General features: G+C 45.8%; 1 protein-coding gene across 1 annotated transcript; it reads left to right on the top strand.

Moving 5' to 3' along the window:
- Positions 1-1,269: 1,269 nt before the first annotated feature.
- IGDCC3 (immunoglobulin superfamily DCC subclass member 3) lies at positions 1,270-192,425 on the top strand. Its single transcript, XM_084642518.1, has 14 exons — positions 1,270-1,727; positions 18,651-18,956; positions 100,674-100,818; positions 106,008-106,138; positions 114,806-114,943; positions 125,786-125,944; positions 138,473-138,638; positions 161,427-161,674; positions 162,123-162,287; positions 176,615-176,803; positions 177,147-177,251; positions 181,659-181,797; positions 182,417-182,624; positions 183,170-192,425. The coding sequence occupies exons 1-14, from the start codon at positions 1,661-1,663 to the stop codon at positions 183,359-183,361; spliced, it is 2,358 nt and encodes a 785-aa protein (XP_084498644.1). The 5' UTR covers positions 1,270-1,660; the 3' UTR covers positions 183,362-192,425.
- Positions 192,426-243,793: the final 51,368 nt, after the last annotated feature.

Genomic DNA, 243,793 nt, shown 5'->3' with positions numbered 1-243,793 from the left:
ATCACAAAGGATTATTAAGCAGAATAACTTTGCCCTGAAGAGTTATGTTTAACTCTGCAAGACAAATGGTCCCTTTCTTAAAGTGTAAAATAATTTGTTAGCTCTTAATTTGATCTTCTAGAATTAGCATGTAAAGCAATTTTCTCTTTTCTGTCAGTGCAATAAATCAATCCTTTATAGACAGAAATGTTGTTTATATCCTCTAAAGGGGGGGACAGTACATGGAAGCTAGAGTTCTTCTCTATGGCTTTGTTTTAGACAGTAGAAATCTATCTTCAGCATCTTGCATACTGTTGCTCTTTCTCTTACATGCAGTGGGTAAATGCATAACATACTTCCTCTGTAATTCCTCTCTCTTTGAATTGCCTGATTTAGGGAGCAGAGCTCTCTTTTAACACCCATTTGCTCACATGGTAGAAGTTTGCTTTAATTAATTTCCAGTGGACTAAACTCATCCCTGTTTGTATCAATGCACTGACTCCAGTCAAGATACACTAGGAATAGATTTAGCCCAATATATCTTGTTTTTATGGGGGGGAGGGTTTTTTGAATTTCTTTAACTTCTGCCTAACTGTCCAAATCCCCTTCATCTGACCCAACGGTAGATAAGTTTTACCATATTAAATGGGAGATCTTTTCTTGCTCTTTGCATCAGAGTGGGCCAAATTCCTCCTTCTCAGTCATACCAGCATCAATCCGGAGCAATTCAACTTTGCAAGGAAACCCAGTGCAACTCTACTTTGCAGAACCGCTGTTCTATCAAAGCTGCCTCCCTGGGATGCTTTTGCAGAGTGAAATAAATGAAGCACATGCTTTGCATTTGCACAAGCCCCAAACAATTGGTGGAGGGTGCCCTTTCATTGAGCTAATCCAGAGTAAAAATAAAAACCGGCAGTGGTATTTGTAGCTGGGCCAAAGGAAAAGGTTCCCATACAACTTTCTTTCTTTTCTTTTTTTGGGTGCCCTTTAATTTTATTTTTTTGGTAACTACAGTGCGAACATGACCATCACTTTTTCTTGAGACTCCCCTCGCTGCCTTTTCCTTCATGCTTTGCAAAATGAGCCCGGCTCCCCTGAATCTCGGGAAAGAAAGCAGCTATTCGCCGGTTTATAAAAGAAAGTGCATGAGCCTTTTGATGTTCTCCTGGAATATCCAGGCTCCAGTTCAAAGCCTGGTGGGGCAAGGGGGGGATCCGTTTGCTTTGCCTTGAAATGTCCAGTCGCATAAAGCGCCAGTTGGATCTTTTGTTCCCCAGAAGGGGCCTCCAGGAGAGAGAGGAGTGAGTGTGCACGGGGGGAAGAGAGGGATCGCTGGCCCCGGTGCAGGGGAGGCAGTAATGTTCATGCCTGTGTGTTTGCAAAGAGCAAAGGGAGATGCTGACAGATCCCTGATAGATGTGCAAGATGGCGCAAGCCCATTCCAGCCTCTCCAGCCACCAATTGTCTTAGGCAGCGCTCGCACCATGAGGATCTAGGTTGGCTTCCAACCACCCCCCCCTTTTTTTTCCATTTCGGTGCTTTGGAGCTATTTTGGGGGGCCCTGAAACCCGCTTTTGAGGGGGCTGATTCCCCCCCCACACACACCACTCCAGCTGGATTTCCCCCCCATCCCCCCGGATCGCAGAGGAGGAGAGACACCAGCCACACCAAAAGTGGATCCATGGCTTCCCCCGGCTCTCCTCTGCCGGCCGGCGTGTTCGGGTTCCTGTTACTCGCCTTCGCGGGAGGTAAGCGGGGATCCCTCTCCTGCCCGCCCGGGGGGTTGGGCGGGACCCACGCTGGGGGGTGACCCCCCGCACCCCATGCCATCTGCCCCGGCTCCGACCTGTCCCTCGCCGGCTCGGAGCGTGTTGCTGAGCCGCTTTCCAGAAGGGGCCGGAGCCCCTCTGTGGCGGGGGCATTTATTTGCACCCGGACACTGGGTGCCTGAATTTCTACCTGGCTCTAAACGGGGGGATGTCGGCGGGGGGCACCAGCGCTGATCCAGCCGCACACTCCCCGCCTGTGTTTTGATTTTCCTGGCTGCTTTGCTGGGAGCACATGGGTCTGTCAACAAGCTCCTTTCCCAGCAGGGAAATTTGCCAGGCAGCCGTGAATACTTCAGTATCGCTGCAAACGGGTCGCGCTCTCTCTGCACCCCCCCCACCCCCTCTCTGGGGCCAGGCAGCACTTGCTGGCTCGGTTGCTATTTTTTCCTCCACTTTGGCAGTTCGTTATGCTAGGCAGGCTCGCTCTTTTCGGGGTTCCAGCCAGCAGCTCGAGAGTCACGGCAGTTACAAGGGGAGCTGAATTCCTGAAGCTCAGTGAGGCTCATCCTTGCACTGAAATGCCCTTCTGATTTCATTTGGGTCTGAGTCATTCTGAAACCGGGCCAGAGGTCTGTAAGCGATATTCTGAAGCACCGAGTAAACTTTTTTTTCAACACACGCACAGAGGCAATTTATATTCTGCATTAGCATCCCCATGTTTGCAAAGTTCGACAGGATTTCCCCTTCCAAGCGGGCTCTTATGCGGGGGCGGGGGGGTATGCTGGAAAACCGCAAGCTAAGCCATTTAAAATGTTCTCTGGCCAGGTTTTTGAAGTTTAAACCTTGATTGGTGTCAGTGGGGAAGATGGTGTGTAGCTGTGTAGATTGGAAAGAAGGGGGGGGGTATACAATTAAATAATGGGGGATTCCCCCTCCCCCACAGATGTTCCTATAGAATTTTCTGATGGCCTGTCAAATTATAAACCGGATTAATTGGAAATGTTCCAACTATTTCAGAAATGCTTTATGTTTAATTGGAAGAAAGAAAAGAATCCCCCTGCATATAGATTCAGAATAGACCCCATGGCATTCGTTATCACTGATAGGAATTAACGCTGGTGTTACTGAGTGATCTGTGATTGCAGTGGTGTTTGCACCATTGCTATTTAGAATTCACACCTGGAAGATATACACACACTGGGGTGTGTGTGTGTGGGATGAATCCTACCATAAAATGCACAATCCTTGTCAGTGGAAATGATAGCTAACAGGGTAGAAGTTATAGTGAAAGTTACAAGGGAAACAGCAAACTATTTTAAACCTACAAGTGTTATGCTTTCATGTAATGCTTGGCTTCGGTTCACACAAATGCCAACACAACCAGTAACACCCCCATAGGTGTAAGGCTGAACTACAAAAACATCAAAGGGATTTTCCCCTGGACCTATCACAAACCCTGCTGATAAATTGTAACATTTTCTCCCTTAGTCTGGGTGCCCTTAAAATACAAAATCAATGTAAAAACAGAACCAAGAAAGGCAAGTGATCTTCTTTGGCAAAGGTGGAAAAATTCATGTGGGAAAAGGATTTTCTCTCTTTCCCCCTCCCCGGTTCGTGGAGGAACCTGAACGAAATACGGTACAAGTTGTTTGAGAAACAGCTTAGCCTTCTCAGAACAGGAGAATAGTGTTACACTTAATCTGGGTGTATGAAAAATGATTAGGAAACCAGGGTGCTGGGTTATTACAGTAATAAACCTGCTGTACAGTTCTTAGCAGCCAGTGGTGGAAGAAGTGTGTGTAGCTCTTGGAAAATATAAAAACAGTGATGAATTGAACAGTAATGAGACAGGTCTCCTTATTACAATCAGCCTGGTATGATTTCTGGATAGATAATAGTGCAATTAAGGTGATTGAAATAATGCTTGGGGTGTTTTTACCTCTTTTTTTTTTCCTTGCAAGTTATTGAAAGTTTAACCTTCAAAAATCAAGCTCATTATTAGTTTATTGTCTACTGATCTCTTAGATGGGCATCATGTTTTCGTTTGTATTGCAGTGTGTAGTTGTTTTGGTGACTTTGTGGTATGCTTTCGTGGTCCTTCTTAGGAACATTTGGCTGCGGTTTAAAAGGTGGTTGTTGTTTTTTCCTTCTTATTCTAGGATTTTTTTTCTCCCTCAATAGGCTTAACACTGTAGAAACAGTGAGTGTAAGTTTCTGTGGCCCGCTGAATTTAATAAAACGTTCTATGTGTATGTCAATCAGTAACTCAATAGAAACCTTTTCCACTGTGAGGGAGACTGTGACTCATAGGTTCTGCATAGAGGAGGTAGTGTGTCATGTTGGGCTTTCTTTTTCTCAGGATGCTCTCTCTTTTCACTACATAATGCTTGAGTTCCATCCTCCGTGTTTTTCAAACTTTCCAAAATTAGTGCAGGCTGCCTCTTAAATAAACCAAGTGAAAGCTGAACCGGCTGGGGGCTCAGTTCATGGGATCTGGGTTCAGCTTCAAGACAGTATTTCCTCTTTTTTTTAATTTCCTGGAGTTCTTTGTTCTGGGTGATGGACAGCTTTTGTCTGTCATTGCTGAGCCCTACATTCAAAGAAAGGCACAGGATATGAGATGCACCCAGGTTCTGCTTAGTAACAGCCTTGGAATTAAATGTTGTCATTTATATTTAAGTAGGCTTAACTTTTAAATTATTGAAGCTATAAGCTTTCGCTAATTCCTATTCTACATGGCTTTGTGTTTTTTTTTAATGTGAAAAGGGATTGCTTTCTCCTAAATTGGCATAAGACCCTGTCTTTTCTCTTAAAATACATACAGGGTATCTGGTATCATTTCCCTCATAAAACTCAAAGACAATATATGAAATTCAGACCTGCATTCAGTCTTTGTTTCGTTCAGGGAGTTCAGCTTGAGAATGTGTTTAAGTACTAAGAGCTGATCAGTTTTCATTTACAATCAAAATCTCATGGTTAATAAAATGACAGCAAGGGTTGTCTAGCAATAACAAAGTTACATGTAAAATCCGAGAGTGCTGAAAAGAGAGTGTAGAGTATGCCTGCATCTCCGTATTGTGTAACTATACAATGATTGTTGTTGTAATAACATCATTGTTGAGATCCCATGGTATCAGGGTGCCTATTATTATTTAATATTTATATTTCAATGGCACCTAATGGCTAATGCAGATAGTGCCCCATTGTATTAGGTGCTGTACAAACATATAGTCAGTCCCCGACCCAAGTTGCTAGATGAGACTCTGCATAATGGTAATACAGATAGAAATTTTATACATCTTTCTAATCTTTTTTCCTGGTCTTTATTACGTATCAGCCTGCCGTCCTCCTACACCCAAAACTCCCTGTGAAGTCCATTGGGAGTTCAGAGCATGTAAAGAATACAGATTTGGGCCCAGGGTCTATATTACAATCCTGACTCCTCGCCCGACCCCCCTCCATTTCTACACCAGTGTGACTCCACTGGTGTCATTTACATGGCATATGTGAGAGCAGAATCAGGCTCCCAGCAGTAACTTCTGTCAAATGGCAGAGAAGGCGTTTTTATGGTATACGTACAAATGAGGAACTGTCTTTTTTCCTTCGCACTGACTTTACTTTTCTGATTTCCTTCTTTGTGCCTGGAATTTCTCTCTCTCTTCTCTTCCCCTTGGAGCATGCTGAGTGCAGAGCACGGACCCCATGCAGCACCAGCCCCTTCACAGCTATGCTCCGCAGATACTTTAGAAGCAGTTCCATCGAGTGTGTGCTCCTTTATCCCCCCCCCCGTGCGTTCGCTTCCTCACTGCCTAAAAGTAACTCCTTTGTCTGAAGTGTTGAGATCAAGAGAGCCTGGCTTTATCACCATGGCGCACCATTGACATTCAGAGGCTGGCTCCTACTCCCATTGAAGTCAATGGGAACTTTCTTATTGACTTCAACGGGAGCAGGATTGGGCCCGAGCCGTGCGGTTTCTGTGTGAGGAGCAGCATGTCAGTATAGCTCCATGCTGAGCTTCTGGCTTTTTCCTGTTGAAAGCAGAGAGCTAATTCTGCATTGATTAGAGAGCATGCCATGCATTTCATTTTGCAGATTGTAACAGCCTCAGAACATGAGCGGCTTTCTGGTTTTTTGACCCATAATATCACCCTTTTATTTGATCTAACCAGACAAGCCAGGCAAACCTTTTTCAGATTAAGAATTTTAATTTAAATTCGCCTATATCCAAATGCGGTGGGAGGGGAAATAGTCAATTCAGAATTACTTTGGAATCACCAACTTATTTGAACTTTACTGGAGCTTGTCGTTTTACAGAGTTTGGAAACTAATAAATTACAGAGCAGAGCTCATGAAAACCTACCCAGTCACTTTATCCAAAAGAATATGAACATTTTGGTTTTTCAAGGAAATAAAAATAATTGTTGACACATGTTCAGGAGTCACTGGCAAGCATATAAACCCAATGTTTAAGGGGCAGACATGTCAATAATTGCACTTTAAAAGAAGAGCGAGGCAAGCAGGCTGACATATTGGGAAAAGCACATAGCTACTAATCTGGTGTTGCTATTATATCAGATGTCACTGTCCCACCGCAGCCTGCACTTGAGTGGAGCCTAGACACTTAACAGTCCAGACCTGCTGCTGCTGCTTTAGTAATTTAAAACCGGAGTTTCATAGCCGAGGAAAGGATTTGTTTCATTTTTGCTCATTGTTTTGATGAAGCTAATCGTAAAACAAAAGTTGGGATTTTTTTTTTCTTTCTTGGGCAGAAGCTGGGATTGGACGATAAGGGATGGATCGCTGGATAATTGCCCTGTTCTGCTCTTTTCCTCTGAAGCATCTGGCACTGGCCACTGTCGGAAGACAGGATACTGGGTTAGATGGACCATTGGTCTGACCTAGTATGGCGGCTCTTTTGTAAACCGATGCTTTTGCCGAAAGAATCTTTGCAGCTCAGACCCATGCAATGAGTATGAAGGGGAAGAGGTGCTGATATTTCATTTGAAAACAGCTTTGATGTGTGGCCCACGCAACTGATACCCCCTGGAGGTGGAGCCAGTACTGATCAGCTAGCCCTTGGTACTTCGTTGTATCTCCATCAGATTGATGGCCATGTTTGCCTCTGTTCATTTTCAGTAAGGTGTGGAATGAGAAGTGATAAGGCAAAGGGAATTGAAGGGGATGGAAAGAGCTAGTGCGGTATCTTTCTTCCTTAAATCCCTTGGGAATTAATAAAACACCCCAAAGATTAAATTAAGGATACGTTGGGGATATTTTTCCCCAAAGGAATCTGCTATGTCTGTCGTAGGGTCACCTTCCAGTCCAGGACTGTCAAGTCCGTGGCTTGGGGAGACTCTGAGTGCGGGCTGTAGACCTGTGATGCTAGAGAGAGAACTGCAGGGTCTCCAGGTGTCCTGCAGTCTCAATACAAAATCCCCTTCACTGCCCTCTTTCTTATCATCCACATGAGGTGCATGGCATTGCTGCCATCAGTTCAGAGCGAGAGCTCTCAAGGACGGTTTCCCTGCCGTCATTCTCCTTGTGAAGCACCAGGCACCCTGGGATGCCAGATAGGGATGGTGTGGCTAGTCCTCCCTTGGAAGTCTTGCAGGGTCCACGTTGTGAAGGATCCAGAAGGAAATGGGGAGCTCTTTGTATCCCAGTGCTATCTCCGGGCATTAGTTTTGATACCTTCAGGTGGCAGTTCTCCCCACAGACAACAGGGCTTGAACCAGCGCCCCTGGAAGTCAGTGAGGAAGGTTCCCATTCACTTTCTGAAAGGTCAGTGGGGCCCAGACACAGGGGTACAATGAGTGTCATATTTGGGGGCAGGAAAGAGTTCCTGACCTGTCACATGGAGCTATTGACATAGTCGTATTTGGAGGGTGAGGAGCAATTGCACTTTGCTCCCCGAGGGACAGAGGAGAAGACCAAGGTGGAGTTGCAGGAGAGAAAGAATGATAAAGAGGGAAAATGCCAGATGTTAAAAAAATGAGGGAGAAGGTCAAGTTAGAGAAGAAAACGGTCTTGAAGGAAGAGTGGGGACCAGGGGCAGAAGAAAAAAAAAAAAGGTAAAAAGAACAGAACTTATGCTCTATGAAATATTTTGGATTAATTGGTCCCGTGGTGGTGGTTGTTTCTAGCTGGTAGCGAAGAGAGATAGGGAAATATCCCTTTAAATAGTTTGCGGGCCCTCTAATGTCACTGTTTGCGGGCCCTCACTGTGCTCGGTGGTTTAGAAGCAGCCAGAGCATCAGTGTGCATGTAGGTAGGCCTGGTGTGTTTGGGGGTATTTAGAACAGGTGATTGTCTGGGACCCCGCTGTGCCTGGGTGGCTTCTTCATATAACTTGTTGTATGAAGAGCAGAAGACACAGCCATTGGTGACAAGGCTTGGGTCACAACAGCGTCTGTGCTTTCTGCTGGAGCTGTATGAAACAGAGCATGTTCCCACCTTTGGAAGAGGATGGGTGATAATCCCTACCCCTGCCCACTCTGCTTTGGATGCTACAAGTAACCCATGTTTTCCGAGAGGTTGATTGGCATGGGCATGTTGACAAGGACGTTGGGTGTTTTTGCCCTGCTTTGATACACATAATGTGAATCAGCCGTTGGGATGTGGTACGTGTATCCCATGGGGTTGACTTCCCATAACTGCAGTGGGATCTTGAGGATCTGTGTCTGAAATAGTTACAAAAAAGTTATATAGATCAAAGTTTTGTGGGCAAGATCCTTGCATGTGGCCAAATTGCACAGAGCACAAGTCAGGGTGTGTATATGCTCCCTTAATCCTGCTGCTGCTCTGTGCCTGGCTCTTCCTCCTGTACTGGTAGAGCAGAACAAAGGCTGCTCTAACTTGCTCCAAGCCGCAATAACGTGCAGAAGGGGGCCCACTAACTTACCATGTGACCTTGAGCAATCATTTCATCTCTCTGTGCCATCTTGTCTATTATAGTTCTTTGTGGCAGGGACTGTATCTTACTATGTGTGTGTACAGCACCCAGCGAAATGGAGCTGTGGTCTTATTTGAGGTCTCTAAGATCGACTGTAATCTAAATAATAATAATGCATCCTATACTCCCAGGTGACTGTCTACTCTATGAACACCTTATTGCTGACTAATTCCACTCAATAGCTCAATCTGGAAGAGGTCTTTCCCCTTTCCGGGTATTCCCAAATAGACTGGGAATTGAATTCGGGCCTCCTGAGTCTTAGACTGGTGCCCCACCCTGGACCATCCTTCCAGCCGAGAGCCCCACTGGCTACAGCTTTGTTTAAAGATGGTCACAACCAACATGTTTTGGGTCTCACTCTGGAGCAGGCCATAGAGTTTGGAATTTTTCTCACCCTTGTTGTCACTGTCTTCAGAGTTCTAACCCCTGGGAATTGTCTGCTCTAGTTTATAACATCGGGGGGCATTTTGCTGAATGGGAGACTGGTTCTTCACTTCATACTTGCTCCTTACTCAGGCAAAATGTTCATCAGCTGATGGGAGGAGAGGCAATTGTACTGGGGCCCCAAAGCATCTGCAACTGGGGTGAAGTGGGAGCCAGTCAGGGAACATGATGTAGTGGGCCCAAAAGTCCTCTCTATGCCTGCAATCCCTGGGTGAAGAGGGCTGGGCTGGGCCCTAGGTCAGATGTCCCAGAGGTGCTGCGTTATCCTTGGCTAAGTCCTTGTGCACTCCCACGAATGATGGACGTGTTTTATGTGCGCTGATGGAAAATAGCTTTATATAACCTCCCATCGAAATGGAAAGGGGATAAAAAATTCAGTGCTAGTAAACTTTACTAGGGACCATTATAGTCTGTTCTCTTCTTTAAATGTAAATTTTCTGAATGCCCTAAAGAGCCAGTTTGCACTATACTACAGAGTAGGGCTCTACTAGTCAGTGACTTGGTCATCTTCAGGAAGATTTAAAGGGACACTGTCCAGATTTTTAGGTACCCAATTTCATCAGCCTTGAAACAGTTGTCATCTGCTAGAGAACCTCCTTCAGATCCTAACTCTCTAATAAGAATATAAGAATGGCCATACTGGGTTAGACCAATAGTCCATGTAATGCAGTACCCCGTCTCCCGAAATTGGCCAATGCCAGGTGCTTGAGAGTAGTGAACAGAACAGGGCAATTTATTGAGTGATCCATCCCCTGTCGTCTGTCCCAGCATCTGGCAGGCAGAGGCTCAGGGATACCCAGAGCATGGGGTTGCATCTTTGCCCATTGTGGCTAATCGCCACTGATGGACCTATCCCCCATGAACTTATCTAATTCCTTTTTGAACCCAGTTATAGTTTTGGCCGTCACAACATCGCCTGGCAATGAGCACCATAGGTTGACATTGTATTTCCTTTTGTTAGTTTTAAACCTTCTGCCTATTAAATTCATTGGGTGACCCCTGGTTCTTGTGTTATGTGAAGGGATGAATAACACTTCCTTATTCACTTTCTCCACACCAGTCATGATTTTATAGACCTCGATCATATCCCCCCTTAGTCATCTTTTTTCCAAGATGAACAGTCCCAGTCTCTTTACTCTCTCCTCGTATGGAAGCTGTTCCGTACCTTTAATCATTTTTGTTGCCCTTCTCTGTACCTTGTGCAATATTAATATAGCTTTTTTGAGATGGGGTGACCAGAACTGCATGCCATATTCAAAGTTTGGGCCTACCATCGCTTTATGTAGTGGCATTATGATACTTTCTGTCTTATTAGCTAACCCTTCTTAATGGTTCCTAACATTCTGTTCGCTTTCTTGACTGTCGCTGCACAGTGAGTGGATGTTTTCAGAGATTTACTACAGTGACCCCAAGATCTCTTTCTTAGAATGGTAACCGCTAATTTTGACTCATCATTTTGTATGTCTAGTTGGGATTACGTTTTCCAGCGTTCATTACTTTGCATTTATCAACACTGAATTTCATCTGCCATTTTGTTTCCCAATCACCCAGTTTTGTGAGATTTCCCTTGTAACTCTTTGCAGTCTGCTTTGAACTTAACTATCTTGCGTAATTTTGTATCATCTGCAAACTTTGCAACGTCATTGTTTACCCCTTTTTCCAGATCATTTATGAATATGTTGAACCACACTGGGCCCAGTACAGACCCCTGGGGACCCTGCTATTTACCACTCTCCACTGTGAAAACTAACCATTTATTCCTGTCCTGTCTTTTAACCAGTTACTGATCCATGAGAGGACTTACCGTCTTATCCCATGACTTCTTAGTTTGCTTAAGAGCCTTTGGTGAGGGACCTTCTCAAAGGCTTTTTGAAAATCCAAGTACACTGTATCCACTGGGTCATCCTTGTCTACATGTTTCTTTGACACCCCCATTTTATTAAAACATAGCCCCGTGATACTGAGAAATTTAGAAAGCAAAACTTTTTTGTAGAACCTGACCAAAAAACAGTTGGTTTGTGCTCCTCTTTCTGCTGGCTCTGCAGTTAACTATCAGAAGCTCTGATCCTGCTCCCACACATCCATAGGCATTTACCTTTACTAACCATGATAGTTCTGTGGGTAAGGCATCTTGGGCCGAACTCTTCATTGCACTTCTCCAGGTTTATGCTCATGTGGCCCCATTGACAGTGGAATAATGCAGAGGACAGTCAGGCCCCTTATATTCAATAGGCTACACGAGGCTGGATTTGGTAGTCTGACAAGTTCACGTTGTGTCACTGACATTGAATTTAAACCATCCAGAGAATTGGACAGGAAAATTCTCCCTGTGAAGGGGCATCTCCATTAGCCTAAAGCTGGCAAAGACTGCATAGCCATGTCATATACCAGCTGCCGCTCCTCCCCCAACATATGGAGACAAAGGGCTGGGTGAGGACAGCAGTGGGCATGGTGGAACTGAACTGGACTGGGACCCATTTTAATTCCTAGCTCTGCCACTGACTTCCTGTGTGACTTTAGTAAGTCATTTAATTTCTCAGTGCCTTGATTCCTTCACCTGTGGATTGGAAATAATCATAGTACTAGCTTTGTCTGCTTAAACTGTAGGTTCTTTGAGGCAGGGATGATCTCTCTTTCCGTGTGTTTGTACAGCGCCTAGCACAACGGGGCCCTGATCTGAGTTGGGGACTCTACAAGTTACACTATTACAGATCATAACAATAATTACTCTTGTAAAAGAAAAGGAGTACTTGTGGCAGCTTAGAGACTAACCAATTTATTTGAGCATGAGCTTTTGTGAGCTACAGCTCACTTCATCGGATGCATCCGATGCATTGCATCCGATGAAGTGAGCTGTAGCTCACGAAAGCTCATGCTCAAATAAATTGGTTAGTCTCTAAGGTGCCACAAGTACTCCTTTTCTTGTTGCGAATACAGACTAACACGGCTGTTACTCTGAATCTTGTAAAATAAGACTTTTTAATTTCATCTTTTTTGAAAGCACAGGGGGAAACGGTTCCGAAATGGAAAAGGACAAAATCAGGGGAAGAAACATTTCTTTTCAAGCTTCTAAAGGGAATCACAATGAATGCTGAGTTTTAAAAAAATTAAAATTATAAAAACAAACAAACTTGGAAGTGTCTTCTAAGCTTTTAATTCATTCAAAGTTCCTTCTCTTTCAGCACTAGGTAAATCTCATAGTTCCAAAGTGCTAATTGGCTTCTCTGTGTGATCAATATGAGGAGATATTTTGCGTTCAGTAACCCTATACATTGACACGTGTATTATTCGGAAAGATGTTAAATATTTCTCAAAGGGGGAGTTGTAGGATGAAGCCTCCAGTCATTTTCTCTTTTCTTTTATGTCAGTGTTAATAATACTCACCCTCCCTCCCTTTAAGAGAAGGTACAGCAATTTCCCCTCACAAATTCCAAAGCATAGGCAGCTGGAGTTAAGACAATCATTTGTTTAATTGGCTGAACAGTGCCCGGTTACTCTGTGTCATCAGTCAAGCTGGCTGCTGAGTAGAGTTTTAGAAACAGTTTGCATCTTTTCAGGCAGTGAATATAACACACACTGACTCAGAGTCTATTTTCATAAATCCCTCTTTCCAGGGACTTTGCATGGGATGATGTTAGGTTTGATATACAGCCAAGATGTGGACAGGCATATCAGGGAATTAGACTTTTCTAATGAATGCACATGGCCTGAGTAATTACCCCCCACCCCAATTAATTACAGAGTTGAATGGTTTACATTTGACTAGAAAATGGAGTTTATTTCCACTTTGCTTCAAACTGGTGGCTTTCTGATAAATTTACTCTGCTATTTATGAGACAAGAGTTTACATTTGTTTGGTCCTTATCCATCTAATCTATCTATCTAATCTATCCATCCTCTCCTACATCCAGGTTGACCTCTAAAGTAAACATTCCTTTGTCTAAAAGGAGGCTGCTTGTCCCACAGGGGGAATTCTTGTGCTAACGTCATCATTCCTTTTACTGTAATCTGGACTGTCATGGAGAAAGCCTGGGCTCAGAGTTTGGAATCTGCCTTTTAAGATCCGGAATCTGATAAGGAAAATCTTTGCTTCACTTGAATTTCCCAATATGTGTAAAGTCAAATGGACTTTGAAAATCTCCCCCAGGGTCCAAAGGCATGGTGCCCAACTCCTTTTGAAAATCAACTCCCATTGGAGCCTTTGAAAAATCTTACCCAAAGAGAGCATTTCTGGGCCAAAAGGACTTTAGCTCAGGCAGTTCCTGGATCTGATAGTGCCACCCTTTCCCATGTTGAGTAAGGATGGGACAGCTTGGAGAGTAAAGTAATACTGAGGGTGAGTATGGGAAGCACAACCTCCCCCCCTGTGAGCAGAGGAAGTGATATAGGATCTCAGGCCTTCGGCTTAATTCAGTCCTTAGCGAGGCAAAACTTCCAGGACGAATTCCCTGTCCTATACCCCTGTCTCACCTGATTGGCTCTTTTTCACATGGAGAATCCCATTGATTTCATGAACAAGGATGTGCAGAACTGGGCCTCATTCAGTGGGAGTTTTGTCTGGGTAAAACCTGTGGCCAGATTCTGCCACATTTGATTCATGCTCAGTAGTACCTTGCTCCATGGATACTCAGTGTCTTACTTTCTAAGTGGTGCTTTCGAACGGTGTACCGGGTGTCCCTTCAGGTGTTGCCTTCCTCCTGACATTCCTGAATATGGGCACACAGGAATCTGGCTGTATATCTTAGTTACTTATATGGCCCCATTACTTAGTTTCTGAGCACCTCCTAAACATCTTAATGTATTTATCACCCCTGGGAGGCAGGGCAGGGCTGTTATCCCCATTTCACAGAGGGGAACTGGGGCCCAGATTTTTAAAGGTGTTTAGGTCCCTAAAAACACACACAGTGGGATTTTCTGAAGTGTCTAAGCACTTAAGAGCTTCTGAATATTCCACTGGTCACCCCTCTGCATCTTTAGGCACCTCACCTCAATGCCTGGCCCGAAGTGACTTGCCCAGGGTCACGCTGCTGGAAGTCTGTGGCAGAGCAAGGAATTGAACCTTATTTTCCTAAGTCCTTAGGCTAGGGCCCTAACCACAACACCAGCCTTCCTGTAAGCAGAGAGGTGTGTGGCCTGCTACTCCACATGCCCACAGAATAAGCTGGTGGGAAATGGGCATAGCCAACCCCAAGGTGCCAGCAAGCATAGTAAGCCAGAAGAGGGCTGGGGAGGGGTGATTTGCTGCTGATCTAGGCTAGGAGGAAGCTAGCCCTCTGGAGGAAGAGGGAATCGGGGTAGGATTCCAGCCCCAGAGAGGGGTCTGTGAGTTGCAATGCAAGTCCCCCAAAAGGCACAATCCAGCTCCTCACTTCAAAAAAAACCCACCCCCAGGTTCGGCGATCACTGAGTATCTTTCAAGCCTTCCACGAACCAGCACGTGCCTGAGAGCAACAGATTTTTTAAAATGATGAGCTACAGCCCTTTCCTCATTCAAGCCGCGCACACAGTCAGGATCAAGGCAGAATGTTTACCGAGGTAAACATGATTATCCCAAATCAGAGGCCCTAATGATGGTTATTATAATGACAGCAATTGTGGGGAAAGGGTGTGTAATTACGTTGATTCTTCTCTTTATTGTACATATAATAATAAGCAATTTCATGCAACAGACGAGGGGGAAGATGGGGCATTTATTTCATTAGGCTCTTCAGTGATTGGGTGTTGGGCCAAATCCTGAAGTCTTTACTCAGTCTTTACTCAGGCAAAATTCCCACTGGTGCGAGTTGAATGAGTAAGAATCTTGTTCCTATTACAGAAGGGTCCAGAGGCCTCAGCAGAGAATGGGGCCCTGTTGTGTTAGATGCTATTTAGACTCTGGCCCATGCTGCAGAAAAATGCCGAATGTTCGTCTAATTCCTTAATTTGGGGGGAAATGTAACTGATGGATTCTGCCGGCTGCACTTTGAGCCGCTGAGAGAGCCACAGGGCTGTCTCTTAAAAAGGAGCTGGAGGGTCCGGTTAATCATCGAGGTGTGTGAGGCTATCCTGACGAACAAAGGGTTCGTAACCTGGTGGGAGAGCATGTTTATTTTAGGGGGCCGCTGCTACATGGAGGCTGTCCATTTCGTGTACACATGCCTACCTCTCCAGCAGCACCTTTGACATGCCATGCATTACCCTGCCTCCTTCGCTGGCTCTGTCCTTGTGTCTCCTCTCAGGTTACACTCAGTATCTACCCCCAGTAATCCAATTTAAGCGGCTGTATATAAGTAACTGATAGGAACTAAAGGAAAAAAAAATAGAGGAAAAGTACCCTAGCTCACAAAGCAGAAGAGAAGGTAATTTTGTTTAAAAATAACCTTGTATCACTTTCCCTTATTTATTTTTAGCTAGCACGAAAGGTATGCATAAAGAGCCCCTCAACACATTTGATGTCATCTGTGTTTACAGCACCTAGCAGAACAGGATCTGGTTCTTGGATGAGGTCCTGTAGGCCCTACTGTCAAATGATGATAAGTTGTGGCTTGGGGTCACCAGGTAAAACGTCTCAATAAAGGTGTCAATTCTGCAAACCTGTGCGCAGAATTCATCCCATTGGAGCCAGTGGGAGAGAGGCAGAACTACTTAGATAAGCGCTCCCAAGGCCAAACCCAAAAAGCCCCGTGGATCAGAATGGATTCTCTAGCACTAGTAGATTCCACCTGGTGGAACTTTGTCTGGACACATGCACATGCCAGGATTCCATTAACTTCACTAACCCATTCCAAGGCAAAATTTTAAGTTATGATACCAACAGCGCTTTGGGACAAGGAACTTGTTGATCTCTCAACCGCATCGGCAATTTTAGAATCGTCTGATGCCACAGTGTCAAACTTCCTTCTGACCCAGGGAATGATCCCTATTGCAACAGTTTCCTCCGGTGTAGCTGACGTATTGCTTGCTGGAGTGTTCAAAGTTGGTTTGACTAATTGCCTGTTTAGTCCCCTGGGGTTTGTTTATGAAGTGTGGTAGGTTCTATAGTAATCGTTAGAGAAGGAGAAGACATAAGGTAACTGGAAAGTTATCTAAGGTAGTTGCCCAGATTGCCACTATGGTATCTATGAGTATGGCAGTAGGATCTTGTCTGCATCCAGGGAATTTGCAGCAGTGTAACTATATCAGCAGAGTCCCTGGAGACTAAACACCGCTCTCCATCCTACAAGTGGATTTTCCAGGGCAGGGTTGAAACATATTGGCAGGGGAACATGAAAGGAACTTTAACCGCTATTACCTTAGCCCCTTTTTCTCCTCCTCCCTTCAAATCAGTGGGAGAGTTTTGCTGTTGATTTCAGTGGATGGAGGGTTGAGCCCATTGTGTGCTTGGCTGACTCTACCTGTTGAGGATGTTGCTGATTAAATGATGGCTACCCCATTAATTTAAATTGGAGCTTTCATGTGCTCCTAGGACGTAAAGAGGTGAAGAGATACGGATACGTACTATGGAGAATGGCATCATTACTGCGGTTTTACTTGGTTACACTAGTTCTTACAACATCATCTCTTCTTCTCTTTTGCTAGAGAACTGCAAGAAGAGCTGAAGGGAGTGACATACCAAAGAAACGTTAGCTAGATTTGGTCTAATTTTCAGTGTATTTTGTCATCTTTTATGTAGTGTGAGACTGAATGGAAATATCCTCCAGACAGGACCATTTAAAATCCATGACAAGCCCCCCGTCGACATCAGAGGGAGTAAGATGAGACTCAAGGTGCATAGAAAGTAAATTTGGTGCTGTTGTTTCTGGAATATGTAGCAGAGAACTTTTCCACTGAGTATCAGCATGATCTGGCACTCATACCCATTCTGCAAATTGGTGGATTCCAGGTACATTGCACATGCAGCCTGCAGCAAGCAGCATTTTTTTTCAGAGAACTGTAGAAATTGCAGATGGAAGAGGCATGTCTGATGATCTGATCCCTTCCTGGAACTGCAGGATTGTGTTCAACTGCATTTCTATTTGATTTAGTTGGGGTACGTCCTGCAGCAGGGGGTTGGTCTAGATGACCTCCTGCGGTCTCTTCCAACCCTAATCTTCTATTATTCTCTGATCTCCTCATGTTTGAAAGCAGCATCTGATGAATGCCCCACATGATGAGGCTTCCAACACAACCCGTGGGAGACTTGTAAAACACAATTGTTGGGAAGACTTTCCTGTTGTTCAACTTAATTTTCCTTTTCTCAGAGTCCTGACAGTACCTCTAGTGATCCTTCCTCTTAACCACCCTAGTAAAGTCTCCATCCATGGTGTTTACACCCTTCAAATATTTATATTAGGACAGCTGTCCTTTGGTCCCCTTTTACATTTCAGGTGTGCATGTAAACACTTACTCTGAACTATTCTTAAAAGTGCTGGCCTATATTCATCTTTCCTTCAAGTCTGTAATCATGACTGCATTGCAAATTATAGCCTAAAAAGGTGTGCTGGACTAAATGAAGCATAAAATACAAAGGACATAGTGTTTAGACATTCTGTTGGGAAAAGGAGAAAATTAGCATGTATCTTTGTGGTGTGAAGCGTGGATTTGCTTGGTGTTAGAAATTCTACGTTAACCCATGTTCTAAAGATGTCAGTTAGTGTAATGGGCTGCAGGAGATGTTTTGTGTTTCTGCTCCATAAGATTGTGAGTTAATATTACTATGCCTACTTTACTGTTCATTAAGAATGTAATAATGACATCATGTGACTGCTACTGCATAAGATGTGCTAGGTGGTAAAAGGAAAGGCCCAACTCAGCCCATTAAAGGGGCTTCCCTCAGAAGGCGTCACTAGCTTCCTGGAAACAATAAGTTGCAAGGAACGTGCAACTTGAGGGTCGTGACTCCCGAGGGGGTGTCATAAGTCAGGGGGCCGCGGCCACCATCCCTTTCTGTTTGCTTAGAGGAGCGGCTGAAGCTTTTTTTCCTGTTGTCACCTAGGGTCATGAGGTGGAGAATGGCTGTTCTAAAGTAACAGATGCGCATTGTTTGAGCGAATCCTTCTTTTATAGACATTGCCCCACCAGTCAGGGCTAAGGTAATAGTCTCGAAGTGGGTATAATATGGCTGAGATTTCCTAAGCCACCTCAAGGGTTTGGATGCCCAGTTCCCATTCATTTCAGTCCCTTAAGGCATCTCTGAACAACACTGCCTGCAGCTGCTCCTTATTGTATTTCCCTAGCCAGCTCCAGGAGGGTTCAAAATGAAACACAGACTCTGAGCTGCTTGTTGGAATGTGCGTGCTCTTCCCAGGTGCTCCTCAGGGCACCAGGAGCAACTAACTATTCCTTGCTGGAGCGGTCCCTTTCTAGTCTTCTTGACCAAGCAGCTTCTGCCCGTTTCTTGGGAAAGGTCCTTACGGCCCAGACACAGCAACCTGTTGTTTCTGGACGGGTTTCATAAATCCCTGGTCTTAGTTAAAGCCTTAACTCTGGATGCTTCTTGTGGATTAAGTAACTGACTTGGTTTGTTCCCTTTTCCCCCCATCTTCTAGATTTTGGTCATTCCACCGAGCTGGCCTTCGCCGTGGAGCCCAGTGATGACATAGCCGTGCAGGAGCGGCCGCTGGTGCTGTACTGCCAGGTGGAGGGAATCCCGCCCATCACCATTACGTGGCGGAAGAACGGGGCGATGGTCATGGACAATGAGAACACCTTCGTGCTGGCCAATGGATCGCTGTACGTCTCCCGCTTCCAGAAAGTCAGGGGGGATGGGTCGTCTGATGAAGGCGAATACGACTGCATGGCTCAAAACCGCTTTGGGCTGGTGGTCAGCCGTAAGGCGAAGATTCAAGCCGCTAGTAAGTACTGCGCTCGCCCTATCCAGGCCTCCAAATTCCAGCCAAGGATGGTCTTGTTTTGGAAGTAGAAATGTTCATTCCCTGGTACCGTTGAAGGATGCATAGTAGTTGCATTGGCTGGCTGGAGGTAGAGCAGTAAGTCTACAAGGATCTAAATGATCTGAACGCCAAGGGGGCATCACAACTTGACTATAGATCTGAGATGCAGAGGTACATGTGCTCCCATTCTGTCCCAGAGCTAATGGGTTTTTGGGAGCCCAGCTGCCACTTTACGTTTTCTGCCTGCCTGCCCTCCCTGTATCTGGTGCACAGAGACGTGGCTTGGGCGTGCTTTCAGAACTGGTGCAGGAGCGTCCGTGCGCCTCTTTCTGTAGATCTTACGCGCAGGGCTGGAAGGGTGAAAGTTCATATAGGGACGGGATTGCTAAACAGTAAGAACCAAGCCATTGGCAGGCTTCTGTCTGGAAACCTGAATGCGGGGTGGAGGAGAGGATTAAAAGAATGAGAGAAAAAGACCAGTGGGGAGCAGATGTGGGCTATCGCTGTGATCTAATCTTTGGAATAATTGTACTCCTGTAAAAGGAGAGCTAATCAGCCCTTGCTTAAGGAGGAGAAAAATAGAGAGACCTCATGGTAGTAAATCCCCTGTCCCAAAGGAGTGTGTTGCAGTCAGTCACACAGCGAATACTCCATCACTCATGTCTCTTCTGTTCTGTGTTTTGAATTCTCTTTGCCTCTCGCCGCTGCTAGGTACCATTCATAAGGCATCACTTTTCCAACAGTAGGCAAAGACCTTTTGAAGGTCACTATTTCTTTGTTATTTAAGGCAGGCAGTATGGAGGCAGCAAGGCTTATTTACTCCGTGGCATTGCTTTGCCTTCGGGGGCGAGGCTAACAGCACAAGACAGATTGTCTGTTGTAGGAGCCTGTAGGGGGGAAAAAAATGAAAATGTCAAAGAGTGAATGAAATTTAAAAAAAGAAAGAAAGGGAACAAAATACTGAGTGGAACACGATTGTGATTCCGTGGCCTGCCTGTGCCTGCAGTCTGCTGCTCTCTTATTTATCCCATTGTATTTGGAAATGCTGTTCCTGAAGTTAATTCTTTCTTGAGTGGCATATGCTCTGCTGGTGTTTTCCTAAATGCAGCCTGCTTGGGTTTTTGATTGCTGGTTTGGTCATGAGTCTGAGGGTTGTCCAGATAGCAGCAGCAGCTAACAACCCCCTGAGTGGTGGTTTCTGTCTATGTGCCTTCCACAGAGGGTCTGTCCTTTTGCCAGTAGGCTATCTGCAGGCTGCCTGAGGTCCAATAGGGTGTCCTTTCTGCATTCAACCAGATCTGGTGGTTATATCTAGGCGTGTACTTTATGTACAGTTCGAGTAAGGAGATACCCCATTCCCACCTTGGCTATCACCAGGCTGAGGTCCTTCATGTAAAAATTCTGGGCCAACATTATGAAAAGACCCCAACTCCTTTAAGAGAACATGATTTGCTCGCTCTAGAAGTGGTCCCATAAAAACGCTTCCATTGCCTTTGTAATTTATTTTGAGACCATCTGATGGAAGGGGCAAAAAAGCCCAGGCAATATCCTCCGTCAGGGTGTGGAACTTCCCTGGTTATACTTATTGCCACCGAAACCACTTAAAATCCTTCCCTTCCTGCTGTGGGGCTTTGGATCGCTGACTGTCCTTAAAGGGAAAGTCCTGCCATCAACCGTTCCTGAGTGTACGGAGAGGCCATCAGCCAACCTCGCCATTTAGTGGTGTGAGTAATGACAGTATCGAGGAGGCAAAGGGTCTGGATCTGTGCCAGGCAAGTAGCCAGATCTGTAACATGTCAGTCTCCTGAGGACAAGCCTCAGAGCGTTTTTGGTGACCAGTTTTGTCATTTCTGAGCTGGGAGATGGCTGACACAGGAGTATAATTTCCGACTTCCTGGCCCTGTAAGTGGGAGATGTAAGAGCCAGAGGAGTTACCTTTGGGATAGCTGATTGTCAATAAACAGTGCTCTCTAGGCTGTGGTGTCAATATATATGTGAAGAGCTGTGTGTTCCTCAATAGCATTTCCTTTGGTAACTAGATTTTAGCTTAAATCACAATGAAAGAGAATCACGTTGAAAATATTCTGGACCATATTCTGGCTTCGGGCTTGGAGCTGTCATAATTTCTTCCCATGCTCCATTAACCCTGTACAGAATATACTGTCTTCTCCTCACCCCGTGCAGTGAGATCCCACCAGGAATGGGAGTCATCTGCAGGGCATCGTGGTGCATGGAGCTGAGCATGTGTACTTGGGCCAGTGTAACCCACTGTTCAGCGTGTGTTGCCGATCCATAGAAAATATGAATCCGCCGCAAGTGCCAGCTAGAAACTTAGTTCAGTGGCTTATTCGTTAGGTCCCAGATTCAGTCCCCTCTGACGCTCAAGATGACGCCTGTCCTCCCTGGACCCAAAGCTTCACCACCCATCTTGCTTCTTCGTTAGAATGTAGAATGGCACCTCAGTCGACTGGGTATCAAAAAAGAACAGTTTCTATTTTTTTCAGCATTTTTATTAGGGTTTTTTTTTTTTTGGACCGAAACAGGTGAAATTGGCATGAATTCATGAAAAAGTCCAGTGTCCCCGAATCTGCCTCTTTTGCTGAAAAAAGGTTTAGGTTGGAAATTTTGTTCCCCAGCAGTATTTAGAAGCAATGTTCCAAACAGGTGGAAATTGGTTTGTCGTCTCTTGCACTGGACTTCCACGCTGCCAGGGCCACCGGTTATTTATTCTTTGTCCCATGGTAGCACCTACGGGTCCCAGTCATGGATCAGGGCTCCATTGTGCTAGGTGCTGTACAAACACATACCAAAAAGATGGTCCTTGCCTTGAGGCGCCCACCTTGTGCATTAAGCACAGAAATTCCAGTTGCATTAACTGGTAACGAGCGCTTATAATCTTGGGTGCTGTTTTCCTTTAAGGAAGAAAATATGAAAGAGTTAAAAATGTCTATGGGCTAAATCCTGGTCCCCCTGCAGATACGCCCTTCGTTCTGTACTGACAGCTGGGCAGAAAAGTGAAGGAGAAATAAAAAAAAAAAATCATGAAAGTTTATCAAGGCTGCGCTACTGAGAAGTAAAAGGAATCTGACAAAGCAGAGCCCCCAGAGAGCTCTGCTATACATTTCACTCTGTTCAAAGGGATGACAGTCGTCTCATATCATCATGACAGACTCTGGCTTTGTATTGTCGCTTGGCTTGTAGTCTTCTTGGCTCGGTGGCGCGTCCATGTTTGCATTCAGGAAGTGTGTTGGATATCGCCTTTTTTTTATGTTTCAAGTTTACTTCAACACATTGATATTGGGTAAAATTTAATTGGAAAACCAGGCTGATCACAGATGTACATATAATACAGGGTCCTCATGGTATGAATGCTCAGATTCGAACTCCTCATATTGGCATTGAAATGAAAGGTTATGCCGTATATCTCAGGGAAGGTAAATTACCTGAGCTTTTCAGTAAAGTCTTGGATTTGGCAGTATTTAGACATCTCAGTGATGCAATGATTTGGGAAATTTTAATATAGAGAAACATGGTCTGAGCATAGAAATGGAGGCCAGACATTCCTGAGTCAACCAAGACTCCAAATCCTAGCTCTGGCACTGATTTTTCCTGCAGCCTTGGGCAAGTCATGTCATTTCTCTGCCTCAGTTTCCCCATCTGTAAAATGGGGCTAAACTGCACTTTTTTACCTCCTAGGGGCAGGGTTATCAAATTTAATTAGTTAAATGCTATATAATTGCTAGGTTTTATTCATGAGAATACATAGGCTTCATAAGGGTACCTCTGTTGCTATACAGTAGTATTGCAGGGATGGAAATTGGCTTGTTCTGTTATGTGGATTTTCAGAACATGTGCGAATAGTATTTTCATACAGTAATTAATTGTACAGTAGTAATTAAACCGAACAAAGACCTTTGATATTTGTACCTGCATCTAGCAGACTTCTTGGCCTGTCCTTGATCAGAACTTTCCAGTTGTTTGTTGTTTGTTTGTCCAACCCCAGTGTGTGGGTTTGAAAGGTCGCAGCATATGGCATGCTCTTTTATAATCTGATTATGTTATTGAATACAGCTATTTTTTTCTAAAGATAACAGAACAGTTTCATAATTTATCTTCTCATATCTCTTAGCTTTCTTACTTAAAATCAGTTTCATGTATCCACGTTCTCCTAAGGGAAGGATCAGGGAGGATGTGTGAATGTATCTGTGTAGGTCTGGCTCTGGCTTGCAGAGATTCATGGGCAGGGGGGAAAAAGAGGTATCCTTTTTTAGCAGGACAGCATTAAAGATCTTTAGTTTGCCCCTGGAAAAGCTGATTAGAGGCACTTTGATCAGGCATTTTATTGCTCATTTCACACTAGCTCTCTTTTTCTCTCCAGGCCTGCAGATGTTGTGTTTAACTATAATAGCATCATTCAGTGGGCAGGCCACAGGTCTGGGCATCAGGAGACTCAGGGGTCAGTTCCTGGTTCTGATGCTGAACTCCTGGGCAATTTTGAGCAAGTCACTTCCCTTCTCTGTGCCTCGGTTTCTCCATCTGTAAAATGGGGATGATAATTCTGACCTCCTTGGTAAAGCTCTTTGAGCTCTATGGATGGAAATGCTATATAATCTCTAGGTATTAATAATGAAAAGGTGTGATGCTTTGTTTTGTTTTTGTTTTACATTCTCCTTTTGCTGGATAAAACAGATGCAAAGGGCTTGATTGTGTCTGTAGGCATAGCCCTGAGCAAGACCATAAACTCTAGCATATCAACACTACTCTCTCAGAGGCACAAATTCCTCCCTGCTTCCTTCTCCTTCCAGCGGAATAGCACTTTCTGTTGGCTTCGACCACTGGCATGCAGGCATAGGGATTGGTGGAGCTCAGGCTCCGTCCACTCTCTGTCTACTCCTACCTACCTGCTCAGGTGAGGGAAGATAAATGGATCTAAGATCTGGAACGGATGAAGGAATGGGTTAGGAGCCCGTACGGTCTTGTAATTCAGGTCTCACAGCCTAGTCCCAAATAAACACAGGATGATTTTAACATGGAAGAACTGAGTGGTATTTCCATTCCATGGGGTCTATGCCATGCACGCTGGTGTTATACCACTCTCCAGGCCTCCTTCAAGAGAAGAGCACTACAGAATGTAAAGCAGCTAGGCTCCTTACCATCACCGCCTTTTGTTTATCTAGGGCTTATCTGGAAGCCATGTATCGTCTTGCAGAATTTGCAGCCTTTCCACCCGCACTATAATTTCATGGAGCTGCCTTGCATCATCATAAATCACAGCCTGGCCCGTGGAATAGGACCCATTGATTATATCACTCAATAACAAGCAATTATCGCTAATTGGAAACCACTGTCCTAGTGAATGCTGGGTCAGCTGCTGCACACATCTGGCCTGATGCTGGCAAGTTGCACGGTTTGATCTGATTGTATTAAAAAAGGCAGTCTCATTGCTTGATGCCAAATGGGTTTCCTGAAGCCAGGTGAGATGTTTTGGCCTGATGCTTTGATCTAGGTTGGCACCCCACAATGGCTCTGCAGAGGGCTGTACCTGCCAGACAAGAGTTCCCCCATCACCTCTTGTCCAGAGAGACCTCAGTTACCAGCACTGTAGGCGCTCAGCTCATTTACCTTATTTCAGCAGATCCCCAGCCACTTGCTTCCATCCCACTGTGCCTGTGTGTACTTGGCACTTCCCCTGTTGGCAGGAGGGGAGTGCTGATATTCCGTGCAAAGCAGATGTGACTTCTGTCCTCTGCATCGATCCTTTGGAGATGGACATTACAGACAACAGCACCAACTTCTCTAGTGAACCCCGAGGCCAACACCCCTTCCCTGCTAACCACTAGCCTCCGTGACCTAAAGGGTGAGGGTCTCAAGGTCACTTGCAAAAAACCCTACTGTTCCCACATGCCTTTGAGTCCTTTTGCCTTTTAAGCTATTTGCCCGGCAAAGAAAGTTGTGTGCTTTTTTTTTTTTTCTTTAAAAGCAGCAAAGATCTTCCCATCATTTCAACTCCTCTGTATAGAAGACATTCAGTATGTTTAAACTGCAGCCCCCTTTGAGCTGTGGGATGGTAGGAAGAGCAGGCTGAGCCTAAATAATGGGAGAATTGATAGGAGGGAAGAGGCAAGAAGGAAGTCTAAAAGGATTAAGCAGAGACAAAGAGGGCTGATTATTTTATGGGTCACAATACAAGGCATTAGAGTGAGATCACAAAGGGATGTAATTACAAAAGAAGGCCATATTGGAAGGATCAGACCAGGATTATAGTGGGAAATACATTTACACCGTTTTGTTCCACTCATTATGAAGTTAGCATTTTAAATTAAGGTTGAAACAAGATAGCCCCAGTGTTGTCACAAATGTATTTCCTGGGCAGTGCCACCATATGGATTTGGATGCAGATTGCAAACCACCCTTCAGAACTTCATAATTAAACCTTAGACCCACCTACCTGGTTTGTTTTTCTCTTGTCGAGAAGATGGAGAGCCCTTTGGATGGAAAGTTGAGATCGGGTCACCACATTTCCAAAATTAAAAACTTGGGGTTCTTTTGTGGTGACACGTTTTAGGGTCATGAAATATTTGCACAAGACAAAAATGCACTTAAATATATATACGCCGGTGTTGCTACAGCCAACATCTGGCTCAAGAGTGACATGAGCAGATTACTTCTGGTGGAGGACTTTTTCCGTAGTAGGTAGGCCTCCAGCTTCCAATGATTTCAGTGGGCGTTAGGTACCTAATGTCTTTGTGGGTCTGAATGAGCTTTGATCTGAGACGTTGAGTAGTATCACTCTGAGCAAAAGAACTGCTTTGGTAATTAATGTCTGTGTGCTCCTCCAACTATTCTCCTCAGTCCAAATATTGTGCAGCATGCTGAACCCTCATTCAGCTGGACTGGATTGTTCTTGGTAAACCCTGAGCCGATTCTACTTCCTGGAGCAATATGTCTTGGGGGTGTGTGTGGGGGGGAAACAACAAACAACATTTTAGTTATAAAATCAACCAAATGGTTTGATTGGCTGAAATGAAAAAACAAGGACATTTCAGGGGTCCTGTAAAGTTCTTGTGAACCAGCAAAACCACATGAAAGAAACAGAATTGTCCAAGAAAAACTGGGACAGGTGGCTTGGATTTTTAATAGATTTGCAGATTTAAGAGTTAGCCACCCATCTCCCATTGAATTTCAGAGTCTGCCTAAGTTGCCTTTGAAAGCTTGAAATTTGGTGCTTGTTTCACCTTTCTTGTAAAGGATGCTGGTTTGTAGCAGTGTGAGGTTCATTTAAATGTAATCTCACTCTTCTCTGTAATGGTTGTAATGTAGCTAGGACAAGCTGTAACTGCAGCAATGGTTTCTCGCTTATAGGAGCATTTGCTCTTCAGGCAGTAATGGCACTTAGTCGTTTGAAAGAATTCTCCAGGGAAATATATCAGAGGAGTTTCATTAATGGTAGGACTGTTGAGTTATTTGTCTCATTTAACCTTTGTAGCAAAGCTGAGGAAGTTTGGACATCTCTAAGGTCAGCAGGACCTAGATAACTGATTTTTAGACATAACCAGAGCAATTTGAAGGTGGCTTTAAAAAAAAAAAAGTCTACATCCACAACTGGTGTAAACTGGGGTCTCCACGAAAGTCAGTGGAGCAATGCTGATTTACATCAGCTGCTGATCAAGCTCTTGGTGTTTCAGTTTTGTTTACTTGTGCTTTAAAAATCTCTGTTCTGTCCCTGCGTTATTTTGCGAGTTTGTTTGCCAAGATGTTAGCCGTTGTACTTGGCAAGAGTGGGACACTGAAGTTCTTTCAGATGACTGCAGGGATTCTATTGTCGGAGCCAGTAAATTTTCATTTTCATCTGCTGGGATGGTGGTTCTCAACCTTTCTAGGCTACTGTACCCCTTTCAGTTGTCTGATTTGTCTTGCGTACCCCAAGTTTCACCTCACTTGAAAATTGCTTGCTTACAAAATCAGACCTAAAAATACAAATGTTGTCACAGCTCACTGTTGTTGAAAAATTGGTGATGGTCTCATTTTTACCATATAATTATAAAATAAATCGATTGGAATATAAATATTGTACTTACTTTTCAGTGTGATACTTGAACCTGTTTTTCACTTGAGCCTTGTCTGAAGCCTGGGCCCTAGGCAGCGGGGCTGAAGCATGTAACTTAGCTTCGCAGGGCTCCCTGTGGCGTGGGTCCCTGGGCAATTGCCCTGCTTGCCAGCCCTGCACTTGCAATATCCCTAAACCCCTTCTGTGACCCCTGCCACCCCCGGGGGGCTGCAACCCTTCGGTTGAGAAACAGTGATCTAGATGAGTTGAGTACCCCCCAGTAGACCTCTACGCACCTTGTGGTGTACGCATACCACTGAACTGGGAGACTGGATGCCATTTTCTAAGACATCAAGTTGCCTGAAACTGTTTAATAGCAGATCAAGTCATCAGTAGTGACTATAGAAGAGTTCAAAACCAAAATGTCTGAACTGCAAGGATATTTAGACCCATGACAGACCCCCTCAGTCAGTCATGGTCCTGGATCTGAACTGGGTCTGGGAAAGCTCTGATTCCGCTCTGTGTCCATCTCTAGGCTTTATGCCTTGGGCCCATCTCTAGGAACAAGGGAGTATGCCTGAGTTCCACGTGCTTGGCCTGGTATAAATCCAGTAAGAAAAAGAAAACTTTAAATGGGGACAGAAGACCAGATCCCCTCATTACAAAGCTCTTTTAATAGGGGAAAGGCACCCAGGGAAGCTGTAGTGTAGACTTCTCCATCATCGTGGGGACTGGGATTTCTGGATGCAGCCCTGGAGCGCAGGTTGATTGCCTGAGTTGCAGACGTTTGTTATGTCTTATTTTGACAGCTTGAAATCTTCACTACTGAAGTGGCAGGAAACACAGTGAATGCAGGCTGCTTTATCTTGAGCCAACATGGGGAACACAAGTAGCTGTGACCTAGTGTCCGGGAATCCAAACAATGCCTCTATAACTTCTATCCTAATTTGGAACCTTAGAGCTTGGAATCAACATTTATTGCCAGGAATCTCCCAGATTGCAAACCTCAAGTGCTCTGAGAACCTGTACAGAAGGTGTTACAAAAGAGCAAAGAATTAGGTCACATGATTCACTGGGAATTTATTTTGGCTTGGATCTAGAGGTGCCCTTAAATCTTAGGCTTTGCAAGCCTATCAGCATGCAAATAGTATCCAAAGCCAAAGAAGAGAGGTGGCTACAATGACCAGGTGAGAGAGATGCTTCGTTTTTTTCTGCCACCGTTTATTGGAAAGACAGTGAGTAGGAATTGACTTTCTGGAGCCATTCGGCCCAGGAAATCCATACTGTTGGTCTGATGGGTACCTAGTGATTCTTTGTAACTTAAAAGATTCCTGTGCCTGGCTTGATATGTTGTATTTTGCTAATCCTGGGTTTGACCCTGTGGTTACTGATAATGGCCAGGAAAAGGAAACGAAATAAAAGATGTTTGAAAAGATGTTTAATCTCTGAAATCCAGCAGGGTGGTGGATTCTGCACTTTAACCTGCTGTCTGCAGTTACAGCTCCCTCCAGGGGCATGACAGCCCTGGGATAGGGTTTTAAACCCTTTTCTGTTATGTGCAAAATATGTCAACAGCTCCTAAGTGACTTAGGCACCCATGAGACTTTGGCTGCTAAGTCTCTTAGGTGCTTTGGAAAAATGGACCCTTAATGATAATACTTTGTACTCTGAAATCAGTGGCAGTCGTTCCACTGATTGCAGTGAGAATTGGCTAAAGGGTTTAGGGTCCCACAGTACTTTAATCTTCATGTGCCCTGTGAGAGGAGCAAGCCCTATGCTCCCTGTTTTTCAGGTGGGCAAACTCGGGCACAGAGAGGTTAAAACAGCTTTCCGAGGGATGGCAGGGGGCTGGGAATAGAACCCAGGACCACTGGCCCCTCTGTGCTCCAGGGCAAGAGAATGCAGAAAGGCTGCAGAGTGATACAGTGAGCGAGGAGGCAGAGAACTCACATGCTGGCTGAAGATAAGCAACGGGTTTCTTTAGGAGAGAATGTGCTGCCAGATTGGTGAGACGTGCGGTGAGCACAGGTGCTAGCCTGTGCTGGAATGGGGATGTGGCCTTAAAGGTCAACACGGGGAAGGGACTGTTGCATGATCCCTTTTCTTCCATTGTATACTGACATCTCCAGGTCAGTCCCCTTTCTGAGCATGGGATGTGCTCACGCTCCCTGCAGGTATGGCACATGGTTTTCCAGCAGGTTCCTGCTTTAAACCCAGTTTTACAGTCGGGTTGACTGAGGCAAAAGGAGGTCAAACGATTCGCCGGAGGTCACTCCATAAGTGGCTCGGATTAAATCTGAACCCAGGACCCTGCCGGTTCCCAGCCTTGGCTGTGACTGCCAGACCAGATGGCCTCCTGAATGCAATTTAAAGATCCTCAGCCTTTTCTCTCCCTCATTGTTCTCTATTGTGGGTTTTTGAATGCCGGACATTGAAAGTGAGAGTCGGTTGGGATTTGCTGAGTCTGAGTGACTGTTTAATGACGTGGGCTCTCAGGAGAGGGTTTAAAGCTGCCTTGCTGTGTGTTTCAGTCTGTAAAAAGGTTTGAAATCTTTTTGCTCTCCATCACTTTGAGCAGTTTTCTAAGCATAAAGCTGCCTTTCTCTCTCCAAACCAGCAGCAGGTGAAAATGGATCTCTCGTACATTTCATCTGTGCTGCTGTTGTTCCCTGCATCAGCCCACTGCCAAGCTGGGATGGGTGGAGAGGTAAAGACAGGGCTGAAGTCTACGTGAAGGAAACTTTTTGGCCTAAATCCTATGGATGGCCTGGCTGGGTGATGTTTGCCCCTGCCCTCTCCCATCTCTGGTGGTGCAGTGAATGGACATGCCATGCTCCTATGGCTTTCACACCCTGGTTGCTTGTGTGGGGTTTCAGTGCAGAAAGATGCTGAATGAACCCGTGACTTGCTCTGGAAGTGAAGCCCATTTCTCCTGGGAACACAATGCACAGAGTGGCTGGCTCCTTCCCCCAAGCCACCCTCCAATGCACATGGAAGGGATGCTGGTAGCTACTTGGTGTGGGACAGTCTCTTCAGTCCACATGACCCCATGGTGTCCCATTTCTGTGATGTTTTGTGTGTCTTCCTTGATCCCCTGTGTACCATGCAGTGGCTGGGGGTGTTGGTGGCGTAGGGGCCATGAAAACAGAAAGGGGAACTGATGGATACATTTAAACACACAAGGGAGAATGAGGAGTTTGATGACTGTGAACTCTTATGATATTGCCACCTCCCCATGTCCTGGCTTCACCTCCCCTGACCCTCTTTTCACATCAGATCCACAGATGCAAAATCTCCATGGGCTGGAGCTCCGCAAGTTACTTGCTGGGTGAGCTTGGGGAAGTCACGTGACCGTTCTGTGCCTCAGTTTCCCCACCTATAAAATAGTCAGCGGGGAGGGGGGAAACTAACACGTTGACCATTTCTGTAAATCATTTTGAGATGCTTAGGGGAAAGGTACCGTAAACCAGCAAAGTCTGGAGGGGACAGTTACCTCAGCCACTTTGTGCTCCGGGAATAAGCAATATTTGGCTATAATTTCCATCTCCGTCACTTGGACAACATGGAAGAGGACATGTCTGTACACAGTTGCTCGTGTTCCTTGGAGAGCCAGGGAAATTCCTTTCCTAGGGCTGGACAGCTCCTCTCTGCAAGCCACCCTCCCCTCCTCCTCCTGTCGCTTTCTGCACCTTAGGAACAGCAGTGGCTCACATGCCTGAATAAGCTGGCACCTCTGGAGCATTCCTTGATTAATGGCATTTCTTTGTCCATCCTAAGAGGCCCCCATTATGTCCCTTTGATGCTGCATTTTGCACTTACCACTGTCACCAAGCTCAATGACTAATTTTCACAGGTCACGGCAGAGGGACAATGGATTAGGCTAAATTGGGAAGAAACAAATGAAATTTTGCTGCAACTGAGAGCGCTAATTAAGAGCAGGGATCAATTTTGGCACACAAAGGAGATAGTTTTAGGCGGGTGGTGTGTAAAAGAGTAGCAGTGCTTGCAATAAAAAAGACGTGTGTGTGTGTGTTTGTGTGTGTGTGTATGGGCTTCACCTGCAGTCTTGTTCTCGGTTGCATTTGATCATGGCCCATGCTTCTGTGCTTATTCATTGTGGAAGAACAAAATGTTTTCCTACCTAGCGTGTCTTCGAAGGTCAGGCATTAATGCTGAGAAAAGACTTATTAGATCTACTCCATTACCAGGTCAGTGCAGCATTGTACCCTGTGAGATATATTGTCCTGTTTAGCATTAAAAATATCAAGCCACCAAGCTCATATTCCACATGATCATTGATTACGGTTGATGTAAAAACATTACCACAGCACGGTAAACTTACACGGTGCTTTGCAAACACAGAATCAGGTACAGTCCCTGCCCCAAAGATCTTGCAACCTAAGAGGCCAGTCTCTGATGCCCTTCCTGAGTGTGAGTATTGCCTCTTTCCACCAGTAGTCTCATTGATTGCAGTGAGACCATTCGCAGAGCAGAGTAGTACTCCAAGTGAGTGAGGATGGCAAAATCTGGCCCTAAGGCAGACGAAAACAACAACAGACCATAACAGTGCTGGGAAGCACCAGTGAGCAGAGGTGAGTGAAGGGAGAGGGGAAAGGGAGGGTTTCTGGAGGGTTTGGTAGGAGGGAGATCTTGCCAGATGTTGCAGGCACAACAGGATAGAAGGCAAGAAGCCAGCAATGTGTAAAAGTTAGGAAGGAAGCAGTAAGGAGAGAGGATTGGGGTTCACACGAGTCCTTCTCTGCAGGTGAAATAACCCATTCACAGAAAGAGCCTACTTCTATTCAGTGGGAGTTGGGTCAGGTCCTAAATATGGATCTGAGGCTTTGTTTAAACACCCAAGTCAGACTGGTCTAAATAAAATCTGTTTAAAAACCATACTGTGTAAGGTCTTGAGGACTGGGACTGTTTCACTGTGTTTGTCAGCTCCTAGCGCCATGGGATCCCAGTCTCTTTTGGGGCCCCTAGGCACCACCATCATACAAATAACTATCATTAATAACGAGATACTAGAATGTGAAGGTGAAAGCTTTTCTTCAAACGCAATCTGCACTCACAGCAACAGAAAACTATTGCCCCAGTAAGATATATTGGGCCAGATCCTAACCTGGCTTGGACTGCACCGAAAACAAGGCCAATATTTTCAAAAGCGGTCTCTGATTTTGGACTGCCTTGATTCTCTGGCGCCAACCGAAGACCACAGATCCTCTTGGCTTCAGGTGGAGTCCTGCGTGCTCAGCTCTCCTGAACACAGGTTGCACGGGGGCTCAGTGCAGGCACCCGCAAGGAGAGAGTCCCCCAAATTGGGGCCCACTTTTGAAAATGTTGACCTCCAGCTACAATTCCCTGACAGTAAAGGAGCTGCGTGGGAGGCCGGTCAGGGCCCAACTTGCCTGCTTAGGCATTCTTATGAAGGTTTCTCTTGAATGCCTGGCCATCGGCTGAAGTTTAGGTTTCAGGATCGATCCTAGCTCCACTCGTTTATTTCGTTTTCCACCACCTTCCCTTGCCCAGTTAGTGTCAATCGAGACGGCGGCTCTGGTGTTGAGCTCTCCTCAGTTTCACTGTCCCATGACGCTCAGCTCTGAAGGAAAGTCCTGTCCCTTTGTTCCCTCCCGTTTGGCGGTTCCCTCCTAAACAAGAATGCTTGCTGAGGTGTTTTGTTTGGCCAGAGCAGCGGAGTCCATCCAACTCACCATGGTTTCCCATGGAAATGTATGAAGGGGGTGGGAGGGAAAGACCTGATTGTGTCTTTCATTTACGATCCTAATGCACTGAGAGAGGGGGAGGGGAGAAGGGAAGGGCCCCCAAAGGGGTCAAATCTGTCTCTTGATCAAAAAAAAAAAAAGAGAGAATTTCTTTTAAGTGAGCCTGGTTTGAAGCTAATGAGAGTTGGGGAAGTTTAATGAGTGTTGGGAAGAATCTCTCTAGCTTCTAGTGCTGGGTTAGACAGGTTCTCGCAGGTTTGGGGGATTCTGAGTGTTAATATGAGGAGGGAAGGCTTGGATTGGGGGTAGGGGTGGGGGGCTTTTTCTCTTCCTTTCTCCTGCTAGGGTTGTACAGTTCCACTTTGGCTGTACTCTTGACTTCCCCAGGGAATCTTCTGCAGCCAGTTTTCCCTTCACGTTTTGTAGTCCAGTGTGTTTGCACATTTTCCTTGTGGTGAGCTAAGCAAAGCAGCTGTCAGGGGCTTCTTACGCCATAGGCCCCAGTCGTGAGGTGAGCTCCCTGCGGGCCAAGCTCTGAACTCGTGAGTAGCTCCAGGCGGGTGCAGGGAGCTTGATGCAGGATTGGGGCCATCATCTGCAAAGGCGAAAATGTTTGAAAGCTGAAAATCAAATGGAGGCTGCAGCTCTCTCATGAAATAAAACCCAAAGGCTCATTCCTGTCTGTGAGGAGAGGGGGTGGATTGTGAGGTGATATCACACATAAAGGACACAGCAGGGAGCAAAGAAATTCATGGAACTCCTGAGGTTGTGCCCAGGATTGTGGGCCAAAGCAACACATCACAGCCTTTTCGATGCATGAACAAGGTCAAATTTGAACTAGAATTATCTCCTGGGGAGGAAACAATTGCCTTCTCCGTGCTAACAAACTATAGTCGGAAGTGGCACTGCTGGAATTCCCAAACCGCGGGATTTGCAGGTGCACAAGCACCTGGTAAAATCAGGCTACTCTTCGTTCGTGTCCTAAGTCCTCGGTGGACTTTGGAACCTGCTTTTAAGGATTCAGCGCTGAAAATTTTGGCTGGGCTTTTCCTTGAGGTGTCAGGTACTCAGGAGACCTGGCTTTAATTCCTGGCTGTGCCACAAATTGTCTGTGTTGTTTTGGGCCAATTGCTTAATCTCCTTGTGTTTCAGTGCCCTAGCTGTACAATGAGAATAACAGTGCTCTTTTCTCCCAGCCTTTGTTTGGTCTATTGGAATGCAATTTTTGCAGGGCAGGCCCTTTCTCTTCCTATGTGTCTGTACAGTGCCTAGCACCGTGGTCTTGGTGGGGACTTCTGGGCATTATTGTAGTATGTGTGTGTATATTTATAGATATGTTGAGTCACAACTGTAGAGAATATGCACAGGCCATTCATGTTGTAAAATATCTGGTTAGCGTAGGTGTGGAACAACTCAATGATTCATGGAGCTGTAGGGGGAACTTAGTATCTTGCCTTTGTTTCATAGCTTCCATCCCCAGAGAAGCCTGCTTAAATTTTTTTCATTAACTGAATTCACCCAAGATTGAGAGTACCTTCTTCTTCCAAAGAGCCTTTCCTATGTGTGAGGATGTTTGGGTGACTTACCAGTTTTAATTAGCTCTCCTGACCAAAGCATGGGTCCCCTCTTCGTTTGCATGTTGACTTACATGTTGAATTACAATGAAGATTATCCAAACTGTATGGGTAACATCCAACTGGTGAGTGACAGACGTCCATCCATACTCATTCTTCCATTTCAGCAGGAGCCATTTGGGATGGACGCTGGCTGATTATTTGGGAATTTTTTGCTGACACACATTCAAACATGGGTTTGGAGTTTCACAGAGGCACTGAAATTCGGCCGTTCTATGAGGAGTGAGCACTGACTATTTTTTTTTTTTCTAATTTCAGTTCTGGATTTTCTCATGTTAAAATCTATAGTGATCTAGAATTTAGATTTCAGAGTAACAGCTGTGTTAGTCTGTATTCACAAAAAGAAAAGGAGTACTTGTGGCACCTTAGAGACTAACCAATTTCTTTGAGCATAAGCTTTCGTGAGCTACAGCTCACTTCATCGGATGCATACTGTGGAAAGTGTAGAAGATCTTTTTATACACACAAAGCATGAAAAAATACCTCCCCCCACCCCACTGCAGGAGAGTGGGGTGGGGGGAGGTATTTTTTCATGCTTTGTGTGTATAAAAAGATCTTCTACACTTTCCACAGTATGCATCCGATGAAGTGAGCTGTAGCTCACGAAAGCTTATGCTCAAAGAAATTGGTTAGTCTCTAAGGTGCCACAAGTACTCCTTTTCTTTCTAGAATTTAGACACATTCTAAACCTTTCGTGGGCAGAGAGGTGATTTAATTGGTGAATGGATGGAAGATGCCAGATGTCTTAGCTATCCTGTTCAGAGAAGGAAGGGAGCATCGGGAGTCATTAAATTGAGAGCGAGGGTAAAATTGTCCTGGGGTTTGCATTCCAAACACTATTCACAGCAGGATATTGGGTTTTTAATGTCCTAGGAGGTAAACTTTTTTTGCTGTGATTTTTCCTCTACTTTAAAATATGCTGGTCTGAAGTTTATGGAACTCTTGCCACAAAACATTTTCCATTCTTGTGGATTATTCAAGGTACAAAACTAAGTATATAATCTATGATCAATAAACTCTATGGCTGAATTTGGGAGAGGAAATAAAGAGAGGGCAAGATTCTGCGTTCCAGAGATGAAAAAGGTATAGAATCACTCCACAAAAAGGAGCAGAGGAGCCTTTAGGTTCTGAGTCTGTGTTTTCCTGCACAATGATTCCGATCGCCCTGCATCTGTCACAATTAGTTAGTCATTGTTTGAAAATTCAGAACGAATCAAATGAAAGGAACTCCCGTGGCTTGAAGAAAGCGTATTCTCTTCTGATGGCCCCGGTGAATGTTTGCGCCATTTCTACCTCTAGGTTTTGTTGTCCTGCTGCTGACACTGTTAGGGAAGGAAAATGATGCTGATTGCTCTTGCTCGTCCTTTGTGGCAGCTCCGCTCATTTGGCAAGAGATTTGGAGGGACGGGGGTTAAGTTTTGTTTTTTTCCCCCTTGGTTGCCTAAAAGTCAGATTTAAAATGGAGGAAGAGAAACTGTTTGTTCTAAGGTAAAAGTTTAGGACATGATCCAGCAAAGAGTTACTATCCCACACCTTATAGTGCCATGTAGGAGTAAAGAGACCCTTGTGTGTGCATGCCCATAATAAATGTGCATATGAACCAGCTCCTGTTCTACAGCCAAGGAGCACAGAGCTCCAGGGAAGAGGGAAGAGACTTGCATGGTTGTTGTAAAGCTCACCTTGGCTCCACCTAGATCCTGACGTCATGGCATGTAGGGCCAGTCCCCTGGCACTAGGTGAGAGCTGCTGTAATTTATGGTAGCTGTTAATGAGGCCCCATGGGGATGAATTGGTAACTGGGGATCAGTTCAGTAGAGCAGGTCTCCCTGCCATGACACCTTTCCTTCAGCCACATCCCCTGCCCCAGTGGTAGGGCAGATTGGGGGGTGGTTTAGGAACCTCCATGCTGGCTCTCTGCTATTGGAGGGCCCAGGGTCCACAGGTCGCGCAGTGCAAAGTGGCCCACAATATACGGCTATAGAAATTAGGATGCATTTATTAGCATTATTCTTCCTCTCCTCTTCCCTCTGGGCTAAAACAAGGCATTTGCATGGGTTTCACAGTGGCAGGGCTGTAACCACTCTTTTGTTCTTGAATAAAGGCTCAGCCAGCAGAAGGTCTTTTGTCACTGGAGTGAGGCTGTTTTGTTGTCCAGAACTATTTGAGTGAGACGTGGAGTTTCTAGCAGAGTGAGCACAGGAGCTGAGCTCTGTAGTGTGAGTATCTTGGGTTATGGCCTGCTGCAATCGGCCTTTGCACGGTGTTTTTTGTAAATCATAAGTAATTGGCAACATTCTAACACATCCGATAGCTGAATGGGATACAGGATGTGCGTATGGAGCCAAATGATATAATTCGGTGTCTTGTGCTAGGTTGTGTAGAGGGTGAATCATTTATAGCAAAATTCATGAATTATTTCTGTGGGGTGCGTCCCTAACTTCTTCCACGCTAAACACAAACCAAAACATTTCAACGTGTAACTGAATGATGGACCCATTGGTGCAACTTCATTTTGGTGAAAGAGAAATGGCCGAGGAGCTGCTCCGGACAAGCAGACAGAGCTCTGTGCTGTTGTTCACCCCAATTGAAGCTTCACGGTGCATACTTGAACTCCCACCATAGCAACAAGTTCATCTGTAGGCCAGTATAATGGTCGAGTACAACATGGGGCTATAGCATAACAATGTACCCAGGAGACCGTCCAGACTGTGACTTCCCAGGGAAGAAAGGTCACTTTCTCCAGGAAGGCATGAGGGAGGGGTTCTGAATGACTACGAGAAGCTTAGAAGAAAGAGTATGGCTCACGGGAGAAAGGGCCTGGCTATGTGATGTATGGAAATTCACCGTGGCATGAACGCGACAGGCTTCTGGAATTCTGTGGCACTTTAAGACCTGTCTCCATAATCAGCAGAGGGGAACTCTGCCGGAATAACAAAATGTACCGAGGGAGAGTGCGGGCTCTGCATTTCACACCCCCAGAATGCACCATTGGCTGCAGAATTCTAAGCGCTCTGGTTTCCCACACGCACAAGGCCAGGGACTCACTTGCTGGCTAGTAAATGTAACCCTTGCAGCGTCGGTGTGGTGAATATGGACGGCTACTGCTGTCTAGTAGAGATAGTAGCTAGAACAGGAGACTGGGAGCCAGGACCTCCTGGGTTTTTATTCCTAGCTTCATCCCTTGCTTATTAGGAGGCCTTTTGGGTGTGCCCCTCATCATGTCTCTTATCCATCTGTAAAATTCAGCTATTGTGAGGTGTAGGAAAGGTGCTATTTAAATGCTAGGTCATAATAGCTACTACTATTGTCACTTAAAAGCACCGTCAGAGAAGCCGTCACTGCACCAAAACAATTTTGTGGTGAAAAATACAGATTCAGTGACCCGGAAGCAGTTTGTGCATTTGTGTCAATTTTGCAGAATGGTTTCCATTGGAAATTATTTTTTTTAAAAAAAAATCTAAACTTTGTTTTGATGTTTTTGAAATAAAATAATGAGGTTTTTTATTTGAAATAACTTTCACTTTGAAATTTCTTTTAGCTTTATTTTTTAATTTTTTTTTTAAATGCTCAAGAATGAGACAATTTGTTGTACCTGAAATTAATTTTTCTTTACTTTTTTGATAAACTGAAAATTAGGAAAAATTTCCTTTTTTGGTTCAACCTGCAGTGAATTTAAAATTTTTTGTTGAATTGTTGAGAAACTGAAAAAATCTGTTATAGGCCCTCTACTGAGGATGTTGGGATTTTATACCAAAGGTCCGTTTATACTGCGTGCCAGCGTCAGGCATCAGTGCTCCAAGTGTGGCTAAACCAGCCACATGCCACTGGCAGAAGGATGCAATTGGTGCCGATCAAAGTGAGCAGATAATAAGCGTTGGAAAACAGAAGAACGCGGATTGTAGTTCTCTTCACCTCTCTCCACTTTAAGATTTCAAATTTCTATGGTGAGAGACACTTGAGGTGGAATATTTCTAAAGAGCCACTTTCCATCCTCTAGAGGATGAGGAGCAGGGCAAATGGAAGTAGGAATAAATTGTATTGCCAATTTTGTGTTAAAAAATCCCACTAAATTCCTGAAATTGGTTTAAAATTCAATTTAAAAGATTAAAAAAATATGTGGTTCTGTTTGTTTCTGTGCCTTTAGGATATACTTAGTTCTTGCTTTCAGGCTTTTCTCCATGATCATGTGGGCTAGAAACTTGCTACTTTTAATATAATGAAAGCTGAGATTATGTGATCACAGGACTCCAGGAGCTGGGGCTTTTGGAAAAACACCACATAACATATAATAAAATCACGAAAGCTGTCAAAACAGAATAAGATAATTAGCTTCTTGTGGTGCAAATAGACACCAATTTGGGTTTGTCAGTGTCGTATGGTAAAAACTGGTTTATGTTTTAGGATCCTTTAAATAAATACAAATCTACTTGGGAGATGCTTTGATCGTGGTGAGCTTCTCATTATCTCTCTGATACTATGCAAAAAAGGAAATTGCTGTGTCTTTTGTATTTTTCTATTTAATGCCATATAAATATAATTGCTTCAATGAACTGTCTTTACCCTCTTGAGGGAAGTTGTAGTCTAGGAAGAAGCCCTTAGACGTGAATGGATGACTTTGTAATTGCCATAGTTTCTGAAACACATAAGGGGGAACTACTGCTAATCACTTATGGCATGTTATGGAAGCAGCATAATAGAAGTCCCATTCAAGATTCAGAAGAGCTAATATTATTGTGTATCTTGCAGGGGGAAACTCTAGCAAAGCATCTCCAGGGCTGGAGGTTTCCTTACTAATTAGATCTTGGGTTTGTGGTGGGGTTTTTCCTCCCCCCCCCCCCGTCCGCTGATGATACTTTAATTCTGTACAATTCTCTTCAAAATTATCATTTGGTTAAAGAGCTTAAGAAGTAGCATCCAATAGGAACACAGGAATTGGATAAGAAATAAAATCCCACTTGTCTGGTCTTTTGTCTCTGACAGCTCCAGATGCTTCAGAGGAAGGTACAGGACCACTGCAGTGGGCAGTTCTCAGATAGCCTGTCCCTTGGGAAAGTTTCCTCCTGACTCCCAATAATTAGAGGTTCACCGATGCCCTGAAGCATGGGAGTTTCTACCCCTTCCATAACTTTTAGTTTATTTCTGACTATTATAACTCTGGATATTCCTGTTAGCCCAGTATTGACAGCCCCAAGCATCCAAAATCATTAGATTGGCATAAATATAATGAAATTTTAAAATTAATGTGGGGTTCTTTTTAGTTATCTTCAGGATTTTGAGACTTTAGGGTCATGTTTTCAAATTGCCCTCCACAACCATGAGGGCTGGGAACTTAATTTTTTTTAGTGAAAGCTGAGATTTTCATTTAATCCCAGGAGCTGGGGCTTTAAGAAAAATACCAAATACTGCAAGTGTCACAATTAAATCATGAGATTAAGCAACACAGGAATATCCGTATAAATAGCCAATCCCTTTTGAACCCTCTTCAGCTCTTGGCCCCAGTGATACTTTGTGGTAATGAGCTCCATAGGCTCCAAATGCCACAACTTACTGTAAAATGGTTGCTGGGTTGTGGACTCTTACTGGAGAATACTGTTGTGGATTTTGCAGCATTGCAAGGTGATGTTACATTCACTGCCTTGTCAGAACCACAAGAGACAATGGCGGTCTGCTTGTAATCTAAATTCCAAGCCAAATTCCCTTTGTAATAGAGTGATCGTGATAGGGTTAACTGGGTATTCAGCTATGCTCCATCCCTCCCTTCTTGTTTAGTCAGTGAAAGTCCCGTTCTCCTAATTGTGATGCAGTTAAATAAAGCAGCAAGTTCCCAGCCTGCAGTCCTGTTAGTAGACTTACGTTGGTTGCACTGAGCAGTCCCTTTACAAATTCTTCCTACAGGAGCTCCTTCATTTTTTAAAGTGAGGGGTCCAAGGTGAATGCCTCTGCTGCTTGCCACTGCAGCTGTCTGACACAGGCAGAGAAACCTGTTGCATCCGATGAAGTTGGCTATAGCTCACGGAAGCTTATGCTCAAATAAATTGGTTAGTCTCTAAGGTGCCACAAGTCCTCCTTTTCTTTTTGCGAATACAGACTAACCCGGCTGCTACTCTGAAACCTGTTCACCCACTAGGTTTCAAGGCCAAATATGTTAAGGGCTGTTACAAAAAGGACGGTGATCAGTGGTTCACCATGTCCATAGAAGATAGGACTAGAAGCAATGGGCTTAATCTGCAGCAAGGGAGATTTAGGTTAGATATTGGGAAAAACTTTCAAACTCTAGGGGTAGTTAAACACTGGAACAGGCTTCCAAGGGAGGTTGTGGAATCCCCGTCACTGGATGTTTTAAAGAACAGGTTGGACAAACACCTGTCAGGGGTGATCTAGATGCTCTTGGTCCTGTCTCAGCACAGAGGGTTGGACATGATTTCTTGAGGCCACTTCCAGCCCCATCTGAGGATCTGGCCCTGAATGTTTCTACCTGCACTCCAACCAATAATGATCATTTCCCTGTATCTACGTGAGACTTTATTGTCTCCATCTGTCGTAATTCACCTTGTTTGCACAATCTACTGCGTGCATCACCTTGCTTCTGGAAAGTCTCTGCTTTTCATTAACAACTCGGAATACACAGAATTGTCCATGTTCTGAGCTGCCTGTCTCTATTTCTGGGCTTTGCTGTCGCTGATTTTTGTTTTGTAGTGGTGTCAGTTTACCCTCTTGTGGTTTGCAGGAGACTTTGTTGCTCGATGCTGCACTGCACTTGCAGGCTAATCGTAAATGCACACACAGCATCATAAAGGTAGAATCATAAACTGGATTAATGTTCATTGATCTTTTTGAGGGATTGAGGAGAAGGAGGGAGAGGTTTGAAGTCCAGCTAGAGTTAAGTCCCTGAATGTTTCCAGGTTGTCTCAGCAGCGGGTTAGCACTTACCTTACAACTCCTCCCCACAGCCTAATTGTTCTTTAAGCAAATTGTCCGCCTTCCATATCAGGGATGAAGGAAAAACATACAAGGAGAAAGAAAGTCAATTAGCCATTCATTGCCCATTGAACTCACCCACAGATTTCTCCCCAGGGTGCGCCTAGGCACTAATACTTTGGGCTGGATTCTTCATTGCGCCTCTGTGCTACTCCAGCAGCAGGAGATCTTTCCCGGAAGAACTTCCCAGACATAGAGGGGCTTCCCAGCCCGTGTTGCTGGTTGGAATGGTTCCATGCTGGCTCACCTTGCAGCCCGTGGCTTAGCAGGCGTGTCGGTGAGGGGTTGGGCTGGGCTGGAGTGCTGATGCACTCTGGCTGTCCTTGGAGTTTCAAGGCTCCAGGGGGAGCAGGGGTGTCCTCAGCACTATTTAGAGAAGCCCTGAGGCTGGGTTTGGAATAGGGGAGGCTTCCCACCACTCCGACATTACGTGCATTTCCTCCAGAACCGAGAGTTGTACCCTTTCTCCTTGTTCCATTCCATCTGCCCCCATGTACTAATTACATCAGATCGGATTGGTGGGCACCTCTGATGGTGGGCAGTTCGTTTCATGCCCTCAAGCTGAGTGCACTGAGCCGGATCCCCTTCACTTTCTTCCTTCCCAGCTGCCTCTGAGAGCTCCCCTGATAACATCCAGGTCCTTTCGTCCACAACGATGCCCAGAGTACTTGGCTCTCTTCCCGCTGAGTACTTAGGAACCTCTTGCAGCTCACCTGTGTCACGAACAACTGCCGTCCTCTTCCAACTGCTGGCACGCTTCTCTCGTCGCTGCACACACACTTCCGTTTTGTCTTCTTGACAGACAGTCACTCCTTTCATATGCTTGCTCCCTGCACGTTCTCCCCCCCCCTTGACCTTAGCATTAAATCTGGTCTTGGGATAGTGGCGGTGTCTCGTTCTATTGATAAAATATTACCAGTGCTCTCTTCAAATGACGTCTGCTTCTCATTTCATTGCTTTTGGGAGAACCCCTATAGGGTTGGCTCTGATGGTTTTAATCCCCATCTCTGATAAACCCAACAAAGATTAGCTGCCATTAAATCCCATGAAGGCTGCCAGTACCCATCCTTCTCAGAACCTCATTTCACATGGTAGCTGGGTTTCTGCAGAGTAGATGTTTTGGATATTGCCATATTTTGCACTGCTATTGTTAAGTGTCCTAGAGAATCAGATATTCTACTTTACTATCGTGGTATAAAGAGGCCTTACAAGGAGGGGATTAGACTGAGTTTAATGTTGGTGGGCTGGAAGAGTTGAAGTTACCCCTTACCTGTGTGTAGGTAAGTAACCTCTCCATTTTGCAGATGGAGAGGTTGAAGAACAGAGAGATTAAGGGCTGGGGTAAACCAGAGTGATTCCACTAGGTAAAAACATTTTAAGGGTCTATGTCCCACTGACTTTGAGTGGGATTTAGGGTTCTGAATCACTGGTCTGCTTTTCGAAACTTTACCCATTGATTTCAGTGGAGCTATGTCCATTTATGCCAGCACATGGTCTAGACCTAAGTGACTGCGGCCAAGATAGTACAGCAAGTCTGTGGCCAAGCCAGGAACAGAAGTCAAATTTCCTGCCATCCAGTCCTCTGCTTTTCCCATGAGCAGATTCTGCCTCAGTGTTAGTGTCGCCTGACCATTCTTCAAGGAAACCCTTGTCCGCCAGGTTTTCCTGATACCATTTTCCAGTTCTCTCTGATTGTCCTTGGGTGTTTGGTCGTGATCTGTGAGCATATCAGAGCAGCTCTTCTACTGAATGCCTGCTGGGTTTTCCTACTTAGCCTGGTGCTTCAACTTAATGCCACCGACAAATGGGTGTGCTACCTTTCTCGCTTCTGGCATGCTCTGCATGGATTGTTGACAGCATTGCAGACACTTACTGGTTTAAATGCTGGTGTAGACGAGGCTAGACCATTTTCACCTCTGCCAGGAAAGGCAGCTCTGAGGGCTAGGGCACTAGGCTGATACTTGGGACATTGGGGTCCATTCCTGGCTCCGCCAAAGGCTTCTTGTGTGAACTTGGGCAAGTCAACGATGCTGTGCCTTATAGCCCATCTGTACAATGGGATAATAGGTCCCTTTCCCCACCCATTTTTTGTCTGTTTAGAGTGTAAGCTTTTCAGAACATGGATTGTCTTTTACCATGTGTATGGACAGCACCTAGCCCGATGGAGCCTTGATCTCAGCTGGGGCATCTGTGTTCCACGAGAGCACAAATCACAATCATGTGCGGAACATTGGGTTCTTGCTGCTGTGGCTTCATCTGACATGGATAGGTGCAGGGGGTAAATCTTGGTCTTAGTTTGGAATTTATTTTCACTAATTAGCTTGCATTGTCTCCGGAAGTTTGATTATATTTTTTTTGTCCAAGAAGGTTTTGCATTATAAAAAAAAAAAAAAAAAAGAAAGCCAAGAGCGTCACACAAACCCTGACAAATGGCGTATTGTCCCCAACTAATAATGTGTAATTTTTCACAAGGGAATGTAATCTCTACCCATTGTAATTTCTTCTCCTAGCCTGGCTGACTGTTAATAGGATGAATAGTTACATGAAAACTCCACGTATGGCCAACTCTGGCTTTTGTAACAAATTGCTCCCAAAAAAACTGGGGAATGAAGAGTAGGGAGTGGATAAAAATCCTGACATAAAGTGACTTTTTCTGTACTGGGAATGGTTGGCTGGCAGCCAATGACAATAATGGCCCGGCGTGCCAGAATTAACAGACAAATAACACTTTCCCACTCCAGCGTAATTATGAGACGCTCTCTTAGCAGCACTCCTTCCTGTCACTCATTCTCCTGTGTCCAAAGGAGCTGTCAAGGGGGGAAATGTCTGAGTGTTGTGATGGGGCACTATGAAAACATGAGTGACAGACGGGCATTTTGACAGCTTGACTTCAGGTACTTACCGCAAATGTAAATACATTCATTTGAATCCAATTGAGACAAAAACAGGCCTTTTAATAGAAAATAAATGGAGGACAGCTTAATGGTGACATTTTTGGGGTTTTTTTTTTATGGGTTTTGCCCAGACTCGCAGAGTATTGTGGAGGGTGAAGTGGTTCCCAGTCCTCAACTGCTTGAAGCACATATTTTTCCATCAAATTGCTTCCTGCTCCCCCCAGTTCTAATGCTAATCCTTCTCTGAATGGCGAAACAAGGAGTTCATTCAATGCACATTAAAGCAGCTGATAAAACCCATCCCCAGTGATATCAAGCAGCCAAGAGTCTTTAAGCAGCCAAGAGTCTATCTTACCCAGTTCCTTTTGCCCTTTGGAGAGGTGCTACTCTGCAGGAGCAAAGGTGATAGAATCAGGCCCTTTCTAATTAATATATCTTACAAGGTCTTAATATGCGCGGGGTATTATCCCTGTTGTTATCATGTAGAAAGACTATACCCAGACTTAAACCAACCGGGTTATAAAATGCAAACATAGAGCGCAGTGCACGCTTTTCAGGGATATAAAACTATACCTCACATAAGGTGATTGTCAAAAGGGTGAGGCCATTCTCCACCCTCCACAGAGCAGACAGAGGCCATATCTACACTAGCACTTATGTTGGGAAAACTTTTGTCGCTCAGGGGGTGAAAAAAACATCCCTCTAAGTGACATAAGTTTTGCCAGCATAAGCGCTCATATGCACGGGGGGGTGCTCTCCTGCTGATATAGCTACCACCGCTTGTGTCACGGAGTCACCGGGCGATGCTGTGGAACTAGTCCATATGAAGACAGCCAGGACTCTGGGGGAGCCTCCTCTCTCTGAGCAGACTGTCTCCAGGGTAAGAAGCTTACACAGCTTTGACCTTCCTGGGTCTGACCTTGGCGCATTCAGCATCCCCTTCTGACACCTTGCGCTTCCCACAGCTAGTCCGCACAGGACTTGGCTCCTGGGGAAGCCAGTGGGCCTGGCACCCCAATGCTGCAGTCAGACGTGACTCTCAGCCAGCCAGTAAAACAGAAGGTTTATTAGATGACAGGAACACGGTCTAAAACAGAGTTTTTAGGTACAGAGAACAGGACCCCTCAGTTAGGTCCATCTTGGGGGGCAGGGAGGCCAGAGCCCTATCTGGGCCTCCCTCCATTTCCCCAGCCAGCTCCAAACTGAAACTCTCCTGCCCCTCCTCTGGCCTTTGTCTCTTTCCCGGACCAGGAGGCCACCCGATCTCTTTGTTCTCCAACACCTTCAACTCGAACCTTGCAGAGGAGGGGCCCAGGCCATCAGTTGCCAGGAGACAGCCATTCTCTGTGCAGACACCATCACACTGGCCCTCTAGGGCTCTGTGACAATCACACATCCTTATCCCATCACCTAGATACTTAAGAAATGCCTTGGGGGAAACTGAGGCACCCACACAGTATTCAGAGAAAACGTTAAGAACATTCCCACTTCCTCACAGCGTGTTGAGCTGGTTTTATTATGTCAACGGCAGAGCTCTCGCCTGTCAGCATAGAGCGGCTGCACACACACTGTATCACTACAGCTGTGCTGCTGTAAGCTTGTAAGTGTAGACGTTCTGTGAGTCTGTGCCCTGAGCTCACACCCCACTGGGGTTTGGCCGTAGGGGTAACTTGAACAGCTTTTTCTGCTGATTCGTTGTTCCTAGGGTGTCTCTCTGTGATCTCCTCTGTCTTAGTTCTCTGTAGCTCAAAGAGCTGCTTTTTAAATCCTGCTTTAAGGTAACTCGACCCACGTCTTGGTAGGACTCGGCAGTACCTAGCCTAGGGTGGCTTGACAAAAGACAACGCCTGGATTACTTTCCTCCAGGTACTGTTCTGTGCTGTGTAGGTTCTTGTACCATGCTCATCGTCGTAGTCTGAGCACCTTCCGGTTGTGTGTTAGGTTTTGTTCTCTCATGGGGGAGAAGTGTATGCAGCTGAACGCATGGGCAGCGGGTATCGCAGGCCAGGGGAGGCTGAGCCTCCCCAAACAGCTCAGGCATGGCCCTGCCCCCAGTCCACCCTGAAGCCCCCTCCTGCTTCCCTCTCTTCCCCTGTGGCCCGGGCTGGGTGGGGAGGTGTGCAGTCTGCGACTTGGGGCAGCTGGGTCTGGTACTTGGGCCGCCTGGCACTGGGGTCATGCTGCCTGGTGCTCTGGAGCTGGGGGCATCCACCCAGCACTGTGAGGTTGGGGGCGCCCACCCGGCGCTCCAGGGCTGGGAGCACTGTGGCTGGGCATGCCCACCCAGCACTCTGGCACTGGGGGTGCTTGGGCGGCCCGGGGTTAGGCAGCAGCTGCGATGGGGAGCTCCGGGCACCAGCAGGGGAGGGGAGGTGGCGAGAGGGGCAGGGATGAGGTGGGGCCGGGATCTAGCCTCCCCCAGTGGGCGGTTAATGCGCTGCCCATGGCTGAATGTCTTGTTTTGGTAGAGTTGTAAATGTTGCTCTGTATTTGTTAGGGAAGGCAGGTCACAGAAATGCGCCTTGTGTTGAAGCGGAAGATGGTGGAGAGGTTTGAGATGCTCCTTAATTCCTGGGGGAGACCATTCGCCAGTCTTGGACCAGCCCTCCCTGAGAACATTCTGTCTCCCACGCAGAATGGGCTTTACCCTTACTGCAGAGCGTTCCATGGTGCCGGAGGTGTGATGCTATCGACCCCGGTGAGCCTTTCCCTCTGCAATAGGTACGGTCTGGGCGATCTTCAAGCAGTACGTCACCCAACTGTAATTCAGCACAGGTAAGTAGGGTAGGCTGGGAATATTCATTTTCTTTAAGGGCTTGGCTCAGCACCCACTGAAGTAAAAATGGCATCCCTTCCATTGACTTCCGTGGGTGCTGAATCAGGCCGCAATGGTGTCAGAGTCCTGGGAACACCATTGAGTGCAAATGGATTGCAGCCATCTTGACTTGTGGCTTGTCATCTGCCACCTACCGTACTGACGCATGGCACAGAAAGTCATGGCCCTACCATCAAAATGCTGCACTGCCCCTTGATTGTAAGTCTGAGTCTCATTAACCTGAAATCCGCTTTACACTGGCCTCGTAGTGCAAGAGACCCTGAAGACGGATGTAAGGAGCTGAACGGCACCTCACAGTGAGCGTATAGGGGTGTTAGGGTATGGGGGATTTAGGCCAAAGATCTCGATAGACACGAAGGCTTGCTGTTCCACCTCTCCTCCTGCAAGGGGCTTCCTGCTCTGCAGGGTGACGTCCATTGCATAACGCTGAATTCCTGCAAGACGTGTGGGGTATTGAGGCTCCAAGACTGTAGCACCGATGACCTACGTGCAGTTTACGATGGCAACACTCAGATGAGATAAACCAGAGATGAGACATGGGGGGCTTATTTCACTTCTTCCTCAGACCTCACCGCCGAGCTGTGGGGAATCTGCTGTTTCAGCAACAGGTCTTGTATCTGCCATGCATAGGTGATCTCCATTATTATGTCTGGTGAAGAAATGGGTGGATTGGACAGATAGGGCTCATTAGGTTTCTGTTGCACTGGGCATTGTACAAATATGTAACAAAATGGTCCCTGACTCAGGGAGCTTGGTATCTGAATTTCTCAGCGTTCTGGAGTGTGTGACTCTGGGAGTTCGAATTGGACCTGTTTCTGCTGTACATAGAGGCTCCTAGATGAGCATAGGTTGAACACTGACTGTTCTGGCAGGAGAACAGACAGGTAAAGCTCACTCAAAGCCAGATCCTCCGTAAAACTGCATGGCAGAGCAGGACATGAGCTCCGGTAGTTCTTGGCGCAGGCACATGCAAATCAGTTAGCAGGACTGGTCCTTAATTTGCAAGCTCACTGGAGCAGGGAACTATTTTCTGGGAAGCACCCAAGCATGCTGGGGAGTGCTACAACGTATGACATAACGGCAATGTCCCAGAATGATGTAGGGCACGCAAAGGTCTGAACGAAGTTTAGCTGGAACACATTTTCTGTGCGGTCACTTCCACAGGCCTAATTAGATGGGACTCAGACCCATCGTGTAAATAGATGCTGTTTCACCCCACTTTTATTCTAGTTTAGCTGTTCTACTCAGTGTTAAAGTGGAAGGGGAAACAGGGAAGCTCAGTTTAATGGGGCAGCTCTTTCAAATACAGCCTAATGTAGTGATGCCGAATAATAACAGAAACTTTACTGTAACAGTGTAAAAATCTGTTCTGAATTGAGTTTGATGGGCTGCGTCAGATCCACCCGGAGGTTGCCACTCCCTGATAATCATGTTAAGCCCTGATTATTTTTTAAAATTTGTAAGCAGATTTGGATAAACCGTTTCCTCTGCCCCCCCTCCCCCCCCGCCAAACTTGAAGTATCTTTCCTGCTTTCATACAAGCCTCTTCAAAACCTTTCTCTACTCCTTGATTAGTATGGTATGCAATGCATGTCAGGAAAATCCCTGGCAATAACAAACAGAGCACCCTATTCAAATAAACCAGCTGGGATATCTCATTTACCCTCCAGCTTCATCTGAGATTCTCTAGCTAATGGGAGCGTATCCATATTTAACAGAGTAAGGAGTTCAACTAGACTTTACAGTATTCCATTGCCAGGGGGCTTTGCCCATAACTAGAGCAAATGGGAGACTCCTTGTTTGAAGTTAGTGAATCTCAAAGGATTTCAGTTGATTGAATACACAATAAGGCATATAGGGTCTGATTCTGCTTTCATGTGCACTGGTGCAAATTAGGAGTCACTCCGTAGACTTCAGTGGAGAGACCTACAATTTGTATTGGTGCAAGTGAATGGAGAATCAAGCCCATGATGCCTGTTGAGGAATTAGGTTGCTTCCTTATTACATTGGAGGTCCATGAACTACCTTTGGGTACATAGAGGAAGACAACAGTTAAGCAGCCATTTATCTGTTATTTTTACAGTGGGAGAAGTAGGAAAGATACTGTAGGAGTTGGACCTCCTCTGAGTGAGAGGGGATCAGAAGATAATTGGGATGGATAAGACGCATGTGAGGGCTTTTTCAACATATTTGATGCATGTCAGGGAGACAAGAGCACATTTAGGAGACACAAGCTTTTCAGATCACTGAAGTTTGGTTATATGAGGTTTAGCTACACGTTCTCTTAAAGTCACTATCATAGAGTCATAGAATTTAAGGCAAGAAGAGATCAGTAGATCATTTCCCTTGCCTGTCCCATGCGGGAGGTCATCCAGCATCCTCATGCTTGGGTAGTTGCTTGGGCAGTTGCGCTCTCGGCTCTTGGGGTGGCAAAAAACCTAGTGTTGGCCCTGATCAACCGTAGATTTTTAGACCAAACTCACAAGACTGTAGTGCCTGCAGATATGTCTGACTAGCCAAATGCTTATGGTAGGGCAAATGATTTTGATAATGAGGCATTTGGGTGGCATAATTGCAGGAGCAGGTGGCCAACCTTTTGCTGGCGGAGAGGAGAGGCACTGGGCAGTTGTGTCTTTGGCACGGCTCGGTGAGCTTTGTTGCACATCTGTTTTTGAGCCATCCAGCGGTGGTAAAACTGAGGGTCACTTTGGGACAACAGTCAAGACCTTGAGCCAAGTGTACTTATCAGATGCACTTTTAAAATATTGATTCTGTCTACACTCCGGGCTCTCACCTTGCACTTAATCAGTTCCCTGGTTTCTTCGACGTAATGCTGGGCTGTCTCCAGTGTAGTCTTCCTGGACATAGATCGTGCAACCCACCAGGTAGCCAATGCCATATCAACTTTAACAAAAGTAAAGCTGCCTCTGTTTGCTCATCTGTGGTGTCATGCTATGTGCACAAGCCTGTTTTTCAACCCTTGCTCCTGACTATTGAATACAGAGAATAATACCAAACTGGCATAGCTCTAGCTGAGTCACTGGCAAAGCCCTGTGCAGTGATTAGCTAGGCAATCCTCACAACATCTCTGGGAGGCAGGTAAATATCACCCCCATTTTATAGATGGGGAAGCTGCGATGCAGAGTTTAAGTAACTTACCTACGGTGACATGGTTAAACAGGGACAGAGCCAAGATTAGCATCTCAGAGTTCTTGGCTTGTAGTACCTTGTTCCGGTTCCCTGTTTCTTGTCTCTGTGTAAGAATTCCTACCCTCTTTCTAGGTCTGATTCATTGTTGCCCTGCACCTTATGGATTCACATCAGAAGCAAGTACAAAATACTCTGGTCTGGTTGCATTTTACACCCACTGTGTAGGGTGCAAATCAATGGAGAATTAGGCCACTGGTATGTAAGGGCCATAAGTAGCTGTGCTGAAGACGAAGAACTTAGTGTTCATGAGTGTCTTTGTCCGAAGGCGATGATTTTGCTGGGCTGTGTTTGGCAAAGGAGGGGCCGGGTGCAGGGTTTTCACCTTGTTTAGATTGTATCGCACCATTACTGTGGGGGTGCTGTTTGGGAGCCAAGCGCTACAAACATGAGGGGCAAATCCATGCTTGGTGTCAACTCTAGGCATGAATCTGACCCCAAAGGTCTCCCACATGGCATCGGTGCTGTGTTGTTGCTAACCACCTGTAAGTACTGTGCACTTCTACTCACTCTGGTTAAGGAGGCAGAATCAGGCCTTTTGTAAGAGGCAAACGGTGCTGTAAATATTTCATGCTGTCAGAAGTTGAAGTATTATAGAGACAAATAGCCCATAGGGTCAGCTGTAAATAAACCTCTCTTTGCTTTTACTTGGGTTGCACTTGGTTAAGTTCATGCTGTCCTGTGGCTCTAAGTAATTCCCTCTTCCCTTGCCAGTGAGGTGACTGGCTGGTTTCCCCCCGAACAAGCAGAATACGGTGGGGTTAGAATAAAAATCTTCAACCAGGCTGTCCCAAACTCTTTCCTCTCCACCTGGATTTTGATACCGATTCTGGACTCTGGCTCAGCTAAATGCCAAACTGTTGCCAAGTGAGGGGACAAATTAACTCCAGATGGGGCTTAGTGGGGGCAGCTCTTTGCTGAACTGCTCTTTCAGGAAATAGCGAATGGGGCAGCTAAGAACCAGGCAATTATTTTTCAGCCAGCCGGGCGTTGTCACTGTGCATGCAGAGAGATTTTTCCCCTTTTTTATTACAAAGCGTGAGACGTCATTGTTCCCACCACCCGAGGCATGCAAAATCCACTTTGCTCTTCTGGATGAAGGGTGCAATTGTCGCCAGGGCTGCTTGGTAAGACCTGAGCAAAAGACCAGGCGAAAACGCTTTTGGCCTGTCGGGCAGAGGGAGAAATCATCCTCTCTTTGGCTTAGATGCTCCCCTCTGCCTCTTGGCACAGAGAAATGGGGCCAAGGACTGCGTGGCCGACAACTGAGGAATATGTGACATCTGTGGTTCAGGCTCCTCCCCTTTCCTCTCCCGGCCGCAGACTGTGTATGAGAACCATGTACATTTGGGGCAGGGCCGTAAGGAGGTGTGGGGTAAAGCCAGAGGCATGGCTACTTTGCCCCTGAGAAATGTACAGATTCCCACAAGGAGCGTCCTAGTGGATGATGCTAGGTTGTTTGGTGTTAACTCCTCCTCTCTGTGCATTAGCTCCCCCAGAAAGGGTAGGGTTAGGCAGGCATCCTTGCTGTGGGATCAGAGCGTGGAAGGGCATTGGACTTCAGATCCATGTCCTATCTTTGCCAGCCCATTATCTGTGTCTCATTGACATTCTGGGGGACTAATGCACGTTCACAGTAAGTTTCTTCCTCTTCGGTTGTGTCTGTGGAAGGGCACGATTTGGTCCTGTCTCCTGGGTCTCTGCCACCATTTCAAACATACCGCTCCTAGCACTTGCTGCAATCAAACTTCCTATTAGTGGGTTGACACAGGCCACCGTAAACATAACCCCCCTGAGATCTCTCACTCACGCTTCGGAGAGAAACACCCAACCGCTAGATCAAATTTACCTCCACGCTTGAGCCTTTGTGACATGTGATGAAAGCTTAGGCATCGAGTTTGAAGGAAGAGACTAGAGCCTGGGAGGATTCTGTAGGTGGAAACTCCGCGCATTGCTAATATTATCAGGCCATGTTCTCTCTGAGTCTACAGCTCTCACCCACCCCGCCCCTTTACAGTCTGTCTTTTTGACTTTCTCACACACAAACGCATCTCTCCATCCTCAAACAAGCTCTCCGGCCATGCATTTCTAGTGCCCCCAGGATTACAGATTTGCAAACCCCACAGCCATTGTTAGCTCTGTCTCCCCCCTCCCCCTTCCTTTTCAATGCTCCGCTTTGCTGCAAAGGCATTTTTGAAGCAGATGTCTGACATGAGCCTTTCCCAAGTTCTCACCCCACTAGAGACATTCTCAAGAGGAACATGCTTCAGTTCTAGAATGTAGGTGAGCCTTTCCCAGTCGTCAGCCCCAAAGCCAAGCTGGGAATTCGAAGGCTTGAGCGAAGCAACTGCACGAAGCTGATTACATTCTCATCTCATTGTACAAGGCGGGCATTTGCAATTTTAAGCAGAGGGGGGAAGAGAATAATAATAACCCTCCCCTCCCCCCCAAAAGAACCAAGCAAATGAATTCCGTTTCGGTCCGGATGTTTCCAGACCACCCTGCCCTGCACAAACAAATGAGTTAGATGGTCCGAAATTCCATCCCTGCCTTTCAGGGCTTGTCGGGGGAATTCCTGAGTAATGGAGGTTGTACTAGGTCACGGGGGCAGCGGGAGTGAATCCTCAAAGTTTTGCTCTGGCGTTAAGTCTCCTTTTTAGGCATGTAGGAGAGGGATTTTTTTACATCTCCCCCTCCCCAAAACCTGGGAACAATACCTTGGTGTCGGGGGCCCAGGCTGGTTCTGTGCAAAGCCCTACAGCGTTATCTGGGAGGGGAAAGAACTGATGGGAAAAAACCATGCTTCTTCTTGTGGACACTTAGTGGAATCAATGTGCATTCAATTAACCCCGTAAACCATGCAGGCTCTTTAGAAGGTCCAGGAAAAGAGGCTTTCAGGCATTGTGCGGAGAAAGTTTTTTTTTTTTTTTTAAAAGCCATCGTAATGATTCCTGTTTGAATAAAGCCCTCTAGGTGCTGAGCTGCACGATGGGGAATGGAGGGGAACTTTTCTGAAAGCTGAGTTCAGGTAAACTCTAACGGGCCTGATCCCGAACTCCTTACAGTCACTGCAACTGTATGGTGCAGCGGAAAATTAAAATCAAAGTCACACTGGGCCTGAGCCTGAAATCCTGACTGTGTTTGTACTCAGGCCAAGCTCCCCTAGGCAACTCTGAATAAAATAAGGACCCAGGGGTGCTGAAACAATTTGTATAGCGAGGTGCTGAGAGCCATTGAACCAAACTGGAAACCCTCTATCTGATGGACACCACTTCAAGCCAGGGGGTGCGGCAGCATCCCCAGCACCTCTCGTTCCAGCACCCTTCTAAGGATCTTCTTGAAAGTGATGGAAATTTTGCCTGCTTAAGGAGTTCAGGTTTGGGCCCTACATTATAGTAGCGAAGATGGAGTGGGACTGCAACTGTACAGTGCAGCAGAAAATTAAAATCAAAGTCACTGCATCAGAAGGACCTGCAGAGAAGCTAACGAGGGGAGCTTGCAAACTGAGTTGCCGTCTCACCCTTAGTGATGGTGCCTCCAGGTCTGGTGAGTGAGACAATTTTGTGAAAGGTGTGAATGTTTGCAGTGCATAGGACATTGGGAGTCGAGAGGCTGTGTTCTCTTCCTCGTGTTGTTGTTGGGGTCTGTGCCTCAGTTTTCCCATCTGTAAAATGGAGTTAATGACACTTTTTGAGATCTGTGGATAAAAAGTGCTAAGTGCTGACTGTTCTGTGGACAAACAGAGGACCTAATTCCCCAGGTCTGTCTGGCAACATTCATGAACACTAAATTCATGCAAAAAGAAAAGGAGTACTTATGCTTATGCTCAAATAAATTTGTTAGCCTCTAAGGTGCCACAAGTACTCCTTTTCTTTTTGCGAATACAGACTAACACGGCTGCTACTCTGAAACCATAAATTCATGCAGCAGTTTTAAAAATAAAATTATTCCAAGCGCTTTGTGTGTGTTCCCGCCGATCCTTGCAGAACTGTTCAGGCGGATGTGAAAACAGGTGTGGAGGGGTTTGGTTAGGAAGCTAGAAAATATCGATTACTGGCAAAAATAAAAACCACCATCAATGCAACTCAGCCCTAAGTAGCCCCAGTAGAATCTCTGCAATACAGTTGAACAAAGACTTTAAAACAGCCAAATCCCTTTCATTGCGTGCAGATGATGTTCACCTGGAGAAATCCAGCCATTTGTGGATATTAAACTAGACACTGTAATAAGTTCAATATGTATTTCAATTTACTTTGCTGCAAATAGATTTAATTTACCAACTGCAGGGTTTTAGATGGAATCGCCTGTATTTCTGTCATTTTATGCTATTTGCCGAATGCATTATACATAAAGTTGTAAATGAACAGACCAGTGTGCGATTTGTTGTACAGATGACATGGATGTGCAAGTAAATTAACGATGAAGTCTTAGCAGCACATAGTTTAATTATATTTGCAGATGAATTAAGCAGTGCCCTCTTCCTTTCTTACTGTGATATATGGTTAAAAGTATATTTTCATCCAGGGCGTTGGAAGTCATTTGCACCATCCTCTATGGAAGGTTCGTTACGCTTGGTGAATGGCTGCAATTTGAGTTCATGACACACGTGCTGCCTAGACACCCATACTTCTTTATTATTGTATTATTAATAATAATTGTAATTTATTATTTTATGTTATTGCCTATGTGTGCTGTGCTAGCAGCTGAGGGCCCCAACCAAAGATCAGGCTCCTCTTGTGCAAGATGCTGTGCAAACAAGTCGTGAAAACCAGCCCCTGTGTCAGAGAGCTTACAACCTAGGGCCCCGACCCTGCAATTGGCAGAGCCCAGGCAGGCTGTGGAATCCATGCAGAGCCGGAGGGGTACATGTAGTCTCTGGCGTATACCCACACGCTGCCTAGGTTGATGACAGGATGTGAGAGGTGACTGGCACGGAGAAATGGGCAGGAGGTGGGGAGAAGGAGAAGAGGTGGTTGGGAGGATGTGGGATGATTAACTCACAAGTTTAGCCGGCTGAGGCCAGTCCGTGGTTGCATGGGAGACCCACCCCCACCAAAGAGAAAATGAGGGCTGGCTGCTCCAGGAAGTGGTGCTGGTGATTCTATTCTGAGGCCCTGGAAGGCATCGCTACTCAGGACCGCACGCAAGCATGTGCTTAACTCCCACTGAGGACAAGCTAAGCATGTTGCAGAAGAGGACTAGAGTTAAGGAAGTGCTTAAGTGCTTTCCGAGTCAGGGTCCAAATCCATGCAGAAGCAATGCCCCAGTGCAGAGGGCAGTGCCATAGCAATCATTATTGCTGTCTTATTTCACTCTTTTTTGTGTCCTAAGTTCTCCACCATAACCATAAGAGCTTCTCTGCCAGTGTGCGTTAACTACAGCGTGTCTGATTAAACCCAGCAAAGCGTTAGCAAAGGAAACACTGATATTGCTGTGACTGCTAACAACGTTTTGCTACGCTGATACTGTGGGGGGCTCTGTCGTCTTCCCTGTGGTCTGGTAATAGCGCCTTTAAAGCTGCCGCTTCTCGCGAGGCGCTGGTGGGATTCACAAGCACGGCTTTGCCCCTGGTGGGCGTGTGCAGATGTAAAAGGATCGGGATGCTTCGGTGGGAAAAGGAAGTGCTGGTGTGAGACCGAGTTCCAACCCTGGAAATCGACGTGTCCGCCAATAAAATACCCCGTTGCCAGCTCAGAGAGCAGGCAGGTCTCACCAGCTGGGAGGCCACATTGCATGAGTCTGAGAGTGCATTAGATTAGACTTTGTGGGGCTTTTCTGGGGACTGGATCGGGTCCTAGGTTGAAAAATGTCAGTGTGCGAGTATCTCCACCTTTGTGCCCAGCGCTAGCCTCTGCCAGCGGGCCAGCCCCTGCCCTGCTCAGCGCCGAGGGGACAGCAGGTGTGCTTGCTCCGCGTTCTCCATAGCATTGTGGGGGGTGGCTCACCACAGAGCCTACTCTGCTGCTCCTTTGAGCAGGCTGCTGCACCGGCTCGGGAGCCAGGATGCACCAGCCAGCGAGAGGGTCTGTACTTAGACTAGTGATTAGCCTTGGATAGTATGTTGCAGGCTTCGTAGCTTCTAAGCTTTAAAAGTAGCTCCTAAGTCAATTTCAGTGTTGTTTGCTTTCTGGGAGTATGAACTTCATTCATGTGTAATATACCTGCTTGTCCATATAATTTAAAAGTTATCACATTTGAAGTAAATCGTGGACCAAATCCTCAGCTGGTATTAATTGGCATAGTCCCTTTCAATGGCACTGTGCTGATTTACACCAGCTGTGAAATTGTCAAAATATAAGTAAATTGGGTGAAATTCTGGCTCCATTCAAGTCCAATGGGAGTTTTGCCATTGGTTTCAATAGAGGTAGTATTTCACCCACTGTGATGTGGAAAATAGGAGTTAGAGCTAGAGAAAGGTGCAAGCTACACCAGATCCAAAGACTGCAGCTGTGGATCTGGATTTGAATCCAAATTTGTGCCCATTAGAGAAAAAGAAGTCGGGGTGAAATCTAGCTCTGATAAGTTTTTCTAAGGGGAAATGATCTATTTCCCCTGATAATACTTGCCTAAACACTGCTTGGTTGCTGGTAGCTTCCCATCAGTCTTTGGTTTTTCTTTTTGGATAAACGTTAGTTTCTGCAGGCCAGTGGCTTTTAATGGTTTCCTTTGAGTCCACACACACATTCGAACAACGCTGTTTCTCCTTGACATTTGGAAGTGGGAATGTGTATATCAGCATTGCTACTTCACAGTACCCTTCAGGCACGGAAACTGGGACCTTGGATAAACTGGAGATTAAAATGAAGCAGAATTACACAATAAAAATCCACATTTTTCAGGTGTGCCAGGAACAAATTGGAGAGGCGATTCCTGCTAATGGGAAATTCAGTGTGTTATCTGAAGAGCCATTTAATTAACAAACAAGAAACCTGTTTACTATGAAAACAAGTCGCAGCTTCACTAATGGGCCTTTCAGTTTCTTATGCTGAGTGTACGTCTCTTAAAGGATAAAAGCACCAGCAACTCGGAATCCAGTCTTAACCCACCAGCCAGATTGGGGAGGCAAAGAAGTCAAGAGCCATTTATCTTTTATTAAGAATATGAAACCAGCCTTTCTTTTATTTAAACACCCAGTTTATTTTCTCTCTTAGAGGTTAACAATGCTAAATGACTTTATTCACAAATTACAGTGTGAACAGAACAATTAGCTCGCCCTAGTCAATCCACCTACCATTACCGAAACTGCAAACAAACACACCACATATATGAGTAGAATCAATCTTAGTTGCAAGCATATGCAACTCCAAGGCACTTAACAACATATTTTTTAAAAGCCTCTTGCTTTCTCCTCACTTTCCTTCTTGCTCTCACTTCCAACGTACTGTGTATATCTCCATAGTGGGTTCCCCTATTGCTCATCCCAGTTGCTGATTAGTTATAATTCTAATAGACGGATTGTTTTAGCAGTTGTGGTTTTGATGGGTGTCTCCCCCCGCCCCGCCATAACAATCAGAACTTTTTTAGCCAGTTCAGTTTTTCATCGCAGCTGTTTTGTGTGTGTTTAAACGAGAAAAGTGTAATCCGTTGTAAGCTGAAAATGGGCGACGCTGTTCCTTTAACTGTGCAGAGGGCATAGCTGTTTTTACTTAAAGCTCTTGGAGCAAATTGTCTCACCACATCAGGGCCTCATTTTCATCATGTCTATCTCCCCCTCCCCCCCTTGAGTCCTAAAAGTCAAAGGCCAGTGGGGGGAGGGGGGAGGAGAGACAGAAGGCAATGACCTCTGAGTAAGTAGCGGAGCAGATGGCCACGCCCCTTCCTCTGAGCTTTTCTCTCATTGCCCTGGGGCACAGATCCGTGACCTTCGCTTTAACTGAATGCCTGGACTGTGGGACTAGGACTTTGGCGTGCTCTTTAATAGGCATCCATTATCCCTCTTTTGCCAAAAGCAAGGAAAAGTAGGTTCGTTTAGATTTGAATTTTAAGTAAAACTGTTTGGATTGGTCACCCTCTCCCCTAGGTGCCCTAAGTTAAATTGTTGCTCTCAGTGGAAGATGCACTCATGGACAGGTTTGAAGGCTTTTAATTTTGTTTAAATGCCTGCTGCTATGCAAAAATCTGCACACATCACACACACACACACATGTGTGCGCACATGAGCACACACACAGACACACACAGAGAGCACGTGAAGCTCTGGTGCTCCAAGTCAGAAACTCCCAGGGCGCTGGGTGCACAAGCCACATTTCCTTTTGCTGATATCTGTTTTGTACAGAGTCGGGACGAAAACTCAGGAGTTCATTTGATGGCACTGCCTTTCCCATCACACAGCTAAAGGAGAATCTCTGTCCATTAACACTGGGAGCATTAGGGTTCAGAATCTCTTCAAAGGTTCCAGACAGTAGAGCAGGGGTTCGCAACCTTTTTCTTTCTGAGGCCCCCCCACCATGCTATAAAAATTCCATGGCCCACCTGTGCTACAGCTGGTTTCCTGCCTATCCAGTAGATTAAAAGCCAGGGCCGGTGCTAGGGGGTACCAAGCAGGGCAATTGCCCAGGGCCCCACGTCACAGGGGGCCCTGAGAAGCTAAGTTGCTCGGGCTTTGGCTTTCAACCCTGCTGGTTTATTTTGGCGGACCCCCTGAAACCTGCTCATGGCCCCCCAGGGGGCCCCGGACCCCTAGCTGAGAACCACTGCACTAGAGGGTGACCTAATCACTAATATTTCAGCAATTCTGATTCCAGACAACAGGGGTCAGTGGTGACATCAGCTCATCGGCTAATCTAGGACATTGCAATGTAGTAGAACTAAATGATACCAAGCAGAGGGCCAGATCCCATTCTAATTGAATTAAATGGAAAATCTCCCAGGAGCAGGGGTGGGCCAAACATATATTTGTTGTAAGTGGGTCTTTTAATCAGTTGTTCTGATACCATTGTCAAATATTGTTACGGCTGCACTTCTCCACACTATGTCTCTTTTATTTCCTTTGCTACTTTAAGTTTGAGTTATTGGAGCAGAGGGACATTAAGTGGAGTTTATGGTTGAAGAGACTAGTTTCCTCACCAACGTTGTTGCAAGAAGGATGTAATAATAAATAACAATAATGGCTGAAGTGTCTTGTAAAATAAGAAAGATCCCTTCGTGGAGCAGATATATGCTTCTGCACGAATTAGAAGGAACTGCTTTTCTCATTAGTATTTCCAGGAAGTTCCTCTGATATTTCTGCGGATGTCATTGAAACCCCAGTTGTTGTTGTTGTTGTTAGGGGAGCCCAAGTTCATGTGAAAGCAATTTGCTTGATAGCTGCAGCCTTCCTCATGAATTTCCTTAAGGGAGGCTAGAAATATGCAGAAGAAGAATGCAGCAGAGAACATGGAATTTGATTTTTGCATGAATGATCAGTGACGAGCTTAACCCTTTGAACATGGATAGTTTACAGGGTCTGTCAGCCAAATGGATACTTAGATACATTAATGCTCGCAGTCTCCAAAGGGTTAAGCACCTGAAAGTTATTCCAATAACTTCCCTTTACTACAAACTAGGCTTATATAAGGACGTAGGTAGGTTAGCGGGCAAAGGGACAAATTCAGCCCTGATGTAAGTGAGTGCAACTTCACGGGACGTCAGTGAGAGTTGCATGCCCTTATGCTCGGGCTAAATTTAATCCAAAGACTTTAGAATGTTGATTTTTTTAAATTATGTTTTTTAGTCACAGAACCCTGTTTTGTGACATCTGCCATGGTTTACAATTGCACCTATGATAGCAGGCTAAAAAACCACTGAAGAGAGGGCAGTGGATGCTAGTGCGATGGTACCCTAGGTTTTGATTGCTCATAGCTCATGTTCCTGTTTTCAATTAAATTAGAAAGTATTTGTGGATGAAGTGACCCATTAGTTGGGTAATAACACTGCCTTATCATGCCTGCTTATCAGTATTAGTTATGCACTATAAAACCCATACCAAAGCCCTTGGGGGAATCAATCAAATTGAAACGGGCCGCTTTGTGTATGTGTGTGATAGAACCATTGTTACACGTGAATCACGCTTTGTACGCCACACTGTTCCTGATAACTACTGGAGTCTTCCTAGCTGTGGGCCAATCCTGCCTTTAAGCGTTCTGCATCACAGATTTCCCTTGCCTCTGCCATGTTCCACACAGAACAGAAAGAAGCAGGCCATAAATTTGCTGATTATGTGCATTTAGGCAGACTAACTCCCTTAATGGCCTTTATGACGGTTGTGGCAGCCAGTGATGGAGTTTTGCATCCACAGTGCCTAACAGGAAAAGCTTGCTTGTTCATGCTATACATTGCATTAAATAAATTGGAGCCTACTGTGACTGATTGCGGATATTAAGCTTCAGTGGGATAGAATAGGAAGGCCCTCTCTTGCCACTCTGACTTCATGGGAGGGTGAGTGTTGGATTTAAGGGGTTTATACTTTTTTAGGGAGGGGATGTATAAGAATGAAAAAAAGCTAGAAAAAGTCGCATCTAAGTTCCTGTCCAAAACTAGAACAGTGTAGTGTGTAAGTTGCTAGGGCTTGATTCTGTAAGGCCCTGAGGCCCATGGTCCTCAAAGGTGTAGGTGTCCTGAAGTCAGTGGGAGTTAGGTGCATAAATACCTTTGAGGATCTGGGCCTCAGTGCCTGATGCACTGGCTTCAGTTGGAAGAAGCAACTTTTAGCGCAAGACCCTTATTTCTAGCCAGGTATTACTTGCTAACTGTATCCCCATTTCTGTTGTTCCTCTCCAGAGTGATCTGTGGTGTAAATAAACGGAGAGAACAAACAGCATTTTTATTTTTGACTTTCTAAAAGCCACCTTCTGCTCCCAATGAAGTCAAGGGCAGTTTTGTCATCGAGTTTAATGTCCGGTATAAAAAAGGAGACACAGAGATTGACCTACCAAATGTATCAAATAGAGAACTACACATTAAATGAGACAGATTGTTGAAATTCACTGTCCATTTGAACCAGTAATGAAACCTGATAACGTATTTAGACTCCACTTCTTCAGAGAGATCTAATGGCTGATCAGCTGGAAAGAACTGGATTTCTGGAGAACATCCTGCCACCCCCGTCAGTTTCAGTTAGTCTGTTAAGGTTGTATTTGGCATGAAGCAGGAGCATGAATATCTCTTTCCTTGATCTCCTAGGACCAGATTGAAAAAGAAAGTGGTGACTTGCAACAAAAAAACTATAATTAGCAAATCTCGGGCCACAAAGTGACAGATCACACTTCAGTGTTGCAGTGAGGAGAGGGTGAAAGAGAAAACACACCCCCAGTGAGATGAAGGGGTACTAAGAACAATGTAATTCAAACAAATCTGCTCTTTAGAAGGCCACAACTCTGCTATTTTTGAAGGGATGTGTAGAGTCGCATCACATTTCCAAGAGGTTGCATTTTCCTCTTGAAGAAAACCTCACAGCAATGGTTTGGATCTTAAATTCTGAGTGCTCTGCTTTGAATTTGAGAAGCTGCAACACCTTAAGGTCAGGCCAGGGGGCCCCTGCTAGTTGGCAAAGGGGGAATATGGGTGGAGGGAGCAGGATGTCATTTTGTCATTAGTTGGGCTTCAAAGCAATTCAGGCATTAGGATGGAAGCGGAGTCGGGGGTTGATTGAAGGCTGTGACCCAATTAGAACAGACTCTACATATACACACCACTGGATTTATTCACCTGGCACATAGCTGCTGTTTCAAGGAAAAAGCAAAATAAAAGCAGAGAGAGAGAGAGAGAGAGAGAGGCAGGCCATGGTGCAGAAAACTACATGGGCTGATTTATTTCTTCCAGCAGCCTGTTTAACTGTCCTGAATGGAATGCAACGCATAGACCAAAAATGATACCAACACTCACTGTTAGTACTTGAGAGTAGTACAACACAGTGAATGGGCGGGGGCGAGGGGCTAGAACACTGCCCATTAGGAAGGAGGTGCTGTTTAAAGTGCAGGTCCCCTCCCAGGAGTGACAACCTCTCAGTGACTTCACAGCAAATCCGCATTGCAGTGATAGACAGCTCTGCTGGCCCTGGGAGCTTAGCCGGGAGCTGAGCTGGGCATGCTCTAGCTCATGCACTACAGAATGGCCAACCTCAAGCCTTCAAAAATCATGCGTCAGGCGCCCCCAAAGTCATGAGACTGGCTGAAAAACCTACGAGGTTTTCAAAAACACAGTGAGTTGTTTGGATTCTCTTGATTTTGCTGTCTGGTTTCTGAGCCTTAAGGGGACGCTGGGGCTGTGGTTCCAAGCTTGCCACTGCTGGGCTTGAGACGTAGGGAAGTTGAGATACTCGTGCAGTCTCTTGGGTCTAGCAGCTGGGGTGTTAAGAAAACACCCCATATAGAGAGATTATAGAGTTGGCAACAACCTTGCCTCCCGGTCCAGAGTTGGTCCCGGCCCAGCCAGGAGTAGGATTGCCAGTGTTGGTTGGACGTATTCTGGAGGTTCCAGCACGACATACTCTTTCATTAAAGATTACTCTTTAATTCCTGGATACTCCAGGACCATCCTGGAGAATTGGCAACCCTAGCCAGGAGGCTTCTGTGTTAGCTGCTCTCAGAGGTGCTCCTGCCTAAGATCCTGAAGCCCCTGGTTGGTACAGCTGAGGAGACCTTCTAGGCTGTTTTTCCATGGGGTTTCTATGGTGAGGTGATGGAGGATTCCAACTATAGACTTACAGCATAGGCCAGTCATAGTCTCCCAATCCATCCATGACCACAGACTTGGGGCCGTGGCTAGAACCACACTGGTCTACCCCATCAACACTGCTCTACCCTTCACCACCGGGGCCTGGGAGCAGCAGTAGAATCAGGGCCAGAGCCACCCAGCCAGGGAGCAAGGGAAAGGAGTAGTCGGAGCTAGGCACCCAGCTATGGGCTGCCAGAGCATCCTTCACCTGATTGCAAGAAGCAGCCAGATCTCCCAGGGCAATCAGGACAGAACTTCAAGGAGCCACCAGAGATATCTGGACACCAGCCCAGGTAAAATGTCAGAGCCAGCCAGGAGCATAGTGATTCTTATGTTTCTAAAGCTTATTCCATGCTACAGCCTCGTCAGGCTCTGGTAATTAGGATGTTCATTTATGTAGATAAGATAATACATATTAGTCAAATATGTAAATTAGGCTATTAAGTCATTTTCATGCAACCTCATGATTTCTGAATCTTCAGCCACAACTCATAGATTCTGCAGCAGACACTTAGTTAATCATTCTGTTGATGCATAAGGCAGACTAGAATCCAGATCGCTCTCCCACAGCTGGTTCGGCTCTGCTGCGTGAACGGCAGCAAAATGGAGCAGGAAGATGTTTTGGTTAGTACAGGTAAGGCGGTCTGACACTGAATACACCCATGGCAGATTGTGGGGATAAGACAATGCCATGATTACACAGACACTCTTCTGACCATAACCACATGTTAAGTCATGTGATAAACCGTGTATCTGCCTTTCCTCAGAATTGCATCCATTACATGCAGGGCAAGTACCACACATGTATCGGATGGCGAACAATAACTCAAATAAACGAGAGGCCCTGCCTCAGAGAGCTGACTCTGTAAGTGTCTGCTTGTGTACAATGCATTGCAGAGCAACAAGAGAATGGAAGCACAGAGTCGCGAGCCTAGCGATTCCGAGATGAGTAGGCCTTGGTCAGAGGGACTGCTTGTAGGAGTGAGCATCTTATCTGGCCATAAGCACCAGGGTGTGACTTCATCTGAAGCTCCTATGGGGTCACTCGCTGATGGCTGACACACTGGAAGGCAGAACGACTCTAGGGTTGTCAACCCTCCAGGATGGTCCTGGAGTTTCCAGGAAGCAAAGCTGAATCTTTCATTAAAGATTATGTCACGTGATAAAAACCTCCAGGAATATGTCCAACCAAAACTGGCAACCCTGCCGTGGAGTGAAACCCTGCCTCTCTCAGCACAGCTGCACAGGAGTGACTGCAGTGCTGTGTGACAGTGTGGGGTGATTGGGAGGGTAAAGGGCACCACCAACAGTACTGGTGGGAAGACTCCCCGGGGCAGTGTGGTGCTGCAGCTCTCTGCATCGGTGTGGAGGGGCGAGGCTGGGAGCAAGGTGAGGGCTGGACAGGGGAAAGGCAAAGGCATAGCCAGTGCATCTGTGAATATTAGAGCTGGGTGGACACTTCGTGCGTGGGCTTTGCTAGTGGCTATAGAGCATCAGCTGTGGGAAGAACGGGGAAGAAATCCCTGCTGCAGGGACTTCTTTGGCCAGCTGTGATGCCTGTGGCTTGGTACAGATGGCCAGGAATGATCCCAGTGACTTCAAAGGGAGGTTGTGCGTGATCCAAGACTACAGGGCTAGCTAGCTAGTACAGAGGCAATGCTGTATCCCCACAGGAGGTCTGCAGTAAAGGGGGCAGAACCATCCTCAGGAAAAGCCAGGGGAGTGCCTGCAGACATGCTAACGATGGTAGAGGACCCAGGTAACCGGCCAACAAGTGGTCTTTTTCCTTTGGATTCATTCAGGGTTGTGGGCGTCCAAGTGCTAGCCCCCGCCGTGGCTGCAGCTTCCGGGACATCAGTTACTACCAAAAGGAAAATGCATAAAGATCTGTAACCCTTTGCCTGCAAGTAGCTTAACAATACCTCTGAGCATTACCCTAAATGTATATAAGAAGTCTGGACTAATAAAGTAACGAATTTATGAGCTTTTTAAAGATTTTACTAGATAAATAGAGGCGCTAATAACATGATTCGATTTCTTAATATAAGCAATGTATTTACTGGGACCTCTTAAAAACTGTGTCCTAATGTTAAAGCTGAAATTGTAGCCTATGATTTGTATTTCTGCTGCTGGAAGCTCTGGCTTTCAGGATCTGTGTAAGCTGCAAATCCAATTATATAATAGATGCGAGAGAAGGGATGTAATGTTTCATATCTAATTGTTCTAACATGCAAATTCTTTCTAAAGCTGGCACATATTAAGATAAAAGGAAGCGGTGGATGCATTCGAGGTCCGTGCGCTGTGTAAGTGGAGCCGCGCACATTGCACAGCATTGGGTACATCAGCCTATCGTTTTGACGGGCTTTATTGCACGGCAAGATGCTTGGAAGAACCTCCAGGAACCCCGAATCCCAAACTGAGGCTCGGCTACGCTACAGCTTATGCTGGCATAATTTATGTCGCTCAGGGGATGTGAATAAGCCGCCCCCTGCGCGACGTAAGTTACACCCACCCAAGCGCTGGTGGGGACAGCGCTGTTGCTGGGCAAGCTTCTCCTGCCGACACAGCTCCCGCCACTCACTGGGGGTGGATTAATTAAGCTGATGGGAGAGCTCTCTCCCATCGGTTTAGAGCGTCTGCATTAGCAACACTCCAGTGGTGCAGCTACATGGATGCAGCTGCATGGCTGTAAGCTCTGCAGTGTAGCCAGAGCCTGAGAAATCTGGTTGCTGAATGAATTTAGTGCCGGTGAAAAGTGCCAGATCGACTGCTCTGGAGGGCCAAGCCTTTCTACTGACATAGCAGAATATGCCACAGATCCAAACTTCCCAGCTCACCCCTATCTCTATAATGCATTGAGCCCAAAGCCAGGATCTGAACATCCCAGAAGTTTGGATACAGACGTGAATGGTTTCAGAGTAGCAGCCGTGTTAGTCTGTATTCGCAAAAAGAAAAGGAGGACTTGTGGCACCTTAGAGACTAACCAAGCTTGGGCCCATCTCTGGCAAAAAATATCTAAACGCAAACCAAGTGATCTCACAAAACTGGCTGATAGGGCAACAAAATGGCAGATGAAATTCAATGTTGATAAATGCAAAGTAATGCACATTGGAAAATGCATCATCCCAACTTTACATATAAAATGATGGGATCTAAATTAGCTGTTACCACTCAAGAAAGAGATTTTGGAGTCATTGTGGATAGTTCTCTGAAAACATCCACTCAGTGTGCAGCAGCAATCAAAAAAGCAAACAGGCTGAGAATCATTAAAAAAGGAATAGATAATAAGACAGAAAATATCATTTTGCCTCTATATAAATCCATGGTACGTCCACATCTTGAATACTACGTGCAGATGTGGTCGCCCCATCTCAAAAAAGATATATAGGAATTGGAAAAGGTTCAGAAAAGGGCAACAAAAATGATTAGGAGTGTGGAACAGCTTCCCTATGAAGAGAGATTAATAAGTTTGGGAATTTTCAGTTTGGAAAAGAGATGACTAAGAGGGGATATGATAGAGGTTTATAAAATCATGACTGATGTGGAGAAAGTAAATAAGGAAGCATTATTTGCTCCTCATAACAGAAGAGCTAGGGTTCACCAAATGAAATTAATAGGCAGCAGGCTTAAAAGGCAGAAAAGGAAGCATTTCTTCAGACAGCGCACAGTCAACCTGTGGAACTCTTTGCCAGAGGATGTTGTGAAGGCCAAGATTATAACAGGGTTCAAAAAAGAACTAGATAAATTCGTGGAGGATAGGTCCATCAAATGGCTGTTAGCCATGATGGGCAAAGAGGTGTCCCTAGGCTCTGTTTGCCAGAAACCGGGAGAGGGCGACAGGGGATGGATCACTTGATGATTACCTGTTCTGTTCATTCCCTCTGGGGCACTTGGCATTGGCCACTGTTGGAAGGCAGGATACTGGGCTAAATGGGTCTTTGGTCTGACCCAGTGTGGCCGTTCTTAAGTGAAATGAGTGTATGTGCTGAATTCTTAATATGCACAGTTTAAATGTCACATAGGTCAGACCTTCCAGAAATTATATCACTGTACAATTTTGTATCCTAGTTTGTGTCCTACTGTTGATCAGACATATTGAGAAAACAGGCCATAATGTTATGAATTTCTTGCATCTATCACTTTAATATCTATGAATCTATGAATTGCCAAGTTGCAGCTCGACTGCTCTATTATATTATTTATCTCCATCCTTCTAAGCACTTAGAAAGAATATCGTGGCACAGTAGGGCAGGGCCTACACCTTCTTGTCCGTCTGGAAAGTGCCTACCACTGGTTAGCTGAGAGATTCCCCTGCTCTCCCCTCACCACAGCTGTGATCAGCTGAGGCCCTCAAGCAAACAGTTGCTGGGTTTAAACAAGAAGGGCTGGTAGCAGGACATTGCCAATCATCTTGGGAATTTGTCTCTCTCTTGATCTTATGTAACCCAAGTAAGCTGATCTTTGCTGTAAGGACTGTCTGTTTCCCCTGGCATTGGGAAGGGGGATATATGTGGATTTAGGTTTGTGGTTGTTGGTGGTCCTGTTATAGATAGTACCAGTAACATAGGGGAAGGAAGAGTTCATAATCATGTATTTGTTTATTTTGCCATGTATGTAACTAGTATACACTCCTAGAGGAGCTGATTAGGTACATTTAAAGTGATCAAGATAAACAGAGGGACAATCTAATCCTGGCTAAGCATGTCCAGCTCCATTGAAGTCCATGTTCAGCCAGCATTGAATCTGGCCTATAATTGTGATTTGCAGGGGAACGCTGGACACATTTAAAAGATCAAAGAATTCCATAGCTTCTGCCTACCCCAACAGCCATTCACTCGCTGCTCCTCCTCTTGCTCTGTGTGTTGATCTCTGTCCCTTTATTTTACTGCTGTGGCATCAATGGCACCAGCCAGTGAATGGTTCTGATTTCAGCATTGGGTTCTTTTGATGAAGATTCCCACTAGTTATCTCGAAGCTAATGGGCTCTGTGATCTGGATGTGAATGGGTCCCATTCAGCTTTGTTTTATTCATCATCAGCAAAGCATGAAATTACAGTGGAAATGCTAATAGATTTCCTAACAACTTCATATCTACTTGTGTGAAATGGTTATCTGCTGACTAATTAGTAACTTAATTATTTAATATTTTATTGAGGTCAGGTTTTTTTTTTGCATTTCTAAACAAGACTCCATTTTAACGACTGAACTGCAGGACTTCTTTTTGTTGGGCTGATAGAAAGAGGAAGAGAAGCCAGGAAGAGCAGTGGCATCTCCAGAAGAAATGATCCCAACCAGGCTTGCGTGAGCCAAGTGCCACACCAAGATCTCAGGGGTATGAGTGGTCAAGGCCAGCTGAAAAATGTGTTTACAATCGCGTGCTTAATTTGCACTGGCATTTACAGTGCTGGTGTATGCAAATCAGGTCTTTAGGTCTGTCGACAAATCGAGCGCACACATCGAAGCATATAATTGGCTGTTTGCGTATGCAAATCGTAGCAACTGAGTGTGTAAATTAAGCATTCGACTATGCACTTCTGAGCATTGGACGATGAGGCCTGTAAGCCTGTTATGTGTATTAATCTAATGCCAAGGTGATACTGGATTTTTAAGAGGGAAGAGACCCAGTCTACCAATGATTGGTCAGTTGATCTCCCCAGTTAGACTTAAAAGAGGGCATCTGGGCTGGCTAAAGGTCCCTGCATGAAGATGGGAAGGCGCAAGTCAGAGCTGCCTGGGAACGGAAGTGAGACAGAAGGAGCAGCAGAGTTTCCCAAGGGAACGAGCTGCAAAAAACAGCAGCTCTGAGCGGCTGGTGATGAGGTCTGACCATTGAAAGGCTGGCTCAAGCTGGGGAGCCCTGACCAACTGCAGGAAGACTTGTGCAGAGGCCTCTAGGAATGAGGGGAAAAGCCAGCATGGTCAGTGGCCCAGAAGCAAGCGATTGATTCTGAAGGGCGGAGGACATTAGCCAAGATGGTCAGGGACGCAGCCTGGTGCTCTGGGTGTCCCTAAACCTCTGACTGCCAGAAGCTGGGACTGGATGACGGGATGGATTACTCAATAATTGCCTTGTTCTGTTCACTCCCTCTCAAGCATCTGACACTAGCCATTGTCAGAAGACAGGGTACTGGGCTAGATGGACCATTGGTCTGATGCAGTATGGCCGTTCTTATGTTCTCGAGGAGTAGGGGGAGGTTTCACAGCTGGGGAAGCTGCGGAGCATAACGCAGAAGACCTTCATGGGGGGCTGTGGGAGGAGCGCAGGAACAAGAGATTGGTCCTGGAGGGACGTTCCCCTGAGCGGGGGTGAGACTGACCAGCGAGGAGGCCTGGGAGAGTAAAATGCTTCAGGGAGGCTGGAGAGTGGGGCCCTGGAACAGGGGCTAAAGGAACCGGGACAGAGTGGTCAGTAACTCTCGCTTGCCTTGTTTTGCTTTGGGGATTTCAGAGGAGCTGTTTCTACTGCGAGGGATCCATGGACTGTGGCACTTTCCATTCATAAAAGCATTTGAATTTGCCGCTCAGAGAGAGACAATGTTCATTTGTACAGCTGGAAGAAAGGGGACACTGAGGCAGGCACGCCTGCCTTAGAAGGTGCTGTGGGTGGGGCTGCCCCCTGACACGTTTCATTAATATTAAGCAACATAGGCAATGATTGAAGATGGAGGGAACTGGGCTGGGCTGGCTAAAGGGCTACAGCTGGGGACTGTTCTACTTCGAGCCAGCTGGCAGAATCTCCAAGGGGCCATTACTGTAGCTGGGGATCTGGTGCACATGGACACCTCATGCACACTCCATTTCCCTACTCCTGTCCCTTACTCTGGCCTCAGGTAGGGGCTGGTTCTCCCAGGGCTGGCTACAGTGGAAGCCCGAGGGGGGATAATCTAACCCCTGTTGTCAGGTTCACTGGCTGGTTTGAAAGATGCAATCTGAACTGAAACGGGCCCAGGCAGTAATGTTCCAATCCAGATCTAGCGGTCCAGGAGTGTTTTGGAACTGGAGTTGCACTCCAGGCCTGGCCCTAGCTCTCAGGCCGAGCACTGGTGGTGTGTTGGGATTTATTTATTTATTTTTGTGACTGTTAAATGGCCAGTTTTCTCATCTCGACAGAACTGCTTACACACTGCAGCCGTGCTAATTAAAACCATTCCTGACATAAAAAGCATCCTGCCGAAAGAAAGGAAAGACCTCTCCTTCCTGGAATTTATGATTGAACATGCGCTTAACTCTGCCTTCCTTTGCTGTGGCATGAAACTCTTTTGCCCGGCACTGATTTATGTGATTTGGGGTGGGGAGGGGTGTGGGGGGGCGCTGGGTTGGTTTTGAATGGACTGCAGTTGCAACCCATTTCCTGCCCTCCTTTTTACTTGCTTGCTTCCTCCTAGTTTGGTTGGTTGGTTCAGCTTTTCCAGTGGTGCCCTGGCAATATTTGTTTGGCTCTTCATTCTCTCTTGCCTGTTTCCCCAAAGCATCTGTGTCTTTGTTCCCCTTAATGTTGCTTCCCTGGGAATCAGCTGTCTTAGATGTTGTCATACCCTGTTCTTCCTCTGTTAGTATCCCTTAAAAGCAACAGACATGTCATGGTGTCAGCATTGTAGTGACACTTTTATAAGCCACTGGTCTTGCTCGTTCATGGAACACGAGTGTAACTCCATTGAGTTACTCCCAGTTTGCACTGATGTATGTGAGAGGATAGCGAGGCCTAGAGAGTTTGGCCGTTGTGTAGAAGACTGCCGTGTGTTTTAGAAAGGAGGCAATGTTGAACACGACTGCAGACAGTTTTGTTCTTCCCTTGGCTTTCCAGAAATACAGTTTGGGACCAGATTTACATTGCTGTTGTCTGTCTGTCTGATCTGTTGCACTGAAAACCACTGTTTTGGGTTCATTACCTTTGATCTAACTAATCAGTATTTCTAAAGCAAACATCACCTTACTATTTAAGCACTGGCATATAAGTCTTTGTCTACACTTGCAAATTTTGCTGGTATGGCTACGCTAGCAAATCCTTCCTGGTGGAGACGCAGTGATACTGGCAGAAAAGTGCTTTTGCTGGCATAGCTTATTTTGGTTCAGCAAGAGAAATAACCTATACCAGGAGAAGCATTTTTATGCCACTGCGCTAGGGATTTTGCTGGCATAGATATATCATAAAAAATCACTCCCCTAACTGACACAGTAAAACTTTTAATTGCAAACCCAGCCTTACTCTCTGTGATACCTGTGTATAACATCTGGGCATGCAGTGTCTTTACAGAGGATGGTATAGCTAGACCGTTTACTACCCACAGGCTCAGTCTTTAGTACTTAGGCAGACAGCACTCCCATGGGTTGAAATTAATCACAGAGACTCCAGGATGGGGCACAGGACCCCATGCTGTCATGTATTACAGACTGTTTCAAAACGGAAGCTACAGAGCAAACCAGTGATCACATAAAAAACATTTTAGAAAAATAATGGACAAAATGCCTTTTGGATCTTGTCAATGATACTTTTGACTCACCCCATGTCAGATGAAACCTTTTAAAGTTTGCATTTGATTGGCGGTAACAATCTCTGTGCATCGGACTAAATGAGAGAGTAAAAAAGCAAGCGGTTGCAAAGTATGTTTTCAACCTGCAGCTGAGCATGACCCGGACATTTCAGGATAGTGCTGCCTGATTTACCCTGCCTGTGGATACACATGGATTCATTTTCTTCCTGTTTATCCCAGGATTCTTGTTAGGCTAAGTCCTGCAGCTCGGGGATCCTCTAGGAAGGGGCTGTAAAAGTTTTATTAGTGAAACGGAAAAATGTTTGTAGTCCTATTGTTCCTTGTGAAATAAAAGCAGAAAGGGTAGATAATGGCATGCCTCTTTACTGGACTGAGCAATCAGCCATAAAGCCGGTGTGCATTTGAAGCTGGACCACTGTGCCGCTCGCTAAAGTGGAGTCAGCAGTACCCCGCTGTTTGATTGGAGCCTATGGGTCTAACTAAGGATTAAAGGGAGACTCTCCAGAACCGTCAATGGACTCTTGTTTCAGCTGGTTAGAGGTGGGAAGGCACCAAGGGGACAAGCTACCACTCAGTGATCCCAGAGCTGGTTCCACATTGGCCCCAGACTCCAGGTATATTCCAGCAACCTGGGAGCTGTTCTAAACTGGTCTGGATGGCAGTGCCCCCAAGGTGCTGTCTGAAAGCTGGGAGTTGCTGGAGCGCAGTGCACTTTGGCTATGCCCGTTTCCCAGCATGCCCCCTACACCAGGTGTTGCTATAGGTGTGGCCCAGAAGCTGGCTCTATGCCTGCTAGGGAATCTGTGGGTAAGGAGATTTGACCTGTCTGCAGCCTTGCCAGAGCAACGCGAAGGGGCCGGAGTGGGCCAGAGAATCTCTCCCTCTGTTTCTGTTATCTATCCTGTGCGCTCTCCAGTCACCTCCTCCTCTAGCCTTGCATCAAGGCTCGGTTTATAGAGAATTTAATTATTAAAACATAAACCTTTCTTAGTTGAACGAATATTAATGCACTGTGCGACCTGCCTGCCAGGTGTACGTGAAGCTGTCCATTTCTCAGAATTACTGGGTTGAAACCAATGACTGTGAATGACCTATAACAATCCCTTTTAAAAATATAGAGTCCACAGTGAAGATATTTCATTTTAAAGTGTTTGCTCACGTCAGACATTAGTGCTGCTTTACTTCCATCTGGCAGCTACAGCCGGCGGTGAAGTTTTATCAGACGTTAAAGACGTTTGAATTTTCTCCTGGGCTAGACTGTTAAATCAACCCATTTTCCACCATTTTTTTGTGTGTCTTGTGCTGTTTTTTTCCTGGCAGCTGTGGGTTTGATTCCATTTCTCTGTTAAGTTTTCTGTCAGCCCTATCTGTAACCATCTCGTGTTTTATTGCGCATGAATGAACGGTGATGGCTTTCAGATGACAGATATTGTCATCTGAAGAAGCTTGTTTAATACAAATTTCTGCTTCGCTTCTGTCCCTGCAGTGTTTTATAGGTAGCACGAGATTATTTCAACTAGCCTGAATCTGCAGCCAAACTTATCCTCTAGGAACAACCACCCTTTTCCCCTTCAGGGGCAGTTTGTAGCGTCTGTGGGTATCCTTTCAAAGACTGCTCGTCATCTGTGAGAATTTTGGAAGCCGTATTCAGTGGAGTTACACCACTCTCACTGGGCCTGAGTGTAGCCTCTAGTTTACATATGACAGTACACTCCCAAGGATGTGCACCATGGGCATTTCACCCTCTTCCACCGCTGATAGCAACGCGATCTCGGATGTGTGAGGTAATAATGCCACCCGCTTGGTTTGTGGATCTCTGTGCACTAGGCGTCATGCACATGCATTTTGAAATGAAACATTTCATCTGTGGTATTAATTTTGTTATTGCCTCATGGTATTTGCTTCTGGTATTTCTCCACTCTGGAAAGTAGAGCGTATGTCATACTTTTCAGTAATGCACTATGTGATATTATAATAACGTAACATTTAAATTCGGGGTCAAAATCTGGTCTCAGTGTCAATCTGGATTAATGACGCTGAAAGTCAGGGTAGATCGCTACGGCCCAGATTGGTGTTGGGTTCCCCCCAGTACATGCACAGAGGGATCTGGAAAAAAGAAAAGGAGAACTTGTGGCACCTTAGAGACTAACAAATTTATTTAAGCAAAAGCTTTTGTGAGCTACGTCTCACTTCATCGGATGCATTCAGTGGAATCAGAGGGATCTGGGGTAGTTCTGGGGTTCATGCAGAGGGAGAGGGTGGATCCGGGGGGCGGGGCGGGGCGGGGAAAGAAGTAGGCAGGCAACAGGTGGGGCTGGAGTGGGTGCATGTTGTTCCCTGATGACCCTGGATGGAATCCCTGGGAAAGATAACACAGCCTAGGACTGTATTTCCTTCTCATGCAGCCCAAATCTGGAGTTCTAGAGCAGCTTCATCCAGGGGCGGCCCTGGTAGCAGCATTGCCAGGAAGCCAGTGGCTACAGTGTGAAGGCACAGGGCTTTTGTGCAGATGGCCCTGGCTTCTCATGGACCTTTGCGGATCCACCAGGTTTGGGGACATGGCCCATGGCCGATTCCATGGGCCGGGGAAGGAGGGGGTGAAGCAAACTTCACCTCCCATGAAACAATATGGAAGCTGCTCCATGGGAGTGGGTAATCTGGCCCTGAAGGTGTAGATTTGGAGTAACCTCATTGAAGTTACTGGTCTGGAGTTGTCGTTGTGTCACTGAGATGAGAATTTCACCCATGGTCTCATCAACAGAGTGTGCAAGCACGAGCGTAGCAATCAAACACAGATCATTCCATGCCTTACGTAGCTGATTCTGTTAGTGAATGACTGGAGACCCGCCTCGTTCCAGACGGCGTCGCTGTGTGTGTCGCTGCTCAGTGTGAAGACAGAGAGAGAGCGCCAGCAGAGAGCTTGCTGAAATGCCGCATAAGTGAAAAAAAAAGATGTTCGCAAGGCCCAAGGTTTGTCATCTCTGTTTGCCAGGATCCCCTGAATTTCTCTAACAAGGTGATTATGCTGGTTCATGGCTCTTACCAACAGTTATCCATGTGGTTATCCTTCTGCATTTGCGATAAATCCGTGCTCAGTTGTAACAGTGACAGGCAGGCATGAGAAACACAAGCTGGCTCGATAGGGGGCCTGCTGCTGTGGGAGTGGAGCAGGAGTAAAGGCAGCCAGAATGTACATAGCGGTGGCTGGAGGGAGACTTCTGAATGCAGGTAGTATGGGGCTAACTTTTCTCCATGCGTGGCATGTCCTTTAATTAACTGGCAGCAGGTGAGAGCCATATGGCCAGCACGCCCTGCTTTTTGTAGTTGTGAAGCTCCTTTGATCCTTCTCCTGTGCACCTCTTGGCCTGCCTCTCTGGATTAACCCCACTGCCTCTGATCCTTTTTGCTAGTGCGGCATGTACGTGGGCTTTTTACAGCTTTCTGAAGCTGGCTAGGGCATAAAAATCCGACCCTAATGATGGCTCACATTGCGCCCTCCAGTGGAAGAGGCAAACTCTGAGACATCCCCCACGCAGAGCTGAATTCCTCCCTCGGGGTGAGGTCTGACCCCCGACTAGAAGAAACAGCCAACATCCCTTCAAAATACATAGATTGCCAAGATCTCTGGGGATTACTTTGAGACACGGGACCGTGGGCAAGGAGGCCACGGGTTTCTGCTTTGGCTCCGGAGCCCACTGATACGTCCCTGATAGCTCTGAGTTGTGCTGACTGGGCTTCTCCTGGCTGCAGCAGGGCCTGCTCCCCCTTCCTCCAAATGATAGGAGTTAATACAGCTGCGGGCTCTGCCTCTCTCTCACACCCGCCCATCTGGTATCAGGCAGCGGAGTGGAGATTGCACACCAGCAAGTTAACATGGTTCACACGCCTCCCCCCCGCCCCCCCAGCCTCTCTCCTTCCTCCTATGTCACAGGAGGATCTGGGGAGAGTTTTCCCCTTAGATAGAATAGTCATAAGCCATGAATGTCTCTCATGAATTGAAACCCAAACTGAAGCAGCCTTATTCTCTAACACCTGGCCAGAGAGACTGACTGATTAGAGCAGGTCCCAAGTGAATGTTGTCTTCAGCTGCAGGACTCCCTTCCCTGGCAGCGCCTTCTCTCTGACACCTGTTCCCCCCTGCGCTTCTGGGTGTGCCCCACCAGCCAGGCAGGATCCTCTCTTCTACGGAGGACCTAACCCTAAGCCACTAGTGCTCAGTTCCAAGGCCCTTAACCTGTTGGCTCCAGCACGGTCCTGAGCTGCCTCACTCCTGCAGGGCTTGATTCACTTCTCACATCGCTTATACCAGCTTAACGCCATTGGCTGGACTGCGGTTACTACCTTGGTGAGTTCAGAATTAGGCCCAATGTCTTCCATGAGAGCGGAGGGGTGCCCAGCACCTTCTGGGAGGTGCTGATACCAGGCAGGATCAAGTGTTACCCCAAGAACTCTTGTTATGACTTCGTTGTTTGCTAAGGGCCAGATGCTGTCACCTCTGTTCACAGTGAGTAGTACATTGCCCCATGAGGAAATTAGTGGGATTGCTCCCCTGAGTCCTTAGCATGGGTAAGGGGGCCACAGTGCAGCCCACTGAAATCAGTGAGACTGCTTGCCAAGTAAGGGCTACAGAATCTGGGCCTGAGGTACTAATATTGGAATCTGTGCCCCGTATATAGTCATTTCCTAGCAGATCCATTGTGATTCAGCATTCGAGAAGCATTATTTAATGGGTCTGGTTTCTAAGCACAGTGTATGAGCACAGCAGTATTAATCTGGTTTGTCCCTGCTGCGGCAGCAGAATTTGCATGTGGGCATCTTGAAGCAGACAGTATTGTATGTCTTTCAGTGTCACACTGACCATTTGTTGAAAGGCGGCGCATTTCCAGAGCCCCTGGAGACCATACATCATGCAAATGTGCAACGGAGACTTTCTCTTGCCTTTTAATAGATTGCCCAGCTATGACTCTGGGCTGAAATGCAGCTAGTGCTGTTCTGCAAATATCACACTCCTCTCCCGTCTTCTTCCTGTTGGTCAGACCTACTGGTCAAGCCATATGCCAGCAATTGTCTCCCAAGCAGCCACGCATCTGCATTAATTTATACGGTTCAATGTGGCCAGCTCGTCTTAGCTTGATTTCCCCAGCGGTTCTCTGAGTCAGCTGGATGGCTGGGGCCTCAGTTTAGCGGTCCAGCCCCATGCCAGATGGTGGGTTATGGTTTGTGAAGGCCACCAAACTGACAAGCCCATTGTGCTTTATTACAAAAGAGAGGCTGGCTGTTTTTCTTCTGCCTTCATTTTCATTCAGCGCTGTCACTATAATGGATAGTTCTTGGGGCTTTACCTATTTTTTTATTTTTTTAGTTAATTGTTAGCAGGGTATAAATTTTTGCCTTACATTTTTGACGTGGATGCCTGTGTCATTTTCTACCTAAATACCCTGTAGGCTCTGTTTTCCCTGTCTTTTCCACAAAGCATGAACACCCAGAAGAGCGCACACACACAAGCAGTCTTGCCCACAGACACGCATACACAAGAATTCTATTTGCAGTCAATTTAGTCACATAAAAAAGTTATTAAGGTATCCTAGTTGGTCTCCTAGGGAGCCATTATGTGCAACAAGGTTTCCTTAAGATAGACTTAATCAGCGTGCTGGATATTTTGGGTGACCAGATGGTTTTGCAGGGTACTAATAGCCAGTGTTTTCATTACATGTCGATTGCTGACTTTGCATCGCTTTTGTTCGTACCATCGTTAGGCCCGTAGTGGGGGCTGAGTGTTTGTTTCCATAAAGATGTGACTCTCTGAAGAGAAGACCAACTCCGCAAGTATAACGTAACGAGGGCCGAGCTATTAGCTTCTGAGATTCCCTGAAGATCAGGCATGAAGGAAGCTGATGATGACAAGCTCCGATTGACAAATCTGGCAGCAGAAACGGTGACACAGATCAAATTCAGAGCTCTCAGTTATTTCAAAAAAAGCAACATTTTGCAATCGGCCAGTCTGGAGAAATGTGAATTCCTTTGGGGTGTTGGTCATACTTTAATGGTTGCTCTCTCTCTCTTTCCTAACCCCCGCCGTTTCTGCTGGTGCAGAGGGCTCCTGGACAAGGCAGATAGGTGGGAGTGCACCACTTTGGGACTGTTTTGGCATTCCTGCTCTTAAGTGCTTGGAAAGTGCTGGTTACGGTTTGAACAAAACTATGGCTCATCTCAGCCTTACTGTGCCAAGTGAAGATCTTAATTTATTTGACGCGTCTTCAGGTGGGATCCCTGGGCTACAGTGAGCTGCTGGTGGAGAGATGTGCTGTCCCCGGAGCAAGTCAGGGGAGGAATTGTCAATAAATCTCAATTATTTCCTTTCCTGATTCCCCCTTTGGTCCTATGGGGAGGAATCTGCAAGTATTCCCCCCCCCTCTCTGTTCCCTCCTCCTCCCCCCCGCCAAGTTCAACCAAGCTGCCTGGTCCATTGTGGCTGCAGAGTTCCAGCTTCTCTCCCCTCTGCAGGGGTGGGGTGTGTATGCTGCATGGAGCCTTTGTTGTCAACCTCCTGCCTGTGCAGATATGTAGGGGGACCCCTCAGTGGTGTGGGGAGCATTTACTTTCCTTTATGGCCTCATGCAGCTGTGTCAGGTGGGGCTGCAGTGTGGCCCAAAGTTTTTAACTGATCATTCTGGTCATGATGTTGTTGTGACCTGAGGAAGAGCTCTGTGTAAGCTCGAAAGCTTGTCTCTCTCACCAACAGAAGTTGGGCCAATAAAAGATGTTACTTCGCCCACCTTGTCTCTCTGGTATTCTGGTAACAGTCAATTTCTAATGACAGTGAAGGTCATATTTAGTGCTCCTCTGGGACTTTTCACCTTGAGAGCGCTTGGCCAACGTCAATTAAAATGAATCCTCCCGACAATGTTGTGAGGCTAATTAGGTAAATATTATTAATCCTGTTTCCTAGATGGGGAAAATTGGAGGTCACAGGGTGACTGAGTCAGGATTCAAGCTCAGGACTCCAGATTCCTAGGCCACTAGACTTCTCTCCTATGAGTTCTCACGGCAGAAAAACCTTGGGAGGCTTTCGGAGTCAGTAGACAACATGGACACGCATGTAGCTGCTTCATCTGAATCTTAGCTGGGTAATTGCAGGTTCTGTTTGGCTCCCTCGTCACTAAAACCCACCTTTGAAGTCCCTGAGTGATTTTGAATTCAGTTTGTATGAGTGCTCTTGCAATGTCAAAAATGTGCTTGTGCTCTATTCCCCAGCTACCATTCTGTTGTTTTTTTAATATGTTTAATTCTCTAAGGGTTTGATCCTGAGAGCCTGCAATTCCCTTTACTTCAATAGGAGCTATAGGTGCTGAGTCCCTCTCAGAATTAAGCCCTAAGGGGCTTTGATCATTTTCCAAGATACACTCCTGTCTCTTGTTAACCATGATATCTGCATTTGATCCACTATGCAGGGTGTTTACAGGTGTGTGTAAGGCGTGGGAAAGAGAGCGTGTGGTAGGCACGTAAATGTTTTTAGTTAAATAGCAGCTGCTGTGATCAGGTCTGTGCTTCACTGCTGGCATGCAGAAGGGCTTCTTGCAGAAAAGATGCTACTGGCCTATGTGACTTTGCAACTATATGCCAGTTGAATGGTGCAAGTGATTGCGGATGGATGACAGCATTCTGGCTAGCTCTCTGTATTTTTGCTTGTTGAAATTTTGTGATAAAATGTTGGCAAATTACACAGCCGCAAAAATGCTGACACCCTCCCCTGTCACTGGGGAATCGAGAGAATGCCTCTTTTTTTGATCAGGGGCTGTGCCCTTACCATTGAATGCTTTGGAAGTTAGCCTCCGCCTCTTAAGGCTCAGCTGCCCTTCCCTCATTACTGGGGCCTTCTATGATATCATGTGCCCAGTTCTTCAAACAGTGCCACAGGTCTTCAGGAAAAGAGAGAAGACACGGTCTTCGGCTACTGATGCTCCTCATCTTAAAAGAGAGAGAGAGAGAGAGCAAAAGAAGGCTTTAAAAATGTTGTGAGATGTCCTTTAAATATCCCGGAGGAGCCGCTGCTAAGGGTGCACGTGACGTATATTTGTTTTGGTTTTCAGTTCCCCTTTAAACATCCCCAGTAAATCCCTAATTCTGACAAGCAACAGACACATTTTCAAAGCACCTTGTTTGATTGTGACAGAGAGCGGAAACCAGTGAAAACACACTTGAGACCCATGTACATTCTAGATATAGATTAGGTGTCAGCTGATCACCAATACTGATAATGTTGTCTTTGTGTTGCATATGAGCCCTGTTGTTTAGGTTGTATGCTGCTGTTGTAAACCTTATTGCATATCTAAAACACATATGGAAACACTCTGTAGGTGGCAGTGATAAATTGCAGAAGCATGTGATAGAAAGGTGCCCGATAAATTCATTTAGCTAATCTTTCTGATCTCATCTCTCCCACTTTACATGATAGTCTTGTATATTTCGGTATCTATACAGACCTCTGAAGTAGCATTCTCTTTATGGCCGTATGTACAAACTGCCTGCCATGGCAGTTAAGCACATTCAAGTAAAAAGTGGAAGACTCAGATGTAGTGCACATAAGGAGTAGAAATACTGCCACCATGAGCTGCAGCCATTCCTCTTCCACCTCTTATTTTCAGACAAGCCTTTATTTTTTCTCCCTTCAAAGGAAGCAGGTGCAATTTGGTAGACTGATGGTTGGGCTTGGGGCTGCCTGTTTGGATCTGTCCCACTGGTGAGTGACACCATTGTGAGTTTGATAGGCAAAGCTTTCCCTGTTCCTAGTAACCAGAAGCCAGTTCTTCTCTGGGCAGTTCTGGCTTCTGGAAAGCATTCACCTTCCTTCTGTGATGTTAGTGATAAGGAGGCAGATAAGGGCCTATGTTATAAACCCTCTCAAAAAAACCCCTCCTCTTCCTCCATATTAGTAGCCTCCACATTTTCTCTATCTTTAACAGTTGTCCTGGGTCCTAACTTGTGTTTTTCTTATTTAGTTTGGAGGCTTCCAGGGTCGGGTCTAACTCTTGCTTTTAAAGTACTGTGTAGTTTATGGTGCGTTATTAATAATTTCTGCACTGCATGTATATTGTGAGGGGAGAAAGGTAGCAGAAGAGCTCCATTGAAGCATGAAAATTGTGGAACTTAGGACCAATTCCAGAAATAAGAACTCAGGTAAGACGCTTGTTATATGCAATGGCTACTTCATTCCCGCTGCTAGGCCTTTCATATGTTACTGTTGTTACAGTAGAATCTCAGAGTTACGAACCCCTCGGGAATGGAGGTTGTTCCTAACTCTGAAATGTTCGTAACTCTGAACAAAACATTATGGTGGTTCTTCCAAAAGTTTACAAGTGAGCATTGAGTTAATACAGCTTTGAAACGTTACTATGCAGAAGAAAAATGCTTTTAACCCTCTTAATTTAAATGAAACAAGCACAGTTTCCTTACTTTGTCAAATCTTTTTTTTTTTTAAACTTTCCCCTTTTTTTTTTTAGTAGTTTACGTTTAACACAGCACTGTATTGTATTTGGTTGGGTTTTTTTGGTCTCTGCTGCTGCCTGATTGCGAACTTCCAGTTCCAAATGAGGTATGTGATTGACCGGTCCATTTGTAACTCTGGTGTTTGTAACTCTGAGGTTCTACTGTATTTAGTATTTGTATTACTGCTAGTCATGGCGCAGGACCCCATTGTGCTAGGCGCTGTACAAACACAGGACAAAAAGACGGTCCCTGCCCCAAGGAACTTGCAATCTAAGTATGAGACAAGAGACCACAGATGGCTGCAGACAGATGGGGAAGTGCAAGTAAACAATAAGATGGCATCGGTCAGCATGACAGGTAGTGATCTCTGCACACGACCAGCCGAACCATTGTCAAGTTTTTTGCAGGCACCACAGCAGAGGAGAGTTTTGAGTGGGGATTTGAAAGCAGATAACGACGTTGCTTTGCAGCTGTTTCTGGGGGACGCCTCCCAGGCAAGTGGGAGAAAGCACCCAGGTATGCGTTCGAAAATGTAATGAGCGGGCAGTGGAGGCTGGCATCAGGGCTGAGCGGAGGCCAGCCTCAACAGCTCGATAGTGAATGAGAGGCGACAGGTGGGGTGGAGATTACCGTGAAGGGCCTTGAAAGCGAGTACAAGCAGCTTCTGTTAGGTGCAACAGAGACCTATGGTGAAATGGAAGTCACTGCCTCGGGGCTTTAACGAGCATCAGCCCTACGTTGTCGAATGGTTACTTACCAAGGAGTTTGGTGAGGGAGTGGATGGTGAGATGCCTGTGTTCACTGGCCAAACCCCTAATCCAGCAATGCTAGCAGAAGGGCAAGGAAGGGGTTAACACCAGAAGACACCGCCGCAGAAACCCATCCACCTCTCCTGGTGCTTTACAGGGAGAAATCCAGGAAAACATCAAACCACACAGACTGCACAGCAGAGATGATATGCTTGAGCGGTGAACTTTCTCTTTGAGGCGGCAAGAGCTTGGCTAGCAGCCAGCAGCAGCAGAATAAGCGGAAAGGGGAACTTCCACAGATAAGCTATTTTCAGCCAACAGGGCTTCTCTCTGCGAAGAAACAGAATAAAGTGTGAGGCCTACGTATGTGTCCCACTTCTGTGGAGTTTGGCCTGTGTTCTGAAGAATGGCCGTAACTCAACTTGAATTCCCCTGGATCTGTGCCAGCAAAATAGGAAGCCGTTTCTAGTGCCAGAGGAGTGAAGGAGAATGTGTGTGTGTGTAACGTAGCCTCGTGGAAGAAATGACAGCTAAGGGCTTCACTGTGTCTAGGGGAAAAATGAAACCTGGGGGGGTTGGGGGTGGGGAGTTGCTGCGCTTATTCAGTGTCGTAGTGGTTCATCCCAGCCTTCCCTTCCCTAACATGATATTTTCACCTCAGATCTGAGTTAATTAGCCTCAGCACATGGTGGTGCAGATCACTCCAGTGATCACTGTGAGCACCTAGGAGTTGAGAGTGCTTGGCATCTGGTAGAATCAGACCCAGAATGGACATGTGAGAGGTGTTCAAACAAGGAGTGTTAGACCAGTGAGTTCTTATCCCCATTCTGCCACTGACTTGCTCTGTGACCGTGGTCAAGTTCTTTAGTTTCTCTGCCTCACTTTCCCCTTGTGTGCAATGGACATAATACTTCCGTACCTCACGGGTTGTGTGAGGAGATCCAGATGGCTGGTGTGATGTGAGTATGGCACAGATTTATTAATATTTATTTATATTAATGTCTTTTGCTAAAGTATAAATGTCTTATGTCTTTATGCTAAAGTATAAATGATTGTCACCTTTCTTTCATTATTTAATAACAAAAGCTACAACTAAAATCACGGGGCAACTAAAGAGGTGCTGAGCATCTGATGAGCAACTGCAAATCCCAAGACAATCAAGACATCTGCAAGCTGTAGAAAGAGGGAGTGGCAGATCATGTAGCAATCCCAGCCAGACGTTACCAATGGAAACCTGGAGTTTCTCTCTAGCTGAGTTTGAAAGAGACAGGTACTTGGATACCATGTAACGGGCCTGGCATAAGAACCTGGTCTGAACAGAGTCAGTAGAAATTGCCTGATCTCTTCTGGCTCCCAGTGTAGAATTATCCTCACCAGGTCCCTTCCCAGTTCTTTTCATCATAGAAGTGCTTCACTACTGGATCCCTATCCAATGGTTTGTTGGCCTTGCTCCTCTTTGTTCGAATCTATGAAACAGAGAAGTAAGCAAATGTCTCACCTGTTTCTAAAAGTCCAGCAGCCCAAGGATTTTGAAAGAGTGGGTCAGAAAAGCAAAACCGCATTAGCACAGCGAGAGAAAGATGGTGTGGCATTCAAAGTCTCCTTGGCCAGATATTTGGAACTGGTTGTGTTGCTGAAGGACAAAGTTTAGACTGACATGAAAGAGCAAACGGAGTAATGGACTGGCCTCTCTCACCAGTGACCCTACAGGAAAGGAAGGAGTGACAAGACATTCAATGTGTACACCATAGACTTATCTGTGGGCCAAAATGTATTCTTCTCAGGACAGGACAAGTAGGCCACCACTTAGATTATCCAGAGGCCCCTGGAATCAAGTCTTGTAGGTGAAGCTGTTTCCTTTGGAAAGATGGGAATTCTCCCTTCTTCTGACCTCTAACTGGATTACATGCATTAATGAGGTTTTCCCAAGCATGGCACAGCTGCCTCTTGTTCTTTCCCCTCTCTGTGATATCATTGCAAGGCCTGTAATTCTATAGCATAGCAGAAAATGCATGTCATGGAGACATTGAGTATTGCAGCTGGGAGTCTTTTATCTACCCTGCAACCTCTGTTCTCCAACCTGGACAATGCAAAGGGACGGTCTCGAGGTACGAGAGAGTAAATATTTCCCAGTGATGTTGTGTCTCACTGATACCCATGTAAGTAAGGCCTGAAAATGTATCCTTGTGCCTGGTTCTTGCCAGGGTCTCTTGAGAGCCTCACTCAGCTGTATGTGCTGCCATATCTTGGATTGACAGTTTAATGAAAAGATAAAGGTCCTGACCTTGGAAGCCCTTATTTGTGTGAACATTCCTTCACGACTGAGGATAGTGATGCACCAGTGACTTCAATGAAACTGCTTGCATGAGTCAGGGTTACTGGATTGGGCTCCAACTTTATTAGTTCTAAGCCAGATCTTGAATTCGTTAGTCCTTACTCAGGCGAAACTCCCACCGAGTAAAGACTTGGGCTGCGATTGTCAGGTATTGTAATAGAAAGGGAAATGAGAGAGTGAATTAACTGCATTGATGCGGTAGCCCTGATAAAAATGGCATGCTGCCCCAGTGTTCTATAAATCACAGGTTCCATTCGGAAAGGAGTTTTCTGAGGTAATTAATGAGCCAGTATAAAGATATTAAATGTAGAATGTGCTGTGATAGAATGGCTTGTCATTCACTGAGCCATCTTCCCTCATGTGAATAACCACAAGGGAACAAAGGCCAGCCTCCGTATAGACTAAAGTGCACTATCTCTGATAGCTGGGAATGAAGTAATTCTCTGAAAATAACAAAGGCACAGTGAAATACACTAGTAAGCTAATTACAAGAGAGCTGTTGAAAACAGAAAATTTCAAGCTATTATTGAAATGATTGCTAGCGGAGAAACGGGTATCGACAACAACAAAAATTAAAAAATGCATCTCATTTAAAATTCATTAGCCTTTGTAAATCAGGAGAGTTCCCTCCTCTCAAAGTGGGCCTGATGGCATTTCAGTGGGCATTGCTAATGAATGGCTTCCTTTTCCTTTGCCTTTCCTTTCATTTGCTTCCCTTCAGAATTCTGTAATTGCATGTCACCTTCCCAGAGGCCAAAACTAAACAGGCACATAGTCCAAATCTTCCAAACAAAAAGGCAAACAAATGCATCAAATTGTATTCAAAAGGAAAATCGTTACGCTTCCTGCAACATACGGTGAGCCAGCTCCCGCTGAAATCTCTGCGAGTGTTCCACCCCACCTGGAAATGGTCAACGTACAATCTTACTGGTCCTACAGCTTCGATATCAGGATAGATTGGACCCAACAGGTGGTGGCTAAGTGAAGAAAATGGATGTTAGAATACTTCCCATGATACCGTCAGTCAGCATTTGACGGTGGAGGTGATATCATCTTTATTGAACAACAAATCAAAACAGTAACTCAGTAATTTGTTTTAATTGCATGTGTCAGGGGTAGGGAAAAAATCTAAATAAGGAGAACGGTCTGCTGGCAACATGCTGGATTGTTTGGTTTGCACCTTACGATCCACCAATTTCTGGAGAAAGAAAAGGAGGACTTGTGGCACCTTAGAGACTAACCAATTTATTTGAGCATAATCTCACGAAAGCTTATGCTCAAATAAATTGGTTAGTCTCTAAGGTGCCACAAGTACTCTTTTTTTTTTTTTTTGCGAATACAGACTAACACGGCTGTTACTCTGAAACCAATTTCTGGAGGTTTATCAGACTTCTTCTTCTTTGTTTTTTCATTATCACCGGGATCTGTCGGAATTACTTGAATGTGATGATTCACGATCTCTGTCTGCACCTGCAGCATGAGGTCAGGTGCTGCACATTGGAGCGATGTTCTCCCGTCAGGGTAGGTGTCTGGTTCAAACCAAATTACAGTCTTTCAGAGCTTGGCGACACGCTCTGCTCCAGGGGGATGCAATGTCATCAGACGCATGATGGATTTAAATTGTGTGACTAGACCTGTAAATCATCACCAGAGTAAAATAGAGCCTGTCTGTTCTAGATGTGGTAGCACATCACAGGAAGCAGCCCACCCGCCCATGCACTAAAGTATCAGGCAGGGAACAATATCTGGGCCTGATCCTGAGAAGCTGCTGAGTGCCTGAAATTCCCTTGGGGACACCTCCTGTGGTCCTTCATCCCTGCCGCTATTGAGGGCGACGATAGTTTGCCTGAGTAAGGGCCTCAGGATCTTGCCCACTGCCTTGTGGTGCTCAACACCTCTCAGGATTGGGTCCTGCGGGGGTGTGCCTTCAAATGAACTGACCATGGGGATGGGGAAGGCTAGAAGGAGCCACTTGGCACAACAACGAGCTTCAGCGGCAGGGAGCAGAGGTTCCTTGCTGCCACGAGGCTGCGCTGCCGGTGTGACGAGTGTTGTGGTTCACTGTTCACGTCTCCGGAGTCCATGGGAGATAAAAGCCAGCTCTGGCTCTGTCGTCCACAAGTCCCAGGCTTAATCCTTCGGTATCGGGGGGAGTCCTTTTGCCAAGCACAACCGCCCGGCATGGGCGTTGCTTCCACTGTGATAGCCTCCTTCAAACTCGCGCCTCCGGAATGGCTCTCTGCAGGACTGCTGGAGTGTCCCCCCGCGAACCAGCGCCGCCTAGCCAGGGCCGTCGCTTTGTAATGATGACAAATAACCTCCGAGTGAACTCCGTAAGCCACATGTGCAGCCCTCCCAGGCAAATTAAGAGTTGTTTATGACATTTAATACTCCCTTTTCCCCCGCAGCGGCAGGGCAGGGGGAGCCCGGCTTTTGTTTCACAAATGGTTGCCTCAGGATACACTAAAAGCTGTCTCTGAGTCAGAGAATACTTCCTGAAAAATGACTGCAAGCCAGCGTGCTGATAAAGGCCTCTCCCCGCGATGCCGCCTTTCTGACAGAAACCTCTGCTCTCCCCTTAACCAGTAGGAGAGTGCTAAAAGGGCTGCTTGTGAGTAGATTTCACGGGAACATGTGTTGCATGGAAGAGTGCGCCGGAAAACTAAAGTTCCACTGTCCTCTGTTTTGCAGCTCTGCCTAGCAGGTGACTGGCCAGAAAGCTGCTGCATGCTACACGCTGGTGCTATAAAAAGGATGGGAGTGGCCAAAAGAGTTACCCGGTGCTCCATTAATTGGTACCATGTATCTTTAGAAGCTAGTTAAAACATGCAAAGCAGCATGACCTAGAGGATAGAGCCATGGACTGTGAGTCGGGGGATGCAAATTCTATTCCCAGCTTTGCCTTTAGCCTGGGTGACCTTGAGTGAGTCACTTCTCTCTCTCTGCCCAGTTTCCCTTATCTGTAAAATGGGGCTTATGATACTGACTTCGCTTTTAAAGTGCTTGGAGATCTCTGGCTGGAAAAACTCCGTGTCAGAGCTAGGGATTATTTCTGGCAGCCTTCTCACTTTTTTATTAATTCTCTGCCTAGAAGCTGGGTTGAATTTACAGGGAAAAAGCATCCGTAAGATCACAAGAAACGAGTATCTGAGGGGAATCATGGGATTATTGCTTTCTGGCCTTTAACAGTTGTAGGGTGTATTTCGGTGTGAACCAGCCCCTTTTGATGTTCAATCACTGTCCCTTTCCATGCATGGCTCACAGATCGTTTCTGTCCCAGCGAAGATCTCAGATTTACAGGAGAGTGTTCCTGCATCAAAAATTAATGGTGTGGTAGTTATTTTCCAATAAGTGAACTATAATCAATGCCATAAATCTACTTGATATTCTTTAAGACTGTCAGAATGGCTTGGATATGTGTGTTTGTGAGAGAGAGACAGAGCATGCACGTGTGTATTGAAAAGAAGCCCATCAACATCTGAATTGTTGAGCTGTAGGAGATGATGCATGTACCTGTAAGTCACTTTCATGACTCAATACACTGAGCTAAATTCCGCCCTAGACAGCTCCATGGTAGTGCCTTGAAGCTGGTTGGAAGGAGAGCAGTCCCTTTACAGGGCCACACAGTGCCTTTAAGCCCATGGAGGACCAAGCAGCGTAAGGCGGAACTGAGCCGCAGCAGGAGGACGTGAAGGCCTTCTAGTTGCCTCAGCCCCAGTTCCTCCAGGGACTCCCATGGAATGCGTGCTGGTGAGGGGGTCCCACCAGTAGGTGCTTCCCCTCCCGGTGTCAGCTCTGCTCCACTGGCCCATGCAGGGGTTGGGGAAGCCAGGGTGTCATCTTCACTCCTAGTCACGACCTTCTGGGCTGGCTTGTGTTGGTGGGCGCAACACACCAGCACAGGACTGGCATTCCCCGCTGCCATTTTGGTTGCCCTCTTGCACCATCTGCCTTTCGCCTCATTCACCTGCTTGGGACCATCCACCATCTGGCTTGGATGGACCTTGCTGGGACTCTGCGGTTTTATTGCACATCCTTCCTTTGCAACATGTGTGTGGCAGAGTCATGTTAGTGAGTACCTACTGTGGTAAATTGCCGGCACTACTTTGATGGGTCTCGTGCTTTCTCTTCTTGGGGAGGGTTCAGGGCACCGTTTCTTGCCCCTGAGCTTGGGTATTAACTGCCCAACTAGTGTTCTAGAGGAGGGGAGTGGAGAGGGAGGGACCCGGGCCCGCCCTCTACTCTGGGTCGGGGCCCTAGGGATAGCGGTAAACCGCTTGAACCAGTGGTTCCTTCCCCTGGGCTACTTCCCTCTCCTGCCCTTCAGCTTAGGGGGCTTCCTGCCCTCCCTCTGCACAAACCAGGTGTCCCTTTACCTAGGGTCTTGGTCTTCTTAGCCCACCGCAGCACTTCTCCAAACTCTCCTCTGCTTCCCTCCAAACTGCTCTCTGCTCCAACACCAATCCACTCTGCTTCAACTCCTCCAAACTGCTCTCTGCTCCAACACCAATCCACTCTGCTTCAACTCCTTCCCTTGTCTGATTGAAGCAGGGGGGTTTTATCAGGTGACTGGCTTCAGTTGCTCTAACTGGCTTCAGGTGCTTTAATTAATCTATAGCAAACTTTCTTCCCTCTCCAGGGAATAAGGCTCCCTTCTAACACTCTGCTGCTGCTGCCCTCTGGCCATGCTGTATCACACTACCTATTGGGGATATTTAGCACCTATGCACAGAAATTATCCCCCTTATGGTTCGGCATCTTTCCACCCTTTTGGTGAAGCAACAAAACGAACAGTAACTAATTTCTGTGCCTTAAGAAGATGTTACCAGGCTGTAGATCTTAGTCTGGCCTTAGGAGAGCAGCAGGATTGCCAGTTTTCCCAGGAAAACGAAAGCAGGAAAGGGGGAGAGAGGAATGTTTAGTCCCGTGGCCCAATCCTACCTGCCTTACTCAGGAAACGTTCCCATCAGAGTCTGGTCCAGAGGGGACTCGCTTTTCTTTGACCTGACAACGCAGCTTTACGTGGCTGAATTGTGCTTTGTCTGGTTTGGTGTTTTTGTCTATGTGAAGATCTGAGATTGGATCCCACATCACAGCTTTTAAAACCTGGATTTATAAAAGACCTACCTGCCATCTTAGATCTTTTAAATCCCACCTGTCCTCCGGGGGAATGCCACTGAATAATGCCAAGTGCCTGTAAGGAGGGAGCATCGGTCTGCAGGGCAGGGCATTATCAAAGTTTTCAGGACCATTTTTTAAAACAAAAGATGTTGTGTGCTTTACAGTCCAGACACTAGGCAATATTGTATCCCTTGGAAAGAGCAACCAAAGTTGTCTGATGCCATTGCGGGGATGCCAGTTCTATGGCAGATTCCTCTGCTGGAGACCTACAGGATCAGGCCTGTTACGCTCCTCAATACCCCCTGGATTTTCCATTGAGACACTGACTAATGTCTCTTCTCAGGATTGGAGAGCCCCGGGGCAGCATGGGAGCCAGGCCAGAGAACAGGAGCTCCACTGAAGCTGGATCTGTGGGTGTTCCACCATCTGGCTGTTCTGTGTTGGGAGGGGAACTCTGCACCCCCCAAGGAAGGACAAGTAGGAAACATCAAGTTGAGTGTCCTGTGCCCTGCATGGGAAAAACCCACCTAGCGCAGAACAGGGCCCCCCAAGGGTGCCCTGCGAGGACCTTTCAGGTGCTCTCACTCCCTGTGAGAGCACCATGTCCCGCTTTGGAGCCAGCTTAGCTTAGCTTTAACTATCAGTTGTGATGATCCCAGGCCAGGAGGCAGAAAAGTCTGGCATTGTTCCTGTCTCCTGATCTGCCTGATGCTGGGCTGTCTGCTCAACAACTCAGAGAGCACTGGGTCAGCTGAATGAAGATGGAAAACCTTTCTCCCCCCAGCTTGTGCAGGGACAAGCCACAACCCAGGTAGGCAATGTGCTAGCCAGAGGGTAAGACCATGACTATGGCTCCTCCCCTGTGTAACAGCCTCCGACACTGGGTCTGCGCAGGGCGAGTGTGGTGCACACCCCCTGGGAAAGTGGAAGAGCCTTGTGCTAATGTGTGTTTCCCTGGAGCCCTTAGAAGAATTCTAGCTGAAGTCCCTAAAATTTCCAAGGCCTCCCCCACTATATGTCCCTCCTCCCCCACCCCAATGCAGCCCCTACCTTCCAACCAGTCTGGACTGAAAGGGGGAAGCGTGCAGATTGCCTGTTTTTTGGCACATGGCCATGTAAATTGTAATGTAAAAAGCCAATAACGCTTGACACAAATGAAGTGATTTCATCTTGCTGTGAGTATGGAATGCTGGGGTTTTTTTTAGTATCTGCTGCTTATTTTCTCCCGTAGACAGCTGCTCCGTCACGAGATGGGTTATTAGAATGCGATGCAGCGCACCAGCGCTATTCAAACTCAATCAGCAGCTCCTATCTTCAGGCGGTTTAGAACTGAGCAGCAAGAATAAATAAATAAATTAATGGAATAAAAATCCCCAGCCTGCTCCAGGTGGAAACTTGGCATGTTGGCCTGAGAACTGCTTTTGATCTGACTTTTATTTGGAACCATATTTGGATGAAATCATCTCACCCAACTTTGGTCAGAAAGAATCAGTTCTGATGATTTTTAAAGTGGCGGGAGAGCGAAGAAATGAGAGGGAGAAATCTTGTGCTCTGGGAGACTTTGGCAACACAAAAAAACCCTCCAGAGAGCCTGATTCTGCCATTCCTCCTCCTACTGCCTTGCTCTGGGAGTAGTTCCATTTGTTCCACTGTGGAGCTGAAAAATGGTTTGGATGACAGCAGAAAACGTGTGGCTAATTGGAGTCTGTATTTGGTTCAAGGTGTGGGCAATAGACACAGAACTGTTGAAAATCCGCATAGCAAGTTACAAGCTTTGGGCCTGATCCTGTGTGTGTTTTACTCGATTAGTCCTGTTGAACTCAACGGGACTGCTCTGAGGAATGAAGATGGCTAATGTGAGTGTAGGATGGAGTCCCATGCCCTTTCAGAAACCCCCACTATGGTTGGGAAGTGCGGTACATAGCAAAAACGTTTTTTTCCCCTATCTTCTGGTGGCTGCTTGTTTGCATTGCGTTCATCCAAAATGTCTTCCTCCATTCTAACGCTGTTGAGTCTCACGGCCCATTTGGTTTTCAGATCTGAGACCCAACGTGCACAATGGAGATTTGGGATTTTAAACCCTCTTATTAGAGGGAAGAGCTGAAGGGGATTTTCTTCTGTGGCGAGTGAGGCACGGCTGCTCTCTAATAGGTCCCTCCCTCTTTAAAGCTGGGAGAGAGGTGATTTTTCATTTCCCTCAGCTGTGAGTGACGGCCCCCACTTCTGATACTCCTGGAGAATTAAATAGATAAATGGGCGGCGCTGTTGTTCACGCTTCACTATGCACAAAGCCGCATGCATTCAAAACAGGGCTCCGTAGCCGTTCAGCCACAGCCTCACACAATAGCATCATTAGACACGGAGAGTGAGCTTCCAGTCAGGGTGAGGTTGCTGTGCAGCTGTGAATAGCCACTGGGCTCTTGTGTGAGGTGTTTTTTTTTTTTATGCATCTTTTTAAAAAGAATGTAAAAAGAAGATACAGTGTCTTTTCTTAAAGACTCGTAAAACCGTTCTGTTCTGAAAGCAGGCGTCATTGAGAGGAGAGGAGAAACCCAATGGAATTTGCTTATTCTCTCTCCACAACCCCTTTTAATATCCGGGCTCCTTTCAGACAGGCCGATTCTCAGTTCCCAGAGTGTGAAGGGTAGCAAATAAAATGACCTTGTCCAAGATAAGAATTTCTCTTTGCAGATAAGGCAGACTCCGTATTTATTAAGACTTAACCTGCTAGCTCCTTTGAAAATATTCAGCTAGTTTGCTAGGTTAATGGTGCCAGGTCTCTTAAAGCGTCAGAGAATGAAGAGGGACATAATTCTTGTGTTTGCTATGGGAACTTGGCTATTGGGTGGAGTTTGGAGATGGGTGAGGGGTGGTGCGGACTGCCAGCATTTAATGAGCCTAATGGACCCCAAAGATTGTTTCTCTTGTGCCTTTCAGCTTGAGGTTGTAACACTTCAGATACACACTTAATTGGCACACTGTTTAATTACTCCATGGAAAAGGTCTCTTTGACTTCTGTTGGCTGGATTCCGTCAAGGGCGGCCAGTGATCAGGCTCTGATCTTTCTGCTGCCTTAGTATTACGGAGGCTTCCCTATGCCCTTATATATGGGAAGCAGAATGGAAGGTGATTAAAATATGCTTCCACCCAGAAATGTGATTCTCACCATGTTCATTGTGTCTCAGGCATTTCCAAGATTTGCTCAGCGTGCAAATAAAAAGATGTTTGTTCCAACTGCTGTCCTCATGGGCTTACCCAAGACTTAGGGGTCTCTCCCTCTTACATGTCATCCCCAGTTATACAGGTTCTGCTGCCACAGCTATGCCTGGGCAATCCCATTAGCCTTTAGAGAGGGGTAATCAGAAGGCAGTGGGTTGTATTGGTGTCTGTGAGGGCCTGCTTTGGCCAGAAGAGCTTCTGTTACTGGTGATGATGTACAAGATGGAAATAACACAGCTTGGCTCTCAGGGCTCAGGCTGGGTTTGTGGAGACGAGCTGTTAGGGAAAAGGCCTTTTTAGTAGTAAACTAGCATCAGTGAGAAAATCAGAGACACATGATAAAGGCCATTCCCCTCACACAGTGACATTTTTACAACATTACCTTTCAGGGAAGAACCACTCTTTAAGGGAACCAGTTCTGCCACTGCTTTGCTTTGTGACTTGGGGCAAATCACTTTCCCCTGTGCCTTAGTCTTCTCATCTGTAAAATGGGGTTAGTGGTACACACACTCCTTTATAAAGGACTTTGAGGGCTTTGGATGAAAAGCTGCATATAAAAACTAAGTATCACGACTCTTCCTCCTTTTACACTCTCATTTTCACCTGTGATTTGCAATTTCTAGAGGGTCTGAGGTGTTAGTGGGCAGAAACATGAAGCACTACTATCCAAGTGACTGCCCTTTTCGCGTGTCATTTTGCACACGGTTGAACTTCCATGGCTTTTGAGGGTGCTTAGCACCTTATAGGACGTGCTCTTAAGGCTGCATTGGATCACTACATTGTATCGCAAGCAACTTGGGTGTGTTGTTTTCTGGAGTAATTTAAAAAATGGAAAAGCAACTTGATTACAAAAGTAGCAGGGCTTCCCGCTCTCCAAACACCATGCTTTGTATTGAACTTTCAGAGTTCTTTTCCCCCTGTGCCTGCAGTTGATAATAATGTTTGCGTTTTAATGATTCTAACAGGCATGGGATTTGCTTTGACATCCCGAGTTAATGTTTTCTTTTTCTACATCAGATCTAGGTCAATCTCTTGCTTAGCACTAATGCTCTAGTGAACAAAAAAGGATTGGCCATTAATGGTTTCAATTTAGTTTTTCATGGAGTAAAGAAAATTTCATTCAATACCTATTTTCATTTTTATTACATCAGACTTTCCGTGGCATCTGTTAGTCTGGAGAGTGTATTTGCTCTTCGATTATGGAAGACCCAGCAAACTTGTTTGCCGTAATAAATCCTCCGTGAATATGGATGAGGTCAAGATCTGCTTCTTACCTGTGAGATGCTGCAGGTTTAGTGCAGTGTCTTGAGGACTTTTCCTCCGGGAATCCCAGAGCAATGGAATTCTGAATTTGGAAGCTCCTTAGTGTGCTGTATAGTGATACCTCGCCAACCGCTGGAGTGGAATGTGGCAGTCAATGCATTCGAGTAACACTCCACGAGAGTTTTAGGAAGAAGTGAAGGATAATTTCTCTCATTGAAAGTACAGTTAGGTATAATGTAAATATCCACCCTGGGATGTGTCCAGGACCCAGGAACTAGAATACTTCTCCTGTTATGAAAAATCCCATAGGCTTTACAATAACAAAAAATGGCTAGAGTCTTGGATTTCTAGCTCATTCAAAAGATGGGTGTCTCCTGCAGCAGGTCCCCCACGCATTACCATTGGCTCAATACTGAATTAGAAGGAACAGTATCACCCGCCCTGAGTCTTGCAGCTTCTGGGGCACAGGTGCTGACTTTTGGTTTTGCTGGTGGTTGTGTTCCTCTCTGCCCGCTCCCTCCCTGTGCGAGTGGTGGGGCGGGCCTTGGGGGAAGAGGCTGGGTGGGATTGAGGCCTCGGGCGGAGCATGGGTGGGGCCACAGGGCGGGGTGGGGGTGGGGCCTTGGAGGGAAGAGGCTGAATGGGGTCTTGAGATGGAGCGGCAGGTGGGGAAGAGGCCGAGCAGGGGATGGGGCCCACAAAAGATTAATGTGGCCCTGCGGGTGCTGAGCACCCCCTATTCTTTTCGGTGGGTGCTTGAGCCCCGGAGCACCCATGGAGTTGGCACCTGTGGTCCGGGGCTTCTTCTGGAGTTCCCACATCCAACCAAACACTTTATAGCTTACGAGATCAGCCCAGCTACTGCCTGCAGTCTGTGAGTGCTGCTCATGCAGCCCCCAGCCCATGGGTGCAGCACTCCTCTGCTTGGCTGTCTGTGCTCTGCACGGACAATATGATGCGCTGCCAAAGGGCAGGAGTGCCAGTTCAAGATAGCACTGGGCCCAGTCGAAGGGGAGCAGCTCTGAGACTTTTCACGCCGTAGTCATGTTCTGGAGATAACAATACCACCAGCATCGTTCTTGGCTCTCTACGCCTGTGGTGGTCTTATGACAGGGGTGGGCAAACTTTTTGGCCCGAGGGCCACATTAGGGTTGAAAACTGCAGGGAGGGCTGGGTAGGGAAGGCTGTGCCTCCCCAAACAGCCTGGCCCCGCCCCCTATCCGCCCCCCTCCAACTTCCCACCCCCTGACTGCCCCCCTCTGAATTCCCTATCCATCCAGCCCCCTCTGCTCCTTGTCCCCCAACTGCCCCCCTCTCGGGATCCCCTGCCCCTATCCAACCCCCTCTGCTCCCTGTCCCCTGACTTCCCCGACCCATATCCACACCTCCACCCCCTGACAGGCCCCCCGGGACTCCCACGCCTTTCCAACCCCCCCGTTCCCCATCCTCTGATGGCCCCCCCACAACCTCCGCCCCATCCAACCACCCCCTGCTCCCTGTCCCATGACTGCCCCCCAGCACCCCTCGCCCTGGCCCCCTTACCATGCCGCTCAGAGTGGCATGTCTGGCAGCCGTGCCACCCAGCCAGAGCCAGCCACGCTGCCCTGTGGGGGCGCGCAGCCCCACTGCCCAGAGCGCTGCCCGCTCAGTGGTGTGGCTGCAGGGAGAGGGGACCGTGGGGGAGGGGCCAGGGGCTAGCCTGCCTGGCAGGGAGCTCAAGGGCCGGGCAGGATGGTCCCATGGGCCAGATGTGGCCCGCGGGCTGTAGTTTGCCCACCTCTGTGTTATGAAATACTTCCCTTGGAGGGGAGGATACCACATTTGCCTGTACACAGGCTCAGAATGATGTTCACTGTAGCCAAGGCCCCAGCAGCTGCGGGCATTTTTAACCATCACATCGTCCGTAATTGCATTTAGCAGAGTTAGGTGACACAATGGTCAACACGTTGGCGCCTTGCCTACTCCCATTGTTCCTGCCACGGACGGAACTGAACCAGCAGAAAGTTTTAAGGGGGGAAAGATCAGTTCAGATCCCCTCTAACAGCAGGTCAACAGAACCAGCCAGCAATTTCCACTCACCCACTACTACTCAGCTGCTGCAGTGGTGGTTTCATTGGGGACAACTGGATGGAGTAAGTTAAATGACCAAGATAGAGGGATTAGATAGTGCCTCCCTATCCAGGAGACTGAGAGTGCAAATGAATATTATAGTGCCATGCAATTATTTTAAAAAATAATTATGTAAATGTGCATGCAAATTAGATGCAGCCGTCAGGCTCTTGGCAAGTGGCCGATGCCAACCGGGAAGGTGTGGTTAGCACTGTTCCCAAGGTATGTTTAGACAATTAAGTGTCCCTGATAACAGAAATCCTAGTGTTTCCTGGTGAAAGGCAGGAGAGTCAGAGAAGCAAGTGCTCAGCAGTGTGGATTTGTTGTGCAGTCAGGTGAGAAGTATGTAGTATGGTATGGTACAGATTTATCTCCCTTGAATGGTGCCCCATAAAGCCGTCAGTTTCCCACCCTTTTCTCCTTTACACACCGATGTGATTTATTTCGAGGTTGGGAACCACATTCAGGTGCTCACTTGCTGTTAACTTTGTGGCAGTTTATATGAGCTCCAGCAAAGCCTTTGTCTTTGTAACTGTAAAGAAAGTTTCAAACCTGCTTTAAAAAATAGTATTTTGTAGGTCAGTGCATTCATTTTTAATGCAGATTGTGAAAACCAGCTGCCTTGGCAGGGGTCGTGGTGTTTCCTAGGCATTTAACATAAACCTGTGCTTCAAAGCCACATTACAGGGTCACAGAAGAGTAATATTTTACTTACCGTCCTCATAACTGAATTATTTATAACCTCACATGTTTTATTCATGATAAATATTAATACCAGTGTCTTTAAGAGGAGAGGTTATCACTGCAATTTTACCTGTACGAAATACGATTGAAATAAAGGAATGGAAATGCGTTTTTTACTGAGGGCTATTTTCATTCACACTCCCCTCCTCAAATTAACCCCTTCAGCGGCTGTTAAATTTCAATATTGTTTATTGCTAGAGAACACCGTGATCGTTTTTCCAGCCTGTAGTTTCTGCATCCTTACAGTGAGTCATAATGCAGGGCATCTGCGTTTCTGGCGTTTTTGTTTTCTTGTTTAACTTTGTGCAGTTCAGTGAGTTCATGGACCCCTGGTGATTAGCCAGCTGATACCAATTATAGCGTGATCATCCAGTCAGTCACTGTGCTTGGTTATCAGTTATTGGGCACCTCTATACTATTGACAGGTGGTGACTTACCAAGACTGTACCCCCTTTTAGGAATGGGAACTCTCTTTTCACTATGTTTGTACAGCACATAGAACAATGGATGCCTAATCCTTGATTAGGGGCTATCATAATAGACTATTCTCAGTGGTAGAAGAGGACAGGACAAGGAGTAATGGTCTCAACTTGCAGTGGGGGAGGTTTAGGTTGGATATTAGGAAAAACTTTTTCACTAGGAGGGTGGTGAAGCACTGGAATGCGTTGCCTAGGGAGGTGGTGGAATCTCCTTCCTTAGAAGTCTTTAAGGTCAGGCTTGACAAAGCCCTGGCTGGGATGATTTAATTGGGGATTGGTCCTGCTTTGAGCAGGGGGTGGGACTAGATGACCTCATGAGGTCCCTTCCAAACCTGATATTCTATGATTCTGTGATTCTATGATAATACAAGTACTACTAACACATCATCATTAGTTTATTGGGCATGCCACATTCTTTCTCCTCGTGCAGGATTTCCTTCCATCTCATTATATTCGATGAGAGCTTTATTCATGGAAATAAGAATCAGTTTAACAGTATGAAAATAAATAAGGCATTAACTTTACAAGGCAAACATGGGGCATGCTCCAGCTCCCACTGACGTGGATCAAGCCCTTCATGAGGTGAATATGTTGGGACAAACCCAGAGAATCCATAGAGGATTGAATAGTAATTTGCACTGGATGGACACAATAACGTACCTCATCCTGGCCCTGAGCCCAAACCCATTGAAATGGAAAGTGTCCCAGTGATTTCAGTGGACGTTGGACCAGGTCTCCTTCTGGAACTCTTCCCTCTGTTGGTGAGCACTGACTGACATCAGTGGTCCCATTTGAAGTCAGTGGGATAGCTCATGCAGTGCTTGCCAGTGTAACTCAGGGGCCCACAATCAGGCATGTTGCCCTTTTGAGAAAAAGGGATAAGGGATCATTCTTCACCTTCAAAAGTTAAATCAGAAATAGGTTTGGTCAGTTTTGTTGAAGGCGTCAGGACACTCCCTAGAAATGCTCCCTGTAGGGAGAACAGAAGATGTTTCTGTATGCCTGTGTGTACAGTTTCCAGGTTAGTATGTTTCCCATTGGGTTTCCCATTGACTAGGCGGGCTTTGATCCGGTCGTGCAATATGTCTAGTGTGCTGAGGGCGCATGGCAGCTTGGGTGTTACTGCTATCTACACAAGACCATATGGCAAGGGGAATTCACAAGCACTTGAAACAAAATGGATATTAATGAAATACTTAGAACCAAAGACCAGGGTCCAGGGGAAACCTTCCCAATCCTCCAACCGCCCTGTGCTGGGGCTTTCTACCAAGCGCTATTCAATCAGCTTAACAAATCTGTATTTAGCATGTTGAACTTGAGACTGATGATTTGGGGAGCAGAGGGGTTTAAAGCAGCACATATTTAATGTATTGCTAATAGCCTCTCCCATCTGCCCAAGCCCAACTGGAATCAGCAGGTGAGTGACCCTGACACATACGTAGCTTGTTCCTTAGCAGATGCACATTGATTACCCTTGACACATGTAAAAGGAGGTGGGCTTTTCTGTGCGGGAGAGGGGTATTTTTAGGGATGGGAAAACAGAGCTAGGGGATACGTGATTTTCTTGGAGTTTATATTATATGGTAACTTGAGGGATCCTCCTGTGTATATGGTACTAAAAATGAATCATGAGCTAAATAGAGGCTCTGAGGTGTTTATTAGCCCAGGTTATATTTATTACGCAGTCAAAAGTTAGCACCTTCCAATTAATTAATAGTAATAATTATTGTATTCTGGTGATGATGATTTATGTAATGCTAACGGCATGCCAGACACTTTACCCACAAATGATTATTACTCTTATTGTACTGCAAAAGCTGGTCTTTCTTCTTCTTCGCTGATGCTTTGAGAGTTATCCTTTGCTGACAGCTGGTTGACATGAGAAGCCCAGGCGACCCCAAGTGTCGTGGGCATGCAGGGCCCAATCCTACAAAGTCCTGAGCACTTTGTGGGACTCACTACAGGCCCACTGGTTGAGGAGGATGCTTGTTGCAGATGCTCATCACCTCCCAGGCTCAGGGCCTGTAGTAACTAAGTTTAACAGTAGAGGAATGTGCATGTTATGTGGTTGTGCAGAACTGAGGTAGATGTGTGAGTCAGTAGTTTATACCCATGCTTTTCTCCTTAATGTAACGGAGGGCAACCTATATCCTAATGAGAGTCGTGACCAGGAAATAACAAACCATGGGCTGTTGTCTTAAACTTGTCTTCTGTTGAAGGATATCCCCAATCCTATCATGATCGTGTGCGACTGCTTGATAAGCATGGCCATCTTTAAGCAGTTCCTGGCCTTTCCTATCTTCCTCCAGAGTGTGATGCCACATTAGCACAGGGGGACTCTGTTTTTTTCCCAAATTACTGCAAAACCCCACTGCATCATGCTAACAGTTTGGGAGAGCTAAAATAAGGATTGATCTGAACATTTGCCAAAAGGATCCCTCCGGACAATGTTCCCTTTCTGTTGTTTTTCTTTGACTGGAATGAATGACAGACAAAGCTCAGACTTGTGTCATGGTGGCTATCATGCCGGAGGCTGATCACCAGTGCAGCTCCATCAATGGTTTCAGTGGTGGGAACACTACTGTAGATCATAATAGAATGCCCTAGACCCTTCCTCTCCAGATTCCCAGCCAGGACTTCCCTCCTTGGTTTTATAGTGAGCCCAGTGCATGCTGGATCAGGGGTTTAGGGGGTGCTGTGTGAATTCTTGTGTGATTGATAGCACTCCTAGTTCTGCACTTAACTAGTGAGTTCCAGTGTCTTGCTCTGGGCAGCTTAGAATTTGACCTGTTGTCTCTTTGTATTCACTAAGTCACCAGTTATCCTTTCTGAATAGGTTGTTGCCTGTACAATACTGAACTGGTCCCTCTGCTGCTATTAGGGTGATGGAGAAAATATGCACTAAAATTGGCACCGGCATCATCTGTTGGTGTTTGCCAACCTCTGTTGCTATCAGTTCTGATCCTATCATTCTAACAGCTCTGACTTTATTGGGGTTGTTCCCTTTCCTTTTTTGATGCTGGAAGGCAGAAACTTGAAATGATAGGAGGCCACCTGCAGTATGTGCCAAGCAAAAAAATCGGCTGCCATAAAATGGTTGCCAGCCTGTTCCTTGCACTCTTTCAGTAGAGAAATGAAAATAAAGTTAATGGGGAAGTTAAGTCAAACATACAGACAGGACGTTTGTGGTGGACATGGTAGAAGGGCACTGACAGCACTGGAATGAAAAGCGCAGAGACCAGACCTTTTCTGCTCTGCAGCCGAATCCAACGCCTACTGAAGGTGATGACAAAGACAGCCAATGAGTGACACTGCAGTGTTGGAGCATCCTACTGGCCCCTGCTGTGATGGTGGTCACTTCTACACATGATTGCAGCGCACGTAAATTGTGTAATTGCAGGCCTCCCATCCCGCTTTCTTTGCCCAGGTGCAGGGTTAGCATGTGCAAATGCCTGGTGTGCAAACATCCTTTCTGCACACCAAGGCATGGGTCCAGATTCAGATATGACCCTACAAGCCACTTTTGTTTGCTGTTTCTTGGCAGGTGAAGTGGTGGATATTTCTGCCAGGCTGGGTCATTGTGACCTCTGCTGGCAGTGCGCTCTCTCAGCGCTGAGCTGTTGTGATCTCATTTCATGTCTTTGTTTCTTCTCTTCCCTCCTCCAGCTATGTCGGACTTCCATGTTCACCCTCAGAACGCAGTCGTGGAAGAAGGAGGTGTTGCAAGATTCCAGTGCCAGATCCATGGTTTACCAGAGCCCTTAATCTTGTGGCAAAAGAATCAAGTCCCCATCAACACGGACAATGATAGGTAAGAGACATAGAGGTAATTTATTACTGACCCACACCTACATGTTGGAAATAGCAGGCCAGAGGCTCTCTTGCTGGTAGAGGGAGATGCAAATGCACTATCTGGGCACACTGAACATCAGAGCGGGGTTCATCTGAGGGAAGGCTCTTTTGTGTTTCTGCCTTGGAAAGACATTTAAATCTATGCCATGAGTTCCATCCTCCCGGCCCGGGGTGCTGGAGTGCTGAGAGCCACTGAACTAAACTGTGCGCCCTGTGTATGATGGAAACCACTTCAAGCCAGGAGGTGCGGCACCTATGGTTCTGGCTAGGGGATGTGCCAAAATAATGCTTCCTAAGGCTATCCCGGGGGCTGGGAACATACTGTCCTGGCCACCCAGTATAGCCACAATCACTTTCTGTAGGGCCTCCTCCTGAGCCAGTGTGGCAGTCACTGTCCTTTTTTTGTCTCAGACTGGAGAGGCTTTTTAATCAGATTGCCATGTACAATATCTATCTCTACACTTTGCTCCCACTGCAGGTTGATTCTCCTGAGCTAGGAGCCCTCCACAAGGGACAGCTCACAGAAGGTAGCACTCACCAGCATGACAAAGCGTTGTACAATAAGATCCTTTTATGTTTTGAAGGTTTAAAATACAATCTAATCACTGGCCTTACCTTCCGAAGCGAGCTACATTGTAATACCCCAGCCTTGGCAACGAGACCAAAAGAAGGGTGCCAACAGAAGATCTTTTTAGCTCTTTCCCATCCAATCCTCCTTAAAAAAAAAACAAAATCACTTTCCACTTCTTGCCCCCCCCCCGGAAAACTTGAATGGCATGTCCTTGCTTCCTTTGTTTGACAGCCTTCCCCCTTTGTTTAGGAAGCGCCGCTAAGCCTGGTTTGATCTTCTGAGTGTGGGCGTGGAATGAAGGGACAGGTGGCAGGCCACCCTAGTCTTTGGGAAGAGTTTCAGCACGTAACAGGAAATGCTTGATGTGCTGGCTCCAGTCTGTGATAGTCACAGCTGCAGCCAAAGCACCACAAAGCAAGTCTTCCCGGAGCCAATCCATCACGGCACACCTTGATCATGACTTGATGTCCGCACACTGGGGAGAGATGAAACCAGGAAGCTGTAAATATTTTTCTGAAAGTCCCCTGTTTTTAAACGTCAGCTCAGCATCAGAATGTGGCTTGGTTCCTTTGGAGCTAAAACAAAACACACGCGAACCAGAACAATACTTGACCTTTTCAGCTGTACTGTGAATTTATAGAAGCACCCAAGAGACCGACCACAGAGTTTAAAATTGCAACGGTCTGATTTTCCTGGTATTTTCCATCTACCCTTTTGTAGCCTACTAGCATTATATCTACACTGCAATAAAAGACCCTGGGCATAGCTGGGTCAGCTGACTTGGGCTCGCAGGGTTTGAGCTTCAGGGCTATAAATCTGCAGTGTAGACGTTTGGACACGGGATGGAGGGGGGGCCTGGGGCTTGAGCCGGTGTCTGAATGTCTATACTGCTATTTTTACCCCACAACCCAATCCTGAGTCAGCTGACCTGGGCTCTGAGACTTTGAGCCGCAGGGTTTTTGTGGCAGTATAGACATACCCTAGGCTTTATTCTTCTACCTAACGCACTTTGAATAGTCCTTACTCATGTGAGTAGCTCCATAAGAGTGCTTGCTAGCAGGACGCATGACACAGTGGGACTGTTTAAGGTAAGTACTACTCAATGTGAGTAAGGGCCACAGAATTGGGCCTTAACATTTTTTGTGCTCGTCAAAATGAGACTGTTAGAATTGGCTAGAGTAGGCCATGCCATGGGCAGATTTGTGAGCAAGTTCCTCTTGTATCTGTTGCAGAGATGCACAGGGTTGGAACTGCAGTGTCAGAATAGACTGCCAGATATGTCCACATCCCCAGACCGCTAACACTGGCTGTGCATCTGGCAGGGATTTGAGTGAGATCATCACACCTCACTTTAGCTGAGGCTCGAAAGGAACAGCCACAGAATCCAGGGCTCTGATAACCAAACCCATTTGCCTGACCTGCCCTCTACTTTTCCTTGGGTGAAGGAGGAATATTCAGATGCTTACAAAGGAGCTAGTTTAGGCTCTTTCTACCTGTGCTGGGCATCCTGATTTTGAACGGATTCCGCTTCTTTTAGGATGAAGGTTGCTGTCATAAATATAAAGGGAAGGCTAGCCACCTTTAAATCCCTCCTGGCCAGAGGAAAAAACCCTTTAACCTGTAAAGGGTTAAGAAGCTAAAGATAACCTCGCTGGCACCTGACCAAAATGACCAGTGAGGTGACAAGATACTTTCAAAGCTGGAGAGGGGAGGAAAACAAAGGGTTCTCTCTGTCTGTGTGTTGCTTTTGCTGGGACCAGAGCAGGAATGCAGGTCAGAACTCCTGTAAAGGGCTAATAAGCAATCTAGTTAGATATGCGTTAGATTCTGTTTTGTTTAAATGGCTGATAAAATGAGTTGTGCTGAATGGAATGTATATTCCTGTTTGTGTGTCTTTTTGTAACTTAAGGTTTTGTCTAGAGGGATTCTCTGTGTTTTGAATCTGATTACCCTGTAAGGTATTTACCATCCTGATTTTACAGAGGTGATTCTTTTACTTTTTCTTCAATTAAAATTCTTCTTTTAAGAACCTGATTGCTTTTTCATTGTTCTTAAGATCCAAGGGTTTGGGTCTGTGTTCACCTATGCAAACTGGTGAGGATTTTTATCAAGCCTTCCCCAGGAAAGGGGGTGTAGGGCTTGGGGGGATTTTGGGGGGAAAGACGTTTCCAAGCGGGCTCTTTCCCTGTTATATATTTGTTAGATGCTTGGTGGTGGCAGCAATAAAGTCCAAGGGCAAAAGGTAAAATAATTTGTACCTTGGGGAAGTTTAACCTAAGCTGGTAAAAATAAGCTTAGGGGTTTTTTCATGCAGGTCCCCACATCTGTAGCCTAGAGTTCAGAGTGGGAAAGGAACCTTGACAGTTGCCCAGAAGGTTTTTAACATTAGTTCAGTCCATAAATTGTGACATTTGTAATCTCTGACACCAATGGGATTTGGTGAAGAGAGTTGCTTCCTTTGTAGCTGAGTTGAAATTCTACATTAATCATGGTTGGTACAATTTTGTGTATAAATTGCATATAAATTTGTATGCTGAGTATTACACTTTGAGGCTTTGAAGACAGTATAATAGCTTTGGAATTGAATCTTCTAATGTGGTAGGCAGATTGTTAACAAAAATGAAGGCTTCTGGTGGTATAATTCATCCAAAATAAAGGACATTTGAAAGTCCCAGAGAGATTGCAATCAACTGCAGTACGTCCAAAACTGATTGCTGTCATGCTGTCTCAGAGATTCAGCCGAGCTCTTGGAACCCACAGTGAGAGCCGGTTAGAAACACTTAACCATATGCTGATCTAGAAAAGATAGTCTCAATCTTCCAGACAGAAATAATCATTAACTCATCAAAATGTAATGACCTACTACCAGCTAATTTAATGACATAGTTGTTTAAAAAAATGCCAGACAACTTATAATAAATATATATTTTTGAAACCCACTCATTTAAGGTAATACAGAACTGACTCGCAAAGGCCATAAAATTCAGACTTCCTAAAATCTACAAACTCTGTGTGTACCTCAGCCCATTGCCATAATAGATAGCATTACGGTATGCAAGGAAGCATGTTATTTAGAGACTTCTGCAACATCAAGTTTCATCCTTTGGGTTAAGGAGAGAAAAGTATTTTAGCGTTAGCTTTGAATTCCCTGGCTTTTATTGGTTTGTCAGATCACTAATGCTTTTCAGTCTAGGTTGTTTTAGTTGTGTTTTTTTTAATTGTTCTATTGACATGTGGTATGAGAAGGTCCGAGGTTCATTCACACCCATATCATGAGGATCCACAAGACAGAGATTGTTTTATTGGCAGCTTCCATAGTAACAGACACATGGTAGAAGTTCTGGTGTTTTTGGCCAATGAATGTGGTCGACAGCCCAACACGTTCTAGATCATGAGACCAGGGGAGGGGGTGGACAAAAATCACCATTTGTGTAACCTGGTCCAGCTCCAGGAGGCCAAACTGAGCCATCTTGCACCACATGGAATGATGCTAGTGGGAAATTAGCGCTGAGGTCTGGTGGCGGTATTCTTTTGTCTTTCAACCAGTGAAATCTGAATAATCACGTTTTTGTCTGTGATGAGGCAGGGCTTCTCCCCAGCTTCCAAATGACTCTCTGCCATGCCCAAAGTCTCTTTGGAGCAGTTTTATTCCCAAACTGAAACCAACAAATAAAACTAGTTTCATAACTTACGTTTTGCATCTCAGGCTTTCGTTGCCTCCCCTCCCAGGGGGTGTCTGGCAGTCCTGTTTCCTGCAGCTTCCTGCCTCTCTCTCACCTGCTGACTCTCAGCCAGTTCCTTCTCACAGCCAGCCCTTCACTGGAACTTCCTTTAGAGCCCCAGGGGCAGCCCACCCCCTTAATTGGCCCAGCTGGGAGCACCTGTTCTGGCACAGGCAAGCTGGACTTACTTCAGTTACAGGGGCCAGCTGCCCTGGGACATGGTCCAATTTTGGTAACACGAAAACTACTGTTAACAAAGTCAAGAAAACGATGCAGTGCTCAGTGGGGACGATTTCTCAAAACCGTTCATATCTTGCTAGTTCCCTCTCTGCAAACATTCTGCTTTGCTGGTGACTCTTTATATCTCGTATAGCAAGATGATGGTACCTGTCCTGGGTACCAGGGATGCCACTTTTGACGTGGAGCGTTCCAGTGGAACATGAGAGGAAAGCTCCTGCTAACGGGACGGTGTCAAGATTAAAAAAATCAGACCAGCCCCAACCTATTCAGTGTTTTATACACCTTCCTTACGAGTGTTACTACTGTTAAACACGTAGGAAGGGAGAATGTCTCTTCAAAGCGGAGGATAAATTCCGTGCATTATGAGACCGGAGATTAACACTGAAAGGTTTTTTTAAAATATAGGCCCCGATCCTTAGGTCTGGTTGAGCTTGCTTGGTGTTGTACCGGATTGTGCAGCACCCTTACATACCCCTAAACACTGGGGCTAGTGGATGCCAGCATGGTGCAGACTGGCCTAGGTTAGTGCAGCCTCACCTGGGACGTGCAGTTCTGCTCCCCAATCATGTTGCATTCTGCGACTGTTTTTTCGTTTGTTCTTTTTGTGTCCTCTAGGTACACGCTGCTTCCCAAAGGAGTCTTGCAGATTACCGGACTCAGAGCCGAAGACAGTGGGATTTTTCACTGTGTGGCTACCAACATTGCTAATGTGAAATTCAGCCGGGAGGCCAGACTCACTGTGTCAGGTTAGTAACAGTAAACGTGGTCTTTCACTCTTTCGCCTTCTATCTGTTGTTCTGAACCAGCTGAGTGTAACAGAACTTTTGTGATAACAGTATTGAAAAGCTTTCTTCTGTCCACAAACAGTACATTCATCGTTCCTGCTTGTTGTTAGTTTCTGCCAGATTGGTCCATGTGATAGCAAATAAACCTGTCTCTTTGCCTTTTAATTAGTGCCAACCGTTGGGCAGGCGGAGGAGGGAGGAAGAGGAAAACATGAGTTGTAGAAGGAAGGAAGGGAGAATACATTCTTTCTGAAATGTGAAAGATTCCCCATTTCCTTACAAACTTGGTCTACTCTGGAAGTAACTGCAACACGCGGCGTGATCAATTATTTATCCAACAGGGAAATACATTCTAGTGTTACATTACATCCTGAGAAGTACTGACATTTCCAAAAAAGAGAAAAAAAAAAAAAGAAAGCAAACAATTCTCAGAGCATTAAGGTGAGGTTTTATTTGGTTTTACTTGACAGAGGTGAAATCTGGCCCTACTGAAATCATTGGGAGCAGGTTCTCACTCCTGATAGTACCGAAAACTTTAAGGGGAAATATAATGGCATATGAACTGTTTTCCAGAAAGTGAGTGTTATGTGCCCAGACAGTTTCGGCACACTGCCACCTGTGCAAACAAACGATACCATAAGAAACACACAACTGCTTCCCTGCACAAATGGAGCATGCATGAGCTTTGCATGTGCAAATTCCTTCATTTTGTGATAGTGCACAAAAATGAAGCGTGTGGGTGATGTCCACGCATGCAGTGGAGGATGGATTGAATTACCTTTGAAAATGTGGCCCACAATGTTTCCATAACTTCATTAGAGTCCAGCTTGTCTTGTCTGTAGTGTTTTGTGGGCCATCCTTTATTAGACTACCCTTCTAGCACACAAGTAACAATCTAGAAGCCTCTATGAACAGTTGGCTCATTTTCTGCCAGGCCAACTGGCTCATCAGTTGGCTCAATTTCTGCCAGGCCAGTCAACCTAACATAAGTAGTGTAGCCTTCTCCTTAACATTTGATCCGATGTTGTTTGGCCACTCCTTTAATTTTAAGCAGTGTTAGTCTACAAAACCTACTTCAGTGTTTCAATCACCCTCCCTAGTGTGATGAAAAGAAAATATGAAGTCAAATCATGCACCCATAACCCAGCAAGCAGCCAACAGTAGATGACAACTTAGAACTTTGTGCAGGAGAAGGCACTTTCTGTCCTGAGCTTCCTTTTAGAAAACATAGGTGGTTTGCTTCTGGGTGGTTTCAAAGTGTCAGAGGTTCTTAGTTTCTGTTGGTTTCATTCTTCCTGAATGGCCACTTCTGGGCAAATAACCCAGCAGTCTGGATTTCTTCTTGGAGATATAGAAACCTAATTTACATGTAAATTTCAGATAAGGAATTATACTGCAGAATGGGAGCTGATTTTCAAAAAATGCATATGTGAAATTGTGCATGGAAAATAGGTGTTCCAGAGAGAAAATCATGCATGCAGATGATCAGTCAGACACACGACTCCAGCTGGAATTTAATTAACCATTTTGTGAAGATACACAAGCAGGAATAGAATCCAGCTTCCTCTGCTGTACCTGTACAAGTCTGTAGAGCTGACAGGTGAAATAAGGCATACAACATATAATGGTCAGTTGAGCAAGCCAATCTGACCCCGATTATACCCAAGGAGCAGATCCATTTAGAAACTTTAGAAAGGCAGGACTTTAGCCTTTGTAGACAAGCACCACATCTCATTACCAGGAGTCATGATCCTGTTGTCTCATACAGCTATGCCCGCTGAGGCCCAGGACCTGCTGTCACCAAGCCTGCTGTAATCCTCGGACATGGCTCTGTGGCCAGTGACGTCATAGAGCTTGGGCTGTTCCTTTCCTGAATGCAAGATTAGTCTCTCGGCAGCATGTAAGAAAACAGCCTTTGGGAAATGGGGAGAGGCTGGGGCAGAGAGATGTTGCACATCAAATCTGATGGGAGAAGAAAACGGCTTAACTGCTTCTGAAAGACCTGGTAGCATTTGAGGCCTGTTACAGATCTGCATGCTTGATGTATGTGAACAGTAGCTGCACGGAGGGGAAAACGAACAATAAATTATCAGCGGGCTGAAGTTCTGTTTAACAATTTACTGCTCTGAGTTATTATTTCACTCAGGGAGTAAAGTGCTAGCTGCTTTCATCTGCCCATCTCTCACTCTGAATGGATGGTCCCCTGGTTTCCTTTATGTGCAGCGTTTGTGGTGTTTGTTTTCCTTAAAGAAACAAGTCCCATGATGAATAAGTCAACACTATGCAGAGTACGCTGATAGTGCTCTTTCACTAGTGGAAGTTACACCATTATCATCAGCGTGAGCACTACATAGACAACATTTCAACATGGTTTCACCGGTATAGGCCTTGCGTCAGCATAAGCGCATGGGAGTTGCACTGCCATAATAGAACTCAAAATCACCTCGCAAACCTTTGCATCTTCTTGCCCTTGGATGTGATGGTGGCAGGGGGTAAGAATTACACCGATTCGTGTTCTGCCCATCACCTCCATAGTTGGGGCTGTGAATCTGTCATTTGTCCACCTGCAAAGAAATGGACCCAAGCCAGTTTTTTACTGGAGCCTTGGAACTTGGTTTCAGAACCAAGACTTTGCTAATGGACCAGAGGAGATACAAGATGAAGATGGTTTCTGACTGCAGCACCAGAACAGGATGGACTGTCAGTGTTTCTCACGGAGATGTTGGTAAAAGAGAGGCACCTGATGAGCAGGTTGCTGGTTCAAGAAGATTCATCCTTTGCTGATGTTTCCCTGTTTCCTGGGAGCGTGGTGGTACCTCTCTGATAGAACTGCTTGCAGGATGCTTTCTGATCAGTTTTGTTGTCCTTGCAAATGCTTCCACATGAGATGGTTGTACAATAGGATGGACAACCTGCTTGAACCCCAATTGACCAGTTGGCACTGCTCGCCTCACTCTTAGACAGGGTTGCGGTGATGGAACTGGAAGAACTGGAGGATAGAACCACTGGGGTTGTGGACCCTAAAGCACGCTGTCAGTCTCGCAGCTGTCTTCCCTCTCCTCTTCTGCAGCACTGGGGGTGGCCCCATGGCAGCACAATGCACAGATGTTTCTTCCATCCGATTGATTGGTTCTTTTCAAGTGCCTTCTTAGAGCAGATGTTCCCGTGTGGCTTCCCTGCCTCTCTGCTTTGACACCTTTCCTACGCAAGCGCACACCGATGGCATTTCTTTCTCTAACAGAGTGCTTGTCCTTATTGATGGTGCCTGGGACCTTTTACCAGCCTGATCATCCTTCTCTTCGATGCTGCTGCCACTGGGACTGAGTTCTGAGGTGGGGACTTTGTGCCTCAGCCTCAGCCAGTTTCGTTTAGGAATTGCAGCTTTTCCCTTTCACTCCCCTGCGGTGTTTTGAAATGCATTAGGCTCTCAACCAAGAATCGCTCCTTCATTCCTGCCCCCTGGATCAAACGAATTTCCTGTGTGGTGCGGAGAACCTCCTGACGGATCGTTCGCCGAGATCAGCCACTCTGCATGGAAGGCTGGTGTTTTACGTTTCCAGCCACAGTCAACATAGGCCCTGCTCTGCGGCCCCCTGCTCTTTGCTTGCCCCGGTGCCAGCACCACGGGAGGTACACTGCGCTCCGGTTACTTCTGAATTGGAGGCGATGAAACCGTAAGTGGCTCCCATCGGGCTTTGGCAGCCCAAGGAGCACGGTGCGGAGCACACGGGCTGTGCTGTGACGTGATGTTAAGGGGCAGTCTGCCCACATACGGGCAGAGTGGAGTGGTGGCAGTAATATGTAGTAATATCCCTCTGTTGTTCCTGTTCACTAATGGATATGCAGGCCAGCCCCCAACCTGCCTGGCCAGGTCCCCGCTGGGGCTCTGACGTAGCGCGGGAGATGCTTGCATGTTGCCACTTGTGAACAGAGAGCAGCATGCTTCCTGGCCCCCGTGTCAGAGGCATGGGGAAGAAAAAAGGCTTATTTGCATTTTGTATTTCCTGAGGCATGACAAGGCAAATGAGGTGGACTTCATCCCGTGTTCCAGCAACACAGAGGAATGAGATTGCACTGCCCTTATTTTGTTATGGCACATATAGTGGTCCGTGTCCTGTGTGCGCCCCCCAGCTCTGCTTTATTTACTCCAAGTCTCTGCCAAGAAAACATCCCTGGATCTTACACCTTACTGGGCTGTTCATTCCTATTCTCGTGGTGAAGACAGACACCCCTGTCATTCGATGGACATTTACATCCAGACTGGATAAAGCAGGAGGGAAGACACCATCAGGAACAATCCTGTCTATGAAGAGGGAGGGATAAGATGATGTATGAGGAAAACCACTTTCCATTGGGATAGAGGGGCTGGTGCAGATAAGAACTGACACACACCAGGGCTCATCACTTAAGCTGAGCCCCAAATGGATCCTTCTGGGGTTCAAAAGAGTTTGGACAGCTTTTAAAACAGTTCTGTTTCATTTTGGCTGCTGACCCTGCCCTTCCATTTCTGGTTCTGGACAGTACTGTAGGAATCTTGGGAAAGTGCTTTATTTCAGCCTTGGCCAGAAGCGAGAAGTACCAGGAATCTTGGGAGGGAACCTGTTCTTGTGAGATGTCTGACCCAGTGTTGCAAATCCAGGAGGGTGCATGATTTGCATAAGGTACAGTGAAGTATTTGAGTTGGTCTTGGGGTTAAAACATGGCATGGGGGGCCAGGAGAACTGTGTTCCTAGCCCAAATTGGACCAAGATTTTAAAAAATGGGAACTGGAAGTTAGGTTCTCAAGGTAATATTTAGGCATTTTAATAAGTGGTGAGCATCCATGGACTTCAGTGAGAGATGCTGCATGTTTTTAGTGCTTTTGAAAACCAGGACTTTTTATTTAGGGAGCCTAAGTAAGAATTGAGGGGTGCAATTTTCAAAAGCATGTTCATCCTACCTAGCTCTTAGACAGAGCTTTGCATCAATAGATCTTAAAGTGCTTTACAAAGAAGATCAGTATCCTTATCCCTATTTGACAGGTTGGGAAACTGAGGCACGGGGAGGAAAATGACTTGCCCAAGGTCACCCAGCAAAGTGGCAGCAGAGCTGGGAATAGAACCATGGTCTCCTGAATCCCACTTCAGAGCACTAGGTCACACTGCCTCCTCTCTTCCTATGGAAGTTGACAATAAAGCTTCCATTGACTTCAGTGGGAGCTGAGTGAGGCCAGCGCTGAGTGCTTCGGAATAGGAGCCGAGCCTGGTGGTGTGATGCTGCGGAGATTGTTGGAAAGGTGTTGAGATCCCTCGATAGAAAGTCTCGTTTTTCAAATCTGCTAAAGTTCACCAGTTGTTAAATGTAATTAAGTGCTCTGATTCTCTTCAGAGATCGGTATTGCACAGGGTAGGGTGAACTGGACTTAGCAAGAAGCCAACTTTTAAGCCACACATACACAAAGCGATTTGGATCTTACCTCTTTAAAAACAGCCCATCCTGTAGCTTTATCACCCCCTGTACAGCAACCATATACATGCTTAACAAATGAGCCATTCATTTGTGGTTGTTTAGTACCACTGTAATATCCCCTGACTTCAGCCCCCACTGCAGTGTGAAGCTAAAAAGTGCAAGAGGAAATGAAATCTAGGAGGAAAGCTTTTGCAAAGAATTTCCAATGCAGCATTTCTGTTTGAATGATCTTTGCAGTCAGAAGAAGCTCCGTGTACAAGAGCCAGTAGTGGAGAGATCTGAAAGAAGAATACTCAATATTAGTCACAAATCAGACCCAAATGAGCCTGGGCTGACTTAATTATACCCTTCACCTCTTCCCCACTGCTGCCCTCCAACTCCTAAGGATCGAAATTGATGGACATATTTGTCCATGCAGGTGTACAGAATATTCTTGCCACCGGCAATGGATTGTTGAAATTCCTTAAACACTGCTTGACCTCAGTGTTTGTGGAGTATAACCTAAGCCCATGGAAGTGGGACTGCACCAGATATGGACTTTGGTCACTCTAAAAAGCACTCGTCGAGCGATAACACTAAGCCTGTGGGTTGTCGTGACTTTGGGCTGATTTTGCCTTTCTGGAATTGGGCCCAGTTTTTAGTAATGCTAGACTTTTATTGTGTGTAAGAAAGGGTTGTATCGTATTGATTCCCACCGGGGTGCAATTTGTCTGACAGGTTGTGGGTCTAGTGCACACCTTATTATTTTGATGTATCACATTGTGGGTCGTGCCCAGAGGCTTCAGCCAAGATCAGGGCCACATTGTACCGTATGCTGCATGGCCACATACCAAGCAACAGCGCTTGCCTTGAAGAGCTTGCAGTCCAACAAAGGAAGTATTGTTATTTCCATTTTACAGATGAGGAACTGAGACACAGAGAGGTTAAATGATTTACCCAACTACACACAGGGAGCAAAACCAGGAGTTGAGCGCAGCTCCTTACATCCACACACGGATTGGCTGATAACGTTACTTCAAACCCCCTTTGCAGAGCAGACAGTCTCCTGGGGCGAGACGGCTCTCGCAGATGTTCAGCTTGCACTGCGTGTGGCTCTGTGGAAAGCTGCAGTGTGGGGAGTGCTGAGAAGCAGAAGTTTTGGGTTGGAAGGCATCACTGTTTTTGTTGCCTCTTCATGCATTCTTAGCTTCAAAGAATGGTACTGGGCATTCAGCAGCGTTGCCACTCTCCAGCATTTCCAGGGTGACAGCAGAGACGCCTCGGTTTCTGATGCCTTAAGTGTACATCAGCTCTGCCTTATCTCCCGACCTCCTGGAAGATGATGAAAGGCGCAGAAATCAGTCAAATAACAGTGCAGAGGAACACACCTCCTCCAAATCATATTTCAAATCTGTAGGAAGCATGAAAGGAAGGGTTGGTCTTATGAATATGTCACTGGGCTCTCACAAGATTTGGTTTCAGGTCCCCGCTCCGCAATGTGCTTCTTATGCAAGTCACCCAATGTCTGTGGGCCCCAGTTGCCTACCTGTAAAATGGAAATAATACTTCCTCTGTTTGTCTTGTCAGCTTAGACGATGAGTTCTTTGTCCTAGGAGTACGTGCATCATCTAGCACGGGGGTCTCAAAGTCCTGGCCCGCAGGCCATCTGTGGCCCGAGAACCTCCCCACTGCGGCCCGCCGAAACTTTAAAAAAAGGTTATTTCGTCCGGCCCTCATGGCTACCGGCTGAGGGAGTGGGGCGGGAGGGGAGCGGGCAGGAGAGATTCACATGCCCCTGTCCCCAGAGGAGAGACCCATGCAGCCACGCTGCTGGCTCTGTCTGCTGCAGGCACCGCCCCCCGCAGCTCCCATTGGTTGGGTCGCCGGGCAGAGTCAGCCAGGGTGGCACACGGCCAATGGAGCGAGGTGACATTATTGGCCCGCTGGGAGGATTTGAGGACTGGCAGTGGCCCTAAGGTAAATTGGGTTCGAGATCCCTGACCTAGCACAATCAAGTGCCGGTCTAGGTGCAAGTGTGATACAAGTGAATAATAATGGTACCGTAGCGCTGCCCACGAGATCTGTAACCTGTCATACGAAAAGCATCAGCGTGAATCAGTGTGGTCCACCCCTTTACTGCAAACCAGAAAGGTTTTCTGATAAATGTTAGCTGTTTGGCCTGAAGTCAGAGGTGATGTCAATTGTTGTGGAAGGAGCACCGCGTGGAACCCCCTGTAGTATTTCCTTGGAGAAATGTCCCTTTAAAAAGATCCCCAGAAGGAGAGATTTAGAAGCAGCCTCTGTGAGCAACACCAGGGGTCAGAGACAGCAGCTTAGTTGAGTTTGAGGCCAAAGCACATGGCCATAGCAGCAATAAGAGATGGCTCCTTTACAGGCAGATGTCAGCTGTTCTGGATGCTGTGAGCCACGTCATGAAGCGGGGGAGGGCCTAGCATGTGTTGGGCTCTCACAGTCTAAAGTCCGTGGGTGTAACTTACACACCAAGGGGGCAGCGAGAGGTGAAGCAGGAAAAATAATTTATATGAGGGCATACGAAGGTGAATAGTAAATCAGCCCCTTCCCTATTGGGTCTCACATCTCCTTACACTTTCCTCAGAGCTGCTATCCTTCCTCTAAGCCGCTTCCCCTTTCCACCCACATCACATACATACATCAGTTTACACCCACCTATTGGCGTGTACTTTCACCAGCGTTTTTGTCACCTCTAAATCTGGTCTGTTCCTTTTAATGCTGCTTTTCAACAGAGATGGCATTCAGTCCATGCCATTACAGATGACTTGGGCACCGCGTGCATTTCAGTTAAAAACTTGGCCGATCCATTGCCAGTCAATGCTGTTTTCTTATACTTTGCATATGTGTACAGTATGTGAATTGGATTGACAGAATGTGCTTGTGGATTGGTCATTGCTGTCAAGAGTGTTATCACGGAAACGTCAATATGCATATTTGAGGCACACTTCAACATACACTTGTTATATAGGCAACGTCCTTGTTTGGTGTGACTAGTTAGTGAATGCATATAATGAAATCATTCATTCTGGGTTACATGGGTCACATTCTGTTCCATCATGTAGATGAACTGAGCCCTCGTGGGTTATCATTGTACTCTATAGTGTCATATCTTGCAGTTAAGCACTAAGGCCTAGTAGGTCTCAGTTAACAGCGAGTATTTCTTTGCAGGCTCCCATTCTACAGTTTACAAGGATCCCATGATTCTTGTCGGCCCAGAAAACCTCACCCTGACTGTGCACCAGACAGCTATCCTGGAATGCATTGCAACTGGAAATCCCAGGCCCATTGTGTCCTGGAGTCGACTAGGTAAGCAATTGAGTGGCAGGAATTTAGCTTGGCACTGTTGATTGTCCTCACACAGGAAATAATTATGTGCCATTGATTATTTATTGCACAGGACAATTCAGCCTTCTCTTTACTGTTCAGGTTAATTGTAGACTCAGAACCCCTTTTATCTTTCTGTCTATGGTTTGTACTGCCTTCCGAGTTCCTATTTCAACTTGTTATTGAGGTGGGTTGGTTAAAGCTGTAAACGTTTTATGAAAGGTGATAATTTTATCTTTCCAAAAAGTGACAGCATTTTCTTTAGTTGCATCAAAAGCATCAACGTTGGCTCCAGAGAAGTGACTTCATTCGCAAACATGTCTTCCATGTAAAACAGACTTGAGAGAAACTGTCTGTCTATTGAGTGATTTAAAATAAAACCAGGGAATGGGAGTGGTTAATAGCTGCACACATGAAGCTCTGAAGAATAGATACTCAGTGGTGAGGTCAAGAGTATTTGTTAATCAGCATGAAAAACTGAGCCACTGTCAAGTTCTATCGCACGAGTGGAGTAGTCCGGTGTTGTTTGCAATCGAAAAATGTTAAGCTCTGCCTGCTTGACGTTAGCCCAGAGAAATGCATACAGTGGAAGGGTGCTTTCACATTTAACTGCCAAGCAGAAATCTTTCCTGAATAAATAGCTGATGGCCTTTGTGTTGCACTCTGGTACCTGCAAATATATGTGTATGTGAACCGAACCAAGTGAATGTTTCCAGACCTTTGAGCTGTTCCTCCTCGGAGAAGCACATTGCAACCATTTCATTCTCACAAGATTTTCCCACCAGGATATTACATGTTCCCCAAAGTGGCTATGCAGGGTAATGGGCTACATTTTTGGGAGTAAAAAGAAAAGGAGGACTTGTGGCACCTTAGAGACTAACCAATTTATTAGAGCATAAGCTTTCGTGAGCTACAGCTCACTTCCTCAGATGCATATCGTGGAAACTGCAGCAGGCTTTATATATACACAGAGAATATGAAACAATACCTATTCCCACCCCACTGTCCTGCTGGTAATAGCTTATCTAAAGTGATTTCCAGCACAAATCCAGGTTTTCTCACCCTCCACCCCCCCACACAAATTCACTCTCCTGCTGGTGATAGCCCATCCAAAGTGACAACTCTTTACACAATGTGCATGACAATCAAGCTGGGCTATTTCCTGCATAAATCCAGGTTCTCACATCCCCCCACCCCCATACACACACAAACTCACTCTCCTGCTGGTAATAGCTCATCCAAACTGACCACTCTTCAAGTTAAAATCCAAGTTAAACCAGAACATCTGGGGGGGGGGGGGGGGTAGGAAAAAACAAGAGGAAACAGGCTACCTTGCATAATGACTTAGCCACTCCAAGTCTCTATTTAAGCCTAAATTAATAGTATCCAATTTGCAAATGAATTCCAATTCAGCAGTTTCTCGCTGGAGTCTGGATTTGAAGTTTTTTTGTTTTAAGATAGCGACCTTCATGTCTGTGATCGCGTGACCAGAGAGATTGAAGTGTTCTCCGACTGGTTTATGAATGTTACAATTCTTGACATCTGATTTGTGTCCATTTATTCTTTTACGTAGAGACTGTCCAGTTTGACCAATGTACATGGCAGAGGGGCATTGCTGGCACATGATGGCATATATCACATTGGTGGATGTGCAGGTGAACGAGCCTCTGATAGTGTGGCTGATGTTATTAGGCCCTGTGATGGTGTCCCCTGAATAGATATGTGGGCACAGTTGGCAACGGGCTTTGTTGCAAGGCCTAACAAAGAAAATAACAGAACGCCACTAGCCGTCACCTTCAGCCCCCAACTAAAACCCCTCCAACGCATTATTAAGGATCTACAACCTATCCTAAAGGATGACCCAACACTCTCACAAATCTTGGGAGACAGGCCAGTCCTTGCCTACAGACAGCCCCGCAACCTGAAGCAAATACTCACCAACAACCACATACCACACAACAGAACCACTAACCCAGGAACTTATCCTTGCAACAAAGCCCGTTGCCAACTGTGCCCACATATCTATTCAGGGGACACCATCACAGGGCCTAATAACATCAGCCACACTATCAGAGGCTCGTTCACCTGCACATCCACCAATGTGATATATGCCATCATGTGCCAGCAATGCCCCTCTGCCATGTACATTGGTCAAACTGGACAGTCTCTACGTAAAAGAATAAATGGACACAAATCAGATGTCAAGAATTGTAACATTCATAAACCAGTCGGAGAACACTTCAATCTCTCTGGTCACGCGATCACAGACATGAAGGTCGCTATCTTAAAACAAAAAAACTTCAAATCCAGACTCCAGCGAGAAACTGCTGAATTGGAATTCATTTGCAAATTGGATACTATTAATTTAGGCTTAAATAGAGACTTGGAGTGGCTAAGTCATTATGCAAGGTAGCCTGTTTCCTCTTGTTTTTTCCTACCCCCCCCCCCAGATGTTCTGGTTTAACTTGGATTTTAACTTGAAGAGTGGTCAGTTTGGATGAGCTATTACCAGCAGGAGAGTGAGTTTGTGTGTGTATGGGGGTGGGGGGATGTGAGAACCTGGATTTATGCAGGAAATAGCCCAGCTTGATTGTCATGCACATTGTGTAAAGAGTTGTCACTTTGGATGGGCTATCACCAGCAGGAGAGTGAATTTGTGTGGGGGGGTGGAGGGTGAGAAAACCTGGATTTGTGCTGGAAATCACTTTAGATAAGCTATTACCAGCAGGACAGTGGGGTGGGAATAGGTATTGTTTCATATTCTCTGTGTATATATAAAGCCTGCTGCAGTTTCCACGATATGCATCTGAGGAAGTGAGCTGTAGCTCACGAAAGCTTATGCTCTAATAAATTGGTTAGTCTCTAAGGTGCCACAAGTCCTCCTTTTCTTTTTGCGAATACAGACTAACACGGCTGCTACTCTGAAACCTGTTTTTGGGAGTGAAACACACTCTGGGTAGCTATGCTCACCCTAGACTTCAGCCGCGCTCCTTGCTTTTTATTCATGAATCTCTGGTTCTCAGAACTTGATTAATGGTTGTTAGCTTCCCAGTCTAGAGCCTTCAGGGAAACAGCAAGAATACATTTATGTAGTGGTAATCCAGAAAGATTTTTTTCACACTGCCTTTTCCATTCAGATTCTATTAATTCTATTCTGTTAATTCTAACAGATTCTATTCCTGTTAATACCACCTACCCAAGACTGTCACTAACTGACCTTTTCCCCCTGAGCAATAATCTTCATACTGATGCTGTTTTAAAAACCTGCTGGATACGCTATGCCACGGTGTTGCAATGTTCTTTTGGGCACAAGGCCGCTCTACCCTGACTCTCAACTATAATAAACTACTTTATAATTGCCCTAATTATATCAGCTCATTGGCTTGTTCAAAACACTTGTCTCCATAGAATGGGGTATTAATGAAGATATAGTAGCATCGAGCCATATTACCCCATATAGATTCAGTCCAACACTACTGTCTATCAAAAAAGACCCCAACTTCTCTGTCGTGGCATTTGATGTAGAGCTACCGAGTCAAAAGAAAACCTCGCTATTTTTATTTCCACGTTAGTGTGAATGCTTTCCTCCCAAATAAACACATTCTTTTGTCTATTTCTACAATGATGTGAAAGGTTGCTTACGAGTTCAATGGATCTAGGGATCCCTTAGGCTCTTTTTTGAACTATTTCAATCATGTGAAAATATCAGACATAGTCTTTGGTGTTCTTGTGTCCTCACAATCAGAAGGAGGGGAAGGGAGACAACACAACTTTGAAAGGACTCCCAAGTAGGACAAAACCAGTTGAGGGAAGCCGTGGGGGTTGACATCAAAGAAGAGGTAGTTTCATGCCTGATTGAGTTTATACATGTGTGGCTTCCTCATGTATGAAGTTTACCTGTCTGAGGCACCTCCTACAATGCTAGTTCATGAAGAGTAATTGCAGGAGGGCTCCTCTTAAATAACTGTTGGAGCAATACAGCTTGGAGAAAAAAACTTTCCACATGGAACCATAAACTATAAAATATATGGCAGTGGAGTCTTAAAGGTAGGCAGCCAACTTAGATTAGGCTCAGTTTCAGTTTTATTTAAATAAAAACGAATATAAATGAATAATTTGTGCACCATTTTTTTAAAAATCAGAAAAAGTCCCCATTGAAGTAGTTCATCTTTGCAGGATTTTGCCATTTCATGGGGGTCCTTTGTACTCCTCAGTTTTTATTCTGCTGCCATTTCAATGAAATGGCAATTGTTTTATTCAGAAATGAGCGCAAATGTGAATTTTTGCATTGTTTTGTGTGTAAAAGCTGTCTTCTCTTAAACAAATGGACCCACTTTTTGCTCTGACTTTGCCAAAAACCTGGCTGATTTTCAGTGGGAAATGGACCCAGTTTTGTTTGGGGGGAAAATCATACAAATCATGGGTCAATTTTTGAATGATATGCAATAAACTTTTACTTTTATTTCCTTGTGAATATTTTGTATCCCTCTACCACAAAGTTCTTGTGTCTCCCACTGCATGAAATGCTTTGCAAAGTGAAATGTTCATTAGAGGATTTGTTCTGAGAGAAGTGTAAAATCGTTAAGGTTTTGGTTTGTTCAAGAAAGATAAGATTTGTCCTTTCACAACTACACACTCGAACCTGATCCCGTAGGCGTACAAAAATGAATCTCCAGGGAACTTATTGCAAAGCCAGCAGAATGAATAATGATTTTTAATGTATTACATATCAGCTTATCCTTTAACTGACAAGCTGCTGATCTGGCCTCCATCAAAGATACTGAGACAAAATAACACGCTATTTAGAGAGATCTACAAAAGTGAGACAAGGAAGAAAGGGCAGTGATTATCTGATAGCGTTATACAGAACTTGTCAGAAAGGGTTACACAATGGGAAGGAAATTACTAAAGGGGGAGCCATTCAACACATAAACCATACAACAGTTGTAGGAGCCAATTAATTGGTAACTTATTGGACACAGAAGCTTGCAGTAGATGGCTGACTGGTTGACAGGAGCACCATTCCCTGAAGTGTTTAGAAATAATAGAGTAAATTTCACCACTTCACACACTGAATAGTTAACTGTTGCAATGTATTCTAAATATGCTAATACATGGTGCCCAATGTCTGATGGAGTAGAAGACCTATGTGTCTAAAACGTAGAAGGCTGCTATGCCAGGATACAAAGAATTCACAAAAGACCTAAATGGTCAACATTAGAAAGTTGTTACTTTCTTTCTACTTGCTACTTATAAAAGAAAGGCATTCGCGTTGTTGCATATTCATATCGCCTGGCACGTTTTAACGAATTTCTGTAATTGGTGCTGATGTGCCAGTCATTTGCTTAGTAGACAGAACAATGGAATCCATTACAGTGAAAAAGCATCCCAGATACCTTTGAAAATTAAATAACTTCTACCCCAAATTGCAGGGATCTTTCCTCCAGATTTCACTCTAATGGGAAATTTTAAAACTTTATTTGTGCACTGCAAGGAGGTTCTTTGAGGGTGTCTCCTATTTGGAGTATAGCCAGCTTCAGTGTGAGCAGTGTTTATTAATTAGTAATCCAGCTGCTCTTCACTACCAGCCGAAACCCCCACCTTAAAAACCACATGCGTTTTAAGGCCCTATCAGTATTCCACCCTGCTGTTTGCTAGTTGGTTCATAGTGTTGTTTTGTCACAATCGCATCAGTATAAAGTGAAATGGAAATGACCTAATTCTGAAGTCTCCAAGTAGGCACACAGACTTAGGGCTCAGTTCCTCCTATATCCCCCGGGGAAGCCATGTGACACTGGGACTCATAATGGGGTTTCATCTCCTGTTCAATCAGACAGCCTACTGGGTCTCAAACGATGATCCATGAACCACCCGTTCTAGTGGTTCATTGGTAGTTCTTTGATTCACTAGTCATCATTTCTGAGAGACTGTAGTCTAGCAGACAGTGAATGTCACAGGGTAGGAAGATGTAGGAGGTCCACAAGATGGTTTTTGTCTCACAAAGTCTTCCAAAGAATTAAAACATTCAAAAGCCGCTGGCATGGCTGATTTCAGAGGATGCAAAATGTCCTGCTTATTGTTGGGGTCGACTTTCTGGAAGGGACTGCTGCATGTAAATTTACTGGGCTCTTTGGGCCCGCATGAAAAGGAATGCTATTTCCAAACGCTGATCCTGAAAGGGTAAGGGAGGTGCTCGGTACCTTGCAGAAGGCATACACTACCCTGTAGATTCGCATCCTGTCCCGGGCAGGTAGTCTGGGGATCTGAGATCCTGTCTCCATTTGAGTCTGGCTGATTGATTCCAAACTTCTGTAGTGTGTGTGGTGTGGTAAGTTACTGATATTTGAGCCATTCCACCATCCGAGAAGAAACTGCAGTCTAGTCACAGAGTTTGGGTGAGAGCAGGGGGCTGGCTGCATGAGGAATACCACCTCTCCTCCATGTGCTCTGGGAAAGGATGTCTCAACTCTTCTGAGCTGGCATTGCAATGGGAAGCTATTACAGCACAACCATCGGTCTGCATGGTTGGGGAGTTCTCACTCTCGTTTTGATGCATTGCGTCTTGTCCTGTGCCAAGAGTGTGAGCTCTTCAGGGCATCTTTTTATTACCTGTTTGTATAGTGCCAGTGGGGCCCTGGTCCATGGATAGGCTTCCTAGGTATTATCACAAGCCAAGTAATGGTACATTCATGTTCTGTTTGTGTTCGGTTTTGCCAGACTGGTTAGACTTGCAAGGCTGACTTCTTTGGAGATTGTCTAGTTCCCATTGTTTTAAAGGGTGGATAGCTTTGCAGCAAACTTTGGCAAACAGGATACAGTGAACAAGCCTGTCCAGATTGCTCTCTGTTGCTCGCTGATTCAAAATAAGTTAAAGGTCACATCAAACATTTCACTCCTGTGAGCCCCTGTAGCTTAGAGAGCCGAGCAGCAGCGTTTAGAGCAAGTTAGCTGGGGCAGGATGTTTTTCCTCTTTGTGATATAGCCTAATACAGGGGTTTTCAACTTTTTTTTCATTTGCAGACCCCTCAAAATTTCAGATGGAGGAGGGGACCCCTTTGGAAATCCTAGACATAGTCTGCAGACTCCCCGAGGTCCATGGACCCCTCCCAGTTGAAAACCACTGCTCTACTGAAAGATGGGGGCCGGGTGATTAAAGTTAGGAGCGCAGGTTTCCTGGGTTCTGTTCCTAGCCCTGTCACTAACTCGCTGAGACTGTAGGGTTTCCCTGTCTGCATAATGGGTTTGAGAATATGTGTCGACCACGCCAGGGGGTTGCGAGGTGCAGTTCATGTGTGTGGAGCTCCCTGTGCTCCTCAGAGGAAAGGAGCCGTGCTTGTGCCAAGGGTTATTTTTGTGCTCTCTCTGTGACTGTGAGATGGGGCTGCTTGATAACACTGAGGGCTAAAGATCCGCGTGCGCCTCACTCCAGGAGAGAGTTCATGGCTGTGAATCCTGAGTTGGGGGAAGCACCACACTCTGGCCCAGCTGGGGACCTAAGTCCCTTGGACGGGTGGGGCGTGGGCCACACCCACTCCTTGACATTTCTTACACTACATCACTCAGGGCTGTGAAAAATTTTATACCGTAATTAGGTCGACCTAACCCCAACTTTAGATGCAGCTAAGTCTCCTTCCATCGACTTAGCTACTGCCTCTTGAGGGGATGGGTTTACTACAGAGATCATAGAATCCTAGAATATCAGAATTGGAAGGGACCTCAGGAGGTCATCTAGTCCAACCCCCTGCTCAAAGCAGGACCAATCCCCAACTAAATCAGGAACCCTTCCATTTCTGTAGTGTCTACACTACAGAGTGTCGCCGTAGACAGACCCTGAGAGAGGGAGTGTGAATTGAGCCAGCAAATGCAACCTTTTATGATTATTAGAGATGGCAAAACTTGCCTGACTTGAATGGTGGATGCAGTGTAGTTGTAGCCATGTCGGTACCTGGATACTAGAGGGACAAGGTGGGTGAGGTAATATCTGTTATTGGATCAACTTCTGTTGGTGAGAGAGAGAGAGAGAAGCTTTTGAGCCACATAGAGCTCTTCAGTACCTTTCCCAGAGCTGAAGAAGAGCTCTTTGTGGCTCGAAAGCAGGTCTTTCTCACCAGCAGAAATTGGTCCCATAACAGATATACCTCACCCACCTTATCTCTTGAATGGTGAATATGAGCTGGGAGAACTTTATTTTATTTTTTTTGTTTAGAAAAGAGATAAATTTAGCTGGCAGGAGAAATTTCCTCAAACTCTGACACCTCTAATTAATCGATGGCCTCTGTAGAGACAAACGGAAACATATTGACACTGATATTTCGACTGCGCGGCATATCTGACGCAGCCTGGGTCTTTTATGTAGCACATGATAAATAGCGTAATAACCCAAGCTGGCATTCAAGTCATATTTCTGTGTTATTTCTTAACTCATGTATACAATCATACAGCCTACCTGCCAGGTACAGCCTGCTCACATATTTCACCTGTCCTACTTCCTCAGGAGAGAGATTTGATTTTTACACCTATTGTAAATATGGGCTTCAAAAAAGTCTAATTTAAAGAGGAAATCAAGTTCAATTTGAATTTAATTCAGACCTTCTTTACAGTTTGGTTTACATGATGTTATTCAAAAGGAACCGACCCTTCTTATTGCTCATTAAACACTGAACAGGTCATGCTTTACTATCCTTTTTTATGGCTGAGCAATTTCCTGCTGCAGCACATCGGCCATCTATACAATTATTTAATGACATTGTTTTTCTCTGTCTGAAAGACCTGAGCCCCTTTCACTGTAACGTAAATAATGAAGTGTCCAGGGTCTGCCTGCCTGACGGAACAGTGAAACCTCTGAGTTAAACATTTCCTGTAAAACATTGCAAAGATCATGGGCAGAAGATGCTTCTGCAACTTTCAGGGTACGTCCCCTGTTTTGTGTCTTTCAATCCATAGTACCTTTTCCCACCGCTCTCTGTCAAGGCGCTGTCTGAAATTAGACTATTTATTTCTGCTGTTCTGATGGGTGAACACATACTGCAGGATCTGCTGATTTATTTATTTTTTTTAAAATACCTGTTTTTTTGTCTAGTGTCATCTCTTAGTGCTCCTGTTCTTGAGGACTTAAGCTGTCTTAGTGGTTTGGCTCCTGTGATAAATGGTTTTGCTTTCGGTGTAAACGAAATAGTTCCTGGAGTGAGGAAGAAATTGCGTGCCTAAACTTAAGTAGAAACAAACAGAAGAAATTGGTAGATGCCCGATATATCACAGGTGGCTTGCAAAGTGGCTTTTGGGTGGGGTGATAGTTATGTGTCCCTTTCTGCTGGAAGAATGACTATACTATAATTGACGAGTGTAGCCATTTCGTTGGTTCTCTGTAAGGCTGTGGCTGGCTCTGGATTCTTCACAGGCAGGATAAAACCCCCATAAAAGCTCTTCATTCTGCACTACTATTCTACAGAAGGAATTTTCTTCCTGACCCCAGCTGCTAATTGCCTGAAGCATGAAGCCCAATAGCAAAGATAAAAATTATAAGGTGTCTCAGCTGCTTGACTACAGTGACCCAGCCACATCTGGAATGTCAACAACTTCATTTCCACACCGATTGGCCCATAAATTTCCCATTGTTGGGTTACAGTAGATATTGACACTGGAATGACTGTCTGTTCCACAGAGCCGTGAATGTTGCAAGCAGTACCGTTCGCAGTCCCTTTGGTAGAGGGCTCCTTGTGATTAAGACAACTTGGTAGTTATGCGTCTGACTGGAGTAAAGCCAACCCTAGAATCAGAGGGCCAAATCAATGGCAATTGCAGGTGCACAGCATCTTGGGATTGAGCAATAGAAATGGAAAATTACTGTCTCATCTAGCTGATCCCCTGCCAGTGAATGACTGTTCTCTACGGAATGTTTAAAGTCTTTATTGGATTTCCACTACTTCCCTGGGGAGACTATGCCACAGTCTAATATAATCAGTGGCAGGAATTTTTAATAGTGAGCCTAAATTTTCCTTTTTTCTTAAAAAGAAAAGGAGGACTTGTGGCACCTTAGAGACGAACAAATTTATTAGAGCATAAGCTTTCGTGGGCTACAGCCTGCATAGAATGGAACATATAGTAAGAAGATGCATCTGATGAAGTGGGCTGTAGCTCACGAAAACTTATGCTCAAATAAATTGGTTAGTCTCTAAGGTGCCACAAGTACTCCAGTTCTCTTTGCGGATACAGACTAACACGGCTGCTACTCTGGAACCTTTTTTCTTAATATCTCAATACACCTTTAAAGCACAACGCGAAAAGTGTTTTGCTACCGAAAGGAACAAATATTTGAAGAGGGTGTGTTGTGTTCAGGTGCTAGGAACCCCAAGGCTGGGCCTTTATTTTTTGGTTCTGTAGGGCTTTTAACTTTCTTTCTAAACACAAATGCAAGAAGGAAACAGGATTTCAGTTTCACATCTGATGAAAGGGCAGCTCCTCCAGCAATAACCACCCGGCTCTCCACTCAAACTCCCTGGAACGAGCTAGTGCTGATTTAGAGCTGTGTTTGTCAGGCGCGGAGTCTTTAAAACACCAGCCAATGGAACAATAAAATGCAATGGCCTGATACTAATGAAACATGTTGTAATTGGGGGCAAAGGCTTAGTTGGGGCTCTTGGACTGGCTTTTTCCACATGTCACATGCATAGTTTGAGTTGCACTGTGGAGAGCTGGAGCTAAAACTCACTGAAGTCAATGGAAGGACTCCCCTTAATTGGGACTCAGGACTAACTCCCCTCACTGTGGGCTAGAGAGTTCAGCTTAAAGGTACACTAAGTAATTTTGTCTCGTTTCCTCTTCCAGATGGCCGTCCCATTGGCGTAGAAGGAATTCAGGTGCTGGGGACAGGAAACCTAATGATTTCTGACCTCACTGTGCAGCATTCTGGGATATACGTTTGTGCTGCTAACAAACCCGGCACTAGAGTGCGGAGAACTGCCCAGGGAAGGCTAGTCGTACAAGGTAAGATAACCAGGCTACTATTGGATAATTACACCCATTTAGCTATTTTCTCCACCTCTTCCTAGCCCTGTGTAAAGATCTGGCCCTTAACAGGTGCTGGTTCAGTTTTTCCTAGATGTTCTTTGCATTGCATGTTCATGAAGAGAGGAAAGTTTTTATTTTAATAGTACAATCCTCCCCAGACCCCTAGGTAGGTACTCGGATGGCTAGCCTGGGCCGCTGCCCCTGCTGCTGCGGCCAGTGCCATTTTTAGGTGCTACCTTGAGCAAAGCTAGTACATGTCTGTCTGCCTGAGCTGAGAATGATCATGGGACACAAAGCCTTTCCTTTCGAAATCCCTCGTTCGTTTGTATCCAGCCCAGGTCAGCAGAGAACAGAAGTCATTAACGCCCAGTGGTTCTTCTGTTGCCTCTGTGAAACAGGTTGAAATGCCCCCATCCAGTTCTTGTGTTCACAAAACTCACCTGTCATTAGTTAGCACCCTTCTTAAAGGACCAGCAGGGAGCCTAAAGGCTGAATGGGCCTGGAGATTGATTTACTTTCTCCCCTCTACCAGTGGTCCCCCCAGGGCAGGGTTGAGGCCCACTGATAGGGTGTCATGGAGGAAGCTTATAGTGATGCTGTGTCATACCTGTTCTCTGCAGATAACAGAGTTCACCAGGTTATCTTTCGCCAGCATGACTTTTATTTTGTACAGTTAAGACATTTAAAACTCTGGTTCCGGACAGTCAGTGGGCAGAGGACCCACCATGGTGGACTCCGGCAACAGATGATGAGTCTGAGCCACCCACGAAAGATTCAGAGTTGAACCCTCTTAAAAAGTCACCTGTGACATTCCCCATATTGTCAGTGCCAGGGAAATGCAGGTTCCACCATTGGCCCACAGCAGTAGTCCTGACAGGGCCACTTCTCATGGGCCTTCCAGCTAGCAGCCAGAACCAGGCGCTCCAAACCTCACCGAGCCACCAGTCTCCCTGGCGAAAGGAGCCAGGCCAGTGTTTAGAAAGGCAACACAGCTGGCAGTGTGGAGCTGAATGGTGATAATCCTCCCCTGATTACAGGCACTCACCTCCTCCTCAGGCTGGTCCACTTACAGCATCTCACCCTCTCATCAGTTCACTCATTAACTGTTGACTGATGATATCCTGAATCTCAAATTATGCGTCTCTTGCCTGTGGGCTAATTGAACCTTTCATGCTAGTGACAGGGAAAGTGCTCTCCTTCCCCGGTGATGCTCACCTGTCAGTTACCGAGAATCACATGCTGGGTTCACAGCTGTATGTCTTGCTACCACTGCAGACTGATATCAGCTCTAAAACTCCTTATCACTCAATACATGCATTCCTTCCCATGCTGATCTATGAAGAAGACTCAGGTCACATGGTATTGGCCTCCTTTTTGTTCCCAGCTGCTAAATCGCACTAAAAGAAGCTGAAAGTATGTGAAATCCTCTCCCTGTAAGCAATTGCTGTAATTGCCACTGGGACGTTATACCATTGCCAGCGGGGATGGAAGGGGGTCACACAGCGATCTCCCTATTCAGATGTGGCCCACACAGTGGAAAAGTTTGGGAACCCTGGCATTCAGCATTTACTTCTGTAGCACAACATAACTGAGAGCGGCTGTAAGGTCAGGTTTCTTTGTGTGACGCATTTCCTCCACTTGCACACTCCGAGATAGACACAAGGGATGCTCTCCATTCATCTTGAAAGTTAAAGGTGCTGAATAAAAGCACCGCTAATAAATCATAGCAGGAGTCAAGCAGATTCAGGTTTTGGAGCAGTAAATCAGCAACTGCCTGGAATGCAGCCAGGTGCAGCTACAGCGTCTAAAGCCCCAGGATTGGGATGGTGCGGGGGAGTGGAAGAAAAGCCATTGAAAAGTACTTTGCGTCTGGTAGGAGATCTTTCCCAAGAGTATGCATGTGGTAAAGGCTATTGAACCACACATGGCTGGGGAGCAGACAAGGGAAGTTTAAAAAAAATGGAGCTAGTTTAAAAATCTTCATGAAAGTTGCAAAATTAAAAGCTTTCCGTTCTGCTGACGGCTTCCTCTTTAGCGACAACATGGTAAGGAAAAGGAATAAGGAAACTGTTACATGGCCAAACTGATTACAAAGAGGCCGCGTTTAAAATCACATCTGTGAAGACATGGGTTCAGATTCTGATTTCAGGTATGCTACTGTAAATCCAGAGTTATTCTACTGACTTCCATTGGGGTTATTCTGGAATTACACTGGTGAAACTGAGAGGAGGATCGGTTCCTAGGTGTCACAGCCATTCGGGACAGCCTCCTTGTCATGGAGCAAATGCTTTTCCATTAAGAACTAGAAGATCAAAAGGGTCTATGAATATGAGGAGCTGGCAACTGCTTCGCTGTGCAGACACAGCGGGGCTGTCCTGCTCTGACTGTTGCTAGCTGAGTTGTATCTGGAAACTGATTGGAATTCAGAGGTACAGCAAGGGTCATCCGATTGAGTGTGTAGTCTCTTTCCAAGGGCTGTATCCTTCCCCTGTGGAAGCCAGTGGCAAAACTTCCATTGGCAACAGAGTTGTGCCCTCGGTGAGGTCAACTACGCTCGCTGCCAGCAGCTTCTGCTTTATCTGAACTCTGTATTGTCTGAGTTTTGCCACTCAGAGCTTCAAGTGATTGTTTTCAGAGGGGTGGCCGTGTTAGTCTGTATCAGCAAAAACAACGAGGAGTCCTTGTGGCACCTTCGAGACTAACAAATTTATTTGAGCATAAGAAACTGCCGAGAGTGAACTATAGCGACTGCAGGGTTTAGCTTTATCAAGGTATCAAAGGTGTAAATTACACAGTTTAAGGGGGAAAACCAATAACAACGAAACAAGAGTCTGAATGATTTGGGAGGAGCTCTGCAGAAATGCTGGGCTTCCAAAATAATGCCCAAGTCCCCACAGCACGATCTTCCAAAGTGCTAATAAATAATACTTTCATTCCTGTTCCGTGAGGCTCTCACCATGCTTTCCAGGCATAAATCAGTTAACCTTTGCAATACCCTGTGAAAAAGGCATTCTTGTCCACATTTTATAGGTGGGGAAACTGAGACAAAAAGAGGTTAATGTGATTTGCCTAGTGTTGCACAATAAGTCAGTGGAAAAGTTTGGAAGAGAACCCAGGAGTCCTGACTCCCATTACTCAGCTTCAGTCGCTAAGTAATGCTGTGTCCCAAAGATCTTAATGAAAATCTTGGCTATAGGTTGGGATGAGATCTTTACATTTGATGTCTTCACTCTCTATTTGAACACTTATTCTATTTCAGTGATAATTATCTTTCTCATTACAATCTCCCTTTTAGATCAGCTAATACCATCTTATTATCCTCCTGGGACTTCTCCTGCCTTCAAAGGTTAGGGTCTCAATCTCTCTCACTCTCTCTCTCTCACTGCCCTCGCCTATCCATTTAGAGTTCTTTGATCTCCTTTGTTAAGTCCCTACACAGAAAAGTTTCCGTTTTCTTCTGGGATCCTAACACAGACCTTTGAATATCACGTTGTGCCATGTTACAAGTGAAAGTCTTGTGAGGGGCTGTTTTAAGAGCAGACTGTGTCTAAATACAAAATGGAAGGTGTTTGTGTGGGATGGATGGGGGAAGCAGAGGGGTCAGTGGCAGTAAAGAAACTAAATCAAAGCCCTCTCTTTCTCTATCTCCTGTACGATCTATTGTGCTTTATTATGTGTTTGGTGTCATAACAAACTGATGGGCTCTGAATGGCCAGATGGTCACCAGTGTTCTCCACTCCACGCTTCATTGCCTCCTGAAAGCTATGGAGAAAAATGAGATCCCATCTCACAAACGACTGTCCATCTTGAGAACACATTTTAGAAGGCTCTTTCGGACAATCACTGCCTCATATCTCTGTTCTCTGCTTTCAGAAATGGGTTTTGTTCTTTTGTACAGTGGATTCTGCAGCTCATACTCTCATGTGAGCTGTTCTGTTGATTTCGTTAGCATGGGATGCAGGATCAGGCTCCAGGTTAGAATTAATTCACAGATGTGCTGCAGTTACTGTGTTACATGTTGGAACTCTTGGCATTTGCATTGCTACAGTTGTTTGCCCTAGCTAAGGAGCTCTTAGCATTTACACCATTTACACTAAATTTATGCCATAAAAATGTGTTCAAGATCTCACTATGAAAAGATTCATATTGACTTCACCAGCTGTTGGATCAGCTCCATTGAGAAAGGGACATTTGCAAATTTCAGATCAGGGTTTGACTTTTGAAACTCCCCAAAGTTGGAGATGCTCTGCCCTCTTTTTCCTCTCCAGTGTTCCTCGGACACGTGCTGTGTCAGTATCCATACAGATTCTCAGCCTCGGTGCTCAGTGGAAGCAGAATTTTACTTTGGATTATTAGCCGATCTCTCGTAAAAGTTGTGTGTCATGTTTTGACCAATGATGGTGCCGTTTCCCCACAGTTCTCCCTCAAGTGGACTTCAGAAGTTCAGCCTCTGTTCCGATATTAAAACTCTGGGCCCAATTTTCAAATTTTTGCCCCTTAGTGAAATGTCCACATCCTGCATTACGGATGCTCAGGTCAGTATGTAGGTACATAAAATGGGCACGCATGCTGCTACTGTAGATCCATAATTCAAAGCCTGTCTAGGAAAGTAGGCTATTATAGCTGTTAACCATCTTTTGGCTGTTTGGCAACCTGCATGAAATGAATTTGGGGGGGTCAGTCCAAGTTTCCAGTAGTATGGAACCATAGAAATGGAGGGCTGGAAGGGACCTCAAGAGATGATCTAGCCCAGAGGTTCTCAACCAGGGGTCCAGGGCCCCCTGGGGGCCCGAAAGCAGGTTTCAGAGGGGCCGCCAAGCAGGGCCAGCACTCGCTGGGGCCCACGGTAGAAAGCCAAAGCCCCACCGAAAGGGGCTTAAGCGCAGGGCCCTGATCCCCGCCACCCAGGGCTGAAGCCGAAGCCTGAGCAATGTAGCTTCCCAGAAGCCGCTGTGGTATGGGGCCCTGGGCAACTGCCCTGCTTGCTAATCCCTAACACCGGCCCTGGCTTTTATATGGAGAAAACCAGTTGTTGTGGCACAGGTGGGTGGTGGAGTTTTTATAGCATGTTGGGGGGCCTCAGAAAGAAAAAGGTTAAGAACCCCTGAGCTAGTCCATCCCTCCACTATGAGGCAGGACCAAGTATACCTAGACCGTCTCTGACCAGTTTGACCACAGTTGTGATTAATTGACTTCCTGTTGGCCATCTCAGCCGAGAGATCAAGGCCTGAACGGGCCCTGGGGACTGAACTTCCCTGTCCCAGCTAGATGCAGTCCCTCCATTTAGGCATGTAGATAATGGCAGTGTAGGGAAACTTGCCCTGTCACTGCATATGATGCACGGCACCTCTTGTGTTGCTCAGGGGGTGGATTATCGGAGCGGCTGCACATCTCCAGCTCCCATTGGCTTCAGCTGGAGTTGAGGGTGCTCCGCACCTCAGAAAGTCAGGCCCAGACGACTTCACACTCCAGGACACCCAAAATACTTAGGAGCAAATAACAATAATGGCCGTTTCATGCTTAGCTTGGTGTGAGTAGCTGCTGATGAGATAGGATGTTCCCCCGGGGATCGATATGGCGTGCCATAGATCTTCATCACATCACGATGCAGCATAGCTAGGCCCAGCCAAACTGATTAGTGCATTTATTTAAACATTTCTGAAGATGATATTAAGCTTTATTGCTTTTTGATACACGCCTATGTCACACCTTTAAATAGTCATTAAAACCATATGATCTGTTCCCTGCCTCTCATTATATCCTGGATAATCAAGCTTTCTATCCGCTCACTGCACTTCAGACAAACAAGAGCCAAGATGTGCCCAGGCCTCCTCACCATAAGTTTGATGTTACCACCTTAAATATAGCTGTGGATCTGGGTGAAATGGGTTTCTGGTTTTCTCCCCGCTACGGCCTTTTGTTGTGTTAAGATGGAGGGAATGGAGGCATTTGGGCGAGTGAACCTCTTCTCAGGTGAAGTAAGCATCCACAAGAGGATCCATCCATGATGAATGACAAAGGGGGATGGATAGCCTGGAACAGAAAGACGCTGGTGTGGGTAGGGTAAGGAGAGTGGGAATATGCAGGGTGTTTCAAACTGTCCACCTTCTTCTCCTAAACCCAGCAAAGAAAAAAAAATATTCAGCCGATGCTTATTGGCAACATGTTAACTATTGGGAAATGGAAGGGCCAAGTGACCTTCCAGAGAAACCAGGCCTCTTCCTAATCTGTGGATGGGACAAAACAATCATATCTGTTTTCTTAAGTGTTTGGAGCTCCCCCATTGGGAATTCCCAGTCTGTTAAGCACTGAATTCTGCTACGCCCTAAACCAAAAAAAGGCAACAGTTCCTTTCTTCCCCCTTCACTTGCACTTGCCCGACCCCTGACATAGGCTGGTCCAGCCCACGAAAGCGTATCAGCAGCCCTGCTGCTTGAAAAACACAGGGTTATGGTATTAACAATTTACTGCAGGAACATCTCAACTTTTTCCCCACCAGACCCTCCACCTGGGCCTTTGCCCCCCTCCTGTGCGAACGGTTTTGCCTGCTTTCTATAGCTCTAGTTTGGGCGAATACAGAGGTACTGCGTGTGTGTGTCTGATAGTGCTTGCCTCAAATCATTCCTCTGATCACATTAGTTAGCTATACAGGCTGTATCATTTTAGGCATAGTTTAGCAGAGCTACTATATCTGGTGTTGCACGCAGTGGCCTGAATTCTGGTCTGCCCTGTGTGGGAGAGGAGGCCCAGGGAGCTCTGATGCACCTGTCTGGGGCCTGGGCAGAATGCTGCTTTGCCCACTCCTCGCCACCATGCCCAGCATCTTTCTCAGGGCCCAAGGAGGCTTGGCCAGGCCAAATCTTCCTGTCCCATCCCTGATCCCACTGCTGCTAGTGACAGGCAGTAACTGGGGAGCACACGTATCGCCTTTTAAAGGCAGCAGTAGGTGCTGCTGCTAAAGGCATTCACCCAGCTCCCCCTGCGACATTCTGCCTGGTCTGGCCTATGCAGGTGAAAAGTTCCAGGCTAGCTCCACGTGGCGCCGCACCCCTTCCCTTCCCAGTGCAAGAGCCAGAATTTAGCCTTATGTTGTTCAACAGCAAGCAGGAGGTTGCAATAGGAGCTTTGCGATGCCAGCCAGTAAGGGCTGTTTCACGGGGAGCAGGAGCGGTGGAGAGGCAGGAGTCGGTTCCAGAGGTGCACTCAGGCAGAGGCAATGGGAAGAGAAGGGGGCAGGGGGCTGCCGATGTTGGGTCCATCCTGTTCCTTCTCTGGAGATTTTAAGCAAGTGAAACCTGGAGTCTGGCGCTAGATCTGGTTTCGTTTAGTGAAACAGCAGAGCAGAGCGGGGCCATGCTGAATCCAAGGGGATGGGTTTTTGAATGGTGAATAGCATCCCTGGCTCACTGCCAGTGGACACAGCTGTACGTTTGGTTACCCTGGAGTAAAATACGACAGTGTCCCAATTACTCCCTCTTGACACCAGCTAATGAGAGAGAATGAGAAGAGAGAGTGACTCCAGAAGTGTTCTGCTGGATGGCTTCTTCCCTGGTTAAAAGATGTTTCCCCTTGAACAACTAGCGGGTTCAGGTTTTCGGGGGGTAAAGGCAACCAGCCAAGTGGCAGGAGTTTAATGAAACAGTACGAATGGAGTTGGAAGATGTCTATGTCCTCATTCAGTGCCTTTGAGCGCACCTGCAGCATTGAGGGCAAAATGATCTGCAGGCTTCCGATGAAAGCGGGCGGGCATCAAACTGCTTGCAGAATAATTGTGCTTGCAAAATTCCACCAGCACAAAGGGGAGGGAAGGTTAAGTCACTGCTTGAAAATTAGGTCCCCACCGTGTCACGCTCTCACTGTACACCACTTAAGCAATACAAAGCAATCATTTGCTGCAGGGAACAGGGTTTTTCCCCCCTCTTTCTGTTTGTCATTCTCCTACCAAAATCATCTTCCATTTTAATTTAATTTAAAAATTAACTTTGTCTAGGAGGTGAAAAAGTTGGGTTGGGGGGAGAGAAAACCCATTGATTGGAATCCAGGGAAGTTTCAGGTTTTAGGAATACGTGTCCAGTAGGTTTCTAAGATTATTAGTCTCTGGCTCCTGAAAAACTAGCCTGACAATGAACTCCGTCAGTGGAACATCCCCCTACTGCTCGCGTAAGTCAAGTTGACAATGCTCCACTTCTCTTTGATTATTAAAAATGAAAGAGCGGGGCTCTTGTGAGGAATATTTAGTTGGATGATTTAGTTGGGGTTGGTCCTGCTTTGAGCAGGGGGTTGGACTAGATGACCTCCTGAGGTCCTTTCCAACCCTGATATTCTATGATTCTCTTCAGTGGGTTTTTTTGTATTGCCGCTCTCAGGGTTTGCCATCTTTATGACGTTGCTCTTCAGTGTCGATACCTTTAGCTTTGCTTTGACCTTGGAGCCGTAGTCAGGATGCCATTTTCTCGTACAGCTTTGATTGTGAAAGGAGTGGGGGTTGGCTTTTTAAAAAATCCCCTGCAGAGTCTATACCAGATGTCAAATACACACACAAGGGTGGCGGTGCGGCTCTCTCCTTGGTCATGCTAGTGTAACTCGGAAGTAGCTCCAGTGGAGAAAATGGAGCTGTCTGGGTGTATAGGATTTACTTGGTGGGAGAGGAGAGTTGGACCCAGCCTTTGGACTTTTCCTCCCGTGAGGGGACACTTATGCACCCTTCACGAGACTGATCGTTCTTGCAAGGGAACAAACCACCAATGTTTTCATCTCACGAACAGTCTCGTTATGTGTATTGTGGTCACTGCTGGCTCTCGGGAGGCACCATGTTAACATACCCACCTTGTTGGTGCCAGTCTCTGTTAGCAGAATTCTTTTCCTTCTCTCTTTCCCTCCTTTTGCATGGAGGCCTCAAGCCGATTTGTAAAATGAGGCGGAAGTCATTTCACTCCTACATTTGCATGGAAATATGGCATTTGAACAAATTATTTCCCAGACAGGAATGCAGCGTGCTCCTCCTGCCTCTGTCTAAATAACTAGCAAACGTCTATTTGAAACAAGACTTTTAACAGGCTGCTCCGGAATCAGATTTCCCAAGGTTGGGGAGTTCTTCGTCTCCTGCAGTGATGTCACCTGCACGGGGATGCTTCAGAGGTGTCATGGAGCCATTTCACCTCAGGCTGCACTCTAATTAGCATACTGCTAGTTAAGCAGGGAAGGACCTGCTCTGTACAGGCCCAGGAGACTGTTTTCCATCTGAGTCAGTAAAGAACAAACGGCCCAGCATCTATGTAGCCAATCTGCTTTTTATAATAGCGACCATTCCCTTAGAATTTGAGCAACTCCCAAAGAATAACAGCCAAACGGTGTTACAGGGAGGGGTCCCTCTATCTGAATTTGATTTGAAGTGGGAATGGATGGGGAGAAAATCACAAAAGACCAGTGGCTTAACTTTCATCCCTGCATCCTGCCAGGCAGATGGGTGAAATGAACCCCGTGGGGTGTGATTTTTTCAGCCAGGCTGCAATCCAGTCTCTGATTTTGTGGTGACAAAGTTTTGTGCATACATATATGTGTACACACACAATTGGAGGCATGCGCTGAAAATCAGGCTCTGTATGTATATAATTTGCAACCCTGCAAGGTGCTTCGAGGCTTGCAGAGGGTGCTATAGAAGCCAGGTAATCGCAATGATCAGAATTAGTCATTATTATTATTATTATTTATTATTATTATTCACATTGCTCTTACCCGACCACTGCACTGGACCAACCACCACAGCCAATAGAAATCCAAGATTGTCCCATGATTACAGTCCTCTTCAGAGAGAGAGGCTTTTTGTTCAGGCAGGGTAAAGTTCACTCCTCTGCAGAGGGTCAGCACTACAGCGGTGCAAGACATAAGGCTTCCGTGCAAGTAATGAGGGCTGGTCTGCACTTGAAAGTTAATTCAGATTAAGAAAGGGTGTGAATTTAAAGATCAGTAGCTATTCCAAAATAACCCCAAGACCATAGTGGATCGTGGACCTTGGGCTGTCTCTGAATTTCACCCTGGCTGCCACATCTTAGGGAAGCCTGTTTGTGTCCTAGATTTCTGGAAGTCCGGCGATGTAAGTGTGGCAGGGAAGGGATATGTGCATCTTTCATGGCCGTGCCTGCTAATCTTCTGCTTGGAAAATGCCTGCTGTGCAGTGAGCCTCCCTCACTAAATAACCTTGCTTTTGTCAAAAATATTTAATGTCAGCAAGCCACTTTGTGCCTTTGGGCTATAAATTCATTAGACCTGTGGCTGTTGTTTGTTTGTCTTCCTAGGAACTGCTGGAGATTGCAATTGGATTCGGGTCTTAGAAGTAGCAATATGGAGTGTATTATAGCTTTGCCCTTTGAAGCGTAACTGCTTGTATAAACTCAGCTACTCAAGCATGCATTTCAAGCGCCGCTTTCTGGATCCCAGTATATTGCTCTATTCTGATAAATGATTTTAAGCCTCAGATGAGCTGCTCGGAGGGGGGAGAAATCATTTCCTGTTAAAATCCGGTGAAAAGTCAGAAACGTTTGTGACTATTGTGAACTGAGTAGCAATCAGAGATGTTCCGGCTTCTGCCTCTAGGAGTTCTGGGTCCCAGGCTGAAGACTTGGGCATACAGGGCCTGCTCTGATCTGTAACTGGTCTATGAACCTGCAGCAAATGGGAATCTGGTGAGGAGAGAATGGCCAGCCAAACTTTTGATATGTTACTATTGTAAAACCATGCTGTATGTAGCTGCCAAAACATTTGTAGCTCACTAAGAGAGCATCATCTAGTGGAGAGTGTCAGGTGTTTGGATTTCCAGTGCAGACGTGCCGCTGACTCTGGGCAAGTCACGTCACCTCTCTGTGCCTCAGTTTCCTCATCTGTGAAATGGGAAGAATGATACTCCCCCTCCTATATAAAGTGCTTTGGGCTCTCTGGGTGACGACCACTGTATATGAGCACATGTTCGTCTCTGGCTGGCTGTGTATAGGGTAAAGAAATGAACTCTCTTATTCATCTGTCTTGTTTCCTTGTGGTTCCCTTGTCTGTCTTGATTCACCTGTTGGCTCTTGTTTTATAAATAGATGGGAAGTTCTTTGAAGCTAGGAACAGCTTTTTGTTCTATGAATGTATAACCCCTAGCACAGTGGGGCTGTGGTCCATGACTGGTGCTCTTACGCGTTACTGCAGTACAAAATAATCATATTTGGAATGGTATTGCCAGAAACTCTCATAACTGTTTGTCTCTTTGAATGAAGCAATGCTGATCGCTAACAAACTCCATATTGCTCCACAGCCAGGCAGATGGAAATGAATGTGGCTCATTTGAACTCCATTTGCACGTATACTGGAAAACTCTGTAGCATACTCCAATTTCCAGAGTGATTTGTATAGCTGAAGAGCTTGAGCTCCCGTTTAGAGAGAGAATTGTTGTAATATGTTGCATTTGAGCATCGGAAAGCTCTTTGCTAACATTAAGTAGACCTTGTGCCGCCGCTCTGAGTTCGGTGGCATGGTATTTGTTGTGAAGGTGGGTAACCGGAGTCTCAGAGACGACTTGCCCGAAGACACATTTCAAGTCACTGCTGGGAATAGAACCCAGGACTCCTGACTCCATGCCCAGCACTCTAACCACGGGACTTCCCGTAGAGTGCAAAGCTATGGTATAATTTGCCATTCCTGGTTGTGTGTGGGCTGGGGCGTGGAAGGATGTGAAAGTGGCACTGGAATGATACACACTATGTTTGGGGGCTCACACTTTCAAACGGGCCTGCAGAGCTGCTGATCTGGCACCTTTCACCAGAGCTCATTTCATGCAACGTACACAATCAATCACAAGGAGAAAGAAGGAATGAATCCAACACTCCCCAGCACATGATATTAAAAAAACATATTAAGGGAGATGATTCTGGTTTTTATATTTCATGCCTGTGTTTGAATTCATTCAGATCAACAAAGTTCCAGCAGGTCCTTTCTAATGTGCAAGATTCATTTTTAAAGAGCCTTCATCACATGGGCCTTGTACCAGCATATCACTGGCCCAGAGCCATAGTACCGTTGCTGCAAAGCCATGGTAAGCAGCCAGGGCTTTGTGGTTCAGGGTAGCCTAATATAATAACACACCTCTGTGTAAACAAACAAGCATCCAGGTCCCTTAAAGAGCAGGAAGGGGACCTTGTGTTTTTAAATGACTAGCCCACCTGGCATCAGTAGCTCATCCAATTACTGAAAATTCCTCTCCCCAATTAACCAGCCCAGCTCTATTCTTTAGTTGGTTACAGATGGGCAAGCACAATCTATAGTTATCTGTAGACCACACACGCCTGTCAAACCTGCCGAGCTACCTCTGGATCTGATAAACTGCGGTGGTTTTCTGTTGTCAGCCTTCGCCACGCTCACAAAATTGACTCAGGTTATTTTACACCAAGTGATTAGAACGGGCTTGGTGCCAGGGCAACATTGGCTCCTGGCAGTGTTCCTCATGCTTCACTTTCCTTCCCTTCACAGCCCCTGCTGAGTTTGTGCAACACCCTCAGTCAATTTCCAGACCTGTAGGGACGACTGCGATCTTCACCTGCCTGGCCCAGGGAGAGCCTCCCCCTCAGATCACCTGGCTGAAGAACGGGCAGATCCTAGAACCGACTGGTCACATCAAACTGAAGAATAACAACAGGTAAATCAGCTGGCAACAGATTTCAGCTTCATTGAGTTGGGTGGAGGGATGACAAAAAGGTCAGTGCTGACATGAAACGTACCGCCAGGGTCTGATATTGCACTGGTGTAAATCAGGAGTAACGCAACTGGATTTAATAAATTACACTGGTGTAAATCGGAGCAGAATTCTTATGTGTCGGGAATTTCCCCCATCCCTAAATAATCATTTTTGGAAGTGTGCTGTCCACGCAGACATTTATTTAGATACAGACCCAGGATCGATACGGGCAGCAGAGCAAATTAATTTCACCCATGCATTAACTTTTGAACAGAAGATAGTTGAGGCTAATTTGTTATGAAAGCCTAATCCCTTCATTTTTGACTGGGGTTGTTGAAGTCTCCTTAAGTAACAGTGACTGACAAGCCTTTGCAGTGACGCTACTTTTTGGGAGAGATGCTGACAAACTCTATCCTGTGCATTGTTGTATCTGTGTCTTAAACGCCCCATGTTCTGCTGGACAGTAGTTAAAGGAGCGATCCCAAGACACTTCCATTCCTGTTCTTTGATTGCTTTTGGAGACTGAAAGCGCTAGCTTGGAGTGAGGATAGAGCAGAAGAGACTGGTCACTTTCGTATGTGTTCCCCGAACAAGGGGACACTTGTAATGAAAGACTCTCTGACCTGCCTTACAAGAGGAAGCTGAACTGAGGGCCATTATTAGTAACAACCAAGGCTCCAATGGTCAGGGAACAGGAAGAAACACACACTTTTTCCTTTATTAAAACAGAGCAACTAATTATATAGCTAAAGGAGACCAGAAAGATGGTCTTGTAGTTAAACATTGACGTAGACCCAGGAGATCTAGGGTTCAGTTCCCGTCTCTGCTGCTGACTCCTTGTGGGAAGTCACTCAATCTCCCTAAGCCTTAGTTCCCCATCTGTAAAAAAGGTATAATGGTATTTTTCAGCTTCCACTCTTTGTCTGGCAAGCTCTTCAGAGTAGGGACTTTCTCAGTTTAACTGCACAGCTCATAGCATAATAGGGCCCCCTTTAAAAGTGGTGGTGTTTTTTTTATGGAACTTGCATCAGGGGGTTCCCAGGTTTGCTGCATCTCCGTGATTCCTACCCCATGTTTGCTCAGTTCACAAATAAAAAATGTTTTTACTAACCAGCCCTGTAAACTCAGTCAAGATCTGAGAGCCAAGTTGGGTTCTCAGCTCGCGTGTAATTACCATAATCACGAGGCTGTAGGCCAACTGCCCTCGGTGACCTCTGTGCAACTCCCTTTTTCTCAGATTCTGGCTTCAACTACACTGGTGTGGTTTTGTTGCCTTCAGGGAGGCGGCATGGGTGTAACTGAGGAAATAATTTAAAGGCAGTGAAGTTGCAAAGGTGGGCCTGCACTTTGAATGCAGGCTGTGATACAGCAAAACACGGGATCATGTGCTTTAGCATCCAACGCGTGGGCTTAAAGTCGAACATGTGCTTAAGTGCTTCTTTTGGATCAGGACCTTTGTTTAAAATCACACTGATGAGCCTGAAAAAACGCTACCCCCATCTCTCTGCTGGTTCTGCGGAGAAAAAGTCTGTCACTGAAGTAAGCAGAGATTGCTCTGAAGACACATTGGGAGCAGCAGCAGCTCTGAAGAGCTCTGAGCAACTCAAAAGCTTGTCTCTTTCACCAGCAGAAGTTGGTGCAATAAAAGATATTTTCACACGGTCAGTTCCCAGAATAGTTTAGTCTGTACCTTTTGACCCCTGGTATGCTCAAATGCTCATGGAGGCACCCCTGTTGGAGATCATATTGGCTCGGTAGCAGATTTTCTCTAAATTTAGACCTTTTATCTCACTGGGGAACAGTGTTTTCCGCAAGGACTCAATAACTGCTTTTCCATGCTAAAATACAGTCATTTTTGTGTTGCAGAAATAATATGGTGGGATGCACTTGGTGTGAAAATTACAAGTTGACAGAACAGTTTCTATGGAAATAACTTGGAACAGCACACTATGAAATTACAGTAGCTGTGCCATCCACCTAAATTACCAGCAGAGCTTTATGGTCCCAGGTGGGATATAACTGTTACCTGTATTATCTGTATGCAGGAATCCAATGAACACAACATGGGTTGAGAAAAGTCTCTTCCTTCAGTCTTTGTCCATCAGCGAAATGTTATGGTGGCATTAGCTTCTACTTCCGGGGAGAACCATGTTTTTGGTTATTATAACTTTATCATAGGTGGCAGGAATAGCAGGCCAGGGGAGATGATTGATGAACCTGGGAAGCTGAGTAGCGGATCCCGCCTCCTCAGCCGCCCCAGAACCTGCGTGGCGCATATAAAAAACTCAGGTTCTTCTGGAAGAACTTTTGCTTTTCCCACTAGGCGGCTCGGGGTCTCAGGAGGGCAGGCACGGCACATTTCCTATTCAGTGGCTTGGGCCAGCTCGGGGAAGCTGGGGCTGGCCCAAGGCTCCTCCGGCTGCGGTGTGTGTGTGTGGAGTTCGGGGCTACAACTGTGGGGGGCGGGGGAGGGCTCCGGGGGAAGGGGGACTTGGAGCTCTGGTAGGCAGGGGAGCAGGGCCTCATGCGGAAAGGGCAGGGCCAGGGGGCTAGCCTCCCTGAAGCGGGGGTCCACCCACCGCCCATGAGCTTTATAATAACGAGGCTTTTTAGCGTTAGGTTTCTGATTGTTTTGAAGCTTTGTGAAATGATCGTGGGATGTGAGTTGGAATAAAGATAGTGAGATATTATCCACCCTAAGTGGAGTTTTCATCCCAGTCAGGTGTCTTTATAAAACTCCAGGCCCCACAGTGCCTTTGTGCACATATGTACATTCCATGAGTTGTATTACAGTGCTGGCTGAGATCAGGGCCCTGTCGTGCCTGGTGCTATTGAGGTACATAACAAGAGACAGTCCCTGCCCTGGAAAGCTTCCAATCTGAATAGACAAGGAGTGGGAGAAAGGAAAGCACTCTTAATCCCATTTTACAGATCACTGTACTGAGGCACAGAGATCCATAGATTCCAAGGCCAGAAGGGACCATTGTCTGACCTCTTGTAGAACACAGGCCATAGAATTTCCCCAAAATGAGTCCTAGAGCAGATCTTTTAGAAAAACATCCAGTCTCGATTTAAAAAATGTCGGTGATGGAGGAATTAAATTGTTCCAAGGATTAATTATTCTCATCATTAAAAATTTACACCTTATTTCCATTCGGAATTTTTCTAGTTTTAGCTTCCAGCCACTGGATCATGTTAGACCTTTCTCTGCTAGATGGAAGAGCCCATTATCAAATATTTGTTCCTCATGTAAATACTTACAGACTTTGATCAGGTCACCCCTTAACCTGCCTAGTAGGCAGCAGATTTAATATAAACAAAAGAAAGTATTTTTTCACACAACGCACAGTCAACCTGTGGAACTCCCTGCCAGAGGATGCTGTGAAGGCCAAGACTATAACAGGGTTCAAAAAAGAACTAGATATGTTCATGGAGGATAGATCCATGAATGGCTATTAGCCAGGATGGGCAGGAATGGAGTCCCTAGCCTCTGTTTGCCAAAAGCTGGGAATGGGCAACAGGGGATGGATCACTTGATGATTACCTGTTCTGTTCATTCCTTCTGGGGCACCCGGCATTGGCCACTGTTGGAAGACGGGATACTAGGCTAGATGGACCTTTGGTCTGACCCAGGGTGGCCGTTCTTATGTTCTTATGTTGTTTGTTCTCTTTGTTAAGCTAAATAGATTTAGCTTCTTGAGTCTGTCACTACGAGGCAGGGTTTCTAATCCTGAAGTCATTCTGGTGGCTCTTCTCTGAACTCTCTGCAATCTACCAACATCCTTCTTGAACGGTGGGCACCAGAACTGCACACAGCATTCCAGCAGCAGTTGCCCCAGTGCCAAATATGCAGGTAAAATAACCTCTCTGCTCCTCCTTGAGATTCCCCTGTTCATGCCTCCCGGGATCACAGTAGCTCTTTTAGCCACAGCACTGCACTGGCAGCTTATGGTCTGCGATTATCCACCGTGACGCCTCTTTTTTTTCCAGAGAAACCAAGGTTCTGTCTACTTTGCAGCTAGAGATGCACCTGCAGCATGTGTGGACATAACTAAGCTAGCTTTGATCTAGCGGGATTGAATAACCACAGCAGTGAAGCCTGATCAGCATGGGCTGTACAGGACGAGCCCACTCGGGACTCTGAGTAGGCTCTCAGGCAACTGCTGCAGCTTCTCTGCTATTGTTAATCAAGATATTTAGACCACGGGTTCTCAAACTTCATTGCAACGCGACCCCCTTCTGACAACAAAAATTACTACACGACCCCAGGATGGGGGACCGAAGACTGAGCCCGCCTTAGGCCCACCATCCCAGGGTGGGAGGGGCCAAAGCCCAAGCCTCTCCGCCCCAGGGCTTCAGCCCCAGGCAAAGGGCCTGTAACCTGAGCCCCGCCACCCAGGAAGCCCTCAGGCTTTGGTTTTTGGCCCAGGCAATGGGGCTCAGGCTTTGGCCCTGGGCCCCAGCAAGTTTAAGCCTGCCCTCGCGACCCCATTAAAATGGGGTTGTGACCCACTTTGGGGTTCCGACTCACAGTCTGAGAACCGCTGATCTAGACCACCTCTGATTGCCGTGTAGACATACCTTAAGGGTTTTGCGTAAGAGAATCTGTGACAGAATCTGGCACTGAATCCAGTTCTTTTAGGTGTCCTAGTCCAGTGCCATACCCACGAGACTATCCTTCCTCTCAACCTGAGGAAGGTGGTAAGTACCCAAAGCTTGGAGATACTCAAACCTTTGGAGATACCCACATCTTTTGGAGTCAGTTTGGCCTACCTGGGCTTGCAACCCTGGGAGATGGAAGGGACGGGACGCACCTGAGGGAGTTTCCAAAGCCACTGATCTGAGAAGTGCAGTTGTAAGTGGGTTTACAGGATGGCTGATTGTTGTGGGATAGGATGAACTGGAGAAAAGAAGTCAATGGTTTGTTTTTCTGCAAGGACCCTTTCCAATGTGCCCTTTCCTTTCATTCTTGGGTGCATGACTAAGTACTGTAACCTGCTTAATTCCAGGCAAAGTCCATTTGCGATTAGGCCTTTGGATTTATCAGTCACTTGCACTCAGAAAATATTTGTCCATGTAATAATGGATCTAGAATCTAATGGTAATGAAGCTACTAAACGCCACTCTAAGCTTTTTAATTAGATTACCCGGTTTCCTGGAAAATTCATTTGGATTAAAACTCTGCTTAATATGGCTATAAAGGTCTGAATGCCCCCAAAGGGGTTTTTAGAAAAAGAATAAATCATCCAAAGTCATATTGTGCACTAATTGATTTCCAAATGTACCATATGAACAACCCTGCTCCTGAAAACGACACAGCTAGGGTCACCCATTGACAGACTAGGATTTAGAAATAGCCAAAAACTGGGGTGTTTTGGTCCCCCTCCTTCAGGTCCTACCTCCAAAATGTCCTGTTAGATTTTGGTTTTACAAACCTAAAACCAAAATGAGTTGTTCAGCTCCTGGTCCCATTTATTTGAGCCCCCCTTTCACTCTCATCTCATGGGCTGAGGAAGGATCAGTTTGTCTAAATGGATCCTGTCTTGGCCCATCTCTGCTTGGGTAGGTATTTTAAAGAAATCTAGGTTCAGGGATTTTCCCTCTTTGAACTTATTGTTACAGATCTCTGACCACCTACGCGAGGACTTCATGGTTGTCACTAGCATGGCATGGAAGGTGGGGAATAATTTCTGTGACTATATCTTCCAGTTCGAAAGAACATTTCAATTTGTCTGTGTTTCTGGCCCTGCTGTCCTCTCCTTCTGCAAGCATTTGAGTGCCTGAAGCTAATCAGACCTTGTATTCATTAGGAGCAACTGTTTCATTCCAGTGGCTTAATATTTGCCAAAAGCAAATGTCAATTGATAGATTTGGTCCTAAATTACTATTATTATTTATTATTATCTATTTCTTATACTGTCGTAGCGCATCAGGACACTAATCGTTGACCGAGACCTTGCTTTGCTAGGCGTTGATCACACAAGTAACAGAAAGCAGGTCCCTGCCCCCAAAGAGCTTACAATGTAAATATAAGGCAAGAGACAACAGGTGGATGCGACAGCCAGATGGGGGAACACAAGGAAACGATTGATACTGGTCAGCATGGAAGTAGATTTCACAGCACACCAGCTGCCTAGCCAGGGTAAAGATCTTGTAGACACAAAGGCAGAGGAATCTTAAGGAAGACAATGAGGTGGTTTTGCAGATGTTTCCTGGGAGCTCCTCTCGTGTGGAAGGGCCTTGCACTTCCGACTGTGTTGGCTAGTTACATAGGTCTGGTATTGTTGCTGCTCCCTGATTGGTTCACTTGCATAACTACCAACACAGCACACGTTGTCCATATTACAGTCAAAGAGAAAACTCATAAAACTGGTTCGGTGGGATTTGTCCATGAGAATTGGCTTTAGGATCCAGGCCATGCAGAGGAAAGATGCTGATCATGTTCGTGCATGTAAATAAATCCAGAGTAATTCACTGGCAGTCATTAATTGCACCAGTGATTCCCTGGTACTCATCATACTGGATTTCTGAGATGCCATAATGATGATTGCAGGATAAATGCCCAGACAGATAGAAGTGGGACTTACACACGCTGCTTGGGTGACTGTTACACAGTCATTCTAAGAGCATGAGAGAGTAAACAGAGACTCTTCGAGAGGGTAGCTGTTGCATTGTTCTTTCCACACGGTTGGGTTTCGTTCACTTTGTGCAATAATTGATCTGTGCCCCCCGACAATACGGAGCCTAGAAAATAAAGAATTTTCCCAGTCCCCAGCATGCAACAGGAAGAACTGGAATGGGGCTGGGTGTGAGAGCCTCTGGTCTCTGCTCTGCCTGCTTCCCCATCCTAGACATTTCCTGACAGCCCTCTCAGAGGTGTAGTCCTTCCACGAGTGGTTCGGATCCAAGCCAACCCTGGTAAGGTAGAATGCCTTGTGTGAAGTCCCTGGCCACAGTATCAACCCCGCCTGTTAAACCATTCCTCCTGCTTCCTTGTGGCTACCAGCTGCCCTGTGTATTTTGCACATGTTCAGTAGATTGCCCCCACTCAGGCCCCTGAGGTACCTTTTAGAAGAGCCGTGTTCAGATCTGTCAGGAACGCAGCTGAACACAGCAGGGAAGGTTTAGGCTGCATGTGGAAATGAGGCATGTAATCCCAAAAGAGCAGAGCTGTGTGTGTCCAAGGTCACAAAGCACTTATAGCTTCTTTAAGACAGTGTCTCAGGGCAAAAAGAAGATGCAGGCATAGACTAGCCTAGGATCCTGTACCCACCCTGGGAGGGCAGTAAGAGAGACCACCCAGCTCCTGGAGTCATGTGATTACATGAACATCTTGCCTCTGGTTTTTAAGAAGTGTGTTTCTAGCCTTAGGGGCTTGTGAAGAAAAGCTGGAAAATATGGACCACAAAGACTTAAAAAACAATAGCAAATAAAATAACCCCAAATTTGTTGTTTTTAAAATCTCTTGATGGGGTCGGGGGGGAAGGGGATTCATGGTTCTTGAATGCTGGGGGGTAACCATGCTGGATTTTCCTTGTCTTGTGGGTGAAGTGCAGGACAAGGAGTCAAGAGATCAAAGTTCTAGGCCCAGCCATTCCACAGGATTACTGTGTGCACCCAGGTTGTGCACTAGAAATGTACAGATAATGTGGCAAGTCATTTGAATGCTGTGCCTTGGTTTCCCCTTCTCTAGAATAGGGGTGATAATATTTCTCCAGGGTGTTATGATTAATTAATGTATGTGAAATGCTCTGACATCCTCAGGCAGAAGGAGCTGCTGTATAAAGGTACGAAGTGGTATTGTCTGCGGTAGACATTTGTTGAAGGAAATATTCCCACCCTTATTTCCCTTCTCCTTTTTGATTTCTTACAACCTCCTAGGGAGAGTCATTTAAAGACGTAATCTTGCTCCCATTGAGGTCAATTGCAAAACTTCTGTTCACTCCAGTGGGACAGAGGCAGTCCCCAGATCAGTGCCAGAAAGGGAGGCTGGCGTTCTTTAGTGACCCAGTCCGGTAGAAGCCATCTATAGGAAATTCTATTCTGAAGACTTTGCAAAGGGCATCATGCAGTTGAGAAGAGGCCCGTTAGCCTCTGGAAGTCTAGATCATCCTGAGTCATGCCCCGTATGGGCTGCTTCTGCACAAGGAAAGCAAACCACAGGCCAGAGAAACTTCTGAACCTCTTTTGTGAGTTAACCACAGGAGGCAGCAGCCAGACGGCTAGCACAGAGGATAATGCACTTCAGTTAAGAAGCATTGTATTTACATTGGCTTTGACTCGCTTTCCTGAGATCATGCTTTAAAAATATTGCCTGATATACTGGAATTACTGAACTTTCCTGATAATTATATCTGAATATGCAAATTATAGGCTGGGGAAAGAGGCGGGTGTTCAGACCCTATCTCCTCTTGAGGGTATTTCTCTGCCCATTTGATCCTTCAAGGGAAAAAGGGAATCAGTTTTAGGCTTATTGTATTCTCTGTTCTCCCTCCCATTTCTCTCCCTCCGTTCCCACCCACCCCACCCCACCCCGCTTCCCAACCAAACAAGGGAAAACTAGCCTGGAGCTCTTCCTGACATGTGCCAGTCCCAGCCTACATTGATCTCCTAAGACAGGAGTAACTAGGAGTTCAGGGCCACATTGTATTGTGGTCTGAATGTAAAACAAAGAAAGGCCGCTTCAAAGGTGTTTGGGGGTTTTTTTTCCTGGTACAGAAGGACACACCTTTGACTTTGGGGCCATTTCCTCTTATGGCTTCCCATGCCAAAATCCTATTGAAATCAATCAGAATTTTGAGTAAGAATTGATGGCAGGAGGTAGAGCTTGGTCATACAGAATTGTCCAGATGGAATATCTGGACTAAACTCTGTCTTATGGAGGATCCCAGGATGAGGCCTGAGTCCCTTTGGAGGGATGTATGCATGTGTCCTTAGGTACCAGGTGGTGGCTAAAATAATTGGAAGAGAAGGAAGGACTATTAGGGGACATGTGACTTTAAAATATGTAATTGGTGCCCAGAATAAGACCGTCAACAATTTTCCCAACAAGAGAATTTGACTCTTCTTGAAAATTGTTCGAGCCTCATTTTCAACCCGTGATATCAGAGTTCAGGATGTTGGAGAAACACCGAATTTATAGCTGGGTTTTGGACGGATGAAAAATTCTATCCCGTGGGGTAGGTGGAAATGACTGCTCTTTATGACTGAAACCTCAGCAGATTGTGACTTATTATATCCCTCGGACCTGTGCCTTACTGAGCCAATTATTTTAGTGATCTTCATGCATGGTATGGGGCTCTGGACACACTGATTCACTTGCCAAGCAATTTATAGTCTTTTTACATAGTCAAATGACCTTTGCAAGCTAAGTCCAAGAAATACCCTTTCCATTCCCCCATCTGTAAAATGTGAATTCTAATTATTTTATGCTCTGAAGAGCTCTTAGTCCATTTAAGATTGTCCAATGCGATGCCCTCTCGAAAGGAGGTGGTTCTGTTTTGAAAATGCCAGCTGTGTGGGAACAAAATATCTGATCAATGTTTAGCAAAAATCAGAGGCAATTCTGGATCACGGATAATTGTTAATGAAAAATGCATGAAGGCCCAGGCCTAGGGAATTGTGGGATTTTCCATCAAAAGCTGTGAATAAAAATCACTTTCCCTAAGAAGTAAGACTCTTGCTATGTGATCCCTTTCTCAGACCATGGAGCCCATGTTTGTTGGAATGATTGTATATTTGACCAGCTCACTGGAATTTGTTTCATCTGACAAACATAGGGCTGAATTCTGCTCTTGGAGCCGCACAGTAGATTGCAGCTCTGATTTGCTCACCCTGCATGTGCAGATTCCAGTACGGGATACAGAACAGGTAGAGCGGAATCTGCATACATAGTGCCAGATCCTCAGCTGGCATATATCGGTGCAGCTTCATTGGCTTCAATGGAGATGTGCCCCTTTGCACTAGGTGAGGATCTCTCCCACTCTGCCCTGATCTGAGAGTACACATTCACCTACAGAATTATTTCAAAAAAAAGAAAAGGAGGACTTGTGGCACCTTAGAGACCAACAAATTTATTTGAGCATAAGCTTTCGTGAGCTACAGCATCCGATGAAGTGAGCTGTAGCTCACGAAAGCTTATGCTCAAGTAAATTTGTTAGTCTCTAAGGTGCCACAAGTCCTCCTTTTCTTTTTGCGAATACAGACTAACACGGCTGCTACTCTGAAACCAGAATTATTTCAATTGATCGTGATCAACAGTACATAATTGTGTAGTTTGCAACAACAAAAGTGCGACTGCTCCTTAAATAGTTCCAAACCCACAGGCTGGAATGGTTTCCCCAAGGGTGGAAGGGGAAGTATAATGCGTTACTGGCAAATTCCGACACTTGTAGTCAGTGCAATCTGCAAGAAAACGTATCGCCGCCATGGCAAACGGGTGGTTCTTTTGGACGGTAGAGGTGAGCTCGCGCACTTTTCAAAATCATGCATTTGAGGTTGGTAGATTGAAATATACCAGGAGAGGGTGAGGCATGAAATAATAACAAAATTGCCACTATGAAAGGTTTATTGCGTTTCATCATTTGACCCAATAAGTGTTCAGTAGGTTCCAGGGGGTCATTTTCAGGCTAGAAATAAATCACATTCAGGGGTTTATGTAGCTAGGCTGCATTGCCATAACAGCAAGTAACAAAGGCCAACATCTGCAGAGAAGGTAGGCTCTAAACATTGATTTTTCAAGACGATTTTATTTACAAAATGGTAATTAAGGGATTTCAATTATTCCACTGAAAAGGGGCATCAGTACAACCCAGGGCTCAGGTGGCTTTTGCTTTCACAGTGACCTTAGCTTATGAACTGTCCCCCTTTAAACTCTGTTACCTTTATGTGTTGAGCTCCTGTTGTCAATATCCCTTGAATGACTTACTACATGAGTGGTGTGTGTTAAACCCTCATCGGAGAAAATAATACATTGTAAATACATGTAGAGAAAGTTTTGTTCCTTCTCTTGGTGCTGAATTCCAGTGCATCCACCGGATTTCATTCTAATAGATGTCAGTCCCCATCCACCTGCTATTGTATACGCTGCATTGTCAGCTTTTGGATATCAAATGCAAGCAAGCTACCTATTGCTATGGCTGAGTAGAATAACTGCCCCTTGCAGGGGAGTGAAATAGTTCAGTGGCTTGTTATGAAAACAAAGAGGGGTTCATGGTCCCAGCAAGATCCTGATGACATGACTGAACTGTGTGCACCCATTTGGGGAACAATCAGGCCCCTGTGTTTCAAGTCTTGAGGGCAGTTGGAGAACTTCACTGATTACAGGTCGAGGGAGCTGCATGCTAAAGTCTGTTAGTTCCCAGAAGCATGAAAAATAAGGAAGAACAAGAAGGTGGAGGGAGGGTCTAGATGTTAAGCGGCTGCTCCTCACTTAAAGATCATTTATGGGTTTGATTTTGTTTTGAAGGAATATGTAAAACCTGCTCTGCAACCCAATTGCCTCTGCAGCATGGGGCGTAGAATCCCTCGAACAGAGCACAAAGCCAGCAGTGGGGCATCATCATAACTCAGTCTCCTCTGCCGTGAGCAGGGATCATGCATTAGGGTCAGGCGGTCATATCCCACAAGATGGATTTGCAGCAATTACAGGGCAGCTGACATTGATGGACCTTGGTCTTTCCCATCTCATGTGTCTCGATGATTATTTTGCTGCTGCTGTGATTTTTCTCAGTGGTCCGTTCCATCTAGCTGGCGTATTAATAACTTGCTGATTCAATGTTATAACTCACTCTTGTGTTGGTTATGTATGGAAAACAATACATTTGTAGAGGGGTCCCTTGTACAGCTCTGCGTGTTCTCCCGTTCCTCCTTTTATATCTTAACCCAGCCCCCAACACACACCCAAACAGACATAAGAACTGTTCTGGGTCGGACCATGGTCCATCTTGCCCAGTGTCCCGTCTCCAACAGTTTCCTGTACCAGAGGTTCGGGAGAATGTACGGAACCCACCTTCTGGAAGTCACAGGTTTAGGCTTTCCCCGGTATGGAGTTGCGTCCCTGACTATCTTGGCCATTAATAGCCATTGATGGACTTATCCTCCATGAGCTTTTCTACTTCTTTTTTTATCCAGTTATACTTTTGGTCATCACAACATCCCATGGCAATGAGTTCCACAGGCTAGCTGTGCGGTGTGTGAAAAAGTGCTTCCTCTTGTTTGTATAAAACCTGCTGCCATCAAACTATGTAATCAAGAAAAACCTGTCATTGGCCATTGTCTGCTGTTTAGAGCAGGGAACCAGGAATCAGGAAGCTACTGTGTTGTCAGCTTCTCTGCTGGCATAAGAAGACACAAGGCCACAGAAGTGAATGGAATTGTACCTTCTGACATCAGCGGTGAACCTGGCTGCTGAGTTCTGTTCCCAGCTCTGACACTGACTTTGGACAAGTCATTTAAACTCTCTGTGACACACGTTCCCTATCTGTCAAATGAAGATAATCGTGCTACTCACCTCTGTAAATTGCTTTGAGATTAGTGCCAAGTATTGTTAGAGATGTATCTTAATTGCAACACTGGCTCTAAGTGAAACTCCTTCAGACATTGGGAAAGCTCCGATCCCTACCCAAACTTTGCAGCTCAGGCCCTTCTCTTTAAGAGGGACCAACTGAAACCAATGATCCAAGAGCCCTTGAACTCTGGGAAGTTTGGAGTTGGGTTGGGATTTAGATCTGAACCTGCAGGTTGGACACTTGTAATTATTATTATTTATATCTATATCCACAACAGTAAAATCCTAAAGAACCCAAAGGGCAGTTTGTGTACCATGAGTGTGTGCACATTACATACTTGTGTGTACTTTACATGCACATGCAACTGTGTGTATGCTTGTGAGAGAAAATACATTCAAAGTGAAGGTTAGACTGCTGGTGTGCTGAGACCACTGCCAGTCCTGCTGACCTGGATTGTCTCATTGGTTCCTTGAAGTCCCATGCATTCATCTCTTGTTTCTCGTCTTATACTGCAGGCCCTTTGGGGCAGGGACTGTCTCTTTGTTCTGTTTGTATAGCGCCTAACACAACGGGTCCTGATCCATCATAATACAAATAATAAATCATAATAATAATGAAATGGGCATGGATTGAAACTATATCACTTTTTAAGGCCTTGACTGTGGCTTCTGGAATATGTGGGATGCAGCTTGCTATCTCCTCCGTGGCCAACCAGTTCTGCTGCCTTGGGGCTAGGATGTGGTGGAGCTGAAGCCCTGTCCCCTCGGCGTGTTGTGCACCCCCTAAGGAGTAGGGAGCAGCAGTCCCTGTTTTCACTTGAAATAGACTGGAATTCTGCCTAACTTATGTGGGCAACCTGGGAACGGGGAATTTCCTTGCTCCCTCACCCCATATGACGGTCAGGCAGAATCTGGACCTATATCCGTAAGACATTCAGATACCCCGTTGATGAGCACAGGACAGCTAGATATGGAGCCTCTCTATCTAGATATAGAGCCTCTCTACTTGCCCATTTTTAATGCATTGGTCCCTGTGCTATCTGGGCACCACTTTTGTCCTCCATCTTACTCCATCTTACTTATTTCTCCAAAACGCCTGTTACAGGAGTTTGGAGAAATTGTGGTAGGTCTGAGCCAGGCTCCAATTGCAGGAATTAAACCAGATCCTAGCCAGCCAGAAAGAGGGTTACATCGTGTTCTACTAAATATAAATCCATAGAGCTTAAAGCCAGAAGAGACCATTCTGGTTATCTAGTTTGACTTCCTGCACAACACAGGCCAAAGTCTTTCACCTAGTGGTTCAAGCATGAAGTCCATCATGTCTGGTTGAGCTAGAGCACATTGTTTAGAAAGACATCCAACTCTGAGGTAACGATTTCAAGTGATGGAGAATTCGCCTCGTCTCTTAGGGCAGTTCTTTCATTAATTACCCTCACTCTTAAAAATGGGCACCTTATTTCCGGTCTGAATTTGTCTAGCTTCCAAATGTGGGACACCTTTGGAACAACGTCACCACACACCACTCCAGGCAAAAGCTTCTTTCTAACCATGCTGGCAAGTGGCTGAGAGACAGTTATTCATCTGTACAGTCATCTCCAAGACACACCATCACAAATACAGTCATGCTGGCCATAGCATGTGGTCAGAAACTTTTTGAATGGGTGATTGCCATGCATCTGAATGCTGACTGGTACATTCCTGCCACCAACAAAACTGAAAAGGCTCCCACAACTAGTCACTCTAATCTCTGCGTTAGTTACATCGCATTTTCTCCTGATCAGGAGCGAACCTCTTTTTGTATGTGTGCACATGCTGATACCTTTCCAAGTAGGCCCCTCTTTTTCTTTGTGCCGCTGAAGCAGTGAAGAGGTTTCCTTCACTTTGGAAAGCTGAGCTCTGGTCACTGGCCTAGACCTCTGACCCGAGTGAGATCAGTCATCTTGATTGCCTGTGAACCAAGAGACAGCTTGTGAATATGCTGCTTTTGAATAGCTGAGGCCTCCTGTTCCTCTCCACCCCCACTTCAGATCGGCGTGGTGTGAATTGACAACAACGCAGCTCCCCACTTTTATCAATGCCTGTCAGTGCATTGTGCAAAAATTTGATTGAGCTCTCAGCTCACTGAGCATCTTTAGTGGCCAGCAGAAAGCGTTCTGGCATCTCATATCGTCTGATGCGTTAATGTTGCCATCAGTCTGGCAGGAGCGGAAAAGTTTTCAAAGAGCAGATGTCCCGACGTGACAGATTTTCTGTTCACAGGGAGAAATAAAGGGCACTTGCATATTTCAGGCATTTCGAGCCAGAACCACTCTGCTGCTGTGTGAAGGGGAGGGGTATGTCACATAGCAGCTAGACATTTTGCTTTTGTTTAAGCTTCTTAATAAAAAAACAACAACAAACCTTTGGGAAACAGGGCCAGATTCTGCCCCAAATGACACCTGCTGCAGCCTCACTGATTTTGATGGGGATTCACAATGGGCAAAAGCAGGCAGAATTGGTCCCATAAATATTTAAGAGGCAAACTGGAGCTTACCAGTGTCCTCTTCAAGGAGCAGAGCCTCATATTTGACGAATTATCATTGACTTGCTGCTAATAACCCCCTTAGAATTTAGGCATGATAGAGATTACCATGGTGTAGGCGCGGCTGCTGGAACAATTTGTATCGTCGGGGGGCTGAGAGCCATTGAACCAAATTGTAAACCCTGTGTATGATGGAAACCACTTTAAGCCAGGGGGTGCTGCTGTACCCCCAGCACCCCTAGATCCAGCACCTATGGTAGGTGCTTCCACCGAGGATATACAGGGTCTTGACAGTCCATTTGTGATATCTGCAGGTCAGGTTGTGTTGTTGTTTTTTTCTATGTGAGTGTGTGTGCGTGAGAGAGAGAGCGAACCTTATTTTGAGGTTACTAGTTCCTTATATAATTGTACCTTATGGAAGTCCAGCATTTTTTTCCTAGGATAAGCACTCTGCCTGCTTCTCTGCCCTCAATTTCTACACCTCATTAAAGTTTTTAGGTGTTGCTGAAAATGTAATAATTGTATCGACCCACTGTCTGTGACCTAGTTCAAAGTAACACAACATCTGTGGCCTCTGTCGATCATATTTAATGGCTCTCTTTGACCCTAATCATCTACCACTCACAAACTCGCACTTATAAACCTCCAGGAAAGAAAAGTTTTAAAAAGTCTCTAAGACAGAGGTTTTAGCTGCATGCTGTTTTCAGTGTGCGCAGAATCTTATTTCTTCAGACATGACAGTCTGCTCTAGGAATGTTAGCTGCTGGTGTAAAATCTCACAAGCTACAACTCAGTTAGGAAATTTAGTTATTTCATATGGCAGAACACAGTGATATCAGGGTCCTATTGGTAAGGCATATGGTGCCTGTGAAATATCACAGGGTATGCCTACCCAGATCCTGATCACTTAGCATCCCCAGGGACCTCTTGGACTGGAAGTTCTAGCATCTGGATAACATGGTTTGGTTTAAAATGGCAGCTAATCACCTCACACTTTGCCCTCTGAAATGCTCTCTGAAAATACAGGAGAAAGGGTCAGGTATACAGCGGTTATCTCACAGCAATTGTGTTTCCTGCCCTATTACTCTGCTAGCATTCTGCTAAAATAATCTGCCAGCAGACGTGTTGAGACAAGCCTCTTTCTAATATTGAAACAGCCAGAGGCAGATCCAGTTTTAATGGAGATAATATAATTTCATCTTGACTGACAACATGACGCTGGCTGGAGAGTAGGCTGTTTTCCATTGGGGGAAGGGAGATCTGGGTCAAATTCAAGGCGCTGGTCCTATTCTTTAAGGTCCTTCATGGGCAAGTTCTTGGCTACCTCAGAGAGTTTCTTTCCATTCATGACTTACGGGACAGCTGCACTTATCAAGAATGTTGATGCTGTTCGTGCCTGGGATGAGACTTCTGGTAGGCGGTGGTAGGGGTGCAGGCAGAGAGTTCTGTGGGTCTCTCTGCTGGAGATGATCCCAAGTCCTGCTCTGTGGCTGTGCAAAGGCCACCTTCTTATGCAAAAGCCTTCCTGCAATGACAGGAGTCAAAGAACAAATAAATACGGAAAACACCTCCAGGGAAGAGTACCTAAATCTAGCCATGATGAACAGGATCCATGATGTGATTCAGATGTGTTGTGATTCTTATTCCTGTATGCTGCATCTAGGTACTAGACAGATGGGTACGTTGTAAAAAACGTAGAGAGAGACAGTTCATGAACACTGAGGTAAATCAAATAACCCCTCCAAGCCAGCATTGAGGAGTTTTGGCAGACCATTCTTGGCCAAGCCTGCCACAGCTCGAGCTGTACCTGTCTGTGGCTAGAGACAGACCTCAGCCCCGCACTTTTCACCAGCACTAACGATAAAAGAAACAAATGTTTTTAATTTCAAATTCAACCTGTGATTTGTATTGCTGTACTCTTCAGACTCCACTCTGAGAACTGCTATTGCTCAGCTTTTATTATATTGCTGTTCTTCTGTGACACATTCGAGACCACCAGCGTTTGACTTAGGCAGTAAAGTATTTCACCGGTAAAGAACAATAAGCTGCCTGCTCTAATCTACACAGCCTGTTTAGCATTACGACAGGCGGCCACAGGCGGGACTTGAATTGGATGCAGTGCTCTGATCCCTTAGGCAGAATAGGCCCTCGTATTAAGGGTTGTAACTATGATCTTGGCTTGAGGTTCATCTGACTTTTTGGGGGCACTGCATTCTTGGTAGAGTGTGCATCCGAGGCTGTGGAATCTCCCACCACCAGAGATCAGCAAGATCACCAAGCCCTACCATTTCTAGGTTATGATGCTCAACCCTCTTTCCCGCAATAATGCAGCTGCAAAAAGACCAAATCACATTCTTTTGGAAGACAACCCCCGAGTGTGGGTCCACTCAGGGCAGCAGAGGAGTCGAGGGAGAGGTGGGGAGTTTTGATCTCTTTTGCTGACAGTGTTGGTGTAACTCGTTTAGGTATCTGACACCTAGATACTGCTGGGATTGGTGAATTAGATACGAGTTGGAGGCTCTTTCACATGCCATCTGGTGCCAAGGCATAAATTAGAAACTGGCTGATTGCAGACCCTGGGATTAGATCAGCATCTTCCCCTCTGGTGTCATGCGATTTCCTCAGCTCGTTGCAACAGAGAGCTGGCTTTTTGTTTTCAGAAGGCTGTACACATGGCGGAGAGCAGAGCACGAGGTACAGGTCTGGTTAAATAGGGGCCAGTTCCTAATGTTTTCAAAGGCTCCCCACTACAGGAAACTCTCAGGGAAGACATCCAAACCACGGACCATCTAGAGTAGTGGTTCTCAAACTAGGGCCACCACTTGTTCAGGGAAAGTCCCTGGTGGGCCGGGCCAGTTTGTTTACCTGCTGCATCCACAGGTTCGGCCGATCGCTGCTCCCACTGGCCGCAGTTTGCCGTTCCAGGAAGTGGTGGCCCTCGTTTGAGAACCACTGATCTAGTGAACCACTGCCCTCTAAGAGCCTTCTCTGGTGGGGCAGCTTTGATTCATTCCATGTCACTGGAAGCCACAGAGTGGATGTCAGACTTGGACATTGACCTTGAGTGCTGTTTTGCAAGTGGCCATATGAAAAAAGAAGGCTATAAAGTCTGCTCCATCGATCTGAGCAGCCAGCCCAAGAACGAAACGAAAGGACAGTGAGGTGTGAACAGAGCCAGGGCACTGCTCCCTCCCCAACACTGACTTCCCACTGCCCTCCACTGTCTCTCTTCCTACATTTAAACTGTATATTAAACCCAGCGGTAAGTCCGTGGAAGCTAAATGCTTCCCATTGTTTCTGTGTCGCTTTGTCTGCAATCGGGAGGTTCCGCGCTCCCCTCTGCTTCAGAGCCAGCCTGGATAAGGCTGTTCCTAGGTACACAGATGCCCAGCGAATTCATAAGAATAATCCCAATATTGATGCTGCAGACGGAAGCAGCATTCGTGCTCCTTTCTCACATCTTCTGTTTTATGGAAAGCTGCAAATACAGCTTTTGAATTGCATAATCCCGCCTTTGCACCATCTGTCCTTGTGGAAATCCTCTCTTGTTGACACAGTTAAGCTACAAGTTGGGCCTTCTTTCCCCCCTTTCCTTTTTCATTTAATCAGCTATATTGAGCCTATGGCTATGAAGGGAGTTTACGGTTTGATTCACTGAAATCACCATATCAGCTGAAACCGTCCTATTTCGTATTCCATTTACAATGTTTCCAAGGAAACAAAGGCCTAGGACATAAATAGATGGCTGTTAAACATTTGCTCATGTGCGCCAGTCCTGATGATTTGCAAGGCAGAAATATGAATGTTAAATCAACAGCAATAATTGATTTTAATACAGGAAGACCAATATTTTGTTACAATTAAAAGAATCATTCATTATGATATACAATCAGACAATGTTGGGTTATTTGTAATTTACACTTTCTACTTACGGTTTTTCACTGACATAAACAATGTGCCTGATTCTGACCTTATACTTAAAGTCATGTAATTTCATTGACTTCAGCAGAGTTACTCCAGATTTTCGCCAGCGTAACTGAGACCAGACTCATCCACAATGTTTCTTTATCTCTAACGTTCACCCTCATGTAATAAAATGTTTTTTTTTAATGCCATGATCTGGTAGTAAATGTGGATTTGGTTAGATTGGGGGCATTTCTTACATACCAAAGGGTCTGTGTGTGTGTTTGTTTCTGCTTGAGGAATCATTTATTGCATGCTGACTTTGACATATACTGTACAAATGTCACTGAAACCCTGAGACATTATGATCCAATGAAAGTTTCTGCTAAGTTACAAGTGAGCCAACGCAAAACCATTCAAAACCTGTCAAATGTACTGAACAGAACTCAGGAAATCATCATGAGAACAACGAGGCAAATAAGCATAAATACAGTGCAACAGGTATGCGGCCACCACAATGTATAACTATATCATGTGATACATTGGTAAGCAGAGTTTACGTACAATAATGAATGAACAATGTCCTGTGTGAAAATATATACCCTGCAGGATTTTGTCAGGTGATGAGAAACATCCAATAGAACATGGTAAGTTAAAATGCCAGTTCAAAGGTTAGTAAAAATATTTCCAACATTGTCCAGTCCTGGCTGATGTAAATGTACAGGTAACTTCCCAACATCAGCTAGGGATGGGGCTCAGGCACTGGGTTTAGCACCATGTCTGAGCTTTCCCAGAGTCGGTGGCTGGATCTGTGCATTTGGTTAGGGCTCATCTTCATCAGAGACTTATGTAAGTTACATCAATGGTTTAGAATTTGCCCTTGATTGTGAGATAGAAATGGTGTGAAGATGCCATACACTCTACCTCTCCCACCATATTGAAATGATTTCATAAACATGTTCTTCTCCCTTTCATGCCTTCCCAGTCAAGGCCCCATGCTGTGGGAACCTTCCTCCCCCACAGAGAGGAGGCTGGGATGGGACACTCTTCCAGATCCCTTCTGTACTTTTTTAGCTGGCCAGAGGAGTTTGCTGGAGTCATTCACCCACCGGGGACCGAGCGCCTGACTCACTCCCCGGACCCCTAGTCAATTCCTTTTCCACTTGAACTCAGATCTTCATGTTAGTGCCTGACATCGGCCATGAAGATAACTTGTGGATGCTGTTCAGAGAGGTTTGGCTCTATTACGAGCCTCCGGTGGTCAGTATTTACAGTGGCTAGTGCGACCGATTGATAAAGTGGGGGCCAGTCAGTGAGATTTCTAAGTGGATGGATATTCCCTTTAACTCTACTTACATTCCTCCACACACACAGGGCTGTGTTCTCTCATTGATGAGTTCAAGTAAGTCCATTTAAGGCTAATGGAAGGTAACCTTATATATAAGTATTTTAGCATTCTAGCTGTGGTCCAAAACACTTCAATTTACAGCAGAAATTACAGTTCAACCACAATTTACAGCAGTGATTTGTACTAGTACCATCTCTTATTTTTTAAAATAACTGTTCCAGTATTTGCTCCCAGGCAACATATTCTCAAGCTGAGCGTAGCAGGAATTTACATCTTCAGAGCAGGCTGAAAAAAGCATCAACTTCCCTCTTTTTTACACAATAGTAACTGGGCTAATGCAGTTATAAATATATTTTGTTTGGCACCTTCTTGAGCTACTGCATCAAGGTTGTTAGAAGCAACTCCAGTTTATTTGAGCTTCAGAGGCTGCCTGCCAGTTTCTATTAGGTAGCAGAGAGAACATTGTAAGAGTACAGTGACCCTGGGTCTTTGAAGGCTGATGTATTGGATATTTACTTTTAATCTCTTTTTTTTGTTCCAAACTTGATTTTTGAGGAAATATGTAAGAGCTTAAAAGACCAGACCATGCATTGTCTGCCTCCCTTTGAGAGCTGAAAGTTACTAAAATGCTGTTTTGAACAGTAAATAGCAAAATAGGCAGGTTGCTAGTAACAAGTGTGTCCTCTTTTCTTTTCTTTTTTTCTTTCTGAAATTGATAGTTGCTGGCTCTGTTTGTCTGAATCTGGGCAGCTGTTCCACTCCATTGGATATGAAATTGTCTCAGTTATAAATGGCCCTTGTCATAAAACCGTGCAGTTCTTGAAGCAGCAATTCACTTCAACTACCTGAGGTGTAAATGGAATCTAATTCTTCGTATTACCACCTATCTAACGAACAACCATCCTCTCACGCTGGCAGGATTGGGGCACTAGCGTCAATGAACAGAGCCACCAGCATTTTAGAGATTTGGAGCATGACCGGGCTTTTTCCCCCTGCTGAAATGGTTGTGACTGAAAGCCCCTAAACCAAGAAGCAGCCCCCCCCCACCCCATCCCTGCAGTATGTTTGAAGAGCAGTTCCAATGATTGCAGTATGAAATCGGTGCTTTCAAACACCAGCATCAGAAATGCACACGGAGGTTTTGTGAAAACCAGAGAACAGGCTCGCAGGCTTTGGATTTCGGTTTGAAATGATCAGGCTTTTCAGTACACAAAGGCAAAGGATGAAGCTACAGCCCCGCAGGATAAGTGGGCTAATCCTAATGTTACCCTAAGACTGCTATAATGTGCTATAATACAATTACAACATCACCAGAGGGCTTTCTGACTGGGGTTGATTAGACTTGGCTTAAATTTCACGGGCTTTGCCTTTGTCAGCTCATTGTTGGTAGCTATTTCGATAATCCTTCCTAGCCAAGTTAATATCATGTGAATAGACACAGGGACCAAGCAGGTGTAGGGCCCAACTCTGCAAGGCACCAAGCACCTTTAACAGCTGAAGTTGGCACCAGCTGAGCTCAGCACCTGTCTCGAGGCTCTTACCTTCTTGAAGAATCAGGTTCTTCAGTGAGACTAAAATCTTACTGAAAGTAGGGCTCAGAATTCAAACTTTCCCTGTGCTGTCTTGCATACTCACTCTGCTGAACTCAGATTGCTTCCCTCCCTCATGATCATTTGTGATCATGAAGCACCATTCTCATCTCTAGGCTGAAATAGCAAATGACTGGCAAATATCTCAGGTATAAAGAATTGTGCTGAAAGCAACTCAGCTGAGCTTGGGGGGCCAGGGCAGATTAAGATTCCACTGAGAAAAGGCAGGTTCTAAGCAAGAAGATGAACATGAATCAGATTTGAGAATGCCACCTCCCTACCCTTCCTTGATACTTGCCTGTTTATACAGCCGAGGATTGCATTCTCCCGCTCTGCCCCACAGCATTGCACTGGGAACCCATGTTCCATGACCCCTAAGTCATTCTCACAGACACGGCTCAGTGTAGGACACAGTTGCCCATCCTATAACTGCGACCTATATTGTTAGTGTCTCATTCTTTCTCCACAGCCCAGGGGCAGCAGCCCCTCGGGGTGTGCCTCTTCCCTTCTAACTTTAATTAGAGGTGTCCACAATCTCTTTAATTCAAGACACAGATATGCCGCCTGGTTACAAAATCAGGATAATGTCTTCTCCTTTTTCTCTTCCTCCTCCCTGGGCTTTTTCTTTTCATGGAATCATCAACTTGCAGATGCAGCGTTGGGAGCCTATTTATAGCTCCTGTTTGGCTCAGCAAGCAATGCCAAATGGGATTTATTTCAACGGTCCCACAGTCAACCTCAGCTGTTTGTGACATCTTTTCAGACCCGGCCGGATGGACCTCGCTGTGGCGGGCAGGTGGGGTTTTGAAGGGGCCAGATATTTCTAGGAAAGCGCTCGGCTCAGAACAGCTTGTTTTGTTTTGTCGGCCTGTATTTTTAGCACACTCACAATCTACGGGATCAGTCAGGAGGATGAAGCTATCTACCAGTGCATCGCTGAGAACAGCGCCGGCTCCACCCAAGCCAGCGCGCGCCTGACGGTGCTGTGGGCAGATGGGTTGCCTGGTCCCCCGCAGAATGTGAAAGCTGAGACCGTCTCCGCAACCACCGTCCAGGTATCCTGGAGCGAACCTCTGCAGAACACCAAGGAGATCATCGGTTACGTGCTGCACATAAGGAAAGCTGCAGGTATGGGAAAAAACCTGATGCTCCTTCTCCTAGGTACTTGAATATTATGGTGATGAGGGGCATGTAAATGACTAGATAGAGAGATGATCAAGTTATCTCATCCCTGTCATCTGAATCTCCCTGAGGATTAGTCTTTGTATGCAGGTCAGAGAATAGGAGATAAGAGTAAGCAGAATATGAGAAAAGTTATACCAAACCTTCCATATAGCCTAATAGTTAAATATAAGGAACCGAGTGCTGGTATTTCCTCTGAGAGGGAAGGGAAAGTGAAGCTATATGGGCCCAGTCCAACTCCCATGGTGAGTAGAATCAGGCCAGGCAAATGCAGTTCCTTGTTTTGATGCAAAACTACGACTTAGTAAACTGTTGCTGCAGCATTTGTCTGTCCGATCATTCCCTCTTAGGCAAAGCTAATGCCTCTCTGCTTTCCCTTTCTTGTGCATTTCAGACCCCGTGGAGATGGAATACCAGGAGGCTGTTAGCAAAAGCACCTTCCAGCAGCTAGTGACGGATTTAGAGCCCTCGACCAGTTATAGCTTCTATATAAAGGCTTATACCTCCCGGGGTGCCAGCAAAGCCTCTGAAGTCATGGTGGTGAGCACGCTGGGAGAAGGTAAGGAGACCTAAAGCTTGAGAGATCTGATGCTGGGAAACCTGCGGATAGCAGCTCCATTTATCGGGCTGATAAATGTACTTGAATATTTTAGATCATGTCTTCTTATTGTTCCCCCTTTTCCCTGCTCTGTATTGTGCTGTAGGATGTTATATAGAATTCAGCTGTCGTCTTATGACAAGGAGCTAATGGAGTTCCTCATCCTGGCAGTATTGGACTGGCAAGTCAAAAGCAGCTCACGCTCTGTCTGATCTCCGACGCTACACAGCCTAACATTGTGTAATTGGAAGTTGTTGAGGGTTCTTTTTTTTTAAAATGTAGCCGTTTCTGTGTTGGTTGTGTGCCCGGTTGCAGGTGAAAGGCTCTTTATTGTTTATAATGTACCAAAGGAGAGTCTTTTGCAGCAAGTGGGGTATGTTTGTGGATTTTCTCTCCCCATCTAAACACACTACAGAGACCTCTGCAATGTTTTGTGCTGTGCAATGCCAGTGGCTTCCTCACACAACCCTTTTGTTCCCATTTCTCCTTCCCCGAGGTCCCTTCTCTGGAAAATGAGTGAGTTCTTTTGATCACCTCAGTGGGGCCTGACTTCATGCTGCCTCATGCCTAGATTTCCGCCCCACCCCCACCCCAAATTCTGTGTGCAGCTCTTGCAGGATCAGGCCCTAGCGATGAAGGAAGTAAAGGGCATTTGCCAGGTGGTGCTCTAGGTCTCAGTTTGGAGTCATTGGGCCAGATTTTCAGCTGGTGTGAGCTGGGGTAGCTGCTTTGAGGGGGAAGATGAGGTAGAATAAAACCAGCACACCTGCATAGAGGGGATCCACAGGTGATATAGAGCGATTGGAGCTGCTCCTGTGCCACTCACTTCCTGGTTACTGGCTCAGGGGGAGAGGCCGGGGAAAAGGTTGTGGCAAGGGTAGCCCTACGCTGGCAGCCAGCTACATGAGAGTAGCAATCTCGGGCTCTGGATGCCCCATTGAAGCCAATGGGAGTTGAATGCCAGCCTGTCTCAGGATCAGGCCAACGCTGCGTTGTAACCTTAAACCACTTGTTTTAAACAAAGACTAAAGTCCAGGTCCCCCAAGGTATTCAGGTGCTGAACTCCCATTGAGGCTCTGGGCCTAAACCCCTACGCATGAAACAAAGGTCTCCGTGTTCCCCAGGAGCCAAAATACTGTAGTAATGTGAGCACAAGGTCTGGTGTCTGAGCAGCCATTCCTAAAGAACCCGGCATGTGTACTTTCTTTGGATGACTGTGGTTCTCCTGAGGGCAGCTGATTAACAGCCCAGCAGAGCGAATCCTTGCTTTACCCACCGAACAAGAAGCTTCCCTCCCAGCCACAAAGCCCTGACCTGGAGCGACCTCATCTTTCAGTTCGACCTCTGGGGCTTATTCGTACCTTGGCCTCTCTGTGGAGGTTGCCAGTTAGTGTCCCCAGTGTGCAAGTGCTCTTTGTGATGGGAGACACTTGTCCACAGGAAACTGGACAGAAATCACCCAACCCTGTTTAATAGGCCACAGTCGTGAGATGTGATAACTTTCAGTCACTGGCCGTGTGCAGGAGGGTGTAGTGTTTTCTGAAGGGGCAGATCTCTGAGCATTTCAGGCGGCGGATGCCCATGGTTTATCTCAACGGCCTCTTCTTTTGCTGTGAGACAAATGCATAGGAGGGGTGTGTTTTCCCTCAAGAAAGCACTCTGATAATGAATTTGAAATTGAAATATCAGTGATATGAGGAGAAAGGGCCTATTTCAGATATAGTTGAAATAGGGCCATTGACTTCAAGTTGGTGAATCAGATCTCAACTCGGCTTTCAGTGGATGTGAACATTTGCTATAGTATTTAAGTAAAAGGGCTAATAAATCCTTGCAATGGAACGGGCTGCGTAGTTACCCTTCAAGGTTATTCACTCAGCATTCTGAAGGAAACCAGTCATCCTTTTAGCTTGGCTTTCCTTTCAACGTAGAGAGAGGGGGTGTAAACTTTAAAATCCTTGACCCAAAGCTCTGAGTTCAGTAGCAGTAGCCAGCAGCCACGCATGCCTCATAAAACTTGGTGTTTTTTGGATAAGGTTGGGGCAGGCTGGGTAGGGCTTTTTGACATTATTCCCTTAAATCAGCACGTGCACGTTTACGTATTTTGTATCAGGGTAATAAATTTCCAGGCTCTTTGAAGCTTGAAGGCATCCTTGTACAGCTCTAATGTCTTTAAAAACAACATCGCCCCATGTAACAAAGATTAACCACTAAGCTGCAATTTGTAATGGACAAATAAGCCTTGCTAAATACCCCATTCTCCCTCCACTGAGCTTAATTCACTTCTTTTTTTCCCTGATTGCTGCTGTTTGAAGGGGCTCTTATCATCTAGTTCATCTGTAAAATGTTGTTCTAAAAGACTCTCCTAAGACAGAAATGTTTTTGTGACTTATTTTAAGTTCAGTGACACCAGGTTTGGTTTGTGTTTTGGGAAGGCATGACGACCAGGAGAGACTTAGGGTATGTCTACACTGCGATAAAAAACGCGTGGCAACGAATCTCGGCGCCTGAGTCAGCTGACTCATGGCCATGCTGCAGTTTTTTTACTGAGGGTAGTGTAGACGTATCTTTCAAACGCCAGATTCTGAGTTGCTCTGTTCCTGTGCTTGGTGGAGAAACAGAGGGGTGGGGCAGAGGTGGCTTTAAGCCACCTTTGCAGTCTCCAAATTCTAGGACAGCTGAGGCCTGCTCTACTTTCCACTCTGCTTCCCATAGCCCTCTCAGGACAGCGAGTTACGTCTCCCTGACTGAGGATCGGACCTGGTTTTAACACCACCTAGAGCTGCTGCTGCTGCTTTAAGTTTCCGCACTGACATAGGGTCTTTACTGGACTTTACACCAGTGGAAAATTGGCATTGTGGAGCTCCCGTCTGCCACACCCAGCTGTTTTCTGTTCAAGGATAAAATATTCTATCTAGCAGGCTGAAAGGAGCTGCAAGAACAGAATCTGTGGCATCCCAGTTCCATAAAAACGTAGAGCACTAGACTTGGATGTTCACTGAAAATAAGACTGATGCCAAGTTTATGTACAGTGGAACATGTTCATATGAGTGCTTAGGTGGCTTTTTTGGTGAAATCTTATTGACGGGAAAGGACCTATGCTGTACAGGACTGTAAGTATCTGCAGAAGAAATTAGTGTGTTTGTCTATTAAAACTGACTAAAATTACTGTGACAGGAAAAATATGTTTTTTCCCCTCCATACAATATTCCATGTGCAATGTCTTATCTGATGCTGTCAAGTTTCCCCCAGGATGGCTCTGTCATCCTGACTCAGGGACAGAGGAACAGTGATACTTAGTGTCTCTGCCACTAGAAGACGTATTAGATGTGCTCAGAATCCTCTGTTGTGGCATGTCTGTTGCCTGTTCCTCACAAAGCCGCAGCTTGCCAAGCTTTATATCTTAAACAAAATAACAAGATGAATTTTGCCCTGGCTTACACTGCATACAACCCCATTGCAAACTGTAGGGTCCAGTGCATCAGGGCAAAACGTATCCCAATAACTTCTGTATAGATGTGGCCATTGCAGTTCCTAGCCACAAGGTGAATGTCAGCACAATACAGAATTATTATCTGGTAGAGATTTTTCCAGGGTGTAATATGGTGAAGAAATTCAGTTCCTTAAGAACAAGGCTACATAAGAGTATGGGGCTCTCTGCTTCTTGATGCAAAATGTGCTGAGACAATTTGCCTCAACACCAAACAGAGAGACACTACTTGCAGTGCAGAAGTGAGTTTTGCTTCACCGGTAGGTTATGGGTTAGGCCCCTGAAGAAGCCAGCCTGAGCTTTCTGGGAGTAAGATGAGTTGGATTTGGCCCTTAATTTGTAGACAAGAAAAGATCCCATAACAGGCGTTCTAGTGGCTGGCCCGAGACTGGGGATGTGGCTGCTGGGCACTGACTTGGACTTATTTCAGATTTCGATGCCCGTAAATGCACGTCTAACACACAAATGCTGGCAAATAGCAACAAGCCACATATAGTTGCCTCCTTCAAACCGTTCCTCCAAACTCCTCTCATATTTTCTATCACTACTCTCAACTCTGATGCTTTCCGCTTCTTTCTTTGCACCTGGTCATATTAAAAAATGAAAAAGAAGAAGAAGAAAATACCAAGGAGGGAAACCAAACAAATGATCTGCATCCTTGGTAAATATCTGGCATTAGAGAAATCTTCCTCTCTGTTTTCCATTGTTCATGCTTCCGCCCTGTCTACACCACACCTGGTTTTCATTTCTTGTCACGTCTCTCTTGTTTGAATTCTAAGCTCTTCAGGGCAGGGACCTGATGTAAAGCTCTTGGCATAGTAGTAACACCATATTCAATAATGTGTTGAGAAGTGGACAAACGATCATGCAATGGAGAGAGGGGTCTGATAACAAGACTCTTAGAGCTCTTCAGTCCAGTCCTGAGCTCCCATAAGCCAGTTTTACATCTGCATGACTCCACTTATTTTGGTGGAGTTACTCCAAATATGCACTAGCATAAGTGAGATGAGGATTGGTTGGGCCCATTGTCCCAGGCAGTCTACAGGCAGGTGCAGGAAGACAGCAATGCATTGGGCCATCTTCGGAAGGTTTTCTTCATAGTCTAGAATCCTGTTTTTTTTTTTAATGAAAATTTAAATTGCACCGGAACTGAAAGAGCCAGCACAGAAGCTGTTAGTTGTATTGTGAGGTACCATCTCAATCCAGTCACTGGAGGGAATGATTGACAGGCAGAGGGGGAAGAGATGGGTTAGATACTGTAGGTACTTCAGTATAATATGAATTGGAAAGATGACACAACACAAGCCTAGAAAGAGCAGAATACGCTAGGCCCTACTCGGAGACAAACTGTGTAAATTCAGAACAACTCCATTGATTTCAGTGTATTCACTCTGAATTTATGCAAGTGTAGATAAGATCAGAATCTGTTCCAATAGTTGGGATTGCTGCTCAGCCTTCCGGTAGTGAGATAAAGATGTGACATATTACAGATGGGGAGAAACAGGTGCACGCCATAGACGCAAACAATGTGACTTTTAAAATCTCAAACTATATGTGCATCATAACAGCGTGTAAGCAGCACACACTCCTATTCTTGTCTTTTAATGCTTTTTAGGGTTTTCTCCAGGACTTTTTGACATTTCTCTAGGATGAAGACTGTTCCTTTAGTCATCTTCGGCTAAAGAGGATGCCAAGAAGAAAGTTGAAATGACCTGGGGAAAACTCCAAACAGCACTGAAGAGGAAAACAAGTATTCCATCCCTTAGTAAATTTGGGAGACTCCTTACATATATTAGATATATTTTACCTGTTATATATACTTCTGTGAAACACATATAATTGTGTGTGTACACATGTGTATATATATACACATACCTCTATACTGCCATGCTGTATACACTTATTTGTGTAATGAAATTATAAAGAGCACATGCATTCTACAAGTGCATACATAAAATGAATACTATATATTCCAAGTTTAAATGAATACTATATATTCCAAGTTTAAATGAATACTATATATTTCAAGTTTTGAAGGAGAGAAGTTCTTGTGGTTTTTATTAAATGTAAGGCTCTTATACCGTAAAATAAAACAAACTCTTCACAAATTGGGGTGGCCAATGTTAATGTTTCTTTGTCCAATGGATAATAAAGGTATTTCTCCCCCCATTACCACATTTTCATTTATGATTCAGGTAATGAGGATCTAACAAAGTGCAGATTTTCAGCCAGCCTACCATTGAGCATATACCCACTTCTGCGTGCACAACCAATGCACACTCATTTTTGCACGGATCCTGCATGTTTGTGTGCAGATTGGATTGTTGGGCACCCACTAGAATCTAAACATGGCTGCTTGTATGCACAGATTTGGCAGATACCTACGTCTGTGGTGCAATCAGTTGCATGCTCAACGTTGGAGTCCAAAGGAGTAAATGTTGCCCCGAGTGTGCCCACTGCTCTTCTTTTGATACATGGCAGCTGATTTCATTGTGTCTCTGTCTCTTCAGCATACAGAGTCTCAGTAGAAAGACACATGCCTCAACGAACAGATCAGAAAAGGCAGTTTTTGTGCGCACCCCGGTGAGGCATGCACTGTAAATGCTGTGTAAGAACCTTGAGAGATGGCGAGAGAGAACCCGTGTACTGTAATATTACAATATTCAGAGGCTCACGGACTTTGCCCAGCTGAAGGCTGCTGTGGCAAAATTCCAGGAACTTGAGAATTACATCGAAATTGCATACACCTGAGCAAATGAAAAGACTCTGTGGATGCACCTCTGTGCACTTCGTGCCAGCGAAAATGATCAGGCCCTTTTTAGAAAAGGCGTGGGCAGCAGCATGACAAGCACTGTGGATAAAAACGTTTATCACGAAATGCCAAATCCTACATTCCCTAAACTTTAGAGAAATCGGGATCTAAATCCAGATCCAGACTTTGCAGCTGGCCCTTATGCCTATAATGGTCTAAATGACAGACCTCCCCGAACTTCCTCAGCTTTCAGAGTTCATATTCTCAGGCCAGATACCAGGCTGTGGCCGAGCTGAGCCTAACATAGCTTAGGGCTGTGCTATTTGTACACTTGTTGTCAGTGGTCCTCAGAGCCATTCCAGTAGCCAAGTATTTCCAGCGTGCAGGGTTGCACTGGACATGCCCCCTTGGTCCTGGGGGAGGGGAGAGACGTAGACGCAGCTGTGGCCACCCTGCATTACTAGTGGAGCCCTCTATGCAAGGTAGATCCTCCAGTGGCCAAACCACGGCTGAGTCCGTGCAAAGCAGCTGCAATAGGGTGACCAGACGTCCTGTTTTTAAAGGGACAGTCCCATTTTTGGGGATTTTTTCTTACATAGGTGCCTATTATCCCCCACCCCCTGTCCCGTTTTTTCATAGTTGCTATCTGGTAACCCTAAGCCGCAATGAGGCTGAAATTCTGTACCCTAGTGTCCTTAGCTGTTAAGCTCTTTCAATACATCCTGTGCCTGACCAAGGTTTCTTAGTCTCGAAGGTGATTTCTGCAACACATAGTCCTTGAGCGTTGTAGGGCAATTTAGAGACGTCCAGGCAGTTCCCCCCCTCTCCCCTCCCCGTCATTTCAGCTTTGTTCAGGTGGCACAAGGCTAAGCACCCTGTGCTGCCATGTGAGATCTGTTTATTTAAGGATATGCTCAAATTTTCAATTCCTGGGGCTACCAAATGCTGAGCTCATCACACAAAAGTGCTGCGTTCTTTCTCCCTAGCGGAGAGAACATTGCATGCGCCCATGTATAGCCCAGCCCTAGCTTAGGGATTGACTCCAGGACGGTTGCCTGAATGGAATAGTATTGTGCAGCACAGTCCTGGTGTAGCCGTAGATCCATTCACTGGATTTATGCTGTGCAAGCACCTCCTTCATGATTCTTAGGAAGGTCAGTTTTCATCTCCAGAATGATATTGTCATCTCATGGAATGGCACGTTTTATCCCCATTGTCACGTCAAATGGGTATGGGGAGAGAAGCATAACGTAGTACACCTTCTTACGTCCTCCTGTGAGCCGCACGGCTGCCTTCTGGGTCCTCCCCATGTTAGTTAAACCAGTGTAGACTCCTTTATGCGCCATTCAGTTCGGCGTTCCAAATTCAGAGGTGATGTGTAAGATACATTTTGGTAAGCGAGTGTGAGTCTAAATCTAACCAAGTAACCCCTGGTCTCTAACTCCTGGTCCCATATGTTATAACAGGGACAAAATACCATTGCTAGAATGTCAGATGGTGAAATGAACCTCTTTGAGATGTCACCATGGGCAGATGCTGGCCGTGTGAGGACATGAGACCAATAAATAAGGGCCACGCTTCAACGGGTGGGATCCATCACCTCCACCTCCTCTAGGGATTCCGTTTACAAGGCTATTTTCCATTTTAGGGTAGGGCCTGGAGTTCCACCCCCTAGGCTGAGTCAAATGGCCGGCCTCAAAGAGGGGACCCCCAGACCACCCCACAGTTTTGTCCTGGAGGGATCAGGAGGGAAGGAGTATTATAGGAAAAATTACATTATTGGATTTAAAAAAAAGATTTATATCTACATCTTGGATGAAATGGCATGTTCCAGAACAAGTTTAGTTCTGATCCATAAACAGACTCCATTGATGCGTGTACACAGATGAAGCCATGGTGTAAACAGATTTCCATTTCAATAACTTACACATCTGGGTACTATCCTGGTAAGAAGCAAACTTTGATATAATTGGTTGTTTTCCGATAACAGATGTTAAACCAGAATATGTTCATACAAATGAATGTGGAAGCCTGCTTTCTTCGTTTTCTACTGAGTGTACATGGGGATGTTCTCCTAATGTAGGTCAATGGGAAAACTCCAACTCATTGTTCCCTTCTTTTGACTTACATGTAAGTCATTAGGAAAATTCATTGACTTGCCCTGACATTGCATCCCAATGGGAATCAATGGAGATGGAATACCTTTTTGGAAGACGTATTACTGTGATTGCACAGAAGTGTCTCAAACAACAGATTAGTTTTTGTTTTTCCACAACAACTGTACTTCTTTGAGAAAAAAACGTTTAAAATGTCTGGGAAATTTCAGATCCTTCCCATATGCTGTTTTGACCACAATCTCATAAAATAGTAAAAAAACTGGGAAAGTAGCTTATTTGCTGTTGTCAAGCTTCAAACTGGCACAATTACATTTTATCAACATTTGGAAACAAACTTACCTTTTCTGTAATACCATGATAAGATACCACTCAGTACAATTAAAAACTGACACATTTAAAATCAATTATTATTATTATTATTATTTATTCAAGTATACAATTACTTTGTGGCACTCTGTGCCAAAAAATATTGTCAAGACAAATATCTCAGAAAGCGTCAATGAAAGGTAGGCTTAAGATAGCTGAGGTAATGTCTTTATTGGAGCAACTTCTATTGGTGGAAAGTACAAGCTTTCGAGCTACACCCACATCGTTGTTATTGGGGCATTTGATGCACTGGATGAGGTACGCCACATGTTGTGACAAGCATAGGGAGGACCCATGAACCTTGAAAGGTGTATGTTGTGAGGGGTATTGATCTTTGTGGTAGTGGAGATGCATCTGCACGTTTTGCACCTGTTGTTCTAGCAGGGTCTAGTGCTGCTTTGAGTTGGTGTGTTCTGATCTGTGGGAATTTCGCTTCTGATGATGAACTTGGCAAGTTTAGCAGGTTATCTGAAGGCCAGAAGTGGGGGTTCAGGAAAGATTTATTTCAGGATATGGTCTCCCTCACATATGTGTTGTAGCTGTTTGATGATACCTCATATGGGTTCCAGTGGCTGGTGGTAGGTAACAACCAGGAGTGTGCTGAAAGCGGGGTTTTTTTTTCTGTATTGAAGCAGGTTCTCATGGGATATTTGAGTGGCCCTTGCCATGATGTAATCTACTTCTCTGGTGGTGTAATCTACTTCTTCTTCTTTGTTTAGTGAAGGCAGGTTTACTTGTGTTTAGGTGTATAGTCCGGACTTTCTCTTTGGAGCAAGTTATGTGGTATCTGAGTGTCTGGCTATAGATAACAGATTTTTGTGGTGTGTCTGAGGTGGTTGCTGGCTCTGTGGAGGTAAGGTGGGTATATAGTCATTTGTGGGGTTCCATTGTTTAAGCTAATCGTGGAGTCCAGGAAGTTGATGCTGGTATGGAAGTGTTCTAGAGCAGTGGTTTTCAACCTGTAGTCCACAGACCCCTGGGGGTCTGCAGGCTATGTATTAAGATTTCCAAAGGGGTCCGACCTCCATTTGTAATTTTTTAGGGATCTGCAAATGAAAAAAGGTTGAAAACTACTGTTGTAGAGAAAGTTTGATGGATGGGTGATGGCTGTTGAAGTTGTGGTGGAAATCTATGAGGGAGTTTAGGTCTTCATAGATACTAAGGTTAGAAGGGACCATTATGATCATCTAGTCTGACCTCCTGCACAATGGAGGCCACAGAATTTCACCCACCCACTCCTGCGAAAAATCTCTCACCTATGTCTGAGCTATTGAAGTCCTCAAATCGTGGTTTAAAGACTTCAAGGAGCAGAGAATCCTCCAGCAAGTGACCCGTGCCCCATGCTACAGAGGAAGGCGAAAAACCTCCAGGGCCTCTTCCAATCTGCCCTGGAGGAAAATTCCTTCCCGACCCCAAATATGGCGATCAGCTAAACCCTGAGCATATGGGCAAGATTCACCAGCCAGATACTACAGAAAATTCTTTCCTGGGTAACTCAGATCCTCTTCTGTCCGAGGAGGAAAATATCATGGCTTATCTCAGGTATATCGTCGGCCTTGTGGTGCATTTTGCCAGAAATTCTTCCTCAAGGTGTCCCATGAAGAGGTTGGCGTATTGGGGAACAATCCAAGTATTCGTGGCTCTCCTCATGGTTTGGACAACGTGTTTGCTGTTAAAAGTGAAGTTGTTATGGGTGAAGATGAGTTTGGATTTCTGAGGGTTGTGCATTATCTTGTATGTGTTTGAGGCAGGCAGCCACGCCATTGCGGTGAAGGATGTTGGTGTATAGGGAGGTGACATCCGTGGTGGTAAGGATGGTGTTTGATGGAGGTTGTTAAAGTTTTAGAGTTTCTTGGGGAAGACTGTAGTGTCTTGGAGGGAGTTGCCCTTTTGTGTGGTGAGTGGTTTAAGGATGTTTTCTATGAGTCCTGATTAGGGATGTAAATATCATTTAAAAAGTTAATAGTTTAAACAATTAAAAATATTTAGTTTAAATGGTTAAATGATTAAAGGGCTGGGGCTGCTGGGGCCACTCCAGCCGGGGCTGCTCCGGCTGGGCAGCGCGGGATGGCTGGGGCCAGTGGGTGGCTTGGGGTGGCTGGAGCCAGTGGGCCAGCCGGTACAGGGTGCCTGGGGCCAGGTGGCCAGGCGGCCCAGGGGTTAACAGTTAAGGTGGGTTAACTGGTATGACTAATGCTTACCGGTTAACATTTTACATTTCTAGTCCTGATATTCCTTCAGTAAAAGTGCCCTGGCTATATATGATGGGCCTGCTTAGGTTCCCTTGTTCGTGTATCTTGGGAAGCATCTAGAAAGTCCCTTGAATGGGTTCATGGGGGATGAGGTCGTAAGGTTTTGCTTCAAGTTGCTTTGGGAAGGATTTGACAGTATCTTTAAATTCCTGGGTGAATTGTGTTAGGAGGTCTTCTATGAGTTCTTTACAGTAGGTGGTGTCAGAGAGTTGTCTGCTGTCCTTGTTGACATAGTCATCACGATAAATGGCTATGGTGGTGTCCCCTTTGTCTTCAGGTTTGATCACTATTTGGTCGATGGATTTCAGAGACTATCTGCTTTCCTCTTGGTGGTGGATGTAATGTTTGTTGAGGATTTCACAGTGAATTATTTTCCTGAAGTAATCAATGAAATGATCCAGTGTGTGGTTTTGTCCTCTGGCAGCATGTGCAGTCCAACGATTCTTTTTTCTTATGATTGTCATTGAGATTGTGGTGCTTGTGGGTGGTGTCATCTTTGTTGTGAAAGATGACACCACATCGTGATTGAGGTGGAATAGGTGGAAGAAACCACCTCCAACATACCTTACCCTTCTGTTTTACAGTCTATCCCAACTTGTATTTAGCTCAGACACTCTACTTCCTTCCCCAAGTCTGTGTAGCTCAAAAGCCTGTACCTTCCACCAACAGAAATTGGTCCAATAAAAGATAGTACCTCCCCTGTCCTGTCTCTCTATATTCTGGGACCAACATGGCTACACCAGCACTGCAATAAATGGTTAGACATTTCTGAGAAAAAGAATAGTGACTGTAATTACAGCAGCGAGGATACAACCACAGGACCCCCAATCCTTCTTCTTTTGAGTGCAGACTGCTAACCAAGTGGACTCAGGTACTAATTTCACCCCTGTTCGGTACTTTATGGAAGATTAACTCCTTTTTCAGAGGTATCTGATATTGGCTACTATTGGACACAAGATACTGCTAGAGATGGACTATTGTCCTGTTGCAGTTTGGCAATTCCAGTGTTCCTGTTGACCAGGGTTAACTGAGATCAGATTTATTCCCAAATTGTTATAGGGCTAGATTCTCTCCTGCACCAAGGGCAGGGGCAATAAGGAGCTAGATCCAGCTCTTTGATTCTTGGAGCAAGCCCCGGCCAAGTGACTTCAAGCTACACAACTGGTTTAGAGTCCTTAAGGGACCCTAAAACCATCCAGGATTGCCATGGTGTGGCAGATCTCTGTCACTCCTCCTGCCTGACCTCAAAACACCTCCTCCGTCCCCTGCCATGCCCTCTACACCAGGTGTTAGGGGCCCAGAGCTGGCACATTGGTACCAGCAGGGATACACCTCTTTGACAAGGAAATTCTCTGTGGGACAGTTGTGGTCAGTTTGCACTTAGTGAATGGTGCAAAAGGGCCAGACACTGATTAGAGCATTTGCTCTATAGAGTTTTGTGGTAGTCAGCAAATGTGTTAATGACTGAACAACACCTGGGACGCCTAAAGAATGTTGTACACGAGGTGTGGGAAGAAAAGGAGCACAGAGAGGAAGGGGAAAAAATTCTGCCAAAAACCTCAGTCCAAACTGTCTCTCGTATTATGTGTTGGGCAGGCACCCATGTGAGCCTACGTTTTCTATCCCTAAAACGCAGCCTGAGGTTTCCATCGCCACCTTGTTTTTTTAACTGAATCAGCTGTGAAAAAACCCCATGTTTAAATTACAGGGCAACTTGAACTGGGTTTGCAGACCCACAAATCACTGGGGAGCTTCTCAGGCCGTCCAGCTAGGTGTGGTTGGCTCACTCTTGGTACATGGTTTCGCTCTGGTTATCTTTGTGTTAAAACACTACCTTGGATATGTGCAAGGAAGAAGCAAATATGGGAAAACTCTCTGTGCAATTCACCACTCCAGACGCCGGGAAGAACTTTGAGAATGGGACCTGGGGGGGCATATAGCTAGCACTAAGCCTGCTCAGTGTTCGGACTTTAAATCTTTCTTTACCTCTGTGACATAAATCTACACGTGGCCTGTGTAAAACAGGAAGAGATGCAATACCCCCAGGGGCGCTGGATGGACCATGCTCATCAGCAGCCCTTGCTACACCCTGTCAGGGCCAGCCATGCAGTGGTGCCCAGTGCATACATTGGAGGACAGCCCCACTCCAGCTAGCTACATCCCCATGTCTCCTGACACTAGCAGCTCCTCCCCTTATCTCAAGGGGTCTGAGCCCAAAATCTGTTGATGTCAATGGAAAGACTCCTATTGACTTCATTGGGCTTTGGATCAGGCCGTGGGGGGGGGGGGCGTAGGCATCAGCATTATGGGTAAGTGGGGATAACAAAGTAAGAAAGGGGAGTACTGCATCTCCCCCGCCCCCAACCTTACGCATCCTTGAGATCTGGTAAGTACATCCCTTTACAAAAAGATTATGATGAAACTGGTTGCAAGGTAGCAGCAACATAGAGAAACTTACTGCCTTGATTGAAACTGCTTTGTTTTCACTCTGATCCCTGATTCTTTCCCTTCTTTATTAACCTCTCTGTGTAATGGCCCCTGAAACACACTGCAGAGCCGAGCCCAGACTAGCAATCGCTGCTGGAACAGCAACTGCAAGTCAGTGCAGGAAGCCTGAGAGCTCAGCCGGTTGCAGCATATTTCACGTATTGCTTTAAGACTAAAAAGGAAAGGAGTACTTGTGGCACCTTGGAGACTAACAAATTTATTAGAGCATAAGCTTTCGTGAGCTACAGCTCACTTCATCGGATGCTTATGCTCTAATAAATTTGTTTGTCTCTAAGGTGCCACAAGTACTTCTTTTCTTTTTACGGATACAGACTAACACGGCTACTTCTCTGAAACCTGCTTTAAGACTGATGTCTCTAACTCCATCCTTCTGGTTTCTCCCTCCCTCAGGGATTAATCACTCTAAAAAGCTACCATTGCCCTCGGGGAAGGAGAAGGGAATCTGGAAATGCACTTCCGATGCTCCTGCATTCCTGACCTGACCCGATGGGGCCGAGAATCAAATTGCAGACAGACTCTACAAAGTAGCCTCCTAGCTTGTTGAACTGCCATGCTGAGAACAGGAAACGGTTTGAAACTCGCACAACTTCTTGAAGGAATTCAGGACTATAAAAGCAGGATCTAACCTAAGCTAATCTTCTCCATCAAATGAATCTTTCTATCACATCCCCTGACTCAACAGCTAACATGAAATACTAGCAGGGATTTCATTATTTTTCTGTGCACAGCCGATTATGTTTAGGCTACGACAGGCACAAGCATGACCCAAGTCATTAAAAACCTCTCTCCCTCTCTCTCTGTTTCAGTCCCAGCAATGCCGTCCCTCTTTATTAAAGTTCTTAACAGCACCACCATCCAAGCGGTGTGGGAACCCTCCGTCAAACTGGGCCAGCAGGAAGGGTTCAAACTGTACTACCGTAAAGTTCACCTAGCCCACTTTACTGGCCCTATGCTCCTGCCCAGCAACGTTACATCTTATAACATTACTCACTTGGGTAAGTACTGAGGAGGGCTTTATCCGCATTACGTGCCTTTGCTGAGCAAGAAAATTCCCCTTTATGTTGTTGTCATTATAGCGGAATGTCTAGAGTAATATACGACAGCTAGGGAACATGTATCATGAGTGCCTAGCAAGGTTTGTTTTCCACTCCTCCCTTAGGCCCTCAGCCTGCCCCACTGATTTAAATGAGAGCAGGTTCGGGTCCCTATACTTACAGTGACTGGCTTTTGCAATGCATGTAAAATGTCTCTGTTTTATTGACAAGTGCAGGCTCAGCAAGATTAGTGTACTGAAGCTCTTTAACCTGAAATGCCCTCCTCGTGTCTTTTCTAAAATAGACCCATCAGTGGTATATGAAGTAAAACTCCTGGCATATAACCAGCACGGGGATGGAAATTCTACTGTCCGCTTTGTATCCCTTCGAGAAACAGTTGAAAAAACAGGTAAGAGGCCAAAGCAGGCCAACTTGTGTACGTGATGTGAACTGTCACAGGATAGGAGTGATCTAGCCAGAGACAGGGAAGGTCTTACTAACACGCAGGTAATTTAATAGTGCATCCAACACTGTGTGTTGCTACTTCTGAACCGTCACCTTTAAGAAGAACTTTATTTTCTGCCCAGCAAATAAATTTGAAGCTAGGTTGCATGGAGAAGCAGTGCCTTCTGGTGGCTAATATGATTAATTCCAGTTGCTTAATCTTCATACATATTCATCACCCCTTCTTTCTCTCTAAAGGAAGCAACTGGAAATAATATGGGCATGAACTGCCAACTCTGTAGCACACTCCAAACCACCAATTACCGATCATTGGTGTTGCTAGGAAGGAAAACGTTCTGGATCTGGCGGCTCAATTCCGTCTAATCTCTAGTTACAGAAAACAAAGCAAAATGTGCACACTTTCCGGTACTCCTGTAACTAAATAGCACTGTTTGTCTTCTAAATTCAGGTTGTACGGGCCCCAAATGGAGAATGTGGAATGCTGTTTGGTGGACAGGCTAGAGAGTACACACAGCTAGCTCTCTCTCTTTCACAAGCAACAGCTGTGCATGGACAGCATGTTGTTGTTTATTTAAGTGAGGGGAGGGATAGCTCGGTGGTTTGAGCATTGGCCTGCTAAACCCAGTGTTGTGAGTTCAATCCTTGAGAAGGCCTTTTAAGGATCTGGGGCAAAAATTGGGGATTGGTCCTGTTTTGAGCAGGGGGTTGGACTTGATGACCTCCTGAGGCCCCTTCCAACCCTGATATTCTATTATTTGTATTATTGCAACACCTAAGAGCCCCTCTTATGGACCAGGATCCCGTTGTGATAGGTGCTGTACAAACACAGAATCAAAAGATGGTCCCTTCCCCAAAGGCCATATGTTTTTATCACCAATATTGCATTAGAAGTCTTAGGGTTAAATCCTGGGAGTTCATTCTGTATATTTGCAGTTTCAGCTGACTTCAGTGGGAACCCAGAACATATATCCGAGGTCAGAATCTGGCTCTTAATAGACTCAGAGCCAAATTCTATCCTTAGTTACATTTAGGTAAGTTTGCAGTCTCTTCACTGTACTCAGGGGAGCAAGTCAGGTTTTAGTGCTCGGACTGAACCAGAACTGGGTGTAGTCACCAGTGTGTTGGGCTATTAGACAGATTAGATGAGATTGTGTTGATTATAGTAGTTTAAGGAGTCCATTGTTGTCCTGCTTTTCTACATCTCCACAAACTTATTGCAGAGTGGGTGATAATAGCAGATAAAGAATCATTGTTTCTGGAGTGGTTGGTTAGTTGTTAACAATCTGGGACACTTTTGTCTGTGACAGTCTCTCTCTGTTAACAAACCAAACAAACAAACAAGGAAATTCCTGTAAACAAGAAAATGAAGAAGAGCCTGTCTGAAACTGACAGAAGAATGGAGGCTCCAATTTGTAAAGGTATTTAGACATTGTTCTACTTAGCGCTGCAAGACCTGAGTGACTTAGATGCTAAGTCCCATTTTCAAAAGTGATTTAGGAGCCTACGTCTCATCGGAAGTCAAAATCACTGTCTAAATTGCCTAGTCCTTCCAGTGCTGAGTGAAGAAATGCCTAAATCCCTTTACAAATCTGGTCCTGAACTGAAGTCCAGATTTGACCCGTCCTTTGCTCCTCTTGCTGGTGCACAGGAATGGACGTGAATAGAGTTTTGGTTATGCTCAGCTGTATTATCATTTTCACATTGGAGGCTGTCTTGGCTTTGGAAGCAGATTCCTCCCTGGTCTAACATGGTTTTGCCATCTCTCACTACTTACTAGGATTCTGTTCCCACTGCAGGGAATTGGTCTCAGAACAGCTGGTGGGTTTGCCTTTGCTTTGTGAGCTGCAGTGATGAGTTAAGGATGCGTTTGCTGCCATGATTCTAGTCTCCTGGCTCTTCCGCACCTAGACTAGACTCCTCTCTGGGCCCAGTGTCCAGAGGCGCTATTTGCAGCTTCCATTGATTTCAGCTGGAGTGGTGGGCAAGAGCACCTCTGAAAATCAGGCTTCAAATAATTTTAACCTAGTTCTTTGGAGGGCATCCGTGTTAGGTAGGAAGAGAGAAAGAGACTGAGTGTATCAGTGCTGTAGTTACCTGGAGGCAAGAGGATTCACCTCTCAGGGGAATCTTTAATTGTTCACACCTTTTGTGTTCTTGTATGTGTTGAAAAATACCCTGGTGCTTTGGGAGTCATTTTAACCAGACTTCCAATGGGAATATCTTCAAAACAGAGATTGTTATTCATACTGTACCATTAACGTAGTAAACATGAATCTCTGCTGGAAGTACAGATAAGTCCATCAGCTCCATTCTAATACTTAGCCTTTGTTTTGAGGGATACCACTGAATAAGATATTATAAACTGCTCTGGCTGTATGCATCCGATGAAGTGAGCTGTAGCTCATGAAAGCTTATGCTCAAATAAATTGGTTAGTCTCTAAGGTGCCACAAGTCCTCCTTTTCTTTTTCCTCCAGTGTAATTCACATCATACCTCTGACACAGAGAAAATGCAAAGTTTACAGATCCCCAGGCAGGAAGGCAAAATAATTGTATGTTATCCTTTCGCTTTTCATCTGAACACAGCATTAGAGATCAGAGATGCAGGCTCGACTTTTAAAGGAAATTGCTTGTCTCAGGAGACTAGGCTGAAAGCTTTTGTTCCCGTGTAGCAGAACTGCCGGATTGCAGCAAAATCTTAGGAATTAGTTCAGTTGAAAGTCCCTGCTAGCCCCTCCAGCACAAAGGGAAAGGGGGAGACACGGGCCTGTAAATAGCTAGCTGCAATACAGCGGGTGTATTTGGGGAGAGCGCTTCGCTGTCATGGAAAGCTGTTGCAGAGCTGTTGTGTTTTCCTCAGCTAGCTTTAGCCTGTAGTTACATCAGCTCAGACAGTACCCTCAGATGTTATTCCAATGGCAGTTCTAGGTACAGATCACAGAGAGGGGATAACGTCCGTCTGTAAGAGTGTTCAGCTGGCAGCCTGCTGCAGCCATCGACCTGCAGTCTGAATAAAACAAATGTTACGCTTGGCATCCCATTTCGTTCATTAAATAACAGTGTCCAAAGTTTTGGCCAGTGCTAGCCCTGGGTGTTACCATGGATATCGGTTGATTGATCTGGGGACGTTACCATGAAAGACTGTCAGCAACAGCTGGCACAGATGAGCCACACCCCTGCCTCCACGCCCCTCACCCGGCGCTGGATAAATACCTTTTGGCTACGGGCCCAACAGAAGAGAGCCCCACGGTGAACGAGCACATCTTACGCCAAGTCCTAAAGAGCCACCAGACGGGCTGTGGTGAGCCGGGTCCAGGGCAAAGAACTTGCACCGGCAGGGTCCTGCTGGTCACAGCCTGGAATCCAGCTCTGAGGGCAGCCAGCAGGGCTCCCCCACTGTGGCCACTGCCATAACGGGACGTTAAGGAGAGCAAAGGAGTCGCTTTGCCAGCAAAGCTGTGGGGAGGTACCCCCTCATAGTACAGTGAGGCCCCTCCTGCCCCCCAAACATTCCCTCCCTCCCTGCCCCTTGCAAACCTCCCTCTCCCCCACGCATCCCTCCTCCACAACTCCCTCCCCTTTCCCAAACTCTCCTCCGCTCCTCCCACCTCCTAAAAAACACCCCCCACCCTTCCCCTGCCTCAAAGACCCCACCCACCAAACACCCCCCTCCTCCCCTCCAACGCCCCCACCCAAGCCTTCCCTTCCCCCAACACTCCTCAGCCCTCCCCTCTCCCACCCAACCTTTGTCCTCCCCTCCAGGCCACTGCTTCTACAGCTTCTTCCCCTGAAGCACCTTCCACATCTGTTTTCCCCACCCAGGCTCCCCTCTCCCATATCTGAACCTCCTTCGGGGCGGGGGAGGGGGCAAGGAGGAGCTGCTGCTGGACTGGGATCAGTCTCTTCCCTGGAGCTGGCTCAGCCCCCCTCCGTCCCCAGCTGGGCTCCCCCTGCTCTGTCTTCTCAGCCTGGGGGGCCATGGGGAGGGAGCTGTGCCAGGTCCTGATAGCAGGGGGGACAGAGCCAGCCCCCTCGTCACAGGAGGCTGTGACGGCAGCTGCCTCCTCCCTGCCCTACCAGGCCCCTTCTCCGCTGACTGGCAGAGAGTGGGGTGGGAAAGCTGAGTGCTCTGCCCTCCCCTCCCCCAATGAGGGCTTAAACCTCCAGGCTGAAAGTTGGGGAGATGTCTCCTCCTTCCTTCTACAACTGTTAGTCTCTGAGCTACTCAAGAACATGGCCTGATGCTGGGCTTCCCACCCCAGCTCATGCTGCGGTGCTCATGTGTCTAGGATCGGAAGCACTAGGTGGCTAAAACCCCAGGGACTAACCCCTTTTCACTGCTTCTCCTCACAGTGTTGAATCCCCCATGTGACTGCATGAAAGATGAGCAAAGTAATAAGACCTCCACCACGGGGATCATCATTGGGATCCACATTGGAGTCACGTGCATTATATTCTGTGTCCTGTTCCTCATGTTTGGGTACAGAGGAAGGTACGGTTCTCTCCCCACATGGGCCGAGTGACGCTAATACACTATCTACTTGTATTGTGCTGTTTGCTTTGCCCTGGTGGTTCTCAAGCTGTTTGAAGTGTTCTCAGACTCAACCGATTAGATTAGACCTGAAGTGCACAGGAGTTGCGGGCGCTCACTTGATCGTAAGCAGAGCTGTGCGGCCACATCCAGCAAGAGGCCTTTGATGTCAAGCCAGCACCTCGCCCCTACAAAACGTATTAAAAGACAGTTGCACTAAATACCCTACCTGGGGCAACAGCTGAGGTGGCACACAGGGTGGACACATCCGCAGGGAGATCTGCTTTGAAAGCTGTGTCAGAGAAATGGGTTATAAGGAGGAGCGAGAGAACATGGCGCACCGATAAGTGTGGAGGGGGTTTCGGGTGTCCGGGGAAGGAGAGGTGGAGACAAAGACTAGAGCTGTGACTCTGTTGGCTGGCTTGTCTCTGAGTCTAGCTCCTGTTTTGGGAGGCTGTGTATGAGCAGAGAATTGGCTGTAAGATGTGAACGGCGAGGTGTGCCCAGGCCCACATAAAGGGGCTGCATGCAATGCTGGGAAGTGCTGCACTTTCAGTGTCCTCCCCCCTCGGTTTTCCAGACTGCTGATGTGTAAAAACGTCCAGGAACAGCTGTCAACCCCCCAGATCCCGAGGAGTCAGAGGAATGCCACAGGCCTGGTTCTGAACGGAGCTGCTCGGAGGGACAGGGACGACCTGGACATGAATGGGAAGCAACTGGAGATGAATGAGCTGGAAAGGTTGTTTCTAGCATTGCCTTCCCAGGATCAACAGGATAAGGGAATAATGGTAAGGGTCCTGCCTTGACATTAATCGTGGGATTTACAGACACTCTCTCCTTTCAAACACACTCCTCTTCCCTTGATGTTTGGGGAGAGATATACGCTTAATTCCCTTCCATCCATTGAAAATATAGATCCGCTAAGCACTAATGTTTAATCCATTCCACACTGGGAGTGTCTTTGTTCCCCAGTAGTGGCTAGTTCATATAAGAGGTTAAAAGTCTACTACAGCTGCTAGCTAGAGGAATTATTATTTTATCACAAGTGACAGAGGCTCCTGCGTTTAGTGCTGACAGTCTCAAGTTTGAACCCCATTGTCAGCCCAAAGGGGGTTGGTTACGAATATACAACTTTATAGTGGTCGCCACAAACAGTCCTTATTCCTGGCACATGGGGTAGAATTTAAACTGTAGATGGTAAGGGCATCTATGTAAGATGTGCATATTCGTTCCTGGATGAACCATGTCATTTCTAAGAAGCCCAGCATCTTGGTAGTGATAGCCAAATGCAACAATTATTGTCTTTGTAATGGCATGTTTTTTCTCCTCTCAGCCAGATCACGTTCCACCTGACTCACACGATGAGACTCAGATATCTACACTTCCATTGGATGAATTCAGCATTATAGAAGAACAGCTTGATCCCCAAGCCAAAAGTCTGGCTCCTGATGATCAGGGTGGACCGCTACACAACTTTAGCCAGGAAGTCCCAGCTTTGAAACATAGTCCCACCAATGAAGGATAATTGCCAAGTCTTTAAGCCTCTTGTAGGACTCACCAAGAACCATTTCCATGTCTGGTGATGTCTTTACAATGATTTGTCAATCTCAGGTCAATTTAAGATTTCTACAGTCTGATTTTTGTTTTTGTTTTTGCTTTATTATTTCTTTTATATTGATATACAGCTTTTTTGAAGCTCTATGAAGTTTATCTTCCTGACCTGTCTCAGGCCTCTCTGTGCATTTCTTCCTACAATTGCATTATCAAGACTGGTCATAATTGTTTTTCCCATGGCTGCTAGGTAACAGACTTTACCAATTCTCCAGTCTCCATCAATGATGGAATATGGCGGAGCCTTGTTCCCTTGGCATCACAGCCCATGTTCCCCATTAGTGGCTTTAGGACTACTTTGTGATCTACTTTTTATTTCACGATGACTGGATTAAGATGAATCCTTCTAACTTGACTCCAAAAATTCAGGCCGGGAAAGGCCACCTTTTCATGGATTTGATGGTTTTGTACACTTTCTCTATTTCTCAGGATGCTTTTTTAATGATTGAATATAAATAAGAAAAAAAAATGAGGCCTGCATGAGGGCTACTGAAAGACTTGGACAAACATCCCGAGTAGACTCAGAACCTACCTCAACCGGAATGAATGTCTTCGGGGAAGTAGCAAATATCTGTGTCTTCCTTTGTTTTCAAAACAAGTTGGTCTGCATAAGCTTGGTACTACCTCAGAAGTCATGCTCCATATCTGCCATGGTGTTGTCCTTTTTTTATGTCGTCGTCATTCTGATGTAAAGCACTTCCAAACCTTGAAAGCAATGTTCTACCTCAAGTTTTATATAGAAGTTCATTCGTTTGTGTCGTCAGACCTGCTCCTCTTTCATCTGACTGTTCTGCTCTGCTCCAATGAAACCTGTTCAAAGACAAACGAAAGGGCAGTGTGTTTGCGTTAAATCCCGATTGTGGTGACATTTCGTTAGTGTTAAAAGCTTTACATTTAGCCAAGTCGTAGTGCTTGTGTTCAGTTTTGTGTGTTGGAGTTTTATATGATTGATCTCCTTTAATGACTGTTGTAGCAGGTTTACCACCACCAGTAACCTAAAGAGAGTCTTCACCTGCCACATTAGGGCCAAACTGGACCCTGGAGTACAGGTGAGCTGTTCCCTATTGCTCCTTCAAACCAGCGAACCCCCCCATTTTCTAAGGATTGTGGGCTTGATCCTACAAGAAAGTAAGCAGTCTGGTTTTGATCCAACTACGTCAATGCTTAGTCAAGAACTAAGCATGCGTGTTTTGCTGAATCAGGATCAGAGTGCTCAGCTCCAGGCAGGATCAGTCCCCAGGGAATAACCAGTTTGTCTAATCAGAGTTCCAGTCTGACAGATTATGGGACATCAGCCAGATAGGTTAGAACTACAGCTCCTACCCTTATGCACGTTCCCATCTTTACTCAGAACCCTCAGGCTCTACCATTGGCTACGTGGAATAACACACTCCCAGCTGAGATAATGGCACTTGTTGGATACTGGAGGCACTTGGCCTTTCAACCTCATTCCTCACGCATCCAAGGAGGTGCCTGATTGTCACTGACACATCCTCTGTCATGTGTTAAATGCCTCAGGGAAGTGCTTTTTGAAAGAAAAGCATATTCTGGTCCCTTCCCCCCCCCCCTTTTTGTCTAAATACATATTTCTAAAAGATGCATTTTCTTCATTAGCTTTATTTCTTTTCAGCCATAGTGTATTACATCTTACTTTTAAAAGAAAAACCCGCTAAAACTTGAGACTTCTGAATACTTAGTATTAAAAAGCACATCAGAATGTTCAAAGGTACAGCTGGATGAGCTGCCTAATATGCCACCTTTCTGAGTGGAAAGAGTGCCTGGTGTGGTGGAGGGCCACCAGACTATTTCATTAACACCTCACTGGGAAGAACATTGGTTGTTTTGAAAGGAAAGGGGGAAATTTTTTATTACTATAGGAAAAGAAAATGGAAAAAATACAGTAAGAGGCAACATGTGTATATATATTTAAAGCAGAGAGGACAAAACCTGAGATCCTTTACTCAGTCTTTAGTCAGTCAAACTCCCATTAGCTTCAGTGAGAGCTGTGTCTGAGAAAGGCCATATTCTGAAGGCCTAAACAAGTGACTAAGGCCTTGTTTACCCTACAGGGGAAATTTGATCTAAGCGACGCAATTTGAGTTACGTGAACAGCGTAACTCAAATCAACCTAGCTTATATCTATTGACTGTGGGGTCCACACTACGCGATGTCGACGGGAGACATTCTCCCGTCGACTCCCCCTACTCTTCTCGATCCGGTGGAGTACAGGAGTCTACGGGAAAGTGATGGGCGGTCGATTTAGCGGGTCTTCACTAGACCCGCTAAATCGACCGCCGATGCATCAATTGCCACTTGTCGATCCCCTGGTCAGTGTAGACAAGCCCTAAATGTCTGATTCTGCCCTGAACTATGCTAGTTCAATCCCAATGGGTCAAAGCCAGACTTGGCACCATTGACTTCAACTCAGTTGTCCTCACTTGCGCTGAGGCTGAATTGGCTCATTATCATTGGTGGGGACGCACTCAGCTAACGGAGAGTACAGTCTGGCGCATGCACCTCATTGCCTGCACCTCACCATTCCGCCTACACTCTTTCACTGTTAGATGGTCATCACATTCTCTGCTGTTCAGCTGATGAGATCCCAGGAGTAAGAGACCTGTGACTGGGTGCACATGTTAATATATACTTGAGTTGCTGCCCAACAGCAAGTGAGTGTGCACCGTAGTCTGGAAACACACTTTGCTTTATCACGAAAAACCTCTTTGTCCTTGTCTGATGCGCCACTCGTAAAGCAAGAAGCCTTTTAAAAACTGCTTCTGAAAATTTTCACCAGGAAAGGGAAGGCCCGCACTGTTCAAAGGCAGTTGCTGGGTGCATCCACGCTGCATGTAGTATTAAAAAAGGCTTAAGGGAATGGTCATAAAGAGAGCCTCCAGCAGGGATGGATGTATCACTTGGATGTGCAGCGGCTTTTTAATAGGAGGTTAGGAAATTAATACTATTTCATCAAGGCATTAAAGAACCAAGAGAGCAATTGGGGACAATTATGGTTGTCTCTCAAGCAGCTCAAAAGACTGCACTGGGCTGTGTTTTGAGCAGCTTTCCAGCCACTGGAGCTCCATTAGAGTTTCATAAGATGGATATGAGGCCAGAATCTGGCCCAGAGATAGCAATGTAGGGACCCACTTATTTCACTTTTTTTTTTTTTAGATTGCCTTAAAGTATCAAATTCTACATTAATTACCCTTTATTATGAAATAGAAGGGGTCAGCACTCCAGGCCATTAAAGATTCTGTTTGCTTAGCCACATGCTGTTTTGAATGGTAAAGACCGATTTCAATTTGGAAAGGTGGGAAAAAGAGACAGTTCTAAGGGCTTGTCTACATTACCAGCTGGATCGACGGGCAGCGATTGATCCAGCGGGGGTCGATTTATCGCATCTAGTCTAGACGCGATAAATCAACCTCCGAGCGCTCTCCCGTCAATTCCGGTACTCCACCAGGTAAGTAGATCTAAGTACGTCGACTTCAACTATGTTATTCACGTAGCTGAAGTTGTGTAACTTAGATCGACCCTCCCCTCCCCCACAGTGTAGAGCAGGCCTAAGTGTCCACAGCCACAGTTTGCACAGTGCCACAGAACTAGTTGTCAGTGTCCCCACCCACTCCAAAATTGGTCATACCAGTTTATACGGCACCAGCATGTATGGTGACAGGATCACCGTGCTCTTAACATGGCATTGTGACAACAGGCATGGAGAAATTCCTCCTGGCAGCTTATCTTTAGGCTATTGTTGGTGGTATCTGTTGTAGACCTCATGTCCGAAGCCCTTAGAATGTAGTGTGGTCAATCGGTGCATGTTGCTGGTGACCTACCTCAGTGCAAGTGGTCAAGCAACCTGGTGGCATTGAAACATCTGTATGGCGATGCTGAAGAAAACCCAATCCACAACTCTAAACATCCAGGCCAGCCATTTCACAGGCATGTGTTTTTAAGGAGTTTATTTGTAAAGTATTTTTATACACGGTGTTGAATCAAAGGTGACAATTTCACTTTTCTTTGAAAGTGGAAAGGAATCAGGAAAGGAAACTCATTTAAGTAAAGAATCAATTGTCTTGCCTTTTTTTAAAAAAAAAAAATGAAAAACAGTTCTGCAGCTTCAGTACCTGTGGAATAGATCAGTATGTATCAGAAACATGTTTATCAGCCCCTCTTAACTAACTGTACCCTTTGGCATTTGAGTACTAAAAGAATTGTCATAACGTATATAGCACAGTGAGCAAAAATATATAACTCCCATTTCCTTTGTGCTGAAATAGATTTACTCCTCATGAAGTTAGATCTGAGGGGGGCAGCTTCCCTGAGGGTCCGATTGACCAGTATGCCATAAGCAGATGCAATGCCGTTGACCTCAATTAGGTTGAGCAACATGCGCCAGTGGCGAATATGAGTCAGTGTTTATAAGTGTCCTGGCCCTTTAAAATTCCTCTTCTCCTACATGATGTCTTTTGGTTTTGTTATGTTTTGTTTTTTGCAGGATTGGAGGGGTTTTAAAGGGCCAGATCTGTATGTGAACAAACCTACAAACGCTCTCCCCCTATATGACCTCAGAGAGGTTGCTGCTCATGCTTTTACAGTATGCTGGGGGAGGTTTTTTTCCCCCTCTCCCTCCAAATTTCTTAAGCAGATTGCAAGTGAGAGTGTAACAGCTTTAAGCCAGAGCACCTATGCTCTCAGGCCCTGTGGTTTCTGAATTTAGGTTATTATTGATCAGCTGGGGATGTCTAGCTACAGAAGAAGAGTTTGCCTTGTAGGAGCCAGTTTATGCCAGTGTTTGGAAAGGCAAAGTGATGGGGAATGGAGGTGCAGGGTGACCCGAGAGTGGTGGGAATGTTGGAGCCTTATTAAAGGAGTACGGTAAGTGTGTATGGCGAAAACCCAAGGAAAGGGTTAATGTTAGTGATTTGAAGGGCTTGATAAATGTGTCTCTTTTATTTCAATCAAAACAGGAATCAGCGTCTAAGATTTGAAGTAGCTGTTAGAGAAAGCTCAAACTGCAAGGTCTGGATTTCAAACACTTCAAAGCTTGATCTCCAGATCTGGGCATTTTGGTGAGGGCCCGTCTCTAACACTTCCAGCACTCACCAGACATGTCACGAAGCAGAGCCCCCATGCCACATGCACAGCATCAGTATTACTTAGTTTACAATTTACTACCAGAAGGAAGGAAAAAAGAAAACGATGATGTATTTCCTCGTACATTGAGTTACAACCTGGTATCAAAGAGAACCCAGACCCCCTCATTTGAACTCTTGTTTTTATTGTCTGTGTGTGTAATGAAGTTCAGATTGAATAAAGTACTGTTGCCAAAGTGAACACATAATTTAGACTAGCTTTCGGCTCAAAATACCTGGGGCTGTGAACCTGTTATTAGTTTAATATCACATTATTGTGATAATGTAATAGTAACACATATTTGTCACTCCTTCCTTTTATGAAAGGGAAATGCTGTGCCATTTGATTAGTTGAAATACAGTAGTATGTCAAAAATAGGGTTTTTTTCCTAAGATGCAGAAATGTAATGGCTTGAACTGATGTTGATTATCTGTTGGTTTAAGACAGTAAAAGATATATGTGAACCTTTAAAGTTTATTTTTAGATATTTAGATTTTCCTCTCTTTGAGGTTTCTTTTAAGCTCTTGTAAATCTATAGCATTGCAAAATATCCATAGACGTTTGTGATGGGCAAACCTCAAAAGGTTTGAAGGTCCATTCTGGAGAACCACCACGGAGATGTTATCCTACCTGAATTATCTAAGCCTCCTGAGTCTGCAAAACTGGACAGGAAACCTTGCAACAACAGGCATTGTCTTGTGTGTTTTTGAATACATGATCATCCAGCTTCTGGTCAGATGGGAAATAACACAAGTAGCTGCTATCTTTTTGGCTCTTGGATGCCTCCATTTTTGATCCCAGACTGAACAGAGTAGCACAGACCTGTGCAAAAAATAAATACAAATTTATACAAATACAAATACGGCTGGCCCATGTCAGCTGACTTGGGCTCATAGGACTTGTGCTAAGGGGCTATAATATTGCAGTGTAGATGTTTGAGCCCAGAGGGTCCCAGAGCCTGGGCTCCAGCCCTGAACCTGAATGTCTGCAGTGCAATTTGATAGCCCTACAGCCCAAGCCCCACGAGCCCAAGTCAGCTGACACAGGCCAGCCATGGGAGTTTTATTGCAGGGTGCACATACCCTTAGTAACACCAATATAAATCTGGAGTAGCTTCACTATGAAGCTACTCCTGCTTTACACTGCTGTAACTGACCGCAGAATCTCGTCCTGTATATTTATCTAAGGAAAGCGTTCCATTACTTCAAATAAACTGACTTTGTTTACCATCATTTTCCTGGCTGCAGTAAGATGAAGCTGTGGCAGGAAGTATCCAAGACCTGGTTTTGATAACCCCTAGTGAGCACGACCTATTCTTGGAGATCTGTTCCCAAGTTTGCCAGAGATGGCTGCTACCTCAGGGAAAATATCTTTGTTTTATGTTTAATTCAACAGGGAAGAATTTTATGCTGTGACAGGGTATTTTCATACTTTTGGATTCAGGTATTTATTTGTGAAATGTATCTTTTTTTTCTTTGTCCTTGTTTCATAAAGATGCTGGAATTTAGTAAGTGTTAAAACCAGACTGGAATTTTTAAAACTTCCACCTAGGATTAAAGAGAACAAGGATGTTACATTGAAGTCAGCAATTAGAAAAGAAACAATACATGAAGTGCTATCACCTTAGGGCCCAATCCAAAGCCTATTTAAATCAACGGAAAAACTTCCTTGACTTCCATGGGTGGTGGGTCTGGCGTATGGTACAAAACACACAATGCATTGTGAATCTGCAACAACCTCACTATGTTTCCCGACACATTTCTCTATACTAACATAATTATACTGTGCAGTGAGTTGAGGACAAGAGTCTCTAAAGCGTTGCAGAGCCCCTACTTTGGGGAATGAATATGAATGGTTTTTTTGTGTTGGAAGCGTATGATGGTCTTTAAGAAAAAAGCAAAGCATACTATAAAATACATTTCCAAATTCTGAGCTTCATCCTTTATTCCAGACTTCTTAGCCTATATTCAAAGCTGGGTTCTTCTCTCCTCACAAGCTCTATGTCTGGTTCCTTCGTAATGCTCATGTTTTCAATGTGAATGTAAATAGTCATGAGTGCTTAGCGTACACCCTCCTTGAAATAATTTTTCACCCCACGATTTCCCATTGCCTCTTGAATATGACTCCATCATTCATTTGGTGATGACCTGTGTCCTTTCACCCTGTATGTCCATCCTGTCCCCTTCCATTCATCCCCCTCCATCCCACCCCACACACATTGTCAGTCAAAGCAAATAAAGTCTTTGCAAAGGAAGACCATTATAACCAGGAACGTCTTCTCCCATGATTTGCCTTCAAATATCTTGTCACACAGAGATCACAGCTAGGAAGATTTCAAATCCTGGAAAGACTCATAACCGCTGTCATTTTTTTAAATTGTGGTCTTTACATTTTCTGCCATGTATACTGTATGTAGGTGTCCCATTGCATAGTGTTATGTGAGTCTCATCATGAGCATTGCCCTTACTGTGTATATACTGTAGAAAGGAAGCGGGGGGGAGGAAGTAATCCACAGACGAGAAAATGCTGAAGGAGCTTTGACCCTGGATTGTCTCAGTTGTACAGAGCGAGTTGGCATCTCTGTTCTACATGGCCTGCTGCTCCTTTGCCATGGGTTACCTAAAACGTTGTCAGTGTTAATGTTTCATGGTTGGATGGAAAAATGTAACGACTGGGACAGAGCTTTGGTTTATTTTTTACAAATTCTGTAGAGACAAGAATATTTAAGCTCAGAGAAGCCCAAAGTTTGAGGTACTTACAGGAAGTGTGATATTTGTGCATAGACAGACGTCTCCAGAAACAGAGCTGGGAGACGCTACTGCAGAGTTTGCTTTATACAGAAACTCACCGAGCCAGATTCCAATCTCATCCTCGGGGGGGGGGGGGGGTAAACCCGGAGGAAGTCTGCTGCTATCCATGGAGGTGAAAATGGGGCCTGGGTCTTTGAATGGCAGTCATGCTTGAGTGAGCTGTCGTCATCAGCAGGCGTCATTAGTTGGATAAAAGCAAGTGGGATTCTGAAAAGAACAGCAAAAAAGAAATAAAATTAAAAAACCCTATACAAACAAGTGGTAAAAGGCGCGGGGGCGGAGGGGAGAGACCCCTGTGGAGATCGTCTGTGCAAACAGTATTTGCAAATGTATCCCTCCCAATAAAGATACATTAAAGGCAGACTAAAGATCTTATCTAGCACCTTGACGCCTGTTAATTTATACCTGCCCCGCCCCCCAAATTTAAAAAGAGAAAACCTGGATTTGTGCCAACTAGAATGGTGATCTCACTGAATTCCAGACCATGCGTTTGAACTCTGGCAATGATTATGTGTGAAGTACGGTAGCATCTTCAAGGGAAAACTCTGCTATTTCAGGGCCACATTCGCCTCTCAGTTACAACAGTATCAATCCGCCATGACTCTGTAAATCAATGGAATTACTCTGGATTTATGCCAGTGTAAGTGAGAGCAGGATTTGGCCCTGGACATTTTATAAAGAGAAGAGACTTGGGGCCCAATCCAGAGCCCACTGAAGTCAGTGGAAAGACTCACATTGACTTCACTAGGTTTTGGATCCGGTTCTTTCTTACAAAGCGAAGAGGGAGTTTATTTTGATGGTATTTGCAGCATTGTTGTAAACTTGTAATATCTTTACATTTGTAATAAAGTAATAATAACTATAATAAAACTCTTTGTCCCAGTCCTCTTCAGGAATAAACTGTTAAGGAAAAATAGAAACCCAAAATGCAAAGCACTTTTCTACTGTTTATTTTTTACCTTTCTTACTTTTATCTGTCTTGATATTTGAAATCCCACTGATCCTATGATTGTTAGTCCTTGTATAAAAGAAAAAAAGAAAGCAAAAATAGATTTTTTTTTTTGTAGTTTGCTCTGTTTAGATTTTAGCCTGTGGCTACTTGTATAAGAAAAATAAAACTAGAATAAACTAGATCCAGTGATTCATGAGTGTTGCTTTGTTATTCTTAAATCGAATGCAGAATTAATGAATTGTGTGTGTGGATTTGGGTTTTCAGGTGTATAAACGCAACATTCTCTTGTGGACTAAAGCTGTGGAGGGTTATTATAGATTCATAGATTATAAAGTCAGAAGGGACTGTTGTGAAAATCTTTTCTGACCTGCTGTATAACACAGGCCAAAGGACTTTGCTGAATTCATTCTTGTTTGAACTAGAGCAGATCTTTTAAAAAAAAAATCCCATCTTGATTTTAAAAATTGCTAGTGATAGAGAATCCACCACAACCCTTGGCAAATTGTTCCAGTGGTTAATTACCCTCACTGTTAAAAACAGACATCTTATTTCTAGCCCCCAACCTGAAGCAAATACTCACCAGCAACTACACACCACACCACAGAAACACTAACGCAGGAACCAATCCCTGAAACAAACCTCGTTGCCTACTCTGTCCCCATAGCTACTCTAGCGACGCCATCAGAGGACCCAACCACATGAGCCACACCATCAGGGACTCATTCACCTGCACATCTACTAATGTGATATATGCCCTCATGTGCCAGCAGTGTCCCTCTGCCATGTACATTGGCCAAACCGGACAGTCTCTACGTAAAAGAATAAGTGGACACAAATGAGACATCAGGAATGGCAACATCCAAAAGGAATTAGGAGAACGCTTCAATCTCCTTGGACATTCCATAACAGATTTAAAAGTAGCCATACTTCAACAAAAAAACCTTCAAAAACAGACTTCAAAGACAAACTGCAGAACTAAAATTCATTTGCAAATTTAACACCATTAATTGGGGGCTTGAATAGGGACTGGGAGTGGCTGGCTCACTACAAAAGCAACTTTCCCTCCCTTGGATTTTGACACCCCCTCATCAATTATTGGGAGTGGACTACATCCGCCCTGATTGAATTGGCCCTGTCTACACTGGTTCTCCACTTGTAAGGTAACTCCCTTCTCTTCAAGTATAATAATGCCTGCATCTGTAATTTTCACTCCATGCATCTGAACAAGTGGGTTTTTTACCCACGAAAGCTTATGCCCAAATAAAACTGTTTGTCTTTAAGGTGCCACCGGAATCCTCATTGTTTTTATTTCTAGCTTGAATTTGTCTAGCTTCAACTTCCAGCTACTGGATCATGTATTAGCTTTGTCCATCAGATTGAAGAGCTCTTTGTTTGTTCCCCGTTTAGGTACTTACAGACTTTGATCAAGTTCACCGCTTAACCTTCCAGGGAGAAATTGGTTGAAAATCTGAAGGTTGAAGGCAGTTTGGGTGAAAGTGATAACGAAATGATAGATTTTGTGATTCTAAGCAAAGGAAAGAGTGAGAAGGGCTGAATAAGGACAACGGACTTCTAAAAAGCAGATTTTAACAAATGGGGAGACCTGCATAGGTAAGGTCCCATCGAAAGAAAAGCTAAGGGAGAAAGGAGTTTAGGAGAGCTGTCAATTTCTCAAAGAGACAATATTAAAAATGCAACAGCAACCTACCCCAATGCAAAGAGAAGATAGGAAGACTAGCAAGAGGCGTTCTTTAATGACCTGAAAATCAAAAAGGAATCCTACAAAAAGTGAAAGCATGAACAGATTGCTCGATTGGAATACAAATAATAGTCCAAGCATATAAGGACAAAACCAGAAAGGCTGAGGCACAAAATAAGTTACACCGAGCAAGGGAAATAAAAGACAATAAGAAGAGGTTCTAGAAATCCATGAGGAGCAAGAGAAAGACAAAGGAAAGTGCAGGTCCTCATTGGGGAAGGAGAGCTAAAGACATGACATCAAGAAGGTTGATGTGTTTAATGCCTATTTTGCTTCAGTCTTTACTAAAAGGGTAAATTGTGATGATACTTACTATTAACAACAAGGGGGAAGGAATGCATGCCAATTCTGGGTCTTCTCTGAACCCTCTCCAATTTTTTCAACATCCTTCTTGAATTGTGGACACCAGAACTGGACACAGGATTCCAGCAGCAGTCGCACCAATGCTAAATACAGAAGTAAAATAACCTTCCTACTCCTACTTGAATGATATTCCCGACTTATACATCCCAGGTTGTGTTAGCCTTTTGGTCACAGCACCTCACTGAGCGCTCATGTACAACTAATTAGCCACCGTGAGCCACAAATTCTTTTCAGAGTCACTGCTTCCCGGGAGAGGGTCACCCAGTAAGTATGGCCTTTATTCTTTATTCCTGTAACTTTACATTTGGCCATATTAAAACATATGTTGTTGGCTTGTGCCTAGATTATCAAGTGAACCACATTACACTGTAACAGTGACCTGTCCTCATCATTACTTACCACTACTCCAATCTCTGAGTCGTCTGCAGACTTTATCAGAGATGTTTTCTTCAGGTTATTGATACAAATGTTAAAAGAACTGATCTCTACAGGACCCCCACTCGACACACACCCACTTGATCATGATTTACATTTTGGGCTCTGTCAGCCAGTTTTTAAGCCATTTATTATGGACGGTGTTGATTTTGCATCATTCTAGTTTCTTAATCAAAATGTGACGTGTTAACAAGTTAAGTATAAATATCAACACTGTTACCTTTATCAACCATCTGTGTAATCAATCTCTTTAAAAAAAATCAAGTTAGTTTGACAGGATCTATTTTCCATAAGCCAGAGTTTCCCAAACTGGCGGGTGTTCCCCCTTAGGGAGGACACGCAGAAGCATTCGGGGGGGGGGGGGTGTGGTGGGTCCAGGCCAGCCCCCTGGGGGGTGGGGCGGGGAGGGAGTGCCACTCAGCCCCCAGCTCTGCTCTGGCCCCAGCCCTGCGCCTGGCCCCGTCCCCAGCCTCAGCATGGCTCCGCTCCCGCTGCTGGCTGCCGGCCCTGGCTGCAGCTCTGTTCCCGGCCTGGGGCCAAGGCTGGGGGAAAGAGCCACACCTGGCTGCGGACCCGGTTACTAGCCCCCACCACTGCCTAGCTGCGAGTCTACTCCCCCCCCCACCCCCCGCCTTGGCTCCTTTCCCCGCCACAGCCTCGGCCCACTTACCCCTGTCCATGTCCTCTGCCCCCCTGCCTCCCGGGAGCCATGGCCCCATTCTCAGCCCCAGCTCTGGGGGAGGGGGTAGCGGGGGGGGCACAACTCTCAAATTTTGGGGACCACTGCCATAAGCCCATGTTGTTTTGCATTAATTATATTCTCCTCCTTACATGCTTTATTAATGAAGTCTTCTATCGCCTCTTCCATTATTTTGCTCAGGAGCAAATAACCTGGGACCTCTGCCAGCTCTTCTAAAATTCTTGGATGCAAGTGATCCAGAGTTATTAAACTTGGTTCCTCCCAGCGTAGCAAGGCTTGGAAAAAGAAATTCTACACTGTAACTGTTCTGATTTTTTTTTTCACTTTTGTTTTACGCGTTGCTCACACATCTTGGGCCATCTGAAGCTGGTCTAAATTGGAGCCATATCAGCGAAGGATCTGGGCCCTTTGTCTCTTTAATCACTGTTAGTAAACATGTATCTTGTGAAAGTAACATCCTTTATTCTCCCTCTCACTTGCACCTGGCTCCTGGGGTAGCACCATTGACTTTAAGACTGATATGCCTGATTTACACCAATGTTAAGTGAGAGTAGGATCAAGCCCATAAGCTAAAACCCAGGATCTAGAATTTTAGCTCCCAAATCCCAGCTAGCTGCACACCATCCCCCAGACTTGACCCTATAAAAACACCTGCGCTCCCCTGTGGCACTAGGCCTTCGGGAAGTGTAGCCCATGGTTCTTTGTGTTGCAGTCAGCTGACCCGCTCTATGAGGCTTTCCCAGAGACTTGTGCAAGAACTTGCCTGTCCCACTGGGCACACAGGGGGAGTGGTGGGACGGCATCAGTGGACGAGGGGCACATCTGTCGTTAAGCCTGCAGAGTGGGTGGGTTACCAGCCCTTGTGAAAGCAGCCCCCCAAGCTAGAGCCTAGATCCAGCTAGATCCAGCAAGCCTGGGTGAAATGCATTAAACTTAAGGCCAGAGGGAACCCTTAGATCAACTAGTCTGACCCCGCCCTGGCTACCCCAGACCATTACATGTCAGCCGGTTACCCCAAGCTTGAAGTCAATGGCGCTTACGCACACGTGTAAGTGCTTTCCTGACTCGCGGCCAACGACAGGCCGAGGTAGCTGGAGTAGTTGGAGCACTGCGCTGATCGGGAATGACGGTTCCTATGGGCCCACCGCTGCAGCTGGCTCTGGGGTAGCCCTGGGACTACGGCTCCTTGTGCGGGGCAGCCTACAGGCCTCGGGAAAGCATCCACGTCTGCCCAGGCAGCTCCAAGACTCACACTTTAGGTTGGCCTTGCTAGACCAGGCCAAGACACTGGCCTTGTGCCCGGGTCATCTGCCGCTTTGCTTGAGCGGACGTACTTTAAAGATTCCCCTCGCTGCCCCGAGGAAGAAAGGTGTCACGGCTCCTCTGCGTGTAAATAAAAACTAGGGCCGTGCTGCTCCGAGGCGCCAGAAAGCACCAATTGTAAACACAAAGTTGTGAAGATAAATGTATCTGATAGTCAAAAATCACTGCAGTCATTGGCTTGTGGATAGTTTTACAGTCACCTGGTGGGGCCCATCATAAAGAATGAAGCTTTAGCAAAGGGCTGGGAGCAGAAATACGGCCAGCAAACGCATGAAAGGCTTAAAGGCAGCGCGGCACCAGACAGGGGGTTGGGGGTGTCTATAAATTGCTTTAGAAGGTTTTATAGCTGGGGTCATAATAAGACATGACAACTTACTCTGGCCGGGGTGGGGCCGAACGGCGGTCCTGCAGACTGAGCCGACAGCGGCTCATGGCTCTGTCATGCTTAGCCAGAGTCAGGCCAGGCGGGATTTTGGGTGCTGGGCCTTAGCCCGCTTCCTTCAAAGTGCCCATTGGCACCAGGCTCAGACGCATTGCTCAGGAGATTAAAGGGCGTGGGTGCAACCCGTGTGCCCAGGTCTCTGGACCCCCTAACGTTCAGGGCGGGTGTCGAACCAGGGCTCTGGCGTGGCCCATTATAAATACAAGCGCCATTTGGGACACATTGGTCCAGATTTCTAGCCATCGTAGGTGCTTATCTGGCCCACAGTGCTGCAGCACCAGCCCCCCCGCCCCATTAATGCTTTTCTCCCCACTCCCTGGTGAACTAGGGCCGTGCTGTTATCCCCATTTGCTAGCTGGGGGAACTGAGGCACAGAGAGACCTGGGGACTTGCCCACACAGTCCAGATGGGAGGCTGCCCTGCCCTAGCTCCTGCGATGACTGGGCGGGGCGGGGCGGGGGAGCCAACTGGTGATGCCGTTAACCTTATGGCTGCGAGGTGGGCTAGAGCCAGCAGCCAGCTGAGCATCTACGGCACAAGGAGACAGCATCAGTCTTCTCCTGGAGCACCTGGGCAGGGCCGGCCTTTGGCACCCCAGGCACCCTCATGGGCACTTTGCCTCTCGTTGCCCCTGAGCCCCAGGGACTCCCCGGACTCCCCCTCTTCATCCCCAACCCCTGCACTGTGCCCCCCCCACACCCCAGCCCCTGCAGCTCCCTAATTCCTGTACTGTGCCCCCCATGCCCCAACCCCTGTGTGCCCCCCCCTTGCCCCAACCTCTGCACTGTGCTCCCAATACCCCTAACTCCTGCAACCCCCCCCGTCCTGCGACCATGTGGGGAATTTGACCTGGCTGCCCACTCCCCCGCCCACACCTTGAGAGCTGCTCCTACATGCACGCCCTAGGGGGCTCTGAGAGTGGGGCGCGAGGGGCTCCCTGCGTCCAGGTCACTTTCCGATCTGTGTCTCACCGCACACCTGTGCCGCCACTGGGCGGGAGCAGGGAGAAAGCTGGGCGCGCCCCCCCATGAGGCGCTCCCCTGCCAGCTGGGCGCCGTTTCGGATTCTACACTGGCAGCTCACACCCCTGTGCCGCCCCATGGTGCCCCCTATTGACGGCGCCCAGGGCAGTCACCCGGGTGGCCCACCCCTAAGGCCGGCCATGCCCCCTGGGCTCAAGAGTAGCTGGTGGACAAAGGCGCTCAGGTGGGACGAAGCACAGAGGGGCTTTTCTGCCGCGTCCTGCAGTTGCCCTGGCCCTTGGAGGTGCTCCAGAGCCTCTCCGGGGTGGGCGAAGGCATGGCCAGGCAGTCCCGCCATTGGCATGAGGCTATGGTGGATGTGAGCACCAGCTGCTGAAGTACCGGAACAAGGATGGCACGATCCGCCCGCCTAAATCCCTGCCTTGGCGCAGGAACGAATCCCCCCCACCCCCCACCCCCGCCCCAAAGACTGACTAGGTGACGAGCCCCAAGTCACACGGGCAGTTTGGGGACGAGGCAGGCACTGAACCCAGGTGTCCTGAGTCCCACTCGCAATGCCTCGATTGGCCCAATGACATGTCACTCTTCTCGCTTGCCAGTGGCGCTTGGGCCCTGACGCCGTCGGCTTTGTCAGCATCGTTTGGGCCCTGCTGCGTGGTCTGCAGGCGCAGCAGTCTCAGCAGGGGTTGAAGGCTGCAGGGGCTCCTCCCCCTGGCGCTGAGCGCAAGACCAGAGCAGAGACCCTGCCCTCATGACTGGGTTGAACCGACAGCCTGGCTCAACCCAGCCGGTTGCTTGACACAGGCAGCGAAGTATGGTGACGCTGCCCGTTCTACATAGCACACACCTGGGGGTGGGACTCAAAAATCGACAGCAACAAAGCCTGTGCAAGCTGTTGCTGGCTCATGGAACAACCCTAGGAATTTGGGGGGGTCAAATCCTGCACCACCCCCTCTCCCCCCAGTCAGGCTCCGAGCCAAGACCATGGGCTTGGTCCCTGAGTGAGGCGGAAGGCTGCACAGCTGGCCTGCAGCCTTGCAGGAGTGTGGTGTGGACAGTAATTTTTAACCAGCAACCTGGGTGCAGCCGGTCAGAGGCACAGTGGGAGGAGTTGTGTTTTGTTGCCGGGGCCTGGAAATGCAGTGGAATTAAATGGTCTGAGTCTGCGCAGAATCACCCCCCCAAGAGACAGAGGTGCAGCTCAGCCCGAAGTGGCAACATTGGCTTTGTCTCATCTTTACACCTCTGCGTGCTGGGCTGCTCCGGGGAGTGAGCCCAGCCCAGAATCCCTGTCGTGCCATGACCACTCGGCTGCCCCATGCCAGGCCCCAGTGGCAGGGCTCTGGGTTGTGCAGGGAGAACGCTGGCCAGCTAGTTTCAGTGCATTAATGGCTCCTCGGCACCACTGAGGGGAGGGGGACAGAGCCTGTCTCCCAACGATCAGCGACAGGTGGGTCCCAGGGCTAGCCAGAGGCCATCAGGCCACAGAACGATGGAGGGGAAGAGAGGGCTGTTATAGAAACCAATTTATAGCCATCTGCTTATTGACTGGTGATTCAATGACGAGGAGTCAATTTGGGTACTGCAGTCAGATGCTCATTGCTCATCGACATGAACCGTCAGACCTTGCGCCTCAGGGGAGCTGAAGGAAATCAATTTCCATTGCCAACAAATGGACCCAGCGGTCACTAAACACCACCGGTTGGGCTGGGCGCCTCAGAGCCGGCATTCTCACCGCATGCTGGCTCACTTCCACCTGTCACAGTGTCCCCACCCCCCCCGGTGAGTGAGTGGATGAAGCTTGCTTGGTAGCATTTTACCCATGCGTCAATGACAACACAAGGTAATAGGCCGGGGAGAATCAAGCCTTGAAAGCTGACCTTGCTGAGAGAACGCAGCAGGGAACTGACGATGGAGCTGAAATGCCAGCCTCACTCTGCGGCTCGTTCGTGATGTCAACTCATCCGGCTGGTTTCCAAAGAAAGGCTACCCCAGGTGACGAAGGGACCCAGCTACCACCAAGAGCCGTCCTTAGAAACACATGGCGCTGTCTCAAAGGCAGCACAAAGCCCAGTGTCCTGTTCATCCTGCCCCTTCTGCGCCTGGCTCACCCGGCTTGCTGCCCTTGTGACATCACCTCCCGCCTTCCCGAGCCCCGTTTTAAAGGGGTCTGCGAGGCCCTGGCCAGGTGCTTTAGCAACGTCTCCTGTAAGAACTCATGCGCTCCGAGCGGGGCACTTGCTCATTTGCCTGCCAAGCGGTACCCAGGGTGGAGGTGGTGTTCCGCCAAGTCAGCGCTCCGGCATGCTTTGGGAGCGCTGCGCTCCTGGCACGGCGGGCAGGAGCCGCCCTTGGCAGCCGGGTGCCAGAGTTCCAGTGGAAAGCTCGGGCCTATGGAGCCTACATTTGTCCACCCCAATGCTGAAACAAACCAAGCCCCCAACACCAACAGGCGGGATTTTTAAAAGGAGCAAGGTGCCAGCCTGGTGGAGTGCCACTCCGCTGAAGGGAGTGTGAATCTGGATGCCACACGGTGGAGAATTAGCACTACCTGGCAGGCTGAGGTAAGACCCATTCTGCTGGCTTGGAGGAAGAATTTAGCATTAAATAACCCTCCACATGTCACGTTGGTTACCTGTGGTGGCAAAGAGCAATGCATATTGGGCTCTTTCAATCCCCTGCAGGGAGGGGACAACCCTGCTTCTTCACTGCTCCTTTCAGCTCTCCTTGTTGTTTGAAAGTGAGCGAGAGAGAGAGAGAGAGCATGCTACACTGACAATAGAGAAGGGGCCAAACCAATATCCCAGCACCAAACAAGCCTGAAATTTGGGGTGTTTAAAATCCAGGTCCGAGTTTTGCAATCTGACCCCCCCCCCCCAGCTCCTTCCAAAGGCCCCCATGCGGTTGTCGGAGAGCACCGAAGCCACATAAAAAAATTGGGGAAACAACAGGAAAGAACAAGGCTACATCTTTGAACCATCAGCTCAAAGCTTTTTCGCGTCCATATGGTGGGGATAGTGTGGGAACCAGCTACAGGCCAGCGCCAGCTGGCTTTTGACTATTGCAAAGTACGCTGACTTGACACGTTCAAAGGGATTTGGCTAAGGGTTCAGAGTTCAAATAAGAGCACTTTCAAGTCATCCCTTCCTAGGACTTTTACTGCTTCCAGATTGAGCAGGACTCCATGTGGCTAATTCATCTGATTCTTAGAGCTAAGTTTCCAGTGTGGTGCACGGGGAATTAGCATGGCAGCCCTGTGATCGCTCATGGGAAAGCCCAAGCTAATACCCTGTGCACGTCACTTAAAATGTCGCCCACAAAGCCCGCTGGGGCTTCAGGGCACTTACTGTAAAAAATGGGGGTTGTAAATTATCGGAGAGCACCACAAACGGACACCGCTCCCTCCTGCTGAGCCAGCAGGAGGCGCTGCCTGCCGGAGACACCGACATGGTGGAGGCGTTTAGGGGAGTGGGGCATTTCATACCTTTTTGGGCCCCATTCTGCCTCTGGGAGCAGGGCACTTCAGTGCGCAAGGCTGGCAAAACCCAGCCCTCACTACTTACGTTACAGCTCGACTCTGAAAAACATCCATGTGCTGTACAGTCAACTGCTTTGGCGGCGGGAGGGGGTCTGTTCCCCCCATGCGGTCAGATTTACATCCCCTCGCTCTGCGGACAAAAATCAGCTCTTTTATCCCTGGCTGAGCACACCAGCTGCAGGCGCGGAAGCTGGGACACTGTCAGTGGGATGATTAACTTAGTGCCAATGGCAAGGTCGTATCCTGCCCTCAGTTACACCCATTTCATGGTGGCATCGAGGACTGCAGCCCCGACTCTGCTTTACACCAGTGGTTTCAGTTGAGTTACTCCTGATTTACACTGGTGGGAGAGGAGAGTCAGGCTCAGAACCCAGAAAAATGTAAGCCCGGGACTTCAGAAAGGATGCTGATAAATGAGAGAGGGGTCAGGAAAGAGCCACAAGAATGATTGTTTAGAAAACATGCCTTATAGGTATAGCCCCAAAGAGCTCAATCTATTTGGCTTAACAAAGAGGATGTTAAGGGATCACTCAGTTACAGTCTCTATATAACGACATGGGGAACAACTGTTTAATAATGTGTGTCACACTGTTGGAGTGGCTCACGAGCGAGAATACCAACCTAACGGTAGACGGTTAAGAAGCAGGGCAACGCCTGTCTGGTTGTGAGCTCTAGAACAGAGATGTCCAATAGAAATTCAATGCTAGCCACACTTGTGGTTTTGAATTTTTCTTATTAGCCACATTATAAAAAAAGCCACATTAAGCCACATTAATAAAAAAGCCACATGCATTAGCCACAATCGAATAGCCTATTAGCCACATGTGGCTAGTGATGAACGTATTGGACACTGCTGGTCTAGAATTAGATTTCACCAACCAAGTAACACGTGTAAACTCCTAAGGCACTATACAGCCTTAAAATGGAGACACAGACAAGCATCTTGGGCATTCCGATCTATGCAGCCCCCAAGCAAGCTTAACTCCGTGACAGATGGTCACTTTACACCAGCGATCACAAAATATTCAGGTTACTTCCAGTCCAAAGGACACATCACTTATCCGAAGTCAATTTGCACCATAGATTTCCCACCAAAGACAACACTTATAGCCAATCCTGTAATAAACTCACTAAAGATTTATTAATGTGAAAAAAGAAATGAGTTATTTACAAGGTAAAAACAGATAAAGACACACACACAACTGAGTTGCAGTCTTAAGTTTCAGATGGTGCTAGCGCGACTGAAATATCCCAGCTCTGTACATCCATTAGGTTAGTCCTGGTGAGCTCTTGCTTTTGTTTAGGAATCTTTGCTCCTTAGAGTCCAAACAGCATAAAGAGATCCTAATCCCTTCTGCTCTGAGATTTTTATCCCCATTCTCCCTAGGGACCAAGCTTCCGCACATGACCTCTTCCTTGGTGGGTAGGGGAAGCCATCAAGAAAGTCTTTGTTCCCCTATGGCCCATTTGGATTCAGTCGTCCTTCCTGATGGGCAGGAGAGAACATCGTTTTTCAGGATCCAGCATTTTGCATTGGGTGAAGTTTTTCTGGTTTGGTGAGTTACAGAGTTTCAGAACAAACATTTTACAGTTCTAGAGCAAACACCTAAGTATGACCTTATAGTGGGGGACACAAATATTATATGCAGGATTAATACATGCAGCATCCGACAAGCATTCCATAGAGTCTAAACACATTCTTATAACATGAATATTTATATCAACCCACAGGCCAGCCAGTTTCCAGCCATGCATTTGCCAGTGTTTGGTAAGGCCCGGGGCCTTGGCATGAGCTGGCACCAGCATCCTGATAAGCTCTCCAATCTAGCAAAGAGATAACATGATCTAATGGCTGGAAGTTGAAGCTAGAGAAATTCAGCAAGAAAATAAGGTGTAAATATTTAACAGTGAGAGTAATTAACCATTGGAACAACTTAGCAAGGGTCATGGTGGATTCTCTGTCACTGACCATTTGTAAATCTGGATCGGACGTTTTTCTAAACGATCTGCTCTAGGAATTATTTCAGGGAGGTTCTTTGGCCTGTGCTATACAGGAGGTCAGACTAGAAGATCACAATGGTTCCGTCTGGCCTTGGAATCTATGAACCTACGATAATGGATCCTATGTGTAAAGACCTTAGTTCTCCATCTCCCAGTGGACAAAAAATTAATACAATCCCCATTGGAAACAAAAGGCTGTTGAGTAAAAAAAAAAAAAAAAAAAAAAAAGACTTAACTTTGTTACCAGCACAAAATTCTCTGTTACTCACACACTCTAGGGCACCCATCTGTTCTTAGGGCTCAGGTGTAACCCCGTTTAGGCACCCCTCACCCTCCTGCTTCTATCAGCTCAGGCGTAACCTTACCCTCTGCAGGTTTGCAGGGTCTTTTACCAGTGAAAGAGCCTTACACAGTAATATCCTACGGAACCTCTATTTAGTAGCAATCACCAAAACCAGACTGCACACACTACACAAACAATGTTCACCACGCCCGATAAGACAGATGAACTTTTCCCTGCTGGCCAGTCAGGATCAGGTCCATCTGGGGGACTCCAGTTTCTCCATGGTGTCATTGGCAAAGTGTTGAGGTCTGGCAGCTCTGATCTTTGGTGGTGTCCTGGAGTTGGTGCCCAAAGAACTTCCTTTTGGATCCCAGTTTATATAGTGAAACTTGAGTCCTGCTTAGCTGTACCTTAACCAAGCATTATACTAGAACTTTACTAACCAATCCTGATATATCACAACAAAATTCTCTAACCAATCCTACCCCACCACCTTAATTAATTTACACCTAGCAAAATTAATTATGTAACAGACAGAAACAATCAAAGAACCAGACAGAGATCCGACAAACAATAAAGAAGTGGGGACCATAATGACAAAACAATAAAGAAATGAGGATTTCACAACCACAACTACTGAGAAGTGATTGCTTGCCAGATAGGATGCCATCAAACTAAGTTTTCTTTAACCATCTGAAGATCTGTTTCTTTATCTGGTGACAGTGGGGGCCATTAGGACCGGGACTCCTTATCAGCCTGCCATTACATTGTTTTAATGTAATTTACATGGAATGTGGTGATGTGACTTCCTGCTTTTCAGCTAATGGCTGCTGCTCGTCTGCTCTTTTAATCTGGCTACAGACGAAGGTCTTAGGCTTTAGGCCTCACAATATGGCTGCAGACAGAGGACTTATCCTTACAACTTGAAGGAAGCTCAGCAGCGTTATGAATACATTCCCTTTGCACCGCTCGGGTCATGGGTGCCATGCACTCTGGTGAGCTCATGCTGGGCCGATACGATGCACTGGAACATTTGGCCAAGGTTGAGTGTAGTGCCAAGAGCAATCAGGCAATGTCAAGTTTTGCAAATGATTTTAACGATGTTAAAAATGGCGAGCGAAGACTTACCAATTAAGCAAAGTGTTTTAGGGCCTGTCGATTAGTTCCAGATGCTGCACAGCAGAAGCTCTCAAGCAGCGTGAAGGAAACTTTTTTGCATCTCTTGCTGTGCAAAGAAGGGGAGGTGGTGTAGCCAAATCAGCGATGTCGGTACACACACAGGGCCAGATGCTCAGATGGCAGAAACTGGGTGAGAGTCTGGCCCACTCTATATAACAACAGCGAGTGGCTCAGGCATTGGGTCAGATCTTCCACAGGTATAACTCAGTGGAGCTCTATTAAAGTCAATGGAGCCATGTTGACTTATACTAGCTGAAGATCTGGTTCCTTGTCCTTCCCTCCTCCACTCCATCTGTGTCTCTGGCACTGGCCTCCTGTCTGTATCTCTGGACAATCAGACTGTTGCAAGGGCTGGTTTTGCTGCAACTCACACACCTGGAATACGTCTGAGGCTGAAATCCCCCATGATCCACAATGATTCTTATTCATGGCCCAGTCCAGCAACGCACATAAACACATGCTTAACTTTAAGCAAACACCTAGGTCCTGTTGGCATCAATGACACTAGTCCTGTGTTAAAGTAAAGCACGTGGCTAAGTGCTTTGCAGCGCGTTCAGCTTCAAGCCCTTTCTCACCAGCTTTTTTCTAGTGGTTCTGTTCTTCAAAGGCAGCCCCTTTTAACATGTTAATAAAATGGATGCTAAGGTTAAGGCAAAATTTGCCCACAGGTTTTGGACTGCCTGAGAGACCACACTGTTCCTCTATCAGTGGAACAGGAACTAACTGTATTGCAAACTGCTCCCACATGTTGCCTTTTTAATATGGGCTCTGGGCATCAGTGGCCCTTAAAGGATGCTGCAGAAGAGAAAAAGGAGAGGAACGTGGCTCCATAGTCAGGAGATGGGGCCTCTAACACTTGCTCAGCACAGTCACGTAGAGCGAAGTTTTCAAAAGTGTCCACAAATATTAGTTGTCTCAATTTGTGGGCGCTTGGCTTGAGACCTGAGTTCCAGAGAGATGAGCAGGGTCCAGGGTGGGTGAGTGAATTGCACCATGCTACTGACTTGCTGACGGATCCTCAGATTAACTCTCTGGTGGCTTCTCATTTGTACCCACCCGGTTTCTCCCAGCTTTCTAAAAGGAAGCGAACGCTCACAAATGGGCTCTGCGGCATTAACTCACTGCCCTGTTTTTCTTACTGTTTTAGGATAAAAAAACCCACCTTCATGGCCAGCCTCTACCCAAACCCTATTCGGCTTGTGTAAACTTTGCTGTTACTAAAAGAGCATTCGGTAATGCTTGCCATCAGCAGGTTCAGCACTGTTGTCGTCCAACTGCTACAATCAATTCAGGAGGCCTCAAAAAATTCATGATCGCTTTGAATCTACATGAACTTTTGTTTTCCCTATCTAAGGAATGAGCTCTCCTTCGTTACTTAATTATGCCAGGGAGTTGTCATGGAAACAATAAATTCATATTTAGTCACATTCCAGTACCACTCTTTAAACGGTCAACTGGCATTTATTTAAAGGTCAGTGACGTTGTGGAGCTGAACATGGTGCCTTGGTGTATGTGCAATTGAAAGGCTCCTGCAGCTCCCATGGGAATATCACGCTCAGGGTCTGCTCCGTTGTGCTGGTGCTGGGCACACCTAAAGGTTGTAATGTGTGTGCTTGGAAGCCCTGGCAAAGGGCGAGAATAAATATAATCTCTTCCCCACCCTGGACAGGGAGGGCTCCAGAGTATAGGCCTTGCTTTCTCCTAGCACTGCCATATGCATGCCTGACACACGACATGACAGACTGTAGGCAGGGCCAGCAGCCCCAGCGAAAGGAATGGGAGTGGGGGCCCCCTGCATCCTCTCCCAAGCCACCCTCTGCCCAGCAGCCCTCAGGGGAACGAGGGCAAAGGGATCCAGAATTCGGACCAGGGACTCTGGCTGCCACATGGTCCTTCCAGCGCCCCCTCCCACCCCCCCAGTACCCTGGGCACAATCTGGCCCAGGCTCTGATTCCAAGGCCAGAAGGGACCATTGAGATCATCTAGGCTGATGTTCCATAAAGCACAGGCCAGAGAACCTCCCCCGAAATAATTCCTCGAGCAGATTTTAGAAAAACACCTAATCTCGATTGAACATTGTCAACGATGGAGACACCATTACGATGAATGGCTTAGTGGTTAGTTACCTTTACCGTGAAGAATCTACACCTCTCGCCAGGCTGAACTATTAACTTGCTTGGCCGTGCCAGGCTGATTAGCTTTTAAAACCTGTGCATTTTCCTGGGTGTATGCTACACGCCACCCAGCTTGCCGAGGGGAGAGGCCGGGCACACAGAACCTCAGCCGGTCACCCTTTCTCTGAGTCATTCTGCTGGATTCCATGGCATGACTTAAGGCTCTTCATGGGAGTTAAGGCCACTAGCCTGAATCAGGGTTACAGGCTCAAGCCTTCGCTACGGTGACTACAAGGAGCAGCAGCAAAATGATCACGACTAGCAACACGAGAGCGCATTTTGGCCACATGCAGCACCTGCCCTGTCTTTTGGCCTTTTGAGTCACGTGATGTGCTCGTCACTGGTTAGGAGTAATCACAATTAGAGCTTGTCACAGTTTAAGGACATTTTTCATTGACATTTTGAATTTTATTGGGGGGGAAAAAACCAGACTGGACTTTCCACAAACCATTCACGAAAAATTCTGGCGAAAAATGACACAGAAATTCTGACTCTCAATGGAAAAAAAGGGATGGATTTTATGTGTGTGTGTGTGTGTGTGTGTGTGAGAAATGTTCCAGTTTTCTAAATGTACTGGGAGTAAATGGGGAGTAAATCTCTGGCCTGTGATATACAGGAGATCAGACGAGGTGATCTAATGGTCCCTTCTATCTAGGAATTGTTTGACTAGCTCTGAAAATACTTTGCACTTCTCCAGTACCTTCCATGTAAGGCTTCAGTGTAGACGCTCACTACAGTGATGGGAAGGGTTCTCCTCATTGTAGTTAGTCCACCTCCTTCAGAGGCAGTAGCTAGGTCAAGGGAAGAATTCTTCTGTGGACCCATCAGTGTCCATACCAGGGGTTACATCGGCTTAACTGCTTCACTCAGGGGGGTGGATTTTTCACACCACTGAGCAATGTAGCAGGGTTGACCTAACTTTTTAGTGTAGACCTGGCCTTTGTCTTCACTGCTTAACAAGCTGGGTCTTTACTGCGAGATAACAAATGTTTGATAGTTCTCTCTGTAAGTGCAGACGGGGCTTACCCCAAGGTAGTTAATCACGGTCAACACTATACCCCTGCCTGGGGTTGATATTGCCGTAAAGTGCCTTGTGGATACTGGTTTTACAGCAGCATAGCTAACAAGCATTAGTTGGTTATCCCACAGCAGATACATGCTTTTCCCCTCAGTGAAGACACCCCCTAGTCCCAGTAAGCCCCTTCCCTTGCTCCCCTCCCACCAGGGGACGTTTCATCCCCCACCAGCTCTCCAAACACCTCTCCATAAAAATGTTTGCACGGATAGAACCGCAGTTCTCAGTGCTGATACCTTGTTCCATGCTCAGCAGCTCTTATGGTATGCGGCAAAAGATTCCCTCATGGTACAAAGAGGCTGCTTTATCCAGACAAGTTAGAGGCAAACAAACCCGAGCCCATGATGGCGCTTGAAGTGTAATTCAATTATTTCCCACTGCCCTGCCCCACCCGCACTCCCAGATCTGTCCACTGTGTAATTTGTGCTACTCTTTCAACACAGAACACATTTCCTTGGAATCCATCCAGCTAAGTGTAGAGTAATAAGATTTCCCCTGCCCCCTTTTTTCTTAATCCACTATCTGAATGGCTTTCTATGTTAGTAGCAATATGCTTTTAATGAGAGACAGAAGGTACTCGGCCATAAAAACCTAAACTGGGAATGCTTGAGTAAACCACGTATCCCAAGAGGTCACACTGGTATTACTGATTTACTTGAGCTGATGGAATCAAGGCTTTAAGCATCCTACCCATAATAGAAACATTTTCAGCCCAGTGGACCCCCTAAAAGCCTGTCTAAATGAGAGGAGGATTTTCTAGGCTGGTACTAGCTCATAACGTACGGAGTCTGCCAGTCCCATTAAACTCCATAAGACTATACGGGATGTGTTCTTCATGTCAAAGGTTACGATGCAGTCTCGCTTGGTGAGTGCTGCTTGCAAACCATGAGTTATGTTGCCCCTCCCCAGAGTGTGGCTCAAGCCTCATCCCCAGTGCTTGCTAGTGGGTGTGACTTCTCTCCTCTCCTAGCATGGGTTGGGTTTCTTTTTGTGTTGCCTGGTGCCTCCACGCAAGGTGACTCCTCACTGTGCGTGGCCTATAAGGGGTACTGTCCTCTGGGGAAATGAATAATGCTACCAATGCTGGGAAGGAGTATAAAAGCCAGTACACAAGAAACAATAAAATCCGTCAACACAAATCCAAACAAAGAAATGATTCACCCCTAAAATAACAACATAACAAAGGGGGAATAACAAATAAAATATGACACTATTATTGGAAGCAGGAAAATAGGATCTGGGGAAGGTAAGTACTAATACATCAACAAATCACCGATTTCCCCACCTCCTAGGGTGACCAGATGTCCCAATTTTATAAGGACAGTCCTGATATTTGAGGCTTTTTCTTATAGAGGCCCTTATTACCCCACACCCCCTGTCCCGATTTTTCACACTTGCTGTCTGGTCATCTTACCACCTCCTAATCCTTACAACTCTGCCCTCCCTGGCACTTTCCCAGACAGATGGGACACTGAGGATGAGTCCGGAGATTCAGACAGTTGCAGTGCTGTGAATGCTGGCCGGCTTAAACATAAAAATGAGCCCTCTTACAGTAGCTTTGTCCCTGGTCTGGAGTCCTGTGGAGGTCTTGGTACCAGTGCCAGGTTGGTCTTTGCAGGGCTTGAACTGCCTGACCTGTGCATTAGATCCCACAGCAGTTCAACAGGATGGGGAGTTAATTGGAGACTCCTTGAGGCGTTCTGCTTCTCACTCAAGCTCAAAACTGAAACTAAAAGGAGTCTCTGTGTCTCTGAGTCAGGCTGTCCCCACTCACAAAGGGCTAAGCAGCCTTGATTATCACTGGCCCTGCAAACTGTCCGTCTAAATCAATCTACCCAAAACCTCCCTCAGTAAGGAGTTTCTATTCCATTCTGTCCCCACCCCTGACTCCACGCATGCTGGGAAAGGGTGCCAGAGGGATCTAGTAGGCGTTGTTATTATAGTACCTAGGGTAGGACCACCCCAGAGGCTAGGTTTAGAGTTTCAGGGGCTGACTAATGCCAAGTGGGGGTGACAATTATAATGACACTGACACTCTTAGCATTCTTTCCCAGTGTGCTGGGTTCTGTTTCTAATAACAACGTGCATGATGGAGCACCTTTCACCTGACGAACCCAACTACTTTACAGAGATGGGTCTATAGTAATATGTCTATTTAACAGCTGAGGAAACTGAGGCATATAGAGATCAGATGACCTACGGAGAGGAGCAAGACACAGGTCTCCTGCCACCCAGTCCCCTGGTTTACTAGCTAGACAATAAGAAAAGGAGTACTTGTGGCACCTTAGAGACTAACCAATTTATTTGAGCATGAGCTTTCGTGAGCTACAGCTCACTTCATCGGATGCATACCGTGGAAACTGCAGCAGACTTTATATACACACAGAGAATATGAAACAATACCTCCTCCCACCCCACTGTCCTGCTGGTAATAGCTCAATGTTATTATTTGGAGTATACTAGCAGGTAGACACCTCATCTGAGATCTGGACCCCACTGGAGCTGGTGCTGTACATACCCATAGCAGAAGACAGTCCCTGCCCTCAAGTGTTCACAATCTAAATAGACAAGACAGACAAAAGAAGCCATACCAATCTCCATTTTACAGATGGGGAAACTGAGGCACAAAGCGACCTGCCCAAGGTCACAGAGGACACCTATGGAAAAGCTGGGAATTGAGCCCTAATCTGTCAAGTCCCAGGCTCAGGCCTTCAAATGCAAGTCCACCCTTCTTCTTGACTGCTCATTTAGCATTAGTGCTATCAGGGAGGCCAAACCCCAAGGGTTTGTTACGGGGGGAGGGGTTAGCTTAATTTTTGACAAATGTAAATGGCTCCCAATAAATGCAAATGATTTTTCATGAGTTCTGCTCAGTTGGGTAGAAAATCAGCCCCGGCACAGCGTAGTCTGCTCTGAATGGCACAATTTTCCTAGCTCTAGGAATGCAGATGCAATTAGCTAATGTCAGAAGTAATTATCTGCTATAAGGGAAAGGCTTGCAGAATGGTTTAGCTCAAGAACCCTTGGCACTTGTACTTTAAATTGGCTTTATTTGAACGTTAACGGCCAACAAAAATCTGTCTGCTGCTTATTTCCGATGGCTCCTTCCAAGGAGATCGAGAGCAGGATGAGCTGCTGGCTTTCTATCACTGGTGTCAGATATTTAGGGCTTGAGCATGCGTCTATTCACGTTAACGGAAAACTCCACTTAGCTTTACTGGTGCAGTATCAAGCTCTTCAACACCACCGGTGTTACGTGTGATAGAAACACTTGGGCTGACCCCCCAGAGGGGGGCTTTGAGGAGGGGTATCGATGAAATCCCAGTGCAGTTCCTACGTGCAGTTTTGATTCATTCAGCCATGGTTGTAGCCTCACAATCCATTACCATGGCCACGTCTGTGACATCACAAGGTGAACTATGTCGCTCAGCAAGTCCTGCAGGGTGGACAACAGGGTGATCCCAAAGGAAGGGAGGTCACTTTAGACACACAGTGCCCAGATTTCAATGGAGGTTAGATGCCTAGCTGGGCCTCACCTCCTGGCAATCAGAAACAGTGGGAAATACAGTCATGTTCTGCCCTGCTAGCGTGCCTTCCACCCGAGGAGCTGAGCACCTTACAGACACTAATGGTGTGACCTTACCACTCCCCAGTGATATTGTGATCCATGCACAAATCCAAGAGATCTAAGTCCAATTCCTGTCTCTTTTGCTGTGGGATCTTGAGTAAATCAAGCCAAAATCTTCAAAACTGGCCTCAGATTTTGGGCGTTCATCTTGAAGCACTCATGTATGGAGACATCCAAAAATCATAGGCCTCTTTTGAAGATGTTGGCCTTACCCCTTATGAGCTGCAATTTCTGCAGTTATAGCCTGGGGATATTGGGTAAAAATTTCCAAAGCACCTGAGTGACTTAAGAGCCTATGCCCCATTGACTTTCAAGGAGACTTAGGCCCCTGAGTCATCTTTTGAACAGGAACTGAGCCATCTAAGTCAATTCAGGCCAGATTTTTAAAGGTATTTAGGCACTTAAATATGTTCACTAAGCACCTAGTTAGATTTTCAAGAGCACCTACACACCTAAATCCTATTGCAATCCATGGGAGCTAGGCACCTAAATACCTTGGAGGATCAGACCCCCTAGGCCCTTTTGAAAACTGCACTAAGTACCAATCTTCCTTTTTAGGAACCTAAATACCTTTACAAATGCAGCCCTAAATCACTTTTGAAAATGGAACATAAGCACTTCTTAAATTTTTACCCGTAAGCTCCTAAATCACTTTGGAACATTCTGATCAATATCCCCGACCTACCTCACTAGCGTGTGTAAGGTTTGGTTCTCTAACGTTTGTAAAGCACTTTGGGATTCTCTAGTAAGAGGCATTACAGAGATGTAATGTATTAATTTACAGGTAGGGACTCTGAGTCACAGATATGTTAGCTGGCTTGGCCAATGTTGCTCAACAAATCAGGAGAAGAGCCGGAAATGGAATTCAGGCCTATTGATCATCATCATCAGTAGTAGCTGAGTTTTATAGTGTAACTGCTAAAGAATTCTCTATTTCAAGAAAAGGAGGCTAGAGAAAGGATGCTCATTTTAATGTGGTTTTGGTGGAATGTTTTACTTTTTTTAAAAAAAGTTTGCTGGTTGCACCATCTTTTTGGAACCTAGATAATTAGCAAACGAAAATCCACCTGATAAGAAGGAAAAAACGTTATTATGCATGGAATGAGCATTATCACAAGTGGGGTCCCCCTTCATTTGCAGCATTAGATAGTCAGTGTAAAGGGACACTCTTAATTCAATTGCCCCCAATTTTAATTAATTGGCCCCAATTTTAAATTTTGTAAAAACAAGCTTTAATAAAGTTAAGACCAGTGGAACTGATTCAACAATTTAAAAAAATTTCTCATGAAAACAGTTGTTTTAAAACATTTAAGCAGCTCGCAGTCCTGTTGGAAGCTCAGACGTGGCAGCACTGAATATTTTGAGAGAGGAGCCGAGAGAATCATCGATTTTTTAAAGTATTGGCCGAAACAAAACGGAGCTGCCAAATGACATTTCAAAATGAAATGGCCTGTTTCTAAACAAAAGATTGAAATTGTTCTTAAATAAAAACAAAACAAAACAGAATGAACCATTTGGAAGCTAACTATAAACACAAGTGAAAGGGATTTTGCTGATTTCCATTGCCCATGCTGAAAGAATATTACACTGTTATCAGCTCTCTGGATTTAATCGCAAGTCTTACGATATTTACTGTTTTTCTTAACACTGCAGCCCCTAGGTCATGTGATTACATAAGAATCTCAGCTTTCTTTTTTAAACAAAGTACATTTCAAGCTCTCGTGGTGGCAGAGCAAAGTTTGAAAACATGAACCCCCCCCCCAAAAATAAAAAATCCTAGAAGGCAAATAATCACCCCTGCAAATTTATTTTTAAAATCTCATGCTTTTTAAACTCAATCTCATCATTTTGGGGGGGCCCAACTCATGATTCTGGAATGATGGCAATACTGGCATTAGAGACAAGTACATCTGAGATTTCTCTCACCTTTAACCATCTAAGGTGTTGTTAGTAACATAGGTAAAGAAATTTCATTCTTGATTTTGATCAGATGATTTTTCGGTCCCTTTCAAATGTCTGATGGAAACATTAATCTGAAGAGTTTATATTTAGTAAAGAAATAGTGAAGAAAATAGGGTAAGTTAACTGAGGCAACTGCCCACAGGATAGCGCAGATAGCTGAGAGTCAGTGTAAATAGAAGGTTGTCGGCATGATTGCTTAGTTTGCCAACGCAGAATGAAAAACAACTTCAAATACTCAATCTGAGCAGGCTGAACAGGCAAATGATAGAGACTTGCAGGATTTGCTGCCTAAGGTATTGCTGGAAAAGATGTTACTCCTAATGTCCTACTTATAACACTGGCAACTCATCTTTTAGAATTTATAATATACCATAAAATCCCAACTATCTGAAAGGTCATTTTAGCTTTAATACAGTTAGGGCATAATGGTTTCATTTGCTGACACTTTTATGAATCTTCGCTTAATTTCAACAGGGATGTCGTAAAACCTTTATAGTGATGTTCTCTGCACTGAAAAATAATCTTTAAAAATCAAGAGCTGGAACATCTTCATCAGCTGTATGCAAATAAGCAGCCCTGAAACGGCCAGCCCTTCTGTAGGGAGAGACATCGATTGATAGCCCATCAGCCTGGTGGGAGCGGGATTACGCCCTCATCCCGAGGCAACAGATGTTTTAGTTATACGCTCCTTCTGCATCCATTGTTGTCAGACAATTAGATATTTGTGGGTGGAGTTGGGCTGTGTGTCTCAGGTCAGATGCCAGAACTGGAGAAGGGGTTGGGAGAGCACAATGGAAGGTGCCAGTTTCCAACCCTTCAATATAAAACTTTTCGTCTCATCCTTGCTTTTCAGCTGCCCTTTCTCTTGTGGATGACTCTTTGGAAGGCTACCTTGATGCTTGGCTGGTCAGATTCCCCTTCCCCATTTCAGCTACAAACAGGAACCGTGTGGACTTCAATGATCCCTTGACTTCTTGCTTCAGATCATAGCTCTGCTGTAATGACACACCTCTGCACCTTTCTGCTGGGGCTTTCCCCCTCGAGGGCCTAGGAATGATGCAAGCTTTTGCTGTTAACAAGCTGTTTTCCCCTAGCAGTCTGACGTGGTTTTGCCACCTGCCTTTGGGGATGAGGAAGCCCCACGATTCCTTTACAAGGACATCGGGCCCATTCACAGCACCCACTTTGCACAGCACAGCAAGTTGCAGGGTTGCCCGACGAAAGCATCATGTTTGGCCAAGGATAAACTGCTAAATAAATGCCTGTTTTATTTTAAAAACAGTCATTTCTGTTTGGCATGCTGCCTGAAAAGCAAGATCAGCTAAGATACCACCTGCCCAAGAGCCACGTGTAATCACAAACCCTCCTGTTTTCATGGGGGTTTGAATCAAAACAAGAACATTAGCAAACCCATTTTGTTTTAACAGGCTGTATAATTAAAACAGGCAGTTTTGCAGGGGGTAGGTAACTTAGCAAACTTCCCATCTCTTCCTAACACCAGCGGGGTACCACATTTACCCAACATCACCCTGCACTTTTAGGGTATCATTTGCATTACCATAGTGCCCCAGTCGCATGTAGTGCTCAGTAATTGCTCTGGATGCAGGGTGCTTGAGATGCTCTTTACTGTGTTTTTCAAGCTGTTCATCTATTTGAGCCAGAGCGCTATGGTCACACAATGCCACCACAGCACCAAGAAGGCCTGAGTTCTAATCCCAGCTTTGACATTGACTCTCTGACACCTTGAGCAAATCTATTATAGCCAACGTTGACGCTACACCCCACATTCTTCATAGAAATATGGTTATAATACTGTTATGGCATAACGAAGATATGTTTTGTGCAAGATGCGTCATGTGAGGTATCATTGGAGAGGTTCTGATTTACTGAATATGATTATCCTGTTTATATGCGTGTATCATTTCTGTATCTGAGGTTAGGAATATTAACTCTGTGTCAATTGCAAAAGTGTTTGTAGCTGGGGAACGCCCACCAGACAGTAGGGAATCAGCCTGGATGGGCCATTAGGAAGGACAATACGACTTTGAAGATACTGATCTCCCACCTTCCTGAGAAGCTTCCTGAGATGCTGTTTTGACACTGCAGGTTCATGTGATCATGTCACCTGGTACTGGATACCACCTTGAACTGCTAGTAGGGGGTGGGGGTCAAACTAGGAAACAAAGAATTCCTGCCATATGTAAATCCTATTTAAGGCTGAGGAGTGAGTTAATCTTGGTTCTTCTCCACTGCCTCCTTGCCCAAGAAGGAAGACTGCTGAAAACACCTGAAGAAACAAAGGAACTAAGCTAGGGGAGAGGCAGGGGCTGAGCCCAGGCGAGAAAAATCTAGCCTGTGAAAGGAATACCTGGAGATTTAAGCTGCAAGCAGGGCAGTTTACCTTCGAGAAACATGCAACTTGCATAAAACAACAGTTTGGGTGAGAAAAAGCTACTATTAACCAGTTAATTTAGTGTAGTAAGCTCAGGTTGTGTGTTTTGTTTTATTTGCTCAGTAATCTGCTTTGATCTGTTTGCTATCCCTTATAATCACTTAAAATTTACCTTCTGTAGTTAATAAACTTATTTTTTGTTTATTCTATAATCAGTTTGTGTAATTCATAACGGGGTGGGGGCAGAAAGCTGTGCATATCTTCCTCCACATTGAGGGATGCAGTGGACTTCATGAGCTTGCGCTGTCTAGGCTTGAGGGTCTGGCACAACAGGACAGAGTGAGGGAGCCCAGGCTGGTGGAACAGGCGGGCTCAGTGGGACCCCAGTGTATCAGGTGGCACCCGGGGGGGGGGGGGGAGCAACCCATCCCACCAATGTATCTTCTCATTCTGGGGCCTCACTTAGGACACCTGAGAGCCCAGAGGTGCTCAGCAACCACAGCCTCCACGGACTTCAGCTAGATGTTTGGGTGCTCTGCAATTCTGAGCTCCAAGTCTGTGGTGTCTTGAGCTAGCTCTCTCCAATGGGCGGATACTGTTGAAATTTGGGGCCTTCAGTGCAGCCCAGTCCAGTCCAACCAATACAGAATTCCTTCTGTTTATGTACTTGAGTATTAAATGCAATGTCCTACTGCTCCCCCCACTTCAAATGTTCCTTGTGCTGGAGGATTCTGCACTGACAGTGCTAACAGCATTGGGAAGGGACAGTTACGTGGAATGGCACTTAGGAAAACATGAGAGGTGCGGTGAGGTAGTTGGTCTTGGGGATGCATCTCCTATTTCTTCCCACTTTGGAGCAAAAAAAAAAAAAAAAAAGCTTTAAACCTAGAGAAATGAGTGTGTGGGAGTGTTTGAATTTTTCATTCTGCACTCCAGCAACCCTGGACAAGAACAAGCTGCCCCACTTCTCCTTGCACCCCACCATTTGCCCCTGCCTCCAACAATGACAAATACGCATATCTGGATTTTTCTGCTGAAACTGGCAGCAGTGAAATATAGTTAACGAGGAAACTTAAATGGCCATCGTCAGGCTTCAGTATCAATGCAACTGTGAGACAAAGGAAAGCAGTTCACAGGTCTCAGAGCTATTGATTCAGGCTGTCTGCAGACTCTGGCATCAGTTAACCTTCACAAAGAAAATTGAAAGTATCTTCTCAACCATACAGAGTCTCTGTGGCAATTTAAAAGGTAGCAAATTATGTCATGGCACAATCCCAGCATACAGGGGGCCCTGACAATATGGAGCAACCTGGTACGATCATTATTTAACTCGTTTTGTAGCTGCATTAGGATTCCCAGAACATTACCGCCTTAGACTAACCAGTCTCCAGCCTGTCATTTTGATGAGCTGGAAATGGGGACATTTCACTCACAGCCCTAACCCTGTAGAAGACTCATGCTAGGGAGCCCTTGCACACCTACATCAAAAGAAAATTTCTCTCTAGGAAAAACTCTCACAAAAGGCCTCCCCCCCTCCTGGCCCCCAGCTAGAGTGTTGTCCTGTGGCTTCCTTTTGGCCAGTAGCATGCCTGGTGAGCAAGTTGTACTAAACCGCCGATCAGCTCCAATGAATTTAATCTGAAGCGACTCCTCTGCAGACTTCTTGCTGAGAGGATGCTTGAGGATATATCACAGGGCATGCAGAGGCCTTTGGAAAGAAGAGCAGCAGGGGGTAAGAAGAGAGAAAGCCACCTCGCCCTAGCTCCTTGAGCCCCTAAGGACAGCCATAAAATAGCCCTGGCGCAGCCCATCTGCTAGACAGAAGAGCAATTTTTGTTCTGACTCTCATTATATTAGCACTTCCAGGGGGATTGCCAACTCCGAAGAGCTTTTCAGTTCAATTCATAGCACAACTTAGTGAGCTAGGTATGGGAGTATCATGATCCCCCAATTCACAGAGAGATAAGCTGAGGCACAGGGAGTTAAAGTGATACAGGAAGTCACAAGAGGAGACAGGAACTTGATTTCCGCTTTCCTATTCAAGCCGCTAGAACAAACTCCCTTCCTTAGGTTGCTTGGCCAGGAGGGTCTGGCTCCTTAGACAGCACCCAAAGGGAGCAGACTCTGTGTCCCAGCAGGAGCAGCGAGCTGACAGTCAGCCCGTGCACAGGAAAAGTGAAACTAAAGGGGGAAGGGTTTAATCAAAAGCAGCTCAAGCTGAGTAGCTCTGCTCAGCCCTATTCTGCAGCGATCATCTTCACTGGAGCTCGAACCCAGATCTTGGCTTCAGCATTAAGGATTTTCCCGCACTTTTCCCTTTCCAATTTGAACAACGATTATCATACAGGTAACTACACAACTCATATCCCCAAGAGGTATATGTGTCTCATGATTCAAACATGCCTCGCTCCAAGAGAGCCATCAAAAATCCTCCACTTTTACTGGGAAAAGATTAAAAACCAAATTCTCCTAATTTTATATGAAAACTACTCACTAACGAACCTTCCGCTTGTCCAGAAAGCTAATTTCCTTAGCACCGAAATGGCTAAATGAGTGTTGCTGGGAGTAGCAGAGGAGCCTGTCTTATTTATTGAGCGATAAATATAAAGATGCAGTAACTAAATTCATCAGTTCCTAAATTCAGCCATTGGGAAAAGCTATTTCCAGCATCCAATCTACAACTGCATGAATATTTTACAGTCCCGTTTCCCTCGGGCACTTGCCTTATCTCTGGAGCCTGGAGATTATTTTCTGCTGTTCAGCCTTTTGGCAATACTGGAAGAAATATCATTATTTGGACCTGTGTGGATTACAGTTGACTTTCCTAAGCCAATTTATATTGGCAGGCTGCTGTTTTAAAACCCCCCTATAAATCATTGTTATGAATTTTAATAATATGTCGTTTCAAACATGTTCCCTTAATATGTGACATACTATTACAGCCTGCAATAGATCCTAAGGCCGTGAACTCAGTCTTATCGTCACATTTTCAGAGCGCTAGATGAAGATGTACAATGCCTCAACCCTTTTGGAATTATGCAAATTGCTGCTTTTGTTCAAAATATGCTGTTACGGGGACAACAATTTAATGGCACCATAATAAAAGAAGTAGCGTCCCTGCACCCGCCGTGCTGGTGACTTGAATTTCATCTGACTGCTGGAAGAAGAAATTGCAGAATTAAATCTCAGTTGCACTAAGCTGTCAGGTAGGTGCTTAAATTGTATTTTGAGCATTTGTGGCTGTAGTAGAGATGATGGTATGCAGGTACAGGAGATTCAGGGCTTTCCTCTCCCTGGGGATTGATTTCTTTCCCACTCAAGACAGGAGGAGGCATGTGGACTCCTGTTGATTGACCACTGGTGGGCAGAACTGAAAACATTCTCATGTCGAAGTGACGGCTGCCATCTTGGCCAACGCATCAGGATTGAACTGGGACCCCCAGGCCTAAAAGCATGAGTTAAGAATGCTAGTCTACATAGCTGAGACTATAACAGACTCATGCCCTGTAGGGACTGGCACAGAAGAGGACCCGGAACACCCACTGACCAGTGGGTTACTCACACATCTGGCAGAACCAGCGCCATCGATCTGAACCCACCTCCCGTCAGAGTTCAGAGACCTGCATTTCAAGCAACTCAGGGCTGGGGCTGGGTTTTGAAAGACAAAAGCCGATTTAGTGACCCAGGAGACTCTCCAGCAAAAGTCACCATTTCACAGGCTTGCAAAACAGACCCAAGCTTCCCCTACAGAATCTGAACCTGGGAATTTATGCTGCAGCAAAGACAACACCCCCAGCACATGGGTGGGAAACAGTCATTTCAGCACACACTTAAGTCTGTTGACTTCAAGAGGACTTAAAAGATAAGCCCTTGCTTAAAAGCTTTGTGGAACTGGGGCCTAACCTGGTACCTCTGCAGTGCCGTATAGGGCTAGAATTTGCAGAAGGGCTCTGGATTCATAACTGGGTCCAGATTTTCAAGAGAGCCGAGCTCCCATTTAGGACCCTCCCTGACTGATTTTCAGAAGAGCTAGCCCTAATTTAGGGGCCTGAAGGGGAACAGCGCTCTCTTGAAAATCTGGACCCACCACATATCAGTCTTGTGTTCATCCGCTGTGAAAATAAATCAGATCCACTCTTTTTTTCACAGATGATTGTAACATTTCTGTTGGGAACTCCTATACCGTATCCGGCCTGATAAAACCACGTTATTGCACGGGCTGTGGCCAAAGGGAAATAGTGCCATTTTGCTTATGATCTCTGATACCTGTTAAAATTGTACAGTGCCTTGGCACCAAAGTGAGAGCTGCCTTAAAAATACTCTGATAGGTTAGTTTTCACACTAAAGGGCAGAAGTGAAACAGCCAGCCACTATTGCTGCTAGTGAAGCTACCTTGCCAACATCTGAAAAGCAAACATTTGGGTCAATTTGCAGTGAGTCTGCAATGAGTTTCAGAGTAGCAGCCATGTTAGTCTGTATCAGCAAAAAGAAAAGGAGGTCTTGTGGCACCTTAGAGACTAACCAATTTATCTGAGCACGAAATATACAGCTCACGAAAGCTTATGCTCAAATAAATTGTTTAGTCTCTAAGGTGCCACAAGTACGCCTTTTCTTTTTGCAATGAGTTTGATGGTTTAGGATTTAGCACGCACTAGATGAGATAAAGGAGTGAAGTCAAATGTCTCATTCTTTGTAAGTATCTGCACATGACTGTTAAAAACACAAATCATGCGGCAAATATTTGTAAGTTTGATCTTTAGCACTTCTTGCATCAAGGAAACAAAGCCTCTGAGGCATAGCTCACATTCTTCCTGTGATTTATCACCACTGGGTCAGGGTGCAGGACAGGTGTCAGGATCATGCCAAAAAAACCACACTCCTTTAGCAGGCAGTTCCTGGAAGACCGTAGAAATTATGGTTTGGGGTATGCAAAGTAAAATGAATGTTTTCTTCGGTTCTTAAAGTTCCAGTCTGGGAAATGCCCTAAGTGTGGCATTTCTCTGTTGCTTTGAATAGGTCAGAAAGCCATTTGCCTGTGGGTATAGGGCACTTCTCGTGTGAACTTGGCAGACCATTCATTATCCTAATTGCTATTGGTGGGCAAGTGAGTAGGATGAATCTCTTTGAAGGAATGCCATCTAATCTGGCATCCAAAGCTGCCAAGACAAAAAACCCCAGCTGGGAAAGTTTCCTCCATCTGGGAAGGACGCTGGGTACAAGAGCATCTCTTAATTCAAACACAAAATCCATGCAGTATAATTAGGCTCAGGGTCCGACTGAAGTTTAGAACAGCAGAAACATTTCAGCGATCAGGCTGACGCTCCATCTGTAACTTCCCTCCATGGTGCTAAGGAATGTATTTCCAGACACACTTGCAACTCCGAGGAAAGCAGAAGCTGTATTGATCCCAAGCGATAGGACAAAAGGGGTCTGGCAATACAGTGCAGGGTTTGAGAAAGCTGTAAGGATGCATGTTATTTACCTGGTCCAATGGCAGCTTCAGAACAGTGTTGTCGGCTCATCTAAAACGCTATTTGTCAGCTATTTAATGTGTTGTCTTGGGGGCAGGAGAGGTCCAAAGCACCACAGCCTATCTCACTTTAAACCACTCCCCCCACCGCAGTTCTTCTCCCAGAAGGATTTCAAGACCTGATGAGCCACATTCTTTGACCTTCATTCCACACATGCTTTGGGAAGGCTCCAGGGGTCTAGGCTCCATTTGCCTGTGACACCCCCTCTCTCCCCTGTAGAAAGGTTCCAGGGTTTTACAGCCCATATTTCCATCCCCCCACCCCCCATGGACTCCTGAGCTATATGTCTCATATTACCCATTGCACATACAGAGTCCCTTTAGAAAGCTGCACAGCACCACTGGCCCCATTCCCTCATCTTGCCCCAGGCCTTAGAGAGCATTTAACGAGAGCCCACCAACCAACCAAAAGCTGGCCTCCTCCTCCTTCCGCTGGCGGGGGGCATAGTTCACAGAAAGGTCACCACAAGGCACAAGGGTTCTTAGGCCATTTACTTTCCTTCTCCGAAAAGTGATGATCAGGGTTGGTTTCTCCCCAACCACATAGCTCCCCGAAAGCTGGGAGGTGCCTCGTCAAACCCTCCAAAGCCCCGAGATGGAAGTTCAGTTCCATGGTGGATTTTCAGTAAAATTTACAATGTATTTTTGGAGAAGGACCCAATTTCTGTTTGCAGTGGAGACAGGGTGACCAGTCCTGGCTAACAGAGAACAGGAAGCATTGTCCGATTTCCAAAGTAGTCCTCCTCCACCCATCCCCATCCTTTCTCCTCCACCCTCTGCATGTGCAACAGTGACAGCGTTCCAGCATAAAGTTTTTTGGTCCAGATGCAAATCTGAGGTCCTGTCCATTGTTACTCCCCTGTCCTGACCAAATTCCAACCCAAGGAGTTACTTTCTGCCTACCTCAATTGCCCCTGCTGTTTTCAATGACTACAAGCCCCTAGCCTTCCTGTGCTAAACTCTTGAAGAATATTGCTCTGTCCTGGTAAGCAATTGCTGCATTTCATTGCAGGAGGTGGCTGACTCATGCAACCCCTGTTGATTATTTTAATAACAGTTTTTAAGGTGCTATTATAAATATAAATGAAAGATCATCATCATCAGCTGTGATTCGGCTTGGAAACAGGTTGCTCATTCCTTAAGAGGCAGGCATCTGGCATGTTTAACTCATTCTAAAACTATGGCCATCTTACTACAGTCTCTCTCTGCTAGACTCCTCAGACAAGGATCATAAAGACTTGGCCACGCATCATCCATTGATACTGGTATTTTCCACTGAAGCAGACTCCAGTTGTGGTGTTTTTCCTTTGCCTCCATGCAGTTCAGATGATAGAAAGCATAACCATTTCCTGACATTTCTTTCAATAAAGACATAGGAAGTATGTCCAGTGTGTGATTTCCAGAATGGAGTCAAGCTGTTTGATTCACAAGTACTAACTGGTCGAATCTAGAAAATCCCCCGCGCTTTGAAAGGAGACTAGACCTTCTAATTGTCAAGCTCTTTTATTCTGACAAGTTCTGCCTCCTTGCATCCCCATGTACAGGATTAATTTTCTTCACACCTAAATTGCAATGATGCCATAATGCCTTATGGAAAACACAGTTCCCTACACTATTCAGTGCTGAATATGTTATTGCTGTTACTGGATCAGAAGGAAAAGGGACAATGTGCTCGGATGTAGGGTAAAAGTGTGGGCAATGCAGGAAAGAGACCGTAATAAAGGCACATTCCTTCTCAACAAATCTGCTTTTGATGGGTCTTTGAGTTCTATCTGCTCATTTTAACGGCAAATAACTTTGATTCTTGATAGGCCTCCAGGGACTACGACGAGAAACCCAGCTGGAGTCTATTTTGCTTTGTGCATCATCAACAGAATTGGCAGCTATGTTCCAACGGAAGCTTTGTCACTGTTGGTAATGGTGCAAGAAGCAGAAAGAACCCATGGAGCAGAGCTGGCACTTAAGGGGGAAAAAAACTTCCTATGACTTGGAAGCTGAGCAGAATTTGACCTAGAAATCAGACAGTGGATGTGGAAGCAACCCCTGCCACTTTTCTGGAGTCCCTTTTCTGGTTCTATCTGTGTCTTCCACAACCACCTTGGGATTTCATGGTATGTCCATAAGCCACCCCTGTCATCACTTGGTAACCTCTTGGTGGCAGTGGAAGTAGAGCTCAAGTCACCCCTCTCCCAACTGTTAATCTAAAGAGGAATCGTTAGGTTTTAGCAAACAGAGTTTACGACACCATTGAGCAGTCCAAAGGAATGATTTAAACAGCCACTGGCTAGCCCATGGCAGTATTTGAGAATTTAGAGACAAGTTCAAAAAAAGCCAACATCTGAATGCCCTGAGAACGTGAGACCAATTCAACTGAGCTTCCACGGAAACTGCGTGGGCAAGCTGGAAAGGAGAACAGCCGGGTTAAATCCACAGCACACTGGCCAAACCTCCAAGCAGGATTTCAGGCCACAAGCTCTCCAGGAAAACCTCTCTCAGGTGCAGGCTGGCACCTCTTTCTTAGGCATGGAAACACACAATCCCCTGTATTCTCCCCGGGGGCAACGACATGATCGTTAGTTGTCAAACAGCTTCCTTAAGCAACATAACTTACAAACCAATAAACCAGCCTAAGCATAATGCCTGCCTTCCCCTAACACTTACCATTGCCTGGATCTGGGAAGGCCCAATGCATTTACACACTCTCTCTCTGAAGAGTCTGTCTGTCTGTGTCAGCCTGTGCCTCTAGACAGCTGCTGAAAAGAGCCCCCTCAGAACAACTGTATAACTCTTTCATCATCTTCTTTTGAGCTCCAGCTCCCAGCCTGGTAAAACAACAGTGTTCCTGGATCCCAGGACAGGTACCACTGGGCTGTAATTGCCCACAACTGTTTGCTGGGATGTTCTGATGTTGCCTTCATGCAGAGTTCCCCTTGAATTCAAGCATTACAGGTATATAACAAATAAATATTCCACTAACTCCAACACTGGTTCGATCAATGTACAGGAAAGTGTTATAACCTAATACACCATAACGTCCCTGCACTGACCTGGTCACAGACAGCGTATGCCCTGATGACATGTCAGTATTCATATAGATTAATACCTAGCAATTTCTGTGGCATGCATATAGGCTCCATTTCGACCAGAGTACCCGTCTACAAATCTGCTCTTTCCTGGCCATCACATACACCATATTCATCTTTTCCCATAAAAATTAAACAATGGACAGGTACAGTGCTCACTCTTTAAAAAACAACCAACACTTACCAGCAATCACTACATGGTGGTAGGAAAGTCCAGGCCAACACAGTATTTCCAATACCACCCGGTGGTGACTTTTGGCTTTTTAATTGCAATCATTGTAGGTGTTTCATAAGATCTGCCCATACTGCCCAAGAGGTGCTTAGTGATCTCCAGAGGGATCCAACTGACATCCACCACCTCTGTTCAGTTTCATTTCATCACGTCAGTGAGTTCACAGTCACTGGTATTTTTCTTCTGCTGGGGTTAAATAGCCACTGTTAAACAGGCAAATGACACTGGATAACAGAGGGAGGCAGCAGAATGAACGGGGATGAGATATTATTGAACTCTTCATGCTGAAAAGTGTACTACTGGTTAATAACACCTCCAGGCCTTGCTGTGAGAGGCAGGATGGTTCCCAGTGGTTAGATCAAGAGCTGGATGGCATGTGCTTTTCAATAATGGGTACAGCATCAGGCTTCCAAAGTGCAGTTATGTTATAATCCAGTAACTTTACTTATTGGATCAGAAAAAGAAAATAGATACTAATGCTCTACTCTGCGTCTATTGACATCAAATGGGAGTGGAACTGGGCCAATAGAGAAAGACAAAAATTCGGATTGCTTTCTACAAATATACAGAGGAAAGGCAAACTGTGGGTGGAGCGCTAGCCAACAAGTGCAATGGGGCAAAGTCCCTGTCCAGAGGGGATCTCTGCTACAGGCAGATGCAGGGATGTGTTAGTTTTATTTAGTGCTCGGGGAAGATTTCAGATTGGGAGCCCTGGAAACCAAAGTCTTTGTGTAGCTACATAACAGGTACAGAAGCGGGACCAGCAATGCAAGCATCTCCTTGGTGTCCAACACCTCTATGTCTCCTTCTCTAGTGGGACTGCTGGAAAGGTAGAGAGGATCTAGTTCAGTCTCCATGGCTATTAAATCCTTGACATTCTCAGCAGAAAAGCCAACAAGGATGCCAAGGGCAGGAATGATTGTGGGTTTTTTTTTGTGAAATATGGAGACTTGACCATTAGGGCCAGCTCATGAAGCAGTGTGGTCCAGTGGTTCTTGTCATGGCTCTGCTAGTCACCTGCTGCGTGGTCCCAACCAAGTCACTTCAGCCCCCATCCAACCCCCACTTACGTCAATAAGAGTCTTTCCATTGACTCTATCGGCTGGTGGATCAGCCGCTGAACCTTTCCATACCTGGGAATAATCAGAGGTTAAGGCGTAAAAGGAGCAGAAAGCGAGCACAGAGCAGAATTCTCCCTCTTCTACCTAGCTTGCTGTGATGAGCATTCTCCCAGTCCTCTTCCGCTGCTTGCGTGGGGAGAGCTCCCCGTCCTTTTTAGTCTCCTTGAGCCCCTGGGGAGAACGGTATTTACCTGTCACTGCAAAGTGCTTTGAAATTTTTATGCTTTCCAAACAAGATTGGTTTCTCTGATTGGACTGGTCACATTTCAGATGGAGATGCATTTGAAAAGAAACAGAAATAACTAACAACTACAGAAACATAGGCAAGCCATAATTGCACCCGCCATTAGGCTGATTTGCTTTCCTCCTCCATACGAAAATTGCAGGGGAAAAGACGTCTCCTGAATTGGATACTTTGCAAATGGATCTTTAAAATGCGATAAGAAGCTCAAGGGAATACATGATATAAAAATACATTTCTTTCAAACACGGGTTATATTTTGCTAATACACAGCCAAAATAAGGAAATGTGGATCACCAGTAATATTATGCACATCTGCAAGAAACAGGATCATTAAAGAATGTACTAATTACAGAGGAATAAAAAAAGCACAATCATGTATTTGTCATCCTAAAAATGTGACTACTAAAGTGCCTGCATTCCAATTAGGTTTAGATGCATAGCAGCGAATTCTGCTCTCAGTTACGCTGGTGTAAATCTGAACTAGCTGAATTGACATCAGTGGAGTTACTACAGTTTAATACGGGGGCAACCCAGAGCAGAATCTGGCCCTAAGTAGTTTCATGGCACCCTGTTCAAAATTATGTATTTGAAATTAGCATTTGCATTTGGCATCCGCTTGGAGAACTGTTTGGTATACAGCTTGCAAATATAACCTGCATTAGCACACTGTTATGCCTCCTCTAATGACTGGTCCACAGAAGAGGATCAGAACCTACTACTCCTGCTACCAGCTAACGGAGTTCCTCCTCCTTTAGTTAAGTGGTCAAGACCCATGCTTTTAGAAGTGGTCAAGACCCATGCTTTTAGCACAGAAGGCTCCATGTTCAAACCCTGCTGGTTTATTACACAACCTTCACTCTGTCACACATTTGGGGTGTGGGAATAAATATGGGTCTGAACAATGGTCAAACTAAAAAAAAACCAAACAAACAACAAACCTCTGAGGGTAAAGAACATTTTTGGGTGCGTTTAGAAAGTGTGGCGAGATGGGCAGAGATAGATTTCAGAGGGAGCGAGCTTAGACCCTAAACTCCTATCAGCAAAGGCACAGCCCTCCGATGACCTAAAGCATGATGGTGGAGTCTCTAAGTGTACCTCGACATGGCCCACGGCAGCGAGTCTATAAGCCTGGCTTGATACCACACTAAAAATACCTGTGTAGATGTTGTGGCTCAGGCTCTGAAGCCTAGCCTAGAGCCTAGTGTGGGCTCAAGCCACAACTTAAAAATGCTGTCCGCACAGCAGTTTTTAGCTTATTAGCATGATCCCAAGTCTGTCAACCCGGACGAGGATGCTTGCTGCCACAGGCTGCCCCTGGCTGTGGAGATGTGCCCTAAGAGATGGGTGGTGTCCGAGTAGGGTCCATCAGGCTGAGGACCAAGGGGGTAGTCACGAAGAGTTTGATCTTGGGTTCACTGCAGAATTGCTCTGATGCAATTGGACTGGTCCCCCCTCAACTACCCATAGTACTGTGTGCAGTTCAGTTGGCTGAAACATGATCTTTCAAAAACAGAGGGCCAGACTCAGAGTTCTGGGGTAGGCCAGGAGTAACTCCTCTGAGGTCAATGAGGTGCATTGGTATAAAACCAACGAGACCTCAGAATCGACATCCTGATTCAAAGTCCATCGTCTGGTTTATGTTTTTCAAAACTTCTTTTTTTGTCATTAAAATGGATGAAACTGAATAGAAGACTAATTACAGGCAAAATGCAAAAAAGCCATAAGTTCTTCTGGTAAGGCAATGAAAGGAGGGTCAGAGGGAAGTACAAAAAGTGGCAAAATATTTTATACAGGAGGGAATAAGTAAGAGTGGTCCTCTAACCACTCCCAACATGGTTTCTTCTTCTGGAGCACCCAACGAGGAATTGCGTGGCCGTGCTACAACACAACAACAACTCTGGAAAGGCTCCGCTGTAATCCGGTATTCAGATCCAGTGTAAAGTTCCCCAGAAAGATTTACTGGAGCCTGTAAATAAGCTTAAAGCATAAATCGCAGGAAGGTTTTGACGTCCAATTGAAACAGGCTCTATTATAGGAGGTGGAAAAAATGCTTTTGTTTGAGGCAGATTCATTTGAAAGAAGAAATGGATCCCAATCAATCCAGATCAAACTCTGGGTCAGTCTCACTTACAGTTCTCACTTACACCAGCTGTGCCTCCATTGAGATCCATGGGGTTACTCCAGATTTGGACTCTGATCCACCAAAGCATTCAACCATATGCTTAACTTTGGACGACAACCTGATTACTTGCCTGGTTAAAGTTAAGCACATGGGTAAGTGCTTTTCTGGATCAGGACTTTACACTATCCTGCCCTGAGAGCAGAATCAGGCCCTTTGTATCTCTTTAATGGGAGGAACTGAAATTCCAGCTCTAAAGATGTGATCCGGGTTTCAAAACAGTCAACTTCCAAAAGTTTGAGGGTTTGGATTTGACATTCAAATGTGGCCCATCACAGAGACAGGCGTGAACTGCAAACTGAAATCTAAGCCTGGATCCAACATTTTGACTCAGGCCCTTCTCAGTCTGGGAGACTGGCCTAGGTAACCTTCACAGCAGTAACCTATTCAGCTTCATACAGTCATTCATGTATATTTAACAAAGGACTTACTGGAGAGGAAGTGAACTGGGATGGAGCCATGTGTTTGGGGTCCAGTGCTGTACCAGGTTTTTCAATTGCAGTCCAAATGCCACAGACCCAGAGCAGTCGCTGTTTTCATGCTGATGACCACAGCTGTTTTGTGCAGAGAGCATACAAGCTTTTCAAAGGCTTTCACTGTGTGATTTACCCTGAAATGTTGCCATGTTCATCGTTTATCTAATTTTTTTCCTCTTTATAACTTAACCTGTGACAAGCAGATATTGTAAGTGCTTGATTTTCCAAGAATAAATTATAGTTGCATAATGGTATTTTCCTTCCCTGCTCAATTTGCAAGTGAAATTTTGCCAACTGCTTTTGTTCACAGATTTTTTTCCCTTCTGCTCTTAGAACAATAAAGTCCACCCCCCCCAGGTTTTTTAAACCATAAATTATACTAGTATGATAATACAAGATGAATAAATGAGTTGACTATACCACCATTTGTTTTGCATTGCATACGTACACACACGTGTGCTTATTTAAACCACAGACACACACGCCACGTGTACAGAGATCTACACATCTATAAGTCATACACACAAATACAGTTACTTCCCAAAACAGAAAATAGCCTGTTAGATTATAAATATTTACCCTGGCTGCACATTAGTTTACTGAATGCCCCAAGGGACTCTTAACATAAGTGATTTATGATTTCTGTTTGTGACTTGACCCTTTAAGAGCCTTAGGATATTCAGCATACAGTCAATGAAAGGTCATTCTCAAGGCTCTATATAAATACAGCGTACAGCGTGACACGAGCATTACATTGACAAGAATGGACAATGGGAATGCAGTCAGCCCCTTGGTTGTCCAGATGGTGCTCCACTAAAATGCAATAATTCCTCTCCAGAAACAGGGAAATAATCAATGCATTAGCCATTGATCCACAGCAGGCAGGGAATAGGGGAATTGGCCTTCCAAGATATAACCATCAATTCTCGATTCAAGTCACTTCTCCCATTACCCAGCTGAAAAATCACAAAGCATTGAGTTTGTCGCTTTTGAGGCAGTTGCATTAGTTGATTTTGTTAGTATATGAGATTTGTAGTGCAAGATAGGTGATACCATTTCACACAAATGCTGTACAACCTTAACGGGTAGCAAATAGACTCCTCCTGCCTCAAACCTGAACTTGATGTTGGCTCCCAACCCTACAATGAGCCCAGCCCAAACTCTGTGATCTGAGCACTCCATAGCAGAGCTCAGACAGACATTTTCCTGGGGTGAATTTAGCTGGTTCCTCACTCCCATAAAGGCTGCTCTTTACAATGTGTTCATTATTCACCACCGGTTCAAGAAAGAGTGAGAACAAATTGCAGCTTATGAGCTGCTCACAATTGTTTCATATTCATGGCAAATATTCACTCAGGTATTACGTATTTGCTAGTCGAGGTGTCTAATTTATCACTTGGGGTGCACGGGATTGACCACTTCCACACGCAACAATTTTTTATTTTAGCACAGAATGAATTTTGTTTCTTTATTATCTGCTTCTTGTCTACAGGCCCAAAAGTTGCATGCCACAAACATCTGTACCCGTGAAAACTTGCCGACAGATATATGTGAAATAGACATGGACACAGACAAATCAAACAGCAATCCAGAATGCACAAAAATTGTTTTACAAATACTGTTCCCCCCCGCTATAAAGATCTGTAGGCCCGGATTCTAGCCCTACAGGAACTGGGGTAGCGGATACCCACATCACCACTGGGAGGTCCTGCAGAGGCACCTCTAAGGAGTACTGTGGAGATTAGGCGCTGTAGGAAATACCGCCCAAAGGGGCCAGAGTGACAGCACCCTGCTGCCCTGTGATTGGCCCACATTTACTATTTAACGCTGGAGGGTAGGCCAGGAAGCTGTCTGAGCAGCCACAGCAGACTCTTGGCCTGCTGTGGTTACAGACCTTGCCTTGCTTTCTAGTCTCTGATCCCAGCCTGACTCTTGCCTCCTGACTTCAGCCTGGTGACTATTCCTGATTTCTTAACCCTACCCTGCTCCTTGCCTATTGAAGCTGGCTTGCCAACTACTGCCTCGGGGCCAGCCTGGACTCTGCAACACCAGCCCAGCAGTGTCCACTAGGCCAGACTGTCTATACCTGGGCCCCTTACCACTATTTATTCAGCCCTGTGCCTGAACTGGGGAGAGCTGAAATCTACCACCTAACTTTGTAGCTTTAGCCCCTTCTGAGCAAATACACCATTCCAGCTACCTTCATGTTACCTTATTTGCCTTAATAGAAGGATGACAGAGCACGCAGTCCAAGGTGGGCATACATACGGCCCTGCTAACGTGAGCTGCAGAATGCGAGGGGCGGAGGTGGGTCAGGACACCAGCTGGGCACTCAGGAGATCAAAGTTCAGTTTCCTACTACACTACAGACTTCCTGTGCGAGGCTGGGCAACCTAAATACTTTTGAGGATCTGGGCCTTAGTCTCTCTGGGTCTCAGTTCACCATCTGCAAACTAGGGATAACAGCACTTCCCTACCTCACCAGGCTGCTGTGAGGTTCAATCGATTAACGGTTGGGAGGTGCTCAGCTACTAGGGTAATAGGAGCCATCTGCAGTATCACTAGATTCTTTTCAATATGTTTAAAATAGTAAATGTATTAATTAGTGTTTGTATTATTAATTTGGATTGAAATGCTAATAAAAAAGTCATACAAAAGAGCCCGAGATGACCTAATAATTAATTAAGACTTACAATCACAAAATGACGAACACCCGGCGGCAAAAACCTAATCATACACAAATAATGCATGAACTCGGCCAGCCAATAAATCAGAGCAGCGAAACAACCTCTTAAGCCCCCAAAGGAACATACCTTCAACCTTCCAAAATAAACCTGGTCAAAGAAATGCTTTTTTGCAGCATGCCTCAAAGGTTGTCAAGTTTGGCCTGAAATAATAGTTAGCTCGTCTATTGAGATTTTCATGCATAGATTTTTTTAAAGCACTTTACAAACAAAGGTAAGGATCAGTAATTTCTTTTAACAGATGGGGAAGTTGGGTGCAGTGGCCTTTGAAGGTGTATAAAAACTTAAATACCTTAATTCAGACACGTGCTGGTAATGCAGTATGTGTGTCAATAAATTAATATCCTGGGATGTTCTCTCCAAGAGCTTTATCTTGGAATGACTCTTCTCCTAAGCACAAGAGAAAGCAAGGGACAGACTGTGCTTGTATGATCAAGAACTGAAGAAGGTTGAGCATAAATTATGTCAGAAGCCAAACTACAATACTGAGATCGTTCTGAGGAGGCATTTTCCAATTCCTTCCCTTTGCATCTTTCTTTTTCCACACACTCGCTTACAGCTAAACTTCTTTGTAGAGCAGATGTTTTGTGTAAGGCCTCCATGACTTTCCTCCATTTAAAGACACCACTTTGATGAATGACATTTTCCTTCCCAGAAAGAGAGGAATCAGGTTTTATTCCCCTGCCCAACCACTAATAGTACAAAGAGCTGTAATATTATATTTAAGTGGGGAATTTCCTTCTCCAGGGTTATTGGATTACTTTCCCTTTTATTGCCCTGTCTCAGAGTTGCTTTATATAATGACACATAGAGCTCTTCATATATATTATCTTCCAATTCATCTCCAAGTAAGCCTGACATATTAGTTCTCACAAAAGTACCGTCTCAGCCCAGACTCTCTCTTATCTGAAAGCCTTTCTTTCTATTTACAGGCACTGAAAATTGTAGTCATATTGGAACAGGAAACAAGTGGAAGGGGACATGTTTCTGCTGGATTACATTAAAACACTACACACTCAGTCTCCTATGCCACCTCCATGACCCTCCATCCATCAGCCCACCAAACACAAAGCTGATCTAAAACAGCCTTTGTATGAACCCACTTCAGTACATATTAATTATCAGAGATAGCGCAGGTAGGCAAGGAACGGAAGAAAATGTGATCATACTGCAACAAGGCAGAGTGCTAGGAGAATAAGATATAGAAATGGGCAACGTTTTTCAAATGAAATTTTTTTTTAGTTGAGAAGTGACCTTTAAAAGAAAACAAACAAAAAAACAAAAAACTTGTTGCAAAATATCTATTGACTTTTTCCAAACCTGGGCATTTGTTGCAAAATTCTTCATGCCATTTTAAATTGAAAATATTCTAGAAAGGTCATCAAAACTGTTCCAGTAAATTCTGGTTTGCAGCAAATGAAAATCTCAGCAGCCATTTTCAATGAAAAATGTCATACAAAATTAGAAAAGAAAAAAAGAGAAATGGGTTCATTTCAAACCCTGCAAAGTGGAAACAACTGAAATTTCAGATTTACGTAACATGTAAAAAAAAAAAAAAAAAATGACCAGCTCTAGGGAGATGTTTAGTTTCTTCTTATGTTAGGAATAGCAGTTTTCACTAGCAGAGAACTGAGGCCTGGCCTACCCCTAAAATTCAGTTCAACCTAGCTATGTAGCTCAGGGGTGTGTGAAAAATTCACATCCCTGATAGTTAAGCTGACCTAAGCCCTGGTATAGACACTACTAGGTCAACAGAAGAATTCTTCCGTTGACCTAGCTACCGCCTCTCAAGGGGGTGGATTAACGACAGTGACAGAAAAACTCCTTCTGTCGCTGTAGCAAGTGTAGCAAGCAGCCTTGCACAGGTATGCCGCTGTGGTGTTTATAGTGTAGACATTCCCTCGGTGTTCAGGTTAGTTCAAAGGCAAGCTTCCTTGTCTGCTCACCTCCTGCTTTAAAATTCAAGCCTGAAATTAGAACATCTAGAGGAGGATTTCCCACTGCTCTTGGCAGCAAGAATTTCCACCCCTATATCCCCTAGAGGTACAGTGGTAGCTGGTAGAGGTGACGGATGCACCGAGAAGTGGGGCCCGTGACTAGCAGTTCTCATAGACGTCAGGAACTAACAAGTGAAAAGATAAGGAGTGCCGAACAGGACCTGATGTGACTAACTTTCGGCCTAAGCTGGTGTGAGCCATCCTGGCTCTCTGAATGGCTTTTCAAGTGGTGTTTGTTAATTTCTTTTTTCCTGTATCATCACAAATAATTCTAGCCTCTCGGAGACCCTTAGGCACTGTACATACATGCTGAGAGACTTAGTTGGACAGAGTAGGCAAAGGGTGGGAGGGGAAACAGGGGCCCAGAGAGATGAAGGGACATTCTCTAAGGTCACACAGCAGCCCAATGGCAGGGGCAGGAGTAGAATCTACTGCCACTCCTCTCTTCCAGTCTCATGCCCTAGCCACTAGACCACTCTGCCTCTGCAAGGCAATTGCACCCAATGGGAAAACAATGAGCCGGTTTTTCTCCCATTACCCTTCTCCCCTCCCCCAACACAGTTTCCAGCTTGGGAAAGGAGAAAGGCTGCTTCACTTATTAATTTCTTGGGTTTGGAGTTGGATATCCTGAGGCTGAGAACCCGAGTTAAAGGGGCTCCAGACCAGAGTCCTGCTCTGATGGTTGTTTGCTGACAAAGGATTAAAAGGACTGAATTTAGAGGGCAGCTCCCACAGAACAGTGCCACCTCTGGTGACACAGCTGGAAAAAATAAGGTGAAATGCTGGCTCTCACTGGCAACCAGATGCTGAGCACTGAGTGGAGGTTTTCCTGTGTAAATAAATATATAATAATTAGGATGCTGGGGTGAAGGGAGGATGGGGGAGGGAGACAACATTTCTGCTGGAATTAGAGCTCTCTATCACACCCCGCCTGGATTCTCCTTCAACCTCCTGTACTTTGAATGAGGTCCTGTGGAATATGTGATCATGTAATTGGAGACTGCATCATAATGCATGCTCAAAAGGGGGGCCGAATTAAGGTTGTACATTTCCTGCCTTTTGAGTGCAACCGAGACCCCAGGCCAATTGTGCTAGTTGCCATTGCAACATAGTAATTCATGGTCTGCTCCCTGGAGAGTTTACAGCTTTAAAACAGTTTATACGAGGTAGATATTTATTTTTCCCTTGTGTGAAAGTCCCTCTTAAAATAAGTTTTAGCCTGGAATGTGACTTTCAACCCTTACCTGAATGGCCACATTGGCCCTTGAATGGAAAGCTGTAGTTACCACTGTGGGACTGTTTATGGAACTAACTAATCTATAACATGACAAAGAAGCGCCTCGGTCATACGATGGATTCATTTGTTACATAACCAATACTACAAGGCAAGTGTGGGTTGTTACAGCGATTATTCAGGACTGGGCTGTTAATGGTTTTAAGTGGCTGATAATCAATGAGTGCAGTTAGTGTAATTATGAGCTCAGATACAGTGGTAGAATACCACGAGCACGTTAGCTGCAATATGAAGCATAATACAAGCTACATGCTCACTGCTCTTCAGGCATCAGAGGCTGAGTGGCTGAGCTTTCTGAGCAGAAACACTTTGTGAACTTCAGCCAATTGGGCATTAAAAAGATTTAGCGTGCGGCAAATTTGCTTCTTGTATTTCCCAGACTGTAGGAGCTATAGAGTGTAACAAAAATAGATGGGAAAACTGGCTGGCAGGTTTTGCTGAAATCTCTTTCAGATTTGCTAAATAGTGCCTACCAGGCTCATAACTTAAACTTACTATCCTAGGCTCTGCATTGAGCATTAGCAGGCTAGGATTTTAATGCTCAAATGTGAAAAACACTGCAACTGAAGAGCTTAGTCATGCTGACACCCATGTTCAATGAGAGGCACTCGGATGCTACAGTGATGAGAACCTATATAGCGCGGAATTTGTTTGCTCTAGTGCAGTGCCCAGGTGCAGATATTACAAACATCACCCTCACAACTGGCAGTCTCAACTGAGCTGATAAGTGTCGAATGGGCCATGGAGGCAGAACTACCTCTTCCCCTGGAGAGAAAGTCCTTCCAGGATGGTGCTGACATCTGTTGGAAAGATAAAAAACAGTCCGCAGAGCATTGCAGAAGGCCCAACTGGAACAGCTGTCCTGACTAAATACAGATCCAGAGCCATACGTTCATCTAAGGTGCGCAACTGTTCTGCTGAAAATGTCTGCAGCGCTGAATGCAACCAGATAAACCAGAGATTCTAGGGAGACAGCATTGCCGGATGGCTAAGATACTGGGCTAGCAGTCAAGGTGCCTGGATTCTAATCCTGCCTCTGCTAGTGATCACTGGCAAGTCACTTGACTTCTTTGTGCCTCAGTTTCCTCATCTGTAAAATGGAGATAATGATACCCTGGTTTGTGACCTATGGCTGCAGACTTCATTAAAAGAGCTCGCTCTCAAGTGTTTATAGCCATGTTATTACGCTGACACGCTGAGCTCCTGCACAGCCCTGGCTTTGTGCTCCTCCTACTGAGATGCTATTTCAGTCCACAAACGACAGAATCAGAGGAGGCGTAGCACTTGGAGTCAGGCTGGGAAGACAGAACAGGACAGACATCACCATGAACATACTGATGCTTTGGGCCGCTCTCCTTTGTTTCAGATTGGATTTTTGAATGGAGGGCAGAGAACTCCCACCCACGGAGCAGCGGAGGGAGCCCTGCAAACAGAACGAACACACACAAGGCAAACGCATGGTATGTTTTAACATGCGTGCTGTTGAATAACAGCATGAGAAAGGATCACTTCACTAGCAAACTATGTGCAGACTGGCCAAGTTGCTCCCCACACGCCTATCCCCATGACAGAGCAAACCTCTGAACCATGTCTAGGCTACAGCTTCCATTCCTGGTAGCATGGATTGTGCTGCACCAGTGCAGTAAAACGCCACGTTTTCCCAGCACAAGTCACACCCAATGGTGCATATTTTGAGTGATGATTGTGGAGGTGGGTCTAGCCCCCTTTTCACACCCATATTGTCCAGGATGGCAGCTCCTGCATCAGATCCATCAACACCGAGGCAATGGCTCGCTAAGCTGTCTTCAGGGATGCGTTGTGCTGGAGGAACGGAGCAAAGCAGCCCCGAAGCACCATAGAATCAGGCCCAACACATTCATGCATGCAGTGCCAAAGGCACAGAAATCAAGCCACCAATAGGTTTCCAATACCCCGTAGCGCTAGTCCCACTAACTAGCTCTTGCACTTGTCATCAGATGACTGCAAAGAGCTTTAGCACAGATGACTGGGGAAAAGGGAACAAGTGGCAAGTATTTTGTTTCAAACCATTTGTCTTTTTTGGGAAACTTGGAAAATACAAAGAAGTTAAAAATTTCACAGTTTTGAAATTCCAGCAATTTCGAGGAGCTCTATGCTGGGTTGTAAAATTGAAGTGGGATATTTGTGCATGCGAGAGAGAGAGAGAGAGAGGAGATTCTGTAAAAATGCCATCAAGGTTTGTCCTAGCTTTATCAAAATATCATTGACATTCGAAACCATTCAACCCCCTCTACGCTTTGCAAGGGGGACAATCACATTAGCCGCATAGTACAGATGGAGAAAATGACGCAGACAGAAGTGACTTGTCCAAGGACTCATAGCAAGCCAGGGAAAGAACTCCATAAGATGCAGGCAGACCAGGTGCCAGCTCATGACAAGGCCACTGGCCCTCACTGAGCACTGATAATGCATAGCTGCAAACCACTTTGGCTCGCCCATGTGTTAGCATGGTTAAAAGAGACAATAGACTTACAAGAATGGCTTTTGTGTTTAGACTTTATGAAATGCTTGTAAGATGCTGCATTTATTAATCTTACTTACAATATCTATATCCCATGTGTTATAAGGTAATATTTAAGTGCTTGCTCTGTAACTATAAAAACATTGGCAGTATTTCTAAGCATAAGCAAGGGATCCCCAAGCTGCTTGGCTTGGGTTAGCCACATTAGCATATTATAGCAGCTGCTATCACCTTTTGGAACGTCAGACTGCATCTCATTTGTGTGTGTGTGTTACCTGCTTTAGTCTTGTAAAGAACTCTCTTGTTTCTTTTTCTTCGTTAATCAATCTTTAGTTAGTTTATTACAAGATTGCCTACCAGTGCTGTCTTTGGTTAGAGATCTGAGGTAAATGACTGGTCCTTTGGGACTGGCAGTAACTGAATGATTGTTGTGATTTTTGGTGTAAGGGACCCTCTATCACAAAGATAGGCTTGCCTGCATGGCAAGATAGTCCCCCGGGACACTCCAATCTGTCTGTGACTCCATGGTAAGGCAGTTATAGTACCTGAGGAGTTCACACTTGTTACTTGCTTGGTGAAGTCTAAGTACAGAACTCACAGGGGTTTGTGAGCCTCTCCAGACAGCATGACACTGAGAACAGAACATTTCCCTGATTCCCATTCCTCTTCTTTAACCACTAGCCTATGCTGCACCTCCTGGCTTTGAAATGACCTTATCCAAGAACTTCTCCCTTGAAGAGTCTAATGACATTTTCCCCTTTCAAATCAAGTTATTTCTTGTGTTTCTTCTGGCATCCCTAAAGAGGAAAGGACTTCTAGAGTTTTAAACCAGCTCTTTACAATAGGAGGTTTTCATCTGGGAATTTTACTAAACCATTATAGAAAACACTAATGGGAAGATAACATTAGTACCCAGAAATGTAGTTACTTTGCAGCACTTATCATTTTAACATTGCTGTGTATTTCTACTGCTGTGCCCACATCTGCATTAAATTCTCAAAGGGCCCAATAGTTTTCATTTGTGCATTACAATAAGCCATTCATGTTTGCGAAAAGCCCACCTGGGTTTTGCACAAGCAGGTGCATCAGCTTTGAAGGCTGAGCTTATTAGCTGCAAGGCTTGATAGTTAGACTCTCCAACCAGTCTTTTTTATGAGCATCCATTCTTGCTTTGATGTCCGGGTGACAGCACTTCCCAGGTAATGTTTCACAGAGCACATACCATGGTGATGGGATTCAAGTCTGGTGACCTGGAATGGACATAAAAAGCTGAAGTTGGAAAGGTGTCCTATTTACAGCCCTTCCTAGCCACATGGCCACAAAAACCACCATAAATTCTAAAGAGGAGCAGGCTTTTCTTCTGTCACTTACTGACATCAGCGGGGGGGGGGGGGGGATTTTAGATCCCACTAATTTCCTGTCTGGAGATGAGCTGTGCCAGAACACAGGCAGCGTCTAAGAAAAGGGTCTGCATTGAGTTCGGCATATGCAGAACATACAGTCAAACAAGGGGAAGGTCCTTTGTGTCAGGGTGTTAATGCTGGAAGAATCCTTGCTGTTGGAAACGCTAAGCAGTCCGCTACTAAAGGCGAGGCTCCAGGTTAGGAAGGGAAGCCTACCTAGCATCCTCCAGCTAATAACCATCCACTTATCTGGCTTGATTCCTGGGAGTCGTGTAATTCTGCTACTGCTGCTGGGCCTATATCCCCCGGGAGAACGGGCAGGGCTGGGGGTGGCATTTCCGCTCCATCTCCAGCAGGAAGGGGCACTTCTGGCAATGCTGATTTGTTATGATATGGCGGCAAGCTGCCAGGAAGCAATGGGAGGCCGTTATCCCTGTGTGGTTGCCAGATTTGGATAAAGCAACGTACTCTGTGGCTGGCATGATGAAGGCTCTCCAGTTGTTTGGGGCGTCCCCAAAGAGTGCCTTGTAAATGCAGATCAGCCCCACAGCCTTCACCACAATGATTATAACAAGGAGCTCAGTGGGGTATTTATGTATGTATGTATGTGTGCCCCTCTGATCTTCTCGTTATAATCATTGTGGTGATACCTTTATCAATAAGTGGGGTAAAACAATTCAGGGTTTTACTGATTGTATCCGCTCAAGTACATCATTTGCAATATTTGCTACTTGGCTTTCAAAGGGTTGGGCCACACATTGTTGGTATTAGTTTCTCTCTGTGAATGTTTCCTCTCCCTATTACGGTCTGTATCGCAGGTTAGAAAGTCAGCTGTCCAGCCCCTAGTATGTCTTTAACAATATGGAGCCTGATCGTTCAGTTACAGCTGCTCAAGTTTTGGATACTCTACCCCAGTGAAGGCTATGGGGCTGATCTGCATTTACAAGGCACTCGTCAGGAACATCCCACACAACCAGAGAGCCTTTGTCATGCCAGAGAACATTTTATATATATATATATATATATAAACTTGTAAGGCTGCGTAGAGCTTTGTATTATTGTTTACATCTAAATCACATAAGTGATTATGGATATATATATCCATTCCCATCCCTATGTTATTTTTTACATTTGGCAACAATGCACCTTATGCGATTTAGATGTAAACAATAATAAAAAGCTCTAAGCAATTACAATTAATTAGACTTATGGTAACATAATAATGAGCCTCGGCAGCATTAAATATACATATGTAGGTAACACATTAACTCACCCAGCTGGCACCATGAAACAATCAGACAGGTAAGAAAACAAAAAAACCCAGCCAGCCAGGAAATCAAAGCAGCAAAAGGGTTAATGCAAACCACTCCCAGGAAAATACCTTTGATCTGTGCCCAAAAGGTCATCAAGTGCAGGCTCGCTGGGACCAGGTTATGGTCTTGGTCATGGTCGCAGAGTCAGTCAGGTCCCTGCATATGAGATCTACATGGGCAGACAATTGTGTCCTCAGCCAGGAGTCCTCTGCTGCTCTTAGGAATAGGAGTGGGAAAGCCGTGGGTTTTAAACAAAGGAAATGTGGTTGCAAAGCCACAAAAATTGGCAGGGGGGCTCAGGGTGAGAACTTCTTACAACTCACTTTCTATGAAACTGATTAGTTTTCAAGTTGCTGGGGTCCCTTTAGCCCCACAACTGAGAGTTAATAGAGTCACCGACACGTGTCATTATCACACAGGTGCAAGGACTGTTCTAGAGTTCAGATCTGGAGGGAGATGTTGAATGTAAACTCAAAGCATCCTGGGTTTAGACTTTCAAGTCTCAATCTGGTTCACTTCTGCTGGAGCTGGTAAGGGTGGTGTGCTGCTGAAACCATCAGTCCACTTTTATAGTCCTTGTTGATTGTGGCTGGATTCTCTCTGGTCTCCAAGTTAAGAACCTCCCCTTCCCTGTAACAGACTGCTGGGTCTGCAGTGTGGGGGACGCTGTCCTTACAGAGCAATGTCCTAGTCGGATGTGAAGGACTTACCATTATCAATAGGAGCCAAGACCAATGTGCAGAAAGTGGATGCCCATGCATTGGTTCTAGCTTTCACACATGAAGACCATTTGGTGGTAACTGTGCATGTGATCAGAGACTTAGATATTTGTGCCAAGGGCAACTACACACTTTGCTCTCACAAATGTAAAACCAGCACATGCAAGCTCTGGTGAGAGGGCTGTAGCGCCAATGGCTGTATATTTAGATCACAGTATTTTGGCTACCATTTGTCAGCTATGCTGAGTGCAAACACTCTCCCTCCGCTGGCTTATTCTCCTTTGTTCCTTACTGTCAAGGTCTGCAGATTTAAAGATGCAATTTAATTATTTCTGATTTAATCATGTATAATGCACCTCAATTTGATTCCATAATGTCATCTATTCACCAACGAGCACCGTCATGCTGGACTCACGCTCGGCATCTGTTCCCACAGGGCTAGCTGAAGGTAAGGTTCCCCAAAACCGATACATGTTCAATTCTAGAGCGCAATGCTGGACCATAACAAAACTCCCCATCTCACTGGCAGGTCTATTTCACCAGCCAGTCTGTGCTCCTTGCACCTGCAGGAGATGTCTCTGGCAAACACCGTACCGCGTGGAGTTCTGCGCTCCAGGAGCTCGCCGCACAGCAGTGACTAGAAAGACCCACTCAGAAGCTGTTCCAGCCATTGGACTATTAGAGCATCCATAAAGCAGCACCGCAGCTGCTCTGTGGCCCCTCCCTCCATCGTCACAGCCCCACCCAGAATCCAGCCCAGCTGGATTGGCCCCCATGCAACTGTCTCCAATTATGGAGCGGTGGTTGGCCAATTCTGATGAGACTCCTGCGTCCGTCCACTTCTCTGCCCCCCATCACCATAGTGTCTGAGCACCTGCCAGTCGCGAATGTATTTATCCTCATCCCTGGGAGGTCAGGAACTCCCATTGAACAGAGGGGGAACCAAGGCACAGAGAGACAAGGTGACTTGCCCAGGGTCACACAGGAAGCCTGTGGGGGAAGCAGGGAAGTGAACTCAGGTCTCCTGAGGCCCAGGCCAGTACCTTTAGCACTGGACCATCCTGCCAGGCCTTTTCCACCCAACAATGGGTAGTGAGATGTGCCTGTGTGTACGGAGGGTCTTCCGGACATAAATGATCCCTGGGTAAAAAAGAAAGCAGAGACATAGTCCCCTCTCTTTAAACAGCAGTCAGCTACAGCTAGGTACCCAGCCTGGCCCAAACCTTGCCTTCAGTTAAACCATCTTAGCTGGAGCATCTGCTACCCCTCCCCACCCTCAACCCCCTCCAACCACATCCCCAAAAGACTAACACCTTTGGTTTCCATGGCAGCATGATTTTCAATGAGCATCCTTCGAGTCCTAACCAGAATGAAAGCGCTTCATTAATGCATACAGGACACAGTGACATCTCCCAAGGGCAACAACATCCTTCCCCCGAAAACTAGCACCTTCTGCCCATGTTATTTTATTTTAACAAATGCATTCGAGCCAGCAGCCCTCACTTCCTTCCAGCGCTGATGGGAGCAAGGCTCGTCGAGACACACGCAGCACTCGCTGATTGGCAGAGTTTGCTCGGAGCTAATCAAGAAGGGTTTTTGTTGTTGTTGTTTTTTTAAAGAGAAAGGGAAGTTGATGAATAAAAATTGCTACTGAACCGGAGAAGGATGATAATGTTTCCCCAAACCACACTTCCAGAGGCAGCAATTTCCCAGAATGCAGCAGGCCGGGCCTCCCTCCTCCTTTCTACCTCACTAGCCATCCTCAGAATGACACCCTCCCCTTCTAATCCTTCCTTGAGCCTGTTCGAAAAGTCACAGCACTTTATTTCAAAGTGAAGCCTGCCCTCCTCTGATCTCTGAAAAAGCCCCTTTGACTCGTCGCAGGGGAGGAGCGTGACCACTCTACGAGACCGCCCGCCTTAAGGGCCAGGCCTTCCACATTCTCACACTCCCTCCGTTTGCCATTTGTTCTCCATTTCTGCTCCGTCTGGCTTTTGCTTCGACATATGTCTTATTGGGAGGGGAAAACAGAAAGTTCTAATGGGTTCTGATCTGCATCCAGCCCCCACACCCAGCTCTCCACAGCCGCCCTTCCCATCTGGCATTGTCTCCATGGACAACACAAATGGCATGCACCGTCACTTGTCGTTACGTGGAGCCCTAGCTGCATTACTCTGAAACTGGAACATCAGAATAGGCACTGGTGTGGCTCCCCCTCCCCCCTCCGGAATTCAGTTCTGATCTTGGAGGAGGGATCTGGGTTAGAGCACACAATGGGCTTGATCCTAAATCTGAGATGCGCGGCATCTTAACAAGCACACAGCACCTACCCTAAACAGGGAAAGGAATTTCATAGCTAAAACCCTGGCGTCAAAT

This window comes from Lepidochelys olivacea (genome assembly GCF_965140295.1).
Source record: "Lepidochelys olivacea isolate rLepOli2 genome assembly, chromosome: 10".
Lineage (NCBI taxonomy): Eukaryota > Metazoa > Chordata > Testudines > Cheloniidae > Lepidochelys > Lepidochelys olivacea.
Note: the sequence above shows the minus strand (reverse complement) of the source record. Positions and strands in the feature narration are given on the sequence as shown.

Bases quoted from the DNA above. Each gene is read 5' to 3' on its own strand.
- IGDCC3 (XM_084642518.1), top strand. From the start codon at position 1,661: ATGGCTTCCCCCGGCTCTCCTCTGCCGGCCGGCGTGTTCGGGTTCCTG. The intron at 100,819-106,007 runs GTAAGAGACATA...TGTGTCCTCTAG, and splicing joins ATCAACACGGACAATGATAG to GTACACGCTGCTTCCCAAAG. The intron at 114,944-125,785 runs GTAAGCAATTGA...TTCCTCTTCCAG, and splicing joins TGTGTCCTGGAGTCGACTAG to ATGGCCGTCCCATTGGCGTA.